At 47.3% G+C, this 288358-nt stretch overlaps 1 protein-coding gene, 2 long non-coding RNA genes and 1 pseudogene across 11 annotated transcripts in view; all 4 read right to left on the bottom strand.

Annotated features, from left to right (window-relative positions):
- Positions 1 to 22245: 22245 nt before the first annotated feature.
- Positions 22246 to 187664, bottom strand: LOC129384594 (uncharacterized). 7 transcript variants are annotated; one of them, XM_055070144.2, is made up of 8 exons: positions 187513 to 187664; positions 165177 to 165266; positions 136013 to 136068; positions 93774 to 93869; positions 64088 to 64135; positions 63187 to 63204; positions 47702 to 47749; positions 22246 to 22378 (listed from the first exon to the last, which is right to left on the bottom strand). In XM_055070144.2, exons 1-8 carry the CDS (start codon positions 187517 to 187519, stop codon positions 22352 to 22354), a joined length of 390 nt encoding a protein of 129 aa, XP_054926119.1. In that variant the 5' UTR covers positions 187520 to 187664; the 3' UTR covers positions 22246 to 22351. The 7 variants fall into 7 exon arrangements, with proteins under 7 accessions (XP_054926119.1, XP_054926118.1, XP_054926117.1 ...); XM_055070143.2 differs by having other exon boundaries at positions 165177 to 165269; XM_055070142.1 differs by lacking the exon at positions 187513 to 187664 and adding an exon at positions 185497 to 185698.
- LOC140218323 (uncharacterized) lies at positions 42393 to 45866 on the bottom strand. Its single transcript, XR_011894589.1, has 3 exons — positions 45606 to 45866; positions 44511 to 44644; positions 42393 to 43414 (listed from the first exon to the last, which is right to left on the bottom strand). It is a non-coding gene; the product is annotated as an uncharacterized lncRNA (long non-coding RNA).
- On the bottom strand, positions 133367 to 133538 carry LOC126530158 (U2 spliceosomal RNA; annotated as a pseudogene).
- A 98356-nt stretch (positions 187665 to 286020) lies between the features above and the next one.
- LOC126529956 (uncharacterized) overlaps positions 286021 to 288358 on the bottom strand; it is a 12224-nt gene continuing 9886 nt past the window's right edge. For 2 of the 3 annotated variants that reach the window (XR_008612302.2, XR_008612301.2), the window contains one exon: positions 286023 to 286127. This is a non-coding gene — a long non-coding RNA (uncharacterized lncRNA). Of the gene's footprint in view, positions 286128 to 288358 lie in introns of all 3 variants that reach the window. The other variant, XR_008612303.2, reaches the window with a different exon arrangement.

Raw genomic sequence — 288358 nt, forward strand, 5'->3', positions numbered from 1 at the left:
GCGTTTGATACAGTAATTATATTAAATGGCTTGCTGCTTCAGGAAAATGGCCGCATATTTATCCTAGTGCGCGATTGCCATTATTAATTATATAATTAGCGTGAGTATGCCATGAGAGGTCGTTTGTCATGTGCACACCAAGATACTTATAGGAGGTTACGTGCTCTAATAATGTGCCATCAATTTTATAAGCAAGTAATTCAGTAGCGTTAGAACGGGGAGACAATGTCACACTCTTACATTTATTAGTATTGAGAGTCATGAACAATGTTGCTACACCACTTAGAATTATTGTCGAAGTCAGACTGGAAGACAGAGCTGCCGGATTCGTTAGTTATTTCACGATAAGCAACACAGTCGTCAGCAAATAACGTTATATTGGAAGTAACAGTGTCAGGAAGGTCATTTATATAGAGTAAGAAAAGCAGAGGACCCAAAAAGGACCCTTGCGGAACGCCTGGACTTACTTTGCGAAAATTCGATTCACAGTCACTGGTCATTACGTATTGTGAGCGATTATAGACACTAACACTCGATCGATTTTAAGATATTAGGGTGAATATTGAGAATGCTCATGTTGTGAAGAAGTAATTGGTAGTTTACTTTATCAGACAATTTGGCAAAGTCTAGAAAGACGCTGCCAACAACTGAGCCTTTGTCTAAAACTGATGCTATGCTATTGGTAAACGATAAAAGCTGCGTATCGCAGGAATAGTGCCTACAAAAGCCGTGCTGAGATTCGCTAAAGAAAGAGTTGTTTGCCAAAAATGACATAAGATGAGAATTAATGACGTGTTCGAGAAGGTAACAGGGTATGCTTGTTAAAGAAATAGGTCTCTAATTGAGAGGTGACGTGGACTTGCCAGATTTAAAAACAGGAACCACTTTCCCCGCTTTCCAATTGTCTGGAATTTAAGAGCACTGTAGAGACTGTCTCAAATGCTGCGACAGAACGATAGATGACTATGCTACAGTATGTTTTTAATCTTTGAGTTGATGTTATCAACACCCCAGCTGAATGAAAATTTCAAATCGCGAATTAACTTGGCAATGCCTGAAAAATTGATGATTACAGGATCCATGGGAACAAATACGAAATCTTGAAGTGGTGGTGGTACAAAATCAAGGCACTCTGATCAAAGCGGCAGCGGTTGCGGTCCAAGTGTGCGCTTGCTAAACCATTCTTCCACGTTTCACAGAAATTCTATGGCCCTGGGCTATCATATGTTGGCGAAGCTGTTTACTGCGCCATACGGCACGTGAGTGTGAACGCTGCTCCTTCAGGTGTGCCCAAGCTCCGCTACGTGGCGACGGGATCGCGTACAGAGCGCCTGCGCCAGAACATCTCTGGCCTTAAAAGCTTCCGCCGGATGGACACCGGCATCAAAGCGGCAGCGGTTGCGGTCCAAGCGTGCGCTTTCTAAACCATTCTTCCACGTTTCACAGGTTGCTACTTATTTCCTCTGGAGATAGCATAAGAGTATTTGTGACCGCAACTGCTGCTGCTGTTGTATTGGCGTTTCTTACTTTATCGTTTTTCAAGTTGCCCTTCCGTTATGCCTACCAATGCTGAGTTGCCCAAGCGACTCGATAATATCAAGGCGCAATTTCAAGATAGATTACAAAAACTGGTCGAGAAACTTGTTTCCGACGTGAAAGGGAAGCTGCAGGAAGCTGGACTGGATAACAGCACCTTGCGTACCCATGTTTCTGGCATGGATGGCAGTCTGACAATGATAAATGAAATTGTCGAGAACACGCGTATCTGCAAGCTAAGTTATCGGCATCAAACAAGGCTCTGAAATCGGAAAATGAAGCCCTTAAAAAAGGCTAGCCGAGCTGGAACAATATTGCGGAATCTACGATGTTGAGATCGAAAGAACACCATTTACAAAGGATGAAGGCTGCATTCCTATTGTAACTGCCATTGCCGATGAGGTGGCATGCTCTCTTGCTGCGGTCGACATCGAGATAGCGCATCGTGTGCCCACTAAATCAGGTCATCAAAATTTTATTGAGAGGTTTTGATCTCGCGCTAAAAAAACATTTTTTCTGGCAAAGCCTCGCAAGGCCAGGATGTATATCGGCAGTCTTGGTTTCGCTGGAGAGAACGCGGAGGCAATCTTCATTAACGAACACATTACACCTGACAGAAAGAGGATGACGCTTCCTCTGGACTAAGAATTGCCGTATCAATGCACGCAAGTTCGAACACAGCTGAGTTCACCACATCTCTTAGCCTGAATCACGTTCATAATTATGTCAATCCGTCCTCAACAGGCCCCATATGGCTTCATACTTCACACCGTCCGAACTAGATTCTTATCTGAAACCTCCTTGCGGATCCCTCGTACATTTTAAGGCACGCAGCTAACGGAAACATTTCGATGACATTTATAATTTCCTATCATCGTTTCAACACCACTTCTCGATCATATGTGTAAGTGAAACCTGGCTCAGCGAAGCCGATAACAACTTGTACTCTTTTTCATTTTATACACCAGAATACTGTCACCGGAGTGACAGCAGTCATGGCAGTGCAGCTGTTTTCATTTCATCAGAAATGCGAATAAGTGTGGATTGAGCTGAATGATGCATTCAGCTGAATCCACACTGATTCGCCATTTCCATCATTTATTTTTAAGTCCCGAATCCTGGAATATTGTCAGTCTGATGAAATAAAAACAGCTGCGCCGACATGAATGCTGTCACTCCGGTGACAGTATTCTGGTGCATAGGATGAAAAAGAGTACAAGTTGGTATCGGTTTCGCTGAGCCAGGTTTCACTTCGATATTGACGCCAAAAATTTAGGGGTTGGTTCTATTTATCGTTCGCCTTTGTCATCCATTAATGATTTATGTTTAGAACTAAACCATGTTTTGCACACGCTATCGCTAGAAAGTAGAAAGATCGTTATTATGGGTGACATCAATACTAACCTTTTAGATGTTCACAGTTCATCATACACTTCTTATACAGATACCTTGAACGGACGTGGCCTCGAATCACTTGTAACTGTACCTACTCGGCGGAATGTTAATGGTTCGGATAAACTAATTGACCACGCATTGTCCAACCTCATGATTACTCCTGGATCTGGTGTCATTGAAGTTTCACTAACTGATCGCTATCCAATATTCGCGTGTATACATTACAATATGAATATTCAGGATATTCACGTTAAAAGAAAACATATCGAAAAAACTTCATTTGTTAGGAAAATCGCCGATGTTAATGGGAACCCGGTTACGTCACATAATAATCCAGAAATCGCCTTCGAATTGTTTTGTAATCTAATTTCTAAAGCTACTTCCGTATCAACCACAATAACCACGAATAAGAAAAGGTTCGCGTTACCTCGTTCTCTGTGGATGACTGACAATCTTCTAAAATGCGTGCGCAGAAAAGATAATCTTCATAAAAAACAAAAGAAAGAATCCATTTAGTTTGACCCTGCTGACTCGTTACAAGTGCCACTCGAATATTTTGAGTAGGCTTCCTAAAAACGCTTAAAAACAGTATTATGAAAAAGAAATTGACCGGACTTGCAACGATTCTAAAAAAGAGTGTGAAATTTTTAATTAGTTTTTAAATAGAACATCGCCGAACCCCTCCTTAACTTCTATTCAAGTTGGTGAAGAAAATTTTAATAAAAAATCAAATTATGGGGTTTTACGTGCCAAAACCACTTTCTGATTATGAGGCACGCCATAGTGAGGGACATTTGGACTACCTGGGGTTCTTAAACGTGAACCTAAATCTAAGTAGACGGGTGTTTACGCCTCCATCGAAATGCGGCCGCCGTGGCCGGGATTCGATCCCACGACATCGTGCTTAGCAGCGCAACACTATAGCCACTAAGCAACCACGGCGGGCAAGTTGGTGAAGAAACCCTTAATAACCCTTAAGCCATTGCTAACGCCTTTGTCGATTCATTTTGCCCCGAGCAGCCACGTCGCTCAGTTCACATCGACAAGGCTTATCATCGTCTGCCACACAGTTTTTTTTTCTCGACGCAGTTTCCCCAGAAGTGCGCATGACGATTCTGAGCTTAAAAAACAAGGGAGCTGGTTGAGATAACTTTAACCCGTCTCATGTAAAACTTGTAGCTCATCTTATCAGTGACACACTCTCAGACATAATAGATCTAATTTTCAAAACTGGCTGCTTTTCCTAGGAGCCCAAAGATAGCCAAAAGTATTCCTGTTTGCAAAAAGGGTAGCGAAAATTCGTTATTAAACTACCACTCTATATCTATTTTATCATTTTTCAGCAAGGTAATTGAAAAGTTATTCGTAGTGCGTTCAACTAGCTATTTCGCAAAGTTTAGTATTTTTTCATTCAATCAATTTGGCATTCGATCTGGTTACTCAACTAAATTAGCGCTCATTACTTTAACTGACCACCTTAAAACAGCCATTGACACAGGTAAATAGGCTGGTACCTTGGTTATTGATTTTTCTAAAGCTTTCGATTCATTTGAACTAAACGCTCTTGGCGTATGTGGTGCAGCACTTTCCCTAATTCGCAGTTATTTACATGATCGAAAACGTGTCGTCTCTATAGCTGATGCTCATTCTCGTACCAAACTAACTAACATAGGGGTTCCACAAGGCTCAATACTAGGACCAATTTTATTTCTCGTGTACGACGATGACATTCAAGAATACATTAAACATTCTAGTTGTATTTTATATGCTGAGGACACAACAATTTGTTCTTCTAACACGTGTTTGGAATCGCTAATATCTTACCTCAATGCTGACGCGGCTATAATCGTTAATTGCTGCAGAAATAATATGCTCAATATTAATGCTACTAAATCGCAAATTTGTAATTTCTAATCCCCACAAACAAGTGTACAGGAGAAGCCACGCATTAACATTGGTCCGACCTCGCTTCAGGCTGTTGATCATGCAACATTTCTTGAGCTGAACTTGATCATCATTTGAAATTTACAACTCACATATCTTTATTAAACCGTAAAGCGACATATGGTATCAGAATACTAAGCAAAGTCCGCGCCTGTTTTACTGTGCGTATATAAATTTCACTCTACTACGCATTTCTTCACAGGCACATCTGTTACTGCATTTCTTCTTGGGGCAATACATACCTAACTCACTTGGCGTCCCTGCAGCACACACAAAACCAAGCTTTGAGAATAATCACTTACAGCCATTTTTCATCTAGTGCCTTGCCATTACTGCGCACATACAATAGTTTGTCAGTAGGGGATTTAAATAAATGTTCTCTAGGGCGCCCAGACGTGTAAATTTTCTCGAGGGCAATTACCAATTTCGTTGATAACAAACGACTAAACCCCAAATTTCACTGCCACTCGATTTTCACACCATAATACCTACCTTCTACTGAAACCAAGGACTAACTACGGCAAACTTACTGTGAATATTTGCGAACATCAATATGGAATTTACTAGCGCCTTCCATTAAATCGTCTCCTCTAATTCTTTTATTTAAGAGGAAACTTCGTCACCACTTGTTGGGAAAGTGATTGTTTTGTTTATTTTACGCTTCTCTATTTGGAATATTATTCCCAGGATCTGCATTTTGTGTTTATACTTTATTGTTATTACCATGACTTGACTTTATTTCGGTAATACCTTTTATTTCATAGGGTTGCCACTGCTGTTAACCACATTAGGCGTACTTTTTGTATGTATTTATTGTTCGAGGTCCCTCACCAGTCTTTGACTTTGAACCTCCTAGAGTTCAATCGCATCAGTTAACTCAAACTGAAACAAAATAATTTCAGGAACACTTCATTTAACACATGGCAACAGCCTTCTCTGCGTATAGCTTCGTTATTGAAATTTGTAGTTGGTATCACGTTCTTTTTTCTGGGTTTAACGCTATTAGAAAATATTGATGCATTGGTGGTCAAGAGGGAAGAGAGTGTGTCATTACAAAAAACGTGTCTGGCCTTTCTGATAGCGGTGCGATGAGTTTTAAGGCTATCACTCTACGTGCGCCAACGTGCCGGGCAGTTAATGCGTCCTGCTAGATGAAACTATCTTTTATTGTTGTTTAGCAGTCTTTTTAATGTGGTAAACCAAGGCTAGCGCTGTGTTTTGAAAATTATACGTCTTCATACATATTTATTCATCATTGATACTAATTTGTTTTTTAAAAGATTCAAGTTCTGTTCTACAGTACAAAAAAACAGGCTTACAAATGTCCTAAAACAATTCAAGTTCTCGAATAATTGAGGGATAATCTGCTTTCTTGTAGTCGTGTATTGTTTTAGGGGCACTGTTTTCTGTGTGACAGAGGCTCTTATAAAAAATGAACGAGTGGTCATTTAGACCAGGAAACAGACTGAGCGACTTAATAATACCTGGAGCATTTGTGAGAACTAAATCAAGTGTGCTAGCTGATGGCGGGCCAATTTTAGTTGGTTGTGAAACGAGCTGTGTGAGATTAAAATCTGGGCATAATCTTAAGAAGGCTGCGCTTTCGGATGATGATTCAGTAACAATGGGGCAAGAGTCGGAGCAATAAAATTTAGGAAAGTTGAAATCACTTAAGAGTAATATTGAAGCCCGAGCAGTAGTAGGGGTATTCCTGACCTCGTTAAGAGAAGTCATGACTTCCTCATGTTTCGCATGAACCTTGACATGCAGTACCATTAGCAGCAATGACAGCTCTGATATTGTTTCCGAGTTTTGCCTTTAGGGGGAATAGGGTCGGGATTGAGCTCTACATCACCAGACAGAAATAACATTTTACCCTCATTAATACATTCGCAAGCAAAGCAAGATAACACTTGTAGGCATTTAAATGACGGCAAAAAAGCGTTATTAATTTTTTCGGAGTGAAGTTGAGTATAGCTGAACCCACCTGCAGCAAAAAGGTGTTTCAGGGGCTTGCATCATTGCTGTTCTTCCATGCCCACTGAACAGGCAAGGTCGATCCAAATAAGTCGCGAAGCCTTGGACGAAAAGCGGTTCACAACAATTTGTCACCGACATCAGAAAGGGTGCTTATGGGAGGAGCGATTGAAGCGCGACTATGTTTAGAGGGAACAAACATTGGGAAAGGAAAAAAAGCGGTTTTTTACTTACAGCGAGACGCAGCTACATTCATTCAACGAAAATAAAATTCCTTAGTAATTTTATATATGCCTGACCAATAAAGAAAACACAACTCTATTTTATTTTATCATTATCAATAAATACCTTTTAGCGCCAATCATAAGAGAGCATGGCGGCGCTATCGCTTGCAAAGCAATGTAGCTCTTCAAGTGTTCTGAAAGGCGCGTAAACTTCAACTGTTATAATAAGCCTCCCTAACACATTGTGCTCTTTTGCGTGTCGACGTTTGTCTGAATTTGGTGACAAGGGTAGATTCATCGTTTGTCAAAGTGTTTAGTGAAAAGTAGTGAGTTACGACCGTCAGATAATTGCTTGCCTTAGTTGTCTTCTTGCGACTACGCAGGCCAAAGGGCTCGGCGCCCGACGATAGTACTAGCACTCTACACATAAAGCTTTCGTCGACCTCCAGAAAAAGTATGTTGTGTTCAGGGGTGCCATTCCGACACCCTTACGGCTGACCTTTCTTCCATCGCTTTCCGCGATTAAAGCTCGAAACGCTCATTAAGTCGAATGCCGGGGCATTTAAATATACAGCTTAATTGCAGACCACGAAAACAAATTTCTCGCCTTTGAGAATAAAATGACGTCACTTCTGTTTTTAACGGATATGAAGTCATTGTCTTTTCTTCCGCCGGAAGTGTTCTTTTGTCGTACAGATGGCGCTAAGCCCCATTGAGCGCCAATGAACTGCCATGTTTTGAACGTATAGGTTTCTATGCAAGCTTCACTACCAGGTACATTTGCCTTGGAGCGGGCACTGTGAGCTGCTTATAAAGCGCGCTGCTGTTGAGGCCGATGGCCATGTTCAAGTGAGATCAAGGTGGTCCTCCAGGAAACCATGCGACGCGTGGAACTGAAGTTGGCCATCCAGTATAGTGACGCCTGGCAACTTGTGCTGGTGGTCTCCATCGGTGCGGACTGGAACAGCTGTACAGAGGCAGCACCGGATGATTCATTCCATGCGGTAATAATAATCAGTATCTGGAGCAGAAAGCGAAAAGACGTGTCAGGGCCTTGCATCGTTGCTGTTCTTTCATGACCACTGAACGGGCGCGAGCACTGCCAACTGCTTATGGTGATGGTGGTAAACTTTATTGAAAAGGCGAAGGGCAAAGGGGAGGTGGCTGACGGATCGGGCTCAAGTCCCTGGGCCTGCTTGTCCTTCTCCGCCCAGTCCACCAGTTCAAGCTGGTGGTCGACGTTCCCGGAACAGAGCCATTTTGTCCAGTCAGTTTCGCTGCTGATGGGGGGATGAGAAAACGGGAGTGATGTACATTCCCACCTTATGCGTGTGAGTGTCCCTGTTTGTGAACACAGCCTACATAGGTCGTTTTCCTTGCCCCTGTGATTTTGTTAATGTACTTTGGGTGTGGGTATGTGTTTGTCTAAATTCGCCTAAACGCGACTCTTGCGTTTTATCGAGTTGCTTGGTCGGTAGTGGGAACGCGCGACGCCTCAAGCGAGGCCTATGGACTATTTCGCGATAAGCCTCGCAGCGTTCCTCACGTGTCTCCTCCTCGTTCACGCTGTCCGCATCCGCGGACGAGTCTCGGCGCGCGAGATCTCGATCCAAACCGTGAGCCGACACGTTACCAGGCACAGCGGCGTGAGTGGGGGTCCACACGAAGGTTTTCAAGTCGCTTGGGGGAAACCGCGTGAGGACACGATACGCCTGTTTGGAAATTCTACGACGGACGAAATTGCCGATGGCCTGCTTGCTATCGCTGATGACGGCATTCGCTTCCGCATGCAGCATGGCCATGGCATTCGTGGTTTCCTCCGCTTCCACCACTCGGCCAGCCATGATGGTTGCCTGTTCTATCAATCCTGCGTTGTCATCCGCTACCACCGCGGTCATGAGGTCACCGCGAGGGTGTTTCGCTGCGTCTGTGTATACCACTCCATCTTGCGAGCCGTAGCCTCGCCAAATGGCTTCACTACGGGCCAGTCGACGGCCTTGATGCGACTCGGGGTCCATGTTGCGTGGTGGAGGCGGGGCATAAATATGCCCCCTGACCTTTTGCTGAATTGTCATGTACTCTGTAACCTCGGGGATGGCCTCGAGACTGAGCTTCCGGAAGACTGTGCGGCCAGCCGGGGTTAGCGAGAGACGACAGACTTGTGCTGTGTGGTGAGCGTCTAAGAGCTCCTCGATCGTGTTTTGCATGCCTAAGGCCTCTTGCCTTGCGGTGGCCGTGTGGTCCGGAAGGCCTATATAGGGCTGCCTTTGTGGTTCTTCTGATCATTGTGTTTAAATTAGTTAAGTCCGTGGCGGCCAGTTTGAAATATGGTGTCGAGCACATGGTTCTGCTGGTAATGTATGCCTACACAAGTCGAAGCAGCTCGCCCTCACCCATGCCGTAGGTGCGGATTAGCCACCCGGCGAATGAGCTGTATTGTGTAATTGGTTGCCCTCTGGAGTTTCTTTAACACGAGCCCGCAGCGGAGCGCGTTCTGAAAGTCTAGCCCCAATATCTTGATACTGAGGCGCTCCGGCTAGTAAGTCCTCCGACCTTAAGTTCAAAGTCACTCCACATAAGCCTGTACGACGTTGATGCCGCGTTGCATGATGTCAGAGTTAGTGGATCATCTGCCGCCGCCTATAACGTCACGTCGTCTGCCTAGAGGCTGTGGTGAAGCCCGGGGATAGAGCACAGCAGGTCTGTGAGCCCGCACACCGCCGCGGTAAAGGGAAAGGGGAGATGAATGATCCCTCCGGTGTGCCTCGGCTCCCCAGCTATATAATGTCAGTTTCATGTTCACCGACTTTCATCCGGCACTTCCGGTCGGTGAGAAAGTTTCGGACGCATTGGTATGCTCGGTTTCCGACCCCCATTTGGGTCAGGCCCTATAGCACCACTGCATGGGCGACATTGTCGAAGGCCTTCAGGTCGAGGCCCAGCAGGCACCGGAACCGGCAAGCGTCCACCGGACTTTCGGGTTGCATCACCTGCCTTTTTGACTGAAGGAGTACATCTTGGATGGAGCGGTGTGGCCTGAAAGCAAACATGGAGTTGGGGAACTCATCCCCGTCCTTTACGTGTTCATTGAGACGGTCCAGGACCACGTGCTTCAGCAGTTTGCCGACGCATGATGTGAGTGAAATCGACCTGAGGTTGTCCGCATTGAGCGGTTTGCCTTGTTTGGGTATAACGACGATCGTGGACGTCTTGCACTCTGCCGGGATGGCTCCCGTCTTGCAGCATTCGTTCATTATTTCCGTGAGCTACCCCATTCCGGCCTCGTCCAGGTTGCTGAGGATCTTGTTGGTCACGCGGTCCGGATCCGGCGCGGAGTTCGTCCGCAGCTTGGAGGCGGCGGCCGACACCTCAGCGAACGTGAGGTCTGCGTCTATGTACGCGTTCGTTTGGCCGTGGTAGGCAGCAGGTACCGGTGTCTTGAGTTGCGGGCCGGTGTGTACCTGTCCTCGGCTGCCGATCCTGGCGCGGGCGGTGGTATCATTGATTAGCGTGAGGCCCAACCCTTGCGCGGCTTCTGCAATATGTCTACCCTTGCGGGTGTCGCTCAGGTATCCCTACAGAGTGTGACCGGCGTTAGTCTCCACCGATGAGCAGGGGCAGTCGTCGCTGATTTAGAGGGCTGAGCGGAAAGGCGTATCGAGCTTCGGGTCTTTTTGCGGAGCGACCTATACGTTGAGGACGAATAGGCTGGGACCTCACGTGCGCGTTGGGAGGATTTCCACGAAAACGTGGGGGATGCGCGAGGGGGAGAATTTTCGATGTCGTGGATCGCCGCCACCTGTTCTCGCTCAACGAGCGTAGTGACTTTCACGGAGCTGTTACGGCAGTGTAAACCCCGGTAAAAGAGAGGCCGGCTACCATGTTGGCTTCTTATAGCGCTATGATATCAGGTTGGTAGGATTCTTGCTGTACCGTCTTATTAACATACTGGTGAAGGTTGGCCTTCTTTTATGCGAAGCATATTACTGGAGCTCAACCCAGCTCCTCAGGCGCGGCGGTGTCGCCTTCAATACCACGTGACACCGTGACGTCACGACAGAGGAGAAACGGGGCTCCAACTCGCGCCGTCGCTCGCGGCGTCGCGGCGGTATATAAGCAGCTGTGCTTTTTCTAGGTGGCTTTGGCTCAACTCTTGCAAGATGGGCTGGGTGGGAATCGAACCAGGGTCTTCGGAGTGTGAGACGGAGACGCTACCACTGAGCCACGAGTACGATGCTTCGAAGCGGTACAAAAGCGCCTCTAGTGAATGCGGTGTTGCCTTAGAAACGAGCTGTCTCTAAGGCTCAGGCGTGCGTCGCTTGCTCAGGCGCACATTTCGTTGCCGCGCCGAACGCTGCGTTGCTCGACGCTCACCGCGTTCAATGCGGGGCGCGTAGTCGCTGCGCCGTAGCCCATTGTCTTACACCCCTTGGCGGGTCGACGGGAACGCTGTCGCGTTCCACTCTTGAAGGCGAAGCAGAGTAACGCATGAGTTCTTTCTTCTACTAGCCGAACCAAATATAGCCAAGCAACAGCAGTTCACCAGGCTAAACAGTGGTTCAACAACTAAAATAAAGGCTAGTATGCTTCGCATCCTGGGCTTAACCTTAGCTAAGCCACAGCCATTTTTTAAATCCGTGGCAGTTCCACTGCCAAACATGATTGGTGTTATTGGTTGTGACAACCATGTTGATCGTTCGGGAGTGTGTGGACGGCCAGGTTAAGGTGGGAAGGGCGGAGGACCGTCGCTGCACTCACGGGTGCCGCCTGAGGGACGAACGCGGAGTGAGGGAGAGTCCGCTCCGGCTCATCATCATCATCATCAGCCTGATTACGCCCACTGCAGGGCAAAGACCTCTCCCATACTTCTCCAACTACCCCGGTCATGTACTAATTGTGGCCATGTTGACCCTCCAAACTTCCTAATCTCATCTGCCCACCTAACTTTCTGTCGCCACCTGCTACGCTTCCCTTCCCTCGGAATCCATTCCGTAACCCTTAATGACCATCGGTTATTTTCCCTCCTCATTACATGTCCTGCCCATGCCCATTTCTTTTTCTTGATTTCAACTAAGTTGTCATTAACGCGCGTTTGTTCCCTCACCCAATGTGCTCTTTTCTTATCCCTTAACGTTACACCTATCATTCTTCTTTCCATAGCTCGTTGCGTCGTCCTCAATTTAAGCGGAACCCTTTTCGTAAGCCTCCAGGTTTCTGCCCCGTACGTGAGTACTGGTAAGACACAGCTGTTATGCACTTTTCTCTTGAGGGATAATGGCAACATGCTGTTCATGATCTGCGAATGCCTGCCAAACGCACCCCAGCCCATTCTTATTCTTCTGATTATTTCACTCTCATGATCTGGATCAGCAGTCACTACCTGTCCTAAGTAGATGTATTCTCTTACCACTTCCAGTGCCTCGCTACCTATCGTAAACTGCTGTTCCCTTCCGAGACTGTTAAACATTACTTTAGTTTTCTGCAAATTCATTTTTAGTCCCACCCTTCTGCTCTGCCTCTCCAGATCAGTGAGCATGCATTGCAGTTGGTCCCCTGAGTTACTAAGCAAGGCAATATACTAATAATACTAATACTAATAATACTTTATTGACACAGAATTCCGCTAACACTAATACATAATAGGCCTGCCAACATATCATCAGCGAAGCGCAAGTTACTAAGGTATTCTCCATTAACTCTTATCCCCAATTCTTCCCAATCCAGGTCCCTGAATACCTCCTGTAAACACGCTGCGAATAGCATTGGAGAGATCGTATCTCCCTGCCTGACGCCTTTCTTTATTGGGATTTTGTTGCTTTCTTTATGGAGGAGTACAGTGACTGTGGAGCCGCTATAGATATCTTTCAGTATATTTACATACGGCTCGTCTACACCCTGATTCCGCAATGCCTCCATGACTGCTGAGGTTTCGACTGAATCAAACGCTTTCTCGTAATCAATGAAAGCTATATATAATGGTTGGTTATATTCCAACCATTATATATAGCTTTCATTGATTACGAGAAAGCGTAATTACGATTACGATTACGATGCGATTACGAGCGCCCGTCCAGCCGGAGCGGCTGGACGGGCGCTAATTTGGGATCTATTGTGCGATTTGTGCGACTTGTAAGGCCAGCGTGTTGTGGTTTTGTTCGAATGCCGTCATGTGGTTCTCGAACTGCTGGAAGCGTTCAAACGTCGCAAGGAGGATGGCGTCCATAGCCGCCTTGACCGCGCGTTCAATGTGTTGCTCCACGCGTTTCATTAGGTCTTCGTCCTCAATTGGGGCTGTAGAGTCCTGTGAATGAGGCTGGCTTTGCGATTGTTCGTTGGACCCTGGGCGTCCCTATCGGACTCTTCACTTTCTTCACATGCTAATAAGCGCGGATGTCGGTGAGGGAACTGATCGCGCGTTGGTTGCCGTGCTAAGGTGTCGGTCCTTGTCCATTGGTTGTGGGACGCTACCTCTTTCGTTAGCGAGGAGCTTTGTATCCTGTTGAGCGATCATTGTCTGCATGTTTTGATGGTTTGCTGTAGACTCTTAACAGCGTCAAGTGTCAAGTGCAACTATTTCGGGATACATCTCGCTCCTATGCTGGCCCAGTTTCTTTGGGACGTCACCTGTGATTGGGCTCTTTGTTGGTTTCGCTGCTGCTTCTGCTGCTGCTGCTGCTGCTGCCGCCGCCGCCGCCGCCGCCGGCCCCGGCCTCCACGGTTGCCTTGGCCCCCCGGCTGCTGCCTCGGGGTGCTCCATGATCGTGACCGACTGCAGCGGCTCCGGCTCCGGCCCCGGCTCGTTGACCGACGTCTTCCGGCGCCGCTGCCGGTTGACCCCCCGTTCGCGAAGGAGACTGACAACGAGCGCCTCTACTTCGGCCGGCTGCGGTGACTATCGTCCTTCGGCAGCGGTGATTGCAGCTGCTCCTCCCGCTCTCGTGCGCGCCACTCGCCGCGCTGGCGTCAGCGCAGGTGGATGATGAAAGGAGTCTCAAACTTCTTCCGGCACCCCCGGCTTCCCGTGACGTGTCGCTTGCCGCACGATAGGCTACGTGGCGTGCACTCGTGCCCGTCTGTCGTGTCGGGTGTTCCGCATTCTCTGCACTTCTTGGTCGTTCCTTTATTCGGACAGACGTCTTCGCGATGCCCGGTCTAGTAGCCAATCAAGCCGGCTTGCACTCTGCACCGGAATAAATTGCATCGGTGCCATGCCCCGCCCTACATGGCGTAATGGGGAACTTCCTGTGTCCTGAAGACTAGCAGGACGGTTTCGGACTCGCCTAGAGGGCGGAACCCCACTATGTCGGAATTCCTACCGCTGTCGGACAGATTCTCCTGAATGTGCTGTTGGGTGTGGTGCAGAGGAATTTGTCGGATAATGCCTTTCCCTTGATCTTCAGTTGGGAAGTAGGCTTTAATCGGATAGCTGCTTATAAAGCGCGCCAGGGATGCATCTGTCGATGCCGGTGGCCATGTCCAAGTGAGCTCGAGGTGGTGCTCCAGGAAACGATGCGATGCGTGGAACTGAAGTTGGCCATCCCGTAGTGACGACTGTCAACTTGGTCTGGCGGTGTCCGTCGGTGCGGACTGCAACAGCTGTAGAGGCAGCACCAGATGATTCATTCCATGTGGCAATAGTGATCAGTATCTGCAACAAAAAGCGAAAAGACGTGTCAGGGGCTTGCATCGTTGCTGTTCTTTCATACCCGCTGAACGGGCGTGAGCATAGCCAGCTGCTTATAAATGGCGCTGGCGATATATCTGTCGATGGCGATGGCCATGTCCAAGTGGGCTCGAGGCGGTGCTCCAGGTAACGATGCGATGCGTGGAACAGAAGTTAGCCATCGAGTAGTGACGCCTGGCAACTTGTGCTGGCGGTGTATATCAGTGTGGACTGGAACAGCTGTACAGAGACAGCACCTCATGATTCATTCCATGCGGCAATAGTAATCAGTATCTGCAACAAAAAGCGAAAAGACGTGTCAGTGGCTGTCGTCGTTGCTGTTCTTCACGCGTTTCTGTGAAGAGTACTTCACGAGTTTCTCATTGCTTCCCAGCAAGGGGCGGGGGGGTCCTCACCCCGCAAACAAACCGCGGTGTGCGCGCTCGCAGGAGGAGCGTTAGCTAGCGACGTGGTGGCTGCTGCCCCCAGTCCTCTCAGTCGACAAGAAGCCCGAGCCACGGTGTGGGCTGAGGCTTCCGGGACCACGGCGATCAATGGCCCCGTTGGCGTTCCCGTGCTATCCAAACATGACGGCTGAAGTTACGTCAGTGTCACTTGCATGTTATCGGCGTTGGAATGAGTATCTTTCACCAGGCGAAAAATACCCGCTGGAGCACTGTATCTGGTACCGCCACGTCCTGCGATGTGACCTGCAAGATAAAGGAGACGCAATCACCAGGCTTCCATCCAGCTTTACGCCTTGTCTCTTTCTCAAGCTTATACTTTCCTTAGCTTTATGAAACGGCCCCTTTGAACGTTAAGATAAGATGGTTTGTGAATACGGGCTTAAGAAAAGAATATGTCACTTTGAAATTTACGACAATGAGCACAGATAAATCGCAATAAATAAAGCAACAAGAGCGTCTGAAGCCACAGGTACGAAGATGAGAGAAATCCACGTATTTCCATGGTGCGTGAACGATCGAAGCGTGAAAGTTTCCGCTTGTAATTATTGTAGGAGACCCTATGGCATAAACGAAAATGACAAAAAAACACACGGCTACACGTGCTGCCAGAGGAAAGATGCATGACAGCTACAACTCGCAGTTTTCAGACTACGTACATTTCTCACGGCGCGTAGTAATGCGCATTGCTTTTATTGCGATAGCAATTATATAGACGCTTCAAGCGAATTTCAGCCGTCGGCATTGCCGTGCGGTTCCCTATAAGGTCCAAGGGCGATAACACAGTCGCAGCGCGCCCTACAATGTATGTGCGAGTGAAGGCGTGTGAGGGGAGGCGACGATCGCGGCTCAATCTCGCCCGCTTGAAAAAGACGAAAGCAGGGAGGAAGCGCGCCGTCTTCCGTTGTGCGCGAGGCATCCATCGTTCTGAGGCACCGGGGGGAGAGGAAAGAGGGTCGCGGCATTCCGCTCAGGCTTCAACTGCCCACGTGGCGGCTGCGCGCGGTCACGCAGCCCTACATTGACAGCGATCTGTGTTGGAGGCCGGGCCTAAGCACGTCGGCGGTTTATAATTTTGTGTGTGCTGTGTGTTCTGAGCGCACACTCTGCGTTGCAGAGATAGACAGTGCGAATGTAACTTCGCTTGCTTCTGCTGCCGCGTTTCCCCACAGCAGCGTTTTCGAATGAATTACTGAATATTTTTTTAATCATGAGTAGAATTTCAAGAAGGGTGCAGGGGCACTTTGGCGTTTTGACAGCGAGTTTCCTCGGTCATCGAGACAGATGTGCTCAGGCTTGCTTGTGCGCACGTCCCATCATGCTTGTTCATTTAGTTAGTATGCCTATGTTGACAAGTCTATACGGCCGATAAACCTATTATCCTTACGCTTTATAGACGTCCACAAATTTGATGCCGCCATCGATGCTCCGGGTTTCGGGCAAATCTGTGACTATTCTATATTTATCATATTGCACAATGAAAATCTCTTTGTTTTTGACAAAATAACAATTTACGCTTAAAAAATGTTTATACCCTCGCTCGCATGCTCATTTGTTATGATAACGCCACATTTCATGTCGGTGCCTTTTCATTCTAACAGGCACGTTTCTGAAGAAGGCCTTGCCTTTTTCTCAACCTTATATTTTCCTTAGCCTCAAAACGGGTGCCTTTTAGCGTTAAGACAAGGTTGGTTCTTGAATACCGGTCTTAGGCCTCAGTGTCAGCGGCGCGAACCATGGAAAGTAGGTCTACTGCCCGTCCTCGGCATCCGACAACAGTCGAGGCCGTTTCTTCTATCCTGGCAGTGACGACTCCATCTGCTGCCGCGAGCGATTCGCCTGCAGATGCGTCAGCTACAATGGCATCGCTTCGGGAAGGTATTTAGAGCTTGAAGCTGTTCGAACAGTCATTGGCTGCCCTCCTACAGCAGAACAACCCACTATACATCTCCTATTGCGGCAGGTGGCCGGGCAAACAGGGTAGACACCACAGCTAACCACCAGGGGAACTGCCGCCGCAGCCCGAAGGTGCTGCACTGGAGCGCACACTCGTTGCGGTGATGGCAAGGTGACCTCGCGGAGCGTCTCCTGCGAGGCGATTACGACGTACTCGCCCTGCGGCAGGTTGGTGTGCCGGCTGAGGTGCTCCGACTCCTCCACTATATCGGGTACTCCAGTGTCACAATGTGCTCCCTGGCCTCCTGCTCTGTGGCCCCCTGCCTTGACACCAGTCAACCGCAAGCTGCCCCACGCTGTGCGGTATACGTGCGCTGCTCACGCCGAGATGTCAGTTGCTGACCTGAGCAGCGGACCAATGGAGTGCTATGAGGGGACCGTGCTGCTCGGATCGACGGACACTCCTGTGGCGAGCGTCTATGTGCGCGCTTGCCACTGCTGGGACGGTCGCTGCCTGTTTTCGCTGTCTGCCTCTTAAGTCAAGAGAGCATGCTCTGCGGTGACTTCAATGTGCATCATGCAGCCTGGGGTAGCCGCAGCTGCAACACCCGCGGCAACGCTCTGGTAGCCGCTACACTTCAGGCCTGCCTTGTCATTCGAAAAACCGGAGAGGGCACTTACGTGCGCAGGGGCACCAGCATCGTAAGAACAGCCATCGACCTCAGGATTACAACAGAACGCTGTCCTTACACGTGGGCCATGGCTCCTTCCACTCCTGCTGACGCCCTCGTCGGCTCGATTCCCCAGGCCAAGGTACTGCATGTTTATCCACTGGGAGATCGATCCTCGCGAACAATTTCATCGGGTACTTTCCGCGAGCTATTCAAGGCAGTGCAATGGCGGCCACCTTCCAGGTGACGATACAGCCAGTCCAGCTCCTACCGGACCTACGGCGGCATAATCTACGCTAAGCAGAGCACCGCACTCTGCGGACTAAGCGGCGGTTCAAACAGGCAGGTGGCCCGGCAGCACTCGACTGACTTCGTGCAGATAGACGCCGTGGGCCGACGCCAGGCCCACCTGAGGCGTCGGAATCTCGGGTGCTCGCCACGGTTTGAAGACATGGCAACTTCTACGATTGTTCCTGCAAGGTCCCACGATACGCCAACCAATTTTGGCCGTCGTGATCACCTTGGGGGTTGGTGTTAAGGCATCTCTTCAGTTGTTCAAGACGAACTCTTGTTGCACTGCTGGAACAGAGCAGACTCCAAACCAGAGCTTTCTGCGACCTGCTGAGCCACCAACCTTCCTGGACAACGGAGCAGACCCGGCGATCACTTGTCACGAGCTTTTGGCTCCTCTTGGCCGCACAAAGCAACGCAGTGCAGGGTAGTCTAATGGTATCACATTCCAAGTGCTACGGAACATGGCTCACACAGAGGACGACCAACTGCTGGGCTACTTCAACGACATCTGGTGGCATGATCCCCACACTTCAGTGCTCGGGAGTGTAGCGGCTGCCTGTCCCAGCAAGCTGCTGAGTCTGCTGAGGCGACTGGCCTCCACCTGGCTGCAGACCTACTTGCGGAGAGCACGACAGATTCTCCAGTTGTAATCCTCTGCGACTTGCGAACAGTGCTCCTCACTTTTTATCGACCGGAGACCGCGGGCCTTGGCGTTGGCCTGCTGGCGGAAAAGCTTCGCGCCCTTGTTTCGAGTGGCTTGCAGCTGTCGCTGCAGTGGCAGCTCTTCACGTCAGCGTCTAATGCAGTGAGGAGGTTGACACACTGGCAAAGGCAGCACACCGCGCCACTAAACCAGTAAGCACCGCTGTAACGGCCTTCGACTCTAAAAAGCACACTTTACACCGGCATCTAACAGCGTGTCGTCATCTGTCGCCCTCGCCATCCACTTCTTGTTCGCGTCCTCACAAGGCAAGAGTGGTCTCTCCAGCTGCACCTCCGGATCGGCTGCTTCTGTACAGCATCCACGATTTACAGCAAAAGCCTGCATCTATCCTAGGCCTCCTCAGCATGCGGCGAGAACAAAAGAATCCAGCATCTAATTTATTTCTGCCGCACATTCTCCGCAGAGAGTGCTTCACAATTCGTCAATGCAACGCTTGGGACTCCAAAAGAGTACGCATTTGGGCTGGTTGGTTCATGATTACGAGCAATAAAAACAGCGCAAAGCGACGGGACGAGTGAGGGGACACAGACAACAGCGCTGACTAACAACCAAAGTGTCTTTATTCTTTCAGTCAGCATATATATGCTTCGCCGCTATCTGAAACCACAGATTCTACAGAATTGGGCGTGCGCAGAGGGAATTGCAATTAATGTGATAGGAAGGCAATCTCCTTCGGAAGAAGAGAAATGGACGGAAGGCTTACACATGCTTCACCACTAACGTGAATGTGGTAGGCTTCGGATATAAGGCGTGCGCGGTCATCACGATATTTTGACAGGTAGGTTACACCTTCGAAAGATGGCTTGCAGCCGCAGTCATTGCAATGCAGTGACAATTGACTATCTTTTGCCCGTTTTTGAAATTTGTTTAAGTGCTCGCGCATGCGGTCATTGATGCAACGCCCCGTTTGGCCACCACATATATATATATATATATATATATATATATATATATATATATATATATATATATATATATATATATATAGAGAGAGAGAGAGAGAGAGTGAAGATACTATTTGTTACAGAGGTGGGTTTCTGCAGAACGCCTGTGCTAGGTTCTTAGTGCAGAACACTCGCGGCCTTAATGCCCCCTCTGGCGCGTTCAAACTGCCAAATCTGTTCGTCCGGTTCGTAGCTCGATAGCGCAGCTTCCCATTGCGCTGGCGGCGCTTTGTGTATGATGACTACTGGCTTCACATTGTGGCATCCCCATATTCTATGTTTTACCGTCGGTTTCTGACGACACCAGTGATAAATGTCTGTATATGCGGTTGGATGTATCATATTTGAAATGTGTTTACATAGATATGAATTTGTAGCTCCTGCCACGATACCGATTGCTCCCTGTCTGATTTCTTGTGAGGCGGGGGATCTTGTCTTCTGGCTCACGCAGAAGCTCCCATCCCTCCTACGGCCACAGGGGCGCTCCCGCTACTCACAACGCGGTTACAAAATTCTTCTGCATGTCTAGAAGGGTCTTTCCACCCCCTCCCCCAAGTTGAATAGGCTGAAACGCGTTCCTCTTAGACTCTTACAGACCTGTACATGTCCGGGTCCATAGGCGCCGACTACGGGTGGGCTCCGGGGCCCAAGGCCCCTCCGGAGCTTTCCGAGCGCCCCCCCCCCCCCCTCCTCACACCTAAAGTGCCATTACCAAAGCTTTGTCCCCCACGTCATTTCAGGCTTCTTTGGACTTGCCTAGACCTTGTCACTTGAAATTTTACGGGGGCTAATAGCTTACTGGATCATTGTTGGCGCGGACTTGCACGGCTTTTAATTCATACTTTCGCTTTATTTCGCAAAAATGCGGACAATAGGGGGGCACGCGCATTAGAAGCACCTAGGGGCGGCTGCGTCATCCGTATTTTCTCCCTTTAACATTGTTTCAAATTTCCACTGTAAGCACACTGCACTGCACATTGTATTTACATATACACACAGGACAAAGTTGATAATATTTTTAAAAGAGATGAAGGTAGGTCATTAAAATTTATTTCTAAAGGTATGGATAGCCTATGCGTAAAGAATGAATATGTTGTTGTATGTTCGTCTTGCTTCAGCTTGCTCTGTGCGCTTTTTTGACCATGAAGAAAACCTAAACACTTTAGTGACTCCTTTTGTAGGGTCTTTTATCGATGTTGTGTGAAACGCACTTGAATATTGTGTGCCTCAGTACTGCTTTTCTTTTCAGTAAGCAATGCTAACGACTCATGAAAAAAACATTAACATTTTACAACATTTATTAGGGATGGAAACACAGTTGCATGCAGATGTCATAAGTATATACATGATGTCCCAATTGACTATCACGCACCAAGATTGAAAGAAATAGCAGTGCGTTACTGGAAGAAAACCTAGGGCATAGTGTTTACAGTACAGTGGAGTAGCTGGCAGTAACTTTTTGTTACTGATATGTAATTAGGTAATTGTAGTTATCTAAATCGAGAGCTGCAATCCTAATTATCAAAGTGTAAATGAGGCATATCAAGGCACAGCCAAAGGACGTCTAACTGCGGTATTTCCAGCGACATACTAATTGCGTACTAATTTTTCCGTTTGATATATATACCCCGCGAAATATGGACAATACCACGTAACTGCGCTCCCATCCGGATCATAAAGCAGCGTTCTCGAACAACAGCGTCATTAAAGCCTTGACGCTGCTATGTTAATTTGTTGCGTGTTTCTCTTTTGTATCTTGTCAATTCGGTGTTACGTTATTACCACAGCGCTGTAAATACCTGTATGGTTTAGAACTCAGTTCCAGAACCAAGCTTCATTCTCGGAGAAATTTCGGAGCAGAAAATCGGAGCACTGCTGATAACCGAGACACGACAGCACACGCCTTGTGTGTTGTCTATTTGTCCCAATACTGTGGCGCTGCGCAAATGAGACTATGAATCTGCACCATCGCCCGCCTAACTGTTCTTTTAATACAGGCAGAAGCGGCAAGTTACAAATCTCCAGGCACTCATCCACTATCACTCTTCCCGCAACACCCTGCGCCAACATGCCTTTCAGAAAAGCAAGTCTTTCTCCACTCCACACGCACATTCATAACGTTGTGTGGATTAAACTTCCAACTTGGTTTCTTCTGTCCCGAGGGAGTTGCATAAAATGGATCCGCGCACGTGATGCAGTCGCACCAGATGCAGCCTGCCTATGGCCTCTGTGCCGCCAGTTGGTATTCGGCGCGACTTGTCTTTTCCGCCCTCGCTCAGCTGCTGACGCGTACCTACCTTACCACTTGTAGTAAGTATCACCCTCATTACGTGCACCAGCTGGTAGTCACAGAAAGCTTCACTTTAAATAAAGAAGACTACTAGCGCGCCGCCTGTAGCTGCTACACAGCGCGGAGGGCCGACCAGAAACTTTCAATGTCGTCTGGCCTACTAGTCAGACCCACCTGTGTACTGCTACAATCGCCGTTATGGTAGTTACCTCTGCAGAACAAATCTGGTCACTAAATCATTTATTGTATTCCTAACGTTGTCTCAAAGTTGCTTTGTTCGCTCTGGTTGTGGCAACATCTGGTGATGGCTTGAGGCTCGTGCATCCTTGTTACTCGTACAGGTGAGTAAAGCAGTCCTGCAACAAAGAACACCTGGATCATTGGCTAGAATTATGTGACTAACGCCATGGCACCAATGACCTGGCTTCGCGATTAGGTCTCAGGGCGTTGCGCCATTGCAGGTATGAATCAATGCTTGGATCGTTTCTAGAATAATACCCAGACAGGCATACTTCCATGTAGCAATGCATGCTTTCATCGCGGTGCCCATGGCGCTGTTTCATATCAATATCGCACTGGTTGCCAAGCGAAACCTATTCACCTAGAACAATAAAGTATGTGCGGCCTTTCTAATAGAAATAGTACAGAAAGGTGCATTTTTGGTCGATTTCCACACGTAATGAAATCGGCGGCACCCGTAGCCAGCTTGGCGATAAAAACCCGGTAACATATCGGCAATATATCTGATATGTTCATGTGGGAGCACAACCCCTTTAACACAATCCTTCCAGTACTCAGCCACAAACACGTTATTGCATCATTTTGCATACAAAAAGGTACACAAACGCCACCTGCATATTTTACCACATTTTATGTTTACTGCATATTTGTTATCTGCCTTGTTGTAGTCGGCCAGCGTTTCTGTTTCCCTGTAGCTACCACCTCTTCAACCATATAAATTAGCCGGACTTTCCCGAAGAAATATGGCAACTTTGCGGACAATCTTGCCACGAAAATTTATAAAACGTGTTTACTGACGTCGATCGATTATGCATGTGAGTATGCGTGTGCACTTAATTAGATTGTGCTAATTTACTGCGGGCTACTAACTTGAGGCACCGTTTCCTCGTAGCACTGCGACGTACATTACAGGCATCTCGAAGGCTTTTCCGCGTATCGTTAGGAAAATAGGCGTAAAGTGAGTACTGTCTCCTAAACGAGCTGAATGCTAGTCGTTGTCTCAGCTTAGCTTCAGTTAATATATACTAAAGAAGCTACACATTCTTGCCCCCAAACTCGTTTCTGTACATTTCTCCTTGGGATTCTGTTATTAATATTTTATATTTTCTTTACAGCCACGTAATTGTGAGAAAAAAGTGGCACGACAATGTTTTCCGGAAATTGCTTTCCAGGGCACGCGCCAAATAAAATTTGCATGCGTGGTCATGGATTTCCTCGAGAACGTTCGTCCCCATGACCGTGCGCCTGCCCACGACCGCTTGCCACGACCACTTGCCCACGACCGCTTGCCCACGACCATGCGCGAGAACTCACGCGCCGCGACGGTCTGGAGGCCTCGGAGGGGCAGGAAGGGACTCAGCAGAACGATCCACTCCTCACATTTCATGAAATTACTAAACATTACCAACTTGGTCGGAGAATTTATCCTCTGCCTCACCCGAAGCTCAGTAGAGGTCAGTCAGCTGCACTTAGAATGCTGCAGACGGGATCTTTCCCGTCGCGGGGACTCCTCAGTAGGATGTACTCGGACGTGGACCCTAGTTATCCCGACTGCACTGAAACCTTTTGCTCAATGGCTCACATGCTCTGGCGATGTCCCGCGTTGCCTAACGACTTCCTCTCCAGCGAGGCCGAATGGGAGGAGGCCATCAGAAGCACGGTACTCTGAAAGCAAGCCCAGGCTATCCAGAGGGCCCAGGAAAGAGCGGAGCGTCACGGCGTTCTGTCCTTTACGTGGGCGCGGCCAGCGGCTACAATGGCCTCCCGTTAGGAGGTCCTGACAGTAGCTCCTCAGGATGAAATAAAGTTCGTTGTCTGTCTGCCTGTGGTCATGGACATCACACAAATAATTTGAAGCCGCTAGGCATTCGAGCATTGCGTATTTCATCAAGATAGAATGAATTGTCGCCAGAACAGTGTGGTTTAAACAATCAATAATTATAGAGCGGCGAATCTGCCACACTAATAGTCCAAATAGAAAATCATGCTGCAGGTTCAAAGCACGACCACAGGGCACTATTTTTCTACGGTGACGTGTGCTGTTCACGCGGTCACTTCTTCACCCCGGCACTGCCCTTTACAGAATGCATGGCAGTGAATATTTTCAGCTGAATTTCGAAGCCTGCATCGATTCGTACACATATTCAACAGTGTATCATGTTCCATCAACCTCAATATAATTATTTTCCTGCTTAGAGGCTAACTCCTAGCACGTCTTGACGGCGCCTACAACTTTTTCCTAAGTCTTCCTTTTCATCTTTTGTCTACACACGTTTCAATTTTATTATCTCAAGTTTTAGCACATGTCATGTGTCTTTCTGTCATACAAGCGGTATACTGCAATCTCGCAAAGTTCTTGTGAACCCGCTCTCCAGCTGCCCCTCGTCATTGCATAATTTATTTCCTGGCATTTTCTGTAATGCCCCTGTTGGAAGCCTGCAATTTTTTTACAAAGTGGCGTTTAGTGTCGTTATATAACTCAAGCAGGCTGCCTAACACGTACCGCAGCAACATCACTGTGTGGCCAACCAACCGTATCATGCCAGTCAGTGAAATCAAAGAATATGACGCGCATTGTTCCTCTTGAGCTCAAAGCAAAGTCCACAGCAGACGATATTGGAAAAGTTTGGGTGGCCAAGCAACAAAATGTCTCTTTAAGTGAAACTGTGGTCCGCCAACAGTTCGGAAACATGTATTTCTTACGTTTACTCTATCCAAGCTATCGAAGGCAATCATGGGGACGTATTCTGAAACGTTCGCCGCGGCGAAAGTTTCGCCCTGGCCACGCCTCCGCCGTTGCGGCGCGCGCTGAATGGCTGATTTGACAAAACCGGAAATTCACTTGCGCCACCTGGTACTTCCTGTCTACGTCATTTTAACGTCACGGTGTCATTGGGTGCTCCGGACATTTATTGAATAAGCGAACACGTCTTTTGGCGTTCGGTTGCTGGTGGAATCTAGCGGGGTAGTTAGGTGGTAGTTTATAGCAGAGTTTTTGATGGCGTAGTGCACGTGTAGTTTCCAGGCGATTGTTGTTGTTCGTTGTTTCCAGGCTGTGTTCCCTTGCGCAAGTGACACGTGTGGGTGGCAGTGCTTTTGAGCAGCGCCATGAACAACGCACTGCTCGCGTGGTTCCTCGCGCGACGGCGGGAACAACATACCCGCTCCAGCCGTGACGCCTTCGCCATGAGGGGAGAAGCGTTTCGGCGCCATTTCCGGATGACGAAGAGCGCCGTCCGGCTGCTTTGCAGCGAGCTTGCCCACTTGCTGGAGCCGCCGACCGCGGGGGGCCTGAGCGTTGAGGACCAAGTCCTCTGTACCCTCAGGTTTTTTGCAACTGGCAGCTTCCAGTCGTCAGTCGGCAGTGAGGCGGCCATCGACATGTCCCAGCCGTCAGTGAGCCGCTGCATTGCAAAAGTCGCGCGGGCCATTGTTCAGGTTGGGAAGGAGCAAGGATGGGTGGCCTTCCCACGCACCGCCAGCGAGCGAGCTGTAATTAAGCAAGGATTCTTGCAGCGCGGCAGGCTCGGCGGCGTGATTGGGTGCGTTGATGGCACGTTCATCGCCATCGTCGGCCCGAACCTGCCTCCTGCGCAGAAGGCAACGTATTGGTGCCGGAAGGGCTATTACGCCCTGAATGCAATGGTGGTAAGTTGTAAACGAAATTGCATGTAATGGAACAACAATTAATGGACAGCCATTGGCATCACCGTAACACAATTGTCTGCAATGTGTTTCAGGTGTGTGACTCGGACTTGAGGGTCCTTCATGTTGACCCGCGATTCGCTGGGTCGTGCCACGACGCGCACGTGTGGCGGTACGCGTCGCTTCGTCGGCGCATTGCCAGCGGCCGCATTGCCGTCCAAGACGGCGAGTACCTTCTCGGTGAGTATTAACGAAGTTGCTCTCAAAAGGAAAACTACTCGATGCGTGTGTGTGATGTCCTATGTTGCGTAAGATGCCGGAAATACTGGCTTCTATCTGTCTATGTGCAGGCGACAGTGCGTACCCCCTGGAGCCGTGGCTCCTGACACCTGCGCCCGGCCACCCTGCCCCGCACACACCGGAAGGGCGCTACAACGCCGCGCACACTTCCGCAAGGTCAGCGGTGGAGCGCTGCATCGGAGTCATGAAGAGCCGATTCCGATGTCTGCAGCGGCACCGCGCCTTGCATTACGGCCCCAAAAAGGCAGCTACGATTGTGGCAGCCTGTGCGGCGCTGCACAATCTGTGCATTGATGAAAATGTGCCGCATACGGGCCGCGCGTACTCCGACGGAGACGACGACGGCGACCGTCCGCACGCCTCAAGCAGCTCAGCAACGCAGGGTGAAGCACCTCGGGCCAGGCGGGCACTGTATTTGCGCGGGAGGGCGGCACGTGCAAGGCAGATTGCAATACTCTCGATTGCTCGTAATCGCCACTTGCAGCATGTACAGAATGCGGTTTGCCACGCACGTCGCCTGCAACGCTAGGCCGTAGCAGTTTGCCCGTTGCTGCCTCCCCTGGCCGCTCCCATGTGCAGGCACCTGTCGCCGCCCCCTTCTGCCCGAGTAGTGTGCGTCGCTTTGTACCAGACGCTCTCACGTGCTGACACTTGCTGCTCCTGTGCTGGCTGTGCTTGTGGTTTCGTTGCTGCCTCCCCTTCTGCCCGAGTAGTGTGCGTCGATCTGTGCCAGACGCTCTCACGTGCTGACACTTGCTGCTCCTGTGCTGGCTGTGCTTGTGGTTTCGTTGCTGCCTCCCCTTCTGCCCGAGTAGTGTGCGTCGATCTGTGCCAGACGCTCTCACGTGCTGACACTTGCTGCTCCTGTGCTGGCTGTGCTTGTGGTTTCGTTGCTGCCTCCCCTTCTGCCCGAGTAGTGTGCGTCGATCTGTGCCAGACGCTCTCACGTGCTGACACTTGCTGCTCCTGTGCTGGCTGTGCTTGTGGTTTCGTTGCTGCCTCCCCTTCTGCCCGAGTAGTGTGCGTCGATCTGTGCCAGACGCTCTCACGTGCTGACACTTGCTGCTCCTGTGCTGGCTGTGCTTGTGGTTTCGTTGCTGCCTCCCCTTCTGCCCGAGTAGTGTGCGTCGATCTGTGCCAGACGCTCTCACGTGCTGACACTTGCTGCTCCTGTGCTGGCTGTGCTTGTGGTTTCGTTGCTGCCTCCCCTTCTGCCCGAGTAGTGTGCGTCGATCTGTGCCAGACGCTCTCACGTGCTGACACTTGCTGCTCCTGTGCTGGCTGTGCTTGTGGTTTCGTTGCTGCCTCCCCTTCTGCCCGAGTAGTGTGCGTCGATCTGTGCCAGACGCTCTCACGTGCTGACACTTGCTGCTCCTGTGCTGGCTGTGCTTGTGGTTTCGTTGCTGCCTCCCCTTCTGCCCGAGTAGTGTGCGTCGATCTGTGCCAGACGCTCTCACGTGCTGACACTTGCTGCTCCTGTGCTGGCTGTGCTTGTGGTTTCGTTGCTGCCTCCCCTTCTGCCCGAGTAGTGTGCGTCGATCTGTGCTAGACGCTCTCACGTGCTGACACTTGCTGCTCCTGTGCTGGCTGTGCTTGTGGTTTCGTTGCTGCCTCCCCTTCTGCCCGAGTAGTGTGCGTCGATCTGTGCCAGACGCTCTCACGTGCTGACACTTGCTGCTCCTGTGCTGGCTGTGCTTGTGGTTTCGTTGCTGCCTCCCCTTCTGCCCGAGTAGTGTGCGTCGATCTGTGCCAGACGCTCTCACGTGCTGACACTTGCTGCTCCTGTGCTGGCTGTGCTTGTGGTTTCGTTGCTGCCTCCCCTTCTGCCCGAGTAGTGTGCGTCGATCTGTGCCAGACGCTCTCACGTGCTGACACTTGCTGCTCCTGTGCTGGCTGTGCTTGTGGTTTCGTTGCTGCCTCCCCTTCTGCCCGAGTAGTGTGCGTCGATCTGTGCCAGACGCTCTCACGTGCTGACACTTGCTGCTCCTGTGCTTGCTGTGCTTGTGGTTTCGTTGCTGCCTCCCCTTCTGCCCGAGTAGTGTGCGTCGATCTGTGCCAGACGCTCTCACGTGCTGACACTTGCTGCTCCTGTGCTGGCTGTGCTTGTGGTTTCGTTGCTGCCTCCCCTTCTGCCCGAGTAGTGTGCGTCGATCTGTGCCAGACGCTCTCACGTGCTGACACTTGCTGCTCCTGTGCTGGCTGTGCTTGTGGTTTCGTTGCTGCCTCCCCTTCTGCCCGAGTAGTGTGCGTCGATCTGTGCCAGACGCTCTCACGTGCTGACACTTGCTGCTCCTGTGCTGGCTGTGCTTGTGGTTTCGTTGCTGCCTCCCCTTCTGCCCGAGTAGTGTGCGTCGATCTGTGCCAGACGCTCCCACGTGCTGACACTTGCTGCTCCTGTGCTGGCTGTGCTTGTGGTTTCGTTGCTGCCTCCCCTTCTGCCCGAGTAGTGTGCGTCGATCCGTGCCAGACGCTCTCACGTGCTGACACTTGCTGCTCCTGTGCTGGCTGTGCTTGTGGTTTCGTTGCTGCCTCCCCTTCTGCCCGAGTAGTGTGCGTCGATCTGTGCCAGACGCTCTCACGTGCTGACACTTGCTGCTCCTGTGCTGGCTGTGCTTGTGGTTTCGTTGCTGCCTCCCCTTCTGCCCGAGTAGTGTGCGTCGATCTGTGCCAGACGCTCTCACGTGCTGACACTTGCTGCTCCTGTGCTGGCTGTGCTTGTGGTTTCGTTGCTGCCTCCCCTTCTGCCCGAGTAGTGTGCGTCGATCTGTGCCAGACGCTCTCACGTGCTGACACTTGCTGCTCCTGTGCTGGCTGTGCTTGTGGTTTCGTTGCTGCCTCCCCTTCTGCCCGAGTAGTGTGCGTCGATCTGTGCCAGACGCTCTCACGTGCTGACACTTGCTGCTCCTGTGCTGGCTGTGCTTGTGGTTTCGTTGCTGCCTCCCCTTCTGCCCGAGTAGTGTGCGTCGATCTGTGCCAGACGCTCTCACGTGCTGACACTTGCTGCTCCTGTGCTGGCTGTGCTTGTGGTTTCGTTGCTGCCTCCCCTTCTGCCCGAGTAGTGTGCGTCGATCTGTGCCAGACGCTCTCACGTGCTGACACTTGCTGCTCCTGTGCTGGCTGTGCTTGTGGTTTCGTTGCTGCCTCCCCTTCTGCCCGAGTAGTGTGCGTCGATCTGTGCCAGACGCTCTCACGTGCTGACACTTGCTGCTCCTGTGCTGGCTGTGCTTGTGGTTTCGTTGCTGCCTCCCCTTCTGCCCGAGTAGTGTGCGTCGATCTGTGCCAGACGCTCTCACGTGCTGACACTTGCTGCTCCTGTGCTGGCTGTGCTTGTGGTTTCGTTGCTGCCTCCCCTTCTGCCCGAGTAGTGTGCGTCGATCAGTGCCAGACGCTCTCACGTGCTGACACTTGCTGCTCCTGTGCTGGCTGTGCTTGTGGTTTCGTTGCTGCCTCCCCTTCTGCCCGAGTAGTGTGCGTCGATCTGTGCCAGACGCACTCACGTGCTGACATTTGCTGCTCCTGTGCTGGCTGTGCTTGTGGTTTCGTTGCTGCCTCCCCTTCTGCCCGAGTAGTGTGCGTCGATCTGTGCCAGACGCTCTCACGTGCTGACACTTCCTGCTCCTGTGCTGGCTGTGCTTGTGGTTTCGTTGCTGCCTCCCCTTGCCGCTCCCATGTGCCGGCACCTGTCGCCGCCCCCTTTCTGCATTACAAGTGTTCGCCGCATTTCGGCTGAAAGTGCCTCCCCTTTCCTGCTCCCTTGTGCTGACAGGCGTGTTTGTGAGCTCGTAGTGTGTATGGTTTTCTGTGAAGTGGTGCCTCCTTGCTGCTCCAGTGTGCCGACACCTGCCACCATCTGCTGGGGCATTAGAAGTGTGTGTGGTTTTGTGGCAGTTGGTTGCCCCACCTGACCTACACGTGCCAACATTCCTTATTGTGATAGAGGTGTTTGTGTTTGTGGTGATGTTTCTCGGCTTTCTTTTAAGGGGGAGCTTCTTGTGCAGTGTCTAGGCAACGGCTTGCGCTGCTCAGCCTTGCCTTATGCTAGCTGCTGCCTTGTTCAAAGGTGTTGTGGAATGCAAGGGTTGAAGCTACATTATTGTGTTCTGGCTGCCGTGCCACTGGTATCTCCGCTACTTGCTGGCTGCGTCATTGTGGCAGCGCTAGGCGCAGGGCCAGGAAACGCTGCATTCAGTGGGAATGGGAGCAGATCAGTGAGGCAGGTGATGTGTATGTGATCACACGTCATCTCCACAACCAGCACGCCATCGTTCGTGTGAATCCGTTTGCATCATGCAATTTCGCCATTCTCACAGCATTGCAGCCTTGCTGTCATGGATGATGATGTGCCATTGCACCACTAACGCCACACCCTTGTGTGCAGGGTCAGGAAAAGAGAAGTTCAAGATTCGTGTGCATCATATGTAGTGTAAACACTATATGTACCGTGGAAGGTGGCAGTTTGTGATGACATGGTGCAGCGAGGCGTGCACCACATCTGAAAACAAAACGCTGTTTTCTCGATGCTGTCAATTCATGATAGTGCACGACTGCAATACCACATCTTTAGATGTCATGCCATCGTAACCGTATCGTAGCAGTTATTCCACCTTCGTAACACCACTGCTATCATCCACTTGTAACATTGCAATAACTTCAGCATCACGTTTCTGTTGTCAGAATTTCCACTCCAGCGTAGTCTTGCTCGCACTGCCATTGTAATGGCACCGTTATGTTACCATTGGCATTTTTGCATTCCCAGCACAGCATTGTTGTCACGTCTCTGCTTCTTCTCTTGAGTTGGCAGTATACATTCACTGCTGTCACTTCCACGCTGCTTTGCAGGCATTGCGACTCGATAGCAGTTGTGCAGTCATAACAGTTGAGTTATAGCAATACTGTATCGAAGACGAACTTGATCCATGTGACGCTGAAGCTCACCTTCTGCCGTTGCATCAGTGATCATTCGGGATCCTCTTGTTTCTTTCACTGTGGCTGGCAGCCACCTTTCTTCCTCTCCGAAGTTCCGGCTCCGAACAGGAGTGCCCGGGATCAGCTTGTTTTCTTGATCTGCCGGTGGACTGATAAGGAAGGCTACAGGTGGTGGAAGGCATGCGTCCAACCGAGAACAGATCCGGCACCCGAAAAGTTGTTGAGACAGTGATCATCCAGGGGCGCTATAAGGTAGCTAAAGAGCAGTTCAGCCAATCGCTCAGACAAGTCACCTGACCCAACCTTCTTGAGGCCATCTTTCAGCGTCCGCACGGCGCGTTCACCAAGCCCGTTCGATTGGGGGTGATGTGGTGCCGTACTAAAGTGCTTTATGTTGTTTCCTGTCACAAACTTCGTGAATGTCTCTGGCGTGAACTGAGTTCCGTTGTCTGCCACAATGATTATTGGTATGGCCAGCCTGCTGAAGATTTCACGCAAGGATGTAACTGTCGAATGTGCTGTGGCATGACGCACTGGAATTGCTTCGATCCATTTTGAAATTGAATCTATGGCCACTAGGATCATGGTGTTGCTCACTGGACCAGCATAACCCAAATGGACACGTGACCAATTCTCGTGCGTTAGTGGCCAGTTCACTAGTATTTTTGCCGGTGACATTGCGTTTCCTTGCATGCATGTAGTACATTTCCTACTGATTTGTTCGATAGCTCCGTCGATGGCGGGCCACCACACGAAAGTACGGGCCAACGACTTTATTGCTGACATTCCCTGGTGCGCCTCGTGCAGGAATTGCAGCGTGTCACCACGAGCAGCCTCGGGAATCACGCCTCTGTGACCCCAGTAAATCAGCCCTTTGTAAACGGTTAGCTCACTTTTTCGTGCAAAGTATGGGTCCAACTACGGATCGGGTGCTACATACTTCTTTGGTCAACCATGAAGTATGTAGGAATTGACATTTCCAAGTACTTCACCTTTCTCGGTCAACTGTCTCAATGCTTGTGACGAAAGGGGCATGTCATCTAGCTGCTGCAGCGAGTGCACGAACTCGTGTAGCTCCTCTGATGTGTCATCAGTGGTTTCTAGAGGAGGCCGACTTCGTGCGTCAGCATTCAGGTGCTGTGAACGCCACCCTCGTGCAGTGCAGCAAAAAGGTCATTGATTACCGGGAGTGGGTACTGCTCCGTCACACAGCTGGCATGTACAGTTAGCCTGTCCTCGCCACACAATTGAACTGTTCCGTCTTCATTACCGGAACTATCGGCGTCGCCCACTCTAAGTGAGCCACCGGGGACAGGACTCTGAATTTATCAAGCCTGTCCAGCTCGTATGAAACGTTTTGTCGCTATGCATATGGAAGTGGCCTGGCTTTGAAGAGCTTTGGAAGTGCATCCTCCTTTATGTATAGATGAGTGGGCGGAACCTTGAACACACCCAGTTCAGGTGCAATCACTTCCTCGTACTCATACAGGATCGCTTGCAAGTTTAGCCCTTGCTCCTTAATGCTGCACACGCTCAAAACCGCGGCCCTTTCGTTGTTCAGCGCCTGGATGAGATCACGGCCACACAAGCTCGGTCCCGAGATGCGAACAACGGTCAGTGACGCCGTGACAGTCGTACCGCAGGATGAAACTGGGAGCGTTAGCTTCCCGGCTATAGGCAACGGACCCAAGTAGCATGACAACCTCAAGGTGGATTTTTCAATGCGGGGCTAGCTTGTGTGATGTTGGCAGTAGACGTCCCAGGGCACCACGTGCACGAGTGAGCCGGTGTCAATTTCTATCACGATGTCGGCTCCACCCCAGCAAAAATTGCATCGTACCGGGCTGACGATTCCGCTGTCTGCGGTTGGTTGCGGCTTTAGTGTAAACAACTGTGCAGAGAGCTCAGCCACGGCATTTTCCATTGACCCGCTGCTCAGCGCCAAGCTCTGGTGCGGTCGCTTTTCCTTAGATCGACGCACGGCAGCTAGGTGCCCATTTTTCCTACAGTTGAAACATTAGGCATGTTTAAATGCACAAGTCGCCTCGCCGTGCTAGCGGATTCACCACCGATGACCATCAACATGGCCCCGAATTTGCATTTATCAGCCAGGCGTCAAAGCTCTACAATAACCTGTTGAGCTGATTTCACTTCCCTTTGAATGCGGGTGAAGAACTTGAGGCTTGCGGCTATCTCATTTGGCGGGGGTGTGTAAAATTATTCGAGCATGGTAACCGCTTCCGCGTCGTTAACTCGCTCACCTTTCGCAGGGCACAACGTCCACTCAGTGCGTCGATAGGCATCGAGCTCAGTGCCGAGATGAGAAGCGCTCTTCTTTTAGCGTCGTCGACGATGTCGTTACCCTCGAAGTACGACTCGACTCTGGTGTAGTACGACGACCACTTGTCCTTGGCGTCGGCGAAATGTGGAACTTGGTGCGCCATGGCAGGAGTGTTCGCCGTCATCAGGGTTCTGGTTCGTTGCTCGTCGTCACTGTTATAAATAAACTGTTATGACTGCTACCAGGCGAGAACAGCATCCGGCCGGACGGCCAGGAGCATAATAAGGGCCACACAAGAACGGGAACACTGCGCCCGTTTATTCAGTGACAGCACTTTGTTCAGATGTTCTCAAGCTGCTCCGGCACACGCAATGACGCCAGTCTCGCGCCACGGCAAACGCGGTTTTCTCTGTCTTCGTTGTCGTTTTCACTTTGCAGCAGTTGTGAACACTGCATTGTCGTCACACAAGTGTGCCTGTTGCAATAATGCAACTGTGATCATACCATTGTGGTTGCCCTAATGGTGGTGTCGTTTCAATACCCTTGTAAATGCAGCATTGGTGCGCTTTCGACACGTTTGCATTCGTGGCTACTAGCCTGTCGCATGTGTGGTAATGTTGTTCTTTAGCCTTTCTGATGTTACGGTAGTGGCAGCGTTCCATCATTAACATTACGTTGGTGTCATTCCGTGACATTTATAGTGCTGCTGTCATTGTGATGTCTTGCATGCTTCTTTTCATGACAGCGCCCAGCTACTGAACGCCGATGATAGTGTATGCTAGAGAAAATTAGCCCAACTAGGACATGTCATGTGCATTTGCCACTGCTTGATGGGCGGCAATAGTGTTCCTCGTGAAATGCCATTAAAAGTGTGATTACGCGTACTTTTTTAAGCACGTAAGCATATTTTTCACAGCTTTCTACCTCCCGATGCTCCTATGCCATGAAACCGGCTCTCTCATCCTTCTGCGTTCCAGATGCATGTGCTGTTGTGGGACTTGTTTAGTCATACGCATATTATGTGTCATTGACCGATGTGGTCTTGACCAAGCAAGAACAGTCAAGCAGATCCTAAGGGGATGAGAAGCATTGTGCTCCTACGTGAAGACAGGGCAATGGTAACATTGCTTTAGGTGCTGCAGTTGTGCAACATTGTTGAAACTGCTCGCAACATGTGGATAGTCAATGCTATAGCCTCATGCTGCGGAATACGAGTACGAAATTAATGCAGCTGTGCACCCGTATGAGAAATCTTCGCATGAAGGAATTCAACTAAGTGGAATCGCATGTATTGCCAAGCATACAACACGTGAACTGTAAACAAGGCACAGTCTCCATTTGCCAATCGCTGTTGAGCCTTTGCTCGTGTGGAAGCTATTTGCGACAGTGCGACTGGTCGTGAAGGTCTGTTTGCAAAAACAAACATGGCTGCATAGCACCATGGCAGTGACAAATATTTTTGAAGCGACCGTAGCAATCGAAGAATCATGACTGGCTTCCAGCACCATGCTGGTGAAGTGCCTTAGCCGCAAAGACAGACCTTCCGCATAGTCTGCAGCGCCACCATGCCATGGAATGATTCTGGAAACGTAGACGCTTATTATACCAATTCCAGTACTTCACCCCCATAGCGGTGCCAATGACGCACAGAAATTGACTCGTGTTTGCTTTTTCCTACAATGGGCTGTTGCACCAGTTGTCGAGCGTCTTCTGTGGCCCCACACTTGATACAAGAATGCAATCGGGTTCTACAGCTTTTGCAATGCTGTTCAAGCTCAACGTGGCTCGTTTGGCGAATGACATAGCGTCAGATGATTTCTTTCCACCATCGCCGCCTCGTTGCCCTACAGCTGTTACCGTTGGCAGCAGTGAAGGTGCACCAGTGCGCATTGCAAGTTGGACGTGACGCAAGGGAGCTCTTTTTCCCAGCAGCACTAAAGGGATTTTGCACAATGCGTGGGGACACACATTCTACGTTTCTGAGGATGTGGAGGCAAAAATACATTGTTAGCAATAGAATTTCATGCGTCGTTGGCGCTACAGACCTGCTCAGTGTGTGCTGCACACCTCCTTGGCACCTGATGAAAACGTGAAACTATGCCTTTCCCTCGTTCAGTAAAAGCAGGACAAGCCTTGGCCCCAAGGCGGTTAGGAATGCAACTGTCCTCCTATACAAGCAGCTGTCATTACACAACCGTATGCAAGTGGGATAGTGTAGTGGACATGTTTCCCTTGACACATTATGTTTGGGGTAGTGTAGGAGTGTGTGCGACACAATTCAATGTGAAGGAAACGTAACTAAACGTGTACGTTGCCTTGCTGAGGTGCTGACATGGGAAGGTAGAGCATGAATCAAGTGCGGTTCTGCAGACGTTACTTGGACAAATGTGCCACTACACGATATGTGTCTGACATCATGAAGGCACAGCACGCATGCGACATTTTGTAGCAGCTGAGGAAACAGAACCGAGGTGGGAACGAATGCAACAGCATCCAACAGCGTTACATGCATATCTTGCAAAGCGCATAAACATTACACACTTGCTCATATCCTATTCCATAATAAATTTTGACAAACAAACAGCGCAAATGCATGTGCTTCCACCGATTGTTCTATTCAGCAGGTGCGTAGAAGATGCGAGGCAGACAGTTCCTGGCAAGCGTGTGTGAACCTCCTCGTACATTCGCTAATTGGAGGACACTGGACACTCATTTAAAGATCATTCCGGCACATACCTTGTATGTGACATTCTTGTATGAAGTCCTACACCACGCTATGGATACAGGAACGTGACTGCAAGAAAGGTGCACAAGTGCTTGCGGCCCATTAAGGAAATTTTTGCTGTGAGGAGACGCCGCAGCATTTCTGACCACGTGACACGAAGAGGAGTATGGCACACTTCAAGAGCGACCGCCATTGCCCTGTGATGGGGCCAACTGCTTAGTGATGCACTCTCAGAATGGGGCCTTTGGGATTTCTGAAAATAGGCTAGGCCCCATTGAGGCGCGCTTTCTTGTCTGTGGCGCAAACGCAAAAGTGAACTGCGCTTCAGATTACGTGCCATATTCTGTGCCATGTGGCACGAAGCAGCACACTACGAAATAATCGGGAGGTGTTGATGTGCAGACAAAGAAGTACGCATTGCCCACTCGAAGTACGTATGGCCACTGTCATACACTGGCGGATGACCCTTGCCAGTTAAGTTGGACAATTGTGTGAAGCGACGGGGCGAACCATTTTGCCATAGCCGCGATAGGGCAACACGTGTGGCATTACAAGCGCACCGCAACTTATACTGCAGACAATTCGCTACACGCATCATACAGTGGTCATCTGAAGCGATTCACTTGGGAAGGTGGTGCAATGTAGAGCGAGGACGCTTGAAGAGAAATGTTCAACTCCGGCTGCGCCTCCATGAGAAATGTTGCAACAAGCTCGATTGCAAGATACAAAGTTGAAAAGGATGAAGCATAAGGACAGCTGCAAATGCGATCCCAGCAAGGAATTTACATGCAATGCACTGTATTGTATGTTCCGCTTTACCCAGAAAGAATCATTGCTGCAGTAAGCATGTGCATGGTGAAGCAATACAGTTCGCATAGAGCAAAGCTTCCTGTTTTGTGTAACGATGATGCTACATGTATTGCGACATCGTGAGGACCATCGCATTTTGAATCTCACTTGGCAGCTAACTTAACGACTCTGAGTCGACAGTGTGATGCATGTGCATATGGCACCAAACAACCCCATCAAGTTCACCTTGTGCACCAATTGTCTAACGAGTAAACTGAAGGGTACAGTGATACAAAAATGACTTCACGCCAGGTATCACACACATGTTGTGCGAAAGACGCCGCACATGTAGATCACATGGTGTTTTAATGTGTAACAAATTATGTTTAATACCTTTCCCACTGCAGCACTGCCACTTTGTCAGCATGCATCGAACAGTTCTCAGTTTGCATGCGTGACAGGACCTGCCCTGGGTTGTGATCACAATTTTCCAATAGGCACTCCATGGTTCAGGCGAATGTGTCACGCGAACAGGTCAATGGTACTTAGCTTGCACGTTTACAATTTAAGAAGATGCATGAAGTTGCACGCTGCAGCCACACAAAGTGGCCACCACACCGTGCTGCACATTGCATACCTTACAGCAGGAGTCCAACATAACGTTGGGGCCGAGCCCACATGGCAGCTCGTGATCACAGTTCATATCACATCTGAAAACCTCGCAATGCAAACTTGGCAATACATTCATTGTGCTGCAACGTGTTCGGGCCGTGTTCAAGGTCGTGTTAAGTGCTACGTCACACGTGGTGGAGGTTGCTCCTAGGTTCCTGAAAGTCTTCTCGCCTGCTCTACATCCTGGAGCTTCGCTCAGGTAGCCGTTTGTGCCAGCTAATCGCCCTCAAGCTGCAAGACGCTCCATCACACACACCAACATCTACAATCTCGGCTACGTCTGGTACATGCTCTCCTTGGATTATCTCTGGGCCCTTGCACGATCCCCATCTGCTCGCTGGCCTTCACAGTGAAGATGTGCAGGATTGGCGTGACAACTTCGCCCGGGTAAGTTCACGCAACCGGTGGGGGCAAGGCGATTAGGCTACGCCGCATATACTTCTCACTCAAGGGCGTGGCGAAGGCTTCTTCATTCAACCACAAGATCGACTTCCCCGACTGGAATTCTGTGAAGAAGGTTGTCGTCCTCCGGCAGTTTGTTGCGCACTCGCAAGCAGCAACTAGGCAAGTCCCCCACCTCGTATGTAGATGATGTCCTCTCATTTCACCGACGTGTCAACGCTTCGATGATGGAGACCGACAGAGTACGCCTTGTACTCAAAGGCATTGTGACTGCAGCCTTGAATGTGTTGGCCACCAAGGATCCTACCTGCATTGCTGATATTATATGCATGTGCCAGCGCCTTGCCGACCACGAATTTCTGCGAATGGCGCTGGACACCTTTGAAAGCGAACCCACAGCCGACCCCTCTTCACGCGCACTGGAGCGCACCATCACACCGCCACAGCTGTAGCCTCTTGACTTCTCGGCACGTTCCATTCCTACCCAGCATCTACACCACGTGTGGAGGAGCACTTAACGGAACCTAAAATGCGCCCCGACCACGTGGCGGTGCAATCACAGTGCAGGCACAAAGCAATCTCATGATGGGTGTCCACATGCAATGAAGCCTAAGAACCTGATGTGACCACAATGAGGTGCACACAATGAGCACGTGCATAAGAAATGGCCATAGCACTTTGTTATCCATTTTCAGTGTGTCAGATCGGACAACACCAATTACAAGCAATGTGCAACCACTCTGTTGTAGTGTTGCGTGCTCTACACATTCACATTTGCTGCGCGCACGTGATGCACAACATTGCAGTCTTCACAATTTGCTAATTTTACAAGCACTACCTGAAAACATATGTGATTGTTATCCTCTGAAAACGTGCTATTTTCCCCAATTCCCCAACGTTTTCAACAGCATGTATATGTACCGGGTTCGCGAGGTATTTGAGAGCACACTGTTGCCTTCACGCACAGGAGAGCATCTATAGCAAAGCACACATTTTTGTAACAAAACTGTGGGCAATACTTCTGTAATGCTTTATTCCCACAATTGCTCAATGGATTCACCGTCCTCAGCAACGACACATTCAACTGCGCACGAGGCAGCGTGAAGGGGTTAAGGGGCCATTACAAATGTTCGCATTCACGTAGCTATGGCAGCCCTGAGCGAGTTTCGTATTATTTGGCTGTTTCTTGGCACCTCTCGCAATGCCGCCTCAGATGGGCTAGTCGAGTGGATATAAATGTGGAGAGGTAGCAGGTCTGAAGTTGGGAATGACGGGGTTCTGGAAGCTGTCAGCAAACCACTTCTGTGTAATGCAGGCGGTGTGAGCGAGGGCTTGGTGTTGCTGACCGTCGTAACATTTTCCTCTAGAAACAGTCTCTGTCCAGGGCATTGCATTGATGAGCACCTCTGCGTACGCGGCAGCATTAACGCGGACACCTTCTGCAAATCAGCGTGCGGGCATGGTGTTAATGTTGTTGCTGATGATGGAAATTTCGTGTAGAACACTGCAGCTAACTTATTGGAACTGGCACAAAGCGACCTGCCATTACGGCAGGAAAGTTTTCGGTCGTGCTCAAAGTTCTTTTCGTCGGAAAACAAATACCGCAGCATTTGCGGCTCCTCGGGCCTCTCCAGCTTGATCAGCAATCGCTAGGAACACAGCCGAGTAGGTGACCCTCCCGAGTCTTACTGGACGTAAGTTGCCCCCTCATCATCACATATAAGTGGTACCACATGCTGTCGTGCACAGCGAGCCTGGCAGTCGACTGTGCCGCCTGGAGTTACTTTGCAGTGTCATGCATCAACTTCCCTGGGTGGTCACTCGCGATGACTTGCAGCCGCCAGAGGGAATCCGGGGTTCTGGCAGGGTCTCACCACACTCTGTGCTTTTCCTTTTAGCCAAAAATGCCGCGCCATTGCAATGACACACACTTCTGTCCAAACCTTCTAAGCGAGACTTCGCTCCATTCAGGAAGTGAACAATTTCCAAGTTGCTGAGGTATGCAGCCACGGCGAGGAGGACTGCGTGGCGTTTCGTTTTCTGCGTCAAACTCTGTACACTTCCATTTCTGAGCTGTGTCCGCCTTTTCCTTGATAGGTGGTCGACCAACGAATTGCCACATGCATACATAGTTTTCATGAGCATGCAGCAGTATGCGGCTATATGTGTGAGTGCTCTCAAATACCTAGCTTACCCGGCACATGGAAAGCCGAAAGGCATTCCTTTGATGTCACAGCTACACAGTGCAGTTACAGCACAGCCTGTAAACAGTCTCACATCATTCGGCACATTCGAGTGGTAATGATGCGGAATGTTAAACACTGACCTAGGTACATGCCTTCCGTTTACAAGTGTTCAGCAACGTAACACACTTTGCATTTTCGCCCCTCAGTGTGCAAGATTCCGCATTTCTCGTAACACCTGTGTCATTAATGGGGTTCGCACACTCCGAATGGCCACATTGCATAAATTACCGGCTATGTTGCTTGCTGTCTCACAGAATGTCACTTTCACCTTGATATCATTCAATGTCACACGCGCAGTGCCTCTCTGTGTTCACATATACTTTGCTTGGGACTGTGGCATTTCTATTCATTATATTTCATTTAGTACGCTTCCAACAGTGGCGCACAATTCCATCTGTCGTGTGGTAAAGCCACGCAGGTAAGCTGAGGATCGATGCACTGCTGAGCAGTGTCAATTTCAGGATAATGCCAAGACATTGTGTTTTTCTAATTTTGTTGTTTTCTGTGCTGTTTGCTGGAGTGCCGTGTGTTCTGCCCTTATACTTGTGCGTGTGGCAAGTGTTGTCTTTTTGTGGTGCTACTTTTACGTTATTGCTTCTTTTTTATGGCCTGTGCATGCGCGCATATGTAGAACTGTTACTCGTTCTGCTGATACCTACACGACCACAATAAATTAAGCTTGCCTCCCGCACGTAATCATGTGCTGCAGTGTTCAAATGATGTAAGTTTAGTTGTGCTTGCAGCACCTCCTTCCGGCACACGTGTTTACTCGAGTACAAATGCTTAATCAAATCGAGTCACGAGTTGTCGTTCACCACATTGTCACAGTAAGCACGCTACCTCAATGTGCACTACTTCAAATGATCGAGGAATAAGGCACATTTCGAACAAAACAGTTCACCACATCGATGTGAATGCACACTGCATCGTACAGGCTGCGTTCGCAATGCACCCACAATAATCCCAAATCATGCCTCGCATTGTCTGCATGACTAACAATTCATATTGGACAATGGCATGGCACAAGTTACACGGACTTGTGCACATGTGGAACGCTCTGTTAATGATTGCAGTACTCACACTAACTCACAAACTCGGCTGTTGAGGAAACGCTTCACAAAACTAAAACACAATTGCACATACGCATTACACATTTTGCCACAATAGACCTGCCTTGCAGAAGTTGAGAGAGATGTACACAGTTATCGACATCAGTTCATCTGATATGCAGTTACCGTTGCTTGGCAACATTGTTCATTGCAAAACCATACAGTGTCGATGCATATGGATCACACAAGGTTAACGTTTCATGATGTTATGTGTTATGCGAACGGGACACAGCAATGGTCAAGGTGCATGACATTGCCAATGAAACCTCATTAGTCTGTGTTAACGGAGAGCGATCATCAACATGTTCAGAGGTGGTGCAGCTTCATGTAAACACACATGGACATGGCGCTCCCTGAATACGTGCATGCAACAGGATACAGCTGTCCAAGCAGGACAGAGAAGGAAATTTTGATGTTTGTCGGTCATTGCAAAACAAGGCGCAAACACGTCCTTGATGCAGCCCGAAACGTCCACCGGTCATGCGAAACGCACAAAGGAGATGATGTATGACTGCTCCCACCTTGCCGTGCTGTTCACGGGGAGGTGGGGCCAATCAAGGTGGCGTTATGCTGCTTTTATCCTGCCACCCCCACTGCTTGCATGCATCTGTGCACTTACGTGGTAAGCGAACGTGTCACTCCAGAACGCTGCCAAAGCAAAATTGCTAGCTCCTGCGACATGTGAATATGTGTGCATACATGTACGCTGCGGCACAAGTATAGGCACATTAGTTTGCATTGATGCATAGTGCCAATAAGAAATGCAAGGGTTACAACCAGTACGTACAGTATGTAATAGTGGACGCTAATGGATGGAAATTTCACTAAGTAATTACAAAGCACAGCGAAGTGCTCCAAAGTGTCCCGTGCAGATGCTACACACACACATGCATGTAAGGTGAAGGCTGATTCCATTCACAAAGAAATAATTGCATTTCTGCGGCGCACTGTAGAACAACGCCTACCAGCGATACAAACATTGCACAGTCGTACCGACGGCTGAGCAATAACACGCTCTTGTTGTGCAGTAATGCAATGTCATTGAGCAGTGTGTGCATTGAAAAAACAACAAACACACCAATCGTTGCGCACGGTACGAAAGACATGTTCCTGCAGCACGAAACTTTTCCATTGCTGTGCCTCCACAAAAAATGTGCACACGCAATAAACGAAGCGTTACATGGCGTGACACATCGCAGACCCTCTTTGCCGCGAATATGGCCTGTGTCTGCGCATTTACAATTCATTACGAATCTGCATACCTCTATACGGAAATCTCGTAATGCTGTCAGACTAACATGACAAAAACAGGGTGAGCGCGAGACATGGACATTCATTTCAATGAGCATAATGAGAACAAGGTGAGCACAGGAGGCAACATTTTGGCAAGTGGCCACGCCTTTTTCCAGTACACATACGTTGAAAGCGGAAGCCAACATTTCGACAAGTGCATTTGTCTTTGGTCAGGGCATCATCGGTTTTATATGTTGCACTGCTGTGTACACACACTGCTGTTTTGCAGCGAAAACGCTCATCCAAGCACTTCATAGTAAAGAACCAACACTAACGTCTGTTTCCAACAATACAAACAGTACAGGCCTGTTCGATGTGGTACATGGACAAACGAACACGCAAGCAAGGAACAAGGAACTAGTAACGTGAAACGAATACAAAAATCAATCAATAAATACAAGCAATCAATACAAGCAATACAAGCAGTCAATAAATATACAACAAAGCGCTTCGATACATTGTTTACAAGAATTGGCACAGAAATGGCAAATTAATAAATAAAGCAAAGAAATAACAAATAAATGGCCTCCGGCGTCAGGTCCTGCTGACGCAGGAGGAATCAACGGAAAAAAAAATTACTGGGGCTGCTGCGGCTGGTTCCCCTGCGGCAGGTTCTGCTGGCGCAGGAAAGCCGTCAGTGCCGCAGCGAGCGTGGTCACTGGGGCGAGCTGCTCCTGGAGCAGTTGCAGCTGAGTCTCCTGCCGCCCCAGGACGTTTCCCAGTCTGTCGAGCGAGTCCGCGATGCGCTCCATCGCGGCGGTTTGCTGTGAGAGGACGGGGGAAAGAAGGCACTTCACATACGGTGTGTCCTCACGCGGGTTCACTGCTGCGTTCGTTTGGTTTGCAGAACCTATGTAATGTTACGTCATGCACTTTGCAGTCAACCTTGTCCGATTTGTTGCATTCACACAGAACCAACTTGCACTGTTCCCTCTTGCAGCCTCACAGTTATGTTACACGTGTCGTAGTGGGTGTACTTCTGGAAATGCCAGTGTGAACGTTCAGTGACATGTCTTTGCTGTATGGATATCAGTGCGTTCTCCTAAGCGGTACGCAGGTTAAGGTAGCAGGTGTAATACAAAATTTATTCGTGCCACATTTACAGACCCGCATCGCAATATTTCACTGAGCTAGTTGCGTCTAGGTCCACACCTGCCAATGTAAGTTGCTCAACATGTCTGGCACACTTCGGCCAGTAGTTGGCCGAAGTGTGCCAGACCTGCATATCAGGCCAGACCTGCATATCAAAGGAGCACTAGTACAGAATTATATTTCATGTTATTGTTTCGTTTGCAACAACAGCGTTCGTCCAAATGTGAATCGCACATACCAACCCCACTCTACCCACAACAATACAAACTCATTCAGGCGCTGCCCTCAGATGTATCGTGCAGTCTACATAACGTGCTTACAAGTGTACGGCTTGTGGGATGCATAAAACAGCAATCCAAGCTCCTCGTGCAGTGCAACTAACCGCCTTATGCATTCATTCCATGCAGCAAAATAACAGTGTCGTCCTCACACTGCAGCACATCCCGCCATCCAACCTCTCATCCACGCACACACTTCGGTGCCTGTAATTTCACTAACCTCACAGATCCGCTAAACACTGCGCGATGAGAGCACATGTTTCTGCTATCCCTGTGGCCTTTCACTTGCCGAATGTCACTGCAACCTATTGGTCGCACCACCTACCAATCTTTACGGCACTACTACTGCTCATTACCAACCACTACACTGCCATCCTCCTTCCAGCACACATTCCCTTAAAGAATTGTGCCCACGGCAGGCACCCAACGAAAGCACTGCTTATGATGGCTGACTATACTGAATGAACCATTACTCATGAGAAGTGCATACCTTTCTCGACTCTGCAAGCAACTCGCGCTGGATGGTGGCTTGGCTCTGCGCAGCATGCACAGTCCGCGCACCATCCAGCACTGCCTGCTCGAGCAGCTCCCCCTCGGAGCGCGGCGGCCTGCTCCGTGCGCCAGCTGCTTTAAAGAAATGGTGAAACATGTGGTGAATGTTTGCAAATATAGGGAGAATGAGCATGCGTGGCACATCAGAGGCTCACACAGTGACAGGACATATAATCCTTCCAACTGTCGATGTGCATTACTTGTACTGCAAGCGCGACACAAGCGAATTATTTGGTGCCTCGGCTCAGTAGTCCGTTGCTTTATGTAGGCAGTGTAGTTCCCTACCACAAGAGTGAATACAATAACTGAACTTCTTTATAGCCTGTCCAGGCGGTCGGAAAGCGAAAATGTAATCAACAGCGGCAGTTCCTGCACATTGCTCCGTATCCAGAAAATTGTGTCATCTGCACTGCTACACAGGTTCTTTCATTAAGTGGTGGTTGTGCAAAGCTAACGAGGCTCAGGTTACTCCGACAGTTACTCCTCCCTAGACTGTCTGCGTTGTTGCAATTAACAGTGTATAATATTGAAGCGTTTCTGAAGACACCAGTTCCACGCTACACAATGTACACTATACAAGACTTCATTTTTTTGCACTTGACAGCTTATCACGATGTGAGTGGCACCAGTATGAGCCTTTGGATGTCACGTCCATTCTTTTAAACGCTTCCAATTTATACTTTGTGTGCACTCTTCGGTTTGCGCCTACCTCAACTTGGACAGTGGACAACAACTAGACATATTGCTAAAGCAAAACTTTTGCATCATTTTAACTTCCTCAACATCACTACCCTTTCAGGCTTTTCCTTCAAACAATGCAGCTGTTAGTCGTGCCTGCCGGCATCAAGCACTGCTGGAGCATGCACGACACTGTGCGTACATTTCGTGTAACGCATTGTGCGGACATCACCATAAGCTCTCCTCTCGCACAACCGCACCCTACGGCTTGGCCTGGCAAAAAAAAAATGCATACGACACCTACGCTTGCTGTGCTCATTGCATGTGTCCACAAGTGAAACGTATAGTGGCTTACCCTCGCTGGGCCTCGACCTTCGTGGCCGGGAGGGTCTTGAAGAGGCACGCCTCCCTGTAGCCCCACTGGGGCCCGGCTGCGGCTCTTCAGCAGTGCTCCCTGGCGCCACGGGTGGTGTTTGGCTGGCCTAGTAATATGCCAACATAAGGAAGGAGACTTTATAACACCTGTACACTGCCTTTCAGATGCGATATGCTACTACTTTGCACTGTGTCGCACCAGCACCCTCTCTTGGAAAGTGTACAGCTACAGACAACACAATTTCAATTTCAACACAGGGTTGAGTTGCTTCACCCTGCACTACCACTTCATTGGTCGAGTAGTTAAGAGGATCTAGACGGCACTGCGCAGGGCATGTGTTGCCCACCACGATGGCATAATGTGCACACCTCAGGCTGCTGTGTATTTCCTGCTATGTGCAACCACGGTGCACTTCTCTGACCTTCTTAGGCACTGGCATCACCATCGAAAAGCACAATGCAAGAGTACACCTGCAAAATAGTATCCTCACCTCCGAGCTGCTGGTAGACATGAAGAAGGGCTCTCCAAGGCCTCTGGTGGCACCGCTTCCGACAAGTTGAAGGGCGCGGCCCCGAATGCCGCCCAGTCGGCCGCCGCCTGTTGCCCTGCAAGGAAACACTGCGTTCGTAAGAATACGAACCGCATTCATTAAAGCCTACTTTTCACTCACCTTTGCTCGGCCGAAACATTCGCCGCGTCACGCCTGCATCTGTACAGAAACTTGCACCACCACAGCCTCCATTCTCGCTCTGTCTTAACTGGCGGCCCTTCTGCGTTGAGAAGCGCCGCCAGTTGCTTCCACAAATCCTGCCTTTTTGCGGCCGTAAATTCCCCACCGAATTCCCCCGACCTACTAGCAAGCCGGGGGTTACTTTCCATAAAATTTACTATAATTTCCTCCTGCCGAATGGTAATTTGACGCGCAGGCATGGCTGTGATGGTCTTCGCTCATGTACAAACACAGGCAAACTGGCCGTCTGCGCGAGCAAGACCGCCAAGTAAATGAACACATTTTCTGGGATGGCAGCCTTTATTTCCGACAAATAATTAGCCTCCTGCTATTTCTTCTTTTGAAACCTGCAATTTCGTAGAAAAACAACGCTCTTGAACACTGCCGTCTGTTCACAACTCAACGCTTGCACCGCACACTTACCAAATTTTCGGACGGTAGCAGAAGGCCAGCAGACGACTATACAGCGGGGTCCCGCGCGTCTTCTTCGAGGGCTCCGCTGAAGCTTTGCCATTCTTTGCATGACCTTGGCGGTGCGCGAAAACATTGCACACACCCATTCTCAAAATGAAACAGCCACAATAAAACTCGCACACGCGCTACGCCAGTTCCTTTCGTGTTTGCTCAGCTCTACCCATTTTCAAAATAGGGCGCCATGTTGATTTGACGCCCCTCTGGCGGTGCTTGATGACTGACATACAAACGCAGAAACAAAAACCGTCGGTTTATGATATCACCCAAATGTTGCTTCCCAACTATGTCAGTTGTAGCACAACTTATTCATTAAAATATAACATTTCTCACTTTTTTCTCTCATTTCCTTTACACAAAGCGACCGGAGCCAACCGTGGCCAGTGCCCAGAACCGAGCGACGGCCACTGCACTCGATTACGACACACCCGAGTCGTTCTACACTCGCCGGGCGCAATCTCTCGTGCGATGTGAAGCGTTCGAGAGCGCGCGCTGGTAGTGCGCGCTGACGTCACGAGTGAGCAGGCGGTCGGCTTATCGAATGTGACGTTCGCCGCGGCGAAACTGTCGCCGCGGCGAACGTTTCAGAATACGTCCCATGGTACACTTTCAGTTCCTAGAGCAAGTAGCCCTGCTTTCCATCACCATTGCCGAAAGCCAGCTGACTGGTGAATGGGTGGGTTGATAGGTTTCGTTTGCTCTCGCGTTGGAGCTGCATATGACACACATGATCCCCTTTCATTTAGACCTCACTCAGTGGTACGTATCATATTGCGAAATCTATGTTTCAGAAGAACGTTTTGTAAAATTGCTTCGAAGGCATTCAACGCATTTGTCTTTGCAATAAGAACTAACGCAAACTCCTTCTACGTACAGAAAATTGGAGCATTGTCTTGTCCTTCTTTATTCCGTTTCGGAGTACCTGAAAAAAAAGAAGATTGTTGTCAAGGTAAAGGAGGTAACTTTTAAATTCCAGATGAATCTCTCATGGCGACTAAGACGCATAATGGTCACGGCAACGCCGAGGTGCACCTGTACATCTGATTTTGTTAAGCGCAAGAAACTGAAAAGGTTCACAGTGGCGGACAGATATTATTTTCACGTGAAGCAGCGAAAATCTACAAATGTGTTTTTAAAACCTTGTAAGTAAACTCAGAGTTAATAAAATTCACAGAGAAAGATTTTGTAAGCTCAAAGTATACAGGGTGTCCCAACTAACTTTAGCCAGAGTTTAAAAAAATAAGCGAATGCCACGTATCTGAACAGAACCAAGGTAATGGTGTTTGCCATCGCTTGGAGATACTCAGACTATTTTTTTTTCATTCTACCTAATTACACAACCAGTCCTAATTAAAAACTTCCCAAATATTATAATTAGAGGAAAAGTGTCAATGAGAAAATTGTAGAGCAACATAAAGAACTCCCGATACAGCTTTCTGTTGTTCAACACGTGCTGCATAAAAATGATGTTTCGAGCGTGAAAGAAGCGCGCAAATACACACAAAGTGCCTCGAGCGGCCAGCCGCACGGCAATTTTGCGTCCTTTTTGCGGCTTAGCATGTATTGAGCAACCGAACGCTGTATCGGGAGTTCTTCGCGTCGGCCTACAATTTTCTCAGTGACGCTTTCATATAGCTATAATATTTGTGAACTTGAGTAATTATTTGAAACTAATTATCTAACTAGGCGGAACAAAAAAATGAAGTTGAGTGTCTCCAAGCGACGGCCATCAACATTACCTCGGTTCTGTCCAGCTACGTGGCATTCGCACATTTTAAAACTTTACATAAAGTTAGCTGGGGCACCTTGTATATCGTGCTTGAATAAAGTCCACAACTCTGTGCTAGAGTCAGGCGACGCTAGATTTCGGATGCCACTGCTATGGACAGATACAGACAGGTTCTAGTACCTGGTCGCCTGCCGCGCGGTGTGCACGTATGCTTTACGCTCTTTGAAAACTGTTCCTTCAGTGAAATTTTTCATGCGCATCTACTGCTGCCTGCCTTGTGTTTACGAGCACAGTTCTTGTCGTAAAGTGCACGATAAATGCGCAACATTCAATACGATTCAATAGGGCGATAAATGCACAGAATTCGCCTGTTGACTCAGCGCTAGTGTATTCGTGAATGTCGTTCGCCAGTATTCCACACTAATTACGAGAGTTAGGCACAGCAGCTTTTATTTACTGTACACTAAGTATACGGATCATTCCTTAATAACTGCATGAAATTTTTGAATGTAGAGCGATATAAATAATGGTGATGTTATCCTTACCATTTCAGCCCCAGAATCGCAGCCTCCTCATGAAAAAACTTTAAGTAGTTTTTGCTTAGTTAGCGCAGTGTCGCTAATTAACTTCAGACAGTAGAAAATCTTTGTTAGTGGGCAAAACGTGGAAGCAACGAAGAAGACGAAAGGACAGAGCACGACAGGACAGGTACAGTCTGTCCTGTCACCTCCTTCCTTCGTTGCTTGCGTGCTTTGCGCACTAAAAAAATATTTTTTTCCCTCTCTGAAATATCGCTTCACAAACGAGCCCAACCATCCAACATTTTTGACACTAAGTAAATATTTATTTATTGACCTTAGGCGGCAAGGGCAAATGTCATTTTGGAACCTGCTCGAAATTATCCTGCGAAACGAAGAAATGTTATTAAACAAGCCCCTGAAAGAGTTGCGTAGGACAATATTTCACATTCAGGGGATATGTGGAAACATGGGCAAAAAGAGGCACATGCGGCTATCTGCTTCCTCGGTAGCATTGTGGGCGATTGTGGCGCCGGTACAGACTAATATGTAGACAACGAGTTTTTCTAGGCCTTCTGAATGATGAGGGAGTGCTGTTTTAGTAAACACCGTATTAAATTGCGCTACAGATGTGTGCACTATAACGGGAATAATAATAACGTTACTTGCTATACTAAAATGCCAAAGTGCGCTAGCACCTACTGGTAATTCTAACCATTTTTGGTGCCGCAACAAAAATAAGAACATAAAAGGCCTGCTATGATCTCTCTTTGAGATCGCAGTATCCATAAATAAATAAATAAATAAATAAATAGAAAACTAATAGGCCTTATATAGATCGCAGTAGTATTACCAGTTGTTGAAACGTTCCATTAGGATTACTAGAGACCGAATGTTTAGGCGCTATAAATCCGGTTTTCGACACCTATAACAGGTCCTAGAAGTGTCATTTAAGTTCGTGTGGTCCTGTGAGCGGTGACTGGAAGATGACTACGACAGTGTGGGTATCTGGTGTGCACGCACTGGCGCTATCACTCACCGCTCCGACCGATTACCCAGTACGGCTGCCACGTCCTCAATGCCAAGGTGTATGCAGGCTACGTGAAACGGCAGCTCCAGAAAACATCACCTATGTCGTCCGTCGAGAACGCGAGGCCATGACACCCGTTACTCCTCATAATGGTAGGCAAGACAAGAACCTGGCTACTATTGCTCTCATTGAGGCAGTGGTTCAAGAAAAGTCGCCAATGCGGGCATTTTGCCCTCCTTTTATGCCGGTAATGCTTCTCCCAAACTGGTCTCCCAAGTTGTCGCTGCTGCTGTAGCGAACACGACCTCCACGCCACCTTCTCAATATCCAGCCGAATGGCGCGAGCTTGATTACCGGCCCATCTACTTCACATGCTCTAAACTAGACACATCGTCCACCCTTACCGCAGCCGCTGACCCACGTTATACCAACGAACCTTTTACAATCAGTGGCGCCCGGAACGTGCACCACTTGCTTCGTCACTCTCTCCCGAGGTCTCAACTATTTAAAGCCCTCTTAGGGAAAACCGGAGCAGCAGCTCACCATCGCCCGAGCGTCGTCCGTGCCGCTCAACCCCACCTCGCCGATATCTGTCTACCTTCCACCGCCTCTCGAAAAACTAGCTTCTGCAGCCCCCGGAGGTGACGTCGCATTTATGAGCCGGCTTGAAAATCATCAAGTCACCTCTCATAGACGGTGCAACCTTCTTCAAATTCTGGTTGATGGTGTGGCGGTTACTGCTTCTGTTAATACCGGCCGGCGCACAAATTTATGTAATGGGATCGAACCTCCGCTGCTGCTTCCAGAGATTCCGGATATTTGCGGCTTCACCCACCCTCAGAGTAGCCGACGGGAGCGCACCTGCCGTGCTTGTAACGTGCAGTGCTAGCATCGCCATATCTGGTCACCACACATCCGAGGTGGAATTCACTAAGCGAACTTATGAACAAATTTGGGCGTATAAAAAAGCTTAAGAGGAAAGCCTATTCACAAAGCTAAACTGTTCGTAAGATCAGCAGGCTTGCGATGCCCGCCGCTGGAAAGACGAGCGCCGTACTACAAAAAATGCATATATGGCACCACAGATGCGAACGTCACTACTGCCGCAAATAGTAAGCGTAAGGCAATCCACAAACCCGAAACGGCCGTCGCAGATGACGACTTCACAATAAATTGTGTCTATCTGCGCCGCTCGAGCTGACGCGGGTAAGCGTTGTAACGCGCTGTTGCGGCTTATTGGCCAGATGCCCCAACTGATAGCCTAGGATGACGCGTGCCTATACCTTTGTGGCACGCCTAAATTTTCACTTCGAAGTACATTGAGCGGGCAATTGATCCGAAACCAACTTGAATGTTGAACCGCTATGTGTTTCGTGTACGGAACTGTGCAGTATTCTGACGTGCACTTGAGCATGTGTTCTTGTGACGCTGGTACATTTCTGGCAAAGTTGGCGCTCATCATCGTGGTTGATGTTGACTTGTTCGAGGTGTCACTTGGGTTATGAGAGGCAGCTTATCAGCGGCGGAGAAGCCAAGCCGAAGCGATGAATGCTGATACGATCTCAAAGTGTGATAGGCCGCGAAACTTGCACGCGCGGATATAACGTAGTGAAGTTATCTGTCATAACTTGGATGCGTTGTTATCAATGGCTTCTATCTGCATTTCTTATTTAGGGATACTTTCAAATCTCTCCGTGCCCTCGACATAGACCCTATGTGAAAGGAGATCGCATTTCGACGTCGTTTGGCGCTCGACGGCCTCATCGACTAAGGCCTGAGACGGTACCGACTGCCGAGAGAGCTGATATTGAGCCTATGTATGCGCGGCGGCAGAACCGCACCTGCAACCGTGTGCTGCGCGATCACATACCATACCGATGAACGTACAAGTTCTGGGCCCCTTGCCTTGAGGTCATACGAACTATGTATCATGCAGTTTTTTTTTCATTTCCGTAATTAGCATCCATATGAAGCTCGTAATTACTATCGAATAAAGACAGTCGTTTTGTTATACGGTGGTGGTGCTAGTGTATACAGGTGGGATTAGCCTAGCAGACCTGGCCGGCAACTGCTCCGACTGAGCATCTCTTTCTGCACCAACTCTGTCACTATCTATGCATCAGTCCTAAATCTACTATAACTGTGAGAAGAATGCGTAACACTTCCACTTCAATACTCTTAACGGAGGTACGGTGAACGGGCGAGCGCACTTGCGCTTGTCGGCGCTGTAATAGACACCCGGAAAATGAAGCTGTCGAATGGAGGTGTGCAGTAATTTGCTGTAGTAAAATAGGCTTAAGTACATATGCATGATGTGCTATCACACTATCAATTGAGCGCACTTTTTTCACTTCTTGTCGTTAAGTCCGAGCTTGGCTCCTTCCTCGCCATACTACGACTCCGTAAGTTAAATGCGTTGCCACTTGGTTGCACCCTTATCTTAGCGTAAGAACTTTTCTTGCTAAGAAATTGGCCACGAACAGCGCAGCTTTGTTAATACCGCCCCTACTCTTTTGCTGACCTACAATAGAGCCCCCATGACGTTATCCTTGGAATTGACTTGCATTGTACAAACGCTGCTCTTATCGACTGCTCCGCAGGTCTTCTCCTGCTAGAACTGCTTTCGTGCGCCGACAACGCCGCTGCCGGCCCACGCCACCTACGCTCCGTCGTCATTCTTCCACTGCTACCACAAGCCGCAATATACGTAGAACCTTCACCCTTTCCACCCCTACCCAATGGCGACTACGTTGCCTTCCCAATTCCTGAGATAACCATGGTTGCAACTCCGCGCTGCCATATTCAACGGCGATAGTTACAAACAACCCAACCTCTAATCCCTTCCTAAATTTTGGCCTGTCGGCGAAAGTTCTTACTCGCGGCATATCACTAGTGCATCTAACCGAATGGCCTACCACATGGTTTCTGCCGTAGCCACAGAACCTACACCGGATTTTTTACTGCCTTCATCGCAGTCAGGTTGGGCCTGCGGCCACTTCACACAGGTGACATCGGGAGACCTCGACCGGCACATGCCGCTATCCTTATGCGCGTGCTGCTTTCCTACAAGGATATCTTTCACTTTGGCGACCGTGCTCTGGGCCAGACTTCCATCGTCACCCATCGTAATGACACCGGCGATGCGAGTCCCATTTACTGAAGGCCTTACCGTGTGTCAGCTCCGGAGCGTGCTGTCATACAACAGGAAATGGATAAAATGCTTGGCAAAAGCAGAATTGAGCCCTCGTGCAGTCTTGGGGGCTTGCCCGTCATACGTGTGAAAAAGCAGCACCATCGCTGCAGATGCTGCGCAGACTACCTTCATCTGAACCAGATTACCAAGAGTGATCTGTATCCTATCCCGCTTATTTATGAGGCACTCGACTGCTTCCACGGCGTCAGACATTTTTTTTCAATCGCCCTACGCTCAGGATACTGGCACATCGCTGTAGACAGCCATGACCGAGAGGAGACCGCCTTCATGAGTCCTGCTGGCCCCTATCAATTTAAATAATTGCCTATTGGCTTATGTAACGCTCTTCTGCCGCGAAGCGCATGATGGACGTTCTTCTTCGAGGCATCATGTGGATTTGCTGCCTGCGCGATGTTATCGTTTTTTACTACTTTGAAAACCATCGCGCTCGCCTGTCCGCATTGCTTGATATTTCTTGCCATGCTCGCCTTCAGTTTAATTCGTCGAAATGTCGATTTGGGCGCCGTCAAATCTGCGTACTCGGCCACCTTGATGCTGCAGCTGTGCAATCAGACCTCGCCAAAATCCGCGCGGTTAATCAGTTTCCTACTTCGCCGTAGACCGCGGACGTCTGCAGTATTTTTTTCATTTATGCTCGTACTTCTGCCGTTTTCTCCAGAGCTTCGAGAAAGTAGCCCGCCCTCACACGAGATGGCTCAAGAAGGAAGTCATTTTTGTTTCGGATCGTGAATAAGTAGACGCTCCGTCGTCGCTCGTTGCCATCCTAACGATGCCACCCAATTAGAGCACATTGCAACCCGTCAGCCAGCACGGATGATTGTATCGATGCCAGTGGCCAGGGTATAGGCGCCGTTCTCGAGCAACAGCAACAATGCCTATACCGCAAGGTCGCTTACGCAAGCCGCCTTCTGTCGCCGTCAAATTACGCCGTCAAAGAACGCGAGTGCTTAGCTCTCGTCTGGGTCATCTCAAATTTCCGACCATACCTGTATGGCAGGCACTTCTCAGCTATTACAGACCACATACCACTTTGCAGGCTTTCTTCGCTCAAGGACTCCACTGTTCGCCTTGGTCATTGGGCAATACGCTTGCAAGAATACGCGTTTTCTGTGTTCTACAAATCTGAACGGCTTCAACAAGACATCGACAGCTTGTCTCAATGCCCTATCGATCGCCCTGATGTAATGGAATATGAGCTGTGGCCTTTCTACTCTCCATTGCAGGCTGCTTGAAAATAGCTGTCGAAGAGCGCCGTGACTCATATTTGCGGCCAAGTATAGACAGTCGCAACTCTCCACACCCTGATATTTCTCTACAGGTGTTTGTGTTTCACAAGGGCACCTGGCACCGCTACAATGCCCGCGCTGACGGCACTGATCTCTTGCTTGTTATTCTCGCGCATATTCGTTCTGCTTTTTGGGCCAGCGATCCACCGACCACGAGACCCCTAGGCGTATCACCGTTCTGTGCCACTGTGAGTTGAGGCTGATGGCGTCTGCGAAAGACGCAAGACGCCTGCCCTACTACCTGCTGTTATCCTTCAGCCCCCTGACATCCCTGATTCACCACTTTTTCAGGGTGGACTCGATATTCTAGGGCCTTTCCCCATGTCAACCACTGAAAATAGCTACTGACAACGCAATGTGGTAGGCTGTGACACCAGCACTTCCCACAAATTGCAGCCGATTTAATTCTTCACGATATTACCTTGCGCCATGGTGCTCCTAGTCAGATAATCAAGGAACGTGGCCTCGGCTTCTTGTATAAAGTAGTCGGCGGCATTCTTCGCTCCGGCTCGACCAATCACGAGTTTACCACTGCTTACCGTCGACAGGCAAACGGCCTTACTGAACGCCTCAAGCGTGCCCTCACAGATATGCTTGCTATGTACGTGTTTGAGGACCACTGACACTGAGGCATCAAGCTGCTTTTTTGTGACCTTCGCCTATGATCATTTCGTAATCGCGTGGCAGCGCGCGTAGGTTGTCACCGCAGTCAGAGAAAGGACACTCGGCCCAGCACTAGAACGCGGCGTGCATCCGGAGACCAGGTGGGAGGGGGACATGTGAGGAGAAATGTACCATGTGATAAAAGCTAGCGACGTCCCAGAATTCTCTGCAGGAGAGCGGCAAAGCATGTGTAATCGTGTTGTGACTGTCGGGCCTAGCGCTCTCACCGGTTCGCAGTTACGTACAATATACCTTTGTGCAAGGCCACGAATCCTAAAACGCTTCCGCCTGCGATGATTATTTCAAATCATGGATTGTGAAGCTCAGCGCATCCTGCCTTTTGTCATTCAGTGCAAGTCACCATCTTCAACAGAAGGTAAGGCGATATTGACTTCATGGTTTAGTATTTTGGCGCGCCTTCGTCGACATGCAGCATACCACGCTTTCTAGCCCGAGTGGCCAGACGTTTAGTAATTGTGTGTAGGTACCCCACCTCACTTGTATATTGCATGCAAGCAAAGCACTGTGGATCACATAAATATTTATCTGGCCCTACACTGTTATAGTTTGCACCTTGTATCGGCTGTCAGCATAAATTATTATGCGAGCTATTCCGAGATAGGCAAACTAGAAGGGCAGGTCTAAAAATTCATCTGGAGAAAACTAAAGCTAAGTTTAACAGTCTCGGAAGAGAACAGCAGTTTACGATAGGTAGCGAGGCACTGGAAATGGGAAGGGAATACATCTACTTAGCGCAGGTAGTGACCGCGGATCCTGATCATGACACTGAAATAATCAGAACAAAAATGGGCTGGCGTGCGTTTGCAGGTATTCTGAGATCATGAACGGCCTGTTGCCGTTATCCCTCAAGACAAAAGTGTGTAACAGCTGTGTCTTACCAGTACTCACCTACGGGTCAGAAGCCTGGAGGCTTACGAAAAGGGTTCTACTTAAATTGAGGACGACGCAACGAGCTACGGAATAAAGAATGATGGGCGTAACGTGAAGGGGGTGGGATAAGAGAGCAGAGTGGGTGAGGGAACTAAGACGTGTTAATGACATCTTAGTTGAAATCAAGAAAAAGAAATGGGCAAGGGCAGGGCATGTAATGAGGAGGGAATATAACCGATGGTCGTTAAGGGTTATACACACGATTTCAAGAGAACGGAAGCGTAGCAGGGAGTGGCAGAAATTTAGGTGCGCGGATGAGGTTAAGACGTTTGCAGGGAAAACATTGACACAATTAGCACACAATTAGCATTAGCCGTCACGTCGCGTTAGGCAGAGGAAGTTTAAAAATTTGGAGAACGCTTAAGCTTCGCCTTTAAGAATGGAACGCGATAGCATTCAAAGCTCCCTGACTGCTTCTCATGCTTCCCGGCAAGTGCAGCTCATGTAACCGTAACGTTTATCGGGAAACACTGGCGGCGAAGGCTATGCACGAAGGCGAGATTCATGGTACAAACATGACGTCTTGCGTGGGCCTATCCCGGAGGTTGTGCACGATCGCGCCTAAAAAGATAACATCACTGTTAGGTTTCCGTTTTCGTTTCGCACTTTGAATACTTAAGTCTGAGAAGAACAACGTGAAATGCACGCACTGTCAATGTTTTGTTTCATGACATTTGTTTTCAGGCAATCATTCTCAAAATTCCGAGGAATAACTTAGCCAGCAGTCAGTAATATAAGACAAGGTATTATCAACTTTATTTACAGAATGGTGTGGCAATATAACTCGCATATACTACATACCCTATAGTAAGTGTGGCACATATATTTACCTAAATGTATACGAAAACTTTCGCTCACGGAAAACTCTGACGCCGCTGGCGCGAACGCAGAATTTCAGGGACACCAGCCGCGTAATTATATCGCGTGAAAATAACGGCGAACGCCATTATATGCTTTGCTTTGTAAGCAGCCAAGCATTCGACCACCGGGAAGGCGCGCAATAGATGTCTCAGAACGCCACAAAAGATGTCATGGAGGAAGCACACACTTCAAACCCCCGAAGTGATTCAGCGTGTTTGAGATCGGAAGCATGGTAGCACTGGCAGCATGCAGAACACAATGAACCTGTTCGTCTACATTGTGCTGATCTTGTTTGCGTCAATTCTATGAACGTGCGCTGGACAGGCGAAGTGGTTCGTCGCGACTTCGGCTGCGCAAGGGCACAACGAAACAAGCTGGTTCCCGCCAGATCTTGTTAGATTATGCAGTGCAACTGCAAACGGCTACACGTGCGGACCATTTAGCACATATCAAGGCAGCACCACATCACATCGGAGCTATGAAAGGCTGCATCGGAAACCCTGTGGTCACTAGGCGTGGCAGTTTTACCAGCATGTAAATCCCAATTAACCCCACTCGCGTACATAGTGTAGGTGAGGAAACGTTATGGTACGTGTAATGGCACAGCAAGGCGTTTTTGGTAGTGCTGGAGTGCCTATGGCGATTTCCTTTTGCGATCAAAACTACAGTGTAATTTAGGAGCCTGGTTCTTGCCGGGAGGGGACAGTGAAACCGACCTAGGGCCAGACGTTACGCAGCTCGCTTGGGAACTTAAGAAAATTGCTGCAGATATCAAGCACATTATGGAAAAGCAACAGCTTGATACAGGAACCAAATTAGGCGCATTTAGACAGTGGAAAGAAAATTGGATGCTTGCAAAACTAGGTTATTAGTATGAATTGCACAATTGAAACACTTGAAGAAACAAACAACGACCTGGAGAATCATAGTAGGAGGTCACATTTCATTGTATATGGCAATCCGTAGGTTGAAGGAGAAACGAATGGGGTACTAGAAGATACAGCTAACCGAAAAAATAGTGAAGGGCATGATTTGTTCGGAAGGGGTAACTATTAAACGCATCCACCGCTTTGGCAAGGCTAGAAGAAAGAAGGCAAGGCCTGTTGTATGTAAGCTCGTACTTTTGAGACAAAAGATCAAGACATTTTAAAGAGAGGCTAGAAACTGAATATTACTAATTTGTCTATCGGGGAAGACTTTCACGACAACTTCGAGAAACAGGAAGAAGCTTCGCGACATTGCGCAAAAAGAACTGTGATAAACATGACAAACCATCCCCCGCGTTCGATAGACAGCAGCAGCAATCGGCCATACATCTCTAGTTTGCCAAAAGAACAATAAAGCTTCAAAAAGAACGCCGAAGAGATAAATTGGCGCGTGAATCCGAGCCGTGTGCAGTTACGGATCTAATACTCATCAATATAAGCACCAGGATTACACTGAACAAACGTAACATATTTCATAACATGTTATTTGCTCGTGATCTTGAGATAGAGTCACTGAAACGACTTTTTTATCTGCTATCCATAGCCAGAAAATTGCACCGGCAAGACTACTTAACCACAAGAGAAAAGCAATCAAGTCGCGGTGGCGATGTGGGCCTAATAATAATAAATGCTTTTTATTTATGTTCCTGCCGAGGTTTGAGGGTGCTTCAGCAGCAGTTTGTAAGATTTTGGACAATTCAATTTGCACCGGATGTGTTTGTCGAAGTCCATCCGCAAGTCATGAGTTCATAGCCGGCCTTCAGGAATTCATGCAGCAGCACGGCGGTAACTGTCGAGTCATCGTAATGGGAGGCTAACTTTCCAGACATTAACAGGATGTGAACAACACATCATTCGCCTAGAATGCCCTAGTTGTCATAATTATTCAACTTTAAACAGGTGGCATTGCAACCTACGCGTGCACGAGGTTCCATCGCGAATGTACCAGTCTTTATATTTCTTAGCAGCCGTTTTTCCTGCAAGGCAGAGCCAGGTTCATAGCACTGACGATATACCAGATTACGAAATACTACTACGGCTCCTACGATTACATAGCACATATAAAGCCTCACCACCTGCATTACATGTACCTAACTTGGCAAGGGCTGGCGACTGTAGCATATTGACCTACCTTGCACATGAGATCATAAGCCACAGACAATATAGACGCCCCAGACAATATAGGGGAAATTACTAACGCTTACTAATTGAATTATTCATTTAATTCAAATAGTAAGTACAATTATTTCCCCTATGTTGTCTTTGGTGCCTTTGTTGGCTTCTTGCGATATGTTATTAAAATCAGGCCCCTCAGTAAAATTTTTTCTCGTACCCTGTACATTAGCTGCACTCATTCCTCAAATTGCTTTAGGAGCATCTGTAAATGTCAACGCGCTATGGGTCTATTTCAAAAGCATTGTTCTTCATTGCATGATAAACTTCATACTTCTTAAGTACAAACGACCTCGGCAAAGTAACATGTGGAGAACTCTAGAAGTCATCCAAGCAAAACGATGATTTGAAAGATTACATCAAACAATTCAAAATATTGCTCGGGATCCAATATAAAACTGAAAACTGGCAATCTCTGACAAAGAAGGAAAAAAATTACAAGCTAAAGAAAAATACGTTAAGGTAACCGTTCTGAACTTTATTACCAGCAATTCGCAAATATTCTGGAGGTATATTCGCCTGACCACGTCTTCTGCGTTCAAACCGTGGCCAGAAGAAAACGCCGATAAAGGAAGCCAATACAGGGATTTTTTTACCTCACTAATTAAAGAAAATTTTGGCTTTTTATCTCCCATCAGAGTGGCTACTAATGCGAATATTGGCTCCTACCACATCAGTGATGTGGGAATTCTTACCTTCCTAGTAAAACTAGGTCTTAAAAAGGCTAACGGTCCTAACAAAATTTCTAGCGTTCCCTGGAAACATATACGAAATCGTGTAGCAAGTAGCTCGGCATAACCTTTCTAAAGTCACTTTTACTTTCTAAACTGCCAAATCATTTGAAAATCGTCAAAGTAACACCAATCCACACATTGGGAGACACATACATGACGCTAATTTCAGGCCGATATATTAATATGCACGTCATGTAAGTTGCTAGAGAATACAAGGCTGAAATACAACACGAACTCTCCAGAGATGATAAACTACCTATCACCTAATCAACAAGGTTTTCTTGCGGTTTCGTCCACCATTATTCAGCTCCCTGAAATAGTTCATGACCTCGCGCACGCTATCAATAATAACAGTCGAATTGATCTGATACTACTTGATATATCATAAGCATTTTATTCTGTCTGCCAGAAACACCTAATAGCGAAACTAGAAGACGTGCTAGCAAAAACGAAAGTAGGCGCCTGGAATTAAGATTTTTACAGATCCCAATCGGTATCATTAGAAAACATGTCATTTAAAGCTTCACCAGGAACATCCGGACTACCGCTGAGATCCGTGCTTGGGCCAGGTATTATTGTATGTTAATTATATGAACAGTAAAATAGAGAGCAGTATAAAGTTATTTGCCCATGATTGCACAAATTATTGAGAAATTAGCAGTCACATTGAAAACAACCCACTTAATAAATCGCTTAGAATGCTGGCATACTGGTGCCATAATTGGCAAATACCAGTTATACTACTTTATCTTATTAAGGACCAGCCCTTACCAAAATTAGGAGAACATAAAAATTTAGGGATTAGGCTAACATTTGGTTTGAAATGGGACGTTCACATCAGCAGCATCGCTGCGGCTCAACTGCGCCAACTGTTAAGCCTTAACGAATGCCTAAAACTCTCACCACAGACCACGATATTCCTGGCCCACACGGCCTTGGCGAGATCTCTTTTAGAGTACGCTAATACGGTATGGTTTCGCCATTCGAAGAATAACCTTAAAAAGCTAGAGACGGTTCAAAATAAGGCTGTTAGGTACATTCACAAGAAATATCAACTTACGGATTCTCCTAGTAACATATTGCTTGCCTCCAGCCTTCAGGCATTAAATGCTAGAGCCAAGGCAGGCCTCACTAAACTTTTTTTTCCAAGTTGTTTATATTAGTTATGTAACTGACAAGCCTCAGTGTGTCGCTTAGTCAATCACTTGAAAGCCTACATAAGCATCTACATAAAATTATGGAATATTCTCAGAAGTTAGACGCATTTAAATAATTCAGCAGTACGTAAACTGAACCAATTATATCGCTGTATAGCAAGCAGTCTCTCTTTTAGTTCCATACGAAGATTAAGGCACATGCTCTAAATTGACATCACGCAAATGTACGCGGCTCAACACGTTGACTGTCTCACCTTGAAGGCTTTTTTTTTTAAATTGCGTGATTGCCCTTCCTTTTTTGTATTTTATTGTCTTTTTTCTTCTGTTTGTATGTTAAGTTATTTTCTACACTTTCTAGTTCTATGTTAAAATTAGTATAGGCACTGCTCATGCGAACATTTTCCGTGATATATGTTTGTTATTTAAAGTGTCGCAAATCACGCGTGAATATGCATTGAATATATATTCATCATACGTTATTTTACCAGCTCGAACAGAACACAACGAAAAGGAAGCAATACACAACATGGCGCTGTTGCTTCTTTCTCGCACTGTTGTACTTCTTTTTGTGCCGTGTTGCTTTTGCGCTGTCACAAAAAGAACGATGTATCCTAACCAACTGGTGTACCTTGCTATTTCTTTCTTCGCTTCGTATTGTCCCTTTTTTCAAGTCTCGTGTGTTCCTTGCGGTAAGTTTCCGAATTCATGAATCACTAACTGACCTACACCCACACTCTGCTATGCCACCGTGCTATCTTGCTCCAGCTTGAATATATATGTTCCATTTGCACATAGAAATATATAATTTCAAATTTTTTTTCTACTACGTACGCTCAATACGCCAACCTGTTATGCTCCCGATTGAGAGCGGCAGCATTGGAAAAAGAAAAACGCCTAGCCTCCACCACAGCTATAACGCTTGAACGTTCGCGTTATACACTAGTAAAGTAGGTGCGTGTTTTCTTTGCTCTTGCTGTTTTGACCTTCCTTTTTATTGTGTTTGATTCCTGAATAAATTTTCATCATCATCATCATCATCATCATCATCATCATCATCATCATCATCAGCCTGGTTACGCCCACTGCAGGGCAAAGGCCTCTCCCATACTTCTCCAACTGCCCCGGTCATGTACTAATTGTGGCCATGTTGACCCTCCAAACTTCCTAATCTCATCTGCCCACCTAACTTTCTGTCGCCCCCTGCTACGCTTCCCTTCCCTCGGAATCCAGTCCGTAACCCTTAATGACCATCGGTTACCTTCCCTCCTCATTACATGTCCTGCCCATGCCCATTTCTTTTTCTTGATTTCAACTAAGATGTCATTAACGCGCGTTTGTTCCCTCACCCAATCTGCTCTTTTCTTATCCCTTAATGTTACACCTATCATTCTTCTTTCCATAGCTCGTTGCGTCGTCCTCAATTTAAGCAGAACCCTTTTCGTAAGCCTCCAGGTTTCTGCCCCGTACGTGAGTACTGGTAAGACACAGCTGTTATAAACTTTTCTCTTGAGGGATAATGGCAACCTGCTGTTCATGATCTCAGAATGCCTGCCAAACGCACCCCAGCCCATTCTTATTCTTCTGATTATTTCACTCTCATGATCCGGATCAGCAGTCACTACCTGTCCTAAGTAGATGTATTCCCTTACCACTTCCAGTGCCTCGCTACCTATCGTAAACTGCTGTTCCCTTCCGAGACTGTTAAACATTACTTTAGTTTTCTGCAGATTAATTTTTAGTCCCACCCTTCTGCTCTGCCTCTCCAGGTCAGTGAGCATGCATTGCAGTTGGTCCCCTGAGTTACTAAGCAATGAATTTTAATAAAAGCTAAGAAATTCTGTAGTAATCCTCTTCTATAGCGCAACTAAGATGAAATGCAAATGAGCTTTTATTTGGCATACTACGTTGGAGGTAACGCGAGCAAACGCCACAACACACCCACACTTATGATGCGTACATTTAGAGGTGACAGTTATTGCTAGAAAAAATAAAACAGGATTTCATGGTCAATTTTCAAAATCAGAATGTGCTATATAAAATAATAGCGAACCACTCACCTTCAAGTCTCGATTTCGCTGTACATTTGAAGAGAAGCCCAAGTGTCACGAAAGAAATGCGAACAGCAGAAACAAAGGACGTCACCAACAAATGCGAACCGGCACGATGCTATTTGATTCCAATTGGTAGACCAGCCACTAGAAACACAGCTACTATCGTATACAACATATTCTCTGTATCTAGAGGAATCTTTTCTAATGAAACAACTACGGCCTGAAATCATCTGCGACACCAGAATGTGTCTTGTGGTGAGGTTTACGGGATAAATACAGCTATGTCGCCAGAGAGTGCTTGTGAACGACCGCATAGCTTATATCATACGCCACCAGTGATACAAACAAGCATTGATGGAGGCACGCAACTGTTGTCGTAAAAAATACGCCATTTCCGCCACCTCTATATTGAAGGAAGGCATCATATTTTACCAGCACACTAGAACTGCCGTAGCGCCTCCTGGCCAAGGCTGGTTCTCACTGGCTCTGGACAGACATAGCACGCACAATTAGAGCATTAAGCCATATCGATCATGGTTTGTCAAGTTGCCAGGCGAGTAAACAAACATCCTCTAAATCCAGCTTCTCAAGCGTGCTCCACTAGGATGGTTTGTAGCAGCCGAGCAAAATATCCGACCTCGTTGACGATACCTACACCAGTGCGGGCGTCTTGCCAGCGTAAACGGGCCCACCACGTGGTGCACACGCCTGAGAATAACCCATATGATTTTTCCGAAGTCTTAATATAATCTTAAGGGATGTTTATCTGGAGCGCATATTCCGAAAAACATATCGTCCCAGCTATTCCTAAACAGGGTCTCGCTTAGTAGAATCTAGGTGTAGATTACCGCTGTTAGATTTTTGAGGTAGTCATGCAATCGGGTCAGACACCGAAAAGGCTACGCACCATGTTCGTCGTGAAATTGAGGAAAACTTTCATCTCGATGGCCGAAATCTGCGTAATGCAAACAAAAAGCTTTGAAATTAAGTACACCACAATATTAGAGCTGTCATTTTTTCCTCATGCTCCTTGCCTAATAGTGTTTTCCATTTTTGTCAACATTAAGTGGACCCTTTTAGAGTAAGCAACAAGGCAAGGGCGCTTCTTGGTACGAATAACGGAACAACGGAGTACTAGTGCGATTTTTTTGGGTAGAATTTTGCAGTAGCAGTTGCCTGCGTGTGTTGAGGGGGATAGTTAAAATGCAAATACGTGCGGTGTATATAGACGGAACAAAAAAATACTCCGGTTTCACATGCAAATATCGCATAAAAACACTACTAGCTTTATGAATCATAGTAAAGGAAATAATTTTGCAAACTGCTGGCTAAGGCCCGGGAGAGTTTGAAGTTGCTTACACTTCTACAGTATCTCCCTTATACAAAATCAACTTCTTGGTGTTTTCAAGTAGAGGAATAGTTGAAAATAGTTTGCGTTTAATGAGCATGACAGACTTTTATGCCATCACGCCTGCGCTAGAAAAATCCGGACAAGCATGAATATTGCCAGATGAAAATTGTTACATTTTGCGCAAGCACTTTCAATATTCTTAAACGAACAAACTATTACGTGAACAAAGGTAAAACACGTTCATGTTGTCTGCATAATTTTCATAGCAATAACGATAATAATTCTGTAATATCGTTGTCTCCCACAAAATGCAGACATTTCTAAATTTCTTCTTTTCTCAATGTACCAAATTGTAATTCTTCAAACAAATTTCGTATCGCCTCATGAGCAGTCGTAATATTTTTCAAAATGGTTCTGGCTGTAAATTTGCGTAAGTAATTTTATTGTTATTTTGAGGACACACTCACGCTAAAGCACTCCTTGTCAAGGTGTCATATTCATTGTCCACTATAAAATCCTGAAACTGCCCGCAGCCGTAACCTTTTGCTGAATCAATCGGCCATATCAATACATGGTCCACGAAAAAATAAATGTTCAATGATAAGCGCACTGAACAATGAACTGACATCTGGTGCTTGTGAGTAAAAATTGCGATATCAGGTCAATGCTCCATTTCACCTGAAGTGCCAACGACTCATTGGCAATTTTTGTTCGTAAAAACAAAACACAATTTGGAAATCGAGTTTTACTTTGCAGGCGGGCATTCATCCTACATTGTGCGTGTTATGTTCACTTTTTCAAATTTCGCTGGTAAACTTGTATAATGGTGTAACAAAGGAATGTCCGAACAGCTTTCAGTGTTTTGTCTCGGGTGCATATAAATTTTGCTGTATACCAGGTAGCTTTTAGAAGGTGCAAAATATTAAAAATTTGCCTGTGGTGCATAACACAATTCAAACCACTGATCTAAATTATTCGATGAGGTGACCATTAGTTCTATGCCAAATCAAGATGCCTAATGGAACAATTGACACACTTATGCTAATTATTATTACATTACTTACAGCACATATGCAAATATATCAATTATAGCTGGTGAGTTCGAAACGCGTATCAACATGCGACGAATTCTCAGAACTGCATAAGGTTCGAGATATTGCCATGTAGAAGCAATGGTGAAGAAGGCAGCTAAAGTGTGATTGAAAAAAAATAGCGTTTTATTCGGCGAACTTATTCCCTGAAAAGGAAGTTCCACTCAAAGGACAACGCAATTGGCGATCGTCAAAAATCTGATCTGCCGGCCAAGCGCGTCGGCTTTTATACACAACTAATCGAATGTTCCAGAGTAAACGGTGGTGCCCGCGTGTCTTCCAGAAAGTTCCACACAATTCGCGTCGCACAAACAGTCAGATTACACGAGTTACGGTGAAAACAAAACCATCAATAACATTCGGGAAACTTCCTATACACGCGGGCGCGTCCTGGGCTGAGTGATAACACTTGCTAGGATGTGATAAGCGCTCATCCGAAAGAGATAGACAAGTCCACGTGTCAATAATAATTTTCAAAGTGTCCGACGAAATGTATTACCGTTCTTTCTTTTAATAAAGCGCTATGTTATGCATTGAAGCACAAAAGTAACTGGAACACCAATGCGATCGTCGTAAACTTAGAAAGTTATCTCAAAACTGGTGCAGTGCTGAGAATTCGTTGTAAATGTATACGCCTTGCGAATTCATCGGTTATGATTCGAGGATTTCAATATGTTCCGTAAAATAATTAAATGAAGGGTTAGTTAATGCAATTATGTTCTATATTTGACTAGGCATCTTTATTTCTTGTAGAAGTAATGGCCGCCTCTTCCAGTAATTTAGATCAAGGGTTGGAATTATGCTATCTATCACAGGCAATTAAAAAAATTGCCTTATAAAAACACCCGGTATATCAGACCCATACAGCAGTCTTCTGAGAGTCTACTAGCCTGAAAACTGATTTCTGCACGGCCATGCTTGAGTTATTTGCGATGTTGATCGACCAACATCTACCCATGGCTAAGAGAGTTGCCGTAGTAGGTCGTTCCAGGATAATATTGATTATAAGGAGTTGCTTAACGAGCAAGAAAATAAGTAGGCAAGCATTATTGCGTCCCGGTGCCATTGGAATGCAGCTACTGCCACATGGAGTCCTAACATGAAGACCCTAACGGCAAAACCGAGCTCAGCAGCGAAATGCCATTGCAGCTCATCCAGTGATGTTGCTCAGGACGCGTTCCCGCCTAAGAAAGCAATGATGGTAGTAGAGAGAGTTACATCTGTCAAATACAGCGTCTTCAATGTTTCGCTGCGCGTGTTCGAAAAAATATTTGCGTTCACCGCTGCACTGTTCCTGCAAAAATTTTGCGGTAAGATTGCAAATTAGCGTCGACTTCGTTTAGTATATCATTTGGCGCAGTTTCTTATCTGGTTCGTAAAAAAAATGCAAATTTTTCAGCGCTTATGGGGATGCGAAACGCGGCCGCGTCGGCGCAAGCATAAGCTTATGTCGCCGCCTGCCGTCAGCTGCAGAAAGCAGGATTTCAGGAAGGGCTGTCGCTTGTTGCTCGCTCCAGGAACAGCGACTGCCCTCCTTGAAACGCTGCTTTCTGCAGCTGACGGCAAGCGGTGAAAGAAGTTCATGGTTGTGCAGTCCCGGCAGCAGCACGCAACTCCATAGGCGAAGGTAAACTTGCCCTTTATTCTTGAAAACCAGGCAATTAACTGCTCCAAATGTCGTACTAAACGAAGTCGACACCAAAATTCGATCTTTCTGCAAAATTTGCGCAAGTACAGTGCAGCTGTGAACACAAAATTTTTTTTCGAACACGTGCAAGGAATTATTCGGGATGCTCTATGCAGGTTTATAAAGACGTGAACGCTTACTTTTGTATAAAAGGAAGGACTAGACAACCCATGAACCAGCAGGGACGGTTCTCATTAGGAAGTAAAGACGCATGCGTCAGCCAGGAATCCCTAAGATTACTTTATACGGAATATTCCTACATCGATAGGTAGTTTTGGACTGCTCATGCCGATCGAGAGCGCGTCACGCCCACTGTTCTTGTACCTTCTGATGTGTCGGCAGCGGCAGGCAAGTGGGGGCCCACGCCCAGCGAACGCGCGGCGAGCGCCGACGCAGAGAGGGAGACACGGAGCTAACTGCTCCCGATGAAAACCGGAACGAAGACCCAGCCGGCTCGCGGCTGTTTATTACTAAAAAGGACTTCACGTGCCAGATGACACCTCCCGATTGGTCCCAGCTCGTCACATGACAGAAGGGGGGGTGCGCCATCTAGCTAAACTACTAGAAACATAAATGTATGATAACACAGAGATCTGGCAGGGGGCGACACTATACTACATCATCCCCCCCTGGAAACAAAGTAAGCATACAGTGAAGCGCGCACACATGACGCGCACTTAAGTCCAAGGACAAATTCAGTTCGTTCCCGCCCAAGTTCACATACACGCGCACCAGTCTTGGGCACCAAAACACAGGCAGTCACTCAAACAAAGTCCGACAAGGAACACGGCACAAGACCCACTGCACCGCAACAAGGAACACATTTTATACCTTTGTGAACGAAAAATGTGAACTGTCTCCTAAATGTCACAGCGAGGCCCCTAGCCGTGGCATTTCGAAGACGGCAATGCGCTCTAGATTCAAGAGACATAATCATCGAGCCACGGAGGCCGTTTTCTGTCACGCTGAGGACGCGTGCGTATCTCAGAAGAACTTTGGGGGTTGCGACGCGTATTGGTCGACTTTGAAGACCCAATCGTCCCACTACTATTTCCCTCCCCCTGGTTGGAAAACTGAATGTGGTTGTCGCTCAAAGCTGGAGAGGGTTGCCCAGGAAGGTCCTCTCGACGTCCCAAGAAGTCCTGGGAGGCTACCGATTCCCCCACGGAATCTGAAACGATTGCTGACTGTGTAGACTCGGAACTGATGCAGTCAGACGCACTACAGAACTGATGCCTATGAAAGGACGATGTCACGACAGACGAGTCATCGGAATGACTATCGAGGTTTGAATATGAGTACAAAAAATCTTTATCCGTTGTGGACAATGTACCATGTTTTGAATTATCTACCACTGTGGTTAACTTAGACGCATTCCACGTCTTCCCCTCACTGAGTACAAAAGAGGATGGTCCTACCTGGGCCTTAACTGTGCGAGGTTTGCTGTACTTAAAAAATGCTTTCTTGGCAAGTTTTACTTTGACGGAGTCTCCCACCTTGATACGAGTTGCCTGAGCACCTCTACGTTTGTCTACAAACTGTTTAGTTTGCCGCTGTTTCGGCGAGACTATCTCGCGAACTCGACTGTTCTGAACCGCTGTGTGCTTATGCAACCTGAAGTTGCTAATATCTATCTTTGAACGGGGTTGACGACCATGAAGTAGGAAAGCTTGGGAGAGACCCGTTGTAGCATGTGGCGTAATCCTATAGGAACCCAAGAATTCTGAAATGCTTTTCGAAGCATCTCGACCTTCAAGCCTTGCTACCTGCAGATGTTCCTTAACGACTCGGTTGAACCTTTCTATTTGACCATTTCCCTGAGGATAATAGTTGGAGGAGAATAAATGAGCGATTCCCTTTTCCTTTAGGTAATCTTGGAATTGTTTTGAAACAAACTGCGGACCATTGTCCGTAACTATAGAGTCTAGCAACCCTTCACGGCTGAAAGCCCAGTCAAGAAGCTTAATGACATCATCTGTGGAGATGGAATTAGTACCAAGTACTTCTGGCCACTTTGAGTAGTAATCAACTAGGGTGACTAGATACCTAGGGCAGGATTTGTTTAATGGACCAATGATGTCCATTCCTAATTTCTGCCAAGGCCCGTTCGGCCATTCAACTGGCTGCAATGGAGCTACATGAGGCTTTGCAGACTTGTCTGCCAGCTTACATACATGACAATGCTTTACATACTGTTCAACAGTGCTATCCATCTGGGGCCACCAATAGCGTTCACGAAGAAGCTACTTGGTACGTACGATGCCCTGATGATTTTCATTGGCCAGCTGTAGAAATGTCGGTATTAGAACATTGGGTATTACGACACGATCGCCACGCATGAGTAATCTATCTACAAAGGACAATTCTTCATTTACATGAAAGTAAGCTATTAAAGCATTGTCTATGTTTTTCTTTGAAGGCCAACCCTTTGCTAGGCATTTGCTGACCTTCTGAAGAGTTTCATCTGTGCTCGTAGCAAGTTGCACTGTTTCCTTGTCAACAACCGATGTGACTAAGGATACTATTTCTTCCTCCTGAACTACATTCTGCGAATCCTTTACTGGAAGTCTAGACAAGGCATCAGCTACTAAATTTTCTGACCCTTTGCAATATTCAATCTGAAAGTTGTAATACAGGAGCCTGGCTGACCATCTCGAAATGCGAAGAGGTCGACGACCTGAGTCGCCAGCGGACAGTAATGCAACTACTGCTTGGTGGTCAGTTCGAAGAGTGAGCCGTCTACCCCAGAGGTAAACATGCCATTTTTCACATGCGAACAGACATGCTAGTGCTTCACGCTCTCCTACAGAATACTTTCGTTCAGCTACCGACAAAGTTCTAGATTCAAAAGCTACAGTTTCTAGCTTAGAACCATACGGTTGTTGTAACACAGTACCAACACCAACATCAGATGCATCAGTCGTGACTACCACAGGCAAGTCAGGTTTGAAAATCTTAATGACAGGGGAACATGCAAGACGAGCTTTCAACTCATTGAAGCTGCGTTGTGCATCATCAGACCAAGCAAAATTTTGCCCTTGCCTGAGCATGAGGCGAAGCGGTTCTACAAGTTCTGCATAATGATCAATGAACTTGGCATAGCAACCAGCTAATCCTAAGAAGGATTGCAATGACTTAATATCTGTAGGAGCAGGCGCATTCAGGATTGCTTTTACCTTGCTCTCTGTAGGCGAAATGCCTTCAGCTGAAATTTTATGGCCCAGAAAAGTCAGTTCTCTCACAGAGAAGACACATTTTTCATTCAGTTTCATACCACTGTTTGAAATGCAAAGCAAGACTTCTCTTAAGTTAGCATCATGCTCAGGTTTTGTCCGACCCCATACCAAAACGTCATCAAGGTAACAGACAACATTCTTACAACTCTGCGAGATTTGTGACATCATTTTCTGAAACACTGCTGGCGCGGATGCCAAGCCAAAACAGACACGCTTGAACCTGAATAAGCCTTCATGAGTTATGAATGTAGTGAGATCTCTGCTACCTTCTTCCAGTAACAGCTGGTGGTAAGCAGATGCTAGATCCAGCTTAGAAAAATATGTGGCACCATGAAACATTTGTAATAACTCTTCTACGTGCGGCAAAGGATACCCATCAATGACAATTGCCTTATTCGGTTCCCGTAGGTCAACACAGAGCCGGATGGCTCCATCCTTTTTGCGCACCACGACGAGTGGAGACACCCATTAAGAAGCCTCGACGCGCTCGATGACGTCGCAGTCCTCGAGACGTCGCAGTTCATTTGTCACCTGGTCACGGAGAGCCAGGGGTAGTCTGCGCAACTTTGAAGATACTGGTTCCATACCTTGGCGCCGATGTATTCGGTGCACGAAGTTTTTGACGAGTCCCAGCTCGCCACTGAAGAGGTGATCAAAACCCGGAGGCACACTTGTGGGGCTCTGTACTGGAGGAAGTGAAGCCAGGCAGCATGTCAGTGACGTACCGTCGATTTGTATCCCCAAGCGCTGGATGGCGTCAAGACCCAACAGTGACGTTCCTGTAGACGTTACGTGGAACGTGACTGAGCACGACCTTTGAAGAAACTGGACAGTGGCTTGGAAAAGGCCTTGAATGTCGATGCGTTGCTTGGAGAAATTCCTTAAGTTCACTGCTGTTTTTGACAATCTGTGCTGTCGACCAAAGTGCTTTCCAAAATCTTCGGCAGTCATCAATGACACAGACGCTCCTGTGTCCACGAGCAGCCGCATGGCGACGCCGCCAACTACGACCGGGACTTGCAAATCGTTTTCAGTTTCCAAAGTGCTCACCGTCAAGACAGACGCGGACGGCTGTCCTGCGGAAGTTGAAGACCGCGTCTCTGCGGAAGAGACGTGCTGAACAGTACGGGTTTTTCGGCATACTGATGCAAAATGGCCCAACGTGTGGCAGGCGTTGCACCGCCGGTTCCTTGCTGGACAATTCCTGTACGTTGCAATATGCTTCGTGCTGCCACACCGGTCGCATGAACTACGGTCGAAATTGGGGTCCTTCTTCGCATCCTGTGCTTCATTGCGGGTCCCGGAGGAACCTCGCGAAAAATGCCGCTCATCTGGGCGGTCTTCCGGAAGACGTCGGCCATCTTGGCGGCTCCTCGGAAGAAGTCGGCCATCTTCATGGCGTCCCGAACTACGTCGGCCATCTTGGCGGCTCCCCGGAAGAAGTCGGCCATCTTGGCTCGTCGACGGAGCGCCAAGTAGAGCTGCCTCGATCCTTCGTATTTTTTCGGAGTCGAACGCGCGGTTCGCTCGATGCAGGGCTTCTAACGAGCGTCCAATTTCTTCTGCCTTGTCCAGGGACAGGGTTTCGCCATGAGCCAATAACTTTTCGCGAACGCTGACGTTCGCTACACTATTATTTGGTCTCGGACGCGCTCGTTGTAGGTGGTGCCGAAGTTGCACTGTACCGCCTTCTCCTTCAATGCGGTCACGAATTACAGGAATCCTTCTCCCTCCAACTGCCTTCGACTGGTGAATTCGTGCCTCTCCGCCAGCACATTTGTTGACGCGGCGAACAGCCGGTCAAGCCGCTGCAAGAGTTTCTGGAACTCTGACGCTGGCGGGACCGCTTCACTTGACGTTGACGCTGCGCCGGTCGACTGCCTTGCTGCCTCGCTTGACGCTGACGCTTTGCCGGTTAACTGCCTTGCTGCTTCCTGCTCCTCGTCTGCAAAGTACTTCCGTTGTCCCTCACGCCCGAGAGCGCTGACGAGCGCGGACGCTCGTCGCGCGTCCGTCCAGTCGCCACCGCTGGCCGCTTCGAGGTGGGCCTGAAAAATTTTAACGCGACAGCGTTAAGGAGCTCGTGTCGCAGAAAAGCCGGTGTCGTCGGCGTCGGCGGCGGTGGCCGTGAGTGATAAATCCCAGCAGGCACTTCATGAATAAAAAAACAACTTGCAAGATGGGTTGGGTGGGAATCGAACCAGGGTCTCCGGAGTGTGAGACGGAGACGTTACCACTGAGCCACGAGTTCTTTTTTTTCTTTATTTCCAGCTTGGCTACAAGCTTCAAAAGAGTTTGTGATCATAGATCACACTCGTTTTATATGTGTCAAAGTGTCAAGCATTGACACCACAGCTTCATCACAGTCCTTCGTCTTGTACACGTCACGTACCTTCACAACCATTTCCACAAAATATTCATACACAGTGCGGCCATTAACATCACAATGTCTATATGCCAACAGACTACGCCAGCCTGCGTGCATTCCAAGTAAAAAGATGACATCCATCTGTTGAAAATCATGTTCAGGTGGTAAAAAACGAATGCCATGTGGATTGAGGGGTAGGTCTATCTTTACCGTTCTCTGTAGTATATCCCAAAAGAATATGGCATTATTACAATCAATGAAAACATGTTCGATCGTTTCGGCTTTGTTGCACAGGCTTCCCCATGGCACATAAATTCCTCTTTCCTCCAACCACGTTTTAACAGGCAAGGTTCCCGTGTGAAGCTTGAAGAAGAATGTTTTAACGTTTGCCGGTATCCACATATTTTTAACCCTTTTAAGTACGTCTTGCCCAGGCCCTTCTTGAAACATTAACCGATACAATGGAACAGGGAACACACTTTCAATGAGATCCTTCATAAGACGCTTTCTTTTTACATTGGAGAGGTACTCAAGAGAGAATCGCGCCTTAAGGAAACGATAGGACGTTACAAATTCACGCAAGAACCTTGAAATTGTGTAATGAGGGCAAATGGCTGAAGAAACAAAAAAATCTGGCATAGAAACTGCTAACATGGTTTGAAAAAAACTGCACAAAAACGGGTCTCTTTCGTATATTATCAATATGAAACGTGATACAACTTGCTGAAGAAACAAGTGGCACACCGACAGACCACCTTTCTTTACTCGACGAAACAAATTTGTCCTTGATGTTCGTTCCCAAGTAGAACACCAGATAAACGTGGCAAAGATTCGGTGAAATTTTTGAATGTGCTTACGTGTACAATACAGTGCCTGCAGAAGATACATAATTTTCGCAGCGAGAAAAACGTTGCAAATAGTGGCACGCGCAAAAATCGACAATTCGCGGCCACCCCATGCTTCGGCCATCGCACGCATTTCATCCGTTTTTCCGAGCCAGAGTGACTCGTTCTCACGATACCCATCCAAAGGCACCCCCAGGTAAGTGCTAGGTGTCGTTTGCCGCCGAATATTTTGAAAAACACCGGGCGCGGCATTCCAATGGCCATGCCAGAGACCAATACTCTTTTGCTTATTGATTTCACTGCCGCTTTTCTCGCAAAACCTTTCAGTAATTCTTAATAGTGCGCTAACACTCTCCCTATCTTCAGCAAATAGGGCAACGTCATCGGCATAGGCAAGAACACCTACTTCACAGGAGTGTATCTTAAAACCCCTGATTTCTGTACTATTAACTATTTTTCTACAGAGCGGCTCCAAAAATAAAGCAAAAAGTAAGGGACTTAACGGACAACCCTGTCGAACGGAAGAGAGTACTTGTATGCGTTGTGAGAGTTCACCATTAACAATTAAATTGGTACCTGAGCTTTGATATGCCATTTTGATGCCATTACAGATGATGGAACCAAGTCCTACATAATTAATTAATAAAAAGAGAACACTATGTGGTACCATGTCAAAAGCCTCAGCTAGATCTATTTGCAGCATCGCTACCTTGAGGAGAGCGCTATCGCAATATTCTAAAATGGTTCTAGCTGTATGAATATTTGTAAATATTTTCCTACCCCTGATGCCGCATGTCTGATGCGGCCCAACTAACTTCCGTGTAACTTCCTGCAGCCTTGCTGCAAGAACTTTCATGACAACCTTGTAGTCTACATTTGTCAACGTGATTGGCCTGTATCCTGTTACTTTAAGTAACGTACTTCTATCTTTGCCTTTTGGGATTAGTACTGTGCGCGCACTATTGAACGATGGAGGTAATGACCCCCGCTCGAGTGCCTCTGAAAATACTTCAAGCAATGCTATTGCCATATCCGTCTTGAACGCCTTGTAAAATGTCGCGGTAATCCCATCCGGACCAGGAGATTTGCCCGAGCCTAGTTCCTCAATAGCCCTCTCAATCTCTTCGATACTAATATTCATTTCTAATAAATTCGTTTCCTCTTTGCCTAGCCTCGGCATTTCTGCCAAAAAGTCATCCTCGTAGCCCGGCACCTTTGGCTCAGGACAGGCAAACAATTCTCTATAGTAACCTTCAAATGCCGTCATGATAACTTCCTGTTCTTTGGATATCTTACCATTATATTCTATTTCCAATATTTCATTTCCTCGAGCGTACGCCTTTTCATCTGATAAAGCTCGCTTTGTTGGTACTTCCCCCGCGAGATATTTTTCAGCACGTGCACGTATAATTGCACCTCTGTATTTATCCTCCTCTAAGCTTTCTAGTTTTCTTTTAATGACTTGCAGTTCTTGCGTCACCAAACCCGGATTAGCTATTTCGATTCGCACCAAGTCTTCGAGCTCCTGCCGCAGACCTTGTTCATGTTTTTGAGCTTGATATTTTATATGCCCACCTCTTTCTATAGCGTTCAATTTTACCCTTTGTTTAAATAACTCCCATTTCTCTGTGGCACTGCGTAGTGCGTCATTAAAAAACTGCTCTATTTCTTTTTTTGTTTTGTCTATGAACACGTCATCCTTGATAAGCTTGGCGTTCAATTTCCACCTTTCCCATTCAAGTTTCCTTTTTTGCTTTTGGCCGATCTCGAAGGTCACTAAACAATGATCACTGAAAGAAACAGCATCAACATCGTAGTTCTGACACAAAGGCGCAATCTCCGAACACACATACACTCGATCTAGTCGTGCATGGCTTGTGCCTTGAAAGTGTGTGAAGTGCTGGCGACTTCCACCTCTTGCAAACTGTGCCACATAATTTAAAGAGAATTTTCTCACGCATTCTTTAAGATACACAGCACTTTCATCATTTACACTAGCAGTGGTTGAACGGTCTTCCTGATTAAGGACACAATTGTAGTCACCCAACACAATCAAGCACCTCAAACAATCAAAATACATACTCAATTCGCGAAAGAACACACATCTTTCATGCGGCTTTGTAGGTGCATAGACACAAATAAATCTAAATTTCGCTTCCCCGTAAGAAAGATCGCACAAAACGAAGCGTCCTTGCAAGCAACTTGTAAACGTTTCAACGACAATGCCAATTGAATTTTTAACAAACAATACACACCCGGCTGATGTTCCCACCGCATGGCTCACGCATACATTGTACCTTAAAGAAAATTTTGCTACCAAGCCTTCGGTCGCTTCCTCTCTGCTAACCTTAGTCTCCTGGACCGCAAGCAAATCTAGGTCTCTTTCTTGCATTATGCGTTTGACCTGATATTGCTTGCGACTAGCCCCTAGACCCCATACATTGAGCGTACCGACGCGTAATGGTGCAGGTATACTAATCATGGTGATTGTAAGCGCGAACCACCAGTACAACGCTTACCGTGGCTCTACCCTGCAGTGGGAACACCGGGGTATTACTTGTCGCGTCCCTGACCCCGAACCGGCGACGAAGACGCCGACCGGACTTCGGGGACATATTTTTTACCCTTGGCGCCAGGATCGCGATGCCACTGACGCTCCAGGCGTTTGACCTTGCGTTCGGTGCTTTCCTCCGTCAACTTCGGAATGCCTGTTCTGGGACGCTTTCCGCGTGCTGCGGTCGCCCCCGTAGCGTCTGCTTGATCTTCGGCCGTAGTGATCTCGGTGCTGTCACTCATATCTTCCTCTTCACTTGCTTGACTTAAGGGCAGTGGCTCTTGCGTGTCGCCTATTTCGGCACGTTCCTCAGTTGCCTTACTCAAATCGCGGCTGTTAGCTGTCGTCCCTCCAGCTTTCTCGGCGTCCGTCTCCCGGGCCTTGTCTTCGCGATCCTTGGTGTTGCTGTTCGGGGCCGACTTTTCGGCCTCCTCCGCGTCCATGATATTCTCTTGGTCTTCTTCTGTAGGGAGAACCGTTTTGGTTACTCTAGCGTAGCTCCTTGCACAATCATTGGTTTCGTGTCCAAACGCCCGGCACACACCACAACGTGGCGTCTGGCAGTCCCGTCGAATGTGTCCTTCCCTGCGGCACCTCAAACATAGCGGGGACCGGCCCGGAGCCACAAGAAGTACAGTGCCACTTCCTAACTTGAAAAGATGAGGCAGGTCATCACGATCAACACCTTCCTTAAGTCTCATTCGCACGACTCTCGTCGTGGACGTCGCATGTTCAAAACCGGTGACGGACAAGTTGTCATGCGACACGTCGAGAACGTCACCAAAGCTACTCAACGCTTGCCGAAAGCTCTCACTTTCGACAGCAAAGTCGACCCAGTGCACTTTCACGGTGACATCTTGTTGGACGGGGTCAATGACAGCGCAGAAGCCGCCCTTGACTTGAAGTCCACCCGTTTTCACGAGAGCATCCTTGTCCACCTTGCTGCGCAACCTGACTAGCCAGACGTGATTCATCTGGTAGGCTCCAATACCCGTGAAGTTCTTGATGATGCCAGCTTCCTCCAATGGCTCGCGAAAATCTTCCAGCCGATATGGTCGTCTTGCCAGGTCCCCGTGCAAAAAAAACGCACTGCTGCATGCTCTCGCCTGAAGGCAGTGTTGGCAGCAACATCCTATAATCTGAGGGTGCAGAAGAAAACCTGTCACCGTGGCCAACGGCGGCCGCCAAAGAACCTCGCACGGAGCGAGCCATCACGCGTCCTTCCTCCTCGAAAGCCAAACGCGGAGTGAGCCACGAGTTCGATGCTTCAAAGCGGTACAAAAGCGCCTCTAGTGAACGCGGTGTTGCCTTAGAAACGAGCTGTTTCTAAGGCTCAGGCGTGCGTCGCTTGCTCAGGCGCACATTTCGTTGTCGCGCCGAACGCTGCGTTGCTCGACGCTCACCGCGTCCGATGCGGGGCGCGTAGTCGCTGCGCCGTAGCGCGTCTTACACCCCTTGGCGGGTCGACGGGAACGCTGTCGCGTTCCACTCTTGAAGGCGAAGCTTAAGCGTCCTCCAAATTTTTTTTCCATCGAGACCATGGAATTAACGGTGGCCCGGGCAATTCCAGAAACACGGGAAGGTTCGCCGTAAAAGACGCCATGCCCGGTAGCGTGCAGGAGACAGTGCAGAAAACAAGCCGGAGCTCGCAGCAGGAATGGGGCAAGGAAGAACAAAGGGGGCGAGAAGGCCTAGGCTCGGAAGCCTCGCGACGCCAAGTGCGTCGGCGGCGTTTGCATGCCGTGCAGACACGGAAGGGTCGCTTCACTTACGAAGCTCGTTGGTTTCCCGGGGCTTCGGTCGGAACCGCAGCGGGAGTCCCACCCTCGTCGCCAAAAGATGTTGTGTCGGCAGCGGCAGGCAAGTGGGTGCCAGATGACACCTCCCGATTGGTCCCAGCTCGTCACATGACAGAAGGGGGGTGCGCCATCTAGCTAAACTACTAGGAACAGAAATGTATGATAACACAGAGATCTGGCAGGGGGCGACACTATACTACACCTTCCTAGGATACTGCGTAGTGATTTGGTTGTTGGTTTTCTGCAGTTTTAGCTCTGTTTCCTTTTGCATATATATATATATATATATATATATATATATATTGTAAGCTTCGCTTCCTCGTCTGGCCGTGCAGAAGTCGCCAAACAGAAGCTGGGAACGCGCCGCCAACTTCCCCAAGAGTCTTACACCTCATACATAGAGGATGTCTTGGCTCTGTGCCGCCGTGCGAATCCTAGCATGACGGAAGCCGAACGCGTTCGCCACATCTTAAAAGGCATTGGGCCTGTCGCGTTCAACGCCTTAATCGTGCAAAATCCGGCTTCTGTCCAAGACATCACTTCAACGTGTCAACGCCTCGACGAGCTGCAGTCTATTCGTCTTCCACATGACAGCAGCGATCCTCAGGTTGCTCATTCTCCAGATCTACGTGCTCTTATCCGCACCATCATCCGCGAGGAGCTTCAACTACAAGACCTAAAGCGTCCCCCTGCTGCCTGCGCACCAACCCCCACCTTCGACTTGCGCGAGGTCGTAAAGCAGGAGTTGACAGCGATGACTACACCCACGACGCATCTTGCTCCGGTAGCGCGCTCCACCCCTACCTACGCGGATGTTGTTTCGCTACCCACCCCTACCGTGACTTCCGTGCCTACTGGCGTTTCCTATGACCATTTGGCTTCGATGGGAACCGGAGCACTTGCTGCGCCATCGTACCCTCAGTGGCGTCCACCTCGTCCGGTTTGTTTTTACTGTGGCATACGCGGCCATATATCTCGCTTCTGCCGCCGGCGCCAGCAGGATGAAAGGCGAGGCTATGCTGAGCACGAAAGAGACCGCACTCGCCGATCAGACGACTACTATCCCGGACCGCACTCATTCCCTCAACAGCGTTCTCCGTCTCCACCAGCTGCTCCCAATCTGCCTCATAGTTCCCGTTCGGCCAGACGTCGTTCTCCATCCCCTTACCGGCGCTCTACATCACCACTTCGTCCCACTTCCCATTTTGTCGACCAGCACTCGGAAAACTAACTGTTGCAGTTTTTGGAGGGGAAACTGCTTCTTATCGGTCTTCAAAAATTCCTCCTGTTCGCCCGGCCAACATGCTTTCTGTGACTGTCGAAGGTGTTCCCGCATCAGCTCTCATCGATACCGGTGCCGCCGTTTCTGTTCTTCGGAGTGATCTGTGTTCCCGGCTCCGTAAAGTAAAAACGCCTTATCTTGGACCTATTTTGCGTGGCGCTAATAATGCATTCATTCACCCTGACGGACAGTGTACTGCTCGTGTTCTCATCGACGGCATACGCCACCACATCGAGTTTATCATCCTTCCAACGTGTATCCATGAACTTATACTTGGTTGGGACTTCCTACATTCTGCTTCAGCCGTCATTTCATGTAGAGAAGAAGTTGTCCACATCACAGATACAGAGCTTGAACCTGTTGCGGACTCTTCACTTTCATGCGTGAACTTGGTCCTCGCTTCAGACTACGTCCTGCGTCCTGGTCACGAAGACGTTGTAGCCGTAACGTCCAGTCAGATCGCCGACGGAGACGCCCTAGTCGCCCCTTCTTCCCGCTGTACTTCTCGCGGAATTCTCATTGCCACCTGTCTCGTCCGGTTTTCACGCGGCCGCGCCCTTCTGTCTGCTTGCAACACGACCCCAGATCCTGTGATGCTGCCCAAAGGGATGACTGTGGCAACCCTCGCCGACACTCAACCAATCTCTCTAGTCACGCTTTGCCCTTCTTCATCGCCAGCACCAACCTCAGGTTTGGATGATTCTTTCCCTCCTCCAGCCGTTCTTGGTTCTGACCTAACAGCCGCGCAGTCCGAAGCCTTAATGGTGGTCTTGGCAAAACACAAAGCCTGTTTCGATAGCTGTTCCTCTGTGTTGAGCCAAACTCCTGCGGCTACACACCGTATTGAAACCGAAGGTTCCGCTATAATACGACGACGCCCCTATCGTGTATCGCCGTCCGAACGAAAGGTCATTGAACAACAGGTCGCTGACATGCTTGCGCGGAAGATAATACGACCTTCATCTAGCCCATGGGCGTCTCCCGTGGTCCTGGTAAAGAAGAAAGATGGCTCAGTTCGCTTTTGCGTGGATTATCGAGCGCTCAATAAGATCACACGCAAGGACGTATATCCAATACCTCGAATTGACGATGCTTTGGACACACTACAAGGGGCGGAGTATTTCTCCAGCATTGATCTTCGATCAGGATATTGGCAAATTCCGATGAACGAGACTGACAAAGAAAAGACCGCATTCGCTACACCGGATGGCCTTTATGAATTTAACGTGATGCCTTTTGGCCTTTGCAATGCTCCTGCCACATTTGAGCGCATGATAGACAACGTACTTCGTGGTCTAAAATGGAAGACATGCCTCTGTTATCTGGACGATATTGTCATCTTTTCGTCTGACTTCAGCCAACATCTTCAACGATTAGACGAAGTTCTCAAGTGCCTTGCGAATGCTGGTCTCCAGATCAATACAAAAAAATGCAAATTTGCAACCAAAACAATAAAAGTATTGGGTCACGTCGTCTCAAAAGATGGCATCCAGCCTGACCCCGACAAGATTAGTGCCGTTCTTCAGTTTCCTCGCCCCCAGCAACAGAAAGATCTACGTAGTTTCCTCGGCTTGGCGTCATATTTTCGTAGGTTTATACGCAACTTCGCAGCAATAGCAGCTCCTCTACACAAGCTACTGGTTACCGGTGCCTCTTTCACGTGGACTAGCGACTGCGAGTCGGCTTTTCAAGCTCTTAAGCGGCATCTTACTTCCGGACCAGTGCTTCGCCACTTCGATAATCGTGCCCCCACCATACTCCATACTGACGCAAGCGCACAAGGTATTGGCGCAGTACTTCTGCAACGTAATACAGCATCTAAAGAGCAAGTCATAGCATATGCCAGCCGAACACTTTCTCCAGCTGAGCGGAACTACACCATTACAGAGCAAGAGTGCCTGGCTATCGTTTGGTCGATTCAGAAATTTCGCCCATACCTTTACGGCCGCCACTTCACCATCGTCACCGACCATCATGCTCTGTGTTGGCTGTCATCAATGAAAAACATGTCAGGACGCTTAGGACGCTGGATACTCCGCTTGCAGGAATATGACTTCACTATAACGTACAAGTCTGGAAAACACCATCATGATGCAGACGCATTGTCTCGCTGCCCACTCTCACTCTCTCCAGGTAACGCGCCGTCGTCTTCCCAACCACGTCGTTCCGATGCTACGCCTGCCTCTCACCAACTCTCGATAACATCCCTGGACCAAGTTACGCTTTCATCACGCTCTGATTTCGTCTCGCTTCAGCGGGCCGACTCCTACTGTCGAGCTCTCATGGATCGCCTTAGTGGGTTCGCCGAACCGCCCAACAGCCGCTTGCGACGCCAACTTCGACAATTCCGCCTTCAAGGTGGCGTGCTACACCGCTACATTTACCACCCAACAGGTCACCGGTGGGTCCCAGTTCTACCTCGCTGCCTTCGTTTGCGGGTATTAGAGGCACTTCACGACGATGTATCGGCTGGCCACTTAGGCTTCCACAAGACTTACGACCGCATAAAGACCCGCTGCTTCTGGCCTGGCCTATCCTCAACGGTGGCCAAATACATTGCCTCTTGTGCGTCATGTCAGCACCGCAAACGCTCGACATCCCCTCCTGCCGGTTTACTACAACCTCTCCCTTGCCCGGACGCACCTTTTGAATTTGTTGGCATTGATTTATATGGTCCCTTGCCGTTGACACCCTCCGGTCACCGTTGGATTGTCACTTCGGTCGACCATTTAACAAGATATGCCGAGACTGCCCCTCTGCGATCCGGCACCGCTTCTGAGGTCGCCGACGTTTTCTTGCGCGCCATCGTCTTGCGCCATGGGGCTCCTCGCGTTCTTCTCAGTGACCGTGGCAAGGCGTTCATTTCACAAGTCCTCGAGGAAGTTCTTCGAGCCACTAATACCGTCCACAAATCTACGTCCACTTATCATCCGCAAACCAATGGCCTTACTGAGCGCTTCCACCGTACGCTGTCTGACATGATTTCCATGTACATCCGTCCTGACCACACTGACTGGGATAAAATTCTTCCTTTTGTGACATTCGCATATAACACTGCTATTCAACGAACTACCGGCTACAGCCCTTTCTTCCTTGTGTATGGACGATCTCCTTCCACCATATTCGACAGAGAACTATTTTTCGCACCTTCTTCGCCTAACGCGTCGCTTCCGGAAGATTTCGCTGCCCGAGTTGCACATTGCCGTCAAATCGCCCGGCAAAGCACAGAAGCTACCCAAGCTGAGCGCAAGCGTTACTGCGACAACAAACGCCGTGACCTACGTTTTCACCCTGGAGACCAAGTCCTGCTTTGGACTCCAGTCCGCACCCCAGGCCTCTGTGAGAAGTTCCTTCCACGCTACATTGGCCCATACACCGTTGTGCAGCAAACATCTGCAGTGAACTATCTCGTTCGCCCAGTACACTCCGTCACTGACCGGCGCCGCCGGAATGCTGAAATTGTTCACGTCTCGCGGATGAAGCCCTTCACTCCCCGTTTAGATAATCTCTAATCTGCGGCCAGGCTGGCCGCTTCCATGACGGGGGGAAGTTAGTGTAAGCACTATTAACGTACTTCGTCGTTTTCATTTGTACATAGCCATCATCATCTTCACTGTTCTTCGACTTCTTCGCGCGTGAGCTGGGGGCGTTGCCTTTGGTGGAATAAACAGCGCTGGACAACTTGATCGGTCTCGGTATTATAATATATATATATATATATATATATATATATATATATGACAGGTCCCAGTACAACTTCATTTGTGAGACAGCCCTCGTGTCGTGAATTTCCTCCTCTTTGTCTCTTATGCGTGCGCTGAATTTTCATGACCGTGAAATATGGTGGTCTTTATTTCTTTTTAGTTATTCTGATGTCGAGACGTATGTATCCGCTCATATCAGTAAGCGATTCAAACGCAGTGTTGATGTGGGAGGAAGGTTTATTTCTAGTGACGCTCATGAATAGAGATTCTTCCTTGGAAGGATTCACACTCTGATGCTCACAACATAAAAAAGTAATATCCAAGTCTTAATTCAGTATTTGCTGGTCATTTCACAAGTTCTTCAGCTCTACATACAAAATAGTCACTAGAAAACAATCGTATCGTAACTGGCTTGCTGATTAGGATAACTGTGTCATCACCATGGGTCATAAAGAACGAGCACAGAAGGTTTTCTCGAGACTACAGTTGAAACAGGGTACATTGTGATGGCCCTTCAATCTACAGTATATCTGAGTACCTGAGCGCAGCCTTTTTCTCTGCTAACAATCCCATGGAAAATCTATCTTAAGGGCCAAGGAAAGCCTGCACGAGTAGAATCCTAATATGGACATGTACGGGTTTACAATCGGAACGCTCGCGTCTCCTACTGCAAGCCGCCCTCTGCTACAGTGTGACAACCAGCTATGACCGATGGATACATGACAACAGATTCCACAAAACACTGCTTCAATTCATACACAACATAGGCCTCACAGCACACATATAATACACATATACGCTCCAAGAATTATGCCTTAAGGGCAAGTCTTTATCGAAAAATAAAAAAGAGTAGAATCCCGAGCACAAATCGACGCCATTCGCGCTTTCAATATGAACAGGTTGAGCTAACGTAAGATTTGTTTGAAAAATAAGCTGTTCGGGATTTGTTAACGCGTTTCGCCGCGTTTATTTTTCAAGAGGATATCTTTGATCGGCAAGGACATGCCCAGCAATGTTCATGTGGTCTGTCCCGCATAACTTTTACGACGACTGTGGAGAGATATTTACTTCGTTAAAGGAATGACCACGTTACTCTAGCATCTTTGTCTTCCCTTTCAGCAGATGTTCGATGAAAACTTGCTAAAAGAAAATGAAAGGTTTTTCTGATGGTTACCTATAATGAGCGGTTTTTATAGAACAGAAATATACGTTCGTGAACACCACCGTAGTGTCGTGGTGATGGAGTGGTTTTATTTTATTTTATTTATTTATTTACACAATACTGCAGGCGGCAATGCTGCCCAAGCAGGAAAGGGTTTACGAAAGATGCTTTTACAACATATTTTCAAATGAAACATAATATGTGCATTCAACAACATATTCCGGTAAATAATTCCATTCGTCGCTCGTAAATGACAAAAAAAAAGATTTCTGAAAAATTTTAGTACGAGCAAAGTGTGACTGGACTACTTTAGAACGAAAAATACGCGATGACCTTTGTAAGGCATCGGATATGTGGCATTTGCTAAACCTGTTTGATTATGAAACGACGAGTAAAAAAAATTGAGCCTGGCTATTTTACGACGCACGTGGAACGGATCCAGTCCAAGTTGGCCTAACATGTCAGAAACTGATGATGATGCTTTGTAATCGGAGCAAATAAACCATACAGCCAGGCGCTGAATTCGTTCAAGTTTATCAATTTCCTTATTAATGAACGGGTCCCACACCATGGAAGCATACTCTAGGACTGGGCGTATGAGGGAACGTAAGCTTGCAGCTTGACATATGAAGGTGACTTCTTTAGCTTTCTGCGTAGAAAGCAAAGTATATTTATTTATTTATTTATTTATTGAACATACCTTACACGCCCCTTGACAGGGCATTGAGTAAGGAGGGTAATGAAAAGTGCAAAGTAACTTGTCAGTGTACAAACATACGGTTCAAATTTGCAACTTAACCCATTAAATACCAGCGTGACCATATGGTCATGTTAGTCTACACAGTGGATTTCAATTAATTAAGATTATCAAAACGGCCCCAAACTCGCCTTTGACGTGCCGTTAGACAGATTAGGGTTCCCTTTATGGATACCAAGTGACAGCAGGTGTCCGTCGTTTTGTGGGAGCCCCTCGCAAGGGCGGGAATAAGCGTTGCTGTGCGAGTAGCGTCGCCATGCATCACTCCAAGGGATAATGTTTTTTTTTTCACTACTTGTTTGAGCAATAGTCGGATATCCTTACCTCCATATTGCTCTTTGAATATGTGACCTTCGATGAGCATTTGTGAAAGATTAATGTTTGGTTTATCCATGAACGAGCGTGTTATCTTGCGCGTTGCCATATGGTCACGCTGGGCCTTTAGGCTACCTAACTTCTTATTTTTTTAAAAACTGCACTCTCATTTCTTGCACGGCTGCTGGCATGTTCCCGCAGTAGTTATTTCTTATTTTATTGTCTGAATAGGTTGGTGTTGGAATAAATGGCGAAGATACTCGAAGAAGACGATGATGACGTGTCAGTGATTTATATCGACCGCGAGACGCTAGCATTTATTTGGATGAAGAGTCGGCCGATAAAGACTCTGGCGGGCTCATTGACAATCTAATCGGGCGGCAGCTATTAGCCGGCGCTCAAACTGTTTTCTCTGAAGGGCACCGCATTGGTGGATCCGACTCGGACGATGACGACCCAGGCGGGCTAGGTGACGGAACATGAGGTTTCTTCTACTGTAGTTGATGCGGCCATTCCTGCGAAATTATCCACTGCTTCTAAGTGGACGAACGGTGATCTACAGAAAAGCCTTGGAATATTTCTCTACCCAAACTTTGCTGCTTACAGGGACTTTTCACCTGTTGAGTTGTTCGAAATCTTTTTTGACGAAGCCTTCGTGGAGCTGCTAGACGAACAAACAAGGAAGTATGCGTTATTTTTCAATATGCCCGATCCGGAGGTTACCAAAGAAGAATTAGGTTTTCTTGGAGTGCTCGTTTTGTCCGGCTAAAACCGCTTGCCAGGGAAAAAGTGCCACTGGGACAGCGGCTTGGATCTGAGCAACACGATGGCCTACAAAGCTATGCGAAGAAATCGCTTCGTACAGATAATGCGATGGCACTATTGATGGCACTGTTGAAAGCAAGGTTTCTGGAGCACTTTCAACCTGTGCGTCACGTGAGCTATGACGAAAGTATGATTGAGTATTATGGTCGTAATGGCTGTAAACAGTTTATACGCGGAAAGCCTATCCGCTTAGGGTATAAAGTATGGTGCCTAGATGCCAAGAACGGATACCTTGTAAACTTCAAAGTTTATCAAGGCAAGCAGGGGATCCCGGAACATCTAAAAAATATGAAAACAACTTCGGAAAGGCAGCGGCGCCACTTCTTCAAATGGTGAAGAAGTCGCAGCAGAGACGCACGACCTTCCTTTCTTTTTTTATTTGGATAATTTATTCACAGGCATGCCGCTACTCAGGCATCTCAAGGCACAGGGCTACGAAGGCACCGGGCACAGTGAAGCAGAACCGTGTTCCCAAAGAGTGCCCTATCGCTCGACCACAATTCGTCAAGCGCCAACCTCGCGGGCACGAAGAGCCCGTGCTGAGCGACAATGGGGTAATTGCTGTCCGCTGGATGGACAATTCTGTAGTAACGATCGTAAGCACCATTCACGGCGTAGAGCTAATGTCATCTGCAGACAGGTACTCTCGTGTTCAGAAGAAGTAATGCACAAAGTATGACGAGCCATGTGTATTCCATTATTTAAACTATATCACACTAAATAAGTGCTCGACTATTCGCAATGTATGTGTTTTGTGATATTTCAAAGCTTGAAATAAATGTTTTTCAATTTGCGTATTTTGCTGTAGCGTAAGGGCCCAGTGTGACCATATGGTCACGGGCTATATTTCAAAATCTAATTAGGCAAGAGTAATAATTTTTGGCATGTGAAGTATTAGTACAAAGGTAAGTTATTATATTAGATTTATTTCAACATAGCAAGAAAAAAAAAGAAACCGGTCCCTAATGGGTTAACACAAAGAAATAGAGAGGAATCGATGATAATGTGGTATGACGGCAAGTATAAGGTTAGGCGGGAAAAAGATAATACTAAAAAAATATGGGCTGTAATTATACATATGGCAAAACTGCACACAAAAACTATAAAGTACACCAATCACAATGACAACAGTAAAAAAAAATAAACTACAACCAAAGATAGACAGACAAATATGCGGATTCTAGGCGCAGGAGGAGGAGGAGGAAGTGAACTTTATTGATTTAGAAAGAGTAATTCAGCGGTCGGGCCGGTTGTCTTCATCTTCTATTGGTTGATGACGATCTCCGGCCTGCATGGTTGGCGCCCCTATTCCAGGGCACAACTGAGCGCGGCTGCTCGTCGTGTATGATCCACCAGCCTCCGTTGGAGGCTAGGGTCGCCGCTGGAGAGCACGCTCTCCCACTGCTCCGCACTCGGATTTTCTATATTGTGGAATGCCTTATTCGTATTGCACTCCCATGTGATGTGATAAAGTGTGGGTATTGCGCCACACCACGGACATGTGTCCCTGTATTGACTTGGGAACATTTTGCATAGTATATGTAAATTTGGGAAAGTTCCTGTCTGCAGCTTTTGCCAGTAAACTGCCTGTTATTGAGTGAGTGTATTGTGAGGCGGGGGAAATCTGATCCTCGTCCCTCTATGGTAATTTAGCCTGTCAGAGTACGTTGGGATCACTGCCATGAAGTTCTCAGAATCTCTGTTTAGGTCCGCTCGGTTTGTATGCTCGAGAGCGATCCTATGAACCCTTTGGTTGCCCTCAACCAGAGTGTGCCCCGGTACCCAAAAGATGGTGTGTCTAATGCGTTTATTCTGTTGGCCAGCGCAGAGGAAGATTTGGAGCGCTTTTTGACCGATTCTGCCGTTAATGGAGTTTCGGCATGCTTCCTTGTAGTCTGGTAGAATTATAAGGGATCTGTTTGTGCGGTAGCCCTCCACAGCTGCAAGAGCAACAGCCATTTCCTCTCCCTTGGTTACCGTACAATCCCGTGCCGACGCGCAAGCGATTTCCCTATAGTTCGACTCTATTACTGCCACGACAACTCTTTGTTCTCTTTCCCTTCGTTCTCGAGGATATACCGCGGCGTCCGTGTATACCGTGTGCGCCTTGGTTGCTACGTATTTTTCTACATATTTTGCCCTAGCGTTCCGCCTGGGTGTGTGTAAATTTGGGCCTATGTTTCTTGGCAGGGTACTGATGCAGGGTACCTTGATGGTACTGCGATACTCATCGGGTAGGTTTGCCGTTCTTTGTTCTTTCCTTTCAATTTCTTTGTGCCCCAGTTTTTTTAGGAGCTTTCTGCCCATGGCAGTCTGCTGGAGTCTGAGTAGCTGCGATTCTAATTGTGCTTCTTTGAGCTCCTCGAACGTCTTGTGGAGTCCGAGGGCCAGCAGCTTCTCTGTCAAGGTGTTGGCCGGCAGGTGAAGCGCTGTTTTGAATGCTTTCCTTATGATGGCGTCGGCCTGGTCCCGTTCGCCTTTCTTTGTGTTGTAATATGGGAGGGCATATGTAAATACGTAATCTGGCTGATTATGAGGCTTTTAACCAACTTGACTGTATCTTCCTCCTTCGTGCCGCTTCTTTTATGCGAGACGCGGGTGATCATACGTGCCACCTGTGCCGTCGCTTGCTTGAGTAGGTTTATGGTGTGTGTGCAGCGTTGATTGCTCTGCACGCACATTGCCAGAATCCTGACGGCTTCTTTTTCTGGTATCTTTTGTCCTTCTAGGGTGACGCTGATTTGTTCTTCCGAGCGTTTTCCTTTTCTGACTCGCAGGCGCTCTGACTTCTCCATCGAGCAGGCGAGGCCTCTTTCCCTACGACATTCTTCCACGCATGTTGCTGCGGCTTGTAGTCGTTCTTCTTTTTTGGCTGAGCGAGCCTTGGCCAAACGGTGAAATCGTCGGCATAAATGGCGTGATGTATGCCGTCGATCTCTTCCAGCTTCCGGGCTATCCCAATCATTGCAATGTTGAAAAGGATCGGTGAGATCACGGATCCCTACGGGATTCCTTTGGTTGGCGTGTGGAACTTGTCTGCCCGCAGGTCTCCTAACCCCACCGTGGCTGTTCTGTTTGATAGGAATGCTGTCACGTAGCCGTGGATTCATCGTCCGCTGTTGAGATCGTCCAGTCCCTTGAGGATGGCCACGTGGCTGACGTTGTCGAATGCTCCTTTGACATCGAGTGCCATTATTATGTTTTCTCCGTTGTAGGGGATGTTGCTCAGAACCCCCTCTTTAATTTGTAGTAGGAAGTCTTGGGTTGATAATTTGGTGCGAAAGCGGAACATACTGTGGGGATACAGATCTTCATCTTCCATGTATTGTTGTAGCCTCCTTGTCACGATTCGCTCGTACAACTTGCCAAGGCACGAAGTGAGTGCTATCGGCCGTAGGTTTTCTACTTGTAGCTTTTTCCCTGGCTTGGGGATCATAACTACTTCCGCATGTTTCCATTCCTCTGGCAGTGTCCCCGCTTCCCAATGTGTATTGAGGAAGTTCGTCAGCTGTGTGACCCCCTCATCACTTAGGTTGCGGATAAGTGCGTTCCTGATCTTGTCCGCACCTGCTGCTGTGTTCCGGGTCGATGCCTTAACTGCTGCGAAAACTTCCTCCCTGGCGATGGGTCTGTCTAGGTCGGGGTTTTCTTCGCCTCGGTATCTCTCCGTGTACGCTTCGGGTTTATCTTGCCCGTAGCACTTTACACGGACTTTTTTCCAGTAGCTCTTCTGTCTTTTCAAATTGGTGAACTAGTCTTTGGATGGCCTTGTTACTTTCTGACTTGGTCTTGGTTGGGTCCATTAGAGCCTTGAGGATACGCCAGGTCTTTGCGGTGCTGAGGGTTCTATTCAGCGAGTCGCTAAACTTTTGCCAACTTTGTCGTGTGAGTTCGGCTGCGTATTCCTCTGCCTCCTTGGTAACCTCTGCTATCTTCTTCTTTAGCTTCTTATTTATTCGTTGTTTCTTCCTCCTTTTTGTTAGTCCACGCCTTGCGTCTCATAGCCTGAGGAGTCATGAGTCCACCTCCGGTGTTTGCTCTGACCTTTCGACCTCCTGGGTGTATTGTTGTTGTATTTCCTTCAGTTGCTTGCACCATTCCTCTATGGACGTTATGGCCCCCTCCATGTCCTTGCATTCTTTGCAAAAAGCGTTCCAGTCCGTTATTTTCGCTGTTCCTATCTTGCGCTTGATGTTCTCTGCTGACACTTGCGTTCTTATAATGTAATGGTCGCTACCCAGGTTCTCCAGCAGGTTTTTCCGCGTGGCTTGCCTAGCTCCCCTGACGTATGTCAGGTCTGGGCATGTGTCGGGACTAACGCTGTTGCCTACGCGCGTTGGTTGGTTTACGTCCGTTAAGAGGGTGCAGCTTGTGATTTCTGCTGCGTCGCTAACTTGCGTTCCCTTCTTAGTGTTTTTTTGATATCCCCAGCCCTGCCCCCTGGCATTAAAGTCGCCCATTATAAGTAGGGTGTGGGATTCGCTAGCTTGCTGGCTCCTATCAAATGTTTCTGAAAATCCCCGTCATTTTGTCGCGGTGGTCTGTATAAGTTTATGATAAAAGTGCTTTTTTGTTTTCCCATTTTCTTTGGCATTATCTCTGTCACGATGTGTTCTGTCCGCGTGTCCGGAATTTCATAGTGTGCTATGGCGACTAGTTTTTTACTACTAGGCGCAGGAACAGTTGGCCGTGTTTCAAAGACACACAATGGTAGGGCATGATAAATACGCAGGAACTAATTGCGTGCACAGTAAAAATATTGCTTTTTTAATAAGGCTTTGTTGCATATGTTGTTTATATGGGCGTCCCAATTGAGGTTACTGTTAATTGTTATGCCTAAGTATTTCACGGAGGTAATAGATTCAATGTACCGATTGCGAATGTGGTAAGTAAAAAGTAGTGATTTTTGTTTGAGTGTTAGTGACATTGACACTGTTTTGGAAAAGTTTATTTGCATTCATCTGTCGTCGCACCAGTCCGCGAGTTTACAAAGACTATTGTTAAGTGTATCCTGGCATGAAGAACTCCTGACAGCAGCATAAATGACACAATCATCAGCAAACAATTGTACCTTGACATTAGGCTCCAAATATTTAGTAAAATCATTTACATAGATAAGAAACAGCAGGGGTCCCAACAAAGACCCCTGTGGTACACCGGATAAGACAGGCAGGCTATTAGATTTCACACCATCGATTTCCACAAACTGAACACGATTCGCTAAATAAGCTTGAATCCAATGCAATATATTTTCTGGTAGTCCAAGTGATTTAAGAATTTCAATTAGATTTTCATGCGGCACACGGTCAAATGCCATTGAAAAGTCAAGAAATATTGCGTCAATCTGCAGGCGGTCATCTATGGCACTGGCAAAGTCGTGTGCAATCGATAACAATTGAGTTGAGGTTGAAAACTTCGTGCGAAAGCCATGCTGCAAATCAACAAAAAATTATTCGCTTCCAAGTGGTTAGATATGTGATTAGCGATAATAGGCTCCAAGAGCTTACAACATGTGCTTATGAGGGAAATAGATCTGTAAATGTTAGGAATAAGTTGATCACCTGATTTAAACACCGGTATTACCTTAGCCGTGAGCCACTCTTTTGGTACTCAGTTCTGTTTAAGGGATGCATTAAAAATAATATATATGAATTCAGAAGTTACTTCGGAGTAGCGTCGAAGAAATTTGTTAGGCGTTTTTTTACGTCTACTATTTAACATAAAAAGAATTCCTTCGCAGCTAATTGAAACGTCAGGAATTGATTGAGATGCAGATGGCGTATATGATTTATCATGGGCGCTGAGAACTGAAGGTGGAGTGAATGCTTTATAAAATGTGTCATTTAATTCTTTGACGATGTCATTAAGATAAGAATTTACGCTGTTGATTATTCTTAGCTGCTGAACACTTCGATTAGAGTCGGACAGGAAACGCCAAACCTTGCCTGGGGAGTTTTTTTTAAAATATAATCATAGTCTGATTATGAAACTTGTCACGGGCGTTACGTAGTTTTATGAGTAAAGCATCCCTTAAAGCAGCGTATTTCGGTATTCTGAGCCATCTTACACTTGTGTTTGCGCTTTATTCTGCGTTTGAGATGACTGATTTCACGAGTGATCCATGGATTCTGACATTTAGTTTTATTTCTATGCGCCGGTACGAATTTATCAATACAATGCTTAACAGCAGAGTTAAACTTACCCACCGTGGTTGCTGAGTGGCTATGGTGAGGCGCTGCTGAGCACGAGGCCGCGGGATGGAATCCCGGCCACGGCGGCCGCATTTCAATGGGGGCGAAATGCGAAAACACCCGTGTACTTAGATCTAGGTGCACGTTAAAAAACCCCAGGTGGTCGAAATTTCCGCAGTCCTCTACTACGGCGTGCCTCATAATCAGTGATTTTGGAACGTAAAATCCCATAATATAATTTAACAGTGTTAAATTTGTCCCAGAGAAGCGTGACGTCATCATCTTTTTGAATTTATCAAGGGAAAGGTGTAAGCAATCTAAGACGGATTCGTCATCAGCCGATTGAAAATCTAGAAAGGACTGCGTGATGGGTGCAACTCCGACGCATTTTTGTATTTCTAAGTCCACATGTACAAGTTTGTGATCAGCTATACCTTCAGTTAAGACAACAGTAGGATTTTCCAATAAGCCTTTGATAAATACAAGTTCAAGAATCGATTGCGTAAGGTTTATCACGCGTGTGGGATGTAATACAAGCTGTTTAATATCATGAAAGAACGTACGATCAAGCAGGACGTGTGCACTGTCAGCAACATGAGAGCGAGAGATTGATAGCTGTTCCCAATCAACGCTAGGTAGATTGAATTTACCGGCCATCGAAAAATTTATGATTAAGTCGGAGCACGCGCTCTAGGTTGATGGCAGGATATTCCATGAATGACACTGCGCTTTTGGGAGGCCTGCACACGACATCGACTAAAATATACAAATCTCGATATTTATCATCAAACCAAATGCTTTCGTAATGTGGTACGTTTGGAAGCTGGACACAATTTATCTTCCTTTTTGCGATAACGGCAACGGCCCCTCCTCGCCCAGTGTGGTCGCGTCTAATTATTATGCGGGAAAGGGGAATTATTTAGGTGTCATTTGTTAGTTTGACGTTATGCTTCCACATCAGAGGTCACTGATATGAGTTTAGACCGGTGCTACGCTATTTCGATGGAGCATATCACGAAAATACTCGAGCGTCCGTGCGATCTGATTCATGTGCACGTGCAGGAATTCCAAGCAACTGAAATTAATCTGGATACACAACGCCATCTCGCGTAGGCTACGTGTTTCTGGCATGTGCAAACGCCATAATTTGATTTTTCTATTCATTTTTGTCTGCATTTTCGTCATTTACAGAAATGAAACATGGCCTCATGAAATAATGTTGTTTTTATTAGCGCTGGCATTATACTTGTGTAGGCAAGCTATATACCTACTTAAGCCCATTCATTGCCTCAGAATAAGCGCAATGAAGAATCTATAATGATACATAGAATCTTAAACGAGAGCGCATATACGCTGATATTCTCCTTTTGTGTTCGTATGGAGGTTTTGGGGTCAGAAAGGCCAGGCGAGAAAGCCGATAACTCACCACTCTTGGATCCCGGCAGCCCGTGTGGACATTTTCACGTCGCAGCACGTCCTGAATTATCTTCTCAGTAACCTTCACTGAAAGGTTTCTCAGAATCTGCGAGCAGTCAAGAAAGACGTTACTTCAATCATATGACCAATTATTAGGTGGCCAAAAAAAACTGTTTCAAAATTTTTGATTACCCAATGCAGCGTTAGCTCGACCTGCTTAATTAGATTGTGCCTCATGGGACATTCAGTAATAAACGTCCCAGGCATTACACTGGCTGGAAACAAAGTATACCGTAAAATATGTACATAATCATGTCTACTTGTAAGCTTAATGACTTTTTATCACACACCTGCGAAAAGTTTGATGGCGCCCTTAAATTACTCTGAATGAATGAATAGAACTTATTGATAGGAAAGACAGAGAGGTCGACCTGAGCTAGTGCGCTCTAGTCTGCTCCTCTGCACTGGGGAAGAGGGAAGGGGAGGGAAAGTATTGGGATGGGTGATGATGATAAGAGAAGTGGTGAGTGCTTATGTACATGAGACAGTTGCCTCGCTAGAGCCGCTTGTCGAGCTTGGTGTCCCGCACGAACTTCAACAATACTTTTGTTGCACGCATTGAAATTGCAGTGTCAGGCCATGGGCCGAGGATAGCTTCCTCCGACAGTAGTTGTCTGCCAACGCTGGCTAGGAAACTGTCTAACGTCCTTCGCTCCAACATATATGCTGGGCAGTCGCAAAGTACGTGTTGCAGTGTTTCGGGCATCTGGCAGTGTACACAATCAGGGCTGTTTGATTGGCCGATGAGGTGTGCGTAGCAATGGGTGAAAGCAACGCCGAGCCGAATCCTGTGTATCAATGATGTTTTGCTCCGTGTAAGCTTCGGGGGCAAACAGAATTTACCGTCTGGGTCAATCGTATGTAGACGTCTGTGAATGTTATCAGAGTGAGCTCTGTAAGCCTTTGTAAGGTCCTGCATGAGTGCCTTGATCATGGAGTTGGTGTCAGGTCGCGAGTAGGCAATCCGTATTTCATCAGGGGAAGAGGAGGCCGATCTTGCCTCACTGTCAGCGAGTTCTAATGAACTCGCTGACAGTGAGTTTTGTGGTGTTTTGGTAATCCAAAAACATCACAATGGCTAGGCACCCATTGAAAGGTGATCACGTGGCCACTTAACTCGGCACTGTGATAAAGTTCGACGATTTCCTGCACGAGCAGATAGTATGGTACTTTCTTTAAGAAGTATTTTAGCGCCTGTAGCGCTGATTTGGCATCGCACAATATGGTCCATTTATGGGGTGTCTGCGTTCTCATAAAACGGACCGCCTCCCGTATTCCCGCAAGTTCCGCAGCCGTAGATGTCGATTTGTGGTGTAATCGAAATCGTTGAGTAATTCTAAGTTGTGGGATGACAAATGCGGCCGTTGTGGCAGATGGCGTGACCGAACCATCGGTATATACTTGTACGGTCCCACTATATAATGTAAATATATGGGACAGGGTGAGTTGCTTCAAGCCAATGGAGCAAACGTGAGATTTCTTCCTAATTCCGGGTATCTGAAGCCTCACTAGTGGTCTTGGCAATGTCCATGGAGGTGTAGCGGGGATGTCGGTGGCCTGGAATCTTGCAGGTACAATGCTTGCGTGACATGCAATAGCTTTAGAAAAAGCACAGTCAAGGTTGGTGCTTGGAAGTGTTGACAGTGGATGGTGTGAGTGTCTGCTTAGCAGGCGAAGATAAGATTACTCTGCATTTATTTTGTTGTCTGTGTGCAGATTCTCATGATATTACGTCTTACACTTCGCGATTCCGCAATTTTTTCTGAAGCATACAGAGACGCTGCATGCTTCGCACAGAAACGCTATAATCTCTTACCTAAATAAATAAATATAATCATTTATAGTGCGCATGTCGAATAATTACGTTTTTAAACGAGCGATGCCTAATGCCCAAAAGATATCACTCAAGTTGTACAAGTATGGCAAGGACCTCCAAAGAAACAAAGCAATATTTCGCATTATGCAGATGCCAAATCTCGGATGGAAGGCAACATCCAATGGAAACTAAATAAAATTCTGCACACAGACGCAATACATTTATGCCCTTGTCCGCTCCCAGACACATGCTTCTGGTAGAGACACAGCCTGCCGAAGCGTATTCCTTCAAAGCAGTGGTTGCATAATTGACCAAGTTGGGTTAAAGCAAGAACTCTACCGCAAGAGAAGAAGAATTCCTGATCGGCAGTCTGCCTTTGCTATCTGTTCAGGGACGTTCATCTAGGTCCCTCACAGGTGGCACCAATCGCGAGAAAGAAAATACAAGGAATAAAGATAGGTTGGAGGGCCTACGGCAGGCATTACCAAATTACGACCAGCAGCTTAGCGCTACCGTCCAAAATAAAAGTCTACGAACATATAAGGAAGAAACTTGAAGGTTAACAAAAAAGCTCGGTAAGAAGTTGTAGGCCACACAGCGAGTAAAGGAACGCAAACTGTTATATTTGATATTAAGAGACAGGAACAGATAATATAGATCAGAGAACAAATGAGGGTAGCCGCTATTCTAGTTGAGATTCATGGGACAACCTGCAGCTGGACAGGCCACACTGTGCGTGGGACATATAACCGGTGATCTATTAGTTTTATCACATAGCTCCGAACCATTTGATGATGTCCTTAAACTGTCCCGTATTCTTTTTTTATGCACGTAGGTTCGTAAAAAATTACCTCTTGCCCATTGCGATTATACTATCTCTCGTGACGCGCACCCAGAGCTGCACGCTTCGCACACAAATGGTCATAGTTTCTTAGCTTACCGCCACTGGGAATTACATAAAGGGTGCTATGAGAAAAGATGCGCAGTCAAGTATGTCAGATAATTAAGTGGAGTTATGAAATTAAGCTATTTGCAGGCACAACTTGGAATAAGCTAGCCTAAGACAGTGTAACTGAAGATCGCTGGACGACTTTGTCCTGCAGTGTGCATAAAAATAAGCTGACGATGATGATGGGTAAACAACAAATATTCTTAATTATCTGGCTATGGTATTTCCTTAAATAAAGTTATTGACCCTTTCGAGCCTGTAATCTCGCAATAAACAAATAATAAATTGATTGATGCATGGGATATTAGCAAGGCCAGATGCAGCCAAAGAGTCAAATACACATGTTGATGGGTTTCCAATGAATCGGTCATAAGACGGAGAAGTGTGCTGTGAATGTAGCATGGCTGTAATTAGGCCTAAAATCTGTCGCTGAGACTTTCGTAAAATATATAGGCATCAAAACAATGACAGTGAGCACACATGTGAGCAATGATTAAAAATGATTTGTTGTGCAGGTATGATGTATTGAATAGTGTAGCTGCACGAAGCCCTTGTGCCCCTTCACCGTCCTTGAAGAAAGAATGAAATTATATTATGGGGTTTTACGGGCCAAATCAACATCTCATTTAGAGGCACGCTGTAGTGGTGGACTCCGGAATAATTTGCAATACTTAGGGTTCTTTAACGTGTGGCTAAATCTAACTACACGGGTATTTTCACATTTTGCCACCATCTAAATGTGGCCACCGGGGCCGGGATTCGATCCCGCGACCTCCTGTTTAGCAGCCCAACACCATAGCCATTAAGCAACCACGGCGGGTCAAGGCGTTTGAATGCAAAGGCCTGGAGACACGTGCTGTACTAGGTGCATCGAACCCAGCAACATCCTCTGGTAAGAGACTGTCCTACACAACCGTTGGACTGATAACTTGTAATGCAGGAATGCCATTTAAAGATAGAACAAACCTTTATTAATCCAAATCAATGAGAAAGTGTTCTTCCTCAGCCAAGGCGAGTGGCCTCTTCAGTCCAGGTAGCCATCTGCCTCTCCTGCTTCCCTGGCCTCGTTCACCAGCTTGCGTTCGTCCTCCAAGACCGGGGCCGTGAGCATGACCTCGCCCGACTCTTGGCGGTCTTCTTCTGTGATTTTGTCTTAGGTTCTTCTTGACTGAGCTTCTTCATTTCTGGGTTCAGCCACATTAGAACACCCCATCACCATGTTACGAAGGGTGTCCGGCTCCCCGCAGGACAGGTAAGGATATGAGAATCGGGTTGGGTCCATTTTATGCATTATAAAGCCGTGCACATAGGACTTTCTTTGGAGGCACCGCAGAACAACTGTCTCTTCTCTGGTTAGACTGGGCTGCAGTAAATTGTATACCCTCCTTTCAAATCTGTAATGCTGCAGGATATCCGTTTATTTTTCTGGGAATATTCTCGGACCTCGTCACCTTTTGAAATCCCTCTGGCAGGGAAGCCCGGATTGTATGATCTCGGGATGAGGTGTGTGCCACTTCGCTTCCAGCCAGTGACTCGTGGCTTGGGTCCCGACGACGTAGGTCTCGGGAACTTGCGTGTATATTGATATCTCTTGCAGGATTTCCAGAGCTTTGATGGACATGCTGCCTTTTTGGAAATTTCAACATGCGGTTTGCGAGTCGGTCAGTATTACGGCATTTTCGATGCATGTAGAGATGGCCAGTGCTATTGCCATCTCTTCGTTCGTATTCGAATCTCTTGCCAGTTTTACGGCAGCGGCCTTGTCTTCGCCTTGGTTAATAATTGCGCTTATTGCGAAACAGGTACCCTTGGATACTTAGCCGCATTCGTGTATCGTGTGTTATCATCTTAGAGAATTTCTTGTGGCGTGCTCTTGCTCTTGCCCGTCGTCTTTCCTCAGGAAAGTTTGGATGCATATTGCGGGATACAGATGCCACTGAGATTGGTGTTCTAATGTCAAGCGAAAGTCACGACTCTATTGCAGTTGCCGCCACATCATAACCGAGCCGAAGAAACACGCTTATCCTGGTAGGAGTGAATTTGAGTCGCTCAATCTGGATTGTTTTCAGCGCTTCTGTGAGTTCCTTCGACGTATTCTGCAGGCCGAGTTTGAGTAATCGTGCCGTAGATGTTCTTTCGGGCATTCAAAAAGCTGTCTCGGTAACTTTTCTAATCTTGATGTTTAGTTTTTCAATTTCTGCATTCAAGGCGAGGTAGGGGGTGCCATATACGATCCGGCTCGTGATGAGCGTAGTTACGATACGCAGTGTCTTATTCTTTGAGGCCCCTTCTTTAGTCTGCAACTCTCTTATTGAGGTGTGACACTTGGGTGAGCGATGTTGGAAGTTTCGGTATGGTGGTGGCTGTCGACCGGCATTAATGTATGACAAGGCCAGGTATTCGCAGCGACTCCACTGGTGTTAGTTCGATTCCGTTAAAGCGTGTGCTCGCGTCGGGTTGCTCATAGGCTGGTGGGCTGCCTCAAGTTATCGCGTTAAACATTAGGAGTTCTAATTTTTCGGGTGCACATTGTAGTCCGAATTTGTTAAAGTTCGATGCAATTTACTGCTTTTTGTACGACGTTCTGTTGTTGGCCAGTACTGGTGCTTTGGTGCACATTGTTATATTGTCGGCATAAAAGGCATGACTGAGCACTTCAATTTAGTTCTTGAGGCAATTGCATCATTATGATGGTGAAGAGCAAAGACGAGATTACCAACCTGTGATGCGTCACCTTTTTCGGTATCTCGAAGTTTTAGGTTCTTATGTTGCCAACCCCAATGGAGGCCGTTCTGTCTGAAAAGGAGATTTGTACGCATCCAAACAATTGCTCACAACAGTCGCTCGCCTAGAGGTTGCGCGGAACTACCTCGTGCGCCGCGTTTTCAGAGGCCCCCTTGATGTCAATTGTCAGAATGGGGTAATTGTGATGTTTACCCAGGTAGTCTATTCGGTCTTTGAGCTGTAATAGCACATCTTGCGTGTGAAGATGTTGCCTGAAGCCTAGCATTTTGTTCGGCATCAGGTCATTGTCGCGAGGCGATGAGTGAGGTGTTTGTGAACCGGTGTTCCATCAGCTTTCCTGGAAACGATGTCAGGGAATTGGTGTGGAGATTCCCTACTTGCAGCCGTCCATTGGATTCTGAGATCATGGCGTGTTACCATGCTGCTAGGATCTTGCCCCTCTCCGAGCACTCGTCTATATAATTGAGCGGATTGTTTACTGATTTCTTTTTTAAATTTCTGAGGACTTTGTCCACTCTCGACGAGGTGTGTCAATGAGCTACGCCAGTGTCACTTCGATCTCTACACGGGAAAACGGTCTGTCCAATTCGTGACTGGGTGGGTATTTGTATAGGTTCGAATTACTCTTGCCGCCTGGAGTTCCTCCTCCGGTGAGCTTGTTTATGATTTCTTGCAATACTTGCTGCTCTGTAACTAGGTAACAATAGTGCAACTTTGCAAGGTTATGTCTATGTTATGTCTTGTTTTGTATTGATGGTAGAAGCGACTAGAGAATCTTCCACGTATTTTTCGTGCTCAGCGCTATTTCAAATAGGTCAAACGTTTCGTTCAAATTTTACTTGCTAAGGTTCTCAGCCTATGTTGATGATGATCGGAGTTTATTAGCGCAAGGGCTAGAAGTCGCCAAAAAGCGCCAAGGCTATGATAAGACTTCCATTGGTAAATGAATAATGACTATCGAGACGTGAATTAAACACGGCTGTATTGAGACCTGAAAATATTCGTTGGAAAGTGCGTAAATATAATCGTAATAAAACTAGACAATGAGACATGACTTATGCTACGGAAAAATGATGTACTATGAAGAGGTGATCTACTAAAGTATGTTGTTATAATTGGCACTACTGCCTCACCAAGGCTCTTAAGCACATGGGCTTGCAGGCTTGTGCCATACAGGTCGCTACTATCACACTATTTGCCGCTACTGAGAGGATGTGCTATGGATATCGTAGGTTTATCGCAATAAATCGACATCTGGTAAACATATTTCGTACAGGTGTATGATCAAAAATTGGTTCTGCTGCAAAAATGAATACCAAGTGAAGAGGAAGGGGGCATCGGGATGCTAGAAAAAAGTACTTTTTTGGCTCAGCTTCTACTTCTTGACACTCCACCGAGACTTGGAGAACGGTCAGCTTCTCACACCACCTACCATAGAAGCGAGGTCCACTACCAGTCCACAGGAAATAATGAGTGCCGTATGCGTGTCCTATTCTCAGTCTACAGAACATGACATCGATTTGTAGCGCTTTAGTTACTGAAGGCTGAATTTCGTACGCGCGGCTTGATTAAATAAAGTTGAGTAGAGGGTGATGGTCCTAGATGGATTGCCAAAAGTTTCTCAGCGTTCTGCGCAAGACAGATTTCAAGTGTGTGGGCGGGATAGCTATGGTAGTGTTACAGGTTCGCGTTGTTATTGATGTAGCAAGTTCGTGTGCAAGTATGCTGCCCACTATGTCTCTGTGGCCTGGCAGCCAACATACAACGAAATGTTGGTTAGATGCATACATAGTGCACAGACATGAGTAGAGGTCATTGATTACTGGATTCTTGTTTCTGTAAAGACACTAAAGCTGTGACTACTCTAAGAGAACCTATAAATACGACAGCTTCCTGCAGTTTTATACCCTTTATGTGTTTTGCTGCCGACAGTAATGCATAAGCTTCTTGCGTAAAGACGCTCGATTCTGCGTCTACAATATTGCATTCCGAACACGTGGCAGGAGTTCCGCGTAGAATACGCCATTACATGACACCAAGGTATGATAATTATTCACCAACTAGCCAAACTTTCCACATTAGGCCTATAGCCTTTATTCGGTCTGCATCTACGCTCTAGTGTCTTACGTTGCTCAATTTCTTTATATCTAAGGAACGGTCTAGAACAATTAATCGATCTAGCGACACCCTTGAAGTGCTCCCCAAGTGCCTCTACCTGCTCTTGCAAGGTATTCCCTTGATCATCGACCAAGGGTAATGGCAAGGTCTGCGGCCCGTTAAGCCTTCTAAGAGCATTCGAACTTTCCCCTCCTTTGGCTAGGAGTTTATGCTTGAGAGAAATCTCTCCCAGTTTGTTCCCATGGCCTGTGGCCTAGTCAGCCTTCCCTGCGATTTGAAGTGTTTAATATCTACGAGATCTTAAGCAGTTGGTGTTCGACGCAGGGTATTGTTTGCTTCTTCTGTCTTGTTTTGCTTCTTCCGTGCCTGTCTGCAATCGTCATTCCGCCATTGAATGCGCCGTTTACATGAACGGCCATTTGTTTGAGAGGTGCATTTTTCTACTGCACCGATATCAACAACTGTAAGATACCGTACTGCGTCATCTATATCAAAATCATTGATAAAATCATCTGTTAAAAAAGTTGATTCATTAAACTGCTTCAGATGAACCGTTTCTAGTTTCCATCGAGGCATATGTGGCGAACGGTCATGTTGCTCTACTAGCTTGAGTAATATAGGAAATGTGTCACTCCCTAGTGGATTCTTGACTACCTCCCATTTCAGGTCAGGAATTGATGAAGCGGATCCAGTAGCCAGATCTATAGATGAGTACGAGTTATGCATGAAGCTTAAATGTGTCGGTTCTTTCTTATTACAAAGCCATGCACTAGAGCTTACAAGAAAATTTTCGGCGAGTGGCGCTTTAGTGTCGCACCGGGTGTCTCCCCAGATACAGTTGCGGTCATTTAAATCGCCTACGATCATGTAGGGTTCAAGAATCTGATCCATTAGGCAATATAAACTTGTTTTTTTAGCTGTTGATTAGGTGGCAAGTACAAAGAGCAGATTTTAACTAGTTAAAATTATTGCTGAGCAGGTCATGTAATGCGCAGATTGCGCATGTAACTGTTGGACCATTAGGGTGAGAAAATGCGTATCATGAGAAGCGAAGCGCAGTAGAGAACGGCAGAATACTAGGTGGTGCAACGAAACTAGGAAATTGGCGGGTGCTAGTTGGAATCGATTGACGCAGGGCAGGAGTAATTGGACATCGCAGGGAGTGCCCTTCGTCCTGCAGTGGACATAAAATAGGCTGATGATGATGACGATGAAAAATTATTGCTTGTTGGGCGACTGCCTTAAGATGCATGCGAAGTTCAAATAAGTGACCTGCTACACTCTTATCAACAACGATGGCTACACCACCGGACAAGGCATTAGCATCGTCACGATCTTTCCCAAAAATAGTGTATCGTCAGAGACAGTTTGTATCTGTAGGCTTCAAGTGCGTCGCTCGAGCCCATAGCAGCTTTGGATTGTAGCTATAGAGGAGTTCTCCGATATCGTCAAGGTTATGGGGAAGTCCTTTAACGTTACATTGTGGAATATGTGTTTGAATTATAGGAGAAGTATTCATCCTGTATGTTAAAGAAACAAAATTTAGATCTCGGGGCCCCCTACAAGCGCCATGACACGGAGTTCATCTTTTCTACAGTGGTCGACATAATCGCGCCACTCCTTAGGCGCTGAAAGCGCCGTCACGATCGGTGTTACGTCCATCGCTTCTTGCGAGGCGCTGGACACGCGCTCTTGCGCGCACTGTTTCACGAGAGGGCTTCGTATCAATGGACGATACACTTGACGCCACCATGCCGGAAGTCGATGGCCCCTTCTTCTGTGACGGAAAAGCAATGCTGGCTGCCGCCGCCAGAGGGACAGATGTCGCCTCACTCTTAAAGTCCCTTGATAATTTTAAAGTAGCGACACTCTTTGAACTCTGCCGCCGCCGCGCGACCTCCTCGCCTCCTCCTCGCCCCTTGCGCGTTCCCCCGCGGCAACCAGTTTTGCCCCCGTTTTTCTGCACGACGATTGGTCTCCCTGCCGTTGCCCTAGGAAACGCGCGCATCTTGAGTTTTGCTTGTGTTTTTCTTTTTCGTTCGCGCCATTTTCGTTCTGAGCATGGCTGGCTCGGCGCTTTAGCTCGGCGTAGCGAACGTTGCACGCTGTGTTTCTGGTCTATGTGCTTGCGCTATGCCGGGCTGTTGCGCATATAACTGCAGCAAGAAGCCTGAAGATGGTTATGCCGTTTTTATGATACAACAATGAAAGCGTGACGGCTTGCGTAGGAAGCAGTGGCTGCATGACATTGGCCGAAAGAACTTTGTTCCGACAAAGAACAGCGTTGTTTGCGAGCTGAGGCGTCTGTCTTACAGCTCGTAGTAAAGCAACCCGTAATGCTGCATTTTTTACATTCTTCCGGCCTGCTCACCAGCGTTTTTGTTGCGTTTGTCCTCAGTATCCTTAATATTCTGGGGCGGCTCCATCACCTCGCATGTCGCTAACTGTTGTTATTCAGTCGGAAGTGCAGCATTATAGATTCCGCTTTGCGCCCTGAAAGAATTAGTGGCAAGTACACCCGTGGTATTGCAGGTGGTGAGCGTTAGCTAATCAACATTGATTTTTTTTGTTTTAAGGTGAAAGCCTTTAGATCTTTATGTTTCAAGGTCGCGTTGTAAACTGGAAGTATCACGTGACCCAAGGAACGCCACAGGCGACCCAAAGCATGTCCACCCCTGTATAAGAGAATGATTACCCAAGGTAATTAATGAATCATGAGTGGTTGACATCAGGTGTATTAGGGAGCATTAAGGTTGATTAGAGTGTATTAAAGAAGATTAAGGTGGATTAGAGTGCATTACGAAGGATTAAGATGCATGAATAAAGTTTAAGGTGCGTGGAGGAGGATTAAGTCGGATAATGGTGGATTAAGGTGAAGTGTTGATGAAAAGGTATTAAGACCGATTGGGGTGGATTAGGGTGCATGAACAAGGATTAGGGAGGATTAAGGTGCATGAAGGAAGATTAAGGTCGATTAAGGTGAATTGGTGTTAATAAAGGAGGATTAAGACCGATTTGGATGGACTAGGGTAGATTAATGTGGATTAGGGACCATGGAGCTGGATTAGGTTTGACAGAGGCGGATTAGGGTGTGTTCAGGTAGATTAGGACCATTAAGCAGGATTGAGTGGGATTAAAGTGCGTGAATAAGGATTAAGGTGGATGAAGGAGGATTAAGGCTGATTATGATGAATAACGGTTGGTAAAGGAGGATTAAGACCGCATAGGGTAGGCTAAGTTGCATTAGTGGCGATGTAGGTTGATTAAGGTGGATTGGGAGTATTAAGGTGGATGAAGCAGCATTAAGGTGGATTAGGGTGGACTAAGGTGAATTGGGGTTCATTGAGTATTAAGACCGATTAGTCTACCATAATCCTCCTCATGCCCATTCATCGACCTCAATCCTCCTTCATTCACTTTAATCCACCGTAATCCATGAAAGTCCACCTTAATGCACCCTAATCCCCCTTCATGGACCTTAATCTACTCTAACCCTCCTTAATGCACTTTAATCCTCCTTAATCAACCGTAATGCTTCCTCATTAACTTTGATACACCCTAGCCCACCATAATCCTCTTTAATACACCTTAATTCCTCTTAATCCACCCTTATCCTTCTTTATGCACTTTAATCCACCATAATCCACTATGATCGTCCTCAATGCACATCAACGCACCTTCATCCACCCTAATTAACCTCATCGACCTTATTCCAACCTAGTCTTTTATGCACCTTAACCCACCTTCATTCACCCTAATGTACTTTCATCGACTTTAATCTACCTTAATCATCCTTAATACCCGCGAATTCATCTTAATCCAATCACTAATCAATCATTACTTTGCTAATCATTAATCAACTCTTATACGCGGCTGCATATGCTTTGGTTCGCTTCCCGCCTTGCTTCGGTCACGTGATATTTTATCTAGCTCACAACGGGACTTTGATACAGAGGTCTAAGGCTTTCGCTTAATAAGCCACACACAAAGGGATGTGTCACAATCAATACTAGATCAGACGCACGAAGTAAAGCGTCTGATCGTGTGGCAGAAAAATTGTCTGGAGTATAGAACTCGCCTCAAAGCTCCCTTTAAAAAGTATACCCCGCTCATACGGCTTTAAGAAAAAACCAACCTCCTTATAAACGTTGCCTCCAGCATTATCGATGCTGTTATTAGCATTTCTCAAAATTTTGAACCCCACTGGGGCGCGCAACTGGCCCAAAATAACACACCTCCAAAGAATCCTGCGGCCCGTCCGCGGAGCCGAGGAGGAATAGCGTGCCGTGCGCAGCCGGCGGGCGAGGAGAATTGAGGAGGAAAGCGCCGTGAGGAGGAGAGTGTCGCTACTTTCAAATTATCAAGGGGTTTTACTCACTCTGTGTGGACCTACGTGTATGGAGGGGCTTTATGTGGACCGGACAGGCGACGGAGGCTGCTGTCGCGCTGTCACAAAGTGCGTGCCCGCGCCCCTCTCGAGATGGCCGCCATTGCCGCCGCGGCCGCAACGCCGCTTGCACGACGATCGGAAAGAGGGCTCCCCAATTGTTCCAGAGCTTGCCCTACCGGTTGGTCACGTGGGTCGCCGGAGCGTAACGTGGGACGAGGGGGCCCGGCGAGCGGGTAGAGTTGTTTGGGAGACGGAGCAACGTGGTCGTGCACCGGGAGACAGCTCAAGATGTGGTCGGCAGGCTGAAATCTCCATGCCGGAGTCTTCGCCGGTCGATCGACAGACGATGCAAGTCCGTCAAGGTCTTCGGCAGCGAGGTACCAGCAGCCCAACGCTCTTCAGATCGGGATATCGGCAAACACGCCACAGCGTCGTGTTCCAGCCCACTCTCAGAACTTCCCGCCGGACTCATTTTTTAAAAATCGCGTTTCATCTTTCATGTAATTATTCATCGCGTGTTAATTCTTGGATGTTCAGTTGGCGTAGTGTTTGCCGTGTTTATTGTCGCTTCTATTATCCATTTGTGTCACGCATTTTTTTGCTATTTCGAGAGTGTTAGTAGTTCCCACGTGGTGGGCTTTGCGTCCTGCGTCGCGTCAGGGCGTGCGTTGTGTGTGACCCGCATGCCTTCCGCGAAGCTTGGCACCATCTGCTGGTAGTTTATATATTCTTTTTATCATTATGTGCCGGGCATGATTTTACTTTATTAAATTGAGTGTATGTTTGTATCTCCCCTCCCGTCTCATTCCTCTGGTTCACGGTCGATTAGGCGTGGACCTTATCGCCGGTCAGCCGTCGAACCATCAATAAATGCACGCAGGGTGGGTTTGTTGTCGCCCCATCTCCTCCGGTTCGGTGAGTGCGAATGGCCCACCACCGATCCTTGACAGGCGCTGCCCCCTGACGTGCCACTTCGGCAAAGTTGACATTAGGCAGGTAGGACCCCTGCCGGCGTGCAATTAATTGAATGAGATGTCTTCTTTGACTTTTATTTCGACAATTTGTTTTGTCTTGACATGGTGGGCCCCACCGCGAGTATTATGCGTGCTCCCCGTGTTCACTCAATGGAGAGAGTTTTCACACAATTACGAGGAGTACTCATGAGCCCTGCATTTTGCACAAGTTTGGCAGCTTCGTCAGTTCTGTGAACTGTGACCTAATCGCTGGAATTTGAAGCATGTCAGAGGGCTTGGGACATATGGTTTCACCGGGATCTTCACATACCTTGTCTCAATACTTTCTGGGGGCGCACTTTTACCCAAAGGTAAGTATTAGATGTTTTGTTTTAATCTTTTTACGTGACGCCTTAGCAAAGTTCTCTTAACATTAATTACGTTCTGATCGCTCAAGCATCCTAATAGTTCAACTTCCCTGAACCCCGTCTTATCATCATCGAAAACTACACTAAGGGTGGTGTCCATCGTGCGGTGCGTGGTCACTGTCGCTAGAACATCTCCAAATGACACATCTCCAAATGACGCTTTTTATGGCGGATTTCCAAAAAGAGATCGCCGCTAGCCATCTTTAATGCTATATGCCTAGTCCATGTGTTTGAGTTAGGAATTTGGAAACGACAGAAGGTTAGATTGCTGATGCTTGTTTTCCATGTTTTTCAGAGTGGATCACACGAAATCGGGGGAACGTTTCTTTTTGGCGATCAAAAAATTCGAAGATATCAGTGCGCCCCCTCGGCAGGGAGCGATCAGGTAGTGGTGCGAAGAAACTAACCTTAAGTGAGTGTATTTTTCGGCAGTAACGACTGTCACCTACCATGGAGCCCTACAGGGGGACGCTGCAGGACTTGTAGAAGAGGCCCTGCAAACGCCAGCTGCACGTTACCACCATAACCAAATTTGACATAACCAAGGTTGGCTGCTCGCGCAAGGTTAACCCTTGCTGCCTGGAAGATTGGAAGTAATAAAGAAATGGGTAGGACACAGGAAAGATGGAAAACAAGTGAGAAATGCGAAGATTGGAGAGGAGGATAGGAAAAGGCAACTACCGATTTCCCCCTTGTGGGTCAGTTCAGGGGTGCGGCCTACGTGAAACCGAGGCCAAATGGGCGTGTGGCCTCCACCGAGCGGCCGTAAATGGCCATACTCCCGGCATCGGCTCAACGCCCCGGGTTCCCTTTTTGCGAACACGGCTAAGCCACGCGCGGTTAGACGCGGGAGGGTCAAAACCTCGTGTGCTCGGGTACGTGGTGTCGGAACACACCAAACACCTGTTGACGCAGACGCCCCTGCGGGGACGACTGCAGACAAGAAGGCTATAAAAGCACGGGATGCAGAACGACCCCGCAAGAGAAACCATTGCTGAAGCAGGCAACACAGAAGAATGCTATTCTAAAAAAAAACAAGAATAGATTAGGAATGGGGTCTGAGCTTGCCATCATACTTTCCTGCCCCAATGACATGTAGTAGCAGCCGCAGTAGCACCTCGTTCCCTACTGTCCCTATTCCTCGGCCGTCCCGTAGCCATTCGTGATCCAGATGAAGCCCATCCAGCTTGAGGTCTGGCTGAAGATCGCGGTCAAATTCGCAAACGAGAATTTCGTATGCATATGCTATGGCCGACAAAAGCTTCAGTAGGGAAGTTGAAGAAATGAAGAGAAAACTAAGGAAGGAGTTTCAAGCGAAGCTAGACAATCAAAAACGTTCAAAAGAGAACTCGTACAACGTTGCAAAAAACAAGATATCATCATCAATGGTAAAAGAGCGACGTTCAGCTAGACCGAAATCTTTACCAGAAACGAGGTGTAAGGTGTGATCAAGACGAAAATCTAGATGTTAATGGGACCAATTGTCCGGCAAGAATGTCTTTCAAAAAATTTAAAACGGTGGTGGTGTCGAATAATGGCATTGTGCCATAAAACTGTGCATGGTGTAATGAGGTACGTTGCCGATATCCTAAAGGAAGGTCTTTCTTCCTCTCGATTTCTTCTTCCCGACACACTACTAGGTCATGGATGACGGTCAGCCTTTCACCACATCTGCCACATGTAGGAGGTTCAGCAACAGTCGACAAGAAGTTGTGTGTACCTAATATGTGCCTTATTCTTAGTCGATATAACAGCACATAGGTTTGTCGTAATCTTGTTATTTAGAGGGAGTGCTTGACTGTGGCTTAATTATATGAAGTTTATTGGAGGTTTAACCATCCCACAAGCATTCAGTTTGAGTTTCAGTTAATTCAACCACATGGAAGGTACATAAGAGTGCATATAGACGTGGTGAGGTGTCATAGGAAAAAAGCTGAAATTCATACCTTGACTGGCCCCATCACCCGGAAAACAAAATTGCAAAATCACAGGCAGCGGTGAGTGACGATACAAAAGAAACACGCATGTTGCGTAAAATAAGCGTAAAATAAAACTTTGAAATAGATAAAGAACAATAAATAACAAAGCAACTGATAATTGCATGACATTATTAAACCAGCACAAAAATTACCTAATATTACAATAATAGCCCATTCAGGACATCCTACGTAGTATATTAATTTTGAACACGATACGTAAACGTTTAATTGTTAATCGGTGATAGTCTCCGACTTTTCGCCCAACGAAAGGTTGTAACTCTATGGCGGGAACTGCTTTAGAAGAATTCCAATCTTTTGTAGCTGTAGATGTTGTGATTTCGTGCGCGAGCGTATTGCCCTCGATGCGTCGGTGCCCAAGCACGCGGCATATAATTACACGCCACTTACATGCACGTACAGTGCACATTAGCGTATAAAGTCAATATATATAGGATTATTATGTTTTTAGTAATATAAAGGTTGACAACTCTCAGAGAACCTATAAATATAATTACCTTTTCTAGTTTCAATTCATTCATGTATTTCACAGCCGACAATAGTGCATAAGCTGCAGCCATAAATATACTAGGTTCCGCCCGCAGAATGCTGGACTCCGATAAGGATGGACTAACTGCTGCATAAGACAAGGCGGTTTGTGACGTTCAGGCGTTGGTGTAAAACTGCGGGCAGCAGTACTGCGACTAAAGTTCAAGGAAGTGCATTGAAATGTGCATCTCAGTAGCATGCTTAGCGTTTTTAATGAACATGTCACAGTCCACAAGCTACCACTGCTACGGCGGTGACATCTTCGCACATTTGATGGTGTTCTAGATTTGGGTGCATACATTTCTTCGCTTAGATTCCTCAAGCGCGGTGTGAAGGACTCCCTCGCTGTGGGGAACGTATGGCACAGGACACCCCGTTGACAGTACTGCAACAAGGATGTTCAGGATTCGAGTTTACTTTCAGATAATATATAAAGCTGGAATATGGCTTGAGCGAACGGTGCTACCAATTCGTTGACTCTGCATAGAGACTTTAAAATGGCTTGTACTCAATGTAGCAGTCGCGAGACTAATACCTAAATGGAGCTTTAGAAATTATAGCGCGCTTCTCGTTGTACAAAGATACATTACAGAACCATAGTCAAGGCGAGAGCCTACAAGGCTGCTGTACTAGTTAAGGAAGCATAATTGATCACTACCACATGTTGTGTGCAGCAGAAAGTTTAAGAGGTTGATCGTCTGCAGATATTTTGCCTTCAGCTATTTAAAATAGGGGATGAGTGCAAGCTTAGAGTCTAGAATTATTCGCAGGAATTTATGTTTACTGCCCAGAAATAGTTCCTCTCAAATCATCATGAGACTGCACTGGTATCGCGCCTGATACGTATGAGAAGAGTACGCACGCACTTTTCTGTGCCTGTGTTCTAAATCCATTTACATAAGTCCATTCAGCCAATTTCGTTAATGCAACCTGCACCTGTGGTTTGCAGATAGCAATGTTCCATGATTTGAAACATATCTGCACATCATCGCCATATATGGAATAAAACATTGTCCGAGGGATGAGTGCATGCAACGAGTTAATTTTTACCATCAAGATTGTTGTATGGATGTACGAATGCTATGAGCGTCCCCATTGAACTTTGTTATGAGCGTCCCCTAATGCCCTTCCTAGGCTAAAGAAGAAATAAACCTACGATGAAATCCCTTAAAAAAAATTTCATGACCCCCTTTGGTGCACTTTATTTTTGCATGTCTCCGTTTTTTGTCGTTTCGCTACTTTTCTTCCAACAATCTTCCAATCGCCTCTTACTAATCTTTATTGCATACAGGCTTACTTTCCCCCTGCTCTCACTCAAACTAAGGCCTTCGATAAGGCTAGTGGTGCCTAAGTCGAGCGCTGGGCAGATATCTTCACATTCTAATAAAACATGCTCCACCGTTTCCCTCGCTTTACTGCAGCAAGCACATGCTTCTTCATTCTTCTTGTATCTCGCTTTATAGGTGCGTGTTCTAAGGCATCCTCATCTCGCTTCGAAAAGCAGTTAAGTTTCCGTTTGAGTTATCATAAACTGTTTCTTTCCTGATTTCGTTTTTTCCTCTTAAGTTGTTACTCATGGCAGGTTTCTTTTCCATTGTCGTCACTCATGAGATTATTTCAGCCTCTCTGACTTTCCGCTTGACGGTCTTTGTTGCGGTGTTGCCCACACTACAGGCCGCATACTTGCTGGTAAGCTTTCTAGTTCTTTCCTCCACTGTGAATCAATGTTTTTCATGTACAAATACCTGAACACTCTCCCAGCCCATTTACTTTCTTCCGTATTCCTCAGCGGTTCTTCATACTCAATTTTACTCCGAGCTTCCCTCACTTCAAAACTATGCCAGCCCATATCACCCTGCACAGCTTCATTTGTAGTCTTCCCGTGAGCACCCAATGCGAGCCGATCCATTGACCTTTGGTTCCCGTCGAGTCCTGATTGTACCCCTGATTTAAAGCAAACAACCGCATTTCCAAAAGTAAGTCCTGGCACCATTGCACCTTTCCACATACCTCGGAGGACCTCGTACCTATTGTATCGCCATAGCGCTCTGTGCTTGATTATGGCTGCCTTTCTCTTCCCCTTTACTGTTATGGTTTTTTCACATGTTCCCACATATCTATTGCCTTCGTTTATCCATATACCGAGGTATTTATATTCTGATACCCGAGGTATTTGTTGGCCCTGTATCTCCACTGTCTGTTCACTATATTCGTTGAATACCATAACACCTGATTTTCTAGCACTAAATTTCAAACCTGAATTGTTGCCTTCCTGTCCACAGATATTAGCCAGACTTTGCAAATAACTTTGCTTGTTAGCTAGCAACACAATGTCGTCCGCATAAAGTAAACCTGGGAGTTGCTGCTCTGCTACTGTACCCGTCTGTTTGTATGAGAGTATAAACCCGATATTGCTTCCTTCTAGCGCCCTCGCCATCCTCACCATGTGCATCATAAACAGCAGCGGGGATCAAGGGCACCCCTGCCTCAGTCCCTTGTTGATATGAATTTTCTCCTTGCTCCTCATCCCTTCCAATTCAACGCAAATGGTATTTTCTATGTAAATCTCTCTCAAAAGCTGTAGGCAATCGTTACCTAAGCCTTCCCCTTCCAGAATATTCCACAAAATGTAGCGGTCTACGTTGTCGTAGGCTCCTCTAATGTCCAAAAAGGCCACATAAACGGTCTGCCTTCTGCTTTTGATCGTTCAATACATTGAGTAAGAACAAACAAGTTAGCATCCAAACGCCTACCTATTCTGAAGCCATTCTGAAGCTCTCCAAAAATGGCATTACTCTCTGCCTATGCTTGAAGCTTTAATTTGATTGCCTGCGTTGCTAGCCTGTATATTACCGATGTAATGGTCAACGGTCTATACGAGTGAATTCTGTCTTTCTCCCCTTTACCTTTATAAATTAAGTTAATTCTACTTTGTCGCCAACTGTCTGGTATTCGTCTATCTTTTAAAGTTTTTTCCACTGCTTTCACAAGAGCTTCCTTAATTTTTCGGTTCTAGTTCATTTATCAGCCTAACGGGAACCTCGTCTAGCCCTGTGGCTGTGCGCCAAGAGTGTGCCACTAAACACGCCCGTTGTGAAGCACTGGTCTACTATGCGAATGGTCTAGATAAGTCATTACCCACTCCTACATGAAACATGCGTTTAGACAAGTAGCCTTCAACTATGTTTACCATATTATTACGGGAAAGAAAATTTACATGGGGGTATATATATACAGGAGGAATACGTAGATCGGAACTACAGGGAGAGCAACACCACTGATTGAAGGCTGCGTCACATCACCTTCTTCTCCTCACAACTTCTTTCTATAGCGGCGCAATCTACTACGTACCATGACCTCCCGGTGGCGGAAGCACTATCTTCCTGGGTTTGAATGTGTTGCATGAGTGTTCATAATATAAGACATAAGTCTGCAAACGTGTACGATGTCAGTCACTCGTGCACCAGAGGAAGTCTTCGGATTCAATGGTGAGATCTCGCATGTTCGGTCACTTGACGCAGGACATGGTAAGGCCCGACGCAGCGCGGCAGCATTTTCTGTCACAAGCAAACGCGAAGCGAAGGCACCCAGAGCAGGACAAGGAATCCAGGGCTCAAGCTAACATCGTGATGATGACTGTCATAAAGAAGCTTTTCTGACGTCTGAGACGCTTCAAGTCGATGACAGGCGATGTGACGTGCCATGGTCGCGCGAATGACATCGTGAGGGTAGAAAGTAGTGTAGTTGCCACCGTGACCGAGCAGACGGTCGAGAGGCATGAGCAGGTCATGGCCATACAGCAGAAAAATGGGAGAGCAGCCAGTAGCATCGTGGCGTGATGTAACGTTGGCAAATGTAATAAACGCCAAAGTACAGTCCCAATATTGCGGGCATCGGAGATGTACATGGACAGCATGTCTGTGAGTGTGCGGTTGAGGCGCTCCGTAAGTCCAATGTCTGGGGCTGGTATGCCGTGGTGAATTTGTGACACGCAGAGCAAGAGCGGAGAAGGTCGTCGACAACTTTTGAAAGAAAACAAGGACCCAGATCAGTGAGTAGCTGACGACGAGCGCCATGGTGCAGGATCACTTCGTGTAGAAGTAAATGGACGTCATTTGTTGCACAGCTAGTTGGAAGCGCTCGTGTATGGCATAACGCGCGGGACAGTCCGTCGCGACGACGATCCATTTGTTACCCGAGGATGACGTTGGAAAAGGGACAAGGTGGTCCAAGCCAACGGGGAAAAAAAGGTTCACTAGGTTTGTCTATCGTGTTAAGGTACCCAGCGGGAACCAAATGCGGCTGCTTGCGGCGATAACAGAACGTGGAAGCCGCGACATAGCGCCGAAGTCAGTGGTATAGCCCAGGGCCAACAAAACATCTGCGAGCGCGATCGTAAGTGCGGGAGATACAATTGACAGCGGTGGGTGCATCGCGCAACTGCGCGAGAACAGTAGAGGAAACAACAAGGAGCATTTCGGTGCCATCCGGTCGCATGATTCACCGGTATAAGGTGTCATCTTGCAGTAGGAGCAGGTGGAGGGAACGGTAGTGCTTTGTCGAGGTAAGGCGCTCAATAGGGGATCGGAGATACGGGTCGCGACGCTGCTCAACGGCGACGTTGAGGAAGACGGTAATAGACAAAACGCAGGCATCGGCTTGAAGTGCTTTGTCGCCGGGTGGATCGATCCAATAGCGGGAAAGGCAGTCGGTATCCTGATCCAGCAGCCCAGATTTAGAGTACACAGAGAAGATGTACTCTTGAAAACGTAAATTGGAGCATCAAAAACTGTGCGTACGGTCTTTGAGTGAGGACCGCCAATTCAAAGCGTTGTGATCTGTGCCGATAGAAAAAGGCCTGCCGTACAGGTAAGTGCCGAACATAGGAATGGCCGAAAGGAGAGCAAGGCACTCGCACTCCGTCATTCAATAATTCAGCTCTGTGACTTATAGAAGGCGGCTAGCGTAAGCGACTACACGACGTGCAGCTCGTTTATGCTGAGACAAGATAACGCCAATGCCCTGGCCACTTGTATTAGTGCGAACTTCCGTGTAGGTAGATGGATCAGAATGTCCCGAAATGGGTGAACGTATGTGGGGAGCAGTAAGCACCGAAAATGCTTTAGTTTGTTCACGTGCCCAACAGAAACTCATGTCTTCTTTGATGAGATCGGTGAAAGGGCGAGCAATGTCGGCGAAGTTTTTAATGAAGCGTCGAAAGTATGAACATAACCCAAGGAAACTTCGGAGATCAGCGGACGAACGAGCACGTGGAAATTGACCGACAGCACTTATTTTCTCAGAGTCAGACTGCATTAGGATAGCATCGATCAAGGGTCCAAATACTCGTATTTGGCGACCGCCTAAATGGCATTTGGCGGAATTGAGCTGTAAGCTGACCCGTCGAAAGACGTCAACAATGGCCGAGAGCCGATGAAGATGGGTCTCGAACATCGGGGATAACAATTGCATCATGAAGGTAACAGAGGTATATGGACCATTTAAAACCACGTAGAAGAAAGTTCGTCATGCGTTCGAACGTAGCAGGGACATTATATAGTCCGAAAGGGATGACTTGGTGCGACGAATTGGTAGAGGCCATCGGGAGTGAGAGATGCCATCTTTTCGTGATCCTTTTCAACGACAGTAATCTTTTAGTAGCCCAAACGCAAACCAATCGAAAGAAAAAGGAACCCATCGCTTTACCGATACGCGCAAGAGGATACACGTCGTTTTTCGTAATCTTGTTTAGAAGCTGAAAATCGGCTCAGAACCTCCAGGTGTTGTCTTTGTTTTCGACCACGACGACGGGTGATGCCATGGAGTGCAGGAGGTGTCGACGATATCCTTGGAGAGCATTTCATCCACCTCTGTTTGTATAACCTGGCGTTTAGCTGCGAACACGTGATCAGGCAGTCTGTGGATAGGAGGAGCGTTGCCGGTGTGGGTCGAGTAGGTGACAACGTTTGTACGATTGCCGAAATCAAACAGATCGTGGTAGCACATGAAAATGCGGTGGAGTGCGTCGGCATACGCAGGACACAGGTCTGGAGCTACCATTTGGGCAAGTTGGCCTTGACTAGAGCTAGGTGCTGCCAAAGATTGAGCAGACTCGGACGGTATATAAGTGCTAACGCAGAAACCGCGAAGTCATGAATTGGGTACAGTACGGTAAATGCGACACCTTGAGCAAGAAACTGAGTAGACGACCCCAAATTCAGTTGGAGGAACCAAGTGGAATTACTGGTAGCTGTGACAACAGCACTGGAAAAGCCTAGTTGTCGCGTTAGCAGAACGTCATGGAGCGGCGACACCTCGTATCAGAAATCGTGAAGAGCTGTAAAAGGAGACATTGAAGGTAGCTCGCAGCATCGGGTTGCAGCCGAAGAAATTCAAGGCACCGCAGTCGGTATCTGTCTGCGGCAGAGTTGGCAGAGTACTCGGGCAGCTCGATGGAGAGAACACCAGTTGAACAATCAATTAGAGGAGAGTACACTGTCAAGATGTCTATTGGAAGAATCAGTTCTTGCGGGCATTCGTCGAGCACACTGAAGACAACAGATGTTGTGTGAGCGGCAATGGTTACGCGGGCTGTACACATTCTCATCACGGCTGTGGTGCTGCTGTTGGCTACTAGCACGGCAGGGGACTTTGCAGGTATCAGAACTTTCCAGAGGGGACTAGACAAGACCGATCTCCGGCAACTATGACACCTTTAAAAGGCACACCTTCGACGAAAACTTCGATTAGGTTCCGTCGGGGAGCAACGTTCAGCAGAGGTTTTGCAGTCTGGGTCGTCAATACACCCTCACCTTCGGGAGCTACATTGTTTAGTTTCCTGAGAAGCGGCAAGAAGAAGGTGGGGATGCGACTGTCGATATGGAGACGAACAGGATTGTCGGCATTGCGGTGAAAGAGAAGAGCTGGTAGTGTTCCTCCGTCGGGTAAGCTTTGCATTGTAGAGCTAAGCGAGAGAAGACAGCGGACGAAGTTCACGGCCGAAGCGGTGGTCAGTGTATGGTTGAGGCAAAGAGGACGAGTGGCCGTGGCAGTGGCGGGAGATGTGGCCAACCCGAGAGCACTCGAAACAATTAAATCTGTCTTCCGGCGTTAGTCCCGCCGCTGGGTTCCTGTAACGTTGGGTTAATTTTGGTAGGGATGGAGCGCTGGGCAACGGTTGGCCGAATGCGCATATTTACATTCTCTTGGTGGATGATGATGATGATGATGATATGTGGTGTTTTATGGCGCAAGGGCCAAGTATGGCCAAAGAGCACCATGGCAAGTGTTAATGTTAACGATGCATGGTGAGAGGAGTGGACAATGAATTCCTCATGGTATATGTGACATGGCTGCAAAAAAGCCTAAAACCTGTCGCTGTGAATGGCGTTCGTGTGAATACGCGGACCTAGACAGCCTTTTTAGAAGGCTCAAAGAGGACGTTAGCACCGCGACGAGGGTTGTCCAAACTGAACTCAACGTGGAAAGGATGGACGCGAGATCGGGACACCTATTAGATGCAAAGAATTCCATCACGGCCAGGTGGAAAACGCAAAGACTAAATCGCAGACTGCGAAAGAAAGTAGCGGTACTAAACAGGGAAATCGAAGCGCACTCGATGGAGCTTTCAAAGCAACAGTGGAACGAGGTGTGCGTGTCGGTAGACGAACAAATGAGAACGGGGCGCAAATGGAACTTTCTAAAGAAACTGTTAGACGACAGGCAATCCAAAGGCAATCAGAGATTGACAATCGATAGGATTTTACACAAGCAAAAGGAGCAGGGAAAAACGGAGAGCGAGTTCCTAAAGGAGCTGGCGGAGACGTATCTGCCACTGGGCCCGTCAGGCGACGGCGACTATCCATAATACGCCGGCACAAAGGTCGAAGAACTCGACGCGCCTTTCACGGAAGCGGAAATATGGGACGCCTTAAAAGGCCTCAAGGGCCCCTCCGCGATGGACCCGGACGGGGTCTCGAACAAACTATTGAGAAACCTAGACGTAAAATCGGTCGAGAAGCTCACCAAAGAAATCAACAGAGCGTGGGAAACGGGACGAGTACCAGAGGTTTGGAAAGAGGCCTCGGTCATACTAATACCGAACCCCGGTAAACCACTTGCGGCGGAAAAAATGCGGCCAATATCGCTAACCTCGTGCGTAAGCAAGACGGCGGAACATGCCATACATAACCGAGTACCGCGGTACATAGAGAGAGAGGGCCTCTTCCCACATAACATGGTCGGCTTCTGACGGGGCCACTCCACACAGGACGTAATGTTACTACTCAAAAACCATACAATCGACGGCATGACCAGAGACACCAGGGGCATTCTGGCCCTGGACCTAACGAAAGCGTTCGACACGGTCAAACACAAATTTCTAATGGAAACGATCTCGGTGATGGGGCTCGGCCGGAAATTCCACTCTCACATAGGCTCCTTCCTCAGAGACAGGAAAGCCACGATTAAAATAGGACAGGCCACGTCGGATTGCTACACGCTGGGCGCGAGGGGCACCCCACAAGGGGCGGTGCTCTCCCCGCTATTATTCAATCTAGCAATGAAAGGGCTCTCGGACAGGCTGACGAGAGTGACCAACATCAATCACACCCTGTATGCAGACGACATTACGATGTGGTGCCCGGGAGGGTCCGACGCAGAAGTCGAGCGGGCTGTTCAAGAGGCGCTGGACATAACGGAAGAGTACCTGAAGGAAACGGGACTCCGTCTGTCACCCAGCAAATCGGAACTGTTGCCATACAGGCCCTCGAAACCAGGCATGAGGAATTTGACGCCGATCGATCAAATACCGATCAAATTACACACGAGTGCCGGCCAGCCGATTCCCTGGAATCCTGGGGCTGCTAATTTAGGCTAAAGGCGGTAACATGCCAACGGTCATGAAACTCACGTGCAAAACGAAAAACGTGCTCCGGCTGATCCTCAGGGTGACGAACCGCAGGGGAGGGCTCAGCGAGAGCAATCTCATCAGACTTTACCACGCCTTCCTCATGAGTCACGTAAATTACATAGCCTCGGCGCTAAAATGAACCAAGAGAAACGCGGCCAAGATAGATACACTGATGAGCAAGAGCATCAAAAGGGTGCTAGGTCTTCCGATCACTACAAGCACAGAGCGGCTCGATCGGTTAGGGGTCCACAATTCACTAGCGGAAATCATCGAAGCACAGACCAAGGCACAGGTCGTGCGGCTGTCGACAACCAGGGCCGGCAGACGCATCCTAGAAGCAGCAGGGATAAATGCAGAGGCAGAGTGCAATGCATGCAAAGTCGCGCTCAGCGCAGCGGTCAGGGGCACTTTCAAGGTAGAACCACTTCCGAGAAACGTCCGCCCGCAATTCAACGAGAGGCGCCAAAAGGCGAGGGCGCGAGCACTGCTGAAATCGACCGCCAACTGCCCGGGACTGGTGGCATTTGTAGACGCGGCCCAGTACGGGCACAGCGACCGGTACGCGGCCGTCTGGATACGCTGGAATGGTACGATCATTAATGCAGCATCGTTCAAGGGGGTAACGTCAGAGGTGGCCAAACAGGTGGCAATAGCCATGCCAATGAGGGACCCTTAACGTACTTACGTGTATACAGATTAGCGATCGGCGGCCAGAGCATTCGCCTCGGGCTCGATATCGCGGGAAGCGGCGGCCGTCCTCGGCAGCGAGGCAGCCGCGGGTCATCACATCGTCAAATGGTTTTCAGCCCACATGGGGTCAGACGTGCACCCTGACTATGCTAACGCCAACGAGCTGCCGCACGGACGCGCGCGAGGGCTCACACACCGCGGCGATCGTGGTGAGCGGAGTGGCGGGGAGGGAGGGGAGCACCCAGACCCGCTGCTCACCTTCAACGAAATAACAACGCATTATCGGTTGTCGAGGAGGACCTTCCCGCTCCCTCATGCTAAACTCACTAGACCACAGTCATCTATATTCAGAATGCTTTAGACAGGGTCGTTCCCATCAAGAGGCAGACTGAGCCTTTATTCACCGGAAGTAGAGCCGCAATGCCCGGATTGTGGCGAATCGTACTGCTCGCTAGCGCACATACTCTGGCAATGCTCCTCGTTAAGGGGCACCGTGTTCTGTAAAGAAGAAGACTGGGTGGACGCCCTGCGAAGCGACGACCACCAGACTCAGCTCGAGGCCGTCCAGAGGGTTCACGAAAGGGCGGAGGCTCACGGGCTTCCGGTCCCAACGTGGGTACGGCCCGCGACCCCTGCCGACCACTAAACTAAGAGTGGGTGGGGAGGGGTTCCTCAGGCCTAAATAAAGGTATTTGCTCCGCCTCCTCCTCCTAAAAAATGACACTGACTAATTGTGCTGTGGGCTAGGGCAATGGGGTTTCGTTAAAAGCATGATGCAACAAAACATAACAATGACACTATAGCTTCAAGAAAGGCATTCAGTACAAAGGCTGTTATACATGCGCTTAAAATTCTCTGGTGAAATTATTTTGAGAGCATCTGTTTCAGTTAAAAACTCTAAAACTAATTTGAGGTTAAAAAGCCGTTCATTGGTAAAAAAAAAATTTGGCTGAGGAGGTATATTTTCGCGATATACAGAAGTGAAATACTTTTTCCGCTGTGCTTCTATAGCAGGGCACTGAATACGAACGTGCAGGACTGTGAGATTTCTGCCGTACTTACTACAATTCGGAGGATACCTCCAGTAACGACGTGAGAGTGAGCGCCGTGTGTCCTATTCTTAATCGGCAATGGGCCACTTCGTTATATCGTGATGTTCTCTCCAATATCGAATGTCCTAATTTGGGTTTGATCAGACGCAGTTTATTCCATTGTTTCTGCCAGTGGCTTTTGAGCTTGTGACGCAAGCATGGTTTAAGATCTGTGGCTGGGATGGGTATGTTTGTGTCTGTGTCGCTAAAAGCTACTGAAATAGCTTTGTTGTCAGCAGCTTCATTGCCTTTTATGCGACAGTGGCCAGGTACCCAGCATAGGATGATCATTTGTTTAGCACTATATAAGCTGAGCATAGCAATGTATACACTTCATTAAAACAGTGTTTTTATGTTTACGTAGATTCATTAGGGCTCGGACTACACTCATTGAGTCTGTGAACACAATAGCCCTAGTGAGATTTGTTTGCTTGGTGTGCTTTACTGCAGATTGTATTGCATATGCTTCCGCAGAAAAAAATACATGTATATGGATTCGTTGTACCAGATATTAAAAATACTGGTCCTGGTGCTGCGTAAGCAACACCAGAAGGAGACTTAGAGGCATCTGTGTAAAATTCAGCACAAGAATACTTCTCCTGAAGCTCAAGAACATGTGAACGTATGTGTGCCTCAGGTGCTCGTTTTGATATTTGTGCAAAGGAGACGTCACACTCGATAGTCTGCCACTCGCAAGGCGGTGAAAGCCACCTAATAGCCATTATCACAGTCTCTAAAATTTAGGCACCCATTTCTTCGGACGATGCTTCCAACCGAAGGGACAGAGGAGGTCTAGTGCCTGGGCGGTTATGGAATAGCCTGGCCGTGGACAGGTCTTAAAGAACTGAATGGCATGGATGATGGAAATCTGATTTCATCTTCAGGGCGTAAGAGAAATTTCAATATGCTCTTTGAAGATGTAGAGACCATTCGTTGGATTCAGCGTACAGGCTTTCTGCGGGGCTAGTCCTGAACGCACCAGTAGCAAGACGGATACCCAAGCGGTGGACGGAATCCAGCACCTTCAAAGCACTAGGCGTGGCAGAGTTATACACAATGGCTCCATACTCAAGGCGTGACCATATCAGACTTTTGTGCAAGCTGAAAGGGCATCTTCTGTAACTTCCCCAAGACATGCGGCACAAGAGCTTCAGTAAATTCATTGCCATCAAGCACTTCCTTTTCAAATATTTCAAGTGTTGGATACAAGTTAGTGTAGAATCGAAAATGAGGCCTAGAAATTATGTTCGTGGGTCACGGCTAGCCATTCTCCATTAAGATGAATGACGGGCTCCGGTATTACACCTGTCTTGTTGGAGAAGAGAATGCACGTACTTTTTTGAGGGTTTAGTTTGAAAGCGTTCTCGTCTGCCCACTTAGACCATTTATTCAGGCCACGCTGCACTTGTCGCTCGCAGATACTAAGATTACATGACTTGTAACCTATTTGGATATCATATATATATATACATACGGAATAAAACATTGTACGTAGTATGATAGTATGGAGCGAATTCATTTTTGCAAGGAATAGAGTGTAGCTCAGCACTCCCCCTTGTGGCACACCAGTCTCCTGAGTAAATAGGGGAGACAGTACGTTACCAATCCGAACATGAAATGCGCGGTTGGACAGACAGCATTGAATCAATTTTAGCAAGTTGCCTCGGACGCCCATTCCAGCTAGAATACGAAGGATTCCGAAATGCCAAGTAGTATCATATGCTTTCTCCATGTCTCAAAATATTGATAAGAAAAACTGTTTGTGCACAAAGGCATCCCAGATAATTGTGTCTATGTGAACAAGTTCATCTGTTGTGGATCTATGTTCCTTGAAGCCGCACTGCAAGGGATCTAGTATCTTGTTGCTTTCAAGAAAATGGACCAGGTGCCGGTTAGTAATTTTCTCAAAAAGCTTACATAGGCAGCTTGTTAGAGCTGCAAGCCTATAGCTGCTGGCCAAAGACGGGTCCTTGCCCTCTCTCACAGTAGGAATAATGACTGCTTCTTTCCAGGCCGGCGGCGTGTAGCTGGCAGAGAATATGGCGTTAAACAGAGAGAGGAGTGTTTTGTGTGCTTCGGGGTGCAGGTGTTCAATCATCTGGTAAACTATTCGATCCTTTCCAGGGGCCGATTTATTACAACAGTGGAGTACAGCCTGAAATTTCGCCATGTTAAAAGATCGGTTGTAGGATTCATTACTTTTGCCTTTCTGATCCAGAGGCAATCGCTCGGCTTGTTGGTGGTATCTCAAGGATGTATTCGAGTAATGCAATGAGCTAGAAATGTTCTTAAAGTGTGCCCCTAGAGAATCAGCTTGGTGCGGAAGAGCCTTTCCCTGGGTGTTTACTAATGGTAGAGGATGAGTTTGCCGACCTTTGATTTTATGGACTCTGTTCAGGCTTTTCTTTCGTCAGTATAAGAGTTAATGCTAGAAATATATTGTCACGCGCTAAGGCAAGAATAAGCAGCAGTATCAGCAGCCAGACACGAAAATGTCAGACACACGGAGGACGGTTCACCAGCTGGCGCAAGATCCTTGACTTCGTCGTCTTCAATCACCGTTTTTGCTGGGCACGCAGCGCTGGCTCAAAACACCAGGTGGCATTATTCCCCCTCCCAATGGAGCATCGACTCGATGCTCAAACACAAAACGTACATGGAAACTAGACAAATTAGGTAAAACAAAAAAAAGTGTGGGGGGGGGGGGGGGTAACGCGCTAGCACAGATACGGAAATGCACACGGAAAAATGTGTTCTGTGGTCGGGAACAAAAAAAAAAGAAAGTTCTTTGGAGGAAGACGCGGCGACAGCAAAAAAAAAAGGTTGTTTCACTAGTACACTTCACCGTGTAAAATACGGCTTAAGGCGGACCACATGTACAGTCTCTGCGCGTGGTAAACAGCGCTTGGGCGATGGCAGGTCTCCATCTGGAATCACTTCATAGTTCACGTCGCTTACACGCCTTAGTACTGTGTATGGTCCGAAGTACTTGCTGAGGAGTTTCTCGCTGAGGCCCCCGTCTAATGGGTGTCCAAACCCAAACTTGGTCACCAGGCTCGTAGGTCACTTGTCGATGGTGGAGATTGTACCTTATTGCATCGGTACACTGCTGCTGTCTTATGTGCACGCGGGCCAGTTGACGCGCTTCCTCGGCGCGCTGAATGTACTCCTCAACGTCAGGAGCTAACTGGTCGAGCTGGTCGGTATCTTCATACGGCATCATGGCGTCTAGCATAGTTTGGACATCTCGACCATAAACGAGGCGGAATGGGGGGAAGCGTGTAGTTTCCTGCGTGGCAGTGTTGTACGCAAACGTTACGTACGGTAGGATTTCGTCCCACGTTTTGTGCTGCACATCCCCGTACATAGCGAGCATGTATGCCAGTGTTTTGTTTAGTCTTTCTGTCAAGCCGTTAGTCTAAGGGTGGTATGCAGTGGCCTTTCGATGACTCGTGTAGCTCAGCTTGAAGATATCATCCAGAAGCTTTGCCGTAAATGCCGTCCCTCGGTGAGTTAATGACGGTGCGCCATGCCGAAGCACAATGTGATGCATAAAAAACTGGGCAACTTCAGATGCTGTCCCGCGTGGTAGTGCCTTCGTCTCAGCGTAACGCGTCAAGTAGTCAGTTGCGACAATGATCCACTTATTGCCGGAGGAAGACAAGGGAAATGGTCCAAGAAGGTCCATTCCAACTTGATCAAACGGCGTACGCGGAGGGTCGATGGGTTGTAGAAGGCCTGCAGGCTTGAAGGGTGGTGACTTGCGACGCTGGCATTCACGGCATCCTTTCACGTAGCGTTTGACGCAAGCAGTCAGTCTAGGCCAGTAGTACAGTTGCCGTACCCTGTCCAGAGTCCTTGAGTAGCCCAAGTGACCAGATGTTGGCTCGTCGTGGCAGGCTAATAGGATGTCGTCGCGAAGGGCTTGAGGTACTACTAGCAGATGCGGTTTGTCGCCGGCACCTGTGTTTCTTTTGTATAAGATGCCCCCTCGTAGGCAAAATGACGACAACCGTCGCGAAAGTGGACGAGGAATGGACGCGATGCCGCCTTCTAAGTGATCGATGACGGGTCTTAATTCAGCGTCCGATCGCTGTTTAGCGAGCAGATCCGGCCCGCTGAGTGCTCCCAGAAAGGCGCTGTTGTCTTCTTCATCAGGATTCTGAGATTTAACAGGTGCCCGTGATAACGTGTCAGCATCTTCATGTTTCCTGCCTGACTTGTACACGATGGTGATGTTAAATTCCTGGAGTCGCAGACTCGAACGTGCCAATCGTCCAGAAGGGTCTCGGAGGTTGGTCAACCAGCACAAAGCGTGATGGTCGGTCACAACTTTAAATGGCCGCCCGTAGAGATACGGCCTAAACTTTGTGGTAGCCAAAATAACCGCGAGGCACTCCTTCTCTGTGGTGGAATAATTGGACTCTGCGCGTGACAGAGTGCGGCTCGCGTAGGCGATAACTCGTTCAGTCCCGTCTTGTCGTTGCACCAGGATAGCTCCGAGACCGATATTGCTGGCGTCAGTGCGTACTTCTGTGTCGGCATCCTCATCAAAATGACCGAGCACGGGAGGAGAAGACAAGCGACGTTGTAGCTCCGCAAAGGCGGTCTGTTGTGCATCAGTCCAGAGGAATGGCGTGTCGTCACGCGTAAGGCGAAATAGCGGATCTGCAATCTTCGAAAAATTTTCAATGAAGCGTCGATAATATGCACACAAGCCCAAAAATCGTCTCACACTTTTCTTATCGGTTGGAGCGGGAAAAGCTGCTACGGCAGCAGTCTTCTCAGGATCAGGCCGAACACCTGCCGCGCTTACGACGTGACCAAGGAACTTCAGTTCCTCGTAACCGAAATGGCATTTCTCTGGCTTGAGTGTAAGGTCAGCCGATCGAATGGCTTCGAGTACATTCCGAAGGCGTCGAAGGTGCTCGTCAAAAGTTTCCGAAAAGACAACGACATCATCGAGATAGACGAGGCAGCTTTTCCATTTGAGGTCAGCGAGAACGGTATCCATCATTCGCTGGAATGTGGCTGGAGCGGAACAGAGGCCGAAAGGGAGTGCTCTAAATTCGTAAAGGCCGTCCGGAGTCACGAAAGCAGTTTTCTCGCGGTCACGCTCATCTACTTCAATTTGCCAGTAGCCACTTTTCAGATCGATAGAGGAGAAATACTTCGCGTGCCTCAGCCTGTCCAGAGAATCGTCGACACGAGGCAACGGGTACACGTCTTTCTTTGTGACGTTGTTTAGCTTCCGGTAGTCTACACAAAATCGAAGCGTGCCATCTTTCTTTTTAACAAGAACGACTGGCGATGAACAGGGACTGCATGAAGGCTGGATTACGCCGTCTTGAAGCATTTCCTTCACCTGCGTTTGAATAGCATGTCGTTCGGTCGGGGAAACACGGTAAGGCTGTTGCCGTATGGGGGGCACGTCGTCATAGGTGATGATACGGTGTTTCGTAATCGATGTTTGACGTACCTTCAACGACCGTGCAAAGCAAGAGTGGAACTCAAGCAACAGCTCGCGCAGGGGTTGTCTGTTCTCTTCAGGAAGCGTTGGACTAATGTCGACGTTGCGTAGAGGTGCTTCAGCAGTGCCGATTGCCTCGGAAACAAAACACTCAGTGACATCGGCGATAGGGTCGGCGTAGGCGATGACAGTACCGGGGAAAAGGTGCCGGTGTTCGTAGCTGAAGTTGGTGACAAGAACCTCACAGTGGCCATCGTAGAGATCGACAAGGCTTCTTGCTACGCAAACACCATGAGAAAGCAGGAGAGAGCGATTGCTTTCTACGACTGCTTCACCGTGTATGAGCTTGTCACATGCCACTTGAACCACGACACTTGCACGCGGTGGTAACGTGACAGCGTCATCGATGACACGAAGAGATGCTCAAGGGTGTATGGTGTTGGTCGTCGCTGTGGCGCTTTTTGTCGAGAAAGTGACGAGGCGTTGTCGAATGTTGATTATAGCGCCGTGAGAAAGTCCATGCCGATGATTAGGTCTCCAGAACACTGAGGGAGAATGCTCAAACTGGCAACAAACGTAGAGCCGCGAATCTGTATTCGTGCCGTGCACATGCCGAGTGGTGTGACGATGTGCCCGCCAGCTGTACGAACTGGCGTTTGATTCCAAGGCGTGGTCACTTTCTTCAGAAGGGTGGCCAGTTTTTCGCTGATTATAGAATAATCCGCTCCAGTGTCCGCTAAAGCAGTCAATTCACGACCGTCAAGCAGTACAGGAATGCCCAAGGAAATTCTTTTTCTGTAATCAGCAGGTACTGTCGTCGTCGATGTATCGTCGGTCCGCGTACGCGTCAGTGGGGGTCCTTGAGCACGTCCAGACTGAGCGGCCTCGCCCCCAAAGGTCGCTGTGGTTAGTTTTCCCGTCGTGGGCTGGGTGACCGACCCTGCATCACGCTTGAATACGTACGGCGAGTCGGAGAAAACCGCCGCGGCGAAGGGGAGCGTGAATGGTGTCGAGCTGATGGAGATCCGCGCTGCTGGGCAACGTATTCAATTTCAGGAGGACGCTGGCCGAACCTAGGTCGCGGCGAGTTCGCTGAGAATCCGCGTAGTCCAAGCTCTCGATAGGAGCACTGTCGGTAGACATGCCCAGCTTCGCCACAGTGAAAGCAAAGGGGACGGCGATCAGGTGCCCGCCACACGTCTGATTTCCTCGGGGCCTGTCGGTGGTCCTGGTAATACGAGGCAGCTTGGACGGGCTCTAGCATGGCCGGGCGCGCGGCGCGAAGCGGGGAGGGAGGTGGGGCAGGTTGCCTCAAGGCTTGCGAATATGACATATGTGGGCTGTCATTTCTTAGCGGTCGAGCTTCTGTATTGAAGGGTGGTTCTTTTAGCGCATGGTGGACTTCGTCACGGATAACGCTGGACAAGGAGCTGAGCGTCGGCTGTGAAGGTACCGACAGTTTCTGGAGTTCTTCGCGGATCACGGAACGAATGAGCTCTCGAAAGAAATCGACGTGACCCCCGAGAGCTCCGAAGAAGTCCGTAGGTGAGGCAGTGTTCACTTGACGTTCGTATGATGGTGTCCGCTGGCGAAGAGTCTGCTCCATGGTGATGGCCTCGGAAAGAAATTCTGACACAGTCTTGGGAGGACTGCGCACGAGACCGCCGAACAGCTGCTCTTTGACTCCGCGCATCATGTACCGCACCTTCTTTTCTTCCGACATGCTGGGGTCGGCTCGTCGAAAGAGACGCGTCATGTCCTCGACGTACATTGCGACACCCTCGTTCGGCATTTGTATACGGGACTGGAGATCACGCTTAGCTCGCTCTCGGCGATCAGGGCTCGCATACGTCTCAAGAATCCGCCGTTTGAATTCTGCCCATGAAGTTAAGGCATCTGCACGGTTCTCGTACCAAACACGTGCGCCATCGTTAAGGCTGAAATAGACATTTTTCAGCTTGTCTGCGTCATCCCACTTGTTGAACGCGGCAACACGTTCATAGTGCACCAGCCAATCTTCAACGTCCGCATGTGTGGCGCCGTGGAAGGGATTCGGCGTTCGCGGATTGAATAGCGTACAATGAATCGGCGTTGTGCCTTCCATACCGGTTGGGGTGGTCGGAGCTGCCATTTTTTCTGGGAGGAGTCCAAACTCAGGTGCTTGTCCACGGATCCTTCTGCTGGCGCGGTGTACAGGCGTAACCACCGGTACGGGGCTGGAGCTCCTGCTGCCCGGAGGGGTTTGGTGCATAGATTAGATTACCCCGCACCTCCACCAGTTTGCACGCGCTAAGGCAAGAATAAGCAGCAGTATTAGCAGCCAGACACGAAAATGTCAGACACACGGAGGACGGTTCACCAGCTGGCGCAAGATCCTTGACTTCGTCGTCTTCAATCACCGTTTTTGCTGGGCACGCAACGCTGGCTCAAAACACCAGGTGGCAATATCTTTGCCAGCTTTCCTTTTTGGCACGGCGCCGCGTTCTTCTACTCTCAGGCTTCATTTTCCTGAAAATGACCAGATTATCCGTACTTGGAGTGTCGAAGATGGTTCCGAGCATTATTTTGATCTCTACGTACTTTCTTACAGTCGTCATTCCACCATGGAGCACGTCGCTTACGGGGCATTCCATTTGTTATGCGGATACCTATTGACGCCGCGTCAACTTTAAACGCCGTGAAATATGGCACTGCATCATCGATAGAAGGATTACAGATGTCATTCTAAGTCAAATGCGTGAGCTCCCTGTATCGTGTGCAGTCGGTACAATGGACTTTCCACCGGGAGACATGTGGACAGCACTTATAACCTTTTCTGAGTTTTATGACAATGGGGAAATGGTCGCTCCCGTACGAATTCGTAATCACGTTCCACTCCAGATGCGACAAAAGTGAACTCGATGCGATGCTTAAATCGATAGATGAGAATGTTTTGTTTGCAACACTGTAGACTGTAAGATCTTTCCCATTTTGCAAGCAAGTATCTGTAGTGAAGAGGAAGTTTTCGACTAAGCGTCCTCTGGCATCACAACAGCTTCCCCAAAGGGTGTTGTGATTATTAAAATCTCCAACGACAATGTAACGTTCTGGCAGCTCATAGATAAATGTGTGAAATTCTGTTTTTGAACGTTGGTAGTTCGGGTGGATATAGAGACAGGTAATTGTGATCAGCTTACTAAACAGCAACGCACGTACTGCCACTGCTTCTAGGGACGTTTCAAGCTGTAATTGCCTGCAAGCAACACTCTTATTTACTACTATTGCCACACCACCCGACAAGACAAGGGCATGGTTGCGGTCTTTTCAGAAAATGGCATACTGCGGCAGAAAGTTTGTTCGTGAAGGTTTAAGATGTGTTTCTTGGACAAACAGCACCTTTGGAGTGTACCTTTGTAAAAGTTAATTAATGTCGTCTAGGTTGTGGAGTAAAGCCCTGACATTCCACTGATATACATCTGTGTCCATATTCTATGGTTTTGTGCTGTGTGTCTAAGAAATATAGATTAGATTAGCTCACGAGACCTTTCCAGGCCCCGTGGTGCGGGATTTTCCTTTCTTTGCGGCGCGCTCGAGGGAGCTGCACGGTTCCTTGGGCGTCTGTGACGCCGGAGTTGTGCTCGTACCCATCACCTCGTCTGAGGCGGTGGATAATGCCCGCGCAGCGGGCACCTTCGCGGGAGTGTTGGGCCGATCTGCACGGGTAGCGGCCCTGGGTCCAACAGGCCCGAAGGTTTGCTGGCCGTCCTTTGCGGGAGCCAGAACAGCGCTGGCTGTTCGAGCGAGCGTCACGCCACACATTCCGTGTGACTTGGGCGGCCGCCGAATGATGTAGCGTTGCCCGCCCGGCACGCCTCATCGGTGTAGGAAGGACTGGACTAATTATGTAAATACAAGCGCTTACGTGCATCTGGGACAAACCGATTTATTTTGACCTTGAGCTCTATTATTTGTATTTCTTTCTTCCACGAAGGGCAGGACCGCGAATAAGCAGGGTGGTCTCCTTCACAGTTGGCACAGTGGGGTGCTGTAGTGCAAACGTCAGAAGGGTGTTCGATTGAGCTAAACTTAGCACAAGTAGCCCACCCTCTGCGGGTTTGCTACCCATGCCCAAAACGCTGACACTTGAAACATCGACGCGGATTCTGGATGTAAGGTCTAACGCGAAGCTTCCAGTAACCGTTTTTAATGTATTCAGGAAGAATGCTTGCTCTAAATGTAATGATTATATGCCTAGTTCGTATTTCTTTGTCATCTCGCCTTATTTTTACTCTCTGCACCTTGACAACGTTCTGTTCTTGCCATCCTCCTAGAATTTCACTTTCGATAGGTTCAAGAAGATCATCTTCCGAGATGACACCACGCACTGTATTCATCGTCCTGTGTGGGCCTACATATGCGGGAATGTTCCCAAACGCTACAAGTTTCGAGAGCTTGTCGTATTGTGGCTTGTCGCGAACTTTGAGAAGAAGAACACCATTTCCCATCTTGGTTACTTTATAACCTGGGCCTTAGCTAGAGATTTGCTAACAAAAAATAGTGATATCATTCGGACTGTCTTAGTTTCATGCTGGCTGTGAACAACGTGGTATTTCGGAAAATATTCTTTCGGTTGCATAAAAAAGTTGAAACTTTCATCGGTGTGCCCCGTCTTCAGGGAGCGATCAGGGTGTGGGAAAAGCTTTTGCCATGTCAAGTTATAAAATTCGGCGGCGATGGTGGCCACCCACCACCGAGCCCAACAAGGCGACGCTACAAGCTCGCAAGAATACCTGCAGACGCTAACCATAACCTAATAAAATGTACCCAAAGTTGGATAATCACCAGGTTAACCCTTGCCGCCCAGAATAGAGAAATGAGAAGAAGTGATAAAAAGACAGGAAAGCAGAAAAAGCAAGAGAGAAAGCAAAAGATTGAAGAGGGGGACAGGAAAAGGCGACTGCCCATTTCCTCCAGGTGGGTCAGTCCGGAGGTGCCATCTATGTGAAGCAGAGGCCAAAGAGGTGTTTTGCCTCCTCCGGGTGGCCTTAAAGGACCAAACACCCGGCATCGGCTATACCTCCACGATCACCCTTTTCCCAGACACGGCTGAGCCGCGCACGGCTACACACAGGAGGGTCCAACTATCGTGTGCTCGGGTACGTGGTGTCGCAACGCACCAAACGCCTCCTTACGCAGACGCCCCTGCAGGGTCTCTTGGCGGAGTACGGCGTGAATAAGCGAGATGGTTAAGCCATCGTGCGCCTGTGCTTGGAGTCGTGGCATCTAACTCGTTACGGACGGCTTGCGTCGAACTCGGTGATGCTGGCTGTTGATGTATCGTTGGTAGTCTGTTACATTACGAGGTGGTATCCGTATGTTGAAGCTGATCGAAGCGCTGTGCAATACGTTTGGTGTTCGCTTGCTCGAAGCACTGGTACTCCGTTGTAATGGACTCGACAGTTGCACATTCTTCCAAAGCAGGAAGTTGAATACATCGACCGCGATTCCCTTTGAAATGTGTCCTACTTTATCTGCCTCTGGCATGTCCTTATCTGCTTTTCAATAAATAGCCAGCCTGTTCTTAAAGTACCAGACGTGAGATTCTGTGGACATCAGGGTTTGAGAAGCGAGCTCTTTCTTGGCTGCTGACTGGCGCCGAACACGCTTTCCAGAAAGGTCACGCAGCTTTTCTTTGCATGTGTTCCAGGTAGTAAGGTCGAATACATGCGTCTCACACCATATCTTCACAGATCTGCAAAAGAACATATAACATTAGCAAGCGTAACTGCGGCATCACACCTGTCGTGGTTGCTGACACGTTCGTACCACGCCAACCATTCTTCGACGTCGACATCGTCGGTGCCGCTGCAGGTTCTCGGTTCAAGTGGGTAGGGGTGGGCAACCTGTTGTGCTGTCTGAGTGGGTGGGGCAGCATCTTTAGCCATGGCAGCAGAACAGACGTGTTTGCCGCTGCGGAGATCGAAATCCGGGTTGTGTCGAGTTTACCCGCAACTCCACCAAATATTACGGGAAAGAACATTTATAGAGGATGTATACACAGGGAGAATGCGTAGCTCGGAACCTCAGGGCAGTGCTACGTCCTGTTTATCTTGTCCTCCAAACGGCAAAAACTGCTACGTAACAATATTTCCATGGACCTCCATCGCGGAACGATCTCACCGGTGCCCAAAGCGCCATGTGGTGTCGTACGCTTTCTCTAGACCTATAGATGCCGAAAGCAAAAACTGCTTTTATAAACGTATCCCTGATGTTTTCTTCCATGCGAGCAAGATGATCTGTTGTAGACCTACCTTTTCTGAAGCCACACTGGGAGGGTTCTAGTATTTATTTTCTAGGAAGCAGATTAGGGCGAGTTTCTCTTTTTTTTTCATACAGTTTGCACAGACAACTTGTAGCGCTATTGGCATTTAGCTGCTGACTTAAAGGGGGTCCTTGCGCTGTTTAACTATGGGGATGGTGGCTTCGTTCCACGAGGACGGAATATACCCAGCCACCCCCATGACTTCGAAAAGAGAGAGGAGTGCTTTCAGTATGTCAATATTCAAGTATCTAATCATTTCATTCATAATCCCATCGACACCTGGCGTCGAGTTGTTGCAGCAAGTGAGAGATGCCTTAAATTCTGCTAAGCCAAATGGGCGATTGTAAGCCTCACTCGATAAACGTTTGCGATTTAGGGACGGCCGCTCTTGGCATTCCTTGAACATCATGAAAATGTTTGTATAGTGCGATGCACTCGAAACGTATTCAAGGTGTTCGTCTAGACAGTGCGCCTGACCTTCCAGGCTATCACCCTGGCTATTAACGAGCGTAGGGGATGTGACTCTCAGCCTGAGAATTTATTTACTCGTTTCCAGGCGTTTGTTTTATCCGTGTGCAAATTTATACTGGAAATGTACTTTTCGTGATACTATCTATTCGCACGTAGACGCGTTCTCCTGCCGTGCGGTTTATCTTGTTTACAATACTCAAGTTTTCAGCAGTTGGAGAGCCACGAAGGAATTCCCAGGCTTTATATTGATTTTTAAGGGCTTTTTGACAGTCGGCATTTGACTGCGGGAAGCGCCGTTTATTGGTTAACCCGCTAGCTTGTTGGGCGCATTTTGTGGCAGCCTCTATTTGAAGCCTGTTAGGTAAGTCACAGCATCGTATATATTGAGACATGCGATGCCATTCTGTCTTAATCAAGTGACTTCCTGGAAAAGTGTACAGTTCAATGTTCTATCGGGGAAAATGTGGGGAACATTCAGCATGCTCTGTAGCATTTAGGACTACGGGGATGTGGTCACTTCCGTAAGGGTTCTTTATAACGTTTTAATCAAGGTATGCCATTCGTGTGCTATATGCTAGACTCATATGAATGGAGGCGTTAGTTTTATTTACAGCGAAGCTGTATATGGCTGGGCCTGGATGAAATTTCGGGTGTCTTAGAGCCGTGTAGATCGATAATTTGTCCCCATGCGTGGGCTGATCTCGAAGATAGTGCAATACCGGGCCGACAGGCGCCGCAGGTGACACAGGCTTTAAGCCAACTTGCAAAAATAAATTTAATATGTAAGGTAGAAATACACCCGTGTCAGATATTACGCTGATAAGAATATATATTACACTTTAACCCGCGTGGGCCATGTCAACGTTCGAAAGGCCCACTCTTTGACGGTATTCAAAGCGCTTGCGTATCGCTTTTCATTCCTTGCTTTCTTCCGTGGGGGCGATCCCGTAAGCTTACTTCTTCCCAGGAACGCGAGGCGGAAACAAATGCCAGCTTTCCATGCGTCCCCGATTCCACAACTTCGAACGTTTCACGTGATGAACCGCCAGGTTTTAGAGGGAGTTTGCCGGGAACCAATTTTGTATGTTCTGTGCTCTGTGTGACGGCTTGTGGTTTTCGAGTGACCTCGCAACCACTAGTGCACTACGGGACGTCGACCAACGCACAATCGCCTTGGCTACGGTGAAGCAGTGTGTGCCCTCGAAATTCGATGAGGTGCTTGTGTCTTGTACGTGCCCGGATTCGTTAGTAAAATGTGTCGTGCTGCGTTTTGCAACAATAGATGGGGATGAATACACCCTGGTACCTCGTCACCTTCCGAGGCTCAACATCGCACAGGAGCGACTAGACGCGCCTCGCCTTCCATGTGTTCCAGCACACACTCAAGCTCTCTTATCCGCTTGTGTCTGCTTCAGTGTTCGTGTAGCACCGACTTTATTTATTTATTTATTTCATGTACCCTCAGGGCCAGAGGCATTAGGACATTATCCCACTAGCCAGGCGTTCTTGTGCACAGTGCGCAAAATCGTGCCCTGCGCGAAACGAAACCAATGCAACAGCTCGCGCGCGACACTATCAGTGAGCGTCGAGCAGCAATAAATAAATAAATAAATAAATAAAAAGTAAAAACAAAAGAAGGAAGGAAACAAGGCGGGGCCATTGACGCATCACTAACGTGATCTTCAAGCTCGGCTATGGGAGAACGCAGGGAAGGAATTTTGCTTGCGGAGGCTAGACAGGGCAAGTGGAGGGAGCGTTATGTTGGCGGTGGCACTCGCGTCCTGAAATGTTGGGTTCGCGGCACTGAATAATTTTGTCTCGCCAATTATTGCGTTAGAACGTTGCTTAGAATGCGCGTAATAACTTCGCTCGCATAACGGAAATTTCCCGCGTCGTGGTCTGGGGCCCTTAAGAGGGGAGGGGCAATAAGACATGTATATATAAAAACGAAACAGGTAAGTGAGCATACTGGCGCTCAGAGAAGGCTGGTTACTCTCCTGGTGAATTTAAGGCCCGGCGCTTCGAAGAGGTTATCGCAGTTTGGCAATAAGAGAATTTAGAGCTTCTCAAAATGTGTTCTACCTAGGTTATACATTACTCAAGCTAAACGCATGGCGCGCATTTTGGGCTTGATTGCCGCATGGTTTGTACATGACGCAAACATTAAATTGATGTGCTGTGGCCGAGCTATTTCAAACCAAAATCAAACAATAAATATGTTCCAGGATGGTGCTTTTTTACAGGATTATCGAGCCACGAGTTTTCATATGATGAATGTTTCACAGAACAATTATTTCCGTTTCGTCTCGATCAATATGTGCCAATGCCTTATGAGACCTAGAGATATTGTAATTGCTTATCAAGGTCTACTCAGCTATACTTGGTGTTGGTCACTAAATCCCTCCTTCACGAAGGAGTTCTGAATCTTATAGCAAGCTTTATTATTTAAACTCACATAACTTCAGAATACCTTCTTTCTGGTGATTTCATAATAGTCGGACCAAAATCCTCCTATTATAAACTAAAACAGAATGATCTGTCAATGTATGTTTAAAGATTGATCTTGCCTTTATGCATAACTCAACCAGCTCGTGTATGTCGTGACTCTGCGAATACTTGTCATTTATCACCGATCGCCCAAAGTAAAGTCTGCTATTTAAACTTATCGGAAAGAAATAAGCCACTATAAATTCACACCACTACTTTTAAATTCTCCCCAGCCCCTGGAAGCCTCGAAAGCTGACACACCTGGTGCACTGATTTCCAGGAGGCGTCGGGGAAATGAGTTCGTAGTTCTTGTTTTTTTTTTAGACAGGAATTATTCTTGTGAAGACTAATTTGCCTTTGCTCTGTGCTGCCAAGTACCTATAATAGTACTGTATAGGTAGAGTGCCCATGGGTGTGTAATTTGTTTTCTTGTTTACATTCTTTTTGTCACTTCCTGCGCTTTTCTCCAGGGACATTAACATTACCGATGTCAACTTTTTTACTCAAGCGCACAATCGTTTCTTCTCATAATACACTAATAAATCGCTACAGAATATGACTATTCAGTTTCTCAGTACTTAGAGTTATCGATAAATTCGCCCTTGCTTTGCGATCTGCTAGGAGGTTAGCTTAGATGGTGGAGTGACTGGCTCCAGTAGGCACAGGTCCCGAATTCGAATACCGAATCAGGACATATTTTTCTTAAACTATGATGCCTTCTTTTTGAGAAGCACATATCGCTTTTATTTGTACCTTCATACTATAGTAAGGTGGATGACAATCTCTTCGTTCAATTACTTTTCACCTTTGTACATTCGTGTTGAAAAATTAGCAAAAGCCTTACCACGCTGTCGAAGTGCTTTTTGGCACAGTACGTAAGTTGCTTCCTTTCTTGCTCATCTAAAACGCAAACAAAAGAAAGAAAAGAGCGATGAACACAGATTTTGCAAGGTTTACGATATACTCCATGTTAATTCACGAAACGTTTATTAGTTTTATCGTGCGATAAAGCAACCTCAATATGCCATGGCGTAAAGTTCACTTAGTTAATTTCCATTACCTCCTATTTCGGCAAGCCATAGCTCTACGCTCAAATGGTGCTGACAGTATAAATAGTGTATGAATGAAATGAAATCAACATGTCTCTGCCTTTCCGAGTGGCCTTTCATCGTGCCGTGATGGCCCCATCACTGCGTATATTCAAGTCGACGCTTTAACAATGGACATCAGCCACTGCGCTCAAATTCCGTCGCATCACATCGTCTCCCTTTCCGAGGGTATACCGCATTCAGCACTTAGCGAGACTATCGCTGCCAACCTACAAACTTTACCATGTCATTTCACACCTGCAGCAAGAACCTCTCCATCACTGCGATGCTCGCTCCTAATGTAAGGCCTTCTCGCCATTCCTTCCAGCAAAAACGAAGCGGAGATGTCATTTATCATCCTCAAAGAAAAACATGTACTTTTACTTTTTGATTAAAAGTACCGTGCTGGCCTCTACTTTTACATGCAAGTTTCCGAACCCTCCAAAAGCTCAGCTGGTGCGCCTGTATTTCTCGCAAAATCTACCGTCGTCCTATTCAAGACGCAACATCATCGACGGTGGCAGAACTCACAGGTATCCATGCTTCTCTGGAGCTCATTTGTGAGGAAACATCCCAATCGTGGTCCATTTCTTATTACTCAAAAGTAGCTCCCCAGTGTCTTCTGTCGCTGTTCCATGAAGATTCTAACGAACAGTGACTCTAAGACATATGACAACTCCACAAAATCTACAAGGGCCACAAGTGCTTCTATCAGTAGATACCGGGTCGCTGCGAAATCATGAACAGCGATTGTCCTGTGGTAGCGAATACAGAAGCGACGCGAACCTCCTCTAATGACCGCATAAGCTATCATAGTGGAAAGAAATAGTTACCATGACGATAATCTACGTGTTTACTGTCAGTAATGCGGTTGCCTTTCGTAGATCACTGATTGTGTTATTGTTGACCGGAAGAACAATAAAGGTGTACGTGAAATTACAAAAGCAGAGAGGTGGAGTGGTGAAATCTGTCTAAGCACTACGTCTATCCACCTTCTTGACATAGAGAAAGCTCTTATAAAAAAAAGTTTGGCGTGCTGAGAAGGATGGCACTATCTTGTATACTATATTGAACTGCAAACTTCCAGGAATAAAATGTCGAGGTTAGCGCTTTGGGCTGTCTGTGATACCCTTCTCTCCTTAATTACTAGCACTAAAATCTTATCCAATTCATATTATCACTGGGCATGGCAGCATCGGAAGCATGCTGAACAATAATCCGTTCATCTACCTTGTGCAGTTCTACGGCCTTCTCGGATGGACGACCACGGGCTGTCTGGAAGTCATCGCGATCAACGCATCTGCGCATGAGAGCCAAGCATCTCTCCGGCACGTGGATCAAGATATTTACCTGCCAACGTTCATGCCCTGGCAGTGCCCGCACCATTCTACTACGTCGACATGCGCAGAATACTCTGCGTCGGTACCTCAGGTGGCGACAGAGTGCAATTGGACTATAAATAGGCTTCACACTAGCTTAGCACTCTCTGGGCCCGGCCTCGCAAACTTCGCCGCCATAGAGTTTCTCACTATAACACCTAGAGGGTAATCTGGCGCCACCGTCTATGGGAGTTTCTTAAGGGGGCACCGTGCCGTCATGGGAATGACGGGATATGTGTCTGCGAGGCTCGTGTTGGCTGGTGTTGTAAGAGGCTTCGTCTAAAACGTGGATATGGCTACGCAAACAACGCGTTCTCAAAGTGAAATCTTCATAAAATGTCTCCATTCACGCATATTACATCTTTACTCACCCGCGATGCATGACCAAGCGAAGAAAAGCAAGAACAGACGACCAACTATTTCAAAGCGAGCGCGAACTTTGTCGTCTGTGCTCCAACTTTAGCGGCCCGCTGATACTTTTTACGTAACATGTAGTCGTACACACAATAACAAGTTCTCATAGTTAAACAAAACATGTTTTCGCGTAATAATAAAGCTAAAACAGCTTTTCACGTGCTGTTCTAGTAGAAAATGAATCATTGTGCCAGACGGAACGGTACTTGCCAAGCGCGTCTTCAAGGTGTCCTGTCTATACAAGAACGATGCCAATCCGAATCCACAATATACCGGCATTCCCATGCATACCACAGCGCAGCAGCTCCAGATTTCCCTCTAGGTAATGTAGTGAGAAACTTTATGTTCACCGCTTGCGTGGCGGTAACTGACGCCATCCATTGGGAGTGCGGGAAAGCAACTACGCTTCCTTGCACTGCCTCTTAGATTGGCGCGCACCGATCCAGGAGGTTGTGCCCTTTCGCCCCTCCTTTCGACTCCTATTGCGTTGCCCTCCTATATAACTCCCTCACTTTCGACTAGAGTCACTGGAAAAAATTTCAGAGTACCGCAAAGGTCGGGATTCGACTGGCAACACTGAGCGGCCACCGCCATATACCTTCCAAGCCGACTGCGTCGCGGGAAGGCCGCCGTGTTGGAAGAGCTTGATATTCGGTGACACATCGGGTTGAGTGTTTACTGAAGTACAAATACTTTGTGCCCGGAGATAATGGTTGCTAAGGACGAAAAGGAAATGTTATTTTGCGCGAAGTAATGCAGCCGGTGGTTGTTTTGCACGCCGATCGTGTTTACTGCTGGTACTATGTTACGATTGTGGGCAGCAGCTTAGCGCTGCTATCGGGAGCTTATGCACTCGTTTTTTCCCCTTCCGTGGAGCGGGCTACGAAGGAAACGTTTCGTCACTTCGAGCCGCAATGAGGCAAGCTTGTGCTTTTGGGCATGAACATCGTGGACCACCGCACGGCTTCTGTTGAATGTTTCCAAGCAGGACGAAACAAACACCTGACAGTCTCACAGCTACGTACGTTCATTGTATAATTTCACAAGCTAAATGGAATACATTTAATTTAGTTTGCAATCGGATACCGCGCGTTCTCGACTGTGCCGGGCAACTTCGTCCGCCGTATACGCATGACACACTGCGACTGCCGTGTGCGCACCGGTGTTTGGCCGTGCTCGTAAGACGATTTGTGCACAGTAGGTGTAAAAACCAACTTCGATCACTATTTTGCGCACTAACTCTTGAGGAAGGCCAATATGGAGCCATTTGCATGACTACAGCAACGTATATGTACTCCTGTACACTGAAAATGAGCAAGAGTATGCTACATTGCGATTTATGAACGCGGCTGTCTAGTGCGTTAATGAGCGGCTACTCTTCTCAACGTATTTATGACTGTTTTCTTAGACTGACAAGATTTGCTGCCTCTGAAAAAAAAAAAGGCAGGAACTGCAGCTGGTGACGCAGCCCTTTTTTTCTAAATGAATAACCGTGTGTGTTGAGCAACCAACGCGTACTCGCGTCAAGCATGCATGACGCGAACGATCCTTGCAATGAACTCCCATCTTCGTAGCATCACTAACACCGCGTGCACTTCGCTTAAACATCTTCTAAAACAGTGCCGAAAAGCACAAGCAAGGTGTACTTATACCGCGCACACGCGGGTGTATTTTATAGGCTTGAAGTTCTCCCGGCCGATTCTGTGTACCCACGCAGAACGACGCTCTCTGTCATTTTTCCCGGTCCGAATCAAATAAAAAGTCTTTCCACAATCGGTTCGGTTGCTGCATCCAAAGGCACAGCAGCCAGGCATGATTTCCTTGCAGTCAAACGCGAATGCGACAATCGGAACACAAAAAAACGTAGGGAACCCAAGCTGCCTGCGCTCTCTGCCGGCCCGCCCGGCACTCGGAAGGTAAATGGCACCCCAACGTCACGTGGCGCGATTGGGACAATGAACGCGTCGGCTCCGCGGAGAAAACGAATGCGGTACTCTGAAATTCCTTCCAGTGACTCTACTTTGGACTGCCTTCGCGCGCGTCCGCCGGCCCGGCGCCAGCTTAGCCCGCTGCATGAAGTTTCATGTTTCGTTTTCTGCTGTTATCGGGAAGCTTGCGCAGCTGTGCGTTGACCGGCGCGGGTAGTTTCGTCAGTTCCGTGGTCCTTGATAGCTGTGTGCTTGTGCTCCGCGAAGTTTCACTCGTTTCACGGCTCGCACCCTCGCGTATCGTGCAGTGGTGCCCGAATACCTCAAAAACAAGCACTGCTAGGTTCTTGCGGGTGCCTAAAGACAATTCGTGAGCACGCAAACCCAAGGACGTCACAAGACGCATGTACACGAACACGAACCTCTGCATGGGTGTGCTCCATTAGTCTCCGGACTTTGTTGCCCCTTGATTGTGCTACACGTCCCTCTTTCCGGTAGAGAAAGCTGACAAAAAGATGTTCCTGCTCATCGTCACCTGGTCTATGACTTGTTTTTCTGTATCAAGTTTCATTCTGCAACTTCACTAACCCACCCAGCCTTCCATAGCACCCTCAGTACTTTTTTTTTGCGTGTCACCGTTATAAAAACGTACTAAGAGCTGAACATTTACTGTTCGTACGTGTTTATGTATTTTATCAGTAATTGCCGATGGGAAAAGCGCGCGAACAACCTTCATGTGTAGGCATGATACGCTTTTTTTTCTGGAAAGGATGATCAATGCAAGTGTCCTATATGCAGATTTTTGCAGTTCGTGTTTATTACACAAAGGAGTGCCCAGTAGGTATGACTTAGTGCTTAAATGACGTAATTTTACTGCTAAGCTATGGATTCTTGGTGAAAGAAAAGTCGTGTTGTTGGCTTATTTTACCTGGTCTTTGATTGAAGAATAGGCCATTCTGCGAATGTTGTCTACCTGCTGCTGCAAAAGCTGACTACCTTCTGTTCGCCCTTGCCACCGTTACTCAAGTTGTGGCCAAGTGCGAAATATTTTGAAAATGTGTATTTCCGTTTTAGTACAATGTTATGTTTGGTCTGCCATGTCTTTTTCATTTTGTTCAGTATTAATGAACATGTCAGGCATTTCATATACTTTTATGCAGGTTTATAAGTAAGATGTTTTTTTTTGTATGGCTGTCAATCAAACAACCTTAGGATTTCGTTCTATTTTTTTAGGTATTTTGCGTGTTATTGCTTTTGCCATTACCAGTGAATTTCCTTTTCTTTAGTTGTCATGAATATATCATATACGTCGTCCAGTTTTGTGCAATATCTCAGTGAGTATATCAGCTCTCAGTGCTCATATCAGAAGTGCTTCTACACTTTGATCTTTAGGGCATATATAAAACTCCTTTATATGTTTTACAAGACAAGGCCTTCGCGTTTTCTAGATTATTTGTTATTTTACTGTTTGTGAACTTTTGTGTCGTTTATAGTCATGTACATGGTCATGCCTTTTTCGCTTTTGTTTATTTTCTGAGGCTGTATCATACCAAGTTATGCAAAAATATTTGTTTTCGGAAACTGAAGTCAATAAAACGAGGCCAAACATCTGTTTTGTTGGAAGCGGAATTTATATGCGTTCTGGCATATACTGCCATACTCAAAATATGGACAAGACTGCGTGCGTGCTAACCCATGAAGAATTCATGGCGCACCACTCGCCTTTTCTCACTCTATACCTGGGATAGCGCACACGCGCGATAAAAAAAAAAAAAAATACGCGTCGCGGACAGGCAAAAAGAAAGTAATTGTAAAGGCGCGCGGGGCATGGGAAGGGTGGAGAGGGAGCGGTGCGGGTGGGCATAATAAAAACAAAACGAAAAAAAAACGCTAGGGAGAGGAGGCGCCGCGAGGCTGCTGTTCCTGTTGCCATGACAACGTAAACTATCCTGTGCGCCGCCTATTTGCTGAAGCATCGCCCTCCTGTTAGGGCCGTAACTGGCGCTAGCGTCGAAAGAGCGTCTGCTTCAAAGCAGCCAATGGCAGCCATACGGGTACTCACTCTTGAGACTGCGAACGGCCGTAGCGGAAGCAGGCGGAAAACTAATCCGTTCATCTACCTTGTGCCGTTCATCTACCTTGTGCCAGGTGTGAACTGTGATCGTTGCCGAAGGTGTCATAAATCTAACAGCAGCGCGGATATCATGTTTCATATCACGCTCACGCATGATCTCATTGAAATAGTCAGGGAATCCACTCATTGCAAGGCTGTTCATCCTCTGTATTGGACCTGACCTTCATAAACCGTGATTATCCTGTGCATACCACACAACATATTTATTGAAGAAGGCCTTTCAGATCATCGGCTAGTTAGTGTTACACTACCACTTGCCAGGAATGCTTCTAGTAACAAAAAAGTGAGCCACTCGCGCTCTTTTAAAGATCATTCTCGGGCCGCTGATACCTTAATTGCACATTACATGGAAACAGGTTGATCCGATTTTGATGGGAGCAATGAGGTCAGCGACCAGTGGGTGCTCTTCACTCAGAAGTGCCTATATTGCATAAATGCCTTCGTGCGAAAAAAGCGCAAAAAAGTGCATAAACGCACTCATTGGATGACGCGCAAGATTATTCATATTAAACGAAAAAGAAAGCGTGCAAAAAAAGTTAACTACCACTCTTGTCTTATTCAAACGCTAAAAAAGGAACTCGCATTTATGGTGCATGAATCAAAAGACTACTACGTTAACATGACGTTGCCGAGTTTTCTGAAATGTGACCCCAGTAAGTTTTGAAATTACATGAGCGAGGGCAAAAAATATGTTACACAAATAGCGGTTGATGGGAGCATGGTTGCAGGTTCGGAAGTTATTGCGCAGAAATTCAATGACTCATCATCATCATCATCATCATCATCAGCCTAGTTACGCCCACTGCAGGGCAAAGGCCTCTCCCATACTTCTCCAACTACCCCGGTCATGTACTAATTGTGGCCATGTTGTCCCTGCAAGTGTCTTAATGTCATCCGCCCACCTAACTTTCTGCCGCCCCCTACTACGCTTTCCTTCCCTTGGAAAGTCCGTAACCCTTAATGACCATCGGTTATCTTCACTCCTCATTACATGTCCGGCCCACGCCCATTTCTTTTTCTTGATTTCAACTAAGATGTCATTTACCCGCGTTTGTTCCCTCACCCAATCTGCTCTTTTCTTATCCCTTAACGTTACACCTATCATTCTTCTTTCCATGGCTGGTTGCGTCGTCCTCAATTTCAGCAGAACCCTTTTCGTAAGCCTCCAGGTTTCTGCCCCGTAGGTGAGTACTGGTAAGACACAGCTGTTATACACTTTCCTCTTGAGGGATAGTGGCAACCTGCTGTTCATGATTTGAGAGTGCCTGCCAAACGCACCCCGGCCCATTCTTATTCTTCTGGTTATTTCAGTCTCATGATCCGGATCCGTGGTCACTACCTGCCCTAAGTAGATGTATTCCCTTACCACTTCCAGTGCCTCGCTACCTATCGTAAACTGCTGTTCTCTTCCGAGACTGTTAAACATTACTTTAGTTTTCTGTAGATTAATTTTCAGACCCACCCTTCTGCTTTGTCTCTCCAGGTCAGTGAGCATGCATTGCAATTGGTCTCCTGAGTTACTAAGCAAGGCAATATCATCAGCGAATCGCAAGTTGCTAAGGTATTCTCCATCAAACTTTATCCCCAATTCTTCCCACTCCAGGTCTCTGAATACCTCCTGTAAACACGTAAACACGGTGTGAATAGCATTGGAGATATCGTATCTCCCTGTCTGACGCCTTTCTTTATTGGGATTTTGTTGCTTTCTTTGTGGAGGATTACGGTGGCTGTGGAATCGCTATAGATAGCTTCCAGTATCTTTACATATGGCTCATCTACACCCTGATTCCGTAGTGCTTCCATGACTGCTGAGGTTTCGACTGAATCAAATGCTTTTTCGTAATCAATGAAGGCTATATATAAGGGTTGGTTATATTCCGCACATTTCTCTATCACCTGATTGATAGTGTGACTATGGTCTATTGTTGAGTAGCCTTTACGGAATCCTGCCTGGTCCTTTTGTTGACAGAAGTCTAAGGTATTCCTGATTCTATTTGCGATTACCTTAGTAAATACTTTGTAGGCAACGGACAGTAAGCTGATCGGTCTATAATTTTTCAAGTCTTTGGCGTCCCCTTTCTTATGGATTAGGATTATGTTAGCGTTCTTCCAAGATTCCGGTACGTTCGAGGCCATGAGGCATTGTGTATATAGGGCGGCCAACCTTTCTAGGACAGTGTTCCCACCACCCTTCAACAAATCTGCTGTTACCTGATCCTCCCCAGCTGCCTTCCCCCTTTGCATAGCTTCCAAGGCGTTCTTTACCTCTTCCGGTGTTACTTGTGGGATTTCAAGTTCCTCTAGACTATTCTCTCTCACCTTATCGTCGTGGGTGTTACTGGTACTGTATAAATCTCTATAAAACTCTTCAGCCACTTGAACTATCTCATCCATATTAGTAACGATATTGCCGGCTTTGTCTCTCAACGCACACATCTGATTCTTGCCTATTCCTAGTTTCTTCTTTACTGGTTTTAGGCTTCCTCCGTTCCTGAGAGCCTGTTCAATTCTATCCATATTATAGTTCCTTATGTCCGCTGTCTTACGCTTGTTGATTAACTTAGAAAGTTCTGCCAGTTCTATTCTAGCTGTAGGGTTAGAGGCTTTCATACATTGGCGTTTCTTGATCAGATCTTTCGTCTCCTGCGATAGCTTACTGGTTTCCTGTTTAACGGCGTTACCACCGACTTCTATTGCGCACTCCTTAATGATGCCCATAAGATTGTCGTTCATTGCTTCAACACTGTGGTCCTCTTCCTGGGTTAAAGCCGTATACCTGTTCTGTAGCTTGATTCGGAATTCCTCTAGTTTCCCTCTTTCCGCTAACTCATTGATTGGTTTCTTATGTACCAGTTTCTTCCGTTCCCTCCTCAAGTCAAGGCTAATTCGAGTTCTTACCATCCTATGGTCACTGCAGCGCACCTTGCCGAGCACGTCTACATCTTGTATGATGCCAGGGTTCGCGCAGAGTATAAAGTCGATTTCATTTCTAGTCTCACCATTCGGGCTCCTCCACGTCCACTTTCGGCTAACCCGCTTGCGGAAAAAGGTATTCATTATCCGCATATTATTCAGTTCTGCAAACTCTACTAATAACTCTCCTCTGCTATTCCTAGAGCCTATGCCATATTCCCCCACTGACTTGTCTCCGGCCTGCTTCTTGCCTACCCTGGCATTGAAATCGCCCATCAGTATACTGTATTTTGCTTTGACTTTACCCATCGCCGATTCCACGTCTTCATAGAAGCTTTCGACTTCCTGGTTATCATGACTAGATGTAGGGGCGTAGACCTGTACAACCTTCATTTAGTACCTCTTATTAAGTTTCACAACAAGACATGCCACCCTCTCGTTAATGCTATAGAATTCCTGTATGTTACCAGCTATGTTCTTATTAATCAGGAATCCGACTCCTAGTTCTCGTCTCTCTGCTAAGCCCCGGTAGCACAAGACGTGCCCGCTTTTTAGCACTGCATATGCTTCTTTTGGCCTCCTAACTTCACTGAGCCCTATTATATCCCATTTACTGCCCTCTAATTCCTCCAATAGCACTGCTAGACTCGCCTCACTAGATAACGTTCTAGCGTTAAACGTTGCCAGGTTCATATTCCAATGGCGGCCTGTCCTGAGCCAGGCATTCTTAGCACCCTCTGCAGCGTCGCAGGTCTGACCGCCGCCGTGGTCAGTTGCTTCGCAGCTGCTGGGGACTGAGGGCCGGGGTTTGATTGTTGTGTTCATATAGGAGGTTGTGGCCAAGTACTGCACCAGGGTGGCTAATCCTGCTCTGGTGAGAGAGTGCGTTACCGGTTCTGGTCACCGGGATCAGGCCGCACTCCAGGCCTGTTTGTGCAATTTTCTCAACACACGGTTGTTGTTTTTTTCTGGTATTTTCCGGTGGAGAATTGTGCGGCCCGGGATTTGAATCACGGTCCTCTTGCACGGGAGGCGGATACTGTACCGTCCCCGCAGGAGTTAATTTAAAAATAAATTGTGGGATTTTACGTGACAAAACCACTTTCTGATTATGAGGCACGCCGTAGTGGAGGACTCCGGAAATTTCGACCACCTGTGGTTCTTTAACGTGCACCTAAATCTAAGTACACGGATGTTTTCGCATTTCGCCCCCATCGAAATGCGGCCGCCGTGGCCGGGATCCGATCCCGCGACCTCGTGCTCAGCAGTCTAACACCATAGCCACTGAGTAACCACGGCGGGTCCCGCAGGAGTTGTACGCCTCATTTAATATACAGTGGTGCCCTATTTGATCAGTCAAGGTGGACCAATCTGAGCTCGGTTATACCGCACGGATGGCACTCGGCTAGAGAACCTGGTATTTATGACCTGCACATGTGAGGCCATACATATTTGAAGATATATATCTTTCTTTTTTTTATTTTAGGAGGGTTCCCGTACAGTGATAAAATAAAGGAAAAGACATTAAAAGAAAGAAAAAAAAAGAAAGAAAAAGGGGCGAAAAAAAGGAACATAACAGGTGGTTTGGACTCGTGACCCTTCGATGTTGCCCGGAAAGATAGCTCAGTCGGTTGGTTCGTCAGGCCCCAGGCTACTTTCAAGCGCCACAGCTCCTGCTCCGAGCCTCACACTTACGTGGAAAGGGACTCATGTTGTCCGCGATAGTCGGTTGGAAGGCATACTTTCTTGGAAAAATGGCTGCCCGAGGAGAAGAGCGAACTCGAGCGGCTTTAGAGACAAGAAAAACTGCCTTAAAATATTTAGACTTGAGGGAAAGCTTCGTTAACAAACTATAACACGGCAATCAGAACTCGAATACGACGAGAGAAATTATTGAGACGTGGAAAATTTCCTTGAAATAAATATGGTTTGCGAGACAAATGCTTGTAAGTATTGAACCTCTTAAAAGATGAGGGGAAATTTGCGCTCACCGAGAGGGCATCGTCCGTACGAGACCACCACCAGGCACCTGGTGGTGGTCTCGTACGGCTATTTCCAGTTTATTCTCTGTATCAAATTTGACAGTGACGAGAAACACGCCGCATTTTCAACCCTCACACTAACTTTATTAGTTACAACGGTGTGCTCTCTCTGCTTCTGGAATTGAAGACTAAAGAAATCACCTGGGCCTGAGAATTTACCGAATGTCTTTCTTCGGCGCTATGCTGAAATCAATGCGAAGTATCTTGCTCTGCTCTTTCGTAAATCCCTGCTGTCATCAAAACTTCCATCGGACTGGAAGATCGCTCGAGTTATTTCCGTCTTTAAGAAAGGTGACCGCTTAATAATACAAAACTACCGTCTTATATCTTTAACCTCTGCATGCTGTAAAATGCTGGAGCATATCCATGCAGAATACATAAATGACTTCCTTGAACAACACTCCGTAATAGGAAACTTTCAGCATGGTTTTAGAAAGGCTAATCGACAGTTACACAATTAGTTACATTTGTCCATTGTTTTGCAAAAAACATTAGATAATAATTGCCAAAATGACGCCGCATTTGTGGATTTGAGCAAATCGTTCGATAGTATAGTGATTTAAAACTAATGCAAAAACTAAAAGAAATTAACCTTCCCTATATTTTGATTTTCTGGATTGCCGATTATCAACCAACAGAGTGCCGTTTGTTTCAGATGATGTCAACGACTGGAATTGTCTTCCAGTCACCTCAGCAGTGCCCCAGGAAACTGCCCTAGGGTCATTGTTATTTCAGCTGTGTATTAATGATATTTTTACCGTCATTAAACCAGGAACACAAATTCGATTGTTTGCAGATGACTGTTTGTTATTTCTTCAAATTACGTGCGAGGAACACCAAACGAACTTAACGTGAGCCTCGACAACGTGCTTGATTGGCGCAGTGAATTTTCTATGACTGTTAACACAGATTAAACTGTTTTTATTCAGATAACCGATAAAAAGAGTCCGTTAAACCATACTTATCAACTAGGCTCATCAAGACTAAAGCAGGTTCATAGTTACAAATATTTAGGCGTAATGATAACTAACGATCTTACCTGGATACTGCATATAGAAAACATATGCTCGCCTGCGTTCCATAAGCTATGTTTTCTAAAGCATACGCTTAGAAATGCCCCCTCTTTCCCAAATATTTAACTCCTAACAAATTACAGCTACATGAGACCGAAACTAGAATATACATCTATAATGCAAGACCCTTTTACTAAAAAAAACAATAAACTTGAAAGAATAAAAATAAAGGCTGCCTGGTTTATTTATTCAAAATTTAAAACAACGGATTCTCCTACCAATCTTATGGCGACAAACAATATTGAAACATTTGAAGATGGAAAATAAATCTCGCCTTTACTACCTTGAATTGCTACTGAATCGTAAACTCGCAATAGACTCCTCCTTATACTTGTCTCCTGTATCCTCCCGACATAGCCGACACCATCACACGCAGTCACTAACGCCATATTTCGCAAACACTAACTGCTCTAAATGTTCTTTTTTCCCACGTACCACATCTGAATGGATCCATCTTACAACTTCGCCGTAATTTTATTAACACTTTTTTTTCTTTCCGCCATCTGCACTGTCTTGTGTTCCGTATTCGTATTCCTGTTGTGCAGTTACTATGTTGTGCCTTTCCTGCTTGGACCCTGTTGTGGTCTGCAGTATGTAGTAAATAAAAAAAAAATATTTGTAAATATGTCTATGATAGGCGAATCTAGCTTCCTGCACATTTTTGTAACCAGTTCGTTTCGTTACGGTAATTTGAGGCTAGTTCCTGTCGTTCGGAGCCCCTAAACTTGCTATGAAATAAGTACCTCTATCAAGATTACTGCTTTTTAATGTGCGACTGAGGGAGCGTTCTAAGAATACACAGGGCCGACACCTTGGCGGGACGCCATGTGCGAGAATAGCTGATGTTTATCGGGCACAGCCATATGAAAGCTACAAGGTGTCTCACAGCGCTGGGCGTAATAAGGAGCTACACCATCTGCGTTTTAGGCGTCGCACGTCAATGATGCACAAGAAGAAATGGAAGGAAAACGGTTAGTGTATGTAACTGGAAGGGCACTCCCCGTTTAACTAAGACCACCGTTTGCATCCCGGGTTCGTACAAGGTAATTGTGTAGTATACAGACCGCGACTCAGTGGGAGTGCTAAGCCGTATGCGCACAAAGCTCATCCCAGTAGTGGGGGCGGTACTCGGTTGGAATGGTGCCCTGGAATTGCTGCCGAGCCAAGTGAGCAGAGCGTTAGAGCTCATTTGTTTGTTTGCAGCCACTTACAGACTTACAGACAGCAGCCACAAACTTATTTGTTTTGCAGCCAAACACACTGCACGTCTGTGACCTTTTATTAATTTATTAATTTATTAATTTATTAATTTATTTATTTATTAATTTATTTATTTATTTATTTATTTATTTATTTATTTATACCAATACCTTCAATGTCAAAAGGTGTTGCAGAGGGGAATGGTGAAAGAGAAAACTACGGGCGAAACAATGAAATCTTCCTTACCTCAGTAAGGAAGTCTTCATTGCGGTGAGACCACCTTATGGCACTACGAAAACTTCCTTACTGAGTGGCCCTCAGTGAAGGTTTCCTTGGTGCTTCCTCCGCGTAAGGCAGTTCCGAAGCTATCTTCATGCGTCCTTACGCCGTTCCTTGCCCTGAACGGGCGCTTCGCCTCACTGCTTAGCCACATGACGTTTGGCTGCGCATGCGCGCTGTTGCCCGCTGCGCAGAAGGGCGAACACGGTACGTCTTGCTAGGCATGTTCGTTTCAGTCGCACGTTCAGCATGACTAGCTTTCCTAGGCGTTGCACGACGCGTGAGTGCCAGCGTTGCTGGAGCCCACCACGGTTAGCGCTGTAATGTGTTACTTTTTTACGTTTAGTAAACAAAACTAGAAGAAAGCGTACACGCGCCTCTATATCGACACTTCAATTTAAATATCATGCGGCGACGATACATCTTTTCATTGAATAATGGTGTTCGCGCAAAGCTTTTAACATATCCTCTCGAACCCAGGCTTGCGGCAACCGTTCCTTACGCGAGGACGGGCGAAGAGAGCTTTCAGAACGTGCTTGCTTCCTCCATTGTTTGGGCCTACACGTCATAAGAGTTTAGTGCATACATTAATCTTCACCGGCATGTTTAAATGCGGAGACGTTGAAAGATGATGACGGAGGTTGCCAACTAATTCCATGTTTTGGCTGTATTCGGGATGACTGAATCACAAAGCAAGTTGGAGCGACGAAAAGGGACGTAACTTTATCGCGCAGGTTAGTACGACACGAAAGATAAGTTGACTCACTAAAAAGTTCATTTTTGAGATGTGCGTTATGAAAAAACTTGTGGAACATTCATAAACGCAACATATCCTGGGCAAAGAGAAGTAGGGAAGATGCAAAGGGAATTTCATTGATGATACACTGGAATAAGGATTAGGATTTGACAAAATGAAACGTGCACTACAGTTAGGCACCAAATGTAGTTCATCTTTGAGACATTCTTGGCTAAGATCCCACATAGCGCAGGCCTATTCAAGTTCAGGCCTTACAAGCATCTTATATAATCGTAATTTAAGAGACGATGTTGCTCTTCTTCGAGACCTATACAGCTTCATACTGTGCGCGGAAGTTGCTGCGTTTTAAGTTTAAAAGCGCCGTTGCGTTCTCACTGACGCAGCATTAGGATTTTCTGATAGCGTAGAAGCAGTGGCTGCACTTATTTCTTGCAGTACCTGGTAGTTGTAAAGCGGTGCTTTCTTTGTTTAAGATGCGTTGTGATTGTTGCAGAAAGTTGATGCGGATCCAAATTTACAGCGATAACGTAGGTAAGGTCATGGTGAACACTCAGTGAGATCTGCTGGGATAGGTCTTATGGTGGAGCATGAATCGCAAGGCCACTGTAGATGCGAAGCCTCTTACACTTGTTGCGATCGTGGGTCAGAACACATGTGGTATTCATTCGGCGTGGAGGAATGAGGGACACTGGGTCAGATATCCAGGACGTTTGAAACACACACATTCCTAATACTTTTTGTACAAGAGTTTTGCAAGGAGTACAAAAAAATTCAGAAGTTCATAATCAAGTTCCTGCTGCTGATCTTTCCAAGCGTCCGTCGCTCGTTCTTTTAACCCCTGCGTTGTCATGATCCGGCTGCCGTCGCCCTATCCGACGTGAGGACACGGGTGACGTCATGCTCCACCAATCCTGAGGTTGATGGACCTTTCCCTCTGAAGAGAGCTACGCACATCCCTGTGCACTAACAAGGGAGAGGGGACACACGGACCCTTTCTGCGGCGAGGATGCGGCAGCTTGGGCGGAAGACCGGTGATGTGAAGGAACGTCCCCTCCTGGCATAGCCACTCCTGGCTGAACCCATCTTGACAGATCCTCGCATCGCAGAATCATCCAATCCGGTCAGAATCATCCGTTCCATTCACCATTATCGCGTTCTCCGTGACCGGCTATTGTAGTGGGGTAAACGGCCATTCACAACACTCTCCACTCGAAATATGTCCTGATCACCTGCCCTATTCCGTTGCTGGCATCACCTGGCTACAGGGCAAGCTGCGATGTCTGATTATTTATGCAAACGCAATGTATGTTCCATGAGGCACAAAAGCCGGCGTTGTGAGCAAGAGTGATAACGAAAAAATCATCAGTGTCGTCACCAGCGTCTTGTTTGTCGTCAGTAGTAATGCGAAACTAAAGTTAGACCAAGTTAGGCTAAAGGGACTTAAGGTGCAGTAAAGGGACTAAAGCAGAAGTAAACTGAATGAAGGTGAATTAAAGTACATTAAGGTCGATTAAAGCGGATTATGTTTGGAACAAATTAGAGCAAGGTAGATTAAGGTGGATTAGGGTTGGTACCAATTAGAGCATGGTTGATTAGAGTTGTAAGACACGTGACAATGAATGACTTCACGTATGATGCACGTAAGCAATTAATTAGAGAAGTAATGCTTTCGCATTCCAATACCATGAGGGTACTTGAGTTATTGTCAATTTTTTCTAGTGCTTTGCTCAGGCTGCTTGAAGTATTGCTTGATTCCACTCATTCTACATGACGGCATGTCTTCTCTTCTGCTCGATTCTGATCAGCCTCAACATTCCGCCATTTTTGGCGATTGCTAACTTTGCACCCTTTGCCGTGCAGCTGACCATAAATTGCTTCAGAGGATGCTGCATCATTAGGATTATCGCGGAGTAATAGTGAACTTCTGTTGCCCGAGCTGTCAAGTAGCAGCATCTCGTCGATGCAGCGCAATGTGCGAAGCACGGAAATATCCACGCAAAGCCTTTGATGTGATGGGTCGTCAATGCCTAATGGACCAGGCAAAGTCGATTAAAAACGTTCTTGATCGAGAGGAGACATGTATTTATCGTCGCCGGGCCCTGAATTTTGGACTACATTCCATATCTGATTTGAACCAACAAAGATGCTAGTATCTTCCTCTGGGACTGGCCTATTGCGGCTCTGATATGCATGCACAAACTCGCTTACCTCTTGGTACTTATACGATGCAAAACTACGACAGCAGGAACCGACCATGGATAGTCTGACGAATGTGAGTGCAGCTTCATGAGAAAACAGGACGGGGCCCATCAATGAAGTCAGTGAGTTTATGTTTCAGTTCGGCCTCCCTACGTTTTCAATCAGCCCTCAGCGCCTCCATAACATACAGACGAGCTCGCCAAGGTGACTAATGCGTTTCAGGCTTAAATGACCGGCGAGGAGATGGCTACCGGCTACGACTGACGTAATAGTTTTGCGGGCACCCGCAAGGTGGAGAGGAGTAATTATTATAGGGAAAATGTCACATGCACACATACGTAGCAAATTGATACAAAGGAAGCCCGTACGGGTTTGTAGAAAAAAAAGCGTCCCAGTTGAGGAAGATTTTCAGCTGGTCCGGGACTCGAACCCGGCACCACAGTCTTTCTGGGGCAGCTGCTCTACGATCTGAGCTAACCAGGCGGCTAGCAGGCGGTACGGCAAAGTAGAATTTTAACTGCATGTTGGAATACGAGGACAAGGCTGCAGGATCCAAATGATTGTTGCAGCATCACATAGAATTACTCACATCCGCCGCACCAACTACCAGAAACCCTGCAAGTACGTCAGCACAGTCGGGATCTCAGATTCTACGGAATGTAGTGCCCATAAGAGAGGCTCTCAGTGAGTTTGGACTTTGGCTACGAAATCTCGATTTCCAGAAATTTCACTGCTCCCCCGCGTTGTGGCTACAATATTGTCACGTGGTAGTCACGGTGAAGAAGGCAGCAAAGCTCTGAATGACGAAAGTCGCGTTTTATTGGGCGAATCCGGGCCCTCTAAAGGTAGTTACACTTAAATAACAACGATAGTAGTGAACACAGTCGGCGATTGCCGAAAGTCTGATCTGTCGGTCAAGCGCGTTGCCTTTTATACACGAATCATCGAAGGTTCCAGAGTAATCAATGGTGCTCGCGTGTCTTCCAGAAAGTTGCACACAATTCACGTCGTATATGCAATCGGATTACGCAAGCTTCGGTGACAAACAACCATCGATAACATTCTAGAAACTTCCGATACATGCGGGCACGTCCCCCGCTTAGCGCTAACGTTTGTTACAGCGAAAAAGATAAGTCCACGTGTCATTGCCCCCTCTCAAAAAAGCATCGTCCCGATGCTACAAACATGACAGGACAGGAAAACACAAAAGGCCACTTATCAAAGAAACAAAGTCCAAAGTAACACAGCCCCCCAACAATGTCCACAGGTCAGCAACGCAAAGTCCCAAAGTTAATTACCCCATGTTAGAACGGCTTCAGTCGCACAACGTGGGCTATTTTATTTCGTGAGCGCCGCCGCTGTGATAGCGAAATGCCGTCTGGTATGACCTCATAGTCGAGTGCGCCAATTCGTCAGATGCTCGGTTGGCCCTGAAATAGCGGCGTAAAAGCTCCTCGGTCAGTTTTCGTCGGCGTATCCGGGTCCAAACCCAAACACGTTTGCCGGACTTGTAGTGTTGTCGTTGTCGTAGTGTTGTAGCGTTGTCGAACGTTGTAGTGTTCGCTCTTGATCCTGTGCTGGTTCTTCTCCGCAGGCGGGCGAGCTATCGGGCTTCTTCGGCGCTGGAGATAGGCGGTGACGTCAAGAATCTCATAGTTGGTGACGTGCGACAGCATGGTGTCGGCAGTCATCGTCGGGCTCCAGCCGTGAACCAGCTTGAACGGCGTGATCAGTGTTGTTTTTTACACCACCGTGTTGTAAGGGAAGGTTACTTACGGCAGGAGGGCGTCCCAGGTTTTGTGTTCGACGTCGACGTACGTTGCTAGTATGTCGGCGAAGGTCTTATTCAGGCACTACGTAAGATCATTCGTCTGCGTGTGGTAGGCGGTTGTCCTCCTGTGGCTCGTCTGGCTGTATTGCAGAATGACATGGGTGAGCTCCACAGTAAAAGCCATTCCTCTGTCGGTGATGAGGACTTCTGGGGCGCCATGTCACAGCAGGATGTTCTCGACTAAGAATTTCGCCACTTCGGCTGCGCTACCTTTCAGCAGAGTTTTCGTTTCAGCGAAGCGGTTGAGGTAGTCTGTAGCCACGACGATTCACTTATTTCTGTATGTTGATGCCGGAAAGGGTCCCAAGTGCATTCCGATCTGCTCAAATGCTCGGCAAGGAGACTCGATCAGCTGTAGTACTCCCGCTGGCCTTGTCAGTGATGTCTTCCGTCCCTCACAGTCTCGGCATGTCTTGACGTAACGGGCGACGTCGGTGGTCAGGCGTGGCCAGTAATACTTTTCCTGTACCCTCGATAGCGCCTAGGAGAATCCGAGGTGCCTAGCACTCGGATTCTCCCGAGCGCTAGGCACCTGGCACTAATCATGTAGGCCATCCAGTACTCTTGGACGCAGCGCTGAGGGAACAAGAATTTAGTTGGTGCGTACTGGTGAGATGTTCTTTTTTACGGGTAGGTTGTTTCGATGTGGGAACGAGGGCAATGCACGGTTAAATGCCTTAGGGACAACGTCAGTGTGCCTTTCCAAATCCTGGACGAGCCTTTTTATCTTCGGGTCTGCTCGGTGCTGTTCAGCGAAGTCTTTCACGCTTATGATTCCAAAGAAGGCGTTGTCATTCTTGTCACCTTGGGGCGGCGGTTTACTGGGGGCGCGTGATAGGCAATCGGCATCAGAGTGTTTTCATCCCGACTTGCATGTTACGCTGATGTCATATTCTTGCAGGCTGAGGCTACACCTGGCCAGCCATCCTGAAGGGTCCTTAAATTCGCTATCCAACACAACACGTGCTGGTCGCTGACGATTCTGACTGGCCAGCCCTGTAGGTAAAAGCGGAGTTTCTCTATAGCTCAAATGATGGCGCGGCATTCCTTTTCTATCGTTGAATGATTGCTTTCCGCTTTTGACAGCGACCGGCTAGCATAATCTATCATCCGTTCAAGCCCGTCTTTCCTCTAGACTAGGATGGCAATGAGGCCTAGGCTACTGGCGTCAGTGTGGAATTCGATGAAGTACGCAAGTACTGGTGGCGACTGCATGCGTCGCTTGAGATAATGAAATGCATTAACCTGCGGCGTTTCACACTTGAGCTTGACATCACATTTAGTTCGATGTGTCAGCGGCTCAGGAATGCCTCAAAATACGTTGGCGAAGCTCCTGTAGTAGGCACACATTCCAAGGAATCTACGCACTGCCTTCATGTCGATGGGCTACTGGAACATTGCGATGGCGACTGTGTTCTGTGGTCAGGACGAACTCCAGATTTGCTACTCACGTGTCCCAGGAGCTCATTGTAAGTGAAGCGGCCCTTTTCCGGCTTTAAAGTGAGCCTTGATCGGTTGATGGCCTATAGTACTGTCGCAAGTCGTCTAAAGTGATTGTCAGAATTTCCGTCGAAGACGCGGACGTTTTCCAAGTAAACGAGACAGGTGGGCCAAGTAAACGAGACAGGTGGGCCACTTCAATCCTGCTAACACCGTGTCCATGATGAGCTGAAACGTTGCAGGCCCCGAGGCATGACCTTTAACTTATAGAGGCCCTCGGACGTGATGAAGGCGGTCTTTTCGCGATCTCTCTCGTCGACTTCTATTTGCCAGTAGCCAGACTTGAGATCCATCGACCAAAATTGTTTAGCACTGGAGAGCCGATGCAATGCGTTCTCTATCCATGGAACGGGGTACATGTCCTCATTAGTGATCGTGTTCAGTCAACGATACTCGGTGCAGAAACGTAGGGCTTCGTACTTTTTTATCGCAAAGACAACAGGAGATGCTCACGGGCTTTCTGACGGCTGGATGATGTCGTCGCGCCGCATTTTGTCAAATTGTTATTTTATAGGATTCATCTTCAAGCGTCGATACTCGCTAAAGGCTCTGGCGGAAGGGTCGAGCGCACTCTTTGGTTATCATGCGATGCTTAGCTACTGGTGTTTGTCGAATTCTCGATGACGTCCAAAAGCGCTCTTTCTATCGTCGGAGCAGACTGCTGAGCTGTTGCTGCTTAAACTTGGGAAGACTTGGAAGTCTGTTTCAGGAATTATGAATGTCAGGGTGGATGCGGCTGAATCGGAAATGACAAACGCATTGCTGGTTTCCTCAATTTCCTCGATGTACGCGATTGTTGGGCCATTCTTTATGTGCTTGAAATTGTGGCTGAAGTTTGTCAGCATTACTCCGTGCAATTGAGCGGTCCCGATTGCGGCGCAAATTTCACGGTTGAGCAATAGACGTTGGTCGTCCTCGATAACTCCTACATCTGCGGGGGTTTCGGTGCCGAAGGAAATAACCACGCTGCAGCGAGCCAGGATGCTCACCTGATCTTCGAGAACATTCTAAGCATGGCAACTACGAGAGCTCTCCGGCGGTATCGCTTGAACTTCCGACGGCGTTATCGACTTTGACTTCAGGTCGATGATTGTGCCGTGTTGGTTCAGGAAGTGTATGCCGAGGATGACCTCTCGTGAACACTGTTGAAGGTTAATGAAGGTGGCAGGGTAGGTCCGGTCATGAACAATAATGCTTGCCATGGAGACTACAGTTGGCGTTATTACTGTGTCCTGCAGCTGTCCCAATTTGAGGGCCTTCCCATGCAGCCTTAATATTCTTCAGCTGAGCAGCGATGGGTCCACCTATGACGGAGTAGTCGGCTGCTGTGTCAACTAAAGCGGTGATTGCGGGGCCGTCGAGAAGCACGTCGAGGGCGGTGGTTCTCGGCCTTGCGGTGCATTTAAGCCTCGTCGGATCACCGATGCCTTGCGTTGGCCTGTGGCTGGTACGTGGCGTCGTCAGATCGTATTTCGTCGGCGTATTCTTTGCTTCCAGACTGCGTTGAGATGGCGGCGTCTCGTTGATATGTCGTCAAGACAGGATTCGGCGTCTTCGTCGGTGGCAGATGTTCTTCGTCAGTTCGAAGAACAGCAACCGCACCTCCTTTGGTTGCTGATTTTAGTTTTGCGGATATGGGCTAGCAGACCGGCCCCGGGCTGTGTATGATCGGTGTTACGGCAACAGGTAGCGGCCTGGTGAGGGCGAACCAGACGGTCGTCGAAAACTCCACTGAGTAGTCGGCGATGTCACGAGGGTGGTCTCTAAGCTGTGAACGCGGCTCGTTGACGGCGTTTTGTGGACCTGGATGGCGTTTTGTGGGCCCGGCTGCTGCGCTTCAACACAGCACGCTAATCCGCTGATGTTCTTCATGCAGGTGTCACTTCTCACGATCGTCCACGTTTTGTTCCCTGGCCTGGCTACGGTTTTTCTAGATGCACCCCAACCGCACCCTGCCTGGCACGTCGACTACGACAGAAGTGTTTTCTACCACCCCATGAATGCCTGCATCGCTTCCAGACCGTTGACACCGTTCTTGTGTCTGGCAGCGTCACTGTTCGCGGCAGCGTCACACGACTTGCTGCCGGAATACCTATCGCCACCGACACCAATTCGCCCATCAGTTATAAAAGAGCAGGCACGCACGGAGGCGCTTTATGGGCCCCGCTGCTGTGCTTCAATGCAGAATGCTAATCCGCTGATGTTCTTCATGCAGGTTAGTAAATCATACAATCTTTTTAGAAAGCATTCAAGTAATTATTTTCTACTGCAGCTGCCGGACCCACATTGTTGCCTTTCTATTTTTGTTCAGTGTTGCGATGTCGTTCTCTCTTTATTGTTGCTGGCGGGTGACATCGAAACTAACCATGGAACTGGTAGTCAAGCCGTACTAAAAGAACTTAAGAGCCTATCCGCACGTCAATTCCAACTGATCACCAAGATTCAAGGCCTCAAGTGACAAAGCAATGTCCAATCTGACCGTGCGCACGACTAACCAGGAGACCTAATACCAAAACCAGCCGCCTTGCGTTCTGATATAGAACGCTTGAAGAGTGATGCTGCCCGCGCAGCACACACAATACAGAGGCTGGAAGGGCTTCTTGATGATGCCGGGAACCATTCTCGGTGCCACAATCTAATTTTTTATGGTCTTAATGAGTCTTCAGGGTCAGAGTCGTTCGCGCAATCGGAGGATGTAATCATTGACCACTGTCGCAAACATATGAGCATCAGGCTTGACACAAAAGAAAACAAGCGCACGCACATCTTGAGCAATCGTGCAGCTAATCGTAACCGCCTCATAATAGTGAAGTTCACCTTTCATAAAACAAATGTTTTTGTTCTTTCTAATGGCCGTACATTTAAAAAAAAAAACTTCAGCTTTGTCGAGGATTTTACACGTCTCATTCAATTGGCCCGCAGACGCCTTGTTTCATTCGCAAAAAAGCAAATCGGCACCTTACTCTCTGCGAATTAAAACTCTGTTTATGGGTAATAAGCGCTATGTTTTGATGAACGCACACAGAGTGTGAAAGAATTGCTATAGCAGCCAGTTCGACGCGGGAAAGCCCCTTGCCCTACGGTATCGACACGAGCTAACCTTTACTTTTCCATAATATTTGCCAACGCACGCAGCTTCCTCCCTAAACGCGATGTTCTGTCTAACCTCGTGTTGTCGTCTAACAGTAATTTGCTGATAATAACTGAAACCTGCCTGACTGACGATATTACGTATACCGAGGTGCTTGCTGACTTGTCAAATTTATGCCTTTACAGGAAAGACCGCGAAATCTCACGAGGTGGTGGTGTGCTAATCGCCGCGCATCACCATTTATCGTGCTTTCTTGAAACCATTGAGACTGACTTGGAAATAACATGGCTAATCTGCCGCGCTTCGCCGCAGACTGTTCTCTTGGGCGTTTGTTGCACACCACCACATTACACTCCTGATTTTTCGCATAAGCGTAGTAACATCTTGAGCGAACTTAGTGAACAACACCCTGAAACAGAGACCCTGCTTTTTGGTTACTTTAATTTTCTGCAAATCAACTGGACTAACAATAGTGCTTTAATCATAGGCAATGAAGCTTCTAAAGGATTTGTTAATGTGTTTCTTAATTTTGTGTGTCTCAACTTGTGCTAGAGCCTACGCGGGTTACAAAAGACACATCTAATCTACTCGACTAAGCAGCCATCTTGACAGTCTATCATCCATAACTTACCTCCGCGAGGTATGTAATCATGAAGTCATCCATGCCACGTTCAGCTTTCAGCCCATGCGACAACAAAAATCTAACAAAGACATATGCCTGTATGATAAAGGGAACTACGAAGCCATTAATTACAAGTTAGGCGACTTCCTTTCAACTTTTCAGACATTATTCCAAGAAAACTGAACACTATTTCAAAACAAAATGGATGAACTCGTAAACAAGCCTATACCCAGAATAACTATGCACACCAATCAAAATAAACCACGGTTCACCAGAGCTCTAAAGAAGCTTGAAAACGAAAATAAACGTCCATTCCGGCTAGCCACGCGTCTTGGAAGCATCGAGGCATGGTCAAAGCACTACATGACAGAGAACGCCTACCTGAGTGCCCTTCGCACTGCTAAATAATCTTTTTATAACGTCGACCTACCCCAGCTACTTACTATAAATCCTCAGCAGTTCTGGCGCGTTTTAAATCCCTAAGAAGCTCGTACTATCAGCGTGACGAATACAGCAGGTGACACCGCCACGGACGCCGAGTGCGCTGATATATTCAAAACAGCATTTTTTTTCTGTGTTTACAAAAGAAACTACCACTCCAGACTTTCCACTACCTAACATAACATCGCGTATGCCACCAATTGTATTTTCGATAGATGGTATACTATCAATCATTGAACAAACAACAAATTATGTACTTCTTCTGGTGTAGACAAAAGTAACTCAAAGATCCTAACGAATACTAAGCATATATCCGCGGCATGTTTCACTCTGTTGTTCTCGCAATCATTGTCTACAGGTGCTTTACCGGATGATTGGAAAGTGGGAAAGGTCTTTCCAGTATTCAAAGCAGGTAACAAAGAATCACCCTTAAACTACCGCGCCATTTCGTTAGATACTGTTCTTTGCAAAGTCATGGGACATGTCATATATTCGCATATCATGAACTTTTTAGACTTGCTAAACTTCTTTCATCCTTCTCAACATGGTTTTCGTAAAAGGCTTTCATGTGAAACACAACTAGCTATCTTCCTTAATGATCTCCACGTTAATCTTGATAACAACGTTCAAACCGATGCCATCTTTCTAGACTACTCTAAAGCTTTTGACACAGTGCTTCATAACCGCTTGCTACTAAAATTATCCAGATTGAACTTGGATCCTCACGTAGTACAATGGATAAAAGAATTCCTTACTAATCTTTCCCAGTTCGTCCTTGTCAATAACGTCTCCCCTGAAGCCCTCCCTGTCACTTCAGGTGTCCCTCGAGGCTCAGTCTTAGGACCGCTTCTTTTCCTAATATACATTAACGATCTTCCGCTGCATGGATCTTGTCCTATTCGCATGTTCGCAGACGACTGTGTGATTTATTGTGCTGTGACTAACGTCTCTGACCAAGCATCTCTCCAGAATGACCCTTATAACGTGCAGGACTGGTGCAACCGCTCGCAAATGGCCTTGAACATAAACAAGGGCAAGTTTATTTCGATTTCCCGCCGTCGTAATCCTTCTCTTTCTAGTTACACAATTCTAAACGTCCCAGTAGAATCATTTCTAGCCTAAAGTACTTAGGCGTAACCCTGTCCCACAACCTTTCCTGGAATGCGCATGCGACTAACGTAATTTCGTCAGCAAACAAGACCCTTGGGTTCATCAGGCATCACATTCGTCATGCTCCATAGCACGTCAACCTACTCGCATACAAATCATTTGTCAGACCACAACTTGAATATGCCGCCGCCATCTGGAACCCTAATCGAACATACATCATCAATGCACTCGAGTCAGTGCAGAATCATGCGACTAGATTCATCCATTCATCTTATTCATATAACATCAGCATTTCACACTTCGAGGCACAATCTAGCTTGAAATATCTTGCTTTTCGTCGTCGCATCGCCCCGCTCTCTATTTATCACAAGTTTTTTTACAGCTCAATAAGCTGCCCACCTTACGTCGCGCCATCACCTTCACGCATGCCACCACGCACCAGCCATCAGCTCCAAGTTTCTCGTCCTCGAAGACGAACTGTCACTTTTCAATCATTCTTTCCTCCAGTTGCCAAGGAGTGGAACGACCTGCCATTCAATGTCGCTGCCATCACATATCATTCACAATTTCTAGAAACTGTTCAAACTTGTATTTCAATGTAACACCTGCCTTTCCTTGTATTTACATGCTAACCACCTCTTATGTAATACCCCGAATGGGGTCTTTAATGTAGTAAAATGAAATGAAATGAAAGAAAATGAAACCCTCGCAGTCCCAAGCCATTGTATGGGCATGGGCGGTACACATGGCCGGCTTGTCCGCCGAGCTAGTAGAGTGGGCGGTGGTAGGGGGCTCGCCACTTGTCCGTCTTCCTAGCGTAACAGTACTGGGCGACGGGTGGGCGTGCTGGCGGCGGGTGGCGGTGGACGACGGGATTGCGGCGCTACAGGGCCCTGGCACAGTAGCGGAGGGGGACCTTGACGGCGGCGGCGCCAGCGCAGCTCATCGCTTCCGCCTGGGGCTGCGGTGATTGTGGTTTCACCTCAGGAACTCCAAGCGATTGCTTAACTTTTTCACCGTCACTACCACACAGTTAAACTAGAAGTCACGTTGTAATGACGGCGAAGAAGGCCGCAAAACTATCAATCATGAAACTAACGTTTTATTGAGCGAACCTGTGCACTCAAAAGCAAGTTACACTCAAGAAAGAACGATAGCGGCGAAGACAGTTGACGATCATCGAATGCCTGATCTGCCGTTCAAGCGCGTCGGCTTTTATACCTGGGTGATCGAATGTTACAGAGTACACGATGGTGCTCCCGTATCTTCCAGAAAGTTCTACACAATTGGCGTAGTACATGCTCTCAGATTACACAAGCTTCGTTGACAAACAGAACTATCGATAACATTCGAGAAACTTCTGATACATGCGGGAGCGCCCCGAGCTGAGCGATAACATTTGTTAGATGGTGAAATGCGCCCACACGAAAAGGATAAACAAGTCCACATGTCAACATACGAGTCTTTTTTGCAACTCCACCAACGAAAACCAGTGTCTAAGCAGCGTTGACCGCTTTAACTACCTCTGGTCTTTTCCGGATGTCCCAGCAGCGAATGAAATTTTGGAGTACAGACAAGAGACGCCAGTTATAAAGGCGCAATTGTAATGTTTGAAGATTCATTTGGAGATACGAAAACTATAGACGAAAAACATCACGTGGACCTTCGGACTCTACAACCGCTTGTCATCGGCGAACGTGGCAGCTCTGAGAAGCCTATACGACTGCGTTCAAATCAATATTACAGCTATCAGAACTCTCGAAGTACTGGAATCGTCTCATGCTCGCATGCTATGCGAGGTGCTCGCTAGTTCGATTCCACACCAAATTATGGTCAACTCTGACCAGCGGAGAGTATTTAGTACGACGAGCACGAATGAGCAGAGATAATCGTTTGAAGAACTTGACCAGTTATTAAGTACATTGCGTTAAGGTAGAGAGAATAAGGAACGAATATAAAGCAACGTCTTTAAGATTGTGGATATCATCGCAGTTCTGGATGTCATGTGACTCCTCCTGCAGCTATTAGTCTTCTAGTGTCTAACAAACTCTCAGGCCTATTTTGTCAAAAGAGAAAGGAAACAGTAGAATGTGACGCATCTGCTCACTTCGAAGTGAAAAAGCGCCTTTTATTGGCAACTGGGTGCTAATTCAGATATAGCACATGGTGTTATCGTGCTAGAGACAGTTGGTGGTAGGTGAGCTGCTCATACTCTCAAGCAAAGCACGCCGCCTCCTTGTAGAGGAGGCGTGCTTTGGAGGAATTTTGACCACGGAGGAATTTTGCACAGCGAAAGCCGGGGATATAGCCGCTTCCTCCACCTCCTCCGGTTAGGCAGCATTAACAGGGGCGGCCGTAGCTGAGTGGCCCTGCCAGCTGATCGCAGAGAGGGCACATTTCAAAACAGTGCTATATTGGGCGGCATCAACCTAGAGCACATCGGTTGAATTGCGGAATTTTCTGTGGTAGGGTCTTGAGCCTTTGCCGACTGCGTAGGATGTGATGTATATGGTGCTCGTTTTCTTGGTAGTGGTGGCATCTGTGGATTATTGCGTATTTGGTGTGAAATGCGTTTGGGGTGAGCGAGAGACAGTGGGGAATTGCCTAAGGAGTAAAAAATCTGTCGGCCCTTTTTCGTTCTGGAAAGGCGGATGTACTGGGAGATGGTCCTCTACGAGCCCATCGGGGTTGTTAAACGTACTGGTCTGCATTAGCCGTCGTGTGGATTAGTCGACCTGGTCATTTTTCTTTCTGAGAAGATATAAGTATGGGGGATGGCGTAAGTTACTTGTGTACATACAAAGGCTTGTATTAGTCTGAGAAGCTAATTTTCTCGAAGAATGCCGCAACGGTTGGACACGCGGCCGAGGAGTCTGAGAGTATTGTCGACGGTGGATTGGAGTGTCTGGAGGGTGTTCGTATTGTGTCCATTTCTCTTAACATGTAGACTGAGAACCCTCTGCTTCTCTACCATGGGGACATGTGTGTTGCCGAGGAGAATGTGGACGTCGGGAGTGCATCTGCGGTTACCGGTGTTGATGAAAAGCAGACGGAGTTCCGATTTCTCAGAGGAGCAGACGAAGTTCATGCATCCTGCAATCACATCCGCCTTATCGGCGGTGGCTTGTTAGCGTCTTGAATTTCACCCTCTGAGTCACCTGTGACCCAGAGGGTGGTGTCATCTGCTTAATGAGAGAAATGCTGCCCGGCGAAAGTCTTAAGGGAGCGTGCAAAGTGGAGCAAGGCGAAATTGAAGAGCAGGGGAGATATCGCGGACACCTGAGGGGTGCCAAAGCTCCCAATAATATAGGTAGGGGATTGCCCCGTGCCGACAAATATTGTCGTGGTACGGTTGGAGGGGAACGCGGGAACGTAACTGTGGATTTTCTCGCCGACCCCAGGAGGTTCAGCTGCATCAGCTTGACGCAGTAATACGAGGACCACATTATTAAAAGCACCATGAATGCTGAGACTCAATATTGCTTATGTCGTGAGTAGGGTTCGGTGTCAAGATCTCGTGCTCGAAGCGAAGCATAGCTTCCTTGCATAATAGGGAGCGGTGGAATCCCAACATATCTGGCGGGAAGAGGTTGTTGTGGTGAATATATCTATTGAGGTGGTTGAGGATCGTGTTCCAAAATTTTGCCAATGCATCACGTGGGTGAGTTTGTTCTGAGGTTGGATGTGTTGAAGACTTCTGGGGCTTTAGAATAAATATATCTATGACATTTTTACATGAGGATGAAAGGGTGCTAAAGGACGCTCGCACTACGTAAATAATCTCAGTGATTAGACCAACTTTTCTTTGTGCACTTACCGTTTGTGAATCACTAAAAGTCCCAGTTTTCTTGTAAAAGTTTGATGCTTCGAGCAGAGAGCAAAAGACACAAATTCGATCGAACAAATTTGATTTAGAAAGGAATGTTATGCAAAACACACCTTTCAGGTTAGGATTTAAGCACAGCTTCAGTTCTACAGAGCCATAAATGTACAAACGGTTCGCTCACCAAAGTCACACTTTTGGACGGATTTCTGAGTGTAGCCATACGTGGCGAGTATAACAGCAACAGCCAGCCATTTCCATCCATCCTGTGGCACTGCTGAAATCAACAGCTCAATTAAGCGAATTTCCCTTGGACCACTCCAACCCCACTGTTAACTTGTCTGCTACGTTGTTAGCGTGTCTGCTATGTGGGTGAGATGACGCCCACTTCACTATGTGAAACCATGCCCCATGGCTGCTCGTAAGGTGCATGGTGAATGTCGTTATCATTCTTAAGAAATTGGGAAAATACTTAGAAAATGAATAAGTATAGGAAGCGAGCGGTCACCTTCTTTCAAGCAGAACTCTTATTTAGTGAAAGAATGAATGAACAATTTTTGATTACGTAGCCGGCGACAAACTAGCAGTCTCGGTGCTGGTGGCTTTGGGGCAGTACACGACGAATTGAGGATGATGCTGCACACACAAAACAGAACTGTAAACGCGCAGCGTGTAACGATGGCGGCAGCTGCCATGCCGAGATAACAGCGCGAGCGGAGAAGCCGAATGGCGTGCGTAATAGTGACTAGAGTAGCTGGCATGGTCCTTGCTTGGGCTACACAAGTGGATGCTGATTTCCATGTATTGTAACTTTTATTGAAATCAAAGAGTAATAACTGCACCGCACATCACGCTGTCATATCTTGACTTTCCCTGCCGAGAGGGAAAGCGGAACTGTTATTTTTGCCTATGCCTCCGTGATGCTGTCAGACTAACCGCCGCGTGCAACAGCTGGGTCACATCAGAGAGGAGCTTTGCGCCGATCCTCACACTCTTGCATGCGCAATCATGCCAAGGACAATTAAACATTGGAATCGGATATCTCGTAGCACGGGCACGCTAGAAGAATTCTTCCAACTGATACTCTGTAGAAACACGGCTGCCTCTAACTTTTCAATACAAACATACCCACTTACTGCAGTCAACAAAAAATTATTTATTCAATTTTAGTTAATTGGACTGCTGACAGCGATAATGATCATCTAACCTTATGTCGCCCTGGCTGCATATTTATTTGCACTGCTGGTTTTCACGTGCAGCCCAGTGCCTAATTTTAAGACAGCCGTAAACCTTAATTTTGGACACACGGTATATATATGATGCTGCCCTGTGACAGTTTTCCCCCTCCTTGCCTCGCGTCAATGTAAACCTAGCGGCCACTACTCTCTATCCCGCTGCTCTTTTCTGACTTATGTCTGCCTCCTCCTTTTTTTCTTTTTCTGTTTTCTTTTTCGTTTCTTTCTTTTTTTTCACTGAATTCCTTGCCCCACACACATGAAACTCCGCCTTGCTTTCGCCCAGCATTGTTGCCAATAAGGCAGCTGTAAATCTGAAAAAGTGCCAAGAAAGAGTGAATCGCTGTCACAGCGGTCCGTTTCGATTCCATGTATCTGAGAACAACCGGGCACCCGTTCTGCGATCTTTTCTAACAGTGCCGAACTGCCATTTTGTGGTTTAGCCTGATGAAGATCGGTCCACCAGTCGCATTGATTGAAATTAAATACTGGTTCTGCTTACCTTGCCTTGTAGCAGCATTGCTCAAATTGTATGCATATATATATATATATATATATATATATATATATATATATATATATATATATATTGCCACCGCCACGACACACCTGACAGTGAGGGAGGGAGTAAGTGAGTGAGTGAACAAACTTTTATTTGGTCCAGCAAAGCGCGATAAAACGCGCACCCGGCTAATCCCACGACGGGACTGACAGATCTAGTCTGCCTGCCCGATCGCGGGCGCGCTGGACGGCCAGGATTTGGTCCTCAAAGACAGGACTTCGCAGGAGCACGTCCCACTCTTCCTTGCTGAACTTCGGGCCCAGCGACCCGCACTCCCAGAGCATATGAGGCAACGTAGCTACCTCACCACAGGCCACGCAAGAACAATTCGGATAAATCTCTGGATATATGCTATTAAGGGACGCCGGATTTGGGTATGAGTTCGTTTGCAGAAGTCTTAGTGTGAGCGCCTGCGGCCTGCTTAGCTTGGAGTGAGGCGGGGGGAAGACCCTTCTCTCTACGTAAAAGAATTTCGTGATTTCGTTGTGTGTGAGAGGAGCGTCTCTGTGTCCGGGGAGAGAGTCGCCCGATCCGAGGGCAGCGCGGTCGGTAAAGCCACGCGCAGCCTCGTGGGCAGACTCGTTGATGTTCAGAGGAACCCCCTCAATCGCCCCGACGTGTGCAGGGAACCAAAGGATCGAGTGCATGGAGGTGTTGCCCTGTTTGGCGCCTTTCAGAATTTGAACTACCTGCCGGGCTACCCGGCCTTTCTGGAATGCCCTGATGGCGGCTTTCGAATCGCTATACACCCTGTCTCTCCGACCGTCTTGCATGGCGAGTGCAATGGCCACTTGCTCGGCCACCTTTGGGTTCGTCGTCCGGACGGAAGCACAGTTGATGACTTTGCCCAGCGTGTCAATGACCGAAACCGCAAAAGCCTTGCCGTCTCGATATGCAGCTGCGTCCACGAAGCTTGCTGCGATTTTGTCCTGGTTTATTTGCTTTAGTATATTAAATGCTCTTGCCTTGCGACGACTTGCGTTGTGAACGGGATGAACGTTGCGCGGCAAAGGGGCGACCACGATCTTCTCCCCTATTTCTCTGGGGATTTGGTTGGTGCGAGTTTTTGGTTGGTGCGAGTCCGATCTCCTCGAGGATACGCCTGCCGGCTGGCGTGGTGGACAGCCGAGTTAGCTGGGCCCGTTCCTGAGCCTCGGCCATCTCCTCAATGGTGTTGTGTATACCGAGCCGAAGGAGGTCTTCTGTATGCGTTCTGACGGGCAGCCCGGGGGCTCTCTTGAAGAATTTTCTGATGAGGGCATTAAGCTTTTCTCGCTCGGCTCTGAGCCAGTTGTGCATGTCCACCGTGTAGGTGAGGTGACACAGCACAAAGGCGTTGATGAGCCGAAGCAGATTGTCCTCCTTGAGGCCACGATGTCTGTTTGTGACCCTTCGGACGAGGCGAAAAGCATTGTCGGTTTTCGCAATTATCTTGCGTAACGCAGTGCCGTTGCCGCCGCGTGATTCTATGAACATACCCAGGACTCTGATGGTGTCGACCCTGGGTATCGGGTCACCACTGACAGCACTCGGTGCAATTCGGTGCCACGTGCTAGGTGTGTTGGGTGGCTCCGAGAAGAAGACGACGACGAAGGTGCCAGGATAGCGATATATACAAGATCTATAGCGTCGACCTAAGTCTTTTGTGGCTTTGTCTGTGACAAACTGGTGCAGTTCCTGGGTACGCGTCTATGAACTCTGACCCCCAGGAACTGGAAGCGGACAACCTACGCAAAAGCCGACGGCTTCAAAGACTGCTTCCGGAATACGGCCTGCAAGATCTGCCGAGAATGTCCACCACAAGCGCAAGCCAGACACAGGAGACATACGGTACGGGACAACCTCCTGCGTCGCTGGTTCTCCACACCCCACGCTGGCCGCGACCTTCCCATGGTGAGCCTTTTGAGGACGTTGAAGACTGGCCCGACGACTTCGATCGTGCGGCTGACGTCAATTATTGGGACGAGCAGAAAAAGTTAAGGACCGTGTACTTCGCCCTAGGGGACTCTGCCCGAACATGGTTCGCTAACCACGAGCCATCCATCACCACCTGGCAAGAATTTCAACGGCAGATACGCGATACGTACAGCAGCCCCGCAAGAAAAGAGCGAGCAAAGCAAGCCCTTCAGAATAGGGTTCAAAGGCCGAACGAAAGCGTAGCCATGCTCGTAGAGGACATGTCGCGGCTTTTCAAGCGTGCTGGCCCTGGCACAATAGAAGCCAAGAAAGTACGCCTCCTGATGTCTGCAGGGAACGAGCAGCTGTTTGCTGGACTGATGCGAAGGCCTCCAGCTACAGTAGCTGAGTTCGTCAGTGAGGCGACAACAATGGAGCGAGCCCTTCAGCAACGCTCCTCGGTCTACGATCGCCAAATCAGTCTGGAATCAGCATCTTCTCTCTTGTTGTCCTATGACACCGATGCGCTTCGAGAGCTTGTGCGTAATGTCGTGCGTGAGGAGCTCGATCGACTACAGGGAGTGCGATTTCAACCAACCGTAACATCCCTCACAGATATCGTCCGCGAAGAAGTCCGCCAGGCGGCACAGTCATTTGTGCCAACCAGACCTGAAGCCGCCCCCGTACTGACTTATGCGCAAGCAATGAGGCTACCTGCGCAACCCGGGAACCAGCATAACCCGCCTTCTTCTGAAGAACCGCTGTGCCACTTCCAGGGCCAAGCTTCACGTACAAACATGTACTGGTCTAGGAGCCCTCGAATCATTACGCGAAAGACAGACGTGTGGCGCACCCCTGACTATCACCCACTTTGCTTCCACTGTGGCGAAGCAGGCCACTTGTACCGTGCCTGCTACTACCGAAGAATAGGACTCCAGGGCTATCACCCCGGCGCTCGTCACCCACGTGAGGGAGAGCGCCCTAGAGAAATACAGCAATATCTGGCCAGTCAACCTTTGTCGCCGTACGCACAGTTGCCACCGGTTGAACAGTCCCTGCCAACGACCCGATCTCCGTCTCCGCAGAGGTGCCAGTCACGATCACTACCTCCTCGACGATCGGCGTCACCTAGCCTCTACACTACGTTCTCCGCTTCCGTGGGCAACCGGCCCACGAGCCCAAGTCGAGGAAACTAAAAACAGTGACCTCCGGGGTGGGGCCGCTGTCCAACGCAATTCGGAGGATCCTCCGCTGCGACACCCCGACGACAGCGTCGACGACGACGACGATAACGACGACGACAACGACGACTGCGTACCTTCGACACCTTCCTTCGAAAACCGTGAACCTGTTTCAGCCGACATACTCGTTTCTGTAGATAACCACCCAGTAACCGCTCTTGTCGATACTGGTGCCGATTATTCTGTCATGAGCAGACAACTGGTTACTGCACTTCGCAAGGTGACGACAACGTGGTCAGGACCTAAGCTCCGTACAGCTGGCGGTCATGTTCTCACGCCGATCCGCAAATGCACTGCGAGGGTACAAATTCGTGAGGTCACATTTGTCGGTTCATTTATTATCCTGGCAGAGTGCTCTAGGCAGGTCATACTCGGCATGGACTTTCTTCGGGAGTACGGCGCAATCATAAACCTTCGCGAGTTGCTGGTCACTTTTTCCAGCGAACACGCAACTCATTCGAACGACTACCACCCACAGTCCACGGTGTTACATGTTTCGCGTGACTGTGCTACTTTACCGCCCCGGAGTACTGCGTTTATCACCGTAGAAACAGACGACGATCCTCCCCATCTCGGAATCGCTGAGGGCAATCTGTCAGTCTTGTTGGCTCGACAGGTTTGCGTAGCCCGCACCATCTTGCAGCTGTCGTCACGGACTGCTCAGATTTTAGTGACCAATTTCAGTCGTGAATACCAGCACTTCGCCCCACGAACTGCCATCGCCTATTTGGAGGCAGTCAGCGACTTTCGCGCTTCTTTAACTGTAGGACACAATGATGGAAATTCTAACTGTGACGTAGGCGCCAACAGCAATATTGATGTGAATTCTAAATTATCAGGTGAACAACAGGCTAGCATTCCAAGCCTTTTACAGACTTTTGCGGACTGTTTCTCTTCAACATCGAAGGTCAACTAAACGCCAATTGCGAAACACAGAATTATTACAAATACCAATGAAAGACCTGTGCGCCAACGTGCCTACCGTATTTCTCGTAAAGAGCAAGACGGCATCTGAAATGAAGTCCAACAAATGCTTACCGACGATATCATACAGCCCTCCACCAGTCCATGGGCGTCACCTGCGGTTCTGGTGAAAAAGAAATACGGCACACTGCGTTTTTGCGACGCCGACTGCCTGTCACGTGCTCCACTTCAACCGTCGCCATACGACTTTGATGAAGACGACGCATTTCTGTCCATTATCACAGTATCAGACATCAGCAAGCAACAGCGCGATGATTCAGAACTCCGGCCTCTCACCGACTATCTTGAGAACCGTCTACCAGAGCCGCCTCGTATGTTCATCCGCAAGTTATCCTCGTTTTTTCTCCGCGATGGCGTTCTCCACAAATTGGGTTTTCGCTCGACCGCAACCGCCTGCCTCCTTGTAGTTACGTCTTGACTACGTGACGACATCCTGCGGGCCTCTCACGACGAGCCATCTTCGGGCCACATGGGATTCGCACGGACGTTTTCACGCATACGCCAAAACAACTTCTGGCGTAACCCTCGCCGTGACGTGAAGCAATACGTGAAGACAGGCCGCGACTGCCAGAGACGCAAGACAACCCCCGTGCATCCCGCTGGACTTCTCCATCCCGTGGATCCTGCACGGATCCCTTTTCAGCAGGTTGGCGTAGATTTGCTTGGACCATTCCACACGTCGAGGGCTGGTAACCGTTGGATTGCTGTTGCGACAGACTACCTTACACGTTCCATTGAAACCCGAGCTCTCTCACGAGGCACTGCTAATGATATTGCGACCTTCTTTGTCCATGGTATCGTACTCCGCCACGGTGCCCCAACAGTGGTTATAACCGACCGGGGCACAGCATTTACAGCGCAGCTCACAGAAGAAATCATGCTTCTCAGTGGTACAGTTCACTGCAAAGCCACTTCTTACCATCCCCAGACAGAAAGGCGAAACAAAACGATGGCTGATATGATTTCCATGTATGTTGACGGCGACCACAAAAGCTGGGACGACGTTCTCCCGTATGTTACGTTTGCATATTATACTGTCGTTCAAGAAACTACCAGCTTCACCCCTTTTCGCTTGGTGCACGGCCGGGAAGCTATAACAACGTTGCACGCAATGCTTTTACCCGCCAACTGTTCTAATGTTGCCGCTGATGCTGCCGAATTCCCTCGATGCGCGGAAGAGGCGCGCCAGCTCGCACGAATGCGTATCCGCTACCAACAACACAACGACGCCGACCGATACAATCTTCGTCACCGCGACGTCACTTATCAACCCGGTGGCAAAGTATGGGTGTGGACACCGATCCGCCAGCTTGGTCGGTCGGAGAAACTTTCCGACGCTACTTTGGACCTTATAGAATCGTTCAACGACTCGGCGACGTCACATACGAAATGATTACTGAAGGAGAAGGCACCACTTGCCGTCCCCGACGCCCACGCCTCTCCGATGTCGTTCGCGTGTCGACATTGAAGTTATACCACTGCCCCTGAACGGCAGCTATATATATATATGTATATATATATATATATATATATATATATATATATATATATATATATATATATATATATAATCTTAGATGAACGTCATCATGTAGCACGTACAAAAAATCCTCTGTAATTATGCAAGGTATGGGACCATCTTGAAACATATGGGCAACAATGCAAACAGCCTACCTCAAGATGGGATGCACACATACATACAGCGCTTGTGTGTGCGTGTCTCCCTTCTTGTGGTCGTCTGTTTGCGCTGTTACCCACATGTTTCAACGTGAACCAACTCGTTCGAAAAGAAGTATTGATCAAGTTCCTTTCTTATACTGTGGGCCTTTCCTTCTGTGTTTCACGTTCCTCTTCCACCATCGACAGTGCTTGTGTGCGCGTGTATTCCTTCTTGTGGTCGTCTGTTCGCGCTGTTGCCCATATGTGAACCAACTCGCTCAAAAACAAGTATGAAACCATGCTAGAAAATGTCATTGTTGACAATTTCGCCGCGAGACACAACAATAATTTTTTAGAATGTTGGCGGCACTTCGAACTATAGTAATCATCATAAACAAAAAACCCAGCCGCAGTGATGAGTCATTCTATATAAGTGGGCGAAATAGAAAAACGCCCGTGTCCCGTGCACTGGGGACACAGTAAAAGTTCCCTAGTGGTCAAACTTAATGCAACATCCCCCCCCCCCCCCTATGGTGTGCCTCGCAATCAAATCGCGATTTTCACACGTACAACCCTAGAATTCAAAATATATAGAATTCAATATATAGCACTCGTCCTATCTGCTCCTCTCTGTGTACGTGTTCTCTTCATGCTACAAGCCAAGACCTAGAATTCAATCCAGTCATTTTATATTACCACTCTAAGGACAAGCATGTAATTCATACTTCTCACCTCAAAAACAACACTTTCGGTAGAGAGTGTGAGAAGGGCTGGGAAGTGCCCCACCTTAACCACCAAAGTACTCCAGGTAATATGGGTAGGGTTGAATTAGAGAGTGTTAGGGTGGGGGACTAGAGAAGTGGAAGTATAACGCGAGGAGTGATAGGGGGGAGGTTAGAGAAAGTGCAGGGTGTAGTGAGTATAAAATTAAGAGAGAGTAAGCTACCATCAGCCAACGAGCTCCACGGAGGGGACGGGTCGGGCAAGACAGTGAATATTTATTGAACAAAGAAAATAAAAATAAAACAAAATGTTTGATTGTATTCATCTTCGTCTTGAAAGGACACTTCGTTCTTCCTTTCTTCTGGCCGTTCATAGGTTGTATTGCAGCTATAAGTGTTTCTCAATTCTTGTCTGATTGTGGTTGTTGTACGATGCTGCCAGTTCGGGATGTTTGCGCTTGCAACTGTTCGTAAGATTGAAGGAGTTTGCTTCCTGGTCGTTGTAGATCAGTGTTTTCTTGTATTTAAAACTACTCTTTTGGTGTTTTGTTGCGGGTGTATTGGCGGCTCGATAAGAAATAGTGACTGAGGAGTCCTCACCAAGGATGGTTTTTATGCCCCATTTCCTTTTCTTAAATACATTTGTAAAGGAGTTTGTAGACGTTGAAGTTCATCGTTGCTTTTAATGTGTCGAGCTAATTTTGCGTCCATGTTTTTAACATTGCAAAATAGTCTAGTCAAGTTTCTGCACCATTTCCTCTAGAACGGTCACTGTTTTTTTTTTTTTGCTCTAAATAATTTCTGGCTTTCAATTTTGTAATTTATCGACTAGTTTAAAGGTTTCATTTGGCTTTGTAGTTTCAAGTAAACAGTCTTCAGGATAATGATCAAAACTACCAATACTATTTCGGCATAGACATTTTGGGTATGCTACTATATTAAATCGCCGAAAGTAAAATGAAAATCTTCCGTGTCCTAGCAGTGTCTTAGTAGTATAGAAATTTCTTCGAAAGCGTTTTGGAATGTGATTTAACTTCTTTATTTATTGGTTGGGTGTAACTGTTTGTTCCTTCTTTGTTGCAGATTTCGTTCCGTTAGGCACATGAATTTACTGTCATTGTTCTGAAATAAATGATTTCAGACTTGGAAGGAAAGCCTCTTCGCCTTCCTTTGGGGGTTCTTTTGCTAATTCATCTGCTAGTGTACTTCGTAATGTTCCATTATGACCTTCAACATAAGGAAACTTTATGTTAAGTTCATTTGGTTCATCTAAGAATTCTTTTTTCTTCAGCATTTCATTGGGTTTGAATTGCCTGGTTTTCCTAAAGCTTGAAGTGCTGTGAATAGCCGTTATCTAGCCTGTATATGTAATGCCATTATGTATTGGACTGGTATTAAAATAACTATAATTTGGGAACCGTAATTGATTATGATTATTATGCAATAAGTCGATTATGAGGCCTGCCGTAGTCTGAGATTCCAGAATAATTTTGACTACCGGAAGTTCTTTAAGGGCACCTAAATCTAAGTATATGAGTGTTTTCGCATTTTTGTCGCACTAAAGTAACGACCACGAGCGATCAACCCATATAAGGACTCAGTTCATATGGAATACACAGGGACTGTGAGAAGGTTGTGGCGCTATATATCGAGCAAGGCAACATGCAAATATTATTTAATAATACCGAAAGATAGACTGACAGGCATTGTAGGTGTCGCCTTACTAATAAAGAATGCATCCCCTTGGTGGCACTGCCTGATGTCAAGAACGTGGAAGCAATCTTTTGCACTGCTGAGCACGAGGTCGCGGGATCGAATCCCGGCCACGGCGGCCGCATTTCGATGGGGGCGAAATGCGAAAACACCCGTGTACTTAGATTTAGGCGCACGTTAAAGAACCCCAGGTGGTCGAAATTTCCGGAGTCCCCCACTGCGGCGTGCCTCATAATCAGAAAGTGGTTTTGGCACGTAAAACCCCATAATTTAATTTTTTTTTAAATCTTTTGCACGATAACTATGGGCCCAGGCAATATCCCTGCGGGTTGCGTTCACCGCAGTACTACGGCTGATAATGGCGTGATTCAATCAATGTGCAACTTCTTAGAACGTCATGCATCATGTGGTCGACTAATCTTACTTGGAGATTTCAATTTACCAGATATAGATTACCAAGCGTACATTTACCTTCTGTTTCATCTGAACTTATTTGATACATGATGCTCAACTTTAACCTATGTGAAGTCGTCACAGAGCGCATGCGCATTAAAAGTATGGCATGAAGGAATTTTGAACTAGTATTCTTGAGCAATCACTTTTCGAACGAAGACACAGATACAGAAATAATGGACACATTATCAGGCCAAAAGTTAACATACTGCACTATACAGATAGAATATTCTACACATACTATGAAAACACGTACGACCTTTCTTGACTTTTCCAACAATGATGGTGTGAGCATAATGCACCACCTAAATTTTAGACATGCTGTGTATCAAGAATTTTCTGATCTTGCCTCTACGAACGTTGACTCCCTGAGTTCAAAGATATCTTTTTTTTTGCCACTCGGAAGTATGTCCCAAGTAAGGCGAACAAGTTAAACCCAGGTAATCTATGTATTACATGCGAAATTACCGAAGCAAAACAAAAAGTAAGTAGGCCACCAAGAAGGTTAAAAGAAAAACCCTTGCACATAACTAGATGTAGGCGCAGTGAAGTCATTTTCAAAGTGAAGTCTAAAATTAATAATGCTAAAATTAAGTACTTCACCAACATTCTTCCTAATTTTTTAACGAGGGTGCCTAAGAAATTCTGAAATTACTTTAACCCTAAGAAGCATGACGGCCCTTCAATTTCGAGTGCCGACAACCGGAACAGCGCGACTTCTTTTAACATGTATTTCCAACCTGTATTTTTTATCGACGACTGGAGCCTCACGCACAAAGAGCCGTGCGCCTGTAGACATATCGCGCCTCTTAAAGTCACTGAAGCAAGTGTACTAAACCTTCTACTTCACATTGAAAAAAAAAAAAAACATGTTGGGCCAGACAATATACGCAACGTATTTCTTAATGGGAAGCTAAAGAGTCTGTCGAATTCATTAAGACGCTCATATACGGATGCGGGAACCTCATAAAAAATGCAGGTAAAATTTCGGGGGGGATTTTTCGCTTAGCAGCGACGTAATCGTCGGTTAAAATTGCGCTGTAGCTCCGCCCCCCGTCGAGCGCCGCGCGCTGCTGCTGACGCTCACGATGCGAGCTGAGACCGGAAACCGCGGCGTAGTGACGTCAGCACTGGTGTTCCGTTCCTTCGCAGTCTCCGCGACCGTGCCTGACCGGGCTTATTTCTGCGTGCGTGCCGTCCTAATGTGCTTCGCTCGACCCTGCATTCCTTTGTTTGTGTGTATATAGGAGTGGTAGTTGAGGTGCGCAGCATCAATTGAACTTGTAGGCCGATCATGCCGGCGTTCTGTGCCGCCTACGCTTGCACGAACACCAGCGGCCACGATGATGTTCCGATGTTCCATTAGTTCCTGCAAGGCAAGAAGCTTTCAGCTAAGTGGGAGGCTGCTGTGAAGCGAAACAACTTCAAGCGCTCAAGAACAACAGTGTTGTGCTCTAACCACTTCCGTGACGATTACTACCGGAGTTTATCAATAATGCGTGCTTTGGGTTCTCATTCGTGTTAGCACGCTGAACGGAAGGTGCATGTTTATCTCCCACCCTTGACGCAGGTTTCTTCGCCAAGCGCCGCGAATTTTCTATTCGCACATGTGTTGTGAAACAGCCTGCATGCAGCTACCATAACGCAGTCCAAGCGGAAAGTTTGCATTTGTTGGAAAGCCTGCTCACGCCAGGACGCTGCGCCCCCCCTTCTCTCGCACACATAGAGAGAGAGAGAGAAAACATTTATTTATCATGAGTGTTTTCTCTCTCTCTCTCTCTCTATGTGTGCGAGAGGAAACCGACCATCTCACGTAGCCGGCGGAATTTGCCGGTTACGAGTAGCGTGCGGATGGCGCGCTGATGACGGTGCTATACTACACGTGCTACAACAGCCGGTAAACTTTTCCCGCGTTTAAACCGTCTGTGTAGATTGCCGACAGGTTTGGGGCAGCGCACAAATGCCGAAGATCGCATCACCGCTTACGTTCTACGAGGAGGCATGCAGGAACATAACACTGCAGTTGTTTGCCCGGAAACGTACTCACTGGAACGCTCAATGGAGCTTAGCAGAAAACAAACTCGCCAAAGAACATTTCCAACACAAGGAGACGCTAACACTTCGCCTTCGTTCACGTGGAAAGCAGTGCTTGCACCAGCATTTTTTGCTTCTTGGAGAGGCCGGCTCTTCGCAATCGGCTCGTACATGTAGGGAGTAAAGTATAAACCCCTTACAAGTGATCTTGCACGCGACAGCGACAAGCGAGGCGATGCCTGTCGCGTTCACTCGTCGTCTGCGAACCGAACTCCACGCGAGCGACGGCTTTGAGCGACGACTTCCCGGTATGAAGGCAGCAATATACGTGCCGAAACTAGCATGACGCATGCTTTATCAATTTAAGCTGATGTATTTTACTGAAAAAGGAGCATAAAATATTTCTGAAGGTCTTGCACTAGCTTCTTATTCTTGCATGTGTAAAATTCAATAGTTTGCTCGTTCCGTGTGACAAACAGTAGTATTTGACTTATGTACATCCAATTCCGGCTTCGCACTATTGGCTAGTCGCTCATAGCACTTCCGGGCGACGAGTTCTAGATTTCTTGAAACGAGCGATCAAGCGACAACACCGAGCGATCTGTTCAAGCGACTGCCCGTTTTGTCGCTCGTAGCCGTCGCCCATCAACGTCGCGCGCAAAATCGCTCTCGTGGAGTTCGGACTTAACGCCGGTCTCCTCAGAGAAGCGCAAGCTTTCGAAGTTTTCCATGACCGTCTCAGCAAAACAGCACCAAACTACCTTGCACTGTGCTTTGTGTGTAGCGGCAGCAATCAGTCCGGACGAACACCATTGTTGACGTCACGAGGCGCCCGACCAATCACAGGCGGAAACGAGGCGCGCGAGCTGGGCGTGTCTGCTGCTGCACTTTTTGTCGAAATAAAATATGTTTGCGCTTTCTTTCGCTCAATTTCAATGCGGTATTCGAATTCAGAGGGTTGAAAACTACGACGTACTGCTCTTCACTCATTTTTTCTGGAGAAGCTTTCAGCTTCCCTTTAAGAGATATGCTGATTGGACTGCCACATTTATGTGCCTAATTTTCAGCAAATATTTAACAACAAGTAGCTTTCCTGCAGATCCGAAAACTACCGTGGTTGTCCCAGTTCATAAATCTGGAAACACTTCTGAGGTGTCCAATTTCAGACCTATTTCACTAACTTCGACTGTATGAAAGCTTCTTAAGAATATAGTTCTAAAACACATAACCACATACATAGACGAAGAATCTGTACTATAACCGTGCCAACATGGTTTCCGCAGGACACTTTCGACAGTAACGCAACTTATAGAACTAACACATGACGTAACTCAATCTACAGACAATAGACAAGAGATAGACCTAATTTTACTTGAATTTTCAGAGGCCTTTGACCGCGTACCACGAAAAGAACTAATAAAACAGTTATTGGACATTAATGGTGGTCCTGTTGTTGAATGTATTGAGAATTAAATCGCTGAGTGATCATGGTTCGTTCAAATTAGGAATGAAGGTTCTAGCTTAGCCCCAGGGTAGCGTCCTGGGATAAGTTTTATTTCTCATTTACATGAATAACTAGCCTGCTAGCCGTCTTGTAATATCCGACTTCTTGCGGGTGATTGACTCTTGTGTCATGAGATCAATTCTAATGATGACCAAGGAATTTTAAATAATTCTATGGAGTCTTCTTTCATTTAGGTCGCGAATAGCCGATGACTATAAATGTACAGAAATTGACAACATTGAAAATAACTCGAAGGAAACAAGCATGTGAGTTCACCTACACCACTAATGACACCCCTCTGACTACGGTTTTAGTGCACGAATACTAGGGTTAACTGTTATTTTCTGATCTCCGATGGAATTTGCATGTTGAAAACATTACATCTGCTCCCTTGAGGCGACTTTCCTTTCTCAGAATACGCCTTCGCCAGGCAAGAACGACCTCAAAGCTGTTATGTTGTCGCATGATTGTTCAACCAATCCTTGAGTGTGCTAACTTTGTTTGCTTTCCTTTCACTAACTAACTTATTAACAAACTCGATGGGGTGCAGAGAAAGGTGTTAAGGTTAATCTTTAATAAATTCAACCTAACTGGCTCACCAACTGGTCTACTAAAGCAAGCTCGTAGGTTAACATTACAAATTCGAGCTAAACAAGCTCAAGTGAAGTTTCCGTATCAATTAATTCTTGGCGACATAAACACTGACGCATGTAAAGTTACATTTTCAGCACGTACAAGACCTACACGTAATAAACATTCTCGTACCCTTGTTCAACACAGGCACAACTCCAACATTTTAAATACTCCTATATTAATCGTGCAATCAGAGAGTGTAACCGATGGGACCATTCAGTCACGAGCACTCCGACTTCAGAAAATTTTCTAATGTTTGTCGAGAAAATAATACGTGCCTAACTATTCATCACTAATTTTATATCCGATGTTCTACGTTTTTTACTACATTAGGTTCTCTGTATTCTGATTTCGCACTTGCGTCTCAAAAATCGTGCTACCTTTCTTTATGTTGACCTTGTTTTTTATTGCTTACTTTTTGATGTTGTGTTGGAGATACTTACGTTATTTATATCTATCGCAGTTAACTTCACGCATCACTACTGTGACATTGTATCGTATTGTGTTTCACATAAGTGTTTAATGTCCCTTTTACACTGCACTCATGCATGTGTCCTCCCTGCTATGACGTCGTGTGAGATTAGCAGTATTGCCGAGAGACAAATGAAGTCCGTCGCATTAGGCCGTCATCGATGAAGAAGAGGTAGAAGTTGCTTCTCGCCATCTTGGATACTATGACTCGTGTGCTGCTCGCCCTACTTGTAAATATTTGTAAATGTACGTTTTTGTGCAACATTTCTGGTGAATTTGCGGAGCACGCTGCCTGCGCATCACCATCACCCCAGCACGGAACTCCGAAGCGTTCGCCGCCTTGTTCCCTCGACGATGGCCACTAAAGCACCCACCGTGCCACAGCCGTTCGCAAAATGTGTGATCTTATCGCTTCCAAAAGGTTCAGGCACCTTCTGTGGCACAAATGACGTAAATGTTGAAGATAGTATTTCATGGTACGGGCGTGTCAGCAAACAGAACAGGTGGGAAAATACCCTTATGCTAGAAAATGTGGTATTTTATCTCAAGGGAACCGCACGCGTATGGTAGGAGACGTATGAGCACGATGTCATCAGCTGGGACCTATGCAATGAAAAGCCATTGGGTCGTCAGCTAGCCGCTAAAGAAGAACTCGGCTCTCGCGCGCAGTCTTCTCCTGAATAATATATTTCGTATATTCATGATATTCTAGCGCTTTGCCACAAAGTTGATAGTAACCTGCCCGAAGCGGAAATATCGGGCACATTTAAAGCTACCGCCGACGACGCATTCTACCTCTTGGCATTCAGAAAGTGTGCTACCGTGAATCCCATTGTGAACTAGTATCGGCGATTCAAACAAGTGAAGTTCTGCCGTATAGCCAGCATTTCACCAGGCTTCCTAACACTGCCACATCGTCATCATGCGAAGAACCACCACCGACTCTACGATCGCCTGCTTCTGCCACTTTAACATATATCGTTCTTCGTGAAATAGAAGCAATGTCACCAGCCCGTCTTGTTCCTGACGTCTTGACTGCCAACCAGCGTATGGTTTCCTTGATTCAAGACGTGCTTTTACAGGAGGTGGCTAATTTGGGACTCCCCTCTGTCTGCACGGTGCGCGTTCCACCCATTACACCAGTCACTCCATCAGTTCAACCAGTCGCAGCGCTGCATCAGCCCTTTTCCTCGCGATACCGTAATCCTGCTGAGTGGAGGACTTCGGATGATCGCCCAATAGGTTTCGCGTGCTCTCGAGTTGGGCATATTGCGTGGCACTGCTGAAGTCGTCGGACATCGCTGACTGGCTGGAGCGCCCATTAGCCTCATCCTGAAGGCTACTCCCGTACAACATTCCCGCGCTCTCTACCGACTGACACGCCCGATGTCGACACTCGAAGAAATGTGTACAACAGGTCACCAATTACCGCGCGACCACCGATCTCGTTTGCCGCAAGCCTGCCGTTTCCCGTCGCCTGCCAACCCTGGACGCTGCGCATACGGAAAATAATGAGTGCAGCGTCCAGAGATGACGCTGTATTCTTGAGCCGGCTTCAATATCCTCGTCTGATTGTCCCTACCAGCTCTAATTTGCTCGAAGTACAATTCGACGGTCTTACTGTTATGACTTTATGGCCACCGGTGCACAAATCTTGGTGATGAGCACAACTCTTCGTGAGATGCTGAAGAAAGTCCTTGACACCTGCCGTGCAACGTGCTGTAAGAGTCGCTGATGGAAGCACATCTATCGTTGTTGGAACATGTACTGCCCGCGTCACCATATCTGGTCTTCGGACAAGGGCTCTGTTTCATGTGTTTGAGCAGTGCCCATACGATGTGAGCATGGGCATTGACCTTTTGCCCACACATTCAGCCCTTGTCGACTGTGGCGCCGGTGTCCTTCAACTTGAACTGCCTTCAGTCTCCGAGACTCTTGCTGGTAGGCTCACGCAGCTGTGTACTCTAGAGCTCATGCGACTGCCGCCCCAATCCATTACTCATGTTCTTTTGATGCCCTCGCGTTCTGTCACTGACGGGGATTACGTTGCATTCCCTGTTACTGACGTTGTCTACGCACACAACGGGACTCTACCACACACGGTTTTCGAAATTGTCAACAATGAAGCTTATCTTCCTGTACTCAACTTCGCCTTATTCGCCCATGTTCTACCTTCCGGAATTGCGCTTGCAACATTGTCATTCCTAAATTACTGTCAGATCTGCTCGCTAACATCTGAAGCCCTTCACGACCTCCTTGCGCAGCAGCATCCATCGGCTTGCCCACCAGTGAATTCAACAAAATGACTGCCGCGGACCTTTCATTTGCACGGCCCGCTGAACTTTGCCGTGTGTTAGCATCGTATCGGGTTGTTTTTGACTTTGAGAACCGCCCGCTTGGCCAGACAAGGGTAGTCATGCATCGAATCGACACCGGCGACGCAAACCCTATTCATCGTCATCCGCATCGCGTTTCTGCTGCTGAACGGGCGATTATACAAAACGTAGCCAGCAACATGCAGGAAAAGACATTAAAGAACCTTCGAGTAGCCCATGGGCACCTCCAGTTGTCGTCGTCAAGAAAAAAGACGGCACTTGGCGTTTCTGCGTGATTTGATGTCTGCATTGTTGCTGAATAGCACAATGTCATCGGCAAACCGAAGGTTGCTGAGGTATTCGCCGTGTATCCCTCTTCCTAAACCTTTCCAGTTTAATAGCTTGAATACTTCCAATCACGCAGTGAATAGCATTGGAGAGATTGTGTCTCCATCGGACCCCTTTCCTTATAGGTATCTTTCTACTTTTCTTGTGTAGAATTAAGGTGGCTGTGGAATCACTGTAGATATTTTCTAGGGTATCTACATAAGCGGTCTGTACTCCTTGATTACGCAATGCCTCTATGACTGCTGGTATCTCTGCTGAATCAAATGCCTTTTCGTTATCTAAGAAAGCCATTAGAGAGGTTTATTGTACTCTGCGGGTTTCTCAATAACCTGGTTAATGACATGGATGTGATCCATTGTAGAGTAACCTTTCCTGAAGCCAGCCTGCTCCCTTGGTTGACTAAATTTCAGTGTTGCTTTTATTCTATTGGAGGTTATTTTGGTAGATATTTTATATAATACTCGAAGTAAGCTGATGGGCCTATAATTTTTCAGTTCTTTAACGTCTCCCTTTTTGTGGATTCGTATATTGTTTGCATTGTTCCAATTTGCTGGGACCCTTGTATTCAAAAGGCACTCTGTATAGAGAGCCGTCAGTTTTTCTAGCTATATGTCTCCTCCATCTTTGATTAAATCGACTGTTATTCCATCTTCTTCTGCCGCTTTCCCCGTTTCATGTTTTGCAAGGCCCTTCCGACCTCATCTATAGTTATAGAAGAAGTTTCTGTTTGCTGTTCATTATTATTTCGAATGGAGTACTCCTGAGTTGTCTGGGTACTGTACAAGTTAGTATAGAATTCTTCCGCTGCGTTTATTATACTTTCGAGATTGCTGATGCTATTACCCTGCTTATCTTTAAGTGCATACGTCTTGGTTTGTCCTATGCCAAGTTTCTTTCGCACTGATTTCAGGCTGCGTCCATTTTTACGGCTTCTTCAGTCTTTCTCACGTTATAATTTCGAATACCACTTATTTTTGCCTTAGCGATCAGTTTTGACATTTCCAGCGAATTCTGTCTGATCTCTTGAGTTGGGCACATTCATTCTTTGTCGTTCCTTTATTAGGTCCTTTGTTACTTGGGAGAGCTTGCCTACTTGTTACCGTGATGCCTTGCCTCCCACTTCAGTTGCTGCCTCTTAAGCCAGCCTCATTACGGTTTCATTCATTACATCTATGTTGTCAACGTCATCTCTCTGTTCTAAGGCTGCATATTTGTTTGCAAATACCAGCGTAAATTTGTCCGCTTTTACCCTTACTGCCTCCAAGCTGGCCTGTTTCTTCTTGACCAATTTTAATCTTTCTTAAGTGAAATTGAGGTGAATTCTAGCCCTCACTAACCTATGATCACTGCACTTTACCCTACCTATCACTTCTACGTCCTGCACTATGGTGGGATCCGCAGGAAGCATGAAATCAATTTCATTTCTTGTTTCACCATGACGGCTTTGCCAGGTCTACTTTCTGTTGCGGCGTTTCCTAAAAAAAGGTGGTCATTATTCCCAGCTTATTCTTTTCGGCGAATTCTACCAGCATCTATCCTATAGCGTTTCTAAAATCGGCGCCGTAGTTGCCAAATGCCTGTTCACCCGCCAGCTTTTTACCCACGTTGGCATTGAAGTCAGCCATTACTACTGCATACCGAGTTTGCACTTTTCTCATCGCTAATTCAACATGTTGATAAAACTGATATACTTCCTCATCGCCATGACTGGATGTTGGAGCGTAGGCTTGTACTACCTTTAATCTATACCTCTTATTAAGTTTGATTACGACTACTGTTCCCTCTCATTAATGCTGTAGAATTCGTCAATATTGCCCGCTGTGTCCTTATGAATTAGGAATCCTACCCCGTATTGCTTCTTATCAGGGAGACCTCTATAGCAGAGGACACGGCCATAATTTGGATATGTATAAGCTTAACGAGTTCTAATCTCTAAGACCGATAATATCCCAAACAACATCTGACAGTTCCTCAAGGAGTCCTGCTAAGCTAGCCTCACTCGAGAGAGTTCGGCTGTTAAAGGTCGACATGCTCAGTTTCCATTGCCGGCCTGTCCGGCCCCAGACACTCTTAGCCCCCTCTTCTGCGTTACAGGTCTGGCGGCCACCTTCGTCAGGTGCTCCACAGCTGCTGGGAACTGAGGACCGTGGGTTGATGGTAGATATCGTCAGGGAGTTTGTGGCCGACTACTGCACCAGTGAGGCCAATTCCTGTTTTGGTGAGGGAGTCTCTTTGTTCAAGCTTAGTGGGCCTTCCTAATTTGGTTGTACCTGAATTAGTATAGCCCCATTCGTTCTCGGCATCCTTCGCCAGTGTCAGGCGTCACTCCAAGCCTGGAAATGTAGTGTACTGCAGAATGCCAAATTTAGATACACCATCGTCAAAAAAAAAAAAAACGGGGGAGGGGATTTGAACGTCCGGCTACCGCAACCGAGCATTCGACATAGCTCACTAAGATAATCCCGCTGGCGGCTAGGCTACCTTGTTGCCGAAAAGTATGGTCTAGAGGGCCCTACACGCCTAAGAACTCCGCTGATTTGTCCGCCCTTTGCGGGTTACACTATAGGTCACGACATAGTGTCAATTCTCTATTTTCCCAACCTCTTGTTTCCCGAATCTCACGCATGCACGCGGTCTTGAACGCGCCTGGGTACGCGATATACTTTCGCTGAATTTCAACAGCACTTAACACTTGTGTGTAAAAATTAAAAAGGGTGAAGCTTTCAGCGCTTACCGAGAGGCACCGAGTCGCGTATCATCCGCTCGTTGCGGCTGCTTGTCCTTTGGCGTACGAAAACTAGAGCACCCGGGTAGCTATTCAGAATTGTGAGTCGTGCCGCCGTATCAATACCGCTGTGAGCCTCGCGCAAAGCAGGCGACCTTGACAGCTACCAATGTTGTCTTCAGTCTTTCTGCAGCTTTGGACAGCGCTTATACTAGATCTATTGAGAAGGAGGAAATGGGCGGGGGGGGGGGGGGTAACTGAGCCCGTAGTTTTTCTAAAAACGCTGTGGACCTAAAGGCTAGGGAGTCGGGAATTCTATGCCTCATTTAACTTACAGTGGTGCCTTCTTCGATAACTCAGACATGATTTGAACATTTCGCGCTTGTAACCAATTGACGACTATGCTACCGCCATGGTCGCTATACAATTATCGGGAATACAAACGAAAATAAGCAAGAAAGAATAACTGCAGATTTATACGAAAGGAATTGAGGAAGATACGATCGTTCTGGCGTGTTGAAAATGTAGTAGCGAGAATTAGGTAAAACTTAGTCGTGCTTCGCTTGTGGAGCGGCTTTCTCGAGAGACTTTGTCACCCAGCCCCACGCACCGGCACTGTTAGCGGTTAGTTATTTTTTTCTTTTTGACACTTTCGCATCTAAGGAAACGGTTGACAGCGTGTCTCCATGTCATGCACTTTCGAAACAGAATTTTGAAGAAGACCAATATCAGTGAAATTTTATCCATCGACATAATACAAGACGGGAAACATTAAAAGTGGTGTATTTATCATATGATAATGATATAATAATACTGTATCATATATTAATGATATAATAGACGAAATCCCTGATGCTGTGCATGTTAATTTATTTGCGGATGACTGTATCCTATTTAAACAAAACTTCACGAAACGATCACGCATGCTCCTGGAAGTCAGTTATTGAAAGTTCCGATTGGTGTAAACTTTGGAGCATGGAATAGAATGTTTATAGACCAGTCACAAGAAAAAAGGAACCTACTATATTTTCTTATGTTCTAAACGACACAAAAGTAACTGATGCTGAGAAATACAAATATTTAGGCGTCACATTCACTAACAGATTCTCCTGGTCTGACCATATTTCTTTCACATGTTCAACCGCGTTTGCGCAAGTTATGGTTCTTGAAAAGGAAACTTAAAAAGGCACCGGTAAACACCAAAAGTTTAGCATATAACACATTCGTGTGATCGAAACTTGAATACGCGGCAGTTGTATGGGATCCTCATGCCAAAATGGACATCATGAATTTGGAACGTGTACAATACAAAGGAAAGCCGTTACATTTGTCTTTGGAAAATGTAAAAGAGAGCATTCCCCGTCCTTACTACGCTTAGGAATAAAATCACTTCGCTAGAAGACCGGCGTAAAGTTAGTCGTCTCGAGTTTTTACATATCATCATAAATGGAAGAATCGGGCTTCAAATGCCTCATTATGTAACGCTATTTACTGCACGAAAAACAACACGTAGACACAACTTCTCCCTTACGCCATTACTTGCTAAATCAAAATCTCACATGAATAGTTTTTATCCGCGTGCTGTAAACGAATGGAATTACCTTCCTGTTGATATACTTTAATCAGGGAACTTCACAAATGGGTTGGAAAACTATTTGTTACATAAAATATCACAACCATATTTGTAACTATTTTTCTCGTTTTTAATGTGAAATTTCCTGTATTTTGTTATGTTTAGTGCCCGATTTTTGTTTGGCACAGCGTTTTTCATCCACATATAAATTGAACTGTGTGATTCTTTATGTTCTAATTATTGTGCTAACGCAAGCATTTTGATTTTTGTTACGTGGCTATGGGCTACATCCTTTTCATGCACTGTTTACATTTTTATTATTATCTTTCTTGCATTGTCATTACCTTGTGAACGGTATTGCCCCTCCTGAATGGGCCAGTATGTTGGCCTGCAGTACAAATAAATAAATAAATAAAAATAAAAATAAAAATGGCTAGTGATGTCATACTTACGTAGCATACTTAAGCGAGGTTCAATGACACAGCTCGGTCTGTTTATGTTGCCAACAAATTTTCTTCTGCTGTCAACATACAAACACGCCCTCACTTCCCCGGCGCACTTATATTATGCCTGCTCTCCGAAATGAATGCTACTGAAGGCTGTCCCACAGACAACGCTGAAAGTGCCTCGTGAAAATAACTGTGGAGTGTTCATTTTTACTGCATATTAAACATGCGGCACTTAATACGGCGGTCCTTAGACGCTTAAGCTTAACATCTCACTTAAAAGACTGAACAAAGCAGTCCAAGGAGAGTAAACTTTTTGTAAGCTTTCTGAGGAATTATGCAACCCAAGTGTCATCTCACGCTGCCTATTTACGTCAAGACAAAAAAAAAACCTATACAACACACCGTTTCTGACACGAGCGAGCACTATAGCATTCGGAGGCCCAAGTTTTCGCAGAACTTCCTCCCGCGAGACCCTAAACAAAAGCCACACTTCACTGGAGAAGCTTTTACGATGACCTATCGGTTCATTCTACTTCTTTAACGTGCGTCTGCTCCTCTTAGAGTGAATACTGAATATCCGCCATCTAACAATGGCCAACACGCAGTTCAAAACAGAATGCTAGGTTTACTGCCGAATGCACTGTTCGTAGGAATTCGCTTCAGTTACGATGGTATACTATTCATCCTGCGTTAACCTATATGCGGAGCCTGCTTCGAAGATATTTCCTTTGGGATCCTTTCACTTTTGTGAGCGGACACTAAACTGATGCTTGGCCTTTTTGAATAGAATGTTTCAGCATAGCGTACCCTTTACCTTGCGAGGGCAAAAGCATTGAACTACCTACAGATACTCCTGTAGAGAACAATCCTACTAGTCTCTAAGGGAGCTGAAAGCATGGCATAGAAGTATCAGGCTGTACATTGACTTCCACAAATTTGATCCTTCTGGCTCCAAAAACGTTGGTAAATCACAATTTGATCATTTTCCACAAACTATTGCGTTAAAATGAAAAGATAAGCAATAATTATTGACTTCCGCAGAAGCTGTGTAGTGATGCACCACAGTGGACAGTCGCGGCGCTTACGGGCAAGGGCTCAACGCCAGAGCGATCGAGTATGCGTGCCCGCTGTGCTAGAACTAATCAGGTAGCGTTATGCCGGTCGCGAAATCAAGAAGTTGCGGGAGCAAAGGTCCCATGTAACCAACTCATTTTAGGCATGTGAGCACCTGCCGCGGTGATCAAGCGCTCTGCGGAAGAAAGCTCTGGTGGACAGGGCGCACGAGGACCGCCCCACGGGAGGCCATTTAGGGCGCGTCGCAGTGACGCTTGCCCGTGCGGTGACTAGGCCCCGGGAGAGAGAAGCACGGTTTGTGCGGGAAATTAGCTCCGGTATGCTAGCCGTGTCCGCCATGTTGCCCTGCAGCGGCAGTTTCCGGAGATTGATCTAAGCACAACGGATGAGCGGGGGGACGAGGCACTGCAAGGCACCTCGATCCCTACATTCTACTTGCTGAAGACCCAGGCCAGCCTGCAAAGGAGGCTTACCGACACCAGATGACAAGAGTGACTCAGCCAGAGATGGCTAAGCCAACGCGGCAAAGGCCAAGAAAGTTCCATCGTCTTGATCACGTTCAGTTCAGGGAGAATGTAATACAACACTTCAAAGAGGCGAAGATGTCGTTTGTCTTGATTCGATGCCAGGGGCCTGCCATGGTCGCAAAAGTCCCGCCCTCGGGGATGGGCCCACTGCCAGGAGGAACAGTGTGCAGCCCAGGGATATCGGAGTTGAGCAGCACCATGTGTCAGCCAGTCGCCCTTGAGGTCTATCAGAAAAGAGCTGTCGGGAATGCGCAAGAGATGACTGCCATTTTGTCGCAGCAGGTACAACGCGTCAATGGGCTCCCCGGATTGCGCGCTGAAAGGCATGGCAGGCCGAGATGACAGGCAGCGAGGTTAGTAGCGGTAGCGGAAGTGACCATCCTCAGCCAGGGACCCGAGCTTACATGGGCGAACTGGCCGATGTGAGCGTCAGCCTAAGCAGCGGGAGGCAAGACTGACACAAATTCCTGACCCCCCAAAGCAGGAATCAGTCACGGCGACCGGACCGCATCTTCGCAATTGCTATTAAGTACTGGCGGGCGTGGTATTTTCGGAGCCACCCGACGTTTATGTCATGGCGCGAGCAAGAGCGGGTGGGTGCAAGAGCGAAAATCTGGTCGCTTCTGCTTTTTGAACATCTCGCATTGCCTAGGTGCTAAGGAGTATAAGTTTGTTCGCTCTGTTACGTTTCGCCTACGACGCGCGGTATAGCCGGCGCGGATGCAACGGACGCCGGGGCTTCGTTCAAAGCGGCGGATATTTTGGCCCGTTCAGCGCTGCCGCAACGCCTCCCCGCCAAGCGCGTCCAGGCATGTTTCAATGACATGTGTCTTCGTGTGTGCGTGTGTGTGTGTGTGTGCATGTTGGTGCCCACGCTTGTCAAAGCGCGGCAGCCGGGGAGAGGAGCTCCCCAAACTGTGAAGCGAGGAGGTCTGACCGGCGCCGGCCCGGCGGATGCGTTACCTACTCGTCTCAACGTGCCCGAGCGGCGCCGTCACGTGCGCCTCTCGCAAGCCGTTGCTTCTTGCCCTCGACTCCGAGAGTATAAAATCAGCAGCCCACGGACGCCGAGAGAGGCTCCGATTTCTTCCGTCGAGTAACGTGCTCTCCCGTCTCTCCACTTCGGTCGACCTGACCGGCCGCTCTTTTCGATGCTAGAATAAACAACTTGTTCTGTTAGCAGTCGACTCATCCTTTGCCAGGACCTTCGGATGCTTCCAGTTGTGCCCCAGGCCGCCAGGCCAGCGCTACCCTTGTGGCTTGCGACCCATTTGCAACAACTGGTGCCAGCGGTGAGATTGCAACAACTGTTTGCCAGCGGTGAGATCGCGACAACGGCGGCCAGCAGCGAAGATATGCGGTTGACTGTATGCTGAGCAGCACAACGACTATCCGGGAGCAGTGCAACGAGCCCTGTGTGATGACTGGTTGCCTGCAGCGGAACGACTGCGCTGAATTCTTGGCTGCGAGGTTTGGTGAATGCGGGACTTTCTTCTTCTGAGTTTTGCCAGGCTTTTGTTAGTGTCAGAAACAGAGCTGGTAATTGTGGTTGTCGTTGCTGCCGGGTTAGTTTGCGGCAAGACAATGTGTAGGCAGTAGAGAAAGCAGCATTCAGAGCAGCCATGGATTTGAAGTCGTTGCGCAAACCGAAATTGCTGGAGCTTGCAAGAGAGCTGGGTCTGGATGTCTCAGACAAACTCAGAAAACCAGAAATGCTGAGGGCTATTCTTGAGTTAGAAGCTTAGGATGACGAGCTGTCGGAATGCCTTGAGACCATTGAGGAGAGGGAGACGGCAAAAAGACAGGAACTTAAAGAGCAAAAAGAGAAAGACGAGCTCGAACGTAAAGAACAAAAAGAGAAAGAAAAAGAAGAGCGCGACCGTCAACACGCTTTGGAAATGAAGCGTCTCGAGGTAGAGATGGAACGCGCTCGTAATGGAAGTGAGGCAAACGGTGCAGGAGAACGAGTATTGTTCAAAATGACTGACCTGATGCGGCCGTTTAAGCTTGGAGAGGACATTGGTTTGTTCCTGGTTAACTTTGAGCGAACGTGCGAGAAGCAGGGGTTCTGTCGGGAAACGTGGCCACAGCGCTTGCTCACTTTGTTACCCGGCGAGGCGGCCGACGTAGTCGCTCGCTTGAAGACAGAGGAGGCAGAGGATTTCGACAAAGTGAAATCGAGTCTGCTACAAAAGTACAGGCTGTCAGCGGAGGCGTTCCGTCGGAAGTTTCGGGAAAATGAGAAAGGCAAAAGTGAGCCATATACAGAGTTTGCCTACAGGCTAATGTCAAACATGCAGGAGTGGCTCAAAGAAGAGAAAGCGTTTGGTGACCACGAGAAAGTTCTGCAGTGTTTCGGGCTGGAACAGTTTTATAGTCGGTTACCTGAGAACGTGCGGTACTCGGTCTTGGATAGGCCAGACGTTAGTACGGTGGCTAAAGCCGCTGAGCTAGCCGAGGAGCTTGTGACGCGTCGGGCTCGCGGAGCTAAGGACGGTCAAAAGGGTGAATTTGGCTCCAAGTTTGAGAGGCCGAAGTTCACACCCATGAGAGCAAAGGGGAACACACGTAGTGCGGATGCGAGTGAAAGCAGTCCGACCGAACCTAAGGAGACGGCGGCAGCCGAAGCCGAACGCAGAAAGCGGTTCGAGACGAGGCAAGCGCGCGTGTGTTATACGTGCCAGAAGCCGGGTCACTTTTCGGCGCAGTGTCCGGAAACAAAAACAAAAGTCGTGTTTTTGTGCATTATGCAGCACTGACGAGAACATGAAGCTTCTCGAGCCTTACATGCGAGACCTCCTCGTGAACGGGAAAGAGTGCCGAGTGCTTCGCGATTCCGCAGCTACGATGGATGTAGTTCACCCCTCTTACGTAGAACCCGATATGTTCACGGGCGTGTGCGCATGGATCAAGCAAGCCGTGGAAGCTCATAGCGTGTGTCTGCCCGTAGCAAAAGTGCTTATTGAAGGACCTTTCGGAGCGCTTGAGACAGAGGCCACAGTGTCATCTATGCTGCCCCCCCAGTACCCGTACCTATTTTCGAACAGGTCCGATCACCTCCTGTGCGAGAAGGGGCTTTTGTTTGGTGAGGCTAGCGTTCAGGCCTTAACCAGATCGAAGGTTCGGGAGCTCGCTGCAAAGGCGGTAGTTGCGGGGCCGACGTTGTCGAACAATGAAAAAGGGTCAGAGGCGCAGCAAGCTGATATTCAGAGCACGTCCGAACTGAACAAAATTAAGCCTGTAGCGTTGAAGGCACCAGATACTGGCGAGGAAATGCCCGACACGGGAAAGTTAGAAGAGCTATCTGCAGATTTGCTCATCGCGCCTACGTCAGATGGACTCAATAGGTTGCTAAAAGTCAGCCGGTTGGCTTTGATAGCCGAGCAAAAAAAGGATGCCAGCCTAGAAAACATGGGCTGCAATGTCAAGGAAGGTATCGCCAAGAAAAATGCTCGTTTTGTGGAAAGAGGTGGGGTCCTGTACCGGAAATATCTAGACCGCGGTGGAGTGGAGTTCGATCAGCTGATCGTGCCTCAGTGCTACCGTCAGTATCTGTTGCGCATGTCGCATGGAGGTTCGTGGTCCGGACACCTAGAGTTAAGAAGACTAAGGATCGTCTCTTGCAAGAGTACTATTGGCCAGGGTGTTTTCGTGATGCAGACCACTTTGTGAGGACATGTGACACCTGTCAGCGGGTGGGCAAACCAGGGGACAAATCGAGGGCGCCGTTGAAGTTGGTACTTATCATTACGGGGCCTTTTAGACGGCTCGTTATTGACACAATGGGACCTCTGCCGGTAACAGCCACGGGGTACAGACACATTTTGACTGTGATCTGCCCAGCGACAAAGTTCCCTGAAGCAGTGCCGCTTAAAGGACTCAGCTCAGTTGAGATAGTCAATGCACTACTGTCCATATTTGCGCGAGTTGGTTTTCCTGCGGAAATCCAGTCAGATCAGGGCACAGTGTTCACTAGCGCTTTAACGACAGCCTTTCTCGAAAGGTGTGGGGTAAAGCTGTTACACAGCTCAGTGTACCACCCACAGTCGAATTCCGTTGAGAAGCTCCACACCGTCATGAAGCGCGTGTTGAGAGCATTATGTTTTGAACAACAAACTGACTGGGAACTGTGTCTGCCTGGGGTGATGTTTGCATTAAGGACCGCGCCGCATGCGGCTACGGGGTTTTCGCCAGCTGAGCTGGTGTACGGTCGCTCGCTGCGGTCTCCGCTTCGCATGCTTCGAGACTCGTGGGAAAGCAGGGGCGACGACCCAGTCGTGGTGGAGTACGTGCTTAGGCTCCTCGAACGCTTAAGAAGGGCACAGGAGTTGTCAGGTGAAGCAATGGCAAAGGCCCAGCAGAGGGCCAAGGTTTATTATGATCGGACAGCCAGGGCCCGTCGTTTTGAAGTGGGCGATGAGGATCACGAATCACTGCCCTCTCCAATGGCTGCAGACCATCTCTTCCAAAAATGGCCGCCTCCTGCGCTGGAGCCTCGCTTTGCAACAATATTCCTTTGAGGTGCGTTACAAAAAGGGGAGTTTCAACGGTAACGCCGATGGCTTAAGTCGAGTCCCCTAACGTAGGAATCAGCCTCAAAGTTATTTGTTACTGATGTTTTTCTTCCTGAGGCGGGATTTTTAACATATTGCTTTTGTTTAGTGTTTCAACGTCATGACGTGCTTTCTAGTGCAATTTTCCCATTTGTGGACGCGTTCTGAGTGCTGCTAAACTACTGTAAGGAACTAGGCAGTAGTATAAAGGGGGAAAGAGCCTGGCATGACTTAGCGAGGGTTGTGCCGTGCTTGCTGACTGAGCGGTTGAGTTTCGGCGTAGTTCTAATGCTTGCTGGGAACGAGAAACAAAAATGGCAACTCTCCCGCAGTCACTTTGCAGTGTCCTGTGTGAACCTGAACGTGAGAACGAGGCCTTCTCTGTGCGCTGCGCTCACGAAACGCCGAAGGACGACCGACTTCGGTTATGAGCATCATCGAGCGACATCCCTCCGGACAGCGGATGCAGTCCCCTGACCATCGGGATCTCCTTCTCCCGGCGGGGCGGTCTGTTACGTTTCGCCTACGACGCGCGGTATAGCCGGCGCGGATGCAACGGACGCCGGGGCTTCGTTCAAAGCGGCGGACATTTTGGCCCATTCAGCGCTGCCGCAACGCCTCCCCGCCAAGCGCGTCCAGGCATGTTTCAATGCCACGTGTCTTCGTGTGTGCGTGTGTGTGCATGTTGGTGCCCACGCTTGTCAAAGCGCGGCAGCCGGGGAGAGGAGCTCCCCCAACTGTGAAGCGAGGAGGTCTGACCGGCGCCGGCCCGGCGGATGCGTCACCTACTCGTCTCAACGTGCCCGAGCGGCGCCTTCACGTGCGCCTCTCGCAAGCCGTTCCTTCTTGCCCTCGACTCCGAGAGTATAAAATCAGCAGCCCACGGACGCCGAGAGAGGCTTCGATTTCTTCCGTCGAGTAACGTGCTCTCCCGTCTCTCCACTTCGGTCGACCTGAGCGGCCGCTGTTTTGCGATGCTAGAATAAACAAGTTGTTCTGTTAGCAGTCGACTCATCCTTTGCCAGGACCTTCGGATGCTTCCAGTTGTGCCCCAGGCCGCCAGGCCAACGCTACCTTTGGGGTTTGCGACCCATTTGCGACAGCTCGTTTTGAATGCGTTCGTCGGATCCAGCCTGGCGGATTTCATTGCATCATAGGGCTACGATGAGAGGTTATGAGCGAACGAAAAAAGTTCAGAAATCTCGTCGATGACAGTCACTGGTAGCGCGTCGACCACAACGAGGTACTTGCTGGTCTGTGACGTTATCCGCGAGAGTTCAATATGGGCCTCTGCTTGTATCAATTATTCCGTGGGCTTCCGGTCCCAAAATTGTTGCAAACGGATGAGGTTCTAGAAAACCGCAGTGGTTGAGGCGGGTTCAGCAGCTTCCAGGTAGGTCGAGGCTTGCTGGCGTTCGTTGTCGGTGTTCGACGTGGCTCCACTATCTTTTATGTGACATGTTTTTACCAGGCACAAGTGGCGCGTTGATCGAGTCGTCCATGGTCACCAAATGTAGAGCGCATGAGAGAGAGACAACGGGGCCTCTTTTCCAGCAGCAGAGTTTAAGCTCAACAGATATTTTATTTCTTCATTCTCAAGCCAACATAGCTCCCGCGCCGCTCGTGGCATCGCCTGGCCTCGTCGTCTTTCATAGGGCGATCGCTTCAATATTGCTAGGTATATATAGAAGGGTATATATACTGGGCCATCTGAGCCTGTCACTGCTTCGATATGCGCCCTCACAGTGTAACTGCCTTTTTTCGTTCGCCAGCACGGTTAGGAGTAAAGCCTGGCTACCTGCTATTGGGAGATATATGACTAAGTTCATATAAGGCAGGAAAGCACAAGAGGGTGTATGTGCTGAAAGCAAATGTCACCGCTTCAAGCTGCGCCCTCGCATCGTAGTTGAATTTCTCCGTTCGCGGGTATGGTAGGGAGTAACATCCGACTACCAGCTACTGGGAGAAAGGCTGCTTGATGCGTTTCCGTAGGTTGTACCGGTGGCGAGGCCTGCGGCCAGCCGTGTCATTGTTTGGATGTGGTTTATTGACCACCTCCTACACACCGCAATCACTACTGCTGGCAACAAAAAGCTTTAGGCCCAAGACGGACTGGACCACCGACTGGTCTCCATTGAGGAGTCAGCCAGCTTGTATACCAGAGGCGACATTTTGGCTGTCCACTCGGCATGGGCCCAACCATTTGGCTGGCAGGGGGGCAGAGATGGCTTCGGCAGCTTCACTCAAGACATGGTGGCGTATGAGGACGAGATCGACGACGCCGTAGTGAACCTCCTGATGTGACCTGTCATGTTGAACGTTCTGCCCAGCTTGCACTTTTGCCAGGTTGGAAAGGGCTAGGTCAAGGGCCGCATCAATCTTTGAGCGCAGTTCCGCCATGTAGCCAAAAATGCCGGCTTTCGTCGCGCACGTCCTAATGCCAGTCCACAAAGCGCAGTCCACGGCGTTCGGCAGCTCTCTCCAGAAGTTGAAGAACGAGGAAGCGTAGCCAGTCGAACGGTTTACTGTGGAATACAACGAGAAACCTATATCGTTAAGACAGAGATTCCAATTCCTATGTTGGCGGGCAGAGGCCACGAGCAAGGGCTTAAGGTTCTGGTTAATCCGCTCTATTGAATTGGCCTGTGGGTAATACGTGGATGTCTTGTCATGCTTACTGCTGAAGGCAGCACACGTATCCATGAACGCCTTGGCCGCGAGGTAAGATGCTTTGCCCGATATGAGCTCCGGCGGAAAGCCAAACCGTTTATAGACCTTGGTCACTTTGTCCCAGACTGCGCGTGCCGGTAACTTCCGAACTTCATTTCCTGAAGTGATTTGTGACAGCAAGAAAAATACGTAGCGTCGCCAGCTTGTCGGAGAGGTTCGCATAATGTCGTGCATCGTGCTGGCAACAATACCAAGGGCGTTGCACTCAGCGCGAACGGGAACGCCCACTGTCAGTGAGCGCCCGAACACTTTGCCACCCCGCTCCTCTTTGTAGCTGAGCACTTGGAGGTCGTCACTTCGAGCCCGTCAACAATTTGTCGACAAATGAATCTCTCTGCTAAAGAAAATACGAATCCAATGTGCCAGCAACAATACCAGCTGCGCCACATTCCGCGCCAGCAGCAATACGATCTGTCCGTGTGCGCGAGACGGCTTTACTGCCCCGCTCCTCTTTAGAGCTAGCCTCCCCAAGCACGTCAACTTTCTTTTTTTTTTACAAACTGAATCCCTCTGCTGTGCGTTTAGTAGCTCTTCTATGCTGAAGATGATATTAGAGGAGGTAATGGGGTCCACTAGGTAAATGTCATTTCCCGAGGCTGGCAATGCGGGGATCACTTCACTGCCTGGGGTCGCCCATTTCAAGCCATCGGACATAGGCTGCGGTCTCTAATTAGTGCTGACTAGCGTCTTTCGTGTCACTGGAGGCCGAGGCTCCGGTCTCTACTGAGTGCGCGTGGTTGGCGCTTTTCGAGCCATTGAATACCGAGGCTATGGTCTCTACTTAGTGCGAATGCTCACGGGAGTGGTGGACCAAAGGGTCCGACAATATCATTTTCAATTCAATTTTTATTTTTTTCAGAAATAACGGGTCCTCAGAGGGTCAAGAGCTAAGAGCTCTTGACCGGGGGTCCGCGAGAAGGCATCCACCACTACGTTTTAACTCTTTTTCCGCTAGTACAAAACGCAGTTGTACCGCAGCAGTGTCAACGCCCAGCGCGTGGGGCGACCTGAGGCTGGCGCAAGCGCTTAAGGTGGGTTGTGCCTCTCCACAGCAAATGGCACTCTTTCACCAAAGCAAACTTCTTGAGTGTAAAAAAGGACCAACTGGGAGATGGTGTGCCCGTTGCGCTGCCGATCCGAAGAGGCTAAAACGGTAGAGAGGAGGTCTTGGTTGCCGCTCTGACATGCACATGAACCCTCACAAGGCCAGCCAACGGATGGAGAGTATAGAGGGCTGGCTCACGCGCGTCGAAACTGCCGCTCAGCTGCGCATGAGGCAAGCGATAGTCACAAAGAGCGGCAACATTGTCGGCTGAGCGGAGTGGCTCAAGCTCGATATTGCCTACCAGTGGCACTCGGGACAAGGAGACGCCAGCGAGTGGTTTTGCATCAACTGCGGAGTAGGGAGGCTCAGTTGCGGCGCAACATCACCGAACTTTACTCTGGAGGAAGAGAGGACAGTGAGAGAGCGGGCGAGCGCATGCGGCATTGTGCGAAGGCTCAACCACAGCGTATTCGAGAAAGGTACTTGGGGAAAATGTAGTCCACCGAGCGTATGTGTGCCAGCATGTAAGTGGGCTGGCTCCGATAGGGCGCGTTGGGTACATAACTGCGCTCGGCACACGGAGAGGCCAGCGAGCTATTTTGTGACAGCGTCTAAGCAGCGTGGCTCCGGTACGACACTAGCGTGTGCTCGGAGCATGGAAAGTCCCGTGACTGAACCAGCGGAGCGGGGAGGCTGCGACGCGGACATGACACTGTGAACGACGTACGGAACAAACGGAGTCTAGCGAGCGTATTTGCGCTGGAAACTAAGCAGGGTGGCTTCGATGCGGCACATGGGGCTCTTAACTGTGCTTGGGACAAAAAGGGGCCAGCGAGCGGGGTCCGCACGTCGGATGGGCTACTATGCACCTCTCTGCGTGCGAGCCAAATAGCAGATTAAACGTGGAACTGGTATGGGTACACATCCGAGCGGTCGATATCACTAAAGGGCTGCCCAAACAAGGGATCGCTTCCGGTGGCTGAGAGCAGGGGGTCGCTGAGGCGAACTTACCTCATGCTTACAGTGTCCTCCGCGTCGGAGGAAATGAAGGCCACGACCGAGAGGTCAAGCAGTAACTAGGGCCGTGAAGGGGCCTGCTCTCATGGCATGCCGAAACCCTAGTTGGCGACCAGTTATGTGGAGATGGACCACAGTGCGACAGTCATGGCGCTTGCAGGCAAACGCTCACCACAACTTAGATCTAGCACGCGTGCTAGGGCAAACTGTGTAGCATTCTACCGAGCGAGTAAACAAGCAGTCGCGGGAGCAGAGCGCCTGCATAACCAACTGGTTGCGGTCCTGTGAGCCTCTCGTGAAGCGATCAAGCCATATATAGAGAAAGACATTCAATAACAGCCGGTACTCCCATAAAGCCTAGTGACCGAATTGACTGTAGCGCACCAAACGGATGGGATTAACACCTGAACCGCATATTTTGGCCGCGGGTGGTTTGAACGCTAACCGGCGCGCGTTACGCCGGTTGCGCTGATCGGTGCGGCACTTTTTTTCCTTCTACTGCTCAACCGCGTGTGGTGTTCATTAACGTCGTCATTATGGAGAAGACCCCTGACATTTCAATATAGCCTTTGTGCATCCATAGGGAAAGTGTTTTGTGCTGTGTGTTTAAGTGAATAAAACTATGTTAGGCCATGACTTTAAGGTTTATCATCTCGTTTTCATCCTTCTAGGAAGGACAGGAGCGAGAATAAGCAAGGTGTTCACATCATGATTTTCATAGTAGAGTGGGTCATTGCAGTTGTCAGCAGGGTGGTCATAACAGCACACTTTGCACCGGTGGTAAGGCCTCGGCAGCTCTGAGAGCCGTGATCATATCTTCGGCACCTAAAACATCGTCGGTGTTCTGGTATGTATGGTCTCACATTAATTTTCATGTAGCCTGTTTCGATGTTTTCCTGGAGTGTGCTGGTACAAAAAGGGAGGATCAGGTGTTTTGTAGACATTTTTTGTCGTATCGACGGATTGTTATTTGTTGCACATTTGTGACATGTTCTTGCTTCGAGCCCTCTAGGAGCTTTGCCTCAGTGAATTTTAGGAGGTCCTGCTCTGCAACTACACCTCTTGTGCTGTTGAGGGAACGGTGAAGGGATATTGAAATTGGAGACTCACCAAATGAAACGAGATTTGCAATTTGTCGTGTTGGGCTTTGTCACGAACTTCAAGGGGAAGGTCGCCACTGGCCAATTGCGTAATTTTGTATCCGGGCCCACAGTGTCAGTGAGGCACTTTGCAACAACCAAAAGGAGAAAGCGTTCTTACAGTCGTTTGGCGCTCTTCGGTAAGGATAACGTGGAAATGAGGAAAGATGTCCTTGCTCCTGGTGAAAAAGTTGAAAGATTCATTGGTGCGCCCTCTTTTCAGAGGGGGACAAACAGGTAGCTTTGGGAATGAGATCGAAGCCAAGAAAATATTCGAATTTCGGCAGCTTTGCCAGTCGCTCACCACGGACCCAACAGGTGGATGTAACAAGATGCTGTACAAATACAGCCTGCCAGCGCCAGCAGTACACAGCCACTATAACCTTTTGTATATACCCAAGATTGGATGCATTACACACGCTTAACCCTTGCTGCCTCGAAGATCGGTAGTAATAAGGAAATGAGTAAAGGAGAGGAAACATGCAAAGGGAGAGAAAGACGAAGGTTCGAGGGAGAGACAGACAGGAAAAGGCAACTGTATACCGATTTCCCTCCGGATGGGTTGGTCCCGGGGTGCATTCTACGTAAAGCCGAGGCCAAAGAGGTGTATTGCCTTCGCCGAAGGGGCCTTAAAAGTCCAAACACTCGACATCGGCTGAACCTCCAGGATACCGTTTTCCCCAGACGCGGCTAAGCCACGCGCGGTAAAACGCGGGAGGGCCCAAAGCCCATGTGCTCGGGTACATGGTGTCGCAATAGACCGAACGCCTGCTGACGCAGACGCCCCTGCGGGGCTCCCGAGCGTTAAAAGCTGATTTTAACACATTTTTAAATTTTTTGTAAATAAAAAAGTGCGCATATAACCATGTAAACTAGTTAAAGGGGAAAAGCAGTTCAAAAGTTACAGGGAGGTGATCACTGTTAGCTCCGGAATCAACATTCTTTAAGGAGGTGACAGAAATGCTCAGGGTAGCAAATTGAGATCTAGGACAGATAACGACTGGCTCCAAAAAAGTATGTGCTCTCGAGTTTAAGAAAGAGAAATGATTTAATAAAAGCCAATCTCACAAGCGTTTGCAACAAGCGTCCTTTAGTAAACCGTACGATACATTATGAGAATTAAAATCGCCCACTAGTATGACGTTCTTCTGACGGCAAGCAATAGAGGTATCGAGATAACGGGTACGTTGCACTTCAGCGGGGAAGTATGTGGTAATTATAGAGACAGGCGTACAACCAGCAAGTATTATGCCCAGTGCTAATATTTCACTGTCTTGTGACATTCTCTGGTCTGCTATAATAACTTTATGGCCGATGTTTGATGATACAAAAAAACTAAATCACCGCCTCGGGAAAACTGTCCAATCGAAAAGATCGGAAATTTTTAGATGAAAAGTCTAACCAGCAGCCAGCCAAGTTTCCTGTAAAATAATAATATCTGGAGAATATTTAGAAGTAAGATATAAAAATCTGTTGCAACGGAAAGTGTGAAACGAAAGCTCCACTGAATTATAGTTCAACTTCCCATGGTGAATAAATCCGAGCAGCAGAGATTGCTTGGTATAAAACGTTTTCTTTTAAAAACTCGTTAGTCGGAATCTCTCCAACGCACTTTTTGCTCTGGAGTTGGTGGGAGAGCTAGAATTTTTTTCCATCGATGGCCGTGTTCATTTAAGAGAGGGGGGCGGTCCATATCTACCTAATGGTTTTCCATTCCATCTATATGGGAGAGACCGATGTGGTCAGCTTTCACAGAAGTTGATGGCTTTAATGAATCGTTAATATACGATGGCTGAGGTGCCGATACTTAACTAGGTGGATTCCGCTGTAGACTCGGCACCTGATCCTCAACATTTTCTTTCTTAGTAACTTGAAACCACGGAGCTGTTTTTGAGGGCATCACGAGAACGAGAGAGTCAGTGAGATTTCTAACAATGCGCTCCATTGATTTTCACAACGCCTTTTCTAGGGAAGCTGCCACAGCCTGAGAGATTGAGTTTTCCAAACACAATGTTTGACGGGCCCTTATACCACCACACCCTTGTGTCCTGCTCCGAATTTCTTCAATGGCCCCGTGACGAGAGCATCGACGTCTATCGATTACATCGAGGATTTGCACTTCTTTTGGTCTTGCAGGGCAATTACGCTCGCCTGCAGGGTGAGTACAATACAATACAATCTTGTTTGTGCATAAAGGAAAACAAAGTACAGGTAGCAGCCTTACCAAAGCCTCAGAGGGCTTGACTGGCAGTGCCTGACAGTCAGGTCACAGAAAATTGCACAGGGTTAATAGCGGAGTTAGCTATTAACGGGTCGGAGCAAAATATTGAATAGTTATACAAAATGTTACTTTAAACTTTGAAAATTCTAAGTAGTTTCTTAATCCCACGTCTTGTGTTTCCTTCTAACACAGGCGTTGGCAATTTATTAAATATGGCTGGAACATAGTATTGCCGCTCTTCTCATTCCGTACTTTATCGCAGTCTTGGGGATGACGTAGGGTTCCTTCGATCATAAGGAGCGGATAGGCGTATATTGTATTTTAAAATCATTATTCCGGAAGTGTTTAATTACAGCACTTTAGACAATCGGGCAAGTGAAGTTTGGCAAATTCAACAACCTAGAGACGTCTGCATCTTGCTTTGGACACAAATCGTATGCCACTGTTGAGAGCAGTGAACATAACATTGAATTAATTCTTGGGCTCCACCTAAGAGTATCATGGCCATACACAGTCAAGCCATAACGTACCACACTGTAGACTATAGCATCGACAATAATTTTTCGCACGGAGATTGGCATAAGACATCGCATATTGTATAATACACAGGAGACTGCACGCAGCCTTTTACAGAGGTGGGATAATTGTGAGTTCCATAAGATATCACAGTCAACAAGCAACCCAAGATACTTAACAGAACATGCAGTTTTAACAGGCTGACATCTGCATTCATAAGTCAGATGTGTGTAATAATAACGATATCGTAGACAGGATCTTTTTCTTGGGGTTATGGAAACAGACAAGTCGCGTTTTAGAAAGGTTGATGCTTATTAAGTTAGCCGCAAACCAGTCCATAGCTTTAGTTGCCTCATTCTGTGAGGAGCTTATTGTATCAGAGTAATTAGTCGCACAGGATACAAAAACCGTATCATCGGCATATTGATATGCATAATTACCTACTAGGATGAACCAATCATTCACATAAATATTAAAAAGCAGAGGGCCTAATATTGAGCCTGGAGGGACTCCAGAATGAATACAGGTTAAACACTTAAACTATTTTCCACCCTTACACACTGTCGTCTATCCTGCAAAAAGTTAGTTAATAAATTCAAGAATGATCCACGAAGACCTAGGAGAGACAGCTTTTGTAACAAAATGTCATGACAAACACTGTCAAACGCCTTAGAGGCATCCATAAAGAGGGCACATGCTAAACGGTTACGGTCTAGTGTCAAGTTTAAAAGATCAGAGAAAGCTTCTAACAGTGTTTGTGTACTCTTGCCCTGTAGAAATCCATACTGATGTGATGATAATACACCATGCTTATCTAGAGACTGTGCTACCGTAAGAGCCACGTGTTTTTCTAATATTTGAGCTATACAACGAATTATCGAAATAGGTCTGTAATTTTCAATACTATTGCGTGCACTTTGCCTATGCAGCGGAATTACAATTGCGGTTTTATTTCAACTGGAATCACACCACCATCCAAAATAGAGTTTGAAAGAGATAGCAATACATGTTTAACTGCGTGAAAATTCCCCTGGAGTTAACTGACAGAGATTTTGACAAAGCCAGGTGACTTATTCGTCTTAAGGTTAAAGACACTGCACCTCAATTCATCAAGCGATAGTAAAGGAAGCTATGCGGAATCTAGCATGCTATCTGTTAAAGTACACAGCGATGGTCGCCGTGTCCTTGATCCCGAGACACTTAAAAAAAACGGTTAAAACAGTTTACCACATTGTCGTTATCTGCAGAAAAATAAGATGAAAGACGCTGTTTAGGCGTTGAAATGTTGCCGCCTCTATGATTATTGATTAGAGACCGCGTTTTCGTTATGTCAGATCGTGCTTCTTGAAATTTCTTTCTAAAATAAGCGCGCTTCTCAAGTCTGGTCATTGCATCCACTTGTTTCTGGCACATTTATATCTTAAGCGCGCTTCATTACAAATTGACGACCGCTTGGCCTTAGTCCACAACAAGTCCTTTTCCCTTATAGCAGACAGGATTTTGCTGGTCATCATTTCTTGGTCAGGTTACGTTTCCCGATTTGGACAATGCGTGTTGCCGCCCACCTCAAACAATCAAACGCAGCTACAAATTCGCAGTACATGTTTTCTGGTGAAACTGTACATAAGAATTATCTTAATCATTTTTCTCGACTAGTTTATCGAAAAGCCTTCGATCAATTATACAAATTTAGTTGACAGAGTTAATAGCCTCTGATAACAAGGGACTCGCAGTCCGTTTCAGTGAACAGCAGACGAAGTAGTGGTCAGAAAGCTTAACCTGTGCAATGGTAGATTTTACTTCCAGATTATGGGCTCGAACATTTACATGATCAATACAGCATGAAACAAGGCGTTGATATAGGAATTCCTCGCGAGTTGCTGCATGGATTGTTGTTTCGATTCCCCATTTAGATAGTGTATCTAGATAATCAGCAACCATTCCTACTGTTGGACGTAACGTATTTATATTAATGTCACCTGTGAGGCAAATACATGCATCGCTTCCTAGACGAGATAACGCAAAGTCGAGCTCAGCCAAAAAAAGACTCCTTTTACAACATGGGGGACGATATATAGAAAGCAACGCCAATGAAAATCGAGGATTACATAAGCGGAGAGTAACAGTTGCGGCATGGTCGAAAGGCGACTCTATTTGAGAGACTGTCTAAGTGTTTTTTACGAAGTCACAGCCACACCTCCACCCCTCCGTACTGGAGGAAAAAAGGAGAATGACTGATAGGCCGGTAGCGCAATACTAGAATATATACTTGGAGATATATTTATCTCGGTGAGTACGATGACATCAAAAAGCAGTGGAACAGAAGATAGAATGGCTACTAAATGGTCCCAGTGCTTACGAATGCTTCTGATGCTACGTGAGTAACATGGAAAGCGTCGTTACCCGGATAACAAAAAAAAACCTGGAAACTTCTAAAAGGTAATTGCAAACCTTGAAAGTACTACCCATAACTATATAAGCCTTTCAATGTGCGATTTTCTATTAATTTGAACAAGTGGAGCGCTGTCTGCTTTCCTTGGAAATACCTTGCCCTTTCTCGTCCAGACGTACTTGAAGGACGTTTCCATTGCTTTGGTACGAGCTAGCCAGAACAGTTAACGATTAACCCGTGTGAAGTTGTCATTGAAAAACAACCGTGGAAAATAATTCTGAACTAATCCTGACAGGTTTTTACGTGAGCGAAACCATTGTTCTTTCGCTTCAGTGGAGCACATCTGGACAAGAATTGCTCATGCCGTATTGTCCCTACTGGGAAGACGGTGGATAGCAGAGACTTGAGTTGCTGCAAAGTAAGGCATCTCAAGTTTTTGCGCAATATCACTGAGGAAGGATTGCAAGTTCTCCTTTGGCGTGCTGGGAAACCCGTGGATCTCGACATTCTTTCGCCGACTATACTGCTCCATTTCATTCATTTGCACACTTATTTTGTCAATCAGGTCTGAGTGGAACTCGACTTTAGAAGACAGCGAGCCAACCTTGGAACGTAATTCCGCCACCTCAGCCTGATTCTTGTTGACTGTCTCCTATAACGAGTCATACTTTGTGGAAAGAAATTCTATTGAAGTCTGCACTTCCTCTATCACGTTCTCGATCTTTCCAACCGAGTCCTTCAATGTAAAAAGTTCCTCTACTATCGTGGCGAGTATTTCTACGTTGGATGCAAGTCGGTCTATTTTTTCATTTACAGTAATAAATTGCTGTGCAAACGATTCTTCTTTTGCTGTCTGTGTCAAGTCTCCTTGTGCGCTCTTTTCCTGCCGTCATGTTTGGCACAACCAGGTTTCACGTTTAATTGTACTCATTTTTGCGTAGTTCATTTCAGCTACTGTAGAGCATCGTTTTCCAAGGTGGAATCCTTCTTGGCACACCAAACATGTTAAAAATTTCACATCCAAAGGTAACGGCTTAGAGTAAGCAGCACAATCAGAAGGCATTTCTGTGCAGTCAGCGGCAAAAATTTTTAATGACAATATAAGCAAGAGCGAGAGGCTCACCTGCCGAAAGGCATGAAATCATTAGCTCCGGGAAGGTATTTGCCGCTGACTACCACTGAATGCCACGATAAAACCACTGCGAAGGCAGCAGGCTTAACTTCGGGAAGAACAGTCGTTTGAATTATGGCCTTCTCTACAAATCCAGCATCGAGTGTTGGACCTGCAACCTTTTATGGAGTGGCAAAATTTCCAGGATTTTAGACACTGAAGGACGTGGGGATAAGAGGCTAAACTCGATATATCACTGGCCATGCCTTGATTTCTAATGGGCGCTTCATTCCAGCAAGTGTAGGAATAACTGTTTCTGTAGGTATGCGTTTATTATAAACAATACGGATGCAACGATACACAGAAATAACGCCTGCCGCTGTAAACACTTCCAGAATGTCTCCAGGACATAGACGTATCTTGACACTGCGGTCTAGGCCTTTGGTACATGCAAGGTGATGAGAATAAAACTGCTCACCGGATGTGCCGCGAAAACATCGCACTTAAGTAAATCTTGAACGGAAGTCTGGTCTGACGAACAGCGATGAATGCCCCCTCGGCCACACTGTCGCACCTCGGTAATTTGTAGAAAAGTTTCCGAGGCCATCCGGAGTTTGGTTTGAATCGCTTTTGAAATATTTATGCGAATGATTCCGCCAATTTTTCGGACAGAAGCTGCAGGTGTGCTGCTTGTCCCACTGCGCAAGAAAAGTTCCACCGGCAAATCAGGGGGAGATTCATCTACTCATTCCTTCAGCATCGCACATTTGCACGGCCAAGAATTATGCCTTAAGGGCAAGTCTTTATCGCAGTAAAAAAAAAATCAGGGGGAGGAAGAGAAGCCGACAAGGAGGAAGCCTCCTGGCCTCGCGACGAGAGAGACATTGCAGATAAGTATCAAATTACTATGACAAGTTAACCGATATTAGAACAAAAGAACAAGAACAATTAAGTACAAGAAAACCGCCAGCAACTTGACCAGCAACAGCGCTCCAGCCAGGATGCACTTCAACACCAAGCGTGCTAGAACGGTGTCCTTGTGATCCCCAGCTGACGTGGGATCTTTTTCTTCGTTTTTGTCATCTGCGCTATTTTTGCTGAGCACGCTACGCTGACCATTTACTGGCTCAAAACAACAGGTGGCAATATTTTTGATTTCACATCAGGACACGTCAGCTTCTAATTCCACTAAAGGTCTCCACTTTTAATACCGTCGTCTTCCTTCAGTGAGCAGACTAGGGCATATGATTACTGTATCACGTCCAATCACAATTGTCAAATCGGTCACAATATCCTGCCCGTGATACCGCACCCTTTCGTTGAATTCCACCACCGAAGTTGCACCTTCGCTTCCGCATATTTAGCAATCTGGGAATCCGAGGTCGAAGCAGTTCCCACGGCAGCCTTCAACCTTTGCCCTTTTTATCATTAGTTCAGGTTGTCAGGTTCAGGTAGTCGGTGTCAAGGCTGCGTTGTCTGCTGGATAGGTGCTGATGAATGCGTGGGGTTGCCTCGTGGTTGAACGTCTACTTAATGCCCTTGGCCGTGTTGAGGCGTAAGAGAAGCAATAGCCGATGTTTTGGAATGGTTGAGGCATTGCCTGTCAAAGCAATGAATGTGCTTCAATTTGCTTCAATTTGCTTCACCTTAATAAAATATGTAATAAGATGAAGCATACTGATTGGACGACGGGGAAGCTGGCACGTAGACTCCTTCCAACGACGCTTGTGAAAACGTCCTCCGAAACAGAAAATCAACACCACCATAGAACATCATTCGCTGCGTACAAGAATTCTCACATCGTCGTTGCTCCTGCTTCTTGGGCAATAAAATTTCTAAGGCAGTTTTGTCTGTTTAGCATTTAAAACGAACCCCTTCAAACCGCTAACAGGATAACGTGACGTGAATTTGTTGGAAAGGTCGGTGTCATGTCGACGATTATAATTTGAAGAACACATTCCCAGTGATTTTGCAACCACCACCTCCTACACTTTCTAGACGTGGCCTGCTGTAAACATGACCTTTCCTTTGAAGTTAGCGCCGCGAAAGAACGTCTCCATATTTCCCTTGTTCTGTCAACCCTGTCATTAGTGTCACAGACACGGTGCTCGTTGCCATAACGAGCACCACGGCAATCAAGCGTGGTAATTTTCAACTTGCCGGCGGAATCGCCCTGTCATCCCCCCTTCCACCCCTATCACCTTCGAGCTCGTGCGCTGCCCCATCTCCTAGGCAATGCCACAAAAAACGTAAAACATCCCTCTGGTGGATCTTTATTTTTGCCGAAAGTTATTAAATTACATTCAAAAAGTAGTAGCCTAATCATTCCAACGAAATGACTAGGTCGTTTCATAGAATTACAACACCGACGATATTTACATGGAAAGGAGGTGGTGCTAGGAAATTTCAACACGAACAAAGTCGAAGGTTAAATTCATAAGCGAACACCCAGAAGGTTACACGAGGTTCTCGTTATACTGATTAACGAACTAGGGCCGAAAGCAAGGAAGCTGTTGAAAGAAACAGAAAAAGCTCACCAGATAGGCGAATACCAGACAGTTGGCGACAAAGGGCTATGAATCAAATTTATAAAGTTACTAATACAGAACGTGGCCATTACATCATTACCTGTCATTAGCAGCAGTAGCAGCATAGCTGCGCCCAATGCAGGGCAAAGGCATCTCTCAGACTTCTCCTACTACCCCGGTGATGTGCTAATTGTGGCCATGTTGTCCCTGCAAACTTCTTAATCTCATCTGCTCACCTCACTTTCTACCGCCCCCTGCTACACTTCCCTTCCCTTGGAATCCAGTCCGTAATCTTTAATGACCATCGGTTATCTTCCCTCCTCATTACATGCCCTGCCCATGCCCATTTCTTTTTTTCTTGATTTCAGCTAAGATGACATTATCTCGCGTTTGTTCCCTCACCCAATCTGCTCTTGTCTTATCCATTAACTTTGCACCCATCATTCTTCTTTCCATAGCTCGTTGCGTTGTCCTCAATTTAAGCAGAAGCCTTTTCGTAAGCCTCCAGGTTTCTGCCCCATAGGTGAGTACTGGTAAGACACAGCTGTTATACACTTTTTTCTTGAGGCATAATGGCAAACTACTGTTCATGATCTGAGAATGCCTGCCAAACGCACCCCAGCCCATTCTTATTCTTCTGGATATTTCAATCTCATGATCCGGATCCAAGGTTCATAAGATGTATTCCCTTACTACTTCCAGTGCATCGTTACCTATCGTAAACTGCTGTTCTCTTCCAAGACAGTTAAACGTTACTTTAGTTTTCTGCAGATTAATTTTTATACCCACATTTCTGCTTTGCCTGTCCAGGTCAGTGAGCATGCATTGTAATTGGCCTCCTGAGTAACTAAGCAAGGCAATATCATCAGCGAATCGCAAGTTACTAAGGTATTATCCAATAACACTTTTCCCCAATTCCTCCTAATATAGGTCTCTGCATACCTCCTGTAAACACGCTGCGAATAGCATTGGAGATATCGTATCGCCCTGCCTGACGCCCTTCTTTATTGGGATTTTGTTGCTTTCTTCATGGATGACTACGGTGGCTGTGGAGCCGCTATATATATCATTCAGTATTTTTACATACTGCTCGTCTACACCCTGATTCCGTAATGCATGCATGACTGCTGAGGTTTTGACTGAATCAAACACTTTCTCATAATCAATGAAAGTTATATATAAGAGTTGGTTATATTCCGCACATTTCTCTATCACCTGATTGATAGTGTGAATATGGTCTATTGCTGAGTAGCCTTTACGAAATCTTGCCTGGTCTTTTGGTTGACAGAAGTCTAAGGTGTTCCTGATTCTATTTGCGATTACCTTAGCAAATACTTTGTAGACAACGGACAGTAAGCCGATCGGTCTATAATTTTTGAAGTCATTGGTGTCTACTTTCTTGTATATTAAGATTATGTTGCCGTTCTTCCAAGATTCCAGTACACTCGATGTCATGAGGCATTGCGTATACAGTGTGGCCAGTTTTTCTAGAACAATCTGCCCACCATCCTTCAATACATCTGCTGTAACCTGATCCTCCCTAGATGCCTAAATTCCTCCTTTGCAAAGCTCCCAAGGCTTTCTTTACTTCTTCCGGCGTTACTTGTGGGATGTCAAATTCCTCTAGACTATTCCCTCCTCCATTATCTTCGTGCGTGCAACTCGTACTGTATAAATTTCTATAGAACTCTTCAGCCACTAAAACTATCTTATCTACATTAGTATTGATATTGTCAGCTTAGTCTCCTAACGCATACATTTGATTCTTGCCTATTCCTAATTTGTTCTTCACTGCTTTTATTCTTCCTCCGTTCCTGAGAGCATGCTCAATTCTATCCATATTATACTTCCTTATATCAGCTGTCTTACACTTGTTGATTAACTTAGAAAGTTCTGCCAGTTCTTTTCTAGCGGTAGGGTTAGAGGCTTTCATGCATTGGCGTTTCTTAATCAGATCTTTTGTCTCCTGCGATAGCTTACTGGCATCATCCGACTTCTGTTGCACACTGCTTAATTAGGCCCATAAGATTGTTCTTCATTGCTTCAACACTAAACTCCTCTTCCTGAGTTAAAGCCGAATACCTGTTCTGTAGCTTAATTCGGAATTCCTCTGTTTTCCCTCTTACCGCTAACTAATTGATCGGCTTCTTATGTACCATTTTCTTCCGTTCCCTCCTCAAGTCTAGGCTAACTCGAGTTCTCACCATCTTATGGTCACTACAGTGCACCTTGCAGAGCATGTCCACGCCTTGTATGATGCCATCGCAGAGTATGAAGTCTATTTCATTTATGTCCCGCCGTTCGGGGTCCTCCACGTACATTTTCGGCTATGCTGCTTGCGGAAGAAGGTATTCGTTATCCGCATATTATTTCGTTCTCCAAACTTCACGAATGACTCTTCCCTGCTATTCCTAGAACCTATGCCGTATTCCCCCACTGACTTGTCTCCAGCCTGCTTCTTGCCTACCCTGCTATTGAAGTCGCCCATCAGTATGGTGGATTTTGTTTTGACTTTACCCATCGTCGATTCCACGTCTTGATAGACGGTTTCGACTTCCTGGTCATCATGACTGGATGTAGGGGCGTAGACCTGTGCGACCTTCAATTTGTACCTCTTATTAAGCTTCACAACAAGGCCTGCCACCCTCTCGTTAATGCTATAGGATTTCTGTACGTTACCAGCTATACCCTTCTTAATCGGGAATCCGATTCCTAGTTCTCGTCCCTCCGCTAAGCCTCGGTAGCACCAAACGTGCCCTCTTTTTAGCAATTTATACGCTTCTTTTGTCCTCCTAATCTCACTGAGACCTATTATATTCCATTTACTGCCTGCTAATTCCTCCAATAGCACTGCTAGACTCGCCTCACTAGATAACTTTGTGGCGTTAAACGTTGCCAGGTTCAGATTCCAATGGCGGCCTGTGCCGTAAATCAGGGTAACTATATATGCGAAAATATTAAGCTGCAAGCGTAGGAGAATAATGGCTTATTGGCAGAACTTAAGAAATGCTTCAGAATAGGTAGGCGTCAGGATGATAACTTATTAGTTGTTGCTCACTGTTTTGAAATATTCAGAGAAGAAGAAGACCATTGCATGTGGCTTTCTTAGAGATTACGAGAGCGCTTGACAATGTAGACCACAAGATTTTGTGAGGTATTTTGGAAGAGGAACGTTTAGGCAAAGACTGTGTAGGTTTTTATGGGAGATTCACCCAAAAATACAGTTTGCGCTGAAGGGGAAGGGGTAAGCAGCGATGATAAGGTTGTGATCAACAAAAACTGAGGTAAGGGTGAGCTTTATGCCCGCTGATGTTTATCATGTACATTTTAGAGATGGTAAAGGCGCCAGGGGGAAGCAACATCGGGTTTAATATATCATACACACAGCCGGGTGCAATAGTAGAGCAATGGCTCCCTGGTTAGTCTCATGGGGACGACATTGTGTTGCCGCTAACAAGCAAAGTTATATTCATTATCTGTCTAATATCTGTGGACAGGTAGGCAAAATTTTCGGTCTGAAATTTAGCGTTACAAAATCAGGTGTTATGGTATTCAACGAAAACAGTGAACAGACATCGTCAGTACACAGCCAGGAAATACCTCGAGTAAAATAATACAAATACCTTTTTATATGAATTAATGTAGGTAATAGGTATATGGAAACGCCGGAAAAAGAAATACAGCCAAGCGGAAGAGAATTGCGGCCATAATTAAACACCGACTGCTGTGTGGTTAGACTAAGTATGAGTTGCTCTGACGTGTGTAGAAATGTGTAATGTTTCCAGAGCTTGCATTTCGAAATGTGGCTGTTTCCTTTAAACCAGGGGTACAATCAGGACTCGATGGCAACCACATAATGAGTGGGACGAGTGGCATTGGGTGCTAACGAGAAGACTACAAATGAAGCTGTGCAGGGTTATATGGGCTGGACATGTATTGAAGTGTGGGAAGAATAGAGTAAGGTTGATTATGAAGAACGACTGAGGAATATGGAAGAAACTAAATGGGTTGCGGGAGAGTGCAGGTATTTGTAAAGGATAAATATTGACTCAGAGTAAATTAAAAGAGCTAGAAAGCTTAGCAGCAAGTGTACGAACGGTGCAGTACGCTACATGGCAACAAAAAAACGTTAAACACAATGTCAGAGGGCTGAGAAAACGTCATTGATCGCGGCAATGGAAAACAAACCGGCGTTGAGTACGTAGTTAAGAGGAAAGCACGAAATCGAGAAAGAAACATTTTATGATAACTCAAATTGAAACTCTTTATATTTCGAAGCCAGAGCAAGATGCCCTAGAAGGCGCACATATAAAGCAAGGTAAAACAATGAAGAAGCGTGGGCTTGCTAACCTAAGGCTAGGGAAACGATTGGATGTGTTTTATTAGAATGTGAAGGTACCTAATCAGTGGTCCGTTTAGGCTCCTCTGGCCCTCTTGAAGCCATTGAGTTCAGCGATAGCAGGGGGAACGTAAAATGTCCGCAATAGAGATTAGTGCGACCCAATTGGAAGTCTGGTGGCCGAAAAGTAGGTTGCTCACAAACAATGGAGTCGTACAAAAAGAGTTCCGAATAGTGGTTCAGAAAATTTTATGTAGCGATTGAGCGTTTTTTTTTTTTATTGTAGGCAAGAGATGAGTAAAAATAAGAACAAGATCTTGGTGGCGCACACCACCACTCCGTTTCAAAGGGGACGCTCATAGCACCTATCCATTCATTTGTCCAGGTGTTGCCGCCGGGCAATGCTCAGCGTGTCTATTGACCCTTTTCGTGCGGGAGTTTGTTCTAGAGAAACGAGATGGCGCTTTCGGTGGCGTGCCGCACGTCGCCTCAGCAACAGCGCCCGAATAGGAAACCATTAACGCTTCTACGTTGCTTCTGTGCGACCAAAGTTCGAAAATGCAACTAACGCACTGTTCTTCAATAATGCCGGATTGAATGGTCTGGATTGAAGACGTGTGGAGTAGTTGGTTCCAAAAATAGTGACTGGCATATTACGGAATGGAATGAACCTGTGTGGCCAATTATGTGGACCGTTGCTGCAACTGTCTGTCCGTGTTGTCGGCACTTCGAGATAGTACGCCTTTCCTCGAGGATACAGATATTTGCTCATTCACCAGCGTTATATCGCTAACCTACAAAGAAAGTGTTTCAGCACAGGAACGTCGGCAAAAGTGAGTACCGCTCGTTAAACAATGACAGAGGCAGTAGCGCCGCTTCCTCTCATACTAGCTTTCACGCACAGTATCGACACACACCTACCCCAGCTGGCACGCAATGTTAAGCCCACTCTCTCGCCAACGTGTCAGTAAATGAACGGGGGCACACTTGAATATATGCGCATGATATACACACCAATAAATGACAGACTACACCGATAGAGCACGAATGGGCGAAGCTGAATGTTTTTTGACGGTCCATAAGTGTAAGTGAGCTACTAGCGACAATACTTCTTTTCTATAAGATATTACAATGGGGGCACAAAATGGCTAGGTGTCAAGCCTTGCGCCCAGCAAGAACAAATATATCGAAACTGTGCACACTCGCGAGCGAATAGGCAGAAATAATCAGATAGTGAGTGCCCCAAGGAAATTTACTGAGTCAGAAATGTGACAAGCCCATTTTTCATGATATCTGCCAAATAAATAACGAAGAGACAAACACACTAACCTTGATACAATTCGTGAGCGGAAACATTACATAGCTTGGAATACATAGTTAGCATCGCTTTTAGAACAAGCACCATATATGCTGCTCTTGCCGCTTGGACAAAGCTTAATAAGCTTCCAGAGCGATTTTGCATCTTCTATGAAGCTGTGGCCAAAGCTTCATGTCGTACACCCAGTCACTGTCTGCAATATTTCCCGAAACAGAGGTTTTCTAAGCCGCAGCGGCGTCATAAACGCCCACTGTAAACACGGAGGCAACATAGGCAGTTGAGGCATGCGATGGACGCGTCACAACGAGATTAAACGTGGCAGCGCCCACGGGATGGCCACAAAAAGGGTCAATAGACACCGACTTAGCGGCGTAAAAGAATGTAGCCTAGAACCAGCACTCCGCGCCACTCTCCCCTTCACACAGGTGTGTGAATTTGTGCGGCTCACTTCAGTGAGTGACTCCGACGGCTCGACTAGCTGAAATGAACCGGTTCAATTGAACGAGTAACCGGTTCACTTACCCGTCGCGATGGCGTACGGGATATTGACACGTGTACTTCTTTATCTTTATCGGGCGAGCAGCTTTCACCACCGAATAAATGTTATCGCACAGCACAGAACGCGCCGGCATGTATAGGAAGTTTCTGGAATGTTCTCGATGGTTCCATCCGCTGTCTGTGACCGAAACTTGTGTAATCTGATTGCATGTATGCGCGACGCGAATAATCTAGAACTTTTTGGAAGACACACGGGTCCCAAAAATTACTCTGGAACATTCGACGACTAATGTATAAAAGCTGACGGGCTTCACGCGCTGATCAGATTTTCGACCATCGCCGACTCTCTTCGCCGCTGTCGCCGTTCTTTGAGTATAGCGTGTTTTTTGAGGGCACAAGTTCGTCCAATAAAACGCTAGTTTCATCATTCCCAGTAATGCGGCTTTCCTCACTGTCACTACTATGTGACATCTGGTGGAGGTGCTTTGCCTTCATGTACCGGGCGCCCTCACAAAGCCGTGACCCAAGCCCGAACGCCAAGACTACATCAACGTCAACAAGAACCAGCGCGGTAGCCGCAGGCTGCAAGGACTGCCCACTGAGCACGAACTTTTGCCTGAAACATGCAGGAAGATTGTCACCAATTCAACCCCAATGCCAGCCCCAGCGTCCGCCATCGTGCTGCAGCAGCCCAGGGAGCTTCCAAGATTCCGCGGTTCAACTTTCGAGGACCCCTAAACTGGCTTGAGATGTATGAGAGGGTCGCTGCATTTAACAGCTGGAATAGTGACGACAAACTGCGACGCATCTTTTCCGCATTGGAAGACGCCGCGAGGACCTGGCTCGAGAAACGAGAAGCCACCTTAAGGACCTGGGACCTGTTCCAAATCCGCTTCATGCCGAAATTCACAAGCGTGGAACGCCGAGAACGGGCCCGCGTGCTATTAAAAACCCAGGTGCAGCTGCCTAATGAGACAACTGCGATCTTCACGGAGGAAATGAGCCGTCTATTCCGCCACGCCGACCCGGAAACGTCTGAAGAGAAGAAAGTCCGCCTACTCATGCGTGGTGTGAAGGAGGAGCTTTTCGCCGAAATGGTACGAAGCCCACCAAACACCGTCGACGAGTTTCTTCGCGAGGCCACCAGCATCGAAAAGACACCCGAGATGCGGAACTGGCAATTCGACCACCGCACGACCTCTACAAATTACGCCGGAGTTCAATCACTGGCCACCGACGATCTACGTGAGACTATCAGAACAGTCGTACGGTAGGAGCTGCAGAAGCTCTACCTAAGGTCGCAGTCTCAATTGGCTTCAATCGCCGAAATATTCAAAGGAGAGGTTCCGCGATCGCTGGGAGTACCTGAGGTGCAAGCACAATCGCCGCAAACCCAGCCGGAAGCGATGACCTACGCCGCCGTTGCCCGCCGTCAAAGTCCCATTCCGCGACCACGCCAGGGCCCTGTAACGCCGCAATTTTGTCGTCCACTGCCGCCGACGCCAGCACGCTCACCCTTCGCCCAGCTCGGCTACGCGAGGAAGGACGTTTGGCGAGCACCCGACCACCACCCGCTCTGCTATAACTGCGGAGAAGCCGGCCATGTGTACCACCGATGCCCATACCGCGACTTAGGACTGAGAGGGTTCGCCGTCAATGCGCTGCCTCCACAGCTTGGAAATCACCCGCGTGACATCACCGACTACCTCGCCGCTACTCAGTGGTGTCCTCGACGACCCACCCGTTCGCCATCACCTGGCCGCTACCCTGTCCACGCAGCGTCGACAATAGACTGGCCCAGCCCGGAGCCGCTCTGCGAGCCCCATGTACGGAACACTTAAAACAGCAACCGATGGAGGTGCGGTTGCTGTTCGTCGACCTGATAAAGATACTCCGCCGTCGACGAAGACGCCGAAGAGGCTATCTCGACGACATAACAATGAAATGCCGCCATCCCGACGAAGTCTGGAAGCAAAGAATACGCCGACGAAAGACGACCTGACGACACCACGTACCAGCCACAGGTCAACGCGACGCAGCCGTGATCCGACGGCCAGGCCTAATTTTAAGGCAAGAAAACAACCACCGACCTCGACGTGCTTCTCGACGACCACTCAGTCACCGCGTTAGTCGACAATGGGGCCGATTTCTTCGTCATGAGTGGCAACATCGCCACCCAGTTGAAGAAAGTTAAGACTGCCTGGCAAGACCCTCAAATTGGGACCGCTGGAGGACACCTCATTACGCCGACTGGAATCGCATGACAAGAATTACCGTTCATGACCGGACTTACCCTGCCAGTTTCATTATCCTCCAGCAGTGTGGACTTCCACCATGGACTTCCTGAACGAACACGGCGCAATCATCGACCCAAAGCCGATCCAGAACGCTGTCGGAAGATCAAGCGATACCGCCGAAGCGCTCTCGTAGTGACAAGGCCTTGAGTGTGCCCAAAAATAAAGTGAGCATCCCGCCGCGCACCAGCATTATTATTTCCGTCGGCATCGAAAGAGCCGCTGACGTAGAAGGTGTCATCGATGGTGACGAACGTCTACTGCGTGACCGCGAAATTTGCGTCGCAAGAGTGATCACTCGACTGCACGGAGGGAAAGCGAAAGTGATGCTAACAAACTTCAGCCAGGAGTTCAAGCACGTCATCAAGGGCACGACTATCGCGTACGTCGAAGAAATTGGGGAAACCAGCAATGCGTTTGTCTTATCAGATTCTGTCGAATATACATCGACGGCCATAGTTCCCGAACCAGACTTCGACATCAATCGAAGTCTCCCCATGAGCATGTAGCGACAGCTCAGAACTCTTCTCCGATGATACAAAGAGCGCTTTTAGACGTCATCGAAGATTCGACGAACACCAGTCGCAAAGCTTCGCATAATAACCGAAGAGTGCGCTCGACCACTTCGCCAGAGCCCTTACCGAGTTTTGACGCGAGAACGTGAAGTTATAAGGTGACCAGTCGATGAAATGCTGCGCTACGACACCATCCAACCGCTGAAAAGCCCGTGGGCATCTCCTGTAGTCTTGGTGAAGAAAAAGAACCGAAGCTTACGTTTCAGCGTAGATTATGGTCATCTGAACAAGATCACCGCTGAAGGACGTTTACCCTCTCCCACGGATAGACGACGCATTGGATCGGCTCTGCAACGCTAAATACTTCTCGTCCATGTAGCTCAAGTCTAGCTATCGGCAAATAGAAGTCGACGAAAGAGATCGCGAAGACACCGCCTTCATCACGCCAAACGGCCTCTACGAGTTCAAGATTACGCCATTTGGACTGTGCTCGCCGCCTGCAACGTTCCAACGCGTGATGAACACGGTTTTAGCAGGACTAAGTGGCAGACCTGTGTCGTTTACTTGGGTGACGTCGTCATCTTCGCCGGAAACATTGACGACCACCTTAGGCGGCTCGCGACAGTACTGGAGGCCATCAAGTCATCAGGGCTCACTCTGAAGGCGGAAAAGTGCCGCTTCACTTACGATGAGCTTCTGTTCTTAGGCCAGTTAATCAGCAAATCTGGTGTGCGCCCCGACCCGCAAAAGACAGCTGCCATCGCTACGTTCCCGCAGCCAATCGACAAGAAAGCAGTGCGTACATCCCTTGGCATGTGTTCCTACTACAGGCGCTTTCTCAAGGACTTCTCACGCATCGATGAGCCGCTGACTCATCTAACCAAATGTGATGTCGAGTTCAAGTGAGAAACGGCGCAGGCCTACGCATGGAGTCGCCGCCGGTACTTGCGCACTTCGACGAGGACACCGGTACCGAAATCCACACTGACGCCAGTAGCCAAGGCCACGGTGCCGTCGTAGATAAGAGGAAAAACGGGGTTGAACGGGTGATAGCTTACGCTAGCCGGTCACTCTTAAAAGCGGAAGGCAAGTGTTCTACGACTGAGAAGGAATGCCTCGACACCATTTGGGCTGGCGCGAAATTCCGCCCTTACCTATATGGCAGGCCATTCAAAGTCGTCAGTGACCATCACACGTTGTGGTGGCAAGCTAATATAAAGGACCTTTCAGGACAGCTGGGGCGATGGAGCCTCAGAGTGCAAGAATATGATATCACTATATTCTACAAGTCTGGACGAAAACACTCTGATGCCGATACCCTATCACGCGCCCCCAATGAACGGCCGCCGCAAGAGGACGAGGATGACGACGCCTTCCTTGGAATAATAAGCGCGGAAGTCTTCGTTGAACAACAAAGAGCAGACCCTCAGCTAAAAGGCCTCGTCTAGTATTTAGAAGGGAATAGCGACGTTGTCCCTAAGTCGTTTAAGCGCGGATTGTCTTCGTTCACGCTTCAAAACAACCTGCTCGTGAATAACTTCTCACCAGTCTGCGCCAACCACCTGCTTGTTGTTCCGTCGGAGCTTCGTCCAGAAGTACTGCATGCCCTTCATTACGATCCGACCACTGGGTACCTCGGTTTCTTGGGACGTTATTTAGGATACAAGAAAGGTATTACTGGCCGCGCCTAATCGCCGGCATCGCCCGTTACGTCAAGACATGCCGAGACTGTCAGCGACGCAAGACACCACCGACAAGGCCAGGGGGATTACTACAGCCGATCAAGCCTCCTTGCCGACCTTTCCAGCAGATCGGGATAGACTTGTAGGGACCGTTTCCGACGTCAACATCCGGAAATAAGTGGATCGTCGTGGTGACGGATTAATTCACCGGCTTCGCTGAAACTAAAGCTTTGCGAAATGTAGCGCAGCCTAAGTGGCAAAATGTTTCTTCGAGAGCATCCTGCCGCGACATAGTGCCCCAGAAGTCCTCATCACCGACAGGAGAACGGCCTTTACTGCAAACCCAAGCCATTTTCCAATACAGCCAGACAAGCCACAGGAGGACAACTGCCTACCAACCGCAGACGAATGGTCTCACAGAGCGCCTGAACAACACCCTCGCCGACATGCTAGCAATGCACGTCGACGTCGAGCACAAGACGTGGAATGCTGTCCTGCCTTAGTAACCTTCGCTTACAACATGGCGGTGCACGAAACAACGCAGATAATCCCGTTCAAGCTGGTTTACGGCTGGAACCCGAGGACGACTCTCGACGCCATGCTGCTGCACGTCACCGACGAAGAGAATCTTGACGTCGCACCTATCTCCAGCACGCCAAAGAAGTCCGACAGCTTGGCCCCCTACGGATCTAGAACCAGCAGCGTGCGGACAGCCGACACTACAGCCTCCGACGACGCTACTTAGAGTACCAGCCCGGCGACCGTGTTTGGGTTTGGACCCCCATACGGCGACGAAGACTGAGTGAGACATATCCGACATATAGGCGCAGTGGAGCATGAGGTCATGCCAGACGGCATTTCACTATCACCGCGCCGCCGCTCACGACCTGAAATAGTCCACATTTTGCGAGTCAAGCCGCACTACCAGCGCTAATGAACGTTAGGACTTCGCGTAACTGACCTTTGGATTTCGTTTCTGTTCATTGTATTGTTACTTTTGTTTAATACGTTTCCTTTTGTGTTTCGCTGTCTTATATTTGTATCATCGGGACGATGCTTTCTTAAGGGGCGTATGACACGTGTACTTCCTTATCTTTATCGGGCGACCGCGTTTCACCGCATAACAAATGTTATCGCAGAGCGCAGGAAGCGCCGGCATGTATAGGAAGCTTCTGGAATGTTATCGATGGTTCCATCCGCTGTCTCTGACCGAACTTTGCGTAATCTGATTGCATGTATGCGCGACGCGAATAATGGAGAACTTTGTGGAAGATAAGCGGGTCCAAGCGATTACTCCGGAACATTTGACGACTAAAGTACAAAAGCTGACGCGCTTGACCCGCTGAGCAGCTTTTCGACGATCGCCGACTGTGTTCGCCGCTGGCGCCGTTCTTTGAGTATAGCGTCTTTTTTTTTTTTTTGAGGGCACCAGTTCGCCCAATAAAACGGTAGTTTCGTCATTCCTAGTATTGCTGCTTACCTCACCGTCACTACTACGTGACAGTATGGTGCAGCCCTGCTAAGCAGAAGGTCGCGGGTTGAAATTCCGGCCGCGGCGGCCGGATTTCAATGCGGGCAAAATGCAAGAACTCCGTGTACCGTGCATTGGGGACACGTTAATTACAGACCCCCAGGTGGTAAAAATTATTCCGGTGTCCCCCACTACAGCGTGTCTCATAAATAAATCGTGGTTGTGGCACGTTAAACCCCAGAATTCATGTATTCATTCATTGACCGGTTCACTAATATTTGTAAGCTGTGTAATCTATAGTCTGACAAGTGGCTTCCAAAAAATATTTATGTCGCAAGAAAAAGAGTGTTATAGGTATTTTGACCGTGCTCGGTAACTATGTATTATTAATTTTATGCTTTAAAAGCGCGAATCTTTATACTAGTCTTTATTTTTGAGATATCGGCGGTAAACTCCTTATGCTACTGTAACTGTCACGGGACTAAGGCGGCGTTCTATTGGCACTCCCGTGCCTCTGTACTGACCACCTCTGACGAAATTACGGCGCTCGCGCAACACGGACACGGAACTGAACGCTCGCAAAGCGTGACGCTTGGCGATGTCGCCCTGTGAACCAGGAGCCCGTGAGCTGAGCGGAGCTACACTCTAGCGGTGCCGAGTGAGGGGAAAGTGACAGCCGAGGACAGACACAGAACGGCAGCTGAGTACGAGCCGAGCTGACTGGAACTGGAACGAACGTGGTCGAACGGTTGGAACGCGGAGAGAGACTGAGAACGGCCATGATCATACTCCGAACAGCCTTCTCGGCACGGCTTACTGAACTATAGAGAATCACCTCTCCGAATTACTGAACCATGGCTCACTCATTCTTTAAAAAGAGCGGATGACGAGATCCGGCTTGCTCTTGAGCGACCCACCTCTGGTTTATCGAAGTGGCAGTTTGGCACGGTAGCGGTCTCATTGTGAAATAATGCGATTCTAATGCACTCCGTGTGTGATGATTGCTGCGGTGTCAGATGACTTCAGGCGAACGGGCTGCCCTTGTGCTGTATTCCGCTGGAAAAGATAACTTTAGGAAGCGAATGTGAAGTGAATCTTGAGCCGTTGAGACTCCTTGGACTCTGCCGCTGCAGTTGCAGACAAGCATCCACTTTCAGCTGCCAACAGAAAACGAAAGAAACTATCAGCTTCGTCACAAGTATTTTCAGATTTTGTTTCCAGCGAGCGCACGGCGACGAACTCGGTGCCCATGATCACATGGGATATGCACAAAAATTGCGTATTCGATTTGGTCGACTACTGCGCATGGAAGAAGTGAACTATTTCTTCGTGCACGCAAATTAGTTATTATTTTCGATGCTGTTCAAATATTATCATGTTTGGCAACCAGTGTTCCAGTGGAATTTGATCAGTGACCTATTACAAGAACAGAGTACGTGCTGGCGAAGAAAACTGAGGTGCGCTCTTCTTCGTTCTGCAATCGAAGCCGTGTCTACCGTGATCGCGCAGAATACATTTGGACTCTCCCGTGCTTCCGCATGTCACCAGCAGGTTGTGTGGCCGACGCCGCGCATCGCGCGCCATCTTACTTCAGAGAATAAAAGTGCGCTGTTTCGGAGAGTAGTTCATTTTTCAGCTCTCCAGGAAGCGGCAAGGTGCCCTCGCACGGGCACAGCTCGAAACCTAAAAGTATGAATGTTCTTTCAACGCGTGGAGTGCGTCTGAGTTGATTGATGCGTATTCGCGGCTGCTGTCTCCCGTTCATTTCAACGAGTACTCCGTGCTAACGGACTTCGCTAGCGACTTATTAATGCGTAAGCATGTTTTTGCGAACTCCGCTAAAGAATGCACGCGCTAAATTTTAATGTTTGGTGCTGTCATAGAAATGCGTGATTTGCTATGTTAATACATTTAATCGTTATGATTGTGTAAATGTAGATAATTAGTAGCTTTTAAGCGATAAGGAACAATTTAAAGCAAAATAATATTTACAAGGAGAAGACCATTAGAAATACACAGGGTTCCTAAGAAAATGCGTGGTAAAGTTTAAAGCAGGATTGGGCCAAATAAAATTTGGGGTTGCGTCACCTAAAATTTGGGGCTGGGCCAACCGATACATGGGTGTGAGCCAATTTGGAATTTCTTGGCCGGCCAACGGGTAATTTGTGGGTGCACCAACTTAATATGTGGGCGTGGCCAATTGAAATTTCCGGTTGTGTCAACTTATCTTTGGGTCCGGACCAACTTGAAATTTGCGGACGGGCCAAATTGAAATCTGGGGTGGGCCAAATTGATATTGGGGGTAGACCAACTTGAAATTCTGGGGTGGGCCAACTTGAGATTTTCGGAAGGCCCAATGTCCAATTGAACGCTTTTGAGCGTCCGTCGAGTGATGAATGCCTCGCGGGCAAGCGAGCGCGTTGAGATGCTTGGCGCGTTTTCATTGAGCCTTACTGAGGTTCAGGCAGCACACAGGAGAGAGCTTGCGTGAAGAAGAGAGAGACAGTCCGTGATTGCGAAGAGCAAGAAGCGCTATTTTGTGCAGCTCTTTAGGGAGCACGACTCTGCGCTTTAATTGCGTGAGGAATGAACGCGCTCATAACACAGGTTTTTGAGACCAACAGCGAGTGTAGCATGGCTTCGCGGAGATGCAATTTTCCCTCACGCAGCGCCTCTCCCGCTACTACGGCAGCTGGCGTTCCCTTCCTACAGCTCTGCTCCGTCGAGGGGCATTCGTACCCTGCGTTATGGCTCAATTAGTACAATCCCATTGAAGGGGTCCGATGCGGCGAGAAAATCTGGCAATTGCTTACTAAAGCCTATGCATTCTCTGCCTCCTGAAAGGCCGTGTGTAGACGCGCATAGGCAAAGCAAGTAAGCAAAACTAAGAAAAACGAAGTCAAAGCCGACCCAAACAATGCTTACGCATTAGTAGACAATTCTCAGAATTTCTGTAGCTTTTTCGCAGTTCGTTCATTCGTGAAGCTCAGTACCCCTGTGCCAGGTAAACAACGCTTAAAACGTTAAAATGCCATTTCACTTTACGAACGTGCGAGACGTGCAAGCGTTAGGGTGCTATAGCGCACACCACACTATGGGCCCTCGGCGCGCGTACGTGCCAACACTGTCCGCATCGCAGATCGTATTCAAGACAGGGCTCGCTCGGCCGCGCCATAAGCAGCAGCCGCCGGAGTAGAAGGCCCCGCTGTAAACATTCGCTTACTATCTAAATTATGTAGCATGGTGTCAGCGCACACAGGCAGACATGAACACTTCGCACTGGATGACAGAACCGTTAGCAAAACGCCGGCGTGAGGAATAGTGGCCGCACCAGCGAACGAAGTGACCTTCGTGATGTCTATCGCTTCAACAGAAGCGGAGCGGTTAGAACACAGCACACACAAACCTTCGAGCGGTCCGTCCACCTAGACTGCGCTCCTAAAGCAGATCACTTTTAGGATAAAGCCCGTGCGACCACGAGCAACCGCTCCGTGGGACAATATGCTGGTGCTGCTGGCTGGGTAATACCTTTCAGCACAGTATGGTGGCAGGGTGGTAAAGTGAGTGTTCTCGCATTCTTCCCTCGTGACAGCTAGCGCTTTCAGCAACGCCACGTAAAGAAACTTTGTCAAGGCAGGGAAGCTCCACCGCTTGTGTCGCAGATCGTCAGAGGTAGTGGGCTGGTATTTTTTCGGTGGGCTGCTTCTTGCATGCGGACGCCAGCACACCGCTGTGTGCTCCCACGGACGCCATTGTCTGACGGTTGCTTGTGGATGTGAGGCTCGTTGCGTTCCTCGCTATGACAATGGTATCTTCGACTGGTCGCCTCCACACCTGGAAGCCGAGTCTGGCAGATCCGTCGTTCCCCGAACTCAGAGTATAGGACAAGAGCGCAAGGCGAACATGCGACTCGCTCTCGAAGGAGAAAATGGAAGATGCGAAACCGTGTGTTGTCTACTAACGTTCGATCTAACGTCCGATCTTTTGTCTATCCAAAGCTCCCGGTGCTGCCGGGAAAACCAGCGGACGCGCCATGCGAAAGAGCGTTCGTCGAGACGCAAGCATACCGTGACCTGGGTTGCCTAGGTTACGGTGGACCGTCGCCAACAGCAGCGACGCTGTGCTGTGATGATGTTGCGGGAATCGCTTCAATCTCGATGACTGCTGCAACGACAGGGCTTGGAACGCCTCAGAGCGCTAGAAGAAGGAGGAGAGCGATCGAGAAGAACCAGCCGAACACAGGGCGCGCACCATCTTTCAGACAACCGAAGACAACGTCGCTCGCAAGAGTCCCCTAGAGCGCTTAGAAACGACCCGCCACAGATGCCATTAGTTATGGTTCATCACAGAAACTGCTGCTCTGTGGCCCGTTCGCACAGACCCGCTGGGCTGCATGCTGGATGTGGTGCGAGCACCTCACGTTCTAGCTGACATTTTAACGCGATAGCGTTAAGGAGCTCGTGTCGCAGAAAAGCCGCTGTCGTCGGTGTCGGTGTCGGCAGCGTTAGCCATGAGCGATAAATACCGGTAGGCACTTCATAAATAAAAAACAACTTGCAAGGTGGGCTGGGTGGGAATCGAACCAGGGTGTCCGGAGTGTGAAACGGAGACGCTACCACTCAGCCACGAGTTCTTTTTTCTTTATTACCTTGATTTCAACACCACTCAAACGCGTACAAAGTAGGTCACTTGGTGCAGAAAAATAATATTACATCACTTCGACAGACTGTACATATTTAAAAGGCACTCAAAGAGGATATCACAGACACCAAAGTGTCAAGCTCCAGAACCACTCTGGCGGTTCAATCATGTGCTTGAGGACATCACGCGTGTACCTAAGACTTTCATTTAGGTGTTCCCTCGCAGACCTTTCATCTACGCGGGTATTCCTGACATCCATACGCGTTTTCCACACGCTGCTCATACACAAAAGCATTATCAAGTCAGCCGGCACTCCCTCTGTGTCTGCACACGGTAAGAAACGAATACCGAAAGGACTTAACGGCAGGTCTTTCTTCAGAGTTCGTTTGAGAACATCCCACAAGAAAAGTGAGTCATGGCAATCCAAGAAGATGTGCTCAATAGTTTCAGGTTTCTTACATATGATGCAGTTAACAGACCATGGAACAAAGACGCCCTTGCTTTGCAGCAATGGCTTCACAACGAGAGTGCCCGAATGCAATTGAAAAAAAAAGGTTTTCGCTGAAGATCTAACCGGCATTTTTCTAACGCGTTTCAGCACATTGCGTTCAGATCCGAAGTTATACATCATACGGTAAACAGGATGCGGCAAGAAAACATCAACCAGATCACACCAGTTCGACGCTCCAAAGCGGTACAAAAGCGCCTCTACTGAACGCGGTGTTGCCTTAGAAACTTGCCGTAGAAAGTTATACTGCGGTGTATATCGGTAATTATGAGCATGTAACTTACAGAAGTCGCCGTTTACGCGAGGAGCGAAGCAAGTTTCCGCTACATTTCTTCTGCTGTGCTCTGCGCACACGCAGAGCCATCTTGCGGCAAACACAGAAGACCCCTCCTCGCAATGTGTGGCGCTGCCCCGACGCGTGGCGCGCCACTCGCCCGCTTTCGCCCCTTCGACTACCCTTGCGTTTAGTAAGTTTTCTCGCTCTCTCCCCTTTCAACTTCCAGCGTGCATCACTCGAACCCTCGTGTTTAGGCGACGCGGCTCCTCTTTCCGCTCACAGCGCGATTCCTATGTGCAGCGTCTGATGCGGGACGCCTCTGAGGTGATCACTGTGCCGTAGCGCGTCTGGTGAAAAAGCGTCCCCTGCGATGTGTGCCGATTTGCTTCGGAGGAGTCATGCGTCTGCGTGATACTCCCAAACGAGATAAAGGACGATCCCATCGAGGTGTGAGGCCCATCGTTTGGCTCGCGTAGATCGTTTCTCCCTCAGAGACACCGAGTTCTCTGGTTCGTTCCGCTTGCTCAGGCGCACGTTTCGTTGCCGCGCCGAACGCTGCGTTGCTCGGCGCTCACCGCGTGATTGGTGGGTGCAAAGTCCGATGCGGGGCGCCTCATAAGTGATGTAGCGCTGTAGCGTATTGTCTTACACACCTTGGCGGGTCGACGGGAACGCTGTCGCGTTCCACTCTTGAAGGCGAAGCTTAAGCGTCCTCCAATTTTTACGCTGATTGTGCGATTGGAGGCTGCACCAGAAAAGCTTTGCCAGGCGTCCTTTGTGCCTTCACTGCAAATAGAATAACATCGTCACTGTTGCATTGCCTTGTGCATGTCGTCGGTCGCTTCGAAGCCGTGGTGTGTGCTACCTTTATTTGTGCGCGTGATCTTTGGTGAGGGATGCGTCGAAGCTGTGAGGTGCGATGCCCGGAAAGTGTAGTCTGCCCAGATGTCATACAAACGATGGCTCAAGACCGAAGTGCACGTCTTTTGAGTTTCCGAGTGAAGAAGGCTCGCCGAAGACGTGGGTACGTGCTATCCCGAAGGACATTTTTATTCCAACGAAGCAAGCAAAGCTAAACACGCAACTATTCCTCCTTTTTATATAATGCGTTCCACCTAGCATCGTGCTATTAGACTATTTTAGTAATGCGCCACGACGATACGCACGAAGCACTCAAGCGCTTTGCGGAACGTAGAACCGCGGGTCACATCATGGCTTTTAGTAGTGAGAGATGCCTATGTACGTAAGCAGGCGAGCGTTGTTCGACGCCGGCCGCGACCGAACGCGTTGGCCGCGTCCGCCAGTACGTCGAACTATCGGTCTAACTACAGACGCTGTTGATCTCGCCAGCGTGATGTAACGTGTGGGCGCGTTCACGGAACTTAGAACTATATTTGGACCTTTAAGAGACTCTACTTTTAAAATGGATGCAATACACGAATTATATCGAGCAAAAAAAAAAAAGAGAAGAAAAACCGAGTACTCGATTTCAGAAGCTGGCACGGTCATTTGCGACGAATTGTGCCAACAGGAGCTCGAGCCTTTCTTGCGAACAGCGTACACTGAACACTTTCTCAAAAAGAAAGTTAATATTTTTTTTGCTATGGATTCCCACCGTGCAGGATCCGGCTTCGGCGCATTCACTTCACGCAGCAAAGCGAAATCGTAGGCCATTCAAAAGTACAGCCTGCCGTTGGTTGCCTTCGACGCCGCTATCTTGCGAAACTCTTTTGTCTCGTGCTCTCCCGAACAAATGAGAACCACGAGAGCAGCACGCAAGGCTCCCTACGTACGCAAACAAGAATCGTATGCGTGCGTACGCAGCAGCCGTGTACGCACCACGCACCGTTGGTGTTCCGTTATCCACACGCGCACTTTGCAGGATGTAGTGACTGCGTACGCAGGGCCGTTACGTACGCATCGTACGTAGTACTAAAGCTGTCTATTTCACGTTATCTTTTATCTTATACGTGTATTTCAGCGTATGTTAGGGTCAGTAATAGAAACACGATCTTTGCATTTACGGCTGTCTTGTTTTTCTCAGGCACGCGAACATCCTTTTAGTCCGGAAGCTATACTTCGATAAGTAAGTCACACGGACGATAGAACTTGGTGCCAATTGACAGAACCAATGACGTGTGCACCTTCGACCTGAAGCTGTCGCAGGTATTTTTCTCGGATATCCTCAATATTCATCGAGGGACAAAACTAGACGCGAGGATACGAACTGTAAACGATATTGTTTGGATGCATCCGCACTAGAAAGAGCCATAAATGAATCTCTTGTGACGGCGTGGGAGGAAGAAGTTGATAAGGTCTACAATATAAGATAATTACCACAACACATTAGAAGCGTACAATATACGTTTTGGCTTGTTGTTGGAGCTCACGAACAGCTTTCCTTACTCCATGTTGGCGGAGAGATATCGCCATCGATAAAATAGTCCGTCGTCATGCAGGCGAACGTGAGAGTTACAATAAACATCGAAAAGACAGCAGTCAACCAACAAGGCCGTAGCATAATTCTTCCATCAGTGGCGAACAGCAAACGTATTCTGATGCAACTCCTTGAACGTTTACAATAATTTGACGGCAAGCTTCCGTGCAATTCGGACACATCAGAGAGGGATATCTGCTCGACCGTAACATGTCTGCTTGAGAAAATGCCGGCATCTCAACAGAAAGACAGAGCGCAATCCATTCAGTTTTTAACTGAGCAAGTGGAATTTCTCGGGGCCAAAAAAGAGCAACGGCGTTATTCAGCAATGTTTATGATCTTTTCCTGCCTTTTGTACACGATTACACCTCACAGCGACAGTTAACTCTGCGCTCAAGCAGGCATCGCTTTGCCGAGCCCTAGAACGGTCCGTTCAATATTTTCCTCTTTCAGAATGAATCCTCAAATGGAGCAGCAACGTGGCTCTTTTCTATGCTGCACGTCCAGAAGAATATAGGATGTGAAGGACAATCAGCACTACGTCAAACTTATGGTGGGTGAGATCCACATCAATCCCTTCTTTGACTACAAAGTGGGAAATATTTCCCGCGTCACAGCCAACTCCTCGAAAGCCGCAGATAATGCTTTTGTTTTTATGGTGCAGTGTCATGTCAGAATTCAAGGAAGTAGCCCACATTGATCTGCTCACAAAGCCAAAGAATTCTCGCACAAGCTGACGTGGGATCTCATTTCTGGTAGGAAAACATTGGATACTGAGTCATGTCCGTTGTGACCGGTAATAATAGCATAAATTGAATCGAAACGCAATGCTGCCTTTTACGAACTGCGGAGAAACAGTTAACAGAGCCCTCCAGACGGCTCCCCAACCCATTGAATTTCCACTCCCCTGTGATTCCGAAAGGCCGCTCTTTTTCGTGATTGATCCTGTACACATACTGAAATATGTGCGGAATACCTACCTCAAGAAAAATGATCAGCCTTTTGGTACCCAGAATTTCAGGCAGATGAAACCGTAATACGCCTTATGATGGCACGTACTTCAATACTATTCAGGACGCTTGAAATTTGGAGAGCGACCAGTTCCTGGGTATGGCTACACCATATCCAGAAAGAAAATTTCAACAACTCACATTGAAAAACAGAATGCGTAGCTCGCTCTACAAATATTCACTGAATCTGGGCCTAATGCTCTCTGTGTTGTGGGAGCGAAGCACAAGATAAATGACTTCGAAGAAACAGCCACATTTATTCATAGAGTGGTGAAGTTGTGGAAGGTGGTTAGCGTGAAAACACTCTGTAGAGGACTCAGATTGCAGGATGAATGTCAAAAGCCCGTGTTCCTTTCCACGCGTGACTCCAACGTTTCTTGCCTCTACGGTTTTCTGGAATGGCTAAATGCATGGCAGCAAGAAAAAACTGATGCCTGCAGACTCAGCCACTTGAGCCACGGTGCGCATCACCAGACAACCAAAGCACTCGTGGAGATTGCCGGGTACTATTTCGCTGAGCTCGGCATATCAGTATTGCTCCACGGTAAATTCCAGATGGACTTTCTTGAAGGCCGTTTTCGGATGTACCGGTGGCTGGCTGGGTCCCATTACCATCTATGTATAAGTCAGCTGTACTAAAGCGAAAGCAAGCTGGTGCCTGCAAACCACGCTACCACAGACCACGCATCACCAACGCCACATGACCACACCGACGGAGACCAAAACTGAGAGTAGTTTGAGAAGGATAAGGGTTACCGCGAGTAGGCTGGAACATCGTCATAACTGCCCAAGGATTTTCAAAGCTAAAATACGTTTTACCAGTCATAGCTTATGTTGCAGGATACGCAATGCACACGAGCCTCAAAAAGCAAAAGACGTACTAACCGTGAATAAGACAATTGTTCCACCCGCACTACCGCTTTTTATCCTAGTAAAAGAATCAGACAGATGAGCTCTTGTTTACCATTAAATGTCAGCCGGGAACACAGTTGCACAGAATTATGTCGTCATAGAGCAACTTTCAAAGTAGCCAGAGATCTTAAAGACACATAGGTAGTGCCAAATTGTCACAAAATTACCATTGTACTTGCAGCAGATGAAGAGGTAACAGATTTGGATAACTGTGAAAATGTGCACCAAGGTAAAGTGCTGTGGTGCAGTTCATACATTTTGCTAAAGAATCTATCCTGACAACTAAATAGCAACGTATGGAACGAAGACATCAAGTCTCAAAAAAAAAAAAAAAAGAAACGTGACATGCTATACATAAATGGGTGCGCAAGCGTTTACACAAAAAAAGACGAATAAAACGACCACGTGTTCGATTATTTATCCCTTGAAAAATTTTTGCTTATTCGATTTTGTTCAGCATGACAACTGGAGTTCCAGTCATAAAACGCTCACGGGGTTACGAATGTGTTGCTCGAGGATGTGGCGTTATAAGTACCGGTTGGCTTCCGCATAAGGGTAAGGCATGGTTGTAAGGCCGGGTACCTCTCATAACGGAGGGCAATATAGTGCCGCAAGTACCCACCTCCCAATGCATGCTCAATGTATATGTGAAGAGGAGAAATAGCGGCGATAACAGCTGCCGTATGCTGGCGTGACGTCATCCCGATATAGCATCTCGTTCACCCTAGGGTACAAAGCGGTCTGGGGGTTTTCGTGTCCGGCCCGACCGGCACAGCCCTGGCGTCGGGGTGCTCGGGGCAGGCTCGCGTATTCCTGGCCCCCGCCCTGGTATCCCAAATACTTGGGGACTGGCGGTTACATCTTGCCGCTGAGGGTCACAGGCTCCGTCATCCAAGTCATGCTCCCCCCCAGATGGATTGATCTGGTCGCTCTGTCGACGAACGTTTGCGCCCTCTGGACCATCGACGTTCACCATGCGAGTGCCGTCCGATGAAGCGATTCGGCCTGGGATCCATGGCTCGCCTCGCCAGAAGTTATTTACCCAGACAGGTTGCCCCGGCTGCAACATACCAAGAACGGCGGTCAATTGGAGACTGTGGGGCGAGAGGCTCCAGTGGCGCTACTGCTTTGTCCAGTCTGGCGCGGTGGTCGTAGCCCATAAGGATTTTCGCTGGGGTACTGCCCCCGGCCTGCGGCGTCCTTCGGTACCTGTGCAGAATCCTTGCCAAGTGTGTTTTCAATGACCCATGAATATTGTTCTTCAAAAACTCTTTAACAGTTCGCATGGCACGTTTCGCGAGCCCGTTGGACTGCAGATAATGCGTTGCTATCCGGATATGTGCTATGTTATTCAGTGTCATCAACTTCAGAAATTCAGCATTTGTAAATTGCGGGCCATTATCTGATACAAGCTTCCGGGGCAATCCGAACGTGCCGAACGAGGTGCGCAGGGCTTCTATGGTGGCGTGGTTTGTGGTGCTTTTCAGTAGCACTGCTTCGATCCATTCACAATGTGAATCCACAACGATCAGTAGCATGTGTCCATCGATCGGCCCCACAAAGTCAATATGCAGCACTGGCCAACGCTCGCCGTTTACTGGCCATGCAACCAGGGATTTCTTACGGGGGGGGGGGCATGGCGCTGCTTGTACGCAATTGGGACATGACTTAACCATGTTCTCAATCTCGTTATCGATCCTGGGATACGACAGCAGGAAGGGGCCTGGTCGCTTCATTGAGAAAATACATCGATGGGTATGATGCAGCAGACGTAACATTACCGCTCTTGCGGTTTTAGGCACGATTACGTGATGGACCCACAATAGCATCCCATGACTCCAAGTTATCTCAGCCTTCCGGTTGAAGTTTGGTCGCAAATGCATCCTTGGGCCCCAAATTTCTTCGCCATCCATCCCGCACCAATTTTTGTACCGTTGCCAAGTCGCCATCGTGCGAAGTGAGAGCGGCCAGTTGTTCCGCAGACATAACACCGTCATTGAGTTTTTCCGTGAGCAAGACATACTCACCATCCTCTGCTTCTTCCTGGATATCTTGCTGAGAGGTTGCGCACGTCGGGAGTCGGCTGAGAGAATCGACTGGAACATTGTCCTTTCCCGGCTGGTGTTTCAGGACGTAGTCGTATGCACTTAGCAGCATGGCCCATCACTGGATTCGGGCGGTGGCCATCGCTGGTACAGCTCTATCTGGATGAAAAAGTTCGACAAGCGGCTTATGGTCCGTGAACAGTGTGAACGGCTTACCGAGTAGGTATTGTGGGAATGTCGAGATACCAAAAACTAGAGCCAGAGCTTCGCACTCCAGTTGCTAATAATTTTGCACGGTTTCCGTCAGTACCCGAGAACAAAAGCCTATGGGCCGACGCACCCCATCTCCAACATGGTGAGAAAGCACTGCACCGATCTCATAAGGGGAGGCATCGCATTCCAGGACAAGAGCCTTGCGTAGGTCAAGATGCGCCAGGAAATCAGCGGACTTGAGAAGGTCCTTTACCTTGCTGAACGCCCGTTGTTGACTGGGAGCCCAGTCGTACTCAGCTTTCTTGCGAATCAGTTGATACAGAGGCGCCATGGCCATAGATGCACTGGAAAGAAACTTGTGGTATTGTGTTACCATGCCCAGATACTACCCTAATTCTGCGAGGTTCCACGGCACCTGCATCTGAAGATGGTATCCACGGTTTCTGAATGTGGTTGACGTCCCTGAGCGCTAATTCTCTATGTCTCAGGAAAACCACCCGTGCTCGACGGAATTAGCAGTTGACCGCATTTAAGCGCACGCAATTTTGCCGAAACCGATGCAACATTTTGTGCAGTGTTGCGCAGTCATTGTGCTTCTCTGCGCCTCTCTGCGATGATGACGTCGTCTAACTAGGCCCAGAGCCCAGAAACTCCTTGCAAGATGGTGACCACGCGGCGTTGGAAGACTGCTCTCGCGGAAGCCACTTCAAATGGCAGTCGAGTGAAGCTAAACAGTACCTTATGCGTAGTTAAGGTTGTAAGTAGCATGATCGCGTCCAACGGTAGCTGATTGTAAGCCTCCCACAAATCTATCCTGGCGAAAACCTGACCACCGTTCAACGTTCCCGGGATATCTTCCATCCGGGGCAACGGATATTCCTCTGTGTGACAAGCTTTGTTTACCGTGATTTTCAAATCACCGCAGAGGTGAATGCGCCGTTACGCTTTACTGCCGGCACCACCGGTGCGGCCCACTTAGGATGAGGCATAGGGGCAGTAATGCCCGCGGCCAAAAGACGCTCAAGTTCGGCATCTACTCTTGCACGAAAGGCGCACAGAACTTCGCCTGCTTTCTAGAATTTCGTTACCACGTTGTCCAGTATCTCAAATCGTACCGGCGGATCCTTGATTATACCTAGATCTGGCACGAATACGTCAGCGAATTCTGTTGCCAAGCGGTGCACGTTAACGTCGTCCTTCCCGACGAAAGGCATTCGCTCACCTGTTGTGTTCACTTTCATTACTCGCGCCTCGAGCATGTTGAACGCCTAGATCAGGTCGCATCCGCACAGGGTGGGGCCGGAGCAACCAATGACTGAGAGATCAGTCCGTGGACCGGTTTCGGCACGAGACCTCGAGCTTGCGTTGTCCACGTATGGTAATCCTTCCGAGAAAGCAAGCCCGTTTCAATGGCAACCACGCAGCTTGGGCCAGTTTTGTTTTGCTTATAGGTGGGCCACGTGATGACCGGCACTGGTGACCTTGTATCGACTTGCATGTCCACTGGAACGCCCTCACAATTCAATATTGGCACAATACGTTGCGCGATGCCTACGTGGCTGACGTGTCCGCTGCTTCCAACGCGAATACACCGTCTGTGCCCACAGATGTGCCCTCCTCCCGAGACGACAGGGTATGTATCTGACGCGACAGCCTTGGTAGCCCTTGAATGGACTCTCTCTCTCGACGGAAACAGGCTCGGGCAATATGACCCCACTGTTCGCACTAACCTGAGGCGGCAAGAATGGAAAGGTCCGTCACTGGGAGAGGCGCTCGCCAACCCACGCGAGGGAAGGGCGCGTTAAGTGCACGCTCCGTCAACGCTACGGTCTATCGCCTAGGTGGTGGAGCCAGGGCATTGTTTTACGTTTTATTGCTGGCATGATTGTTGTGGGGGTGCCATTATAAGAAAACTAGCCTTCCTGAGCTGCTATGTTTATGCACTCGTGGGGGGAGAACGCACCGTAAACGTCACGCTAACGTTATCTATGCTCCGTTCGATAGATAGCAGTCATGCTGTGGCGGCTACAGAGACTTCTTGCAATGGCTTCGTTAGGACTAGGATATAGTTTAAACTATCTTGAAACTATCTTGACCAAAACTGCGCGCAACTTTTTTTTTTTATATAGGCTAACAATTGAATGAGACAAGTTTTAATCCTTAGAAACAAACACACCAAGGTTTACTTACGGCTGATAATGCGTTTTTTTAGGTCATTTTTATTTGTGTTGTTCTTCTCGCATTTTTTTTTTTTTTATTTGCAACCCGTCGCGAGGAGCCTCACGTGCATGCTCACGCGGGCGAACGCTGTGGGTGCGTAGGATGGCTGGTGTAAGCTAAGCAGTAAAAGCCATTCCTCCCTTGGTAATGAGGATTTCTGGCGCACCATGTTGCAGCAACATGTCCTCGATGAAAAATTTGGCTACTTCCGCTGCACTACCCTCGGGCAGAGCTTTCCTTTCGGCATAGTGTGTAAGGTAATCTTTTGCCACGTCGATTCCCTGGTTTTGGGATGTTGATGTCGGAAAGGGTCCCAAGGCCATTCAGATCCGCTCCAATGGTCGGCAAGGAAGCTCGATCGGCTGTAGTAATCCCGCTAGCCTTGTCGGTGGTGTCTTGCGTCTCTAGCAGTCTTGACATGTATTGACGCAACAGGTGACGTCGGCGGTCAGGTGCGGCCAATAGTACTTCTCTTGTATTCATGCGAACGTACGGGAAATGAAGCGCCCGGCTGTGTTATCATCGTGCAATGCGCGCAAGACTTCTGATTCTTCATCCTTCTGAACAACGAAAACGCAGTTTCCGCGGGATGGAGAAAAATTGTTCACCGGGACGACATTTCGTCAGAAAAGCTCAGTGCCCTTCCGCTCTGTGAAGAAGGATTACTAGCGAACCTGTGTATGTGGACCCCTAATAGCAAACTGCACCTCCGCTGCGGGTGGGCACGGCATTGCACTGCCTTCGGGATCAGGCCACGTAAGGGAAGTGCTTAACGCCGCCTGCTTCATCACCGCCGGGAGTTGGCCCAGAACTGTTCTCTCTTCTGTATTTTGTACTTATAGACGCACGTGATCATGTGCGAACTAGCCCTTAAAAGCTTGGCTGTAAAAGCGAAGACGATCCGCGCCTAAATACCCTCGGAGCAACGTCGATCTTGCCTTGCAAATACTCAGAAATGCTTCTAAGCTCTGGGTCCACTTGCTTCTGCTCGGCGAAGTCGTCTGCAGTTATTTTACATCAAAAGCGTCCTCGTAGGGCAACTTGGGTCAGCGGGTCCACGGGAGTGCGAGACAGGCAGTCGGCACCAGAGCGTTTTTGTCCCGACTTGTAGATTACAGTAAAGTCATAATATTGCAGTCTGAGGGTACATCGCGCCAGGCGTCCTCAAGAGTCCTTTAATTTCGCTAGCAAAGACAACGTGTGATGGTCGCTGAAGACTTTGAACGGCGTGCCATATAGGTAAGGGCACAAATTGGCGATGCCTAAATGAGACGGGGCATTCCTTTCAGGTCGTAGAATAATCGTCTTCCGCTTTTGAGAGCGTCTTGCAAGCGTAAGCTATCACCCGCTAATATCCGCCTTTTCTCTGGAACAGGACGGCACCAAGGCCTAGGTTAGTCGTGTTCGTGTGGATTTCTGTATCGGTGTCCACGTTGAAGCGCGCAGGTACCGGTGGCGACTGCATGCGTTCTTTAAGTTCTTGAAATGCGTCAGCATGCGGCGCCTCCCTCTTGAACTCGACATCAGATTAAGTTAGATGTGTCAGCGGTTCAGCCATGCGTGAAAATTCCTTGACGAAGTGCCTGTAGTAAGCATACATGCCAAGAAATCTACGCACTGCCTTCTTTTCGATAGGCTGCTGCTACTTTGTGCTGGCAGCTGTCTTCTGCGTGTCGGGGCGGACTACATTTTTGCTTATGACGTGGCCCAGAAACAGAAGTTGATCGTAAGCGAAGCGGCACTGTTTCGGCTTCAGATTGAGCCCCGATGACTAGAAAGCCTCTAGTACGGTCGCAAACCGCCCAAGGTGATCGCCGAAATTTCCGGCGAAAACGACAATGCCGCTAAAATGGACAAGGCAGGTCGGCCACTTCAACTCTGCTAGCACCGTGTCCACCACGCGCTGAAACGTTACAAGCGCCGAGGACATTCCGAATGGCATGACCTTGAACTCATTGAGGCCGTTTGGAGTAATGAAGGCGGTCTTTTCTCGATCTCTCTCGTCGACTTCTATTTGCCAGTAGCCGGTCTTGAGATCCATCGACTAGAACTATTTGGCGTTGCAGAGCCTATCGAATGCGCCATCTATCCATGTGAGGGGCGCCAATATATAAACAACAGTTGCGCACAATTGCGGTGCAGAGATATGGTGCTATAGTGCGAATGAAGTCACTGCGAAAGGTCTCTCTAGCCTCCACAGCGTTGACTGCTCTGTATAGAACGCATTATATATTGTCATACTAGTATGACAAAGACGCGACTAACGACAGTGAGTCGTCATAGTCACATGCTTTCCTGACGACGACGCGAACGTCACAGCAAGTGCGCTTGTGTACGTATTTCTTGACGCTCAAATTGAGCCAAACGTATTTCCCAAGTTCACATGCAAGATTTCCAGCCCTTGCGAGCCGTCCACATTGAATTTGAGGTAGTGGCGATCTCGTTCAGCGCATCTTTATTAGGCCTAACACAGCCTACGAGTCCGTCCACTACTGGTGGACCCCAAATATAGGATACGCAAGTACGACGAAGAAAACTGTTTTATAGCTCAGCCCTGGTGATACAAACTTGAAATCAGCTACTCTTAGCGTGCTACGATGCACATAAAAAAAGTGGGAAGCAGCAACACGGCGTAGAGCCAGAAACGCGGTACTTCACCGGTCTTGATCGAAGGCTGTCAGTCGGACTCGCCGGCGCTTCAGTGAACGAAGTGCAACTACGTAGAGTGGTAGATTTGTGTGTATTGTTATGCTGACACATTATTAGTTACGAGAAACACAGTTTGCTTCTTATGCCAAACAGGCAACACGTATTGGCCATTTCGATATTGCAGCGTTATCAACATCGCTCGTTGTCATGCTAGGACGGCATGCATCGGTAAGCTCGTTTGATAGCTGTACGCGCTCTCTCAATGAGAGCTCATGTGCGCAGAGTTTACTCTAGCCATGTGCTATCAAAGACACAAACAATATGGGTGATGAAAAACGTGAAAAGCGAGGACCGCCTGTCAAAATCAGGAGTAACCACTACACCCAAAACGGCGACTAGATGGCCGTAAAGGACTGCCTAGTCGCCGTTTTCGATGTGCCAGCGACGCTCACGCCTTGTCATTTCAGTGCAATACAGCACTCCTAATATGCGCCTAAGAAGTGTTCATATGTCTTTTCAGCATTTCGTCTTTATTTCGTGTCAGATGTGAACGGTTCTTATAATGTATGCTGGGGTACGTTGCCGGGCTAGTTGCTTTGGATTCATAGTAGACATGGGGTAGCGTGATACGACAGGGACCAGTAATGAGAAGACACATACACATACTGTATTTGAAGCGTACATCGAATGGCGGTCATACACGAGCCAACGAAAACAAATGCGCTGTTCTTGTGTTGCATTAATACTCTGCGCACAGTATCGCCCCTTTCAATAGCTGTGGTCACTCTTGTCAAAACTGAGCCATCAATGCAGTTTTTATCATCCTATTGGCGTACGCTCAGTGCAAGTCTAACAGTGGTTTTGAAGAACCAAGTTGCGAGTCATCCTTATCGGGTCATTCAAGAACCCGTCTTCATCGCCTTTTCCTGCGTTTTTTTTTTATGCGCAACTTCGTTCTTCAAAGCAACGCACGAACTAGCCAAGCAAGAAGTTCTTCTAAACAGTCTAATAGTGGCTAATGCATTAACTCGGCTGCTGCCTTACGGCTAACCTCCGCTGAGCGGACTCGACCCGAGCCCGAACTTGATATGGGCGGCTGACGATTGCTTACGTTCGTGCATTTCAACTTTAAACAAAAATGAGGGAAGCGTCGCAATTAGACTCGGAAGATGTTACTCTTCCGATACGCAGTGTTTATTTTACATATCTTTTAGCGGATAGCTGCATTTCTGGACGATTGTGAACACGCCGCGGCCGCCCTGATATCATGTGCGCCGGCTTGCAGCAGCAACAGCAACAGAGATGGGCAGCCGGAGCTTGTTCAATGTCCGCCTCTCAGTGTTTCAAGAGCGTACAACCATGCAATGAATGTGTGATTAGTGGCGCAAGGGCTAGGCATGGCCAAAGAGCGCCATGCCACTGTTAATGGCTTGGCAATGGTGTGACGAGTTCTGTGAAGTCTATGTGACGTAGCTGTAAAGGGGCATAAATAATTGCTGTAAATTGCGTAAACTCTACGCGTAATTATATTATGGTAATGACTAATGACGTGTACTATGAGCATTTAAATGCATTGGGAAACAATGATACAATATATAAAATATGTCAGATGCTAAGATTTGCTAGAGCACTACTGCCGCATTTGAGCCCTTGAAACACAAGAGCATTGAGGCATGTGCTTTACAAAACAACTATCATTGCGGCCCCCTCTGGAAAGAGGATGCGCTGCGAATATAATGGGCTTATACCATGTAGGACAGGATCATTTAAGAAAGCGAGGACTGCTTTACTGTTAAAAAGCGGTTCTTCACCAGGAAACATAGCCAAATGAAGAGGGACACAATAGAGGTATAAAAGAGGAAAAAGTGTCTTCCTGTCCCTTTCGGCTTCCCGACACTCCAGGAAGATGTCGAGAATGGTCAGCCTATCACCAAATCTACCACAGGTTGGAGGCTGGTTACCAGTAAAGAGAAAGGTATGAGTGCCAAATCTGTTTCTTATTCTGAGTCTAGAGAATACGACATCTGTCCTTCGTATTTTCGTAGTTGGGGGCCAGAAACCTAACTGCGGCTTAATCACGTGAAGCTTATTGCTCGTTTCAGCATCCCAAAAACGTGGCCAGTGGCGTCGCAGTTTGTTTCGCAGCAAAGGCTTCATGTCTGTGGCAGGGACAGCAGCAGAACGAAGACCTTGAGATACTATTGATTTGGCGATTTCATCCGCAAGCACATTATGTTCGTTTCCTCTACGGCCAGGAACCGAGCATGGTACTACATGTCTAAGAGGTGAATCAATGTTTCACAAGAGTGAGTAATGTTCAGAAGAAACGGGATTTGTATGCTTTTAAAAAGACATTAACGTGTTTTCAAGACTTAACGAGCCTGTGAATATGATTGCTCTGTCCAATTTTATTTTTCTTTGTATGTTTTACCGCAGACAGTACTGCATAAGCTTCTGCTGTGAAATTAATTCTTAGGGGATTCAATACGACAGATTTAGAAAAATAGGGACCAACAGCAACGTAAGATACGCAACCGTGTGGGTTTGATGAGTCGTTGTAGAATTCGGAGCAAGAGTACTTCGGTTTAAGTTCACGGAAATGCATAGCGATTTCGAGCTCACGAGCGCACTGTGTGACTTCTACAAAGGATACATCGCATTCTAGCTTAGCTGGAGGCATTAGGCGTTGTTCGAGATTGGGCAGCTATTTCTTCGCAAAGTCCTCCTACACGCTCTGGGAAAGTAGTCTCATAGAGGGCCTATTACGAAAAAGGGCAGCACACGTCAAGACCTTAACGGATCCGGAACACGGATGTTTCTGATGAGAGCGCACACTCTAAAAAATTTCACACCCTTATGGGTGTAATGCGGGTGTATTCATCTTTTCACCCTTGTAAACACCCTTGAAACACCCTTTTTAATGGAAAAGGGTGTTCAACAAGAAAACACCCTTGGAACACCCCAGTCTTTCTAATTTACACCCTAATTATAAGGGAGTAAGTGAACAAGCTTACAGTATATGATAAATGAACATTGCCAGTTAAGGCGTTGATATTGGCTTTACATGAAACGCGCGCTACCTGCGCTTGAATCAGGTAGCTGGAATGATTAAATCGGGGCATCTAGGCAGCAGCGCACTGGCTCCGAAAAGCGATCAAAAATGAAGTTTCCCACGAATGTTGATATCGAACGGATGCCACTAACGCGCAGACTTTGCATAGCCAGATATCTACAAAAGGCTTCATATGATCAATGGCAAAATATTTACAATGCTATCACGGAATACTTAAAGGTGTGCAACCAGTTAGACTGGGAATTGTAAGGAGGGAGGGCTAACGGTAAATAGCTCACCAATTTACGGTTTGTAGATGACATTGGCATACTCAGCAAAGCTGCAGACTATTTGCAACAAACGTTTGAAGACCTTGGCGAAGAAAGTGTCTGATTGAGAGTTAGTATGCAGAAGAGAAAAGTAATGTTCCGCAGCCTGGCGAGAGAACGAATGTCATGGTCGGCAGCCAGTCTCTAGAACCTGCGCAGAAATACGTTTCTTGAGGTTAACTACTCGCAGAGGCCTCTGATCAAGGAAATTAACAAAAATAAAAAATTAGCTGGAGAGCTTACGGCAGGCATTACTATATCATGACCAGGGAGCTTACTGCTAATCATTGCTTTCTACCATTACTAACGTATGGGGCCGAAATTTAGAAGTTGCCAAACAAGCTTGGGAAGACGTTGAGGACCGCGCAACGAGCGATGGAATGAAAATTATTAGGCATGACGATAATAGACTGGAAGACAGCGATGTGGATTATAGAGCGAACGGGGATAGCTGATATTCTGGTTGACATCAAGAGGAAGAAGTCGTGCTGGGCAGACATTGCAATGCGTAAGGGAGGGAACTGCTGGTCTATTGTTGTTGCAGAATGGGTGCTAAGGGAAGGGAAGCACAGTCGAGGACGGCAGAGAATAATGTGGACGTGATGGAATTTGGAAACTTGAAGACACGTGGAACCAGTTAGCACAAGACAGGGGTATTGGAGATCGCCGGAGAAACTTTCGTCCTGCGATGGACGTCAAGATAACCTGATGATGATGATGTGACGACATCCATGCCAGCTTCGCGGCATGTCATTCATGTTATGTCATGCATGCGTGTCATGCACGTTCTGATAGCTCGATTTGCGTCGATTGCGGGGAGGGGGGGGGGGGGTGCTAGTAGCGGCGTAGCCAAGTGCGGCACGCCGGTCACTTGTAACGCTCACTAACAGTAAATTTTTTGCTATATGGCAATGGTCTCGCTCCTTCCCCCTCCACGGTCAATTGGGACCCCACCCCCCCTCACACGAAAAAATTTTCTGGCTACACCACTCTGGGGAGGGGGGTGTAAGATTGCTCCAGACCCCTCCCCTTAACTTGTCAACGGAAACGGGGGAGGGGTGGGCAGCTGCCACCGGGCCGCAAACCTTAGGCAGCCCAATTACCGGCTGCATTTCCCTTTGGACGTGAATACTGCTCTAATGTCATTACACTGTAGGATTCGCGGCGGTTCGAGAGCCCCCATGCGACAATAATAAAAAAAAAGACACATACAGCCATCAGCAAGTCTTAGCTTGAGCAGATCTTTGGGAGCTGGGCAAGACTCATAAAAAAAAAAGCTTGGCACCCCTCTTACATGCATTGTCAACTCTGGGTCACCGCTGACTGCACATTTCCGGTAAAAAAAATCACACAGGAACTCCTCTCGGATTTGTCTAAGTATGCGTAAGCATTGTGACTCTTCCTCATCTACACGCAGTCCATGTCGTTATCAATGTTATGAGACTTGATCCGACGAGTATAAGCGACAGCGCTGCGGCGACACGAGCTGCTGTGGTCGGCGGCGCCAAGTGAATGGTGCAAGCAAAGTACTGCAGGTGGCGGGGCCAAGTGCGCTGGTGACGTTACGTTCGTTTTGAGCCGTTATCGCTCTTTAGCACTTCTCATCCGCGTCGAACCATTATCAACCGTTCTCCGGCTGCGGCTGCTTGTGGCACGGCCGCGCAAACCATATCTTGAAAGCGAACTGCATTGCGGACAGTGTGCCCACTGCTGAAAACTTCACGCGCTGTGTTCTCACCGTTTACTTCGCTTTGAAAACAGACGCGCGTACACCTATCTTGAAAGTGATCTGCAGAAAGCGCATAGTGCGGCATGAGCTGAAAGCTTCGTGAGCGCAGTGTTCTCGCCGCTTCGGTCGCGTTGAAGCGAGAGCTAGCACGAAGGTGAATTCACTCGCTGCTGCAGGTTCTATTTCGAAAGATATCGTGCGGTACGGACTGACGGACGGATGGTTTTTCTTGTTGGGTAAGTATAGAAATGCTTACGTTATAAAAAAAATCGCAGGGTTCGCGAACTTCGCGATAACAATCAACACCAACCTACTCCCCCGCCCCCCGCTGAGCGATGCCGTCTTGATCGCCCCCTCCCAACCCCGGGAAAAGGGACGCTACCCCTCTATCTCAGTTGAAGAAACGATGATGAAACGTTAACAACGACGAGAACGGCATTTCCTCACGCGTAGTCATATGGCCTCCGAGATTTGCGCGCGAAGCTGGCGCGAAGCTGGCGCGCGCGAACCTGGGAGGCCACAATTGGCCGCTTAGTAGCATAAAAAGACAAAAAGATAATGCGAAACGACACAGTTAAAGATTCACACAAAGAACTGATCATAGCTATACTGTTTGGGGAAAAGAAATAAAAAATTAGACAGCCGCAACACACGCCACTAAGGCCACCACCGCCGGCATAACGCGGAACCAACAGTTGGCAACATTCATTCGCGCTTCATTGTCCGCTTCGTCTCCGCAACGAGAGCCGCCATCCTTTCGCGCCGGCCGTTTAGTCATAGTTTTGTTTTTCTGCAAGTCCGCGCACGCAGCTCATCGGTAGATGCACGGGTGCACGGCGTCGCATTGCGACCTGCGGCATTTTCTCGTGTTCGCGTAATCGGTGTGAAACATGTCGCATGTGAAATATTTGATAGAAGTGCCTCACGTCCAAGTCAAGCCGCCGTACGGGTGTATGGCTATGTGCCCCGTTTTCGGAAGCGTCGACGGGTTTCCGGCACGCGGATTCCAGGTACGTGCAAATGCGTTTCGCCCTCCTATTGAGCTCCGGCGCAAAGCGTGCAATAGTTCATGTGAAAGATGCAGTGCCCGTCATCATGGTATGAATTTCGAGCGGCAAACGAGAACTGTGGCACTTAGAGCACATCGCGGCTGCTAAGTCAGCCTGGAAATTGTTTTACGTTACCGTAATATGTTGCTGTCAGTCTAATCTGCGGCTTGTGGATAGCTAGCCCATTGACTTTTGCTTGTGGCAGCGATAGGTATATAAATGGAAGCGGTAATAATTTTCGAGAGCAGACAGTTGTTTCGCTCGGTGTTTGGTCGTGTTCATGGCGTTATGAAAGCTAGAAAACTAACTTGCTTGATCGTGCTTAGTTCCAACTCTAAGAGGCGTAACGTTGGCGCTGTATATGTTTGTTTTCCGTGCCGCAAGTACCACTTTCATGCTTTTGTTGCATGAGAGTGGTAGCTGCTGCATGCCGTCTGGGCAGAATACAATAAAAGCAATTTCCTCACTTTCATACGTATGCAATGTGACGTGACAAAATTTCAAGCTTTTTATTCGGAGCGTAAATATCCATATAGTTTAGTAAGAAACTCAAATTTTGTCTTACCTTAGTAGGCGTGAAACAAGTGAAACTCTCATTCCTTTTTGAATTGTTCGCCCAAACCGCACCGCCCGCAGATGCGTCATTGGGTAATTGACAGTAGCTTCGCTACGTGAGTTGTTTAATGCGCCAATATTGCCCGGTTAAGTATCCTATTATTTTATGCCGACGCTCGTTCATCTTGATTTTAAGCGATTACTATCCCCGAGTACCGGACGATGCCATACATGTGAGGTGTAGCAAACGCGGAAAATTCAAAGTGGCGTGGCTGCAAGTTCCTGTTTTTACGTTTCTTGCATTCAAAGCCAACAGACACAGTATCACTGATTTATTTCCATTTCTGCTGTACTTGATCAATCTAATGTGACAACTGCATTTGCTCTTTAATGTTCTCCATTTATGTGTATTCAACTTGGCAGCCAGAAAATCCTTGAATTTTTTTCAGTATCCAAGTGACGAAATATTTCACTTACGGCCGTGTGTGAAACACGCAAAATGACAAAACCGATAGCAAAATGATGAGATGTTTCTTTTATAGCGTTTGGACTCGACTTTTGGTGAGGATGTCGATCGACCTTGGACCTAGTGACAGCACACCCGACATGGCCAAAGTGCAGCCTATCAGTTGAGTGCCCCCGAATGGACCATCAACATCGGAAAATGAAACAGAGCCAGGTAGGGGCAATTTTTACTTTGGAACAGAACACTGACAGCTGCCTCTTTCTTTAAGAACTAAATAACATATTTACAAACCCATCCTTTCTCTTTGTGCAGCCTACATAGAATTGTTTTTTGCTTGTTATACAGATCTTCAGAAAGCAGTTCTTCTGAACCCTTTTTGCATGCACAAATAAATAAAGAGGAATGCACTTTCTGAAGAAATTGATGCACTGAAATGTGCGTTCGACACACAATGAGATGCAAAATAACCAATAACTTTAAAGCGGTAAAAAAAAGAACACAAGTTTGAAACATGTTCTAACATCATAACCCGCCTTGGCATACGGATCTAAATATAACAGCAACAGAGGTGCATGCAGAGAAGTGTTTGTAAATCTTTGCAAGATACGTACATTGTCTAAGAAATTGTTTTTACTTACTCGGAGCTTCTTGGTGCCATGGCAGTGCAGTAAAAAGCTTAAAATGATGCCCCTGCTCCTAATGAAGCACCTTTAGATTTTAAAATTAAATTATGGGCTTTTAAATTCCAAAGTCACAACCTGAAGTTTTGGGAACCTGGCCTTTAATGTACACCTGAATCAAAGTGCATAAGCATTATTGCATTTTACCCCCATTGGAGGGCAGCTGCCATGGCCTACATAGAAGCTAGGACCAGCATGACTGAGCAGCATGGCATCCTAGTAAGTGGGCTATAACACCAGGTCAAAATGAGAAATACTGCATAGAACTACCAACTTCTTGGCTCACAAGCACTTTGCACTAAGTTAAAGGAGTATGGAGTACTGACAGCGACCATTTATGTACCAATTTCTTTTTAAGCTGACTCCGTTATTAGGGTGCGAAGCTTCAATTAGTCAAAACCAGCCTAAATTACAGAACCCGCTCAAAACACGCACCATGTATAGCTGGATTTGGACATGAAAATGGAGTCAATTCATGTCGCCGAAAATGGAGGTGGCAGTCACACTATTTCATGCATTTTGCCTAAAACATAGTCAATAATAATTAATTTCTAAAATATTCTTTTCAAAAATTTTTTTAAGCATGAAAGGAGGAGCCAAATGGTGTTCAGGTGCACGGGTGGTTAGTTGCACGGCACTTGCATGTATTCACTGGCTTCTTTCAAGCTTGAAAAAAAAACTTGTTGCACCTATTGAGCAGTAGAAAGCTGGATTGGGAATTTTTCAGGATGCTCTACAATTTCCGCACTGACACTTTTGCTTTGAATATAATATTTGAGCAGTTAAATAATCGTTAATAACTAATTGCCTAATAAGGAAAAATGCAAGAATTGGTTTCACTCCCTCAAAACAATGGCAAACGACATTACCTTGGTGCTGTCCAGCTACGTGGCACTTGTACATATTTAAAGCTTGCACATGTCAGACAGACCACCTGGTAATTACAAGGCATATTGTCACGTGGTGGTGACGTTGAATAACACAGTAGCAATACTGTGAACGACAAAACAAACTTTTATTGGGCGAACCTGTGCCCACAAAACAGGCTACACTTATAGCACAACGATAGCGGCGAACACGCTCGGCGATCGTCGAAAAATCTGATCAGCGGGTCAAGCGCGTCGGCTTTTATAGAGCAGTCGTCGAATGTTCCAGACTAATCATTCGGATCCGCGTGCCTTCCACAAAGTTCTACACCATTCGCGTTACGCGATGACATCAGATAACACAAGGTTCGGCGACAACAGAAAGCCGGGTAGAAGCATCGATAACTTTCCAGAAACTGCAGGCGCGTTCCGCGCTGCGCGGTTACAGTTGTTAAGCGGCGAAACCTGGTCGCCCGATAAAGATAAGTACACGTGTCAATACCCCCCTCTTAAAAAGCATCGACCCGATGCTGCAAACAAACGAAGGTAGTAAACAAAAGCACTCGTAGCAAAGAAAAGAACAAAAATTACGAAGTTCGTCAGCGTCCGTAAAAGGGTTTAAGGCGCACCACGTGGACCACTTCAGATCGTGCGCGGCGCCGCTGTGAATGCGAAATGCCGTCTGGCACGACCTCATAGTCCAAAGCGCCAATGCGTCGGATGACCTTGTAGGGTCCGAAATAGCGTCGGAGTAGTTTTTCACTGAGTCCTCGTCGGCGTATCGGTGTCCAGACCCAAACACGGTCGCCGGGCTGGTACTCGACGAAGCGTCGTCGGAGGTTGTAGTGTCGCCTGTCGGTCCTCTGCTGGCTCTTGATTCGCAGGCGGGCGAGCTGTCGGGCTTCTTCGGCGCGCTGGAGATAGCTAGTGACGTCAACATTCTCTTCGGCAGTTACGTGCGGCAGCATGGCGTCAAGCGTCGTCGTCGGGTTCCTGCCGTAAACCAGCTTAAACGGCGTGATCTGTGTTGTTTCTTGCACCGCCGTGTTGTAAGCGAAGGTTACATACGGCAGGACCGCGTCCCACGTCTTGTGCTCAACGTCGACGTACATCGCTAGCATGTCGGCGAGGGTCTTATTCAGGCGCTCCGTGAGACCATTAGTTTGCGGATGGTAGGCAGTTGTCCTCCTGTGGCTTGTCTGGCTATATTGCAGAATGGCTTGGGTGAGCTCTGCTGTAAAAGCCGTTCCTCTGTCGGTGATGAGGACCTCTGGGGCGCCATGTCGCAGCAGGATGTTCTCGACGAAAAATTTCGCCACCTCGGCTGCGCTGCCTTTCGGTAGAGCTTTTGTTTCAGCGAAGCGGGTGGGATAGTCCGTCGCCACGACGATCCACTTATTCCCGGATGTTGACGTCGGAAACGGCCCCAACAAATCCATCCCAATCTGCTCGAATGGTCGACGAGGAGGTTCGATCGGCTGTAGTAACCCTGCTGGCCTTGTCGGTGGTGTCTTGCGTCGTTGACAGTCTCGGCATGTCTTGACGTAACGGGCGACGTCGGCGGTAAGACGCGGCCAGTAATACCTTTCATGTATCCTCGACAGCGTCCGGGAGAATCCGAGGTGCCCAGCAGTTGGATCGTCGTGTAAGCCGTGCAGTACTTCTGGACGCAGCGCCGACGGAACAACAAGAAGGTAGTTGGCGCGGACTGGTGAAAAGTTTTTCTTCACGAGTAGGTTGTTTTGAAGCGTGAACGAAGATAATCCACGCTTAAATGCCCTAGGGACAACGTCGGTGTGCCCTTCCAAATACTCGACAAGGGCTTTTAGCTCCGGGTCCCCTCGTTGTTGGTCAGCGAAGTCTTCCGCGCTTATTATTCCAAGGAAGGCATCGTCATCCTCGTTATCTTGCGGCGGCGGGTCAATGGGGGCGCGTGATAGGCAATCGGCATCTGAGTGTTTTCGACCGGACTTGTATGTTACAGTGATGTCGTATTCTTGTAGTCTGAGGCTCCACCGTGCCAGCCGTCCTGAAGGGTCCTTTAAGTTAGCTAGCCAACACAACGCGTGATGGTCGCTGACCACTCTGAATGGCCTGCCATATAGGTAGGGGCGAAATTTCGCTGTAGCCCAAACGATGGCGAGGCATTCCTTTTCCGTTGTGGAATAATTGCCTTCCGCTTTTGACAACGACCGGCTAGCGTAAGCTATCACGTGTTCATGTCCATCTTTTCTCTGGACTAGGACGGCACCGAGGCCTAGGCTACTGGCGTCAGTGTGGATTTCGGTATCGGCGAGCTCGTCGAAGTGCGCAAGTACGGGCGGCGACTGCATGCGTCGTTTGAGTTCTTCAAATGCGTCGGCCTGCGGCGTTTCCCACTTGAACTCGATGTCACATTTAGTTAGCTGTGTCAGCGGCTCAGCGATGCGTGAAAAGTCCTTGACAAATCGCCTGTAGTAGGCATACATGCCAAGAAATCTACGCACTGCCTTCTTGTCGGTGGGCTGCGGGAACTTTGCGATGGCAGCTGTCTTCTGCGGGTCGGGGCGGACACCAGACTTGCTGATGACGTGGCCTAGGAACAGAAGCTCATCGTAAGCGAAGCGGCACTTTTCTGGCTTCAGAGTGAGCCCTGATGACTTGATGGCCTCGAGTACTGTTGCAAGCCGCCTAAGGTGATCGTCGAAATTTTCGGCGAAGACAACGACGTCATCCAAGTAAACGAGACAGGTCTGCCACTTCAATCCTGCTAAAACCGTGTCCATCACGCGCTGGAACGTTGCTGGCGCCGAGCACAGTCCAAATGGCATAACCTTGAACTCGTATAGGCCGTCTGGGGTGATGAAGGCGGTCTTTTCGCGATCTCTTTCGTCGACTTCAATTTGCCAATAGCCAGACTTGAGGTCCATCGACGAGAAGTATTTAGCGTTGCAGAGCCGATCTAATGCGTCGTCTATCCGTGGGAGGGGGTATACATCCTTCTTCGTGATCTTGTTCAGTCGACGATAATCGACACAGAAACGTAGGGTTCCGTCCTTTTTCTTTACCAGGACAACAGGGGATGCCCACGGGCTTTTCGACGGCTGGATGATGTCGTCGCGCAGCATTTCGTCGACTTGTTCTCTTATAGCTTCACGTTCCCGCGTCGAAACTCGGTAAGGGCTCTGGCGTAGTGGTCGAGCGCATTCTTCGGTTATTATGCGATGCTTTGCGACTGGTGTTTGTCGAATCCTCGATGACGTCGAAAAGCAGCCTTTGTATCGTCGAAGCAGGCTTCTGAGCTGTTGTTGCTTAATCGCGGGAAGACTTGGACTTATGTCGAAGTCTGGCTCGGGAACTACGGTCGTCGGGGTAGATGCGACAGAATCCGAGAGGACAAAGGCATCGCTGGTTTCCACAATTTCCTCGATGTATGCGATCGTCGTGCCCTTGTTGATGTGCTTGAACTCCTTGCTGAAGTTTGTCAGCAACACTTTCGTGTTTCCTCCGTGCAGTGGAGCGATCCCTCTTGCAACGCAAATTTCACGGTCGAGCAGTAGACGTTGGTCGCCTTCGATGACGCCTTCTACGTCAGCGGGTGTTTCGGTGCCGACCAAAATAATGCTGGAGCGAGGCGGGATGCTCACTTGATCTTCAAGCACACTCAAGGCGTGGTGACTACGAGGGCTCTCCGGCGGTATCGCTTTATCTTCCGACAGCGTTATTGACTGTGACTTCAGGTCGATGATTGCGCCGTGTTGGTTCAGGAAGTCCATACCGAGAATGACGTCTCGTGAACACTGTTGGAGGATAACGAAAGTGGCAGGGTAAGTCCGGTCATGAATGGTTATTCTTGCCGTGCAGATTCCAGTCGGCGTGATGAGGTGTCCTCCTGCGGTGCGAATTTGAGGGCCTTCCCATGCAGTCTTAACCTTCTTCAACTGGGCGGCGATGTGTCCACTCATGACGGAGTAATCAGCCCCTGTGTCCACTAAGGCGGTAACTGCGTGGCCGTCGAGAAGCACGTCGAGGTCGGTGGTTCTTTGTCTGGCGTTGCAGTTGGGTCTTGGCGTCGGATCACGGCTGCGTCGTGTTGAACTGAAGCTTGAACGTCGCGTCGTCAAGTCGTCTTTCGTCGGTGTAGTCTTGGCTTTCTGACTTCGTCGGGACAGCGGCGTGTCGTCATTAGGTCGTCGAGATGGTTGCTTCGTCGTCTTCGTCGGCGGCGGAGGATCTTCGTCAGTTCGACGAACAGCAACCGCACCTCCATCGGTTGCTGCTTTTAGTTTTCCGGATATGGGCTGACGGACCGGCCGCGGGCTGGGCCAGTGTATGGTCGGCGCTGCGGCGACAGGTAGCGGCCTGGTGACGGCGAACGGGAAGCTCGTCGAGGGCTCCACTGAGTGGCGGCGAGGTAGTCGGCGATATCGCGAGGTCGTTCGCCAATCTGTGGCCGCGGCGCGTTAACGGCGAAACCTCGCAGTCCCATCTCCCGGTATGGGCATCGGCGGTACACATGGCCGGCTTCCCCGCAGTGGTAGCAGAGCGGGCGGTGGTCAGGAGCGCGCCAAACGTCTGTCTTCCTCGGGTAGCTGCGCTGGGCGACGGGTGGTCGTGTTGGCGGCGGCGGCGGCGGCGGACGACGCAATTGCGGCGTGACAGGGCCCTGGCGCGGTCGCGGAGGGGGACCTTGACGGCGCGCGACGGCGGCGTAGGTCATCGCTTGCGGCTCAGGCTGCGGCGATTCAGGGGCTACTCCAAGTTGTTGTTGGAGTTCCTCACGCACGGCGTCGGCAATCGAAGCCACTTGAGGCTGTGCTGATGGGAACAGCTTTTGTAGCTCCTCCCGCACGACAGCTCGGATAGTCTCGCGTAGGTCGTCGGTGGCCAGTGACTGAAATCCGGCGTAGTTTGTCGCGTTCGTGCGGCGGTCGAATTGCCGGTTTCGCATCTCGAGTGTCTTCTCGATGCTGGTGGCCTCGCGAAGAAACTCGTCGACGGTCTTCGGTGGGCTTCGTACCATCCCGGCAAAAAGTTCCTCCTTCACACCACGCATGAGTAGGCGGACTTTCTTTTCCTCGGACATTTCCGGATCGGCGTGGCGGAATAGGCGGCTCATTTCTTCTGTAAAAATCGCGGTGGTCTCATTTGGTAGTTGCACGCGGGTTTCTAATAGCGCTTGGGCTCGTTCTCGGCGTACGACGCTTGCGAATGTCTGCAGGAAGCCGCTTCGGAACAGCTCCCAGGTCGTCAAGGTGGCTTCTCGGTTCTCGAACCACGTCCTGGCAGCGTCTTCCAATGCGAAGAAGACATGTCGCAGTTTGTCGTCGCTGTTCCAGTTGTTAAAAGCAGCGACCCTCTCGTATGTCTCAAGCCAGCTTTCCGGGTCCTCGAACGTTGAACCGCGGAACGTCGGAGGCTCCCTAGGCTGCTGCAGCACGATGGGAGATGCTGGGGCTGCCATTGGGGTGGACTTGGTGGTGATCTTCCTGGTTTCAGGCAAAAGTCCGTGCTCCGGGGGCAGTTGTTGAAGACGGCGGCTTGCTCGATGATCCGGGACTACGTTGGTGCTGTCTTTGAGGTCCGGGCTTGGATCACGGTTTGTCGGGGGCGTCCGGTACATGAACGCACACGCACCTCCACCAGATGTCACGTGGTGGTGACGTTGAATAACACAGTAGCAATACTGTGAACGACAAAACAAACTTTTATTGGGCGAACCTGTGCCCACAAAACAGGCTACACTTATAGCACAACGATAGCGGCGAACACGCTCGGCGATCGTCGAAAAATCTGATCAGCGGGTCAAGCGCGTCGGCTTTTATAGAGCAGTCGTCGAATGTTCCAGACTAATCATTCGGATCCGCGTGCCTTCCACAAAGTTCTACACCATTCGCGTTACGCGATGACATCAGATAACACAAGGTTCGGCGACAACAGAAAGCTGGGTAGAAGCATCGATAACTTTCCAGAAACTGCAGGCGCGTTCCGCGCTGCGCGGTTACAGTTGTTAAGCGGCGAAACCTGGTCGCCCGATAAAGATAAGTACACGTGTCAATATATAGCAGTGGCTAAGTTGTGTGAGCCAGCCATGTGCAGCGAATCATGCGAAACGGCCATGTTTCTTTGACTTAAGGGCATGATAAGATTTACATGCTCGACACCTTGTATCAGTGTGTTCTAGGCCTGTTCGTAGTTTAGCTGCTACATAAACAATATTTCTCCACGTGTAAGCTCATATGCATCTTTCAAGTATATTGCCTCGTGTGTCCAAAATAAACCATCCTCGCGCTTCCTTCATTATGTCTTCATCTGTTGCTGTGCTAAATTTTTAACATGCAACTGCACAAATTTTCATCGAGTTTTCATATTTCCTCGTTGTTTGGTGGCTTTATTTCTGAACAAGTTGTTTTCGTTAAACCCTGTTGCACACAGCAGTACACAGCATTTCTGCCTAGAGTGGGAATTTTTTTTTCAGATTGACATTAATATACCTTGCCTGGGCAATGCAAGGCATTCTACATAACACGGCCCTGCAATAATGTTTTATATTGCATTCCAGCATCAAGCAAAAGCTGTTTACTTACCAGATTAGAATATGTATAGAGAGAGAGAGAGAGAAAATGATAAATGAAAGGTAGGGAGGTTAACCAGGACTGAGCCCGGTTGGCTACCCTACACTGGGGAGAGGGAAAGGGGGACGGAAAGATTAAAAGAAAAGAGAAAAGTAGAATATGTATAAGTGTTGGAAGTAACAGAACTGGAAGAAGCCAGCAGATAATGAGGCCAAGGAAAGCATACGGGAACATGTTTTAAGTTTTTTGTATGAAGTATAGAAATGATAAATTCTAGGTAAATGAAAGTGGATTAAAAGATATCCACCTGTGGGTGAGGAACGGACCCATAACCTTCACATTACCCATGTGATATACTAACCACTGTGGTACTACAGCCGTGTTCGAGCGTCGACAATCTGAGGGGCCATTGTGGACGGTTGAATGGTGCCTCGGTGGCACAGTGGTTACTGCATCGCATGCCTAATGCAAATGCTGTAGGTTCGTTCTCCCCCCATGTCTGTTTTTTTTTACCATTTTCATTTCCCTTTATCATTTCTACATTTAAATAGAAAATTACAAATAAGTTTCCACGTGCCTTCCCTGGCATCTTCCAGCTGTGATTCAGAAAAATTTTGACCCTCAGTATCCTTTCTTCTCGTTTGGAAGAACAGGAGCTTCATTTTAAAAATAATGAGTTCACTTTGTTCAGCATCTCAATGTGGTCTCAAATCTTATCACAGCATGTGTATTTCTAAGTGAAGTTTTTGTTAAGATGATGATATAGCATGGGACCTAATTAGTAGCCTTTGTGTACAGATATATGACTAGTCTAATAAATAGGAGGGTTTTAAGAAGCACTTCTAACATGGTCTGATCATGTGTTTAAAAAACTAATCTAGCATGATTTCAGGTATAACTGTTGCCCCTGAAAAATATTTGGATCATCTGCATTGGTATTGTTTTTAGAGAGCACCAATACTGCTTTGATTGAAGTAGCCTCGTGGAACATGAAGCATCGCTTCTTACTGAGTCAAGGAAATATCATCTGCATATCTGAGGTGCATGTGTCATATGCTCGAATGCTGTTTAAAGGCTGCTAATAAGAAAATTACTTCACTTGCCTTCCAGAGATTGCTTCAGTAGTCTATGCTACTCGATCATAAACAATTTACCAGAGTGAACATTCATCACAGTTGGCTTTGCAATGTTTATGCAAAATACCACAATTGCCTACTAGACATGTGACTGCACTAAAACTTGGAATTAATGACCAGTAAGATTTATGGGACAGCAAAACTTTGTTTATTACTCCAGAACAAAATGCCAGGCACTTCGGTTATTTCTGCCATAGAGTTTCTTACAGTAATTACTAGAGGGAATTCTGGCGCTCCAGTCATACCACCATGGGAATGATGGGAAGCACATGGATTTGTCTGATATTGGTGCTTGTGAATTCAGACGTTTGTGTGGCTTCGTATATTATACGCTATATAAATCTTATTGTCGTAAATTTCAGCGCAGTCTATACTCTTCGAAGTGCAGAAGACGGCACCAACATGCACAATTGCTATTAATTGCAACAATTGAGCTTGTCCAGGTGGCCAAATCGAAAGGTGCCAAGCGCCTCAAGGCACTGGTTTGCCCGCGATAAATTCATCAGGGCGTTGCACTAGCTTGTCGTTACATGCCTCCGTGGCTTAATGGTTTCAATATCAGACTTCTGTTCTAGAGTTCCTGTGTTTGAATCCTGTCGTCGGACGATTTTAATGTTTATTTATTTATTACACAGTATATTGTTGAAAATGACTAGTTTACAAAGTCACAAAGCCGTTTGAAGCCAAACAGACGAAGTTTAGGCAAATCCATCTACTTCCCATAATTTCCATGCTGGTACAGCCGTTCTTGTTTGATCTCCTGTAGACACTAATGTCAGAGTTCCCTCTAGTAATTATTGTGTGAAACTGATTTCTGCACCTCACTCTTGCAGAAGCGGCACCACACCTGCTGCGTAAACATGCACTACCTTTCGTCCAAGTGCAGGGAATGCTGTGAACTCGCCCTGTAAAAAGCCTGCACTAAGTAAAACAAACCCCAACGTGCAGTTGCTGCCACGTTGAACTGGTGGAATGAGTATTGAAATGCAGCGCCTCCTGAACTAGTTCAGGAAGTGCAGGTTAATCCAGTGGAGATTATATAGTAACAGAAGTTGAGTGATTCTGCATTACATTCACGAAATATACTTCATGATACTTTTCCATTTATTTCCTCAATTAAGAATCCATTTTGCATTGTTGGACAAAACTACAGAATGCCAACATATTTTCTAGCATTCACTGGTAGCAAACATGTCAAAACTTGTTCTAGTTTCTGAATTGCCGCCTTAACCGTTAACCCCCAAGTGAATTCCGGAAAAATTTACCAAATTTTCGAAATTTTTTACGTACTCAATTTTTCGGTGTCATTCTCACTCTAAAAATATATTACTTCATTGGTCTCTGGTTAGAAATAACACAAAAGTAAGAGCTGCTCTATAGGGCAGCTTTCCCTCTATGCCGACTGTAACTCATCTTTGACAATAAGAGCAGCATAACATCGGGCAGAAAGAGTGCGACTCGTCATTGGCGATATTGGTACTACCTGCAGTGACTAGTACAGCTGCTTGGGATCAAGGGTTAAAGGTTGTGACTTCGTTGCTGCCCAATTTGATTTCTGCAGCTGTTACACTTGGGTGTAGCGTGTTTATGTATGTGTACATGCATTAAAATGACTCCACGCTAGAGCAAAGCAACTGTAGCGCAGAGAGGCATTAGTCATCTTTATATATTTGCTTTGTAAAGATGCGCCAAGTTTATCTTTTGCAATATAGACTTGGTGCTCTTTGGCCAAAGGTGACCTTGTGCTACTAAAACCTATCAATTAATTAGCTTTTTGCAGTAGCAGGTGCTTATTCCTTTTTCAGGATTGGTGTGCGAGTTTTAATTTGTTTTTCTTGAACTGTGCGATTCCCACTCAGAGGACTGCATGTCATCTGAGGTGTTCCTTTTTCACTCAAGAATGTTGAGGTTGTGTTTGTGAAACTCGATTTCTTGCCTCAAACGAGCTTGTACAAACTGACCAAGCTGATAATTCTACCTGCTTATATCTGAAATATGTTGCGGTTATGAACCCTCAGAATGAATGACACATAGTATAAAAATTTTATCTATTAAAACAATTTAATGAAATTTTTCATGTTTTTCGCGTTCGTGTTCACTTCTCTACTCTCGTGTCCTGTCTGCATGCCTCACCTCTTTTTTACCACAATGCAGGGGGAAGAGGTTCCGATAACACCATGCATTCAGTATGGTGGCCCAGACGTGTATGCAAGCAACCTCCATGTGGACCAAGAACTACTCTGCAGTGTCTCGCAGACTTCCATGCGAAGTCCTCGACATTCTCGTCTCAGTGGAATGGCTGCTCATCTATCTGCGTGTCCATCACCAAGACGGCCAGTTGTAAAGCTCCTGTACCCGTTTAAGAAAGCTGGTGTTTGAGCCCTATAGGCAACTACGTTCACAACTGCCCACAAGTGTGCTGTCGGAACAGAAAGTTGAGAACAAGCAGCATTTTTACCGGTGTTCAAAACATTAGTGCAAGTCATTCTTTCACCAAGGCTGGTAATCATGCATATGTAATGAGAACAGGGCATTTGTTACACAGAAGGGGTCATGTGTCAAGTTTAATTAGATGAGTAATCTATGAGATGGAATTATAAAAAGTATACCTTTTGTTCCTCAGTGGTCTCTTGGAGAGATGACCATTTCCGGCAGTTTAGTTTTGACTTTTTATGTCTAGATTTGGTGTGCATATTGCAACTATAACTAACAGTCAGTGCTCTGTCCTGCCCAGTTTTTATGCTCTTTGTGATATTTGCAATATTTTGCAGTTGAGCTGCAAAATATTGTCAATACTATTATATACACACTCTGTCTATGCAAGTATATGTCTTTACTATTACTAGTTTTCATGTTCAACTTTTGTGCAGTGCTCACTAGTTATTACTAGCCATGTTTTGTTCACACATGCTCTTGGATTGTTGCGCGAAGTGACACGGACAGACTACAAGCAGACAGGACGAGCGCTAACTCTCAACTAAATTTTTATTGAAACGAAGAACATTATATATATATATATATATATATATATATATATATATAAAGTGATTATAGAAAACTGCAGCATAAGACCATGACAAGGTATGAAGACATCAGTTAAACATATCAGGAAGTAGGGAAGTCAAAAAAAGCAACAACCAAAAGACGCTACTTCAGATTAACACACGTGTTGTGAAGATACTGAAATTCGCATTCTAATAGACAGATGCATGGCTAACGCAAGTCTCTCCTAATCTTTTAATGTGGAATGCCTTGATTATTTCCCGTGTGGTTTGACATTTGTGTCTCGAAAGAATTTTTGTGTCTTCAAACAAAGGTTTACAACCGCAATTGAAACAATGTGATGCTAGATGTGAAGCATTAGGGTGGTAAAGTGAATGTTTGTTTTTTTTTAGTCTAATATTAATGCACCTGCCGCTCTGTACAATGTAAGTCTTACCGCAGTTGAGAGGAATATGATAAACTATACAGTGTTACAAGGCACAAAAAGGGACACATGTCTAACGCCGCAATCATCTTTTCTGTTTTGCCACCCTGTTCAAGTTTCTTATTTACCATAGGCACATGATAGACAACTTGCGGGGCCGAGAAAACTTTATCCACATCAGATGTATTGGCCACGTTCTATAAACCATGGGATAATCTATGTACATAGGGCACCACAGCAAACCTTCTTCTGTATTTCTTGTTTCTTAGCCTCGCCTTTTACCCATTTTAAAAGCTTTTCGCAGGTTAGTGATAATAAATGCACAGGATAACTAGCCTTCTCGAGCCTATTTGTTGTGAAAAACTGTTTCATATTGTGTGGACATGACTAGCTTACTCAGCTCTTAAGTTTGCCATTACTAATCATGTCCACACAATATGAAACAAAGTTTTTCACATCAAATAGAGAGACATTCCACATTAAGAGATTGGGAGAGACTTGCGTTAGCCATGCATCTTTGTCTCTGTTAGGATGCGAATTTCAGCATCTTCACAACACGTGTGTTAATCTGAAGTAGCCTTTTTGTTGTTTCCATTTTTTACTTCCTTACTTCCTGATATGTTTAACTGATGTCTTCATACCTTGTCATGTTCTTACGCTGCAGTTTTTTGCAGTCACCTATATATATATGTTCTTCGTTTCAATAAAAATTTAGTTGAGTTAGCGCTCATCCTGGTCTGCTTCTAGTCTGTGTACGTGTCACTTCGCGCTACAACCCAAAATCATGTTACTGTACCCAACTCGCCCAACTTTCTATCCTTGTGTTAACATAGACACACTCAGACTTGTTCTTACTTATGTGACCGGTTATTTTTGTACTTTATAATAAGATGCAGTGCTTTTCGAATAAAAACATGTGATAGTTCGTAGTGAGGTTACTTAAAAAAACTGTTCTGCTTAAAATTTAATTGAACAAGCCTGTGTCATTATTCGGTGCTTATGTCTTTGTATTGGTATGGTTTTACTCCTTATCTTCCTTTTTACTATTAAAATGTGCAAACATTATTATGTAACCATTTCTCTTTAATGAAATAATAAATACTTCTGACATTTCGTCACACATTTTACAATAATTTTGTACACTTAGGTAACCTTAGACTAGCTGATTGTTATTCTGGTAGCTTAACTTACAATGCCTGTGGGATATTCAATGCAAGCACATGGTGAAAAATAAACTAAATTATTGGTTATAAGCAGGTCACTGGCAGTAAATGGAGCATACATATATTTCAGGAAATAGTGCATGCTTATATATTGAACAGCATGCACAGCTACACATGCTGTTTTGTTCGTAAATGCTGAAACAATATTCGAAGTGGAAGCGCTTTGTTGCACTTTGTTGTTTGGCTTTCAGTGCTACCTTTAAGTCATATATGTGAAAGTACTAGTAGAAGCTATCCCGTGGAGATAGATGACAACTTTGATGAATAGAGGTATAAAATGCGTGCTTAAAACGGCAAAAAACTGCTTCACAGGCAAACGTATGCTTCTGTAGTACTGCACTTGTTACCGTCGCTAATCCATGCATTGCTTGCGCTCTATTGCATTCAATATGAGCTACAACAACGAGCTGTGGTGTCTTTCCCTCCTGGTCGAGCTGGTGTTGCGAAAATTTTTGACCAAGAAAAGTGGAGGCTTTTAATTATTTCTGAAATGCATGCAACCATGCTTTTGGCTGTGTGCTGTTTCCACGGAGTGATAAGTACTGGTGCACCAAGGTGCGGGAGATCCTGTGTCCTTAGTGCAGCGCGCGTTGTTATTGCGCTCTGCATCCTGCCGGCAGTGTACTATCACTGCAGAGGAAGATTACGAAAAGCATAGGATGTGTGCATTGCTGCGATCATGACTTAAATTTTTTGCCTGAAAGGGTCGCACGTTATGCTACCACATGACGGACCAGAAGCGCAATATGACGACGCCTCACAGATTCTGGCTCATACTGAACAAGGTAGTACCATAGCTAATGCTAGGCAGCATTCACAACAGCTAGTCTGCCCACTAACTACATGGCTGTAGTGAACGCTAAAATACTTGCAGGGATAACACCCTTTTGGAAGGGTGTTGTCTATGCTACACTCATATTGAAAGGGTGGTGTCTGCGTTACACCCCATATAGAAAGGGTGTTGTTTGTTTTACACCCATAGGCAAGGTGACGTCATATTAACACCCCTTCTTTTGTGGGGTGTTAATTTGCACCCCGTTGCTTGGGGTGTAGCAGTACACCCAAAAAGGGTGTCACCCATGGGACAAGTCATTTACACCCTTAAGGGTGTTAAAATTTTTAGAGTGCACTTTGAGAAAATAGGTGAAGCTGATGTATGTTCTCTGAAAATGGAATGACCACTCACCTGACTTATCGTATGGACTTTCGACAGGGCTTGTTCTAACTGCGCCAGTGGCCGGACGAATACCCTAATGGTGGATAGGATCTAGCATCTTTAGCGCGCTCGGGGAGGCAGAGTGATATACTACGGCACCATAGTTGAATAGTAATTGAATTAGGCTCCACTACAGGTTCAATAAATACTTCCTTTCGCTGCCCCATGTTGTCAGGGATAGGATTTTAAGTAAGTTCATTGTTTTTGGAGATATTGCTTAAAGATATTTAATGTGTGCAATGAGAGTAAGCCTGGAGCCAAGTATAACACCTCGAAATTTGCGGTATTTGTTCACAGGTATTTGTTGCCTATACATTTCGCAGTGGAATCTGCTGCAAGCAATTTCTTTCTGCTGAAAAGAACACGAACTTTTGTTGGGGTTCATTTTGAACCCATTTCCCTCTGCCCAGTTAGAAGCTTTGTTTAAGCACGGTTGCGCTTGTCTCTCACGTTAGGTTGCAGGATTTGATACCTATTTGTATGTCATCTACGTAGACGGAATAAAAGATACCTGGTTGTAATGATGTACGAACCGTGTCCATCTTAACGACAAAGAGCGTGCAACCGAGTACGCCTCCCTGGGGTACGCCATTTTTCTATATTAATGTATGCGACAATGCATTGCCTATTTTTACACGGAATTTACGGTTATTAAGGATGCCTCGGATGCCCACCGCCTACAGGTCGCGCAGGATTCCGTAACGCCAAGTTGTATCGTACGCCTTTTCCATATTGAGAAACATGGATAAGAAGGATTGTTTATGTACGAAGGCGTCGCGAATGTTTGCTTCATTGCACACTATATGGTCGGTTGTGGGTCGTCCTTCTCTACAACCACACAGAAATGAATCAAGAATTTCGTTTGACTGATGGAAGTGTAAAAGGCGGGGGTTTACCATATTTTCTAAATATTTACAAATAGAACTTCTGAGGGCGATTAGGCGGTAACTTGTTACTAATGCGGGGCCTTTTGCCTTGTTTCAGAATCGGGAGGACTAGGGCTTCTTTCCCTGCAGTAGGAAGGTCGTTTGACATACCCACACGAGCACGATCTCGCTAAACGTAGCCATATGAGAATCTCGTTCAGTAACGATGAGGTCCACTCGAACAGATGTGACGTACGAGAAGTAGTTAAGCCTACGGAGGAATAATAGCGTACACAAGTTCTCGTACAATTGTCATACAAATTTTTTCAATAGGGAACACCAGTTTCCTGGGTGAAAAGCCTCTACAAGGCGTGGCGCGCCTTTACACGAAACATGCGGTTAGAAACGTAACTTTGGGCGATTCTCAACTTACTGCCGCGGGCACCAATAGCGGAAATGTCACGGATAATAACGAAGCGTCATGTGGTGTCATATGCGTTCTCCAATTCGAGAAATGCGGAGCGGAAAAACTGTTTGTGTATGAAGGCATCCCTTATATTTGCCTTAATGAGCGCAAGTTGGTCTGCAGTCGACCTTCCTTCTCTGAAACCACACTGGTAAGGATATACAGGTTTTCCCGCTAATTTATTCCAAGCACCAGTCAATTTATTCCGAGCGCCACATAATTTAATACAGTACCAGTTAGTTTAATCCAAGTGCCAGGGATTTTAATCCAAGCGCCACTCAATTTAATAAAAATGCAAGTGGATTTAATCCAGGCATAACGGAATTCGTGAACCTTTCAATTTCAAGACTTCTGAAAGTTTCCGAGAATCTTGCGAGTTAACACCTTGAAAATGAAAGAGCGAGGTGAAAGACCAGTAGCTTTCTCGCCACGTGACTAACGACAACTTTTGGAGGTTTTTAATTTCTACTTCGTTATGGGAGTGACACAGCAGATGGCAATTCTCCAAATTAATTGAGAGGAAACGTCAGCATGAGTACGCTGAGTTAATGATACACATGCGATTTGGTCATGACTGTCAAACGGAACAGTAAAGAGTGATTCAATGATATTCACTAGGCTCTCGCCGGGAATCTTCGGTCACTAGCGAATACGACTCACCATTCTACTGTGCTATCCGCAGCCTCCAATCAAACACCTTCTCATGGATACCACTAAAACACTCATGAATAACATTTAATTGCATAATACACCCAAGTCATGTGATCGAGTCACTAGTGATCACAACTGTATTACAATGCGCAGTTCAGGGTTCTCGGTGTTTTGCGCAGTATAACCTGATACATATCAAATGAAATGTGATGAAACGAGTGACTCACTATGCCTACTTTAAACTCGTATGCTTATGTCACTGGTGAATATAATTCACCTATTTTACTATCACTGAGGCAGCTGTCACTCGTGAGTGCTGTAATCAAGCTGTAATAATATGATCACTTTTGTGTTGCCACTGCTGACACCGCCGAGTTTTAGTGATCACTAGTGATGCGCTCATAGCGATGTTCTCCAACTTTGATGCAGAACAGTGTCATAGACATAACATGAGAAGTCATTCAGACGGCGATTCAATAACTGTAGTTTAGTAAGTATAGGCGATACCAAAAATAAGGCACTAGTGATGAACAATCACTTTGTGTAGTGCTATGTCCACAGCCATCATCCATGCACGTCGTCAATGGTATAAATGAAAGTGTCAATAAATGAGAGGTTTATTCAGTCAACAGTGCTAATTGACATCACAGAGCCATTACTTATCACAAGCAATAAGCTGTGTTCGGTGTTCTTGTACTTTTATGCCGCATCGCGTCATGCATGTCAAATGATAAATTATTCGAACGATGATTCAAGATTAATAACCTGGCGATGCTAAGAAGTCGTCACTAGTAATCGCGAATCACTTTGTTTGGTGTGACAGTGGAAGTCACTATTTGCACACTTTGCAATAGGTATGAATGCTTTTCCTTAATTACTTTCCTCTGAGATTGTTGATGTGATCGAATTACTGGTGGTCAATGCTGACTATGTGCACTTTAATTTTCTTCACTACTCACAAATCACAGCATCATGGACATAAAATGAAAGGTAGCTCAAAAGGTGATTCATTTAGGACAATTATGAACTGAGAAGTGTGAGCCAGTAGTTACTATCAATAATCTTTTTACGATTATGGCGTTTACTTGTACGTGTTACAATTGAGTAAAGTTTGAGTAAACCAGAAATAATTTGAAGAATGTAACGAACATCAAGGATTCATTGGGAATCCTTGTCCTTAACTACAAGGGTATCCCGTGAAAACTCGTTAGCAGAGTAATAAAATGAAAAAAAAAATAAAGTATGATCTCATGTGCCTTAGTCTCTGGAGATGACAGATCACATCGCATTTCTCATACGTCGCACATACGTTAACTGCAGTAATACACTAAGTAGTGAACACGACGGGGTTCACGGCGCTTTACAACGCGTAAATTAGTAAAAAGGGCGACAACAAAGGACGAAACATCCAACAGGGCTAAAATGGACACATAGTTGCTCAAGATGCAATCGGTAAGAACGGCTTTGCAATAATAAAACAAAAAAGGTCTCACGCCTCTTCAGAAACAAGCATACATGTGTGCGCTACAATTAGTTTTTTGTTTTCCTTCACTTAAAGAGGACCGTACTAATAAAAGGTAAATAATAAATGCCGGGAACTGTTGTATTTATTTTGCTTTGAGGCGCTCTTGCGCGCATTATTCCTTTCAGGGAGAGCTTAATTTGTAAATATGGCATTGCCTACCATCTCTCTCAGTTATTGCTTGTGAACATCAGTCAGGTTCATCGTAGTGGATACTCTCTTCTTGCCAATATTCCTGTATAATTCTCTTTACTTTGTGCGTCCGCTGGATGCGCGCTTGTAAAGCAAAGGCTAGGCGTTGCTGAGCTTCATCAATGGCTGACAAGAGTGGCGAATCTTGAACTGCGGGAAAGCTTACTCGCGCGACCACCATGAGCCTGCCACTTCCGTGTTTCGACGTTAAGAAGCCCTTCGAATGAACACAGTGAGTTTTCCCGTTTGACCATCATAGTTTCGCTTGAGGTATTTGCCATACGCTGCTGACTAGGCAAAAGAAAGAACGTCCCTATACATTCTAACGCGACAGCGTTTAGGAGCTCCTGTCGCAGAAAAGCCGGTGTCTTCGGCTTCGGCGTTGGCCGTGAGCAAAGAATGGCGGCAGGCAATTCATTAATAAAAATACCTTGCAAGATGGGCTGGGGGGGAATCGAACCAGGGTCGCCGGAGTGCGAGACGGAGACGTTACCACTCAGCCACGAGCTCTTTTTTTTTTCTTTCTTTATTGCCGGAAGTTTCACCAAGCTAACACAAAGGGCATCATTTCTTGAAATAAGGTAAGTGATACATAGACATACACAAACACACATTCAACTTTGTGCGTATGCATATTGTGCGGTCAGTCACATTCTGGCTGGCCATGTCCAGTTTAAAATTCCTTTAATGTGGCGAGAGGCTCAATCCTCGCCAGCCAATCCGGAGGACATTCTTGTTGTTTAATTACATCAATGAACTTGGAAATATCGTCCCGGAAGAGCAGCCGCGCAGGCCGGCTGTCAGGCTCACAAAAGAAACCGGCCATTCGAGCCCTCCATAAACAGTGGATGCCCATTAGCATAATTAAGTCCAAAGGCAAGCCGTCCTCATTTTCTACTGTCAGAAATCTAATACCTAATGGACTTAAAGGCAATTCTTTCTGTAGTGTTCTTTGAAGAACGTCCCAAAAGAAAACCCCTACCCAACAATGCAAAAAAACATGGTCAATTGTTTCTAATTGTTTACATATAAGGCAATTTGCTCCCCATGGTAAATAAAAACCCTTCTCTTGTAAAAAGGCCCGTACCGGCAAAGTTCCGGTATGCAACTTAAAGAAAAAGGATTTAGTGCTTGGCTGCACCTGCATTTTCTTAACACGCTTTAACACGTCGTTTCCTTGTCCTCCACTGTTTATGGCTCTGTACATCGGAACCGGCATAATTATGTCAACTACATCCCTGTACAATTTTTTCCGCGACACCGAAAAGAGATAATCATTAGAAAAACGTACGGACAGAAAACGGACACTGTCAACGACTTCCCTTAGGTACCCTCGAAGAGCACCAGGCATACTTAAATTGGAGACCACGTACATCGGCAGATGCTTGTTCAGTCGTAACTGGCACATTGTGCGCAGAAAGGGGTCATGCACGTCTCGAAAAAAAGAAAACCGGTTTACTAGCTGCTTCACAAAAAGATGTGACAGGCCTAAGCCACCGTCCTTGACTCTCCTAAATAAGTTCGTGCGGCTGCACCTCTCCCAGTCTGATGCCCAAATGAACACAGCAAAAACTCTATGGAACCTTTGCACATTTAAACGAGAGCAACAGAAAACTTGCATAACGTACCATATTTTGCTTATTAAAAACAAGTTACATACAGTAGCTCTCGCAAACATCGAGAGATGAGCACCTTTCCAATTTGTTGTTTTTTCCTTGAGTCGTTTGGCCTCTTCTAGCCAGTAGTCCTCATTCCGCCGGTAATGTTCGAGCGGAACGCCCAAGTATTTAGCTGGCGCTTTAATCCATCTAATGTTGGCGAACATTTCCGGTGTTGACTGCCATTCACCATGCCAAAAACCGAGACACTTATTCCAATTTGCAAAGCTCCCTGTTGTGTTTCCGAAATGTTTAACAATGGTTGTTACCTCTGTAATGCTTTCTTTTGTTGTACAGCACACCGCTACATCGTCTGCATATGCCAGGAGTTTCACTTCGGCTTCCATGAGTTTGAAGCCCTTTATGCTACTATTTTGAATGATTGCCAAACAAAAGCTTTCTAGATAGATGGCAAACAAAAGCGGGCTGAGAGGACACCCCTGGCGCACGGAACGCTCTATAATAATGGGGGCCCCCAGTGTCTTAATAATAATCAGCCGTGTTGAGCAGTTCCGGTACGCCAGAGCTACCCCATCAGCGATGATTGATCCTACATTCACGTGCTCAAGAACTAATAACAAAATTTCGTGTGGGACAAAATCAAGGCTTTTTCTAAATCTATCTGCAGGATCGCAACGGCATATCGAAAATCGTCACAGCATTCCAAGACGCCTCTCATCGTGTGTACATTTGTCGCAATAGTGCGTCCCTTTATACCACAAGTCTGGTGCGGTCCTACAAGATCCTTAATTATTGACTGTAATCGGCTAGCAAGAACTTTCATTAAAACTTTGTAACCCGTGTTGGTCAATGAAATGGGTCTGTATGCTGTGACTAGCCTCAGCATTGCTTTTTGGTTCGTCTTAGGAATAAAGACGGTATGGGCTTCAGAGAAAGACGGTGGTAATCTGTTGGTAGCAAAAACTTCGTCAAACAACGCTTTCAACAAAGGCACCAACTCGTTCTTAAACGCTTTGTAAAAGGCCGCGCCAAGACCATCCGGGCCTGGCGACTTATTAGGGCTCAGGTTATCTATAGCACTTTCTATTTCAGCATGCGTAATGGGTGCTTCTAGAAGTGACTTCGTTTCCGCTGATAGTTGAGGCATACGAGAAAGATAGTTTGCTCTGTATGCCTCGATATCGACTGGCTGGTATGCAAAGAGCCGCTCGTAATGCCGGTGAAAAGCACCTGCGATGTTCTCCCGGTCATTCAGTTCTTGGCCATTCTCTTCAATCACTTCTATTTCGTTTCGCCGCGCATGCGTCTTCTCGATACCTAGCGCCCGTTTCGTGGGCGTTTCACCCACGGCCCATGATTGTGCTCTGGCTCGAACGAGCGCCCCGCGATAGCGGTTCTCCTCGAATTGTTCCAGCTGTTGTTTTATCCTAAGTAGGTCTTCTTTAAAAAGACCTGGCTGTTTGCTTTCCAGCGCAATTAGTTTCCGCAATGTTTCCTTCAGCCCGTTCTCTCTCATTTTTTCACGGTATTTCAAGACGCTGCTTCTTTCGATGGCCTTTATTTTAAAACTTTGTTTTAGTAATTCCCAATCAACACCTATCTGCTTATTACCATCCAGTTTAACCTCGTTTATTGCTTCTGACACAAAACGGACAAAGTGCTCGTCACGTAGTAGCGTTGCGTTGAATTTCCACAGATCCCAGTTAAAACTATTACATCTTTTTTTTTCCACCCACATTGCATTTCACTAAGCAATGGTCCGAGAAAGAGACAGGTAGTACAGTGTAAAAGTTACATGCAGGTATGATTTGAAGGGACACGTAAATCCTGTCTAGCCGAGCATGGCTAGAGCCCTGAAAATGCGTGTACTGCACTTCGCGTTCCCCTTCTAGACATTCGGCAACGTCGGCAATATCATGCTCGTCTATCAGTTCTTTTAACAATACGGTGCTCTTGTCGTTCGGTCTCTTTTTTGTAGCTCTATTCCTCCCACTCAATACGCAATTGAAATCCCCTAGCAAAACCAGTTGTTTCGTGACATTGAGATGCTTCTTAATTCAGCCACGAGCTCGATGGCTCAAAGCAGGAGAAAGCGCCTCCTGCTTTGCACAGTTCAAGATTCGCCACTCTTGTCAGCCATTGATGAAGCTTAGCAACGCCTAGCCTTTGCTTTACAAGCGCGCATCCAGGGCTGTCTCACGGTGTTGCCTTAGAAACGTGCAGTAGAAAGTTATACTGCAGTGTATGTCCGTAATTATGAGCGTCTAAATTACAGAAGTCGCAGTTAAACGGGTAGCGAAGTACGTTTCCGCTACATTTCTTCTGCGCACGGCGCACACGCAGAGCCATCTTGCGGCAAACATAGAAGACCCCCTCCTCGCAATGTACGGCGCTGCCCCGACAGGTGGCGTGCTACTCGCCCGCTTCTCCGGCGTTTGACCAAGGCGGTTGACCAAGGCGGGTGGCGGATGGACGTGCTTTTCGAGGCTCCGTGGCGACGACGAAATCATAAGTTTTTGTGCATGCTTTGAGCTTGCTTCTGTTTTTTATTTGCTGGTTTTTTGCATTTAAATAGTAATTGGGGCGTTTTCCTTTTCTTTCCCTTTTTTGTCTCGTATTTCGGGTGCACGGGTGTGCTACGTGTAAATTTGTTTTGCAGGATGATTAGAGCGTCCTTTCGTGCCACGTGTTCCAACACGTGCAGCCGGGTGGGACGTTGAGTGTTTGTAGTCTTTAACTAGTAGCTTGGAAGTGGCGAGACAAATAGCTATTAGCAGTTTTGCTGTGCGTGTTTGGTAGAAAAGTGAGAGCGTGGCCGCGTGGTTGAGCGCGTGCGAGAGCGTGTCATACCTTAGGTCTCCGCGACATTGTTTATTTTTGAAGCAGTGGTGACAGTTGCTTTGTGGCATTTTGAGGATTTGGATCCTGTGCATATCGTTTTTTTCTAAAAGGCACGTGCTCTGCATTGATATAGTATTATAGTATTTGCAAAAAGCCGTGCAATACATGGCGAGAAAGCCAGTAAAGCAGGCAGTACGGAGGGGGGGGGGGGGTCCCTCAAGGCAGATGAGGACAGGGGTGAGAATGGAGAGGGCGTCGAAACAACCGGCACACAATGTGATGTCGATACTAGGCTGCAGAAAATGGAGGCTTTCCAGGAAGAGCTTCTCAAACAGGTGCAAGAGCTCAAAAATGAGCTAAACAGTGAGCGTGAGGCACGGAAGGTAGTTGAATAAAGGCTTGAAGCAGCCGAGGGAAAGCTGAACAGGGCCGCCATTGTGAACGACAATGTGCGTGACAATGGAACGCAGACCCCCGACGCCACACGCGAGGGAGGGTCAGAGAAATACGTCGAACGCAGGCAGGGTGATAAAGGGTTAGCTGGAAAGAGCAGCACCTACCTTGAGGCCGCTACGCGGAAAAAGCAGGAGCCCAGGGGACAATCCCCCTTGTCGAGTCCGAATCACGCGGAAAATGACAAAGGGAAGCAGGGAGAGGTAGGAGAAAGTGAAATGGTCATTATCGCTGGCGATTCAAACCTGGCTGGGTGCTCAAAAGCAATTGTGGAGAGGGTGAAAGGTGACAGAAGAGTGGCGGTAGGGACATTTCCAGGGCGCACACTTGGTTCTATCATGGAGCGAGCAAAAGAAAAGCTCGCGGAAAATGCCCACGTGCGCAACCTCGTCATAGTAGCAGGTGGGCTAAATGACGTCCTAAACAGGAAAGGGCCAGGACTAGCCCAGCGCTTGGCGAAGGGGGTGGACGACTTGCGTGAGCTATCCCCTCAGGTGCAGATCGTGGTGTGCATGGTACCGGAGGTGCCTGTGCGTGACAGTCACGTACAAAGAGCCGTAGTGGCTGCTGATGAGGCAATCTGGAAAATGAGCCGAGAGAAAGGCTTCGAGGTTGTCGGAGTAAACAGGGAAGTGAGAAGTTGTGGTGGTTTTAAACGAGACGGGATCCACTTCAATTACAGGTTAGCACGAGAAGTGGGCTGGCGACTTGGTGGTCGCGCTGTTGCTTTTTTAGGGGGCCCGCAGGCGCTCAGGAGGTCAGAGTAGATAGTAATGAAGAAGGTCCCCTAGGGGAACATCAGAAGAGCATCGCCGTCGATAATAGAAAAAGGAGGAAAACAAGAAAAAGAGCTCGCCATGCAATAGGCTACATAAACATGCAGGGCGGCAGAAGAAAGGAAAAGTGGGCAGAGATTGAGGAGCAGTTACACAGAGAACAAATAGGGGTGTATGCGGTTACAGAAACGCACCTTAGAGACTCAGAAGAGCCGCCAGTTATTGAGAATTATGTTTGGGAAGGGTGCAACAGAACTAAGTCGGAAAGAAAGGGAGGGGGAGTCGGAACGCTCATCCATCAGGGAGCCAAATGGAAAATAGTAAATTCACAATGTCAAGAGCATCTTTGGTTATCCGGTACAATGAGTGGGAAAGAAACTTGGCTGGGTGTTACGTATTTGTGGACCGGAAAAAATTGCACGGAGAAGAATAAAGAGTTAGTGGAATGCATAAGCGCTGATATTAAGGGTTTCGGGAGTGGTGCTGAAATTGTCCTATCAGGTGACATGAATGCCCACATACATGATTTAGATGGCTATACCGACAATAACGGGAAGTCAATGCTGGACCTTTGTGAGCAACATAACCTCGTGATCGTGAATACAGGGCCTAAGTGTGAAGGACAGGTCACGTGGGCAGTGGGAATCCGGCAATCAACCATTGATTACTGTCTGATGACAGAAGGAATTCATGATAAGTTGAGAGAAATGGTCATCGATGAGGAAGGGTTTAACAGCATAGGGAGTGACCATAAACGCATCATATTGAAAATGGGATATGTAGTTGGGAAAGAGAGCAAGGAGAGCAAAATGGCCCGTCCAAATTTGAACGCTGAACAAATAGCAAATACAATCACTAGAGTTCAGGAATAACTTGGCAAATGGCCAAGTAAAGAGTGGGAATATGGTGAGCTTCTAAGTGTAATAACGACAGAAATACGGAAAGAGAAAGAACATGTTCGTTGGAAAGGAAAAAAGAAACCAAAAAGCTGGTCGAACAAGGAGATACGAGAAGCGATCGCCGAACGACAGAAAGCATCTCGAGAGCACAGGCAGGCAAAGAAGGCGCAGTTTTCACAGGATGAAGTAACTAGTAAATGGGAAATATACCGGGAGAAAAAGTCTATGGTTCAAATACTGGTGCAAGCAAAATTAAAAGGTGAAAGTGAACGTTGGTTGTCAGAAATACGTGAGAAAAAGAAGCCCGCACCTAGAATATTTTGAAACCACATAAAATTATTAGGCAGGAAGTCAACAACAATACAACTACATATCCTAGACGAAGATGAAAGCAGACTGGAAGGAGAAGCGGCAATAAATTACATCCGAAAAATAACAGCCGAATCTTTCCAAGGCAATGACGAGGTTGTATTTGAGGAAAAAAAAGAGCATGAAAGAGACCCAGGAAAAGGAGCTGGTTCTGACAAACTTAAACTGGAAGAAAGCGGAAGAGAAAATTCCTAAGCGCACAGCCACAGGGCTAGACGAGGTTCCCGTTAAGCTGATAAATGAACTAGGACCAAGAAGTAAGGAAGCTCTGGTGAAAGCAGTGGAAAAAACTTTAAAAGATAGACGGATACCAGACAGTTGGCGACCAAGTAGAATGAATTTAATTTATAAAGGTAAGGGGGAGAAAGACAGAATTCACTCGTATAGACCGTTGACCATTACATCGGTAATATACAGGTTAGCAATGCAGGCAATCAAATTAAAGCTTCAAGCATGGACAGAGAATAATGGCATTTTGGGAGAGCTTCAGAATGGCTTCAGAATAGGTAGGCGTTTGGACGATAACTTCTTTGTTCTTACTCAGTGTATTGAAATATCAAAAGCAGAAAGCAGACCGTTGTATGTGGCCTTTTTAGACATTACAGGAGCCTTCGACAACGTAGACCGCAACATTTTGTGGGATATTCTGGAAGGGGAAGGCTTAGCTAACGATTGTATACAGCTTTTGAGAGAGATTTACCTAGAAAATACCGTTTGCGTTGAATGGGAAGGGATGAGGAGCGCGGAGAAAGTTCATATCAACAAGGGACTGAGGCAAGGGTGCCCTTTATCCCCGCTGCTGTTTATGATGTACATGGTGAGGATGGAGAGGGCGCTGGAAGGAAGTAATATCGGGTTTAATCTCTCATACAAACAGGCAGGTACAGTAATAGAGCAGCAACTCCAAGGTTTGCTTTATGCGGACGACATTGTGTTGCTCGCTAACAAGCAAAGCGATTTGCAATGTCTGGCTAATATCTGTGGACAGGAAGGCAACAATTTAGGTTTGAAATTTAGTGTTAGAAAATCAGGTGTTATGGTATTCAATGAAAACAGTGAACAGACAGTGGAGATACAGGGCCAAGAAATACCTCGGGTAACAGAATATAAATACCTAGGTATAAGGATAATCGAAGGCAATGGATATATGGAAACACAGGAAAAAACCATAACAGTCAAGGGGAAGAGAAATGCAGCCATAATGAAGCACAGAGCGCTATGGGGATACAATAGGTACGAGGTCCTCCGAGGTATGTGGAAAGGGTAATGGTTCCAGGACTTACTTTTGGAAATGCGGTTGTTTGCTTTAAATTAGGGGTGCAATCAGGACTCGACGGGAACCAAAGGTCAGTGGGTCGCCTCGCATTGGGCGCTCACGGGAAGACTACAAATGAAGCTGTGCAGGGGGATATGGGCTGGACTAGCTTTGAAGTGAGGGAAGCTCGCAGTAAAATTGAGTATGAAGAACGGCTGAGGAATATGGAAGAAAGTGAATGGGCTGGGAGAGTGTTCAGGTATCTGTACAGGCAAAACATTGATTCACAGTGGAGGAAAAGATCTAGGAAGCTTACCAGCAAGTATGCGGCCTGTGGGGTGGGCAACACAGCAACAAGGAAGGTCAAGCGGAAAGTCAGAGAGGCTGAATTAATCTCATGGGTGGCGGCAATGGAAAAGAAACCTGCCATGAGTAACTACTTAAGAGGAAAAAAACAAAATCAGGAAAGAAACCATTTATGATAACTCAAAGGGAAGCTCATTACTTTTCGAAGCGAGATCGGGATGCCTTAGAACACGCACCTATAAAGAGAGATATAAAAAGGAAGAAGGAGCATGTGCTTGCTGCGGTAAAGCTAGGGAAACGACGGAGCATATTTTATTAGAATGTGAAGACGTCTACCCAGCGGTCGATTTAGGCACCACTGGCTTCCTTGAAGCCCTTGGGTTCAGCGGGAGCAGTGGTAAAGCAAACAGGTCCGCAATAGACATTAGTAAGAGGCGATTGGAGGATTGGTGGAAGAAAAGTAGGGAAACGACAAAAGACGGAGACGTACAAAAGCACAATTCGCAATAGGGGATCAGAAAGTTTGGACGCGGTAGTTCATAGTGTTTCTTTTTTTCTTTTTTTCATTGGTTAACCTAGGTAGGATATTAGGCAGCATAGTAGCAAGAGCTTGGTGGCGCAACCCACCGCACCGTTCCAAAGGGGACGCTCATAACATCCATCCATCCATCCATCCATCTCCCCTTCGTCTGGTTTGAGCACATTGGGGCCATGCGGGGACCGGTGCGCAGATGCCCCAATACCCTTGCATTTAATAAGTTTTCTCGCTCTCTCCTCTTCCAACTTCCAGCGTGCGTCACTCGAACTCTCGTGTTTAGGCGAAGGGGCTCGTCTTTCCGCTCACAGCGCGATTCCTAGGTGCAGCGTCCGATGCGGGACGCCTCTGAGGTGATCGCTGTGCCGTAGCGCGTCTGGCTCGAAAGCATCCCCTGCGATGTGTGCCGTGCTGCTGGCGACGAGTCATGCGTCTGCGTGGTGCTCCCAAGCGACATAGAGGACGATTCCATCGAGGCGTCAGCCCCATGATCTCGTCCGCCTTCATGGCGCGTCGCGGCCCGGCGGTCCGTGCCTATCAGGACGTTCAGCTAGCATAGATCGTTCGTCCCTCCGAGACACCGAGTTCTTTCATTCGTTCCGCTTGCTCAGGCGCACGTTTCGTTGCCGCGCCGAAAGCTGCGTTTCTCGGCGCTCGCTGTGTGTCTTTGTGTGACTCAAGAGCATGCCGAGCGAATGAGGGGGCTGTGCGAACGGGGTGCGATAACGCTATCGCGTTTCACTCTTGAAGGCGAAGCTTAAACGTCCTCCAATTTTTCGGCTCGCAACAAGCCGGGTGGGTTTTGGAATAGCTAGGCTTCCGAACATGAAAGTGCTTTGATGTCGTAGGGCAGAAGTTCAAAGTAATTTTTACTCATCAGCTTAATAATGTGTGTTCACGTGTCAAGTTGGACCACAGAATACAAGAAGGAGAAACGAAGAATTACTGCTATTTGTCGAATGTGTCTCACGAAAATTTGGCAGAAGGTTGAAGATATCCCAAGTCATTTCTTGCAGTGCACAAGCAGACGATTCATAAATTTGCAGTGTTCTATGCGGTGTTTACCGCGGTTGTCTGAATATCGTAAATGAGACACTACTTAATATCGGGTAATAAAGACCATAAAAGCTTGCGTCTGGGAATTATGGCAGCTTTGTGCAAAACATAAATCATTGCACTAATGTTTAGAAGGAAAGACAGCCATTCTAAGTAAAGCAGACGACATGCTGCTGATTCTGTCAGGGGTGCGGAACTTGCGTGCAGGTGACAGGCACATGACCAGCGTCTGGCGTTGTGCGATCATGGTGAAAGACGTGCCTCAGCTTTTATATAAAGTGAATATTTTGAGAATTTGTACCATGGAAGCAGGCAATGTGAGAGCTGCTGGACGACCAAGAAAGATGCCTGATGAAGAAAAGACCAAGTACGCTCGTGTTTCTGCCGCGGATCGTTCCCGCATCATCGATGCGTACCGACATGGTGGTGACTTGAAGCAATTGGCCGAAAGAGTGAGAATAAATGTAAAGACAGTGCGCTCAATCGCCGCAGCAGATCGCGAAGCAGCCAATAAACGTAACGTGGTAGCTTGTCGAAAAAGTATGACCGAGATGTGGTATAGACTACTCGTGAATTTCTAGAAGAGAATCTATCCTTCACGCTTATGCAAATCAGGGTGTCTGTGACAAAGAAGTTTCCCGGTACCGAAATCAGCAAATTGACCGTCGATCGGATTCTCGACGGCCATGGTTATACACTTAACTTAGTTACTCAGAGGCCGGTCGACCGTAACCGTCCTCAAGACAAGAAAGAGCACCGCAAGTTCACCCACAGTCACGAGGTACTACATTGATGAAACAAATTTCAACGTGTGGTGCGGAAGAAGCTTTGGCAGAGCGAAACGAGGTGTCCCAGCTATTTGCCTTGCAACCAGCACAAAGGGCGCGAATATAAACGTGTTGGCTAGCATGTCTGCAAATGGCCATCTGCATTCGACTTTAGTGGACAAGATTCACTGGGCTGTATTCAACTAATTTCTCGATGATCTGTCAAAGAAAGTTCATCATCAGGAATCTGCCGCTAAACTGTGTTTTTATTTGACAACGCGCCAGCGCACCACCGTGCAGAGGAGGTTTTCTTGGCCACCAATGAGCACTCAGTGAAGCGGCATCCACCCTACAGCCCATTCTACAATCTAATCGAAGAAGTTCTTTCGAAGTTCAAGGCTGGCCTGAAGGCTTTTCTCACCGAACGGCGTGACCATCTTTTCACGGCACCACCGGGTATCTCCAAGAGGCAGCATCGCGGGGCAGTGTTGGTTGAGTCGACGGGGGAGTTAATGCAGCACATCCTGCGAGTAGAGTGCACTGCCTACGACAGGCACAAATACACTTTTGGGCAAGCTGCCCTAGACTGCCACGATATGTGAAAACTGCTCAGTGCTGTACTCAAAGGAAACTTGATAGTCTTCCAACAAAGTGATTTTGGTTTATAATAGTAAGGTTTTCCTTTCACAGACCTTCGCATAGCTCTTATGGTCAGCATTTGCATAAGCGATTCACAGGCGTCGCCTTTGCTACGCAATGAATTGCTTCCTAAGAGTTTAAGGGCACCTAAACGTACTAATCTTTTCTGCTAAATTTCGTATTAGCTCTTTTGCACATCAATGTACTACAAGCCAATCGACGAGGCGTTGCTTCCGCTACGTTAACATTTTTATTTTTATTTATTTCTTCAAGTCAATTGATGCCTGTTTCGCCGTTCTAGTGAAAGAGGGCTTAAAATTCAGAAAGTTGGCAACTAAAACCTCACCTCTGCTTCTTTGCATCAGTTGGCTCAAACATGCCAGTTCGTAGTTGTCATAATTGAACGCCCTTTTGAGTGACCTTTATTTTGTGGCCGTGAAGCTGTGATTTGTGGGTAGTCAAGAAAATTGAATTAGACATAGTAACCTTTGACCACCAGTATTTCGACCACATCTGCAATCTCAGAGGAAGAGTGTTCACCTATGGCAAAATGAACGAATGGCTGCCACTGTCAAAGTGATTCGTGATTACTAGTAGTGTCTAATTTTTAGCATACCCAGGTAATAAAGATAGCATCATCCTTCGAATTATCATTTTACATCCATGACACTATAATCTATGAATGGAACAGAACGCTGAACGGAGCTTATCACTAGTGATGATTAATCATTCGTTACTGTCAGGTAGCAATGGTAGCAGAAAAAAATAGTAATTCCATAACATTTTGATCGATATCAATTACTACGTGCGCGATTGAAGGCTGCCGCTGCCATACCAGTGACAATAGTGTTAAATGCCTAGCACCTCCTAGTTATTAAACTTCAATTGCCATTTAAGTTAATTTTAATTTGATACCCGCGACTTTTTGCTGTAAGGAGTACGAAAACAAAGAACTGAGCTTGTCACAAGTGATCGCTACTCACTCTTCACTATAAGGTAGCAATGGTGGCAGAACAAATGCTGATTGATCGTAAATGATCATAATTGTATAGTTGCTATAAAGAGTTTTCAATTGACATGCACGACACTATGCTGCATAAAAGTACGAGAGCACCTAAGAGAGCTTATCGTTAGTGATAATTATTGGCTCTGTGTTAAAAGTACGAGAGCACCGAACGGAGCTTATCGTAAGTGATCATTAAAGACTCTGTGATGTCAATAAGCAATGTTGACTGACTAAAACTCTCATTTATTGACACTTTCATCTATACCATTCACAGCGCACATGACTGATGGCTGTGATCCTCACACTACACAAAGTGATTCGTCATCACTAGTTACTCCATCTTAGTATCTCCTATATTTATTAAATTAGAGTTATTGAATCTCAGCCTGAATACATTACAGTTGATATCTATGACACTATTCTGCATGAAAGTTGGAGAACATCGCAATGAGCGCATCACTAGTGATCACTAAAAACTCGGCGGTATCAGTTAGCAGTGGTAACACAAGAGTGCTCATGCTGCTACAGCTTCTTTGATACTACTGACGGCACTTACGAGTGAAAGATCCTTCAGTAATAGTAAAATAGGTGATTAATATTCGCCAGTAACTTCAGCACACAAGTTTATAGTAGGCATAGTGAGTCACCCGTTTCATCGCATTTCATTTGATATATATGCCGTTATGTTGTGCAAAACACCGTGAACCCTGAAATGTGCATTGTATTTCAGCTGTGCTCACTAGTGACTCGACCATATCAGTTAGGTGAATTGTGCAATGAAATGTTATTCATGCGTGTTTTAGTGGTATCCATGACAAGGTGTTTGATAAGAGGCTGCAGATATCGCAGTAGAATAGTAAATCGTATTTGCTAGTGATCGAAGCCTCCCGGCGAAGGCCTAGTGAATATCATTGAATCCCTCTTTACTGTTCCGTTTGATAGTCATGACCAAATCGCATGTATATGATTAAGTCAACGTACTCATGCTGACGTTTCCTCTCAATTAATTTGGAAAATTGCCATCTGCTGTGTAACTCTCAGAACGAAGTAGAAATTAAGAAGCTCCAAAAGTTGTCCTTAGTCACGTGGCGAGAAAGCTACTGGTCTTTCACCTCGCCCTTTCATTTGCAAGGTGTTAACTCGCAAGATGCTCGGAAACTTTCAGAAGTCTTGAAATTCAAAGGTTCATTAATTCCGTTATAACTGGATTAAATTCACTGGAGTTTCGATTATTTTGGCTGGCATTTGGATTAAATTGAGTGGCGCTTGGAATAAATTGAGTGGCGCTCGGATTAACATCACAGACACTTGGATTAAATTGACTGGCGCTCGGATTAAATTGACTGGTGCTTCAATTAAATGGAGCGGGAAAACCTGTAGTAGTCCATTGCTCACAAGGAGATAGACTAGGCGCCAATTGATTATCTTTTCAAAAGGTTACACATACAGCTTGTCAAAGTGATTGGTCTTTAAATAATAGGTAAGGAGGGGCCCTTAAATTGTTTGAGTATGGGGAATATTATAGCATCTTTCTAAGAATGTAGTATATACCCAGAATGCCACATGGCATTAAATAGTGAGAGGAGTGTTTTCTGTGTTTCAGGTTGGAGGTACTTGATCATTTCATATATGACAGGGTAACCACCTGGTGTTGGGCTGTTGCAACAAGCGAGAGAAGTTTTAAGCTCAGGTAAACTGAACGGGTGGTTGTAATCTTCATTTTCGGCTCATTTCCGGTTAAGGAGCTGTTGGTCTGAGCGTTTGTTCATCCTCAGAAGTGATTGTGTGTAAGAAGATGCACTGGAGATATATTCAAAATGTTCCCCAGACAGTCTGCCCGGTCTTGCAGGCTATCTCCTTGGGTACTTAACCCATTAAAGACCAGCGTGACCATATGGTCACGGTAGTCTGCACAGTGGATTTCAGTTAATTACGATTAACAAAACGGTCCCAGAATCGCCTTTGACGTGCCGTTTGACAGATTAGAGTTCCCTTTATGGATACTAAGTGGCAGCAGCTGTCAGTCGTTCTGTGGGAGCCCCTCGCAAAGGCGGGAATAAGTGTTACTCTGGGAGTAGCGTTGCCATGCATTGCTGCAAGGGGTAAGCGTGTTTTTTTTTCACTACTTCTTTAAGCAATAGTCAGATATCCTTACCTGCGTATTGTTCTTTGAATATGTGACCTTCGATGAGCATTTGTGAAAGATTAATGTTTGATTTATCCATGAACGAGCGTGTTATCTTGCGCGTTGCCATATGGTCACGCTGGGCCTTTAGGCTACCTAACTTTCTACTTTTTTTTAAACTGCATTCTCATCTCTTGCACGGGTGCTGGCGCATTCTCGCAGTGGTTATTTCTTATTTTATTGTCTGAATAGGTTGATGTTGGAAGAAATAGCGAAGATAGTCGTAGAGGAAGATGACGACGTGTCAGTGATTTATATCGAGCCGCCAGAGGCTAGCACCTATTCGGATGAAGACTCAGCCGATGAAGACTCAGGTGGGCTCATTGACAATCTAAGCACGTGGCAGCTATGAACCGGCGCTTAAACTGTTTTTTCTGACGCACGCCGCATTGGTGCATGCGACTCGGACGGTGACGAACCCGGCGAGCAAGGTTCTTCTGTAGTTGATGCGGCCATTCCTGCAAAATTATCCACTGTTTCTAAGTGGACAAAGGGTGGTCTCCAGATAGGCCTTGGCATATTTCCCGACCCAAACTTTGCTGCTTACAAGGACTTTTCACCTGTTGAGTTGTTCGAACTTTTTGACAAAGCCGTCGTGGAGCTGCAAGTCGAACAAACAAGAACGTATGTGTTATTTTTGAATATACCCGATCCGGAGGTTACCAAAGAAGAATTAGGTTTTCTTGGAGTGCTCGTTTTGTCCGGCTGTAACCGCTTGCCAGGGAAAAAGTGCTATTGGGACAGCGGCACGGATATGCGAAACACGATGGCCTACAATGCTGTGCGAAGAAATCGCTTCGTTCAGATAATGCGATTGCTGCACTGTGCCAAATGCAAGCCTATCACGTAGTGACAAGTTGGCAAAGTTGCGTCCATTGATGGCACTATCGAATGCAAGGTTTCTGGAGCATTTTCAACCTGTGCGTCACCTGATCTATGACGAAAGTATGGTAGAGTATTATGGTCGTGATGGCTGTAAACAGTTTATGCGCGGAAAGCCTATCCGCTTCAGGTATAAAATATGGTGCCTAAATGCCAAGAACAGATACCTTGTAAACTTCAAAGTCTATCAAGGCAAGCAGGGGATCCCGGAACATCTGAAAAATATGAAAAGGACTTCGGAAAAGCAGCGGCGCCACTTCTTCAAACGGTGGAACTCGCAGCAGACACGCACGACTTTCCTTTCTTTTTCTATTTTGATAATTTATTCACAAGCATGCAGCTACTCAGGCATCTCAAGGCACAGGGCTACGAAGGCACTGGCACAGTGAAGAAGAACCGTGTTCCCAAAGAGTGCCCTATCGCTTGACCATAATTCGTCAAGCACCAATCTCGCAGGCAAAAAGATACCGTGCTGAGCGACAATGGGATAATTGTTGTCCGCTGGATGGACAATACTGTAGTAACGATCGTAAGCACCATTCACGGCGTTGAGCCAATGTCATCTGCAGACAGGTACGCTTGTGTTGAGAAGAAGCGAATCAAGGTGGCCCATGCAAACACTGTTGCTCAGCACAAGTTTTATAGGAGGTACGGACCAGACGGATGCAAATGTAGGCGCCTATTGGATTGCAATCCGTGGCAAAAAGTGGTGGTGGCCGATTTTCACTTGACTTTGTTATGCATCCATCAGCAACGCTTGGGCGCTAATTCGTAGCACAGGGTTCAACGTCACGCAGGTGGAATTCCGCAGGCAAATTGCAGAAAGCTATACCTGATGCGATGGGACAATAAGCCTAGAGGACCTGGTCAACGCAGAATCCCAAAGACTGGTGATGTCCTGAATGGTACACGGTATGACCAAGTGGCCCACTTTGTTGCACCAATACCTAATGGCAAGAGGTGGAGGTGTGCATGAGATAATTGCAGCAGCGTGGTGCACACACAATGCCCAAAGTATGACGTCGGCATGTGTATTCCATGATTTAAGCCATATCACACTAAATAAGTGCTCGACTATTCGCTATGTATGTTTTTTTGTGATGTTTCATGGCTTGAAATAAATGTTTTTAACTTCGCGTATTTTGCTGTTGCGTAAGGGCCCAGTGTGACAATATGGTCAGGGGCTATATTTCGAAAACTAATTAGGCAAGAGTAATAATTTCTTGCATGTGAATTATTAGTATATAGGTAAGGTAATATATTAGATTTATTTCAAGATAGCAAGAAAAAAACAAGAAACCGGTCTCTAATGGGTTAATAAGGGCAGGAGCTTCGTTTCCCGGCCTTTTGATTTATTCACCCTATTACACACCTTTGCCTCGACTGCGTAAGAATTTATCCCAGATGTGTACCGCTCCCAGCACTCGCTCTCTCTCTCTCTTTTTGCACGTTGATGTGTTGTCCTGCCTAATGATTTGACCTGTTTGAAATTAATAAGACTTTCAAATGTTGGAGAGTCCGCCTTTTTCATTTTCCTGTGCTGCCCTTTGGCGCACGCGGCACGAAAGATTTTGGAAGGGTGCCGGGGCTTTCGCCGGTTGATTTGTGTACCTGCGCCCCCGTCGAGTGCGCATACTTTTGGCGTTTCGTGGGTCATAAGTCATTATTAATGGCTTCTCCGGGGCAAATGTCGTTCCTGGAAGCCATGAAACACTCAATGAATACTGGGTGACCTGGCCTGAGTGCGCTGTTGTGCAAACAGTGAGGCCTCTAAAGGCATAGTAGCTTCTCTTTTGCCGACACGGATGCATTGGAGTTTGTTGCCGCTGATTTCTGCACTTGCAGCTCGCTTTTTGTATTCTTCCTAAAGATAATTTGAGCATTTCGAATATTAAAAAAAGTCTTCGAGTGCAGCCTTTGGCGCGGATGTAAACAAGCGGTGCACTTGTTTACATCGACATCTACAGACACAGATCGTTGTTAGAGTCAAATATTGTGAACAAGGTGCATCGCAGATATGAAATAATGTCAAAACGTAGCAAAAAATAGATATCTGCGCATGTGTGCCACGCTGTTCCACCTTAAGACCAGTCAAGATGAACGGCTGAACGACAGAAACAACCGCAACTGTGATCCAGATGGCATATTACGGGCTCTTCAGTTACTGCTGATTGTCGCTTTTCTTTCACTCCATCACACTTACAGTTTGCAAATACCATAAACCATTATTAGAGAAAACTGTGCTCGCATAAATTAAGTGCTCATTTTCAGTCCGTTTTAGAACTTTCGCGAAAACGCGGTTACGATCATTGACACCATTACATAACTGAGCGAGAAGGTTGTTTAGACTGACTGCTGTATACCTTTGTCTCTTGTTTCTTGTTCGACGGCGACGTAAACCCGATATATATGGAAGTGAAAAATATATCGGCATAGCGTAAATACCCACCCATATACTTTGCCAATGCGACCGGCAGCCGAGTACGGTGACCTACAGATGTTGGCACAGCTCTGTGTCGCCGCTTCCCGCTTATTGTGTCCGTGCCGTGCGAAGTGAAGTGCATTTGATTTCTAATCGCTAAGGACAGAACTGAACTATATAAGCAGTTTCCTGCGTCCTAACTACTTACGTTTCAGTTCAAGTCCGCCGGTAGCGTGTGCACGAATAGTACGAAGCGCTGGCCACTTTTTTTTTTAAAGTGGAGTTGCAGTCTTACGCTACGCACCTTTTCGGCACCGTAACAACAACGAGCTTACCAGTGGAGTTTTACTTCGATACATGACACGAGTCTCTGCAGCAGCGGGCGTCCAAGCACTTTTTTTTTTCTTTTTCGGGAGACTTTCCAGCGCACGGTGACACGTGCGACCCTTCCAAAACGTTTCCCGACTAATGCGCTAGGGCACGGCGCATGTGCCGTCGCGCCATGAGAAAGGCGGATTGCGAAGCAATCTCCAAGCTTTGTTTGCATTTTTGCGTGCTTTCCGACATTCGGCATTCCACCATGAGATGCGACGGTTCTTGCAAGTCTGTTTAATACATTTTGTTGCAACGTCAATAGTAAAACTTGTTAGGTATGCCACCGCATGGTCTACGTTAAAACCCTAAATATCGTACCCGCCTAAATGAGTTCTCGAAGCAGTTCCCAGGGTTGCTATGCAGGATGCGCCGAGTTTGGCGAAACTCGGAATATTACGGAGCTCTGGCGACACCCTAAGATGAAAGCACAAATGGTACCGAGACATAGTTTATCTTTCGACAAGCTCCCAGCTTCATTGGTTTACCTAGATTCACTCTGGGTGGCTATAATTTCTTGGGCGTTGCCTTCTGGGTGGTCGACAAACTGGGGCTCTGTGATGTGTGGTGCGCAACATGGTGCGGTGATCGGGACGGTCTAGAGCAGACGACAAGGAGTGCGCGCGCCGAAGCGGATTCCGTGCTGGAACAAGGAAAACGACGACGCCGAAGAGCGTCCAGCACGTGATCGCGCGGCGCAAGAAAAACAACTAAAAGAAGCAAAGCAAACCAATTAGGAAAGACCATGGGGCGTCAGGCAGCCAATCGGAGAATGCCTAATCGGCCAGAGAGAAGAAAAAATGGCTGTGGCTTAGCTAAGGTTAAGCTCAGGATGCGAAGCATACTAGCCTTTATTTTAGTTGTTGAACCACTGTTTAGCCTGGTGAACTGCTGTTGCTTGGCTATATTTGGTTCGGCTAGACGAAGAAACAACTCATGCATTACTCTGCTTCGCCTTCAAGAGTGGAACGCGACAGCGTTCCCGTCGACCCGCCAAGGGGTGTAAGACAATGGGCTACGGCGCAGCGACTACGCGCCCCGCATTGGACGCGGTGAGCGTCGAGCAACGCAGCCTTCGGCGCGGCAACGAAATGTGCGCCTGAGCAAGCGACGCACGCCTGAGCCTTAGAAACAGCTCGTTTGTAAGGCAACACCGCATTCACTAGAGGCGCTTTTGTACCGCTTTGAAGCATCGTACTCGTGGCTCAGTGATAGCGTCTCCGTCTCACACTCCGGAGACCCTGGTTCGATTCGCACCCAGCCCATCTTGCAAGAGTTGAGCCAAAGCCACCTAGAAACAAGCGCAGCTGCTTATATATACCGCCGTGACGCCGCGAGCGACGGCGTGAGTTGGAGCCCCGTTTCTCCTCTGTCGTGACGTCACGGTGTCACGTGGTCAGCCTTGAAGGCGACGCCGCGAGCGACGGCGCGAGTTGGGGCCCCGTTTCTCCTCTGTCGTGACGTCACGGTGTCACGTGGTATGGCATGGGGTCAAAGGTCATTGAAGGCGACATCGCCGCGCCTGAGGAGCTGCGTTGAGCTCTAGTAATATGCTTCGCATAAAAGCGTGGTGCGCTGGCAGAAGGGGGAGACGCAGGGGAGAGGTCACAGAGGTCGCAGGGGAGAGACTGCAGGAGGAGGTCAACCACCGGAGCGGGCGGTGAAGACGGGCCGTCGGGTTCCAGACCCGAGCCACCAGGACTTCACCCGACCGGGGCCTCCTGCCAACCTGTTACTGTGCGTCGCCCGTCTACCCGAGCGTGCCGCCAGCTCCTCAAGGCCGGTGAGCTTCTGTGCTCGTGGGTACGACGAGAACAGTCGGGCTACGGGCCCGAGTTCTACGCCAGCTGCCCGGCCAAAACGCTGCCCGAGGCCGCCGTTCGAGCTTCTGTGCCCGTGGGCAGGACAAGAGCAGTCGGGCTACGGGCCCGAGCTCTACATCCAGCTGCCCGGCCAGAACGCCGCCGCCGTCTACTCGTGCCACCAAACCGCCTGCTTTACTTCTCCGAGACAGAGCTGGCCAGCTCCGGTCGCCCAGTCGACCAACTTGCACCACGACCTTTGGTGAGACCGGCGCCACTCCTTTCACCAGCTTGTCGCCGCGTCGCAGCTTCGAGACTGTTATGTGTCCCTGCCGTCGTGGCAAGCCCGAACTCGCGCACTAGGTAGCTCCATACTAGCCCCAAGTGTGTTTCTTTCTGCGATGATGTCTATTTGAGTGTTTCTTTTATGTGTTCTATCTTCTTCTATTTCTTTTAAGCCTTTTCTGGTTCCATTATGTTTGTGTGTGGTCGAAAAGAACGGCTTTGTCCTCAGTTGGGTTCTCGGAGGCTCCGCCTAAGAGAACCGTTAAAACATTTGAGTGCACGAACCTTTGCCCCCATATTAGGGTCATCACAGGCTCACGTGATCATACCGTCGGTGCATGGTCGCGCCTTCTTTCACTTGTTTGTCGTTCCACCGGGTGCATTACATGCACAAGCAAGTTATAAAAAAATGCGTTTAGTACAATATTACTAGTTACTTTAACGTGGTTTAGAAGCATTTTAAAGCTTACAAGATGCACACTGAATGTGTATTAGATTAATTTGTAATTTAGTACGCTTCGCATCATACCACGAGGGAACGCTGTGGTGGCCTCATCACATCTATTCGCCGGGCGAGCGTGGCGGCTAAACATCGTAGAGGCCCAGTGTAAACAAACTCGTACAACAAGCTTTCAGTGCGCGACGTAGTGATCAGGCTCGACGATGACCACGATTTCTCGGATAGTTCTGTTCCACCGTGACCAATTCTCCCGTGCACCCCGTAAGACTGCCAATAGCTTCGGTGATTTTACAGATCGCAACGCGCACCTACTGTTCAAGGCGCAATGCTGAAGAAACATCTTGTCCGGTGCTGCTTCTGCGAGTGCGCCGAGTTCCTCCACTCTGCGTGACTGCGAGCGTCGCGAATATTACATAGTCGGTGCAAAAGGCTACGATGAGACAAGGAGGTGGTGCCGGCGCTGGATCTCGCTACCAACACAGTGAAGGAGACATCGACAAACTGCAGATAATAGTTAGTTAGTTAAATGGGGGTTTAATGGCGCAAAAGCGGCTAAGGCTATGCTGCGCCAAACACGAGGTGTTCTAAAATACAGTTTATAAAGTGAAAGACTATGTTAATAATCTATATTTTATGTAAAAATCCAGTGTCGTCTAGAAATTTACGGACGTCACATAATGGGACTAGCGGATCATCACCTAAAATTAGAGCAGGGTGTAACGATGTGTAGTTTATATAACTTGTGCAAAAGTATTCGTCTGTGTGTTTCAATCTGCGTGCATGTGAGTAATATGTGTATAACTGTTAGTGGCTGTTGACATTTCTCGCATGTTGGTGTGTCTTCTTTCCTAAGTAAGTAATTGTGTGTGAGGTGTGTGTGCCCAATGCGTAGTCGGCATAAAACTACTTCGATGAACCGCTCCTGATGATAGCATGACTTCCACTCCCCAACTATGGGTTTCGTGCACTGTAAAAAGAATTTGCCTTACTTTACAGAAAATTGGCTGGTAATTTGTGACCGAACACTCTTCCGTAAATTAAGAACGGTCATTTCCGTAGAACGGACAACTGTAAAAGAGAGTCCGTAATACAAGATACGAGTGCTTCTGTATCTAGAAAACGGAAGACTCTGTATTCTGAATCTGTACTATAACCGTTAAAGTACGGTGCTTCTCGTATTCAGAAAACGGAACACACTGTATGCTGAATTTGTACTATAACCGTTAAAATACAGGTGCTTGCCGTATTCAGAAAACGAGACTCCGTATGCTAAATCTGTACTATATCCGTTAAAAAGTACAGGCGCTTCCCGTATTTCATCTTGCAGAGCATATCCATTGTTCGAAGAATGTGCCATCGGGGACAAAATTGCCCAGGACGTGCGAGAGTCGACCGAATTTTATGGTGCACTATTTGCTGGGATCAGCCGTGCTACCATCTGCGTTCGGAATGTGCATACGTGACCCACTGTTTTCAGCGGTCTTGAACAGAAATGCAATTTGGTCAACGCTCGCACTTCCAGGGTACTTTTGTCCACGATAGTACATCGCCTTCAATGCAAATGTCATGAAGGCAGCTCATAGACAAAGCAGCAGGTCACCATTGAGAAAATTGTCTTGCCAACACACTGACATGGCTGCAGAGATAAAACACTTTGCACTTTGTGATATGAATGCACTGCATAGCATATATACACAAAGGTGGAACATTTCAGTCCTCAAGTTCCTAGATCACAGAAGCAACTTTATTTTCTTCAATCACTCGTCTTGCACTTCTTCCTGGTGAAAGTTGTTCTTGACCCAAAATGCTTGCAAGGATAAACTTGCTGCTGTTAGGAGAAACAAATAGTATTCGTGAATATCCATCCTAAAGAAAGCGGCAAAAAAGTATAATCACAGAACACGACAAAGCAGTAACTTCTGTGTTAGAAAAACATGTAAGTAGACCAACATTGTTGGAACAAGGGATGTTGCTATAGCCAACATTTCGACATAGGTGCTTGTCATTAGGGTAGCAAATGTTTTCCTTGGCTGTGTTGTTTTGGATTGTGCATAGCTCACTGGCCCCTAGCCTCATTGGGGGAGAAGAAACTGGTGCATATAATAGGTCAAGAGAAGCCAAAGTGTTAAAATAAAGGAAGGAAGGGTGTGCTTAGCAGTGGTGATTGTGATTGAGCGGGTATGAGCACTACTGTCAGTTCTTGCAAAGAGTAGGGGTGACCAAAACAGAAAATGATGTCCACATGTAAGCAGTCATTAATCCAGTAGACCTAATCTTCCGAGAAGACAAAATAGGTATCAACATAAAGAGTTTGCACTTTTGGAAAAGGAAAACGAAGAATTAAGGAAAATAAATTTTGTATCAAGATGCATCTGGTTAAGATCACTGTAAATGGTAAATGAAGGTACATTACGAATATATATTTTGTTAAAAGCCGATGAAGAAAAGATATATTAACGAAATATTAAAAAATAGGGACATTAAAATTAAACTGGGTATGACCATAAAACAGTAAAGAACAGCCTGTGAAAAAAAATGGGATGGACAATATGATAACCAGGTGCAAGATTGCAAAACGTCGAGCGCTGTTTATATTCATGCTGCTATTGACGGCTTCAAGTTTCTGTCTTCCTGTGGAACCTTTGTCTTACTTGAACAAGGAAATGGGTCATTTTTTAAACAAGTCAGTTCATATGCAGTTCAAAGCTTCAGCATTATTATATTGAAAGAAAATATTATGGTCAGTTCTCCTGGGTGTGCTTTCATTCACCAGTTATTTCCACCGGTGTAAGCTCAAAATTTAATGGTCTAAATGGACCTTAGCTCCTCGCAAACCATTAGCTGGTCTTTTTTTCAACACAGATGCCTGCACATTATATGTGTTGGAAGGACTGCTAGCCAACTACATTAAACTTGTTGTCACAACCAAAGTGAAACTTGGTAATAGTGATTGAAAAAAAAGACCAGCATTCCACAATATTGATTCAAGTCGTCTGGAAAAGTTGCTTAAGTTAATGTACACCCCCCACCCCACCAGACACAATTATACACCACACTGACTCTCATGGTGTCAACCATGCTATTATAGCACTAGGCATCAAGTAGGAGAATTAGAAGATAAGAGGGCACAATGCTTTTTGTTAGAACATCAAATGTGCTTTACATAAATGCTACATTCCAATTAACAAAGGAGCAGCCGATAGTGACCAACGCATACGAAAGCTAACGACATTCTGTGCAGCAGAATGTTGACGATGAGGTGTTATGCGCACAAGTGCACTCATTAAAACAAAATGACATCCTGCAGACAAACCTTGTGCCAACATTACAGTTTGAAAAACACCACAGTAGAAAGCAAAGAGTGCTAAATTTGTTGAAAATTACTAAAAATTGTTCAATTATTCATTATCCTTACTGTTCGTTAAAGATTCACAGATTGTTCCCAACGGGTGCTGTAAACTGCTTTTATAGTGGTAGCAACAATGATCTGTGGCACAGACAAGAATAAATGCTCATGAAGTTTATGCAAGAGTATACCCTACAAATTACACCCCATTTCACATTCCAATGTGGTAGAAGAGGAAGACGAAAAAAACTACTTTCTCGCGGAGGATGCATACCCCAGAACAGAAGAAACAAGTGTACCCTAACCATTGCTGCTGCCGATGCCTGTGCACTAGCAGTTACACATAATATGGCAGTGACAATTGTTTTTCCACAAGCACTGCAAGCTGCTGCCAGTTTACCAGTACAGAGCTGTAATAAATTTAGGGCAAGTTTAAGCTCTCTAATGGATTCATCTCATATGACACAATTGGAATGCAATATTCTGCAAATAAGTGAAAAGCGATGTGCCATCCCATACAATGAAACACCTTTGAAGAATCTGAATCACCACCTGCACTCTTAGGCAGTTACACCCTTTGGAGTGCCCCTTCTGCCACACAACAATAATCATTATCTGCCTTGATGTGTTTCCTTTCTTTAAAACGCCACGCCCGCTACTTTCCTTTCGGGAATGCTATCATGCTGATAACGCGCATGCCGTTCATTACTGGA

The sequence above is a fragment of the Dermacentor andersoni genome, chromosome 5 (genome assembly GCF_023375885.2).
Source record: "Dermacentor andersoni chromosome 5, qqDerAnde1_hic_scaffold, whole genome shotgun sequence".
Lineage (NCBI taxonomy): Eukaryota > Metazoa > Arthropoda > Arachnida > Ixodida > Ixodidae > Dermacentor > Dermacentor andersoni.

Coding starts and splice junctions, on each gene's coding strand:
- LOC129384594 (XM_055070142.1), bottom strand. CDS start 185,521: ATGATACGCGACTCGGTGCCTCTCG. Junction 136,069..165,176: donor CGTCCAAAAGTGTGACTTTG/GTGAGCGAACCG, acceptor TTTGCGTTTTAG/ATGAGCAAGAAAGGAAGCAA. Junction 93,870..136,012: donor AAAAGCACTTCGACAGCGTG/GTAAGGCTTTTG, acceptor GACTGCTCGCAG/ATTCTGAGAAACCTTTCAGT.